The 280,369-nt window shown below is 39.5% G+C and overlaps 27 protein-coding genes and 1 long non-coding RNA gene across 44 annotated transcripts; 12 read left to right on the top strand and 16 right to left on the bottom strand.

Annotated features, from left to right (window-relative positions):
• Positions 1 to 4,710: 4,710 nt before the first annotated feature.
• On the top strand, positions 4,711 to 13,353 carry LOC147236430 (serine/threonine-protein kinase ICK-like). Of its 3 annotated transcripts, none has more exons than XM_086168737.1 (14): positions 4,711 to 4,910; positions 6,550 to 6,812; positions 6,992 to 7,046; positions 8,250 to 8,371; positions 8,461 to 8,540; positions 8,669 to 8,801; positions 8,888 to 9,059; positions 9,684 to 9,851; positions 10,442 to 10,804; positions 10,901 to 11,106; positions 11,658 to 11,800; positions 12,068 to 12,184; positions 12,437 to 12,544; positions 12,670 to 13,353. In XM_086168737.1, the coding sequence occupies exons 2-14, from the start codon at positions 6,712 to 6,714 to the stop codon at positions 12,819 to 12,821; spliced, it is 1,920 nt and encodes a 639-aa protein (XP_086024863.1). In that variant the 5' UTR covers positions 4,711 to 4,910; positions 6,550 to 6,711; the 3' UTR covers positions 12,822 to 13,353. The 3 variants fall into 3 exon arrangements, with proteins under 3 accessions (XP_086024863.1, XP_086024872.1, XP_086024880.1); XM_086168746.1 differs by having other exon boundaries at positions 6,557 to 6,812; XM_086168754.1 differs by having other exon boundaries at positions 4,712 to 4,910; positions 10,904 to 11,106.
• Positions 13,354 to 15,781: 2,428 nt separating this feature from the next.
• Positions 15,782 to 32,762, bottom strand: agpat5 (1-acylglycerol-3-phosphate O-acyltransferase 5 (lysophosphatidic acid acyltransferase, epsilon)). Of its 3 annotated transcripts, XM_086168783.1 has the most exons (11): positions 32,017 to 32,762; positions 30,894 to 30,963; positions 30,695 to 30,810; positions 30,497 to 30,586; positions 30,032 to 30,122; positions 24,575 to 24,736; positions 22,140 to 22,263; positions 17,404 to 17,486; positions 17,210 to 17,311; positions 17,041 to 17,128; positions 15,782 to 15,976 (listed from the first exon to the last, which is right to left on the bottom strand). In XM_086168783.1, exons 1-11 carry the CDS (start codon positions 32,233 to 32,235, stop codon positions 15,934 to 15,936), a joined length of 1,188 nt encoding a protein of 395 aa, XP_086024909.1. In that variant the 5' UTR covers positions 32,236 to 32,762; the 3' UTR covers positions 15,782 to 15,933. The 3 variants fall into 3 exon arrangements, with proteins under 3 accessions (XP_086024909.1, XP_086024902.1, XP_086024892.1); XM_086168766.1 differs by lacking the exons at positions 15,782 to 15,976; positions 17,041 to 17,128; positions 17,210 to 17,311; positions 17,404 to 17,486 and adding an exon at positions 19,399 to 21,497; XM_086168776.1 differs by lacking the exons at positions 22,140 to 22,263; positions 24,575 to 24,736; positions 30,032 to 30,122; ... (2 more) ...; positions 30,894 to 30,963; positions 32,017 to 32,762 and adding an exon at positions 18,190 to 18,296.
• Positions 32,763 to 33,398: 636 nt separating this feature from the next.
• Positions 33,399 to 65,390, bottom strand: mcph1 (microcephalin 1). Its single transcript, XM_086168798.1, has 15 exons — positions 65,318 to 65,390; positions 64,717 to 64,812; positions 64,543 to 64,634; positions 62,907 to 63,025; positions 62,728 to 62,812; positions 61,967 to 62,078; positions 59,866 to 59,997; positions 59,691 to 59,771; positions 57,841 to 59,001; positions 56,874 to 56,989; positions 54,074 to 54,111; positions 53,761 to 53,923; positions 53,588 to 53,665; positions 34,678 to 34,915; positions 33,399 to 33,945 (listed from the first exon to the last, which is right to left on the bottom strand). Exons 2-15 carry the CDS (start codon positions 64,748 to 64,750, stop codon positions 33,893 to 33,895), a joined length of 2,502 nt encoding a protein of 833 aa, XP_086024924.1. The 5' UTR covers positions 64,751 to 64,812; positions 65,318 to 65,390; the 3' UTR covers positions 33,399 to 33,892.
• On the top strand, positions 39,482 to 53,511 carry angpt2a (angiopoietin 2a). Its single transcript, XM_086168809.1, has 9 exons — positions 39,482 to 40,094; positions 44,614 to 44,769; positions 46,276 to 46,397; positions 46,552 to 46,790; positions 47,212 to 47,339; positions 47,826 to 47,927; positions 48,314 to 48,480; positions 49,807 to 49,937; positions 50,865 to 53,511. Exons 1-9 carry the CDS (start codon positions 39,816 to 39,818, stop codon positions 51,035 to 51,037), a joined length of 1,497 nt encoding a protein of 498 aa, XP_086024935.1. The 5' UTR covers positions 39,482 to 39,815; the 3' UTR covers positions 51,038 to 53,511.
• Positions 65,391 to 66,790: 1,400 nt separating the features above from the next.
• LOC147236434 (neuropeptide Y receptor type 4-2-like) lies at positions 66,791 to 75,240 on the bottom strand. 3 transcript variants are annotated; one of them, XM_086161728.1, is made up of 3 exons: positions 75,116 to 75,240; positions 73,884 to 73,935; positions 66,791 to 71,699 (listed from the first exon to the last, which is right to left on the bottom strand). In XM_086161728.1, exon 3 carries the CDS (start codon positions 71,627 to 71,629, stop codon positions 70,295 to 70,297), a length of 1,335 nt encoding a protein of 444 aa, XP_086017854.1. In that variant the 5' UTR covers positions 71,630 to 71,699; positions 73,884 to 73,935; positions 75,116 to 75,240; the 3' UTR covers positions 66,791 to 70,294. The 3 variants fall into 3 exon arrangements, with proteins under 3 accessions (XP_086017854.1, XP_086017845.1, XP_086017864.1); XM_086161719.1 differs by having other exon boundaries at positions 73,880 to 73,935; XM_086161738.1 differs by lacking the exon at positions 73,884 to 73,935 and having other exon boundaries at positions 75,116 to 75,129.
• A 164-nt stretch (positions 75,241 to 75,404) lies between these two features.
• On the bottom strand, positions 75,405 to 76,949 carry msmb (microseminoprotein beta). Its single transcript, XM_086161750.1, has 4 exons — positions 76,854 to 76,949; positions 76,139 to 76,244; positions 75,774 to 75,876; positions 75,405 to 75,683 (listed from the first exon to the last, which is right to left on the bottom strand). The coding sequence occupies exons 1-4, from the start codon at positions 76,854 to 76,856 to the stop codon at positions 75,563 to 75,565; spliced, it is 333 nt and encodes a 110-aa protein (XP_086017876.1). The 5' UTR covers positions 76,857 to 76,949; the 3' UTR covers positions 75,405 to 75,562.
• Positions 76,950 to 77,108: 159 nt separating this feature from the next.
• On the bottom strand, positions 77,109 to 83,996 carry LOC147236436 (sphingomyelin synthase-related protein 1-like). 2 transcript variants are annotated; one of them, XM_086168831.1, is made up of 7 exons: positions 83,876 to 83,996; positions 80,765 to 80,866; positions 79,722 to 80,386; positions 79,470 to 79,565; positions 79,263 to 79,380; positions 79,001 to 79,151; positions 77,109 to 78,653 (listed from the first exon to the last, which is right to left on the bottom strand). In XM_086168831.1, exons 3-7 carry the CDS (start codon positions 80,342 to 80,344, stop codon positions 78,349 to 78,351), a joined length of 1,293 nt encoding a protein of 430 aa, XP_086024957.1. In that variant the 5' UTR covers positions 80,345 to 80,386; positions 80,765 to 80,866; positions 83,876 to 83,996; the 3' UTR covers positions 77,109 to 78,348. The 2 variants fall into 2 exon arrangements, with proteins under 2 accessions (XP_086024957.1, XP_086024949.1); XM_086168823.1 differs by having other exon boundaries at positions 79,001 to 79,380.
• A 1,715-nt stretch (positions 83,997 to 85,711) lies between these two features.
• LOC147236437 (dual specificity protein phosphatase 13A-like) lies at positions 85,712 to 87,242 on the top strand. The gene is made up of 3 exons (XM_086161762.1): positions 85,712 to 85,928; positions 86,032 to 86,249; positions 86,340 to 87,242. The coding sequence occupies exons 1-3, from the start codon at positions 85,768 to 85,770 to the stop codon at positions 86,549 to 86,551; spliced, it is 591 nt and encodes a 196-aa protein (XP_086017888.1). The 5' UTR covers positions 85,712 to 85,767; the 3' UTR covers positions 86,552 to 87,242.
• An 8,521-nt stretch (positions 87,243 to 95,763) lies between these two features.
• Positions 95,764 to 99,050, top strand: LOC147236438 (dual specificity phosphatase 29-like). Its single transcript, XM_086168885.1, has 4 exons — positions 95,764 to 95,890; positions 96,327 to 96,514; positions 97,540 to 97,763; positions 98,545 to 99,050. Exons 2-4 carry the CDS (start codon positions 96,336 to 96,338, stop codon positions 98,760 to 98,762), a joined length of 621 nt encoding a protein of 206 aa, XP_086025011.1. The 5' UTR covers positions 95,764 to 95,890; positions 96,327 to 96,335; the 3' UTR covers positions 98,763 to 99,050.
• adka (adenosine kinase a) lies at positions 98,878 to 108,538 on the bottom strand. 3 transcript variants are annotated; one of them, XM_086168857.1, is made up of 12 exons: positions 108,376 to 108,538; positions 107,827 to 108,052; positions 105,834 to 105,908; positions 104,648 to 104,701; positions 102,862 to 102,940; positions 102,250 to 102,422; positions 102,034 to 102,142; positions 101,772 to 101,942; positions 101,645 to 101,680; positions 101,424 to 101,538; positions 101,225 to 101,311; positions 98,878 to 101,110 (listed from the first exon to the last, which is right to left on the bottom strand). In XM_086168857.1, exons 2-12 carry the CDS (start codon positions 107,934 to 107,936, stop codon positions 100,986 to 100,988), a joined length of 1,134 nt encoding a protein of 377 aa, XP_086024983.1. In that variant the 5' UTR covers positions 107,937 to 108,052; positions 108,376 to 108,538; the 3' UTR covers positions 98,878 to 100,985. The 3 variants fall into 3 exon arrangements, with proteins under 3 accessions (XP_086024983.1, XP_086025001.1, XP_086024991.1); XM_086168875.1 differs by lacking the exon at positions 107,827 to 108,052; XM_086168865.1 differs by lacking the exons at positions 107,827 to 108,052; positions 108,376 to 108,538 and adding an exon at positions 106,935 to 107,169.
• Positions 108,539 to 108,812: 274 nt separating this feature from the next.
• On the top strand, positions 108,813 to 114,292 carry ap3m1 (adaptor related protein complex 3 subunit mu 1). The gene is made up of 9 exons (XM_086168843.1): positions 108,813 to 108,850; positions 109,205 to 109,482; positions 110,221 to 110,392; positions 110,497 to 110,634; positions 110,717 to 110,802; positions 110,893 to 111,026; positions 111,400 to 111,607; positions 112,576 to 112,720; positions 113,208 to 114,292. Exons 2-9 carry the CDS (start codon positions 109,210 to 109,212, stop codon positions 113,306 to 113,308), a joined length of 1,257 nt encoding a protein of 418 aa, XP_086024969.1. The 5' UTR covers positions 108,813 to 108,850; positions 109,205 to 109,209; the 3' UTR covers positions 113,309 to 114,292.
• A 364-nt stretch (positions 114,293 to 114,656) lies between these two features.
• Positions 114,657 to 139,235, bottom strand: LOC147236441 (vinculin-like). 4 transcript variants are annotated; one of them, XM_086168917.1, is made up of 23 exons: positions 138,810 to 139,235; positions 131,216 to 131,286; positions 130,068 to 130,218; positions 129,286 to 129,394; positions 128,219 to 128,341; positions 127,406 to 127,566; positions 124,243 to 124,333; positions 123,982 to 124,129; positions 123,747 to 123,900; positions 123,364 to 123,539; positions 123,182 to 123,280; positions 122,126 to 122,316; positions 121,454 to 121,653; positions 121,139 to 121,267; positions 120,860 to 121,009; positions 120,651 to 120,759; positions 120,173 to 120,475; positions 119,957 to 120,081; positions 119,594 to 119,779; positions 118,244 to 118,420; positions 117,026 to 117,229; positions 116,842 to 116,946; positions 116,196 to 116,498 (listed from the first exon to the last, which is right to left on the bottom strand). In XM_086168917.1, exons 1-23 carry the CDS (start codon positions 138,975 to 138,977, stop codon positions 116,352 to 116,354), a joined length of 3,477 nt encoding a protein of 1,158 aa, XP_086025043.1. In that variant the 5' UTR covers positions 138,978 to 139,235; the 3' UTR covers positions 116,196 to 116,351. The 4 variants fall into 4 exon arrangements, with proteins under 4 accessions (XP_086025023.1, XP_086025030.1, XP_086025038.1 ...); XM_086168897.1 differs by lacking the exon at positions 123,182 to 123,280 and having other exon boundaries at positions 114,657 to 116,498; XM_086168904.1 differs by lacking the exon at positions 123,182 to 123,280 and having other exon boundaries at positions 114,657 to 116,498; positions 138,816 to 139,111.
• A 4,028-nt stretch (positions 139,236 to 143,263) lies between these two features.
• On the bottom strand, positions 143,264 to 147,638 carry plaua (plasminogen activator, urokinase a). The gene is made up of 11 exons (XM_086161775.1): positions 147,528 to 147,638; positions 146,887 to 146,991; positions 146,711 to 146,768; positions 146,441 to 146,579; positions 146,272 to 146,354; positions 146,145 to 146,183; positions 145,882 to 146,062; positions 145,609 to 145,754; positions 145,371 to 145,511; positions 145,145 to 145,290; positions 143,264 to 143,845 (listed from the first exon to the last, which is right to left on the bottom strand). Exons 2-11 carry the CDS (start codon positions 146,935 to 146,937, stop codon positions 143,651 to 143,653), a joined length of 1,179 nt encoding a protein of 392 aa, XP_086017901.1. The 5' UTR covers positions 146,938 to 146,991; positions 147,528 to 147,638; the 3' UTR covers positions 143,264 to 143,650.
• Positions 147,639 to 151,855: 4,217 nt separating this feature from the next.
• LOC147236443 (inhibitor of nuclear factor kappa-B kinase subunit alpha-like) lies at positions 151,856 to 159,455 on the top strand. Of its 2 annotated transcripts, none has more exons than XM_086168929.1 (22): positions 151,856 to 151,992; positions 152,106 to 152,254; positions 152,355 to 152,449; positions 152,530 to 152,647; positions 152,729 to 152,798; positions 152,921 to 153,009; positions 153,123 to 153,212; positions 153,321 to 153,445; positions 153,801 to 153,908; positions 154,023 to 154,158; positions 154,292 to 154,492; positions 155,238 to 155,340; positions 155,910 to 156,033; positions 156,775 to 156,926; positions 157,015 to 157,076; positions 157,158 to 157,267; positions 157,347 to 157,396; positions 157,622 to 157,730; positions 157,824 to 157,971; positions 158,084 to 158,133; positions 158,366 to 158,462; positions 159,168 to 159,455. In XM_086168929.1, exons 2-22 carry the CDS (start codon positions 152,147 to 152,149, stop codon positions 159,225 to 159,227), a joined length of 2,205 nt encoding a protein of 734 aa, XP_086025055.1. In that variant the 5' UTR covers positions 151,856 to 151,992; positions 152,106 to 152,146; the 3' UTR covers positions 159,228 to 159,455. The 2 variants fall into 2 exon arrangements, with proteins under 2 accessions (XP_086025055.1, XP_086025062.1); XM_086168936.1 differs by having other exon boundaries at positions 152,109 to 152,254.
• Positions 159,456 to 161,275: 1,820 nt separating this feature from the next.
• erlin1 (ER lipid raft associated 1) lies at positions 161,276 to 170,148 on the top strand. Its single transcript, XM_086168944.1, has 12 exons — positions 161,276 to 161,351; positions 162,120 to 162,248; positions 162,963 to 163,044; positions 163,694 to 163,740; positions 163,839 to 163,900; positions 163,991 to 164,116; positions 164,211 to 164,284; positions 166,817 to 166,875; positions 167,011 to 167,102; positions 167,232 to 167,321; positions 167,413 to 167,492; positions 167,585 to 170,148. The coding sequence occupies exons 2-12, from the start codon at positions 162,136 to 162,138 to the stop codon at positions 167,774 to 167,776; spliced, it is 1,017 nt and encodes a 338-aa protein (XP_086025070.1). The 5' UTR covers positions 161,276 to 161,351; positions 162,120 to 162,135; the 3' UTR covers positions 167,777 to 170,148.
• A 4,914-nt stretch (positions 170,149 to 175,062) lies between these two features.
• spef1 (sperm flagellar and cilia associated 1) lies at positions 175,063 to 183,400 on the bottom strand. The gene is made up of 7 exons (XM_086161787.1): positions 183,281 to 183,400; positions 183,022 to 183,133; positions 182,253 to 182,400; positions 182,020 to 182,065; positions 177,541 to 177,610; positions 177,361 to 177,466; positions 175,063 to 176,864 (listed from the first exon to the last, which is right to left on the bottom strand). The coding sequence occupies exons 1-7, from the start codon at positions 183,387 to 183,389 to the stop codon at positions 176,730 to 176,732; spliced, it is 726 nt and encodes a 241-aa protein (XP_086017913.1). The 5' UTR covers positions 183,390 to 183,400; the 3' UTR covers positions 175,063 to 176,729.
• A 550-nt stretch (positions 183,401 to 183,950) lies between these two features.
• Positions 183,951 to 194,161, bottom strand: adam8a (ADAM metallopeptidase domain 8a). The gene is made up of 25 exons (XM_086161801.1): positions 193,881 to 194,161; positions 193,587 to 193,696; positions 193,426 to 193,499; positions 193,242 to 193,320; positions 192,564 to 192,640; positions 191,941 to 192,172; positions 191,490 to 191,567; positions 191,268 to 191,336; positions 190,444 to 190,613; positions 190,281 to 190,362; positions 190,035 to 190,177; positions 189,784 to 189,961; positions 189,610 to 189,699; positions 189,312 to 189,507; positions 189,146 to 189,227; positions 188,885 to 189,062; positions 188,361 to 188,447; positions 188,204 to 188,288; positions 186,525 to 186,633; positions 186,243 to 186,438; positions 185,917 to 185,961; positions 185,764 to 185,820; positions 185,291 to 185,341; positions 185,130 to 185,219; positions 183,951 to 184,807 (listed from the first exon to the last, which is right to left on the bottom strand). Exons 1-25 carry the CDS (start codon positions 193,924 to 193,926, stop codon positions 184,763 to 184,765), a joined length of 2,649 nt encoding a protein of 882 aa, XP_086017927.1. The 5' UTR covers positions 193,927 to 194,161; the 3' UTR covers positions 183,951 to 184,762.
• A 644-nt stretch (positions 194,162 to 194,805) lies between these two features.
• On the top strand, positions 194,806 to 201,909 carry znf511 (zinc finger protein 511). Of its 2 annotated transcripts, XR_015107819.1 has the most exons (7): positions 194,806 to 195,043; positions 195,159 to 195,232; positions 196,367 to 196,568; positions 196,722 to 196,846; positions 197,213 to 197,464; positions 197,657 to 197,797; positions 201,242 to 201,909. XR_015107819.1 is itself a non-coding variant. In XM_086168953.1 (6 exons), the coding sequence occupies exons 1-6, from the start codon at positions 194,864 to 194,866 to the stop codon at positions 197,727 to 197,729; spliced, it is 906 nt and encodes a 301-aa protein (XP_086025079.1). In that variant the 5' UTR covers positions 194,806 to 194,863; the 3' UTR covers positions 197,730 to 198,230. The 2 variants fall into 2 exon arrangements, 1 of the variants encoding a protein (XP_086025079.1); XM_086168953.1 differs by lacking the exon at positions 201,242 to 201,909 and having other exon boundaries at positions 197,657 to 198,230.
• On the bottom strand, positions 199,108 to 200,550 carry msx3 (muscle segment homeobox 3). Its single transcript, XM_086168969.1, has 2 exons — positions 199,990 to 200,550; positions 199,108 to 199,782 (listed from the first exon to the last, which is right to left on the bottom strand). The coding sequence occupies exons 1-2, from the start codon at positions 200,354 to 200,356 to the stop codon at positions 199,376 to 199,378; spliced, it is 774 nt and encodes a 257-aa protein (XP_086025095.1). The 5' UTR covers positions 200,357 to 200,550; the 3' UTR covers positions 199,108 to 199,375.
• Positions 201,910 to 223,276: 21,367 nt separating the features above from the next.
• Positions 223,277 to 224,457, top strand: LOC147236449 (uncharacterized). The gene is made up of 4 exons (XM_086160396.1): positions 223,277 to 223,339; positions 223,442 to 223,505; positions 223,672 to 223,709; positions 223,800 to 224,457. The coding sequence occupies exons 1-4, from the start codon at positions 223,332 to 223,334 to the stop codon at positions 224,455 to 224,457; spliced, it is 768 nt and encodes a 255-aa protein (XP_086016522.1). The 5' UTR covers positions 223,277 to 223,331.
• A 6,343-nt stretch (positions 224,458 to 230,800) lies between these two features.
• On the bottom strand, positions 230,801 to 235,653 carry echs1 (enoyl CoA hydratase, short chain, 1, mitochondrial). The gene is made up of 8 exons (XM_086169040.1): positions 235,478 to 235,653; positions 234,339 to 234,536; positions 234,097 to 234,224; positions 233,644 to 233,743; positions 232,032 to 232,136; positions 231,504 to 231,623; positions 231,348 to 231,415; positions 230,801 to 231,268 (listed from the first exon to the last, which is right to left on the bottom strand). The coding sequence occupies exons 1-8, from the start codon at positions 235,566 to 235,568 to the stop codon at positions 231,203 to 231,205; spliced, it is 876 nt and encodes a 291-aa protein (XP_086025166.1). The 5' UTR covers positions 235,569 to 235,653; the 3' UTR covers positions 230,801 to 231,202.
• A 77-nt stretch (positions 235,654 to 235,730) lies between these two features.
• Positions 235,731 to 239,864, top strand: sprn (shadow of prion protein). Its single transcript, XM_086169052.1, has 2 exons — positions 235,731 to 236,142; positions 238,370 to 239,864. Exon 2 carries the CDS (start codon positions 238,370 to 238,372, stop codon positions 238,820 to 238,822), a length of 453 nt encoding a protein of 150 aa, XP_086025178.1. The 5' UTR covers positions 235,731 to 236,142; the 3' UTR covers positions 238,823 to 239,864.
• mtg1 (mitochondrial ribosome-associated GTPase 1) lies at positions 239,832 to 242,892 on the bottom strand. The gene is made up of 11 exons (XM_086169014.1): positions 242,659 to 242,892; positions 242,478 to 242,545; positions 242,009 to 242,110; positions 241,792 to 241,878; positions 241,635 to 241,691; positions 241,418 to 241,508; positions 241,233 to 241,294; positions 241,066 to 241,162; positions 240,895 to 240,976; positions 240,689 to 240,801; positions 239,832 to 240,153 (listed from the first exon to the last, which is right to left on the bottom strand). Exons 1-11 carry the CDS (start codon positions 242,753 to 242,755, stop codon positions 240,056 to 240,058), a joined length of 954 nt encoding a protein of 317 aa, XP_086025140.1. The 5' UTR covers positions 242,756 to 242,892; the 3' UTR covers positions 239,832 to 240,055.
• Positions 242,893 to 243,036: 144 nt separating this feature from the next.
• paox (polyamine oxidase) lies at positions 243,037 to 251,366 on the bottom strand. Of its 3 annotated transcripts, none has more exons than XM_086168982.1 (10): positions 251,125 to 251,362; positions 247,605 to 247,781; positions 246,949 to 247,076; positions 246,138 to 246,325; positions 245,148 to 245,326; positions 244,496 to 244,665; positions 244,042 to 244,127; positions 243,844 to 243,956; positions 243,603 to 243,757; positions 243,037 to 243,507 (listed from the first exon to the last, which is right to left on the bottom strand). In XM_086168982.1, the coding sequence occupies exons 1-10, from the start codon at positions 251,288 to 251,290 to the stop codon at positions 243,358 to 243,360; spliced, it is 1,512 nt and encodes a 503-aa protein (XP_086025108.1). In that variant the 5' UTR covers positions 251,291 to 251,362; the 3' UTR covers positions 243,037 to 243,357. The 3 variants fall into 3 exon arrangements, with proteins under 3 accessions (XP_086025108.1, XP_086025116.1, XP_086025126.1); XM_086168990.1 differs by lacking the exon at positions 251,125 to 251,362 and adding an exon at positions 250,199 to 250,368; XM_086169000.1 differs by lacking the exon at positions 243,037 to 243,507 and having other exon boundaries at positions 243,608 to 243,716; positions 251,125 to 251,366.
• A 3,729-nt stretch (positions 251,367 to 255,095) lies between these two features.
• rassf4a (Ras association domain family member 4a) lies at positions 255,096 to 272,589 on the bottom strand. Its single transcript, XM_086169027.1, has 11 exons — positions 272,429 to 272,589; positions 265,326 to 265,394; positions 265,118 to 265,193; positions 259,660 to 259,766; positions 259,167 to 259,246; positions 258,253 to 258,422; positions 257,756 to 257,857; positions 257,360 to 257,411; positions 257,150 to 257,271; positions 256,390 to 256,487; positions 255,096 to 255,805 (listed from the first exon to the last, which is right to left on the bottom strand). The coding sequence occupies exons 2-11, from the start codon at positions 265,376 to 265,378 to the stop codon at positions 255,736 to 255,738; spliced, it is 930 nt and encodes a 309-aa protein (XP_086025153.1). The 5' UTR covers positions 265,379 to 265,394; positions 272,429 to 272,589; the 3' UTR covers positions 255,096 to 255,735.
• Positions 260,953 to 261,996, top strand: LOC147236455 (uncharacterized). The gene is made up of 2 exons (XR_015107824.1): positions 260,953 to 261,094; positions 261,306 to 261,996. It is a non-coding gene; the product is annotated as an uncharacterized LOC147236455 (long non-coding RNA).
• On the top strand, positions 266,379 to 267,561 carry LOC147236456 (growth-regulated alpha protein-like). The gene is made up of 4 exons (XM_086161814.1): positions 266,379 to 266,512; positions 266,653 to 266,782; positions 266,863 to 266,943; positions 267,169 to 267,561. The coding sequence occupies exons 1-4, from the start codon at positions 266,446 to 266,448 to the stop codon at positions 267,284 to 267,286; spliced, it is 396 nt and encodes a 131-aa protein (XP_086017940.1). The 5' UTR covers positions 266,379 to 266,445; the 3' UTR covers positions 267,287 to 267,561.
• Positions 272,590 to 273,182: 593 nt separating the features above from the next.
• Positions 273,183 to 279,249, bottom strand: tmem72 (transmembrane protein 72). Its single transcript, XM_086161827.1, has 5 exons — positions 279,174 to 279,249; positions 276,111 to 276,177; positions 275,485 to 275,556; positions 275,060 to 275,199; positions 273,183 to 274,910 (listed from the first exon to the last, which is right to left on the bottom strand). The coding sequence occupies exons 1-5, from the start codon at positions 279,247 to 279,249 to the stop codon at positions 274,498 to 274,500; spliced, it is 768 nt and encodes a 255-aa protein (XP_086017953.1). The 3' UTR covers positions 273,183 to 274,497.
• Between the last annotated feature and the right edge of the window lie 1,120 nt (positions 279,250 to 280,369).

Below are 280,369 nucleotides of genomic sequence, written 5' to 3' on the forward strand. Positions count from 1 at the left end.
CCTGAGCCAGTCCTAAGCCCGGATAAATGGAAAGGGTTGCGTCAGGAAGAGCACCTGGCGTAAAACTTTTGCCAAAACCAAAAATGTGAATCAAACCTAATAATCTCATACCAGATCAGTCGAAGCCTGGGTTAGCAACGGCCGCCATTGGTACTGATGACCTACAGGGTACCAGTGGAAAACAGGTATTCTTTAGGTCAAAGAAGGAGAGGCGGAAGGCATGTTCGGTAGCAGAGAGAGAAGAGGAAAGGCAAGAGTCTGGGACTGAAAGTGGGGACTTTGAATATTGGGACTATGACAGGAAAGGGTAGAGGGTTGGTCGACATGATGCAGAGAAGGAAGGTGGATAGAAGCTTAGGAGCAGGCTGTAAGTTGTACTATCATGGTACCGACAGGAAGAGAAATGGAGTAGGAGTTATCTTGAAGGAGGAGTTTATAAGAAGGTTCTGGAGGTAAAGAGGAGTATTGTATGGTTTTTAAGGAGGAGTTGAGGCTCAGGGTTGTCAGGGGGAGCTTCCAGATGGTTGGACAACTACAGCTAATGTTATCAGAGAGACAGGAAATACTTGGTGTATCATGTGAAAAAAAAAGTAGATAAGGACACTTGGTGGTGGAATGACGAAGTGCAGGAGTATAAACAGAGATGCGGTTAACAAAGAAGAAGTGGGACACAGAGGGAACTGAAAAGAACAGACATCAATACAGGGAGATACAGCGTAAGGTAAAGATAGAGGTAGCAAAGGCAAAACAAAGGGTGAACGATGACTAGTATGCTCGGTTGGAGAGTAAGGAGGGAGAGAATGATCGATTCAGGTTGGCGACACAGAGAGATCGAGATGGAAAGGATGTACCACAGGTCCAGGAGATTAAGGATAGAGGGAAACGTATTGACAGATGCTAGAAGAGTGATAGGAAGATGGAAAGAGTACTTTGAAGAGCTGATGAATGTGAAAAATGAAAGAGAGGCAAGGGTAGATGAGGACTCGCGGCCCATGGCCCAATTGTGGCCCTCGGAACAATATTTTGTGGCCCCCTGCCAGATCTCAAAATCAAATACAACAAAATGCACGGAGAACTGAGAAGACAGATCTGAGGTGTAGTGTTATTGAAATTGCACTTACCGGTACTTTTCCTCATGAACCTCAGGTCGTTTGTCATGTACTTTTTAAAGGAACAGTTCATTGCGTATAAAGATTTTTATAATTACTGGTAGCTGTTCTCCTTTACACTGAAACAAAGAAAAAATTTGAACTTAGTGTTACTTCTAGGTCATTATGCTATGATTTTACTGGTCCGGCCCCATTTACATCAAATTAGGCTGGTTGTGGCCCCTGGACCAAAATGAGTTTGACACTTGTGGGTTAGATGGAGAAGGTTAATTCACTGTGGCAACCCCTGAAAGGAAAAGGGGAAAGGAGAAGAAGTAGGAAAGATCAATCATGTGTCGGAAGTATGTAATCAAATTGCTCGCATTTATATCATCAGTGGCAAAAAGTCTGTTTTTTGAGTATCGTATAATTTTTTCAGAACTTCTTTGATCAGTTTATCCAATTTTATCTCTTCCTTTAGATTTCTACAACAGTCTTATTTTCCTTGTAATTGCATGTCATGATTATTGAGCAGTGCATTTTGAAATTCTCTATGTACTGGATAAACGTAGTATAAATAAATTCATTTCTATCCATATCCCCAAGCAAGAAGTTAAATTGTGTTTTATATGTATGAAAACTAATCTCATGAATATAATCACATCAAAAGATGCCTCCTCTTCATTCACTGTTGGTGAGTGGAGCCTTGACCAGGAGGAGTATATGTCATCAGACAATTCCCTTTTATTAAAGGGTGTTTTGACTGAACTGTAACATCCTCCCAGCGGTGGGTCAGCAGTGGTGGGCGAATCACTGCCCATTTTATCCTCTTGGCTTCCAGCTTAATTCCTCCCTCCTGCTCTATAACCAGCAAGAGCCTCTCTCTGCTGCTTCCCCCATCCTGCCAGCTGTCGCATTCTCTCCCTCCTGTCACTCCTACTGCTATGAGCAGTTTCCACACTGACTGTGCAGGTAATTTTTTCCCCTGCAGTCCTCCAAGAGATCCAGGTATTTTGCATTCTTACTTTTGAAGGTTCGATCACTCCCTTCCTCCCATGGGACTGGAAATTTGATTAAAATGATCTTCTTTGCCTCTTCTGACCACAGTACCACATCTGGACTGCCTGGAGGATGTTGCCTTCAGCCAAGATCTACCTTCACGTCCCATGTCCCAATTGGCCTTTTGCAGTAGGCTGCTTTGTGTTGTTGCCGTGGGTCTGGGCTTTTTCCCTTCTCTTGAAAACTGGATAGATGTTGTTCTCCCATGAGAATTGCATTTCTTTTGTCTTTTCCTGCTCCAGTGTGTCAGCTATTGTCTTAAGCACCTTATCATGATGTACTACCCAATCTGTACTACCCTTGGGCAAATGCTGTTTTACACCCAGATGTGCGCCATAGTGCCCCTTTCCCCACACAATTTGGACAGGAGGTCGTCTCTCACTCCCCCCCTGTAAGTTTACTGGGGTCGGGAGCCTGTTGTACACTGACCACAACAGGAAAGAGATGTGGAAGGGTTCATGTCTCCACAGGTCTGCCCAGGTGATCTTCTTCCTGGGGAGGTACCATTTAGTCCAGGCTCCCTGGCCAGCAAGCTCGAATGCCCTTGACCTGTGTGCTTCCTCCTTAAGGCTGGGCAATTCCTCCTGGATCATGGCTCTTCTTTCCTTGGGTGCTGCCTTGCACCACTGTTGGTGATGTGAGGTTCCAATGCCCTGGAACCTCAACAAGCTCTCAACCTGAGCAACAGATGTATCGGCTGCCCACTTGTGTCCTAATCTGGTAGGGAAGCCTGCATGTCTGATTTGTTCATCCTGGAAGTCCCTGTATTTCAATAGCAGCCTGCACGTTGTCCCCTTGAACTCCTCTGCCATACAACTTGGAGCTGACCAGGTCTACTACACACACACATACACACACACACACACATACACACACACACACACACACACACACACACACACCCACACACACATATATATATATACATATAGGCCTACTGATGAGAAGCTTGGAGGAATTCCCAACCATTTCCGGTTTCTGGAGGTCCCTTTTAATCTTTCTCTCCAATCCTTCAACACGCATCATAGGGACCTCATACACAGTCAGCAGCCACATGAGTCTCGGCAGCAATCCATGTTGGTAAAGCCAAGCGTGGAACTTTCCAGGGAGCCCTGATCTTTCAGTTCACCCCAACAATTCCTCAGTCTGCCTTTCTGTACTGGTGACACAGTTCTTATCTGAACATGAGTTTTCACACCACTTTCACTTTCCTCGGCTCTTTGTTGGATTCTCATCAATTGATGGAATCATTTCTCTTTGCAATTATAGCTTGAACCTCTTTGGCAAATGTCCAATCCTAATCACTATGCTCCTGGACTTTTTTGGCTTAAACTTCATGATGGCCCAGGTTGTTATGCTGTCCAAACCTGTAAGCATCCAACTTGCCTCCACAAAGGTTGTGGTTGCTACAGTAACATTGTCCATGTAACCCTTTATTGGGTGTTGCTGAATGCCTTACTCCATTTTTTGTCCTTGCGCTTCCTTCTCAGCAGTTGTTTTAATAAGGCTCATTCCCATGATTCAGAGGATGGGAGATAGTGCGCATCTGGTTGCAATGCCCTTCTCTAGATTTTGCCACTGTGTTGTAAACTGGGCTGATTTGAATTGTAACTGGATGCCCTCAAAGTAGCAGCAAAGGACAAATATGAAATTATATTAACAAGAGAATATAAATGATATCATATACAAAAACATAGAGATATGATTTGTAAATTCAAAATTTACAGATATAATAAATGGAAATTTTAAGTCCACATACAGATATTTAATATACAGATATCCTCACACCACACATACACAGAAAGAGAGTGGGAGAGAGAGAGAGACCAGAACTCTTCATCAAGTCACCCCCCTTGTATGATTTAATTCAAAATTGTAAAAGAAAAACCCTTCAGTTATAAAGTCAAACAAACTGGAATTCAATTGGTGCTATCATACAATCATTTACCTTGAGGTGGCCTTGGTGAGGGATTCATAACCAGACCTCTGAAAGACAGATTCTGACACAATCTTTTGCAACATATAATTTCAAAAGAAAATTCATAGTTTTTAATTATAGGTTTCATGTTGTAAACAATACAGACAAGAACAACAAACAAACAAATAAATTAATTCATAAAAAAATCCAGGTTTCCAAATTGTGAGGCCATGTAATACTCTTGAGAGTTGTCAGGTTATCAAAATTTAGAGAGGGGATATTCAAACAGTGCAATTGAGTAATCAAAGTAACAGCGTGCATTGATTCCAAGCATAATTCCTGAACTCTCTGTATCCATGAGCATCATTTTTTTGTAAACTAAATCAGCCAAGGCGTGGTAATAATATGTCTCCATACCCTTACTTAGCATACACTCGTTTTTAGGAAAAACAAAAAAAGCAGGGCACATGGGTTGCATGTCAACAATAATTGCATTGTTTTTTTTATTTTTTTATTTTATTTTTTTTCACTTTTTTTTTATAACCGCATTGTTTGTAAAAGTGAGACGACGTGTACACGGCAGGGAAGGTAGCATCTTCACTTCACTGTGCATCTTTGTTGGTGGCTGGGAGCTGTGATTTGTTATGATAAAACCGCAGGCTGTTTTTACTGCAACGCGAGATTACGACGACCCCTCCGACGGCAGGGCCCGTCCCGGACAGTGCTGATGGTGCGACATGGATTTGGACTCTGTCATCAGTGGAATGAATATTCCGCTAAACCAATTGTTGACTATCGGCTATTAATGCTTGGCTATGTTTTCTTGTGGACTTGATGCGGAGAGGGTGAGTTTTTTTTTTTGTTCTAATTCCCCCCCTAATTTCTTTCCCTCAGTCATTCAAGGGAAGCCACTGCCTCTATTGTCATCGTGTATTTTGTTTTTATTTCCAAGAGTGGACTCACTGCTGGACCCCAGTTAACGCTGTTTTAACTCAGTTTTGCTACCACCAGCCACGCTACCACCAGTTAAAAAAGCCATGTTTTTGATGAAACAAAGCTAGGGCGTAAAGTCACACCTTAAAACTTACATGTGTATTTTTTTTATAGAAAAACGATAGTCTCAGTGTATACCTCGGCTTATATATCTATGTTTTAATCACCAAATGCTAAACCAGAACATAACGTTAGCTACAGAGCGCTATGAGCATAGCCGTATCAAAGGAAATAATTATAGTAGCATTCTAGAAAAGGATGTAAACATCGTGCTGTTTTCTCCAGTGTAATGTAGCACTCAGTCTGTAAGTGATGTTATTGACTGAAGCCATTATCTTTTTTTTTTTTACAGAAAATGTCGCCTGTGATGTTTAATTTAGATGCTAACGTTGGTGAGGCGTTAACCTTCAGGCACACGAAGGGCCACTCGTCAGTTTTCTTTGGGTAGCAGGCATGTTAAGGGGTCCCCATCGGAAACCTGCTATTATTTACTTCAACACAGCTGCACAGATCTTTGTCACATGTTATTCATCAACTTTGTCAGAGGGGTTAAGGATAAATAAGCGAAGCAGCATCCCCCCACTGTATTAGCGTACTGTGTATTCAAACAGTGGTCCCTGCTCTAATGTTTATTGCATTATTAAGAGTGGGACATTACTGAATTACCATGGTATTCATGGTAAACAAAAATATGCCCCACACCTAATGCATCCCTTGTGTAAGTAAATAAATATAAACATATTGTCTCGGAACACAAGTTTCAATGCAGATTTTTTTTTTAAACGGATAACATTTTCATTACAGTATACACATCATTCTGTAGTATGGCCAAGTCCTTCAGAAAAAGAACAGACAATGTATAGTACTGGCCTTTACAATGTAATTTTGAATAAGGAAGGAACCTCAATTTTTCTCTCTCTCTCTATATATATATGTGTGTGTGTGTGTCTGTGTGTGTCTGTGTGTGTATTATGTATACACACACACACACACACACACACACACACACTCAGAGCAATCATCTTTGGAACCGAACATTCCTGGCTCGATTACCGGCTCCTCCTAGTATGTCACTGAACCCTTAACACAGTTAAGGGTTCAGTGACATACTTAAATGTGTTAGCTTGGATCCAATGTTGAGGAATGATGTATTGAATGCTCATTTTAGAAACTGTTGTGGTCCTCATTTAATTCAGATGGTTGCGACAGTGAAAATACAGGACTACAATACCACTGTGATTTATCCAAGTTTACATGATGAATTCTTTAGTTCAGAACTGATGAAGCCTGTCGGATGAGGGGTGAAACGTCTTCACGTTTAGAAATTGAAGTCCAGTTGTGAAGACAAGAAGATTTCGACAAGAATTAACCATGACCGGGATGAGTGACAACCTCCACAGACATGTTTACCTAATGTAGTTGTGTGAATCCACGTCACAGTTATTAAAGCTGTATCATCTACAAACCTGCCACTGATTACACTTTTCTCAGCTCGCAGGAAGCAAGCCTATGACACCATGAGTCATTCAGCTCAGCACAGGATCTTCGGCTGTTTTCACAACTTGTTGCACTTAGCAGCAGGAGGCCAACACATCTCAGTTCTTCATTTAGTTATCATATACCCCTGGGTGGTGGTATGGAAAGTAAAGCATTATGATTAAATACAGTACCATCAGACAGCTTGGGGATGGCACCTATGGCTCCGTCATCCTCTGCCGCAATCTGGAATCAGGGGAGCTAGTTGCCATAAAGAAGTAAGTGTGTGTGTTTAGATTCTCTAGTGAATAACACTTTACCAATGCATTTGAACCACCTGAATAGCATCTAGTGAGAATGCTTTGGCCATTTTCTAGTATAACAGAGGCTAAAAAAATATATCACATAGTATAATGTTCTGATCAACAAATGAGCTTACTGTGATAGTATTTTTTAGGATGAAAAGGAAGTTCTACTCCTGGGAAGAATGTATGGACCTCCGGGAAGTTAAGGTTTGTTTAAATTTTCAAATGTTATTTCTATTCCATGTTAAGGATCAATCACTTATGAGTTTTGTTTTTTTTTCTTGTGAACTGGGTACTTAGATCACATGCATCTGCAGTCTTTCCTCTAAAGAATGAGTAGTGAATTGTCCATATTTGCAGAATAAAATACGGTGTATAGGCAATGTCTAGAAGTGAAAGCATCATATGCTGGCGATGGCAACACTAAGCTTGGTGCCTTTTGGTTATTTTTGTTCTTGTTTGTGGTTGCAATAGTGCCAAGACTTCCACTTATTAGGAGAGCAATCACATTTGATTACATTTTTGCCCCATCAATTCCATGGTGTGATTTTATAAAATTTGTCACCTTTGCTTTATAAAAGCAACCTTATCCTGCTTCAGTCTCACTACTAATCCAGAGTGCAGTGAAAAAAGAAATACAGCATGAAAGTTGCATTGTGAGTTGTCTTTGCTTGTCAAATTGTGATGCAGAGTAGAGAAGTTACATTATATATTTGTAAACAGGGACTATGTGCCATGACGCTGATAACATGAAGACAGATTTAAACCGACTGTCAGAAACTCTAAGCTTTGTTGTCATTTCTTTTTTTGTCATGGCTCAGAGTGTTACTGTCTAAATGTCTTCACAGTACAAAGTCAAACACCAGCTCTGAGAGGGGGAGGTGATTCTTGTGTGCTATTGATCTTGAACTGTTGTCCCCACCCCAAGCTTACACATCCCTTTTCATAGAGCTTGACCTTAAAGTAAAGCATCCACAGAACCCGTCAGTCCTCTGGGTTTGCTAATGTGATTATGAATTCAGCACGTCAATCAGTGAAATCTCAATCCTCCTTACTAAAATTTTGGTTACACATGGTTAAGCCCTCATCAGCCCAGCGCATGGGATCATTCTGCTTTTTATCACTCTCTCTGCCCTTTTGTACTTCTGTATACTCTTAGCAAAAATCCCTCCCCGCTGATTTTCCAGCCATCTGCATTCTGTTCTTGCTGTGGTAGTTATACAAATTTCACTTAAGGGAAACTTAAGTGTAAGGGATTTTGAATTTGCTGCAGAAAGGTTCTTGTGTGTGCATATATGTGTGTTTTCCAGCATGGTTAGATTTACATCTCCCCTCTACTGGTGTTTTTCTTTTTTTTACTTTTTCAATCAAACATTTCACATTTTCTTAAATATTTCTTTCCTCTTTTAGTCTTTAAAGAAACTCAACCATGCCAATGTCATCAAACTTAAAGAGATCATTCGAGAAAATGACCACTTGTATTTTATATTTGAATACATGAAGGAAAATTTGTATCAGCTCATGAAAGACAGGTGGGTATAGTTTTAATGTGCCTTCTTTTTTCCATATATAGTAAATTTTACAACTTGTTCATTGCTTTTTTTTTCTTGTTTTATTTCAGAACTCGTTTGTTCCCTGAATCGACCATTAGAAATATTATGTTCCAGATCCTTCAAGGACTTGCATTCATTCACAAACATGGTAACTCTAATTCCTAATCTGATCTAAGTGCAACCTTAACTATAGCAGGACTATACTGTTTGTATCTTTTAGTGTAACCCCTCTATAGGCCTGCATTTTATAATAGAGATTTAATGTGTCTCTTTTAGGGTTTTTTCATAGAGACATGAAACCGGAGAATCTCCTGTGCATGGGCCCAGAGCTGGTGAAAATAGCTGACTTTGGGCTCGCCCGTGAAATCCGATCCCGCCCGCCGTATACAGACTACGTCTCCACTCGATGGTGAGCAGTAGAGATTACCCCTCCAAATATTTGTTTCACATCACACCCTCTTCACCTCACTGTCCCTCCTGTTCTCTGTGGATCAGGTACAGAGCACCGGAAGTGCTCCTACGATCCACATCCTACAGTTCACCCATAGACCAGTGGGCAGTAGGTTGCATCATGGCGGAGCTTTACACCCTTAGGCCTTTGTTCCCCGGTTCTAGTGAAATAGACACCATTTTCAAGATTTGCCAAGTTTTGGGGACACCAAAGAAGGTAATATTTTTCTGTCAACAGTTACATTAAATTAATTCATAATAACATTAATTATACCACAATTAATCAAATACACTTAAAATTAATATACCAGATAGAATAGGTATTTTGGTATAGATGTAACAAAACATGACTTGCTTGAAGCAATTTTGAAATTGTGCTTTGTGATGCTGTAAATCTGAATAGAAATTTAAAGTCAGTTAGATTTAGACCCGTAAGGGGGCAGCAGTTTCCTAAACTATGATTGTCTCGCTTGTTAACAGGCCCAACATCTGCAGGTCCACATCAGAAGGGAAACAGTCATAGGTTCCGTTTTACAAAACAGAAAAAGAAACTGAAAGAAATAGAAATGATGCCTAAAATAATGCAATGTTTTCAGTCTTCCTATTTTAAATCACAACTGTATCTAATTGTGGGCTTAGGATTATCCATCAAAGAGAATGCTTAGTTGACTCTACTGTAGTTGGTTAGAATGCTTGAGAATGTAGTAATGCAATATCTACGTACTGTGGAATTTCCAATTTTCCAGTGTAGACACTGTAATAATGCCTAGATGTTACCATATGATAAAGAAATACTTTTTATAAAGTGATGACTGACCAGTGCCTTTTCTTGCTCCTTAAGGACGATTGGTCAGAAGGATACCAGTTATCTAGCGCTATGAATTTCCGTTGGCCTCAGTGTGTTCCCAATAATCTGAAGACACTGATCCCAAATGCCAGCTCTGAAGCCATCCACCTGATGACAGACCTCCTCCAGTGGGATCCTCAGAAAAGACCAGCTTCAGGCCAGGTAGTGTCTGGCTACGAGCTGTTACTGCAGCTAGGTGTCAGCAAGGTTCCCCCTAAATCTGCACAGCATTATTTCTTTGGGTTTTGTGGACCACTTCTTGAATATCTAAGTATTTTTAACTTATTTTCATTTGCTTGACTGGAAAAACAGCATATGTATGTGTAACTACTGTAGTTCCCTTTAAAAATAAGAAAGAAATTGCAAAAAAAAATTGTCTGCAGTTACAGGAAAGTCAGCCAATACTTTGATGTACATGTTTAAAGATGGAGCAAGTGATACTGCAGGAAATGTATTGGGTAAAAATGCTTTAGAGAACGTAAATCAAAAGGGAAGTTTTAACTAATTCCCATTAGCAGAGAAAGGGATATACTTTGGGTTCAAAAGTGGCTTCCTTTTAGCGTATTCAATTTCTCCAGATGAGCCGGCAAAGCCAGTTAGTGACTGATCACCCTCCCCAGTCCTGCTTTCGTTGAGCAGTCTAATCAAATATGATTTTATTTATTTGGCTGCATGATTAAAGTATATATCACCAGTCTCCTCGCATGATCCTTTAAAATCTTATCTTTTTAATTTATATACTTTACCCACAGGCTCTCAGGTATTCTTACTTCCATGTGGGCCAGGCTTTGGGCACTCCTCAGCAGATTATGGAACAGGGCAGACCTCAGCCAGGCCTTTTACCACAGCAGCCACCGTTACAAGCACTGCAGCAGCAATCGCTGCTGCTCAAGCCTGTGCCCCCCTCTCAGCCCCCACCTCCAAACCACTGCTCCCCCACCAGACCTCTGCAACAGATCCAGCCATCTCCTGTACCAGCAGCTGCCCAGCCCCCAGTCTACCAACGACACACAGAGCGGGTGCGAGAGTACCAACCAAAGCACACTCTGAAGCAGGAGCATACCATCGGCAAATCTCATCTTCCGTACATCAGCGACAAGGCCGTCCAGAGTAAGGTGCGGCCAGCGGTTTGACCACACAAGGTGATGGTGCTCAAGATTCCGATATTTGATTATGCATTTAACGCTCATTATGATTGGTGTTGCTATCAGCAGACAAGACAAGAGTCGGAGAACACAAACCTGCTGAGCTACCAGTTGAAACCAAAAGGAGGCAGTCGGCGCTGGGGTCTTGGCACAGGACACCTCAAGGCTGAAGACTGGGATGACTACGAAGACCCTGAACTGACAACATTAAGTATTTTCGGGGAAAGTAACTCCACAGAGAAGACAAAGCAGGGGGAGGAGGGGTGGAGCAGGTAAGGCTCAGATCTTGTATCTTACTGTAGGATTTGGCACAGTAATGTATATATTAATGGAATGAAGGAGTTGTAGCTTCAGATCAGCATCACTACAAACAGGTCCATCTCAGGCTCTGTTACAGCAGGATCATTATTACAGTTGAGTCTTCATTAGGTTGGCACATCAGCCTGAAATATCAAAATCACAATATTATCAAACTCAATATCCAATATCCTTTTCTTAGTCAGATCACACCTGTTTATGAGATGCATATGTCAGTTTATGACATGCAGCACGATAGACTACCTTATGGGTTTTAGTGGTTTTGCACTGAGTCGATTTTGAAAAGGGGACAGAAAGGAGCACATCTCTGTTAAGATATGAAAATGAAAATAATGCTTTAAGTTTCACCAACATTATAGAATGGCTGAATTGGTGGTGCTATGAGGGTGAGAAATCAGTCACACTCTCTGGGAAAATCACTTAGACACACATTTAATACACTTAACCTTAAATCGATACATTTTGGAGGGCTTTTATTTTGATCAGAGGTCCTTCTGTCTTTCAGATACAACCATGCTCTAGATTTCAGTCGACCGAATGGAAAGGATGAATCTCCGTTAAACTTGAACAAGTCGTCAGCATTCCAAGAACCATTGAGGACTGCATCTGCAAAACAACACTACCTGAGGCAATCCAGATATTTACCTGGTAAAGAGTTAGAATATAATTAAAGTTACTGAAGAAATCAGTGTCCAGGTTGTAACATATATGTAGCTTATCAAAGTGCTTCATATTTTTAATGTTTTTTGTTTGTTTTTTTGAGAATTGTAAGCCATTTAGTGAACAATTTAGAGATTATTTTTTGATAATGAGGGAGACTCATTAGTTTCATAGTAATACTTTTGTGAAAATGTTTAGTGGAAAATAGCTACATTTTTAATATACAAATATACAAAATCTTTGTGTTACATTTAGGAATCAGCACAAAAAAGAATGTGGTTATGAATGCTGGTAAAGACTTGAGTGGAAGCCATCTTTGGGGCAACAGTAGTATTCCATTTGGAGGGACCCTGCCAACTAGAGGAGCTCATGGTAAAAACCTTTTCAAAAACACTCCTGGTATATTTCACTTTTGAAAAACGCAGCCTGTCATTGTTTTGTTTCAGATTTTTTTTAACAAATTACATAACTAGCTTTGTAAAACCCACACTGTCCATAAACCCCGATGACTCCCAACAGTCCTCTCGCTGTGGCCTAGTTATCCCTGCTTTAAAAAAGTAAAACAAGTCGTAAGTTTATATCCATAAGATTGAGACTAAATACTGTGTTTTTGTTTATTGAAAGGCACAAATACAATCCAAGGAGGATACATCCCCTCATTTTATAAAACAAACATTGGGTCAGCAGGAGAGAGAAGACATCAGGTTCCTTCTGGAGAATCAACAGCATCAAGTAAAGAATCATTCTACAGATCCCTGTTACAAGTAAAACATTTGAGTTATGGAGGGGTGTCGCTGGACCCTTTCATTCCTGAAAGACATGCATGCGCTCATAATTCTGATCTGCTATTATTTTAGATTATGCAACATGGCGGTCTGGTCGAAGTCGCATGAACACGTCTACCAACACGCATATGGCCAACAAAAGCACCACAGGCCTGCTGCCACGCCCACCTGTACAGAACATCACTGGGAGAACAGATTGGTCAGCAAAGTATGGACACCACTAGTGGCAACCCTGGGGTTCTGACACATACCCCAGAAGAAAGAGCTGCGCTACTAAAACTCTTTTACCTCCAAAGAGTAGGCTTAGTTGTTTTATAATCAAACTCTGTATATACATCTTACACAGCAATAAATTCTGTTTAATCACATGTACTATGGGTGTTGTGTATTTTAAGGTATGTAGATGATTGAATGCAATGAGCCAAAATCTCACATTTGCGCCTCCTATTTTGTGTTTCCATAAAATAAGTTCCGTCTTGCTGAGGTTAACCCTCAGGTTTGTACAAGTTTTATCATTAAACATGGTTACCCAGCTGTTTGAATCATGCAAATTATACTCTGTCAAAACCTTTTTTTTTTGGCTGACTTATTAGTTTACCTATGTACATATACTTTTATATGTTTTGCTGATGCTTTTGTCTTGATGGTAAACTTATTTAATTTCAATGAAATTCAAGTCAATGCTCTAATTTCCGTGGGACCATTTCTATAAAGCTGTCAAAACACAAGGCACATGTATAAAAGCATCCAATTGAATGCAACTGTGTTGTCTTATTTTATCTCCTTCTGTCTCAATAATCAAAGCATTGTCTGCAGATGTTATGGATGCATACTTGTATGATCATAGAGCCTCTATTCTGCATCACAATTTGAAAAGCAAAATCAACTCACAACGCGACTTTCCTGCTGTATTTCTTTTTTTCACTGCACTCTGGATTAGTAGTGAGACTGAAGCAGGATAAGGTTGCTTTTATAAAGCCAAGGTAACAAATTTTATAAATTACACCATGGAATTGATAGGGCAAAAATATAATCGAATGTGTTCTTTCCGACACTAAATCATTAAAAGTAATGTGAATGAAAATTTTTAAAAAGTAAGGCAGACTGCCACGTGCAGCGCCGTACTTGGATGTGCCTGAAGCTTGGAGCTTGACTTCCCTACGTTTCTCCTACAAATGGGCCTTGAGCTTGTTTGGAGGTTCTAGCAGGGGAGCGTAGCTACTGGTATACCGATGATGGCCGTCCTTGGACACCACGTCCTCTTCCACCGAGCGCGGGGCTTCGGGAGGGACACACACGGACCGGTGAGGGAGGAAGGGGACACCCGCCTAGCCAGCCAGATCAGCCGAATCAACCCTAGCGATCAATGGGGTGACAGATGTCGCAGCCAGATCGCCCTCACATCCAAATAAAGCTGCTCCTCCCCCTCAGATTTATACCACTTCACCACAATAACATTTTTACTTACGGTCACAAAACTGTCCATCATGGCGAGGAATTACCAGCAATAGTGACACAAGTTAAAGTTTGAATTTCACACACCCGGACCCTTGTTTTAACGCTGTCGTCCAAAAAAAGGGACGACTCTATAAGTAGTTGGATATTCCCCGTGATGCTTTGCAGGAACATATTAACAAGATTCGCGCCTATTGGTCAGAACCGACCAATCCCATGCGTGCCTTTTAGCCTTCCTCTTTTTGTATTTCCTCGTTTCGTTTGAACTCTCAGTTGGTGAAGACAAGTGGGAATTGTTGTATGCGTGAAATATTCATTTCTCGTTAATCTACAGGAACGCCAGATCACAGTGCAATGACAATGAGTTGCTCCAACTCCAAAAACACTGAAAACTAAACTGCAATACGTTTAATATTGGGGCGTGGGACCCAGTGGCCGGCGGTGGGTTTCGCACCTATGCCTTCTTCATGCTCCATTTATCATTCCGCCCCTCAATAACTGTTTTATGGCGATGAAAACTATCTTATCATGCAGACATTTAGTATAAAGAGCTGTTAAATTGCAGAGGTAAGTCGTGTAGGAGTGCACAAACCCGGAGTGCACCAATCACCTTCTACAGCTACAACCACGACACACATGAACAATAATATCCTCATAAAATTGCAATATTATTTTGGAAAATAGAAACATTTTACTTAGCAAAAATGCTTATTATTTCTTACTCTCAAAGAGTTCAATCACTCTGTTGTATAGATTATCCGTGCGCTTCAGCTCCATTAAGAAGTCCTTTTCTATCACCATCAAAGCTAATGTGACAAGTCGACCCCGCCTTGTATTTCTGTCTTTGACAATAAATCTGCAACAACATCAAATTCCTCTTTTCCTTCTGCCTCACGGCGTGACAAATTAGCTATTATATTGACACGACTTTATTTGCTCATGCAGCTTGCTACAGCCGCAGCCCGCTAGCTATGGCTTACACACTCTCTGAGTATCCAATTAAAGGGCAGGTGACACGCTGGCGTTACTGTAGCCTTCTAGAAGGCCTTGGTGTTGCAACTCGAAATCTGTTTGGTCGAAGAAAAAGGATGTTGGACTATGTCTGGCAACCTCAGGTTGCACACTGATGCTAGAGGAGAAATTTACTGGAATCCTTGCTGATTTCCATAGTATCAAGGTAGAAATGCATTAAATCTTTGAACAATGTTTTTGTTGCTTTTTTAAAAAATAAAAACAAACTAAAACTGCTCCTTATGGCTGTAGGATGCAGTCTTTCCAGGGTAGGATGAGCTGGATTCCTGCATCTGCACGTTTGTGCAGCCAGGCAGCAAGAGGAAACCACAGCCGGGATGAGGTCTACATAAAAACCGTGACGGAGGCGTTAAACATTCAAATAAAACTCGCATGAATTTGTGCAAAGATAATTTTGCATTGACGGCAATTCTTTAGCTGTGAGAGGAAATTGTCTTTCGTAATTATACAAAATGTTTGCCTCATTGTCTTGTGATATCAGTTGTCACTCCTTACGCAGGTTTTGATCATCATCTCCCAATGTAAATGTGTTCCTCAATAACGTGCCTTATGGTTATTACAAGAGGTTTAGGATGCTTTGCAGTTTTTTAAATACTAATGGTTCTTTCAGCATTCAGTTGTTTATTTACCGTGAATACCGTGAAGATTAAAGCACTCCATAAAATCATATAATGAAACATGTGGAACATAAAAGGAGTTCTTGTTATCAAGCTTTTATTTGAAGGTTGATGTAAAAAAAGTGATGCATTTTATTAGTGTTTCAAAAATCACACGGGGAATGTAGATGAGGAATCGTGTCTCCGTTAAAACAAAGCTGGTTGCTCCAAATGCAGAAACTGCATTGTCGCGTCACACCACGATCTTGAGCAAAAGTCGGAACACCATTAAAAAGCTGCGAAAAGAGGAAAGGGGGAGAAATAAAGCAACAACTGTTTCATTCATGGTTAAAGACAAAGTTGAATATGTCTATTAATCATCTTGTCACAGATGACTTTAGCACCGACTGATTCAGTGTGACTCATCATCTGTGTACTAGGTTTCCTAGGAGAATAAATGAAAGCGCTATAACTATTTATGAAATGCTGACAGCACAACGTCTGGCCCTTAGGGATAATGAAGGCCAGCTTTACATCTGGATTTGTTTAATACAATAGTTAAGCAATTAACAGCAATAATAATTACGGTACTATTTAAATAAAACCTATGAACCATTGAGTTGGAATGTAGATAATAAGTAAATGAAAATCAGACATTAAAGTACTCCAGAACAGGTGTATCTTTGGCTAGCCCCCTAGTGGCCGCAGTCACACATGCATACAGATGCAGGTAGAATATTCTGATACCGTAAACTCATTTAAGGAAACAAAGCTTTCCACAAAATAAAGGATAACACCAGATATCTCAAAATCAACCAGCACATTACTGGAAGATTATCTTACAGTAAAAGAAACAGTTAAAGAAATTAAAAGTATCTGATTATTAATCTGAAAAACATACACTGAAAGGTTACATTTATTCATTTGTTTATTTACTTAATTTTTATTTCAAGGCATGTAAAAAGACTGAGGTGTAGCTGTTGTCCCTTTAAGAAAAATCTGAACCTGAAACTTTAAACAATAACTTGGAAAAAAGTCACATAAAAAAAGTATTAAGTCATTGAAAATGTATTTTGTAAATGGTGCTTTAAACAGGTGAAACTAAAAAAAAAAGATGTGATCTCTGCCGGATCTGTAACGTCTGTATCTTGGCTTTAGAAATAAAATGTGCTCACAAAGAAAACAGAACTGGAGTAACGTTTTAGGAAAAAAATATTTTGGAAGCAGTTTTTAAATACTTTAACAGATACTGCATTTTTTTCACCTTACTTTGTTTTTATGGGAAAATTATTTAGAATTTCTGCCTTATAACGGAGAACAGAATGTTTATGGGTGAAAATGACACATTCAATGAGCTGACCTCAGGCCTGACATGATGCCTGCAGGCATTAGCTTTCCAGATTTCTTGTATCTCATCCCCATGATGACTGAAAGGACTCCAGAAGAAACTGAAACAACAACAAACATAATCGCCCTGACATTTAAACCGATCAATGGAAGGGTGTGCAAACTGATCAAGATATACTCACGCAAAGAAACCTTGATGTCGGTTGGGTTATTAGAAATATTGAAGGCACCATAAGCGGATAAACCACTGAAAACTAAGCCGGCAATCAAGGACATCACGCTGCCTTCACAGAAAGACATATGCATTATTGATCAGTGACTGTGCCAATAAACTACTCATGACAGACTGCCTTTGGTGGATCTTACTACTTCCAACCTTTTCTCTTGTATCCCATAAACCCCCCGAGGGCAATGATAGCAGCATAACCAAAACCAATCCAGTCAATGGCCATTGCAGAGCTGGAGAAACATATAAAACGGAAGTATGTGTGCGTTATGCAAAACAAGTCAAAGTTTGAGATAAGACATTTTAGATCAACAATTGTGATTAACTTCCTGGAACACTGGTTAAACTGTACGGGAACACTAAAAAGAACTCACCATAAAAATATACCACACGTAGTTGGAAATATTTAAATCTACAAAACAAGGCAATAATGAACACTTAAATATTGAGGTAGCAATGATGTGATCATTCCATCTATACCTTCAGTAATACTTTTTGCTGACAATTTGTATTTATGTCCAATTGTGGGCAGCTGCCTTTACTGCAATTGGACATCTTTTACTTGGTGTTTCATATTCAAACGAGTAAAAACATTTCTGGCAAACAGGCAAATCCATATTTTGAGTGCAATTTTTTCATCCTCTCTAAAAATAAGCAAATTTTGACCAGTTTAACAGTTGATTTATGTTTGTCTCCTTGTTAATCAATAGATTTTTCAGAGTGAATTTTTTCTCGTGAAAAAAGACACTATTTTGTAGCAACGAATGAAAGCCTTTTCATGCCAAAAGAAACTGTGCTACCCAGGGTCTCCACTAGATGTCGCTATCAGTGTGAGATGACACAAACTGTGAGAACTACGATTGATTTGCATAGATATTTGATCAGAAACTATTCTTATTACATATCGAGAGTTACTAGCCGATTATCAATACATACCTTCAGCACAAACAACAACCGACACGGGAAATAGTTCTGCTTTCAACGACACTAGAATTACCTCCACTGCGAGTGTACTTCCTCAATTGAAGCAAAATGTACTGCGCATGCGCATTGTAGCTGGTGGCGCGTTTCTGACCATGCGTAATACCGCCTTCAGAGATTGACAGAATAAATATGAATGTAACCTCCAAAAAGTCGAATACGACAGACAAAATGTAATAACGGTTTATATTTTTATTTAAAAAAAAAAACGATTTTTTTTTCTTGGTGTTTTGGTTTAATAATAAACTGTGAAAATGATAATAATCAACTTACTGCTATGAATGTTATGTTGTCGCAGTTGATTCCGGTAATATTGTCATGTCCCAATGGACGTTTTCAATTTTATCATTATTATAATAATTAAACAATGATGGTTAGCCAATGATGATGCGTCTTTCTACTCATCCTGTCTATTTATCCAAATTATATTCGATTTTGAATACAGGACAAGATTGTGTATCACAAGTGTTAGCATTTTGACTCCCTTATTTGCAGAGCTTCGCATTATACCAGTTCTTCGGGGGGAAAGACGACTTTCATAAAGTTAAGTCTCCATCCTCCCAAAGTGTGCTTTATGTGGATTAGCCTTAATCCTGCAGAGTCGGCATTCCCCTGAAATAATAAAAAAAAACAGGCGACTATTACTGTGCCTTAACCGGTTGCGCCGGCTTTATAAACATTCTACAAACGTATCGAGTCATCCAGATTTTCAAGTTTTCCATTGATTGCTGTGCAATCTTCATTTTTAAAACCTGAATGACAGGGAAAAGTGGTAAATTTCGGTAAATAGACTAGCCTTGGAATTAATTTTATAGATTAGACACCTAATTAAATGAATTTTGCGTCATATGCAATGGTGTTTACTGACAAGTGTGAAGTGTGAGAAGAGATCAAATTTAAACTTAAAAGGAAAAATACTGTCAATTGCATGCCAATATCCACAGTAGAACTCCATGTGTTCAAAGGTACTTTTGTATTCTGTCTGTTCTCGGTCATCCAGGTTATGGTGAATTCTTGTCGTGGCAACTGGACTTCTATCTCATCACCCCACATCTGACAGGCTTCTTCAGAACTTAAACTGAAAAAAAAAACTGAAAGTCTTCACAACAAGAGAGTACTTCTGTATTAAAAACAAAATAATAATAATAAAAAAAAAAACTCCCAAAGGAACAACTTTATTCATTTTAATCCTCATTTCCAGTACACATTAAACCCTCATTCATTAACAGTCAAACTGTAAATCAAATCATTTTAAGAGCAAATTAAGCCAATATGAACTGTAGACAAAGTGACCAGAAGCAGCAGCTGGGCGCCCACTCCAGTCACAGGGTGGAAAGATCCACAGTGGCCTTCGACGGAAATACTACTCCAAGGAAAAGGCACACATTTCCAGAAACAGTTGGCATTTAAATGCTGTCTAGAGTTTTTGTATGAATTACAGTCTGATTGTGTCAAGATAAAAAGTACTATAAAATAGTTCAAAGGGTTGTTTAAAAATAAGGAAAGGTTTTTCATGAGGTATTGGAGCAACATGGAAAATCACAATATGTGCTGAAACATTCACATGGATATAGCTAACCCAGACTAACTCTTTTGGAGCGTGAGACAGCAAAGGTGAGTTGTGGAAAATATAACAGTTTCAAGACAGTAAACAACAACCAGAAATACAGTGCATTTCACGCTAGACGGATGTATAATACACATGGCTTAGAGTGCACAGTAACCGTGTTTATACTGCTAGCATGGCTTTGTCACCTTTTTGCTATAAGCAAGGTAGATACTGTTATGTGATTTGTAAAATAGCAAAGTAACAAATGCATATAAAATGTTTCTGGAACTGTGACGCTTTACAAATGTAGAAACAATTACAAACAAATGAACGGGCAAATAAAAATGCAACTAATTATGTAAGAAAAAATCCATTGCATTCACTTTCAGAGCAAGTATTTCAAAAGCACTGCTCTAACTTGGAACGTTTATGCCAAATACAACAGGTTTGTCAAGGTATGTTGTGAAAACACATTTTACTTTAGTAGAACCTTTTATTTCTACGGTGATCTCAAATACTGTTATGACAGAAAAATTACATGAAGGGCATAAATTCTTGGGGGAAAAGTAAACCCTAAATGCATATATTTGAAAGTGGCTACATTCATTTTCAGTGAAAAACAGCAAAAAAAACCAAAAAAACACCTATTGTACAAAAGTGCATGTTGTGTCATGTTAGTAAGTGCGTTCTACTCATGTAAAAACAACTCTATATAAAGACCCCTGACACCTACAGATGATTCCAGGTACTCCAGCAGATCTCACACCTGCTCAAGTCAATAGTTAGCAGAGCTGTGATGGGAATTACAGGAGGTCACCTGATTGTATTGAAAAGAAGGATAAGGTTTAATTCGTCCAGAGCTCGCCGCTGCAGCAGAATTTACAGGAGGATGAGGGAGCTGTCATGAAGTTAGACACCTCGTATCCTGAGAGAATCAGGAGTAAACACAGTGTTTGGGTGAAGCCATTGGTGTGCTGCGCCTTTAAATGAGCAAAGTGCATAGCCTGTCGGATATGGGACAGTGTAACATCAATAATGGGGAGTCAGGGCACTTAACATTGAGTTGTGAATTATGAGTACGTGGCTGAGCACATCTCATACTTGCGCAACAAACTTCAACTTCATTAAAGATCTAAACTTGGCCAATGCCTGATGGAGAGGTTAGCATGCAGGGATATAAGTTTGGCTACGTCTCATGGGAGGAGGCTGTCTGTAGATTAATGTATCTTATCTGCAGAGTCAAATTCTTGAATAAATTCACTTTTGTTTTCCCTTCATTTCAGGCTGCAAATCCAAAACAACACAAATAGCACAGAAAGAATAACATTGATTGGCGTCTTTGTTGAGCTTACAGCTCACCATCCGTGAGGGGTCAGACGTGGGATAAGCCTCCTCTGCATGTGAAACTCCTTGTGTTGTGATACAGGAAAATGGCACTGCGTCTTTCTTTTGTATTTCTTTCATCATGTCCGCCCGCTGCGCTGTTCCTTACGGAAAAAAATTCACCCACAGCCATCCTAGAAGTGTCCCATAAACCCAGGTTCTCACGTACAGTTTCCTGCCAGTATCCGTCAACAATAAAGGCAGCGTCAGCCCCCCCAGAATCACCACGGATGGGAGAGTTTTTGAGAGACTCAGTGGAGAATGTTGACACTTCCCAGGAAAACGGCTTAGTTTGTCCTTGTCCTCCGATTCGTAGAAAGTCTGTAGCAGCCTTTGAAAAGACATGATTCTTTTAGAAATCCTACAGTATATATATAAAGGTTCATATGAGAAGAAATAAGGGGGGGAATCACATTTCAGTAAATTCTACTTAGCCTGCATTCCAATCATCTCAGGATGTTTTATAGTTTGGCTGGATTGATGTTGCTCTATATTAAAATGCTTATTGATCTGAAATGTTTTTATTATTTTTATCTTGACATTTGTTGCAACACACAGCTTCTGTCAGAATCCAGGGTAAATTAGGTGCTAAAAGTTCTTTGTATGTGCTGCACACAAAACCAGCTGAAAACCTACTGTCAAGGTGTCTTCCATTCTCTGTGAAACTTGAAACTACAGAGGTTATATTATCTTTATGAGACAGAGGTTATATTATCTTTATGAGCTATGATACACTATAGAGTCTCAAATTTGGAAAAAAAAAAGAAATAAGAAAATAAATTTAAGACCCATAGGTTGTATAAAATCGAAAAAGCTAACAGTGAGGAGTGCACATTAACCAAGAGATGGTTGTGTATTTCATTCATCTGCAACTTATATAAAACCCAATATGACAATTAGGTACACTTGGGATACAAAATATCCAAGAGCATACATTATTTCTTGATTAATTGAACACACACAAAAAACTTACTGGTCTTTGATTTCAAACCGCTCATGCAGCCACCTACGGAAAAACACTGGCTCTGGGGGAATTTCCTTTATGTCCACACGATCGAAGTGTATGTGGACTCTGGGACATTCTTTGCACAGGAATTCTGTCAAACACAAAAAATAAAGAGACTAAACAAAAACAGGAAAAGCCTTTCAGCAAAACGGCACGTACAGTAACTACTTAAAGTAAACAGTGACACAGAGTATGGCTGCGATGACGCTATGATGCCAAGTTCTTCAAGTGGTACACCTTTGGATAAAATACTCTTCAATTCTAAAATATGATAATTTCAGAGATGATAAAACGTAAATGTGCTCAAGAATAATAAGTGAATGAAGTAGTGGAATATGATTTTTTTCTTTCCGTTTAAATACCAAGTCAAAAGAAACAATCAGAGCATGAGGCAAAAACAAAGTGTCTGAGAAAATCAGATATGAACTTTAACAATGTGCGAACACATAAGGTAGCACGTGTATCCCCAGAGACACACAAGTTCCTGTTTCCATAACTTCCAATAGTATTGGGAAGCTGGGCAATGGAGCCAAAAGAGGAAACTTGATCGAAGTAAGCAATGAAAGCCCGATTCACCAATATAAAGAGCCCAAGAGTCAAGGTGACCTTTAGTTTCAATGTTAACTGACTTCACAAACAGACCAGTCAGCATAAGACAGTTCATGTAGATAATAAACATCATGAAAGACCTAAAGTTGGCTAATGCCTGATGGAGAGGTTAGCATGCAAGGATAATAAATTAATCCAGGAAAGTTTGTGCTGCTGTGTATCCTAACAGCCTTTAAAAATCAAAGCTGAAGCAATGGGGGGAAAGTCTGGCCTTCACTGCAGCACGTTTTGTTTCTGAACCAAATGTTGGCACTAACTTGATGAACAGTATACATGGACTTAATTTGCAAATGTAGTTATATGCTACAATATTTTTGTGAATTTTTATAGGTCTGAATCAAGGCTTTAGATAGGACAGGTTTCAGGACAGATAGGTTTCAGATTTTTTGATAATTAAAATAATAAGCTATTTCAGATTGGATTTGTTTTGACGACACATTTTCATTTAATACTGTCTATAAGTATGATGATATAAGTGTTTTTGTCCAAAAAAGATATGAAATTATAGTAGCATGGAATAGGTTCAATTCAGTATCAAACTATGAAAAATGTACAATGAATATTTGAATGAGGAGGAATTTTACAGGTTCTACAGAAGGCCAATAAATAATCCTAAATTATTGCAAATAAATAAATATATGAATGACTGAATAAATAAATAAAAATTACTGTGGTATTTTGCCACCATGACCAACAACTACATTCTTGTCTGTATGTGCAAACAATGAAATCAAAGCTCATGTTTGGTGGTGTAGAAAATTCAGTCTTTTCATACAGTGATGACAGTCATGATTAAAAATGATCACACAACTGCCTCAAACTGATGAGGAAATTACCTGAAAATGCATTTAAAAAAATGATTAAGGAACTATAAGTTATTGCTAAAAAGGCACAATATATTGGGTCTGTGTGAAAATATAATCTAAATCTTTTCCAAATAATAAATCTAAAAAAAAGCAGATAATGATCCAAACTAAAAAAAAAAATTAAAAACAAATACAACTAATAATAGAACGAAAAAGGTGGTATCTCGTAGCTCAGATTTTGACAGTCACTAATCTCTTCCACTGACTTGTAAAATCACCAGTCACCTTCACAGCATGACACCAGGAAGTGCATGATGAGAAGGATGCTTTCTGTATTATGCCGTTGTTTGGTAGAAACATATCAGTGTTTATTCCTAACAAAGACAGGATGTTTTTTGTAACCATTCAAACAGACTCGTTAAAACTGAACGAATCATGATGAAAAACTTCAAGGCACAGAGTTACTTTGTTTACAGGGAAATGACTGGTAGTATGCAATGTTTGCTGTGTGAATAATTCTGAGGGAGGGTACACAGGGTTGCAGAATTGATAAAACAAGCACGAACCCACTAATTCCCAAGAAAAGAGAGTCAATTGCATTTAGCTGACGGTATTTTCTCTGAAACTGCTTTAAAATCTCATTTAAACTTAAAAGTTATAACACCCTAGTGACATATAATTTGAACCAATTTGCCAAGAGAAACCACGAATAACAAAGTTCAAGGTAGTTTATAAGCCAGTCTCTTGATATGTATCAAATTTGTGTGTAAATATGCTGCTGCAAATAAATCAATGAAATCTCTCCCTCAGCATTTATACTCACTTTACACCATGCTGACATTTGAGAATCAATATTAATAAATGAACTCAATAGTTATTACAAACAAGAATAAAAAAAAAACAAACAAAAAAACTAAAAAAAAACGAGACCAGTTTTGATGGAAGAAAATTGCTGTTATTAATCAGGCTACGTACAAACCAGCTTACCTGGCATTGTAGGTGCTGGTTTTCTTTTGCTACTGCCTCCCATCATTCCCTCGTAAGCTACAGTTACATCATACACTGCATCCAGGTGACCCCTCATAGTCTCAATGGCTATGTGGGATGCTTTCATTCTGGGCGTTAGTGTGTGCCTCAGAACTGCCAGTCCTGTAAAAAGGTGAAAAAAACCATAGCGCAATTAATATTTAGGTTTGACATTCTTTTAACTTCAAAAGATTACAATAAAGAAACCTGATTTTAGATGCTATGCATATCTCCCAGCCTAGATCTTTCCAGGGACTTTTTTGACAATGGAAGGGATCAGAAGAACATACAGGAAAACATGTTCTCAAGTAATGCTTAAAAATACCCAGGTAAAGAACAAGATTAGGATTAAAAAATATTCAAACGCTGATTTGTGGTTAATCTAAAACATGTTACCTAGAATTAGGGGGGGGGAGAAGAAAATAAAAATATAATATTATATATATATATATATATACACACTTCAACTATGAGACAGAGTGGGGGGGGGATTTTTAGTAGGATTTTTACTGAATTTATTGGTAAATTCCTTGGTAAAAGAAGTATTTGGTGACCTACAAACAGGCAAGATTTCTGGCTCTCACGGACCTGAAACTTCTTTTTTAAGAGGCTCCTCTGTCCTCCACTTGTTACCTGTATTAATGGGACCTGTTTGAACTGTTTATCAGTATAAAAGACCCTATCCACAACCTCAGTCACACTCCAACCTCCACTTTGGCCAAGACCAAAGAGTTGTCAAAGGACACCAGAAACAAAATTATAGGCCTACACCAGGCTGGTAAGACTGACTGCAATAGGTAAGCAGCTTGTTGTGAAGACATCAACTGTGAGATAATCTCCCTCTATCTGGGGCTCCACGCAAGATCTCACCCCACAGGGTGAAAATGATCCCTAGAACGGTGAGCAAAAATGCCAGAGCCACACATGGGGGACCTAGTGAAAGACCTGCAGAGAGCTGGAACCAAAGTAAGAAAGGCTACCCTCAGTAACACATGACACTGCCAGGGACTCAAATCCTGCACTGCCAGACGTGTCCCATTAAGCCAGTACATGTCCAGGCCCGTCTGAGGTTTGCTAGAGAGCATTTGGATGATCCAGAAGAGGATTGGGAGAATGTCCTATGGTCAGATGATACCAGAGTAGAACTTTTGGGTACAAACTCAACTTGTTGTGTTTGGAGGAGAAAGAATGCTGAGTTGCATCCAAATAACACCATACCTCCTGTGAAGCATGGGGGTGGAAACATCATGCTTTGGGGCTGTTTTTCTGCAAAGGGACCAGGACGACTGATCCACATAAGGATAGAATAAATGGGACCATGTATCGGGAGATTTTGAGTGAAAACCTCCTTCCACCAGCAAGGGCATTGGAGATGAATCGTGGCTGGGTCTTGCAGCATGACAATGATCCAAAAAAACACTGCCAGGGCAAAGAAGGAGTGGCATTTCAAGGTCCTGGAGTGGTCTAGCCAGTCTCCAGATCTCAACCTCAGAGAAAATCTTTGGAGGGCATTAAAAGTTCATGTTGCCTAGTGACAGACCCAAAACATCACTGCTCAAGAGGAGCTCTGCATGGAGGAAAGTGCCAAAATACCAGCAACAGCGTGTGAAAACCTAGTAAAGACAGAAAATGTTTGACCTCTGTCATTGCCAACATAGGGTATAAAACAAAGATTTGAGATGAACTTTTGTTATTGACCAAATACTCATTTTCCACCATAATTTTAAAATAAATTCTTTAAAAATCATACAATTTGATTTTCTGGATTTTTTTTCTCATTCTGTCTCATAGTTGAAGTGTACCGATGACGCAAACTACAGGCCTCTCTCATCTTTTTAAGTGGGAGAACTTGCACAATTGGTGGCTGACTAAACACTTTTTTGCCCCACTATCTATCTATCTATACATACATACACACACACACACACACACACACATATATATATATATATATAGCTTTAGGTTGAAAAGCAAAAGACATTTTTGTTTTTAAAATGTCACAATCAGGTGTCCAATACAGAAAAAAAAAACTCAAACCCTATGAATGTTTCTGAACACACAATACACAATTTAAGGTAGAGGTTGTAAAGGCTAATGTTTGGGTCAGCTACTGGGGTGTTCCTGTCCTCTGCTCACTAAAACCTCACTAATAGCAGATAATGTCATGTGCATGTCAGCACAGATTAAGATTAATTTGGATTAATGGGGGAAGGTAACACTCAGGGCTGTGGTTCACAGATGGGCTTCATTGCAACAGTATGGATTAGTAAGAGAAACAATATATAAACGCCACAGCAAGCAAGAGCATCATGTTATTCATGCTGAAGCAACAAAAGCAGTCATCTGTAAAGTCTTAGCACTAATGCAGGATTCCAGTTCAGTTTCAAACAAGTTCTAGCGCTCTGGCTGATTGAGAGTGGATCTTTCGTCGATTTAGCCAGCACTGAATTACTATACACTGAAGTCAAACAGACAGATTAATTGTAGGAAAAATCCATCTGGGCATGGTACAAATAATTGTCGAAAAAAAAAAAATGTTTTTAAAACTTTGCCACTTAATACATTAATAAAACTCAGAAAGACTCTTGACCAATGCTGACTTTAGGATCAAATTAATGACATGACAAAAGTAAAACATGCAGCACTTCCCCCACTACGCACGCACGCACACAGATAATAAACCCAGTTATCCTAAATCATCCATTAGAATGCAGCCTCAGGGGGGCACAGGCCAGAGTCTGTCCGAGCTAGTCCCAAGCCCGGATAAATGCAGAAGGTTGTCAGGAAGGGCATCCGGCATAAAACTTGTGCCAAAATATGTGAATCGAACCAAAGAATCTCATACTGGATATTCCCAATATTCAAAGTCAAAGTAGGGACTTTGAATATTAGGATGATGAAAGGAAAAGGTGGAGAGTTGGTTGACATGATGCGGAGAAGGAAAGCAGATATACTGTGTGTTCAGAAGACCAGGTGGAAAGGTAGTAAAGGCTAGAAGAAGGTTTTAAGAAGGTTTTAAGTTGTATTATCATGATACTGACAGGAAGAAAAATGGAGTAGGAGGTATCTTGAAGAGGTTTGTGAGGAATGTTCTTGAGGTAAAAAGAATGTCAGATAGACTTCAGAGTCTGAAACTGGAAATTGAAGGTGTGATGCTAAATGTTGTTAGTGGCTATGCCCCACAGGTGGGATGTGAGCTTGATGGGAAGTTCTGGAATTAGTTAAATGAGATGATGAAGAACATCCCCAGAGATGAGAGCGGTAATTGGTGCAGACTTTAATGGACATGTTGGAGCAGTCAATAATGGTGATGAAGAAGTAATGGGCAGGTTTGGTATCCAGGATAGGAACGCAGACGGGCAGATGGTGGTAGACGTTGCAAAAAGGATGGAAATTGCTGTAGTGAACACTTTTTTCCAGAAAAGACAGGAACATAGGGTAACTTAAGAGTGGAGGTAGGAGAATGCAGGTAGACTACCATCTTGTATAGATGAGGTAATCTGAAGGAGATCAGTGACTGCAAAGTATAAGTAGGTGAGAGTGTAGCCAGACAGCATGGAATGGTTGTTTGTAGGATGACTCTGGTGACAAGGAAGATCAAGAAGACAAAGGCTGAGCAGAGGACAAAGTGGAAGAAGCTGAAAGGGGAAGAGTGTTGCATGGTTTTCAGGGAGGAGTTGAGAAAGGCTCTGGGTGGTCAGGGAGAGCTTCCAGATGATTGGATAACTACAGCTAGTGTTATCAGGAAGACAGGTAGAAGAGTACTTGGTGTGTCATGTGAAAGGAAAGTAGATAAGGAGACTTGGTAGATGAATGAGGAAGTGCAGGAGTATATACAGAGAAAGTGGTTAGCAAAGGAGAAGAGGGAAACAGTCTGAGGAGTCTGAAGAGAACAGTCTGAAGAGAACAGACATGAGTACAGGGAGATACAGCGTAAGGTAAAGACAAAGGTAGCAAAGGAAAAAGAAAGGGCATACAATGACTTATATGCTCGGTTGGATAGTAAGGAGGGAGAGAATGATCAATGCAGGTTGGTGAAAGAGAGATAAAGATGGAAAGGATGTACAACAGGTCCGAGTGATTAAGGATAGGGTGGGAAATGTATTGACAGATGCTAGAAGAGTGATGGGAAGATGGAAAGAGTATTTTGAAGAGCTGATAAATGACGAAAATGAAAGCGAGGCAAGGGTAGAAGAGGTGACTATTGTAGACCACAGAGATTAGAAAAGTGAAGTGAAGAAGGCATTGAAGAGGATAAGAGTGGAAAGGGAGTTGGTCCTGATGATATACCTATGGAGGTGTGGAAGTGTCTAGGTGAGGCAGTGGCAGAGTTTCTGACTAGATTATTCAACAGGATCTTAGAGAGTGAGAGGTGTGATGGTGCCCATTTTTAAGAATAAGTGGGATGAGCAAAATTGCGTTAACTATAGAGGGATAAAGTTGATGAGCCATACAATGAAGTTATGGGAAAGAGGAGTTGAAACTAGACTGAGAGCATAAGTCAGCATTTGCGCGTAGCAGTATGGCTTCAAGCCTAGAAAGAGTACTACAGATAGAGTATTTGCTTTGAGAATGCTAGAGAGAAGGTCAGAGAAGTACAGAGGGAGCTGCATTGTGCTTTTGTAGACCTAGAAAAAGCTTATGACAGAGTTCCTTTCTCAGCACCACGGAGAGTGTGGAAAAGGGGTAAGGAAACTGGTTCAAACAGGTTGGAGTGGGTGGATAAAAGTGTCAGGGGTATTGTGCGATAGAGGACTATCAGCCAGAATGAAAGGAAAGGTGTATAAGACAGTGGGGAGACCAGCAATGCCGTATGGTTTAGAAACAGTGACATTGCCAAAAAGACAGGAGGCAGAGCTAGGGGTCACAGAGATGAAGATGTTGAGGTTCTCTTTTGGAGTGACGAGGATGGATAAGATCAGGAATGAGTCCATCAGAGGGACAGCACAAGTTAGACATTTTGGAGGGAAGGTCAGAGAAGCCAGAATGAGATAATTTGGTCATATACAGAGGAGGGATAGTGAATATATTGGTAGACGGATTCTGGAATTGAAGCTTCTTGCAGGTCTAGAGGAAGACCAAAGAGAAGATTTATGGATCTAGTGAGAGAGGATATGAAGTTTGTTGGTGTGAGAGGAAGATACAGAGAATAGGGTTAGATGGAGAAGATTGATTCGCTGTGGCAAAACCCCTGAAGGGAAAAGCTGAAAGGAAAAGCTGAAAGGAAAAGCAATAGAAGATAATCCTAAATTGCCCATTATGATCCATCCACCATTAGATGTTGTTAGTGTGGTTGATGCTAAATGGTCAAACTGCATTTCACTGGGTGGTCAGACAACTTTGTCAGTGGTTTTCTGGACTGCATAGACTATATGTGAATTAGAATGCAGCAGTCAATAGCTGCTGTCATGCCAGTACCTTCTTTCCTTGCAAACGCCTGACTGTCAGCGATAACATTCTTGAGCTCTGGATTATACCGTGTTCCTTCTGGGAAGATGACAAGATACATCTGTGGGAAGAAATATGTAAATCAAAGGTTTTTAACTTTTGGTTCCAACTGTACAAGCCAAGAAAAAGATCTGACAGGAGAAACATTTACAGGATTTGTTCAGCAAAACCTCTCAACACTATTGGAAAATTCACAACAAAGTGTGAGAGTTTACGTGGCCTTAGTCTTAAATCAGTGCGTGACCAATGTAGATCTTTCAAATATGATGAGCAACACTTATCAAAAATACAGACAAATTTGCCTGCAGGTCAGAGTTCATGTTCAACTGGAACTTTTTGTTTTTGGGTTGGAGACTTATTCTTCCCGAGAATTAATCAACACAGAGAGGTTGATTAAGAACCTCAATAACCGATAGCCTCAATAACCTGACTTACTGGTGTTCCTGTCTGAGTTTGAGTAAGTAGCTTCCTCTTCATATTTTTTTCATTAAACTTAGCACTTCGTTTCACATAGATCCCTCCATGCTGGGGGAAAAAAAAACAAAACAAAAAATGAACAGTGGATGGAAATTGTACAAAGATAAGACTTGTGATTTGCAAAATTGCATCCGAATAATCACAAAATAGCATCACCTGAGAGAAATACCAGCCATATAATGGGAGCCACTTAAGCCCATCTTTAAGAACATATCTGACATGACCGAGGGCATCCTGCCTTATGGCCAACATATCAGCAATGATCCAGTCGGCTGCAGATGACATCATTCGGTGAGTCTAGATTATTTAAACTGGCGATCACACTATTTTTCAAGACAAAACATACAAATGTTACCTGTGCACTGATGGTTGGACAAATAGATCACATTCTCTTTGATTTTCGGTATATCTCCATATATCACGATCTAAAGAACAAGGGAAAAAAAGCAGACAGCAAACTTTTTATTTATTTCTGAGGAACCACAACCCCAAATTTAAAGAAAAATAGAAAATATATTAATTTGCTAAAATACCGTACTGCCAATAATTACTATAAATTATTTTTGATGATTGTGGTATGACCCGCACATCTTTTCAAATCATTGCTCTGGATTAACAAGATCAATTAGCTGCTGCAGCATGACATACTGTTTGGTCAGGAAAGACCAACTGTATTCACTGAAAACCCCCAAACCTTTGAAAGCATCAACTGCACAGTAATGAAGAAGAAATCTCACTTTCATCGACAGACATGGTTTCCAACTGTGAGGCCTCAAACCACAAGATGAGTGCACCCAAACACCAACAATTGCCACTGTTTATTCTGAAAACCCGATTGTCAAAATACCACACTGCCAAACAAGGGCAGAGGAAATCAGACTTACTTGTAAGGCATTCGACTTATCCAGATCTCATTTATCCACTTAACTTGTTTGCTCCCTTTTGTGTTTCAACCCTGATGTAGATTTTAACTACCAAAAATATTTTTGAGAAGTTATGTTCAAAAAGCACCTGATAGGGTTCATACAGAACATTCAATAAAATTGAACAACTAGAGGTGTTTGATTGTACTTAAAATGGCCCATTCTGGATATGCATGTGAGATACAAGTATTGACAATCAACAAAAAAGTTTTTTTTTGCTTTGATGCATCTACATACCAGTTTAGCTGCACATAGTGGGTTAAACCAAGCGTGGAGCAAGAGGTAAATACAGTTTAAAGTGAAATTATTTAATATATCACTGCTCAGGCATAAGCAGTTGCAAGTCATGTGATACAAAGATTCTTAGAGGTGTTAAGATGTGATGCAGTCACAATATAACCCTTCGCCAGGGGTAATACTGGCTTGGATTTAAAAGCAAGGTCCAATGTCTAGTGACACAGCAGGTACCAAAACGGGTTACGACTGGTTCATCAGTTGAATCCATCTATTTTTGTTTTCAAGGCTTCAGATTAACGTTTTCGAAGGACCACCCACCTCTACTCCAGTGTAGTTCTCGAAGAAAAAAAGGACCATGCTCTGATAGATGTGGTACATCTGGTCGTCCAACTTATGATACACACTCGCTGGTAATAGGGAGGAGAGTACGCGCCAGGCCCCCCATGACAGCAAATACACTGGAGCGGTTCCCAGCATTATCGTGGCTGGGAACCAGTACCGCAGCGAGTACGTGTGCACGACCAGGGAGAGCAGCATGTTAGCAGCTCTAAGTTGGCTACAGTGACACGAATGTCCCGGGAAGTGAAACTGGACAGCCGGAGCCCTAAACGTTAAAGGTCTGAGTAACAGTCACAGTTGTGTATGTGTGTGTGTGTGTGTGTTCGAGACGTTGTCCACTTTAGGGCAACTGCCCGCACAAGTCGCAGGAGAGAGGAACTGGCGAAGGGCAATTTTAACCCTGGGTGCAAAACGCAATTAGCCAAGTCGCTTTTAGTTTTTTGTTAATACCGGAATTGAAACTTAAATGAAGTGCAGCTGTGTGATTCGAATTAACAGGAAACTGAGGTACGACCTCAAGTCGGATCGCGACCTGTAAACGTTACAAGTTAAAACGGACGGTTATCCTGGCTTAAAACGCGTCTCACCGGACGACTGATAAAATGAAATGCTACATTTGGTGAATAAGGAGTCCAATCCCGCCGTTTCCCCAAGACATTATCAGAAGCATTTGGTTCTCCTCCTGTATCCGGCTAGCCGTTCAAAAACTAGCTTTTTGCAGCAAATGTCACACACGCCTCCCTACGTCAGGGGACCAAGTAACATCGATGAAGCTGATTGGCCAAGTCACGTGGTAGGGGAAGAAGCATTAAAGGGCCAGACTGTAAAACGATCGTTGGTTCAACCGTCAGCACTTTTTTCCTTTGTTCTAAAAGCACATATTAAACAACTCATCAGTGGGCACTGAATGAGACTACTATGTATCTTACAAAGGGACCGGTTTTGCCTTACTTCAAGATAATTTACAGAGTTTTAAGGCAAACTGTAGCGATTATTTGCTTTTCCTAGAATCTATCTAATTTTTGCTGCACGAATCATTAGATTTAAAATGACAGATGATATCATACCTGGTGGTGTTATTACCACATTATACACTATCTCTATATAGTTGTTTTTTGTAGCTTAGTGTACGATTAGTCTTCTTCTTCATCTTTCGGCTTTTCCCTTCAGGGGTCGCCACAGCGAATCATCTTTCTCCATCTAACCCTATTCTCCGTATCCTCGTATCAAAATCTCTTTTTGGACAACTGTTTATTTCTATGTCGCCACAAAATTATTGAATTCATTACGACAATCTTGAGTATTGGAAATGTGTGTCATGAAGATTATGCTATATGGTAGTAAAAATAAACATGGCCTTTAATTTTTTTTAATGGAGGTGGATACTCATGAGCATCCCACAGATGGGTCACTCAAGGGAAATACAGGGGAGAATAAAAACATTAGAATCTGTGATTTAAAAGTATTTATTACCAATGCAAAGTACAAAATTCATAAATTATTGGAAAGTACTAACTGCACCAGCAGACTCTAGGAGACTCACTGCTAATGATGGGTTTGGCTCAGTCCCATCTCTAACCGACAAGTGATTCAGTCGTGACTGATACCTCATACAAAAAAAGAAAAAGAAAAGAATCATTAAAATGAATTTATCAAGTTAAAAGACAATGCAGTTGTCACACACATTCACAGTTGAGATACACTAAGATTCTATGGCAACCTGAGGTGCAAAAGCACTCTGCTGGATGAAAAGCTTTATGTCCAGCCTCTAGACATTTCCAAAGCACAAACTGTTTGAAACCAAACAAAGAGAAAATTAGGTCTTCTGGCCCTAAGCTGAGGTATTTTGGAGGTTTTACTCCAGCTCGTAGTTGTCATATGACAGCTGCTTCAGGTTGGTGATACTGTCTAAAACAAAAAAGAAAGAAACAAGAGGGTGACATGAACAATATGATAAAGAAGAAAGCAAAATTACATAAAAATAAAGCTCTAGCAAACATCTAATAGAATATATAAAAGCCTGTTCTTGACAGCGCCTGTTGACATACTTCGTGCTCCTATAGCAATACAAATGTGATAATTTTAACTACTCATGAAAAAAACTCCCCATACAAGACATATTATTACACATAGCACTAGGAGTGTTACTGCTTCATTCAGTGTCTATGTGACAAATTGGGACTTGGTTTGGTTAGACTTAACAATAACAGTTTTTGTTATCAACAACAATTTTTAATTTCTCTTAAGAGTTCTATAAATTACTATGATTGACTAAAGATGCTAAATATATGTTTAAGATGACTGTTTATTTTTTTTGCAAGCCTTTTATCTCACGTTCTTAATGTACACTTGAGCCTTAGACCTTTTGGCTGGTCCATTCCCTAACTTTTTTCTGTGTGTAGGTAATACCTTTGCAATGATGATGTTCGTATTGTTGCTGAATTAGGCTATATCGATTCCCTAAGATTGTTATATCACAGCAAGGTTTATTTTTGCCAGTGTATAATATGTACCTTTTCCCTGTACCTTTTTCCCACACTCTTCTTTCACGTCTTTACCGGAACTACGGTGTATGACAGCATTTTCTATATTTTATAGGATCATAAATGTTAATGTAATGGCAAAGACAAGGTTTCTTACCAAGCACCCACTGCTCAGAGAGAATCCTGCTTCCCTCTGGTCTTCTGCCATTGTATGTCCCTATGCAGATGCCTGCCTGCCTCACAGTTTTGCACACTGTTCCCCCACAGAGCTGGATCAGCTCCACAAGACTGTGAGCAGGAGGCTGAGAGTGCGGGGACACAAACATGACAGGTTGGTCCTGGAACAGGTCCTGCTGGTGTTCACCAGCAGAGAGGTGTCTCTGGAGACGGCAAATCTGACAAAAGACACTATAATTATTGCACGGCATTTAATAAAACGTTGCAGTTGAGTGAGTCATACACTGGCGCAGTTCATCCAATTCACACTATGTCCCTGAAAGAAATGTTCATTGTAGGTCATTAGTTATAGCCAGAGTGCAGATTCTCAGATATCTAAACATCCTTTTCCGAACTTCGACAAAACCCAAGGAATGCTTTGTGAACTGAAACTTCCTCTAATAGTCTCAAGCATGGTCATGAGTAGAATATCACATCAAACTATTATTTTAATTACAACATTTCAGTTTCAAGTGTTGTCAGTACTATCAATACTAAAACTAGCATTAGATATCTTTATATTGACTTCTGGTCAAATGATTTGAAAAACCTACATTCTGGTCAAAATCAACATCAGTGATATACTGATCAAATGTTCATAAAACAATGATCTGTAAAATTTTCAAATCATCACCAGTCTGCATTGATATAGTTCCAAACATCTAAACTATGTATTGATTAGGTTCCTTTTAAACCCAAATTGTACTAGCTTTGACAATAAAAAAGTACCTAGTCAAAGTTTCCCTGCATTGTTAAGCATCCCCAGCTACTCCTCTCACTTGCTGCTGGTCTTGCCCTGCGAGTTGTAATGTTATGAGACCAGAGTAAGAGACCAGACATATCAAACTGAGAATATATGGAAATATATATGGAGACTTCTAAAATTTTAGCTTGACTTTATTAACAATCCATCAATCAATATTGTATTCTATTGTTGGGTATGGGGCAATTAATGTGATTAATGATGAACCTACAAAGGTTCACTTGATTTTAGTTCTAAGGGTTTAAAGAATCACGTTTTATCAATGTCCTGGTCATATTCTTATGAATGTCAGCATTTGTGTTACTATAGTGAGGATGAGTCAAGTTGATGTGTTCAACTGCCACTTTAAAGCACCAGGGTGCATGTGATTGATTGTAGTCAGTGTTTGAATATAGGCCATCATTGAAATTCTTTGCATAATTAACTCACTTCAGTTATGCAACAGTGTAACAGAAGTGTTAAAGATTAAACTAACGCTCTGTCTGAATTGTACTATGCTATAATTGACCCCAATGTTGAAATAAATGATGCAAATTCTGTATATAACAGACTGCCATGTTATCTTATTTATATATACAGATATGTGAATGCATCAAAAAAGTTAGTGTGTTGAATAACTGGGGGAGCCATTTCGCAGGAGACAGAGCAATTTTCTTAGGAACCGAACATTCCTAGTGTGTTGAAGTGTTGAGCAAGACACTGAACCCCTAACTGCTCCCCTGGCGCTGGTGGACGGCAGCCGACTGCTCATGGTTCATCCATGATGGGTTAATTGCAGAGAATGAATTTCCCTACGGGGATTAATAAAGCATAAATTATTATTATAAAATATGTGGGTAAAGGCATCAGCTGACATAGTAGCTCAAATCTTGGAATTAATCTCTCCACTGCAGGTTGGTGTTTTTAAAATTCTTGTTCATGTGCTTGGTTCCAGTTCTGCTAAGTGGTAAATAATATTTATAGTAAACTGAAAGTTTTGCCTGATTAAAGCAAAATAAAGTTTTGTACAGAAATGTTCCTTTTAAAATCTGCTGAGTGAAAGTCAGGCCTTCTCCGTATCCAGTTGGGGTCAGTTGCTAAACTGAGCAGACAATCTCCACAATTTAAGTTGAATGCCATGGAACACGTTTTGAAGCTTTCAATCTTTTGCAAATGTTCACACAGGTTTCATTTTGTGTCAAATAATCAAGTTAGAGGGCTGAAAGCCAGGGTCAGGTAAATATTAACCCGCATTGTGCAAATACATTCAATTGGGCTTAAAAAGCAAGGAGCCACAACAGTCCGTTTTATAACAGCAAGATTCAAAATAAGAAATGAGGCATTAGAAAACACTCCTACCTGAAGTATGCAGATATAGTTTTAGTGGTGTATTTAGCTACTGCTGTCTTGGATTTAAAGACACTTGCATTTATCGCCAAGGTGTATCACAAATCTCTGATGGTAGCTAATATCCAGTTCACTTGACAAAAATATCTAGCTTATCAGAGCTAGAGTACAGTGTGTGGAATGTTTAAACCAAGATTCCCCCTAAGAATATGTTTTCAGTATGATGTGGGCAAAATGTCTCAAGCAATCTGCAATAATTTATGAAAATGCAAAATGTAATGTGGGAGGAAAAAGAATGTTCAAGAATCATAAGTTGTTGAATCAAACAAGGAGGGAGAAAACTGCTCATAGTATATATCCTTAGGGCCCAATTAATCTACAATCTAACCAAGCAAACAAGGGGGGGAGAAATTGCTAACACCACATAGGAAGGCCCCCTGTCTGAATCAAGCCAGAGACCTTGCTGTGAGGTGGAAGCACAAACCACTGCACCACTGTGCCACCCTATATCTTTTTTACTTCATGCTCAGGTTACTTAATGGTTACTTCATCACCTTGTTAGTCTGCTTCCAGGTTTTAAATTGACTTGTTAAATTACTATATTATAACAGCAAGTTAGTCTTGCCATTAAACACACAACCTCAAAAGTGTTCAACTATTCTCTTTGCTTATATGAATTCATTCATTTTGTCACCCCTGTACAACAGAATGCACTGTATTTGTACTGTAAGCAAACCAGAGACCAGACTATTTGCCCGCTTGTCAGGTGCCGTGTATTGGATGGTGTACTCTCAAGCTAACTGAAAAGAGTGCATGAATGGTTGGACACTAAAATGACGCCTTTTTAAAGCACTCTATATTTGTTTTTATACCTTTGTTTTTTATACCAAAGAAAGCCTGGTGACAGAATCCACAGTATGAATGATTCAGCAAAACCAACTGTAAAGTGTTTTTGAAATGTTCACAGGTCTATGGGCAGACTATGTTGTAATCCACCTTAAATATGTTGTATTTCCCTTATACACTTACAAATTACATCAGCCTACTTCCTGCAATTCTTTTTCAGTGTTTCTATCCAACAGCAGAGGGCAAATTGAGGCGATCCTTTCAAAGAAATATGGTTCAGTTGACACAGAGAGGGTTTTGTGAGGTTACAATGGTAATCAAAAGTGCAGTAAGCATAAACTATTACAACATTAGTCTATTTCACAAAGAGGTTAAAGTAATATAGCAGTAGTGACGTATGTTTGATGGGGGCCAATTTCTGCATTTTAGGACAAAACATCCTCTCTTGCCCTTCCTGCACTGAACACCTGCAATATGTTCTGTGCAGTGAATTCAGCGCTTCCAGACAGATTTCAGCTGGTTGAAATTGAGAGACTGTGAGGACAAACCAAAGAAAAATCCTTCTCTCTATGTTTCCAAGGATAGTCACTGTGACAGTAAAAGGCAAAATCCCAAATTAAGTAAACCGATACTATTATCACTCAAATGTAGCCACAGGTGGCTCAATGTTCAAACTATTTATTACTTAAAATGTCTTTTAACCACTGAAAAAAAAATGATTGAGCAAGCATTTCAGGCATATGTTCACAAAAGGTTACTGAAAATACTCTTAAACTAAGTTATCTTATATTGATGGTTATTTCTCTGGAAAATCTTAGGTTTGTGATCTGAAAAACAATCAGTCAGTTTAACACATCTGTTAAGATGATCATTTTGTCACGCAACACTATAAGTTACACAAGCAAATTCACATGCATTCAAATACAAAACCATGCCAGTGCACAGAGTAGAAGAAGTCCTACCTATTGAACCGTTTCAATTTAATAGGGGACTGCATTAATATCCGTAGACAACACTACACTCCCTCATGTTTAAACCTTAATGAAATCAGCAATGACTCCTCAGATAAAAATAAATAAATGAAAAAACTAAAATCTTTCAGACCTGTTAAAGTGGACCAATGCATTTCCGTTGTCACAAGCATAAAAAAGTTGAAATACCTGTGTGGCCACACAGACAGCAGCAAATGTTATAATCACGAAAGACTTAGTAGTTTTTGTCTAACAAGCTAATGATGTGGCACTGATTATTTTACATTTCTTTTAATGCATGTTTTTCCATGAGGAAAAAACAATTTATTCTAAAATGCTACTAACAGATATAACATAATAGCAGTTCAAACAACAGAATATTGGGCAAACTTTCAGAAAAATCAAAATTGTAGCATGTTTTTCTGTGGCCTAATTAAATGGTTAATTGTTGTAGCTATGGGTGAAAAGATTTACTGATTCAAAAAGACATTTGGTTAGGCAGATGTTTCAATAGGGTTTCTATGCCATGGAAATATTAGATATTTCCATAATACGATCATGAATTGCTTAAATCTAATATCTTAACAGTTGTATTTACAACTATGAAAAATATTTTGAATTTGCATCTTTTACAGGGGAAAGAGCTCTGAAACCTTTTTATCTCTTAGTATCTAGTGTTTGTTGAAGGACACAAAATATTTTTCAATGGATGGAGCGGACATTGAAACTATTACAGTGAGTACTGAAGGTGGACAGCTGCATCCTGAATTGAGGAGGAAAAAAACACGGACATTGCATTGTAGAGGATATAGCGAGGATGAATCATTTGTGCATCTGCCTCTTTGTGTTGTTAGTGTGTATTAAAAGAAGGCCCCACTCAACAGTCCTCACATGGAAGGGGGTGTGGTTTTTGACTCCGTACTAACGGGGGCTGTGGGCAGCTCAAACAAGTGGCTGGTGGCTTGATGAAAGCACCGATAACCTATGGGAATGACACACTACATTTAAATCTTGATGGCTAGTTCTCCTCCTACTGAGTGGTGATAAAAGGAATCTGCAGAACCTTAAGAGGATTGTTTACAGTTGAATGCCGTTGGGAAAGACATCTAACTTCTGAGAGTCAAAAAGTGGTCTGCCTCACAGCTTTATTTTTAAGTGACTATTTCACTGAAGATGTTGAATGTTGACTTGCTAGTTCTGAGTTTCTGCCTTAGTCTGGGGACAGGATATAAGGAGAGTTCAGACAGTGGTGTAGGAAAGAGGCAATATAGGATCCAAAACGGCGCATGCAGTTATACCTTTCTGCTGCCTGAGCAGGAAAATTGTGAAAATCCAAGCAGCAGCGACAATTATCTTGTTCAAAAGGATGGACCTATATATAGCACCGAGTCAACTCAGAGGCTGGAGCAGCTTGAGATCATCATGGAGAACAACACGCAGTGGCTACTTAAGGTAAAATTGTTTCTACCAAAATATTTGATAATGAGACTTTAAAGAGACACTAAAATTAAAACATGTGCTTAAAAACTGAAAATAAGTGGAAATCAATACAAGTTATCAATTCTGGTGTGAAGCAGAGACAACTAATTACATTTTGACTTTCAGGGGTTGATTTTCATGTTATACCTTTTAGATTTATAAATTAAAATGATTAAAATATGCATGTATATTTATAACTGCAAATGCTATCACTGCTTTCAGTATTTGTATGTGTGTATGGATGTAATAAGTATTATTTCTAAATCCAAAACTCTGTGACCAACATTAAATAATAAGAGAAGCAAATTTTATTAATCACTGAAAACTGAGTATGACCAATCTAAAAAAAGTCAGTATGAAACATGCTTGTCCTTTATGAAAAAAAAATACTCAGCATGACACATCACAAAGAACCTACACAGGTGTCCACATGAGGGATGCATATTTTCCCTTTCGGTTTGCTGAACCATTACTGGTGCGTATGAAAAAGCAGACCTCTTCTCCAGCTCCCTCTTCCCCTCTTAAAAGTATTCAATAATGAAAACTAAACAAAACAATAGCTTCTCACAGCTTGATCACACAATCCCTCTCTATTTAATAGAAAATGAGCTGTGATCCTTTCCATGGGAGGGCAGAGGACACTCTTCTTTGATGTTTTTTCTTCATGGCAACTCTCATACATACAAGCACACACATGCATACAGTCTTCAGAAAATTCTGTGATAAATTAAACAGATTTCTCATATTTCTCATATAATTCAAATCCAAAACAGCTTGGCAATATTTATACACAATTTTCTGGACTTGCCGGTTAATGTTTTTTTTCTTTCTCATTCTAAAATTTTAGGTAATTTCTGAAAAGGTGCAGATACATTAGAAGTAATTAAAAGGTGGAGCTCAGAGATTTTAGTAGCTATGGCACTATTCATAGTTGACAATTTCCTGGAAATTTCATCCTGCCACTAACTGTAAAGTGACAATTTGAGAGAATTAAGATTTTGGTGGCAAGGTAAATCGTATCAAATAAAATAATCTAGTTCAAAAGCTCCTTAAATGCTGTACTTGGATATGTTGGATTTGATTTTTAGTCTTTGAACTGCTGCTTCAAAAATTGTTGATGTGATCACCTTTTTAACGACTACAAACTAGCAACAACAAAATGACAACCAGCACTCGGCAAAGAATAAATGCTCTTAACTTTTTGATTCTGCTCGTGCTTAGAGCTGAACATAAGAATACTGGATTTCTGGAGCTATTAAAACTATACTGACTTCAGGAAAAAAGGGATTTGCTTGACACTTTGAAGGTTTAAGCATATGTCCTTGTCATAGCTTACAAACCATAAAGGTTATGTGGAAAAAAAAAATCAAAAAGATTTGAACACATTCCTACTCAATACTTTTGTGATTTAGAGTAAATACATTGACACTACATACTGATATTTACAGAATAATCTGTAATCTGATAAAACATAACTTTTTCATTCTAATTTTCAACATATTTTATGGATGTTTAAGTGTGTTTTCAGTATTTTATGCTGGCAATCAGAGCTAACTGTACAACTATGGTACAGCCTGGACTGTTCACCAGTCAATCGCAGAGCCAAATATACTGACATTCACTCAGTCATTCAAGGCAATTTTCCCATTTTTCCAATTAACCTGCTGCATGTTTTTTGGACTGTGGGAGGAAACCTGGAGGAAACCCACAGACTCCACACCGAAAATTTCCCTTGTCGGAATCGAACTAGGGTCTTTTGTGCAGTGAAGCTGAAGCCACTGTGCCGCCCTGATACAGATTATTAATCAGTCTAAATTTTCATATTTGATGAATGTATAGGATTTTGGATGGGAACAGCATAAATGTTGCCATTCTGGCAAATCAGGTCTAATGATTTTCAGCTTTCCAAAGGCTTGTTATAGTGCAACCAAAATTATAAAGTTTTGATAAAGATGTATTGATGGAACACAGACACCAGTAAACACCACCAACAATAGGTTCTACTGTTCAACAGCATACAAAGACAGCCTTTGAAATATGCAAAATAACTCATTACATCTCAAAGACAACGTTTCAGTCCTAAAGGCGGAAGGATTCAGTGCCTGGGTGTTTATACAGTTGTATCTGCAACCAGACATAACTGTGCACATATAAACCCGACCTATAATGCGGTTCACCTTTTGCGGCTTCACTGTTTTTTAGTGCAGTTTTTTAATGCTTTTTTTTACAGTACAGTATGTTGTGTTCTGCATCCTAATTAGCTAAAGGACGGTAGACCAGTGTCAACAATCTCCGCGCCTTGTCTCTGTACAGCTTGCCAAATTTACATTTGCAAATTTTCTCCATGGCAAAACGCACAATGCCGACAAAACGTTCAGCACCAGCAAAGGCACCTGGCGATGCGTCCAAAAGGAAGAGGAAGATGTTAACTATCGCAGAAAAAGTTAAACTTCTGGGCATGCTGAATGAAGGTAGAAGCTATGCGGCTGTAGGGCACCATTACGGAATAAATGAATCTTCAACTCATTACATAAAGAAGGAGGAAAATAACATAAGGACAACAGCAGCAATAAGTTTAAACAAGAATGCAAGAAGGGTTCTAAGTGTCCGCAACAAGACCTATGGAAGGATGGCGTCTGCTTTAGCTTTGTGGATTAATGACTGCAGGAAAAAGAACATAATGCTGGATACTAACATTATTCGCACAAAAGCTAAAAGACTTTGTGAAAACTTTGCTGACAGCGATGACATTCATGACAAGCTGACTACTTTGCGGATTTCGCCTATTGTGGGATATTTTTAGAACGTAACCCCCACAATGAACGAGGGTTTACTGTAATATCAAAATTGGCAAGCAAGAGTAAATCTCTTCAAAAGGGGTGAGTTTATGTATGGATGGGCAGCAGAGCACATGCAGTCAGAACAAGCAGATGTCATACAATTACTGACTGTCACATCAGAGCTTAAAGTACATCAGTGCTGCCACAATCACATTCATACAGTCTAAAAACCTGTTTTCTTTGGACAATGGGATTTTTGTGTTAAAAGACTAGTTTCATTTCTTTAAAAGTCCAAACTGCATTTCTCAGGATGTTGACTAAAAATCTGTTGTCCTGCCTTCGTGTGAAATAGGAACAGAGTCATTCTTAAATGATGCCTTAAAGGCTATCAGAGCAAACAAGTGATTGGATCACTGATTGTCATGGAAACTTCCTGTCAACAATTGAAGGGACCTCCTGTCGAAGGTTTGCGTGTGTGTAACGAAGAACATTGATTAACCTGGACATTCCTATATTTATGTAAGAAACAAAACTGAAATCAGGACTAATTAAAAATCTTAAAGAGAGAAAAATGATGCAAACTTACTGTTGTGACAAAGTTATTCAACTGATTTTAGTTTCCAGTGTCAGTGAGGATGTAACTCCTCACTCAACATTTCCATCCTGTTTACAAGTTGTTTGTACTGATTGCCACTCAGGAATACCATGCCAGAAATAACTTAATGATTTGTCTCTGTCTAAAATAGCAATATTCTTAGTTAATAAGATCATATTTGGTGAGATGAAACACCGACTTTTCTTTATTCCACCATCATGTTTACAAATCTCTGTGTAATGTATCAATTTTTACATTACATTTACTTTTTATATTTTTATACCAAAGGTGAAGGCATTAATGTGTATATAGATGTATACAGGGTTCTCACTTTTAATCAAAGTGTTGTAAATATTAGAGTCATAAACAGTAAGAATTTAAAATGGAATGAAGTTTGTATAAGCAGTCAGTGCCAGAAGTTTTTGCACAATGAAAATAAAAACAGGAAAATAATATACCATCTAAGGTGCTTGACATTATAATATAATATTATAACCGCAAAGTATTATGATGTAAAGTAATTTATTGATTATTAATGTGATTAAAAAAAAACCTATTCTTCAGAAAAGCTATCAATTCTAAATAATGGAATAGAATAATGACAGCTCTGCTGACAGCTCCGGCATTCTAGATATTGGAGCAAGATTCACTTGTATAATTATTCGATACAGATAAAAATGTAAAGGAAGCAACAAATAATTTGAACAAAAATGAAAAAGAGAAGAACATCATTTGTAGGTATTCAAAGCCACTGCCTGAATCTGGGGCAAAAAAAATAAAATATTTCTTAACATTCCAACAACAGTTTTTCAAGGATGATGTGGAGAAAGAGTGACAAAAGCGAGATAATTATAGACTTCTCTATCTCTTATCCAATCATTTATCTTCTGGCGAAGCAGTGTTTTTGAGATAAGACAAACTGAGTAACAGTCATACTCTTCCCTCTTTGGCAACAAACTGAATTTGTATGCCAGTCAGTATACAATTCATAAATAAATTAATTGGAGAGCATGTTTTGAGTAAGTAGGTAAATTGCAACATAACAAATATTTTCAGCACCTTTGCACTATCTTGCATGTCCTGAAAAACTCTAAATTGTTTTTTCTTCGTTCCACAGCTAGAAAACTACATTCAGGACAGCATGAAGCATGACATTGTCCACATACAACAGACTGCTGTGCACAACCATACAGCACAAATGATTGAGATCGGAGCTAATCTTCTGAGTCAAACCGCAGAGCAAACAAAGAAACTGACCAATGTGGAAGCACAGGTGAGGAGGTGATGCCTATGTAAAGGGCTACGTGCTGACAGAGATTTTTTTTTTAACTCTGATGAACTTCATTATTTGTAAGTAAACATACATTGCTACCGATTAAGGCATGCAACATATTCCAAAACAGTAATATATTCAAGCTTTTAAAATGTATTGAAAATTTTACTATTACATTTTCCAGTCACTAAAAGTTATACAAGGACTGATGACATCACTTAAGGTATTCTTTTGTGCTATTATTGCCCAAGCAAATTTCCAGTTGAACAAAAGCAAGTGGTGATCAGGCTCTTACAATTAAGACAACTAGATAGGTCAGTTCAGTACCCAAACTTTCTCTTTTTGTACAGCCATAAAAGGCTTTTTAATGACACTGAACGCCGTGAAGCTTTCAGGTAATATACTAATAATAATCTAGATGTTTCATCTTCAGTTGACTTAAAAAATTGAATATCTCACGGTCGTTTTTGTCACACTGATATTCAAGTGAATGTAGAATTAGAGATCATAGAAGTTTGTTTTTTTTCTGCTTATTCGCCATTTCTTCTGATATGAGATTGGAAAAGGTGAGTGAAATGTTTCTTGTTTCCATGTTCTGAAAATCTTTGTTACATTTGATTTTCCTTTTCTCTCCATTAAAAAAATGAGTCTAGAACACTGTTAAACGGTTTGGAGTCAGAGGTAGAAAAGAGGAAAACAGGCACAACTGTGTCAGTTTATTATTGTGGCTACACGTCAATGACCTTATGTGAGCCAACTGTACAGCATTTCCTGTTATTAGCACACTTGTATTCCCACAGAAAGAGTCTATCAGTTTGTCACAATCAGACATCCGTCTGTTCAAAGACATCAACAGCTCTATTGGAGACACATAGCTAGGATCCGTGTAAACAACCTGCTTTTTGCTGAGTTCAGTTCCTCCACACTGGGAAATTAGAAGCAAGGTCCCGAACCTGAGAATTAAGTTCACTAAGTATGTCTGTGGAAATGCGTGGTTCCAATGTTCCCCCCATTTAAGGTATGCCTACTCCATTGGAACTTTGCTCTCATCCTTATTTCCGGTCACATTTTTCCATATTGTAAAAATGCCTGCTCACTCTTGAACTGAAAACTGAGTTGGTATTAATCTTAATCTAATGATGGAAAAAGGACAATCGGATCCTATCTGGGACGATAAATAATTACTAGTATTGACGCAATAATAGGAGTGTTATGCTGTTTACTCTTTTCTACATTTTTTAATTATACATTGTGGCTTTTTTGTTCCCTACGACTCCCTATCTTCCAAGTTGTCCAAATAAACTATAGAGAGGCTGGAGATTGTTTTATTTAAGTTTATCGTCAATAATAAAATCTATATGTCTATTGCAACATCATTCTAGTCATTATAAACTTTGCTTTGACTACGGCACAACAGTAATGCAATTTTGTATAATTTGACAATGATTATGTTCAGGTATTATACATGTTCAACTGTATTGATGTAGTTCTTTCTTTTATTTCTAGGTGATTACTCATACAACACGACTTGAACGTCAGCTGCTTGAGAATTCCTTGTCAACCAACAAGTTGGAAAAACAACTAATAGTCCAAACAAATGAAATAAACAAGCTAAGCGACAAAAACAAGTGAGACCTTGCAATGAAGTCTAAAGAACATGATTTCAATACAAAACTGATTTGAAAATGTATAAATTAAGCACTTTGAGAATGTTTTACAAGTTATCGGATGTTTAGTTCAAGTATCAAACAACCTTTAAATTTGTTGGCTGTTTCTTCTTAGCCTCCTGGAAAAAAGGGTAGAGGAGATGGAGGAACAGAGACAAGAGGAGCTGAAGATGATTCAAGAGGAAAAGGTGCAGCTTCAGACTCTAATCCAGAGGCAGACAACAATCATAGGAGAACTGGAGCAGCAACTGCTCAAAGTTTCCTCCAATAACACTTTACTGCAGCATCAGCAGCAGGAGCTACTGGACACTGTGAACAATCTCATTCATGCCATCTCTACGGGCACAGCTCAAGGTGGGAAAACTGCCACACAAGGCTCAACTTCTCTTCAATTTACTTATAATGAATATCATGTTTACAGTTCAAATACATCAATTTCAGGACTGCAACTGTGAAAACAGTCTTAAAGGTGATGATAGTACCAATTACCAATATGTAAATGCAGCTGATGTGGCTCAGCCATGTTTTTAAAGATGCATGACATGGCAGGTTGATATCGCACATTGGCAACAAAGAAAAAAATGCCTCATGACCCAGTTTAAAACCAAATTTAGAAAACTTTGTCAAAACTTAGATTAAAGCTGAAGTTAAATCAGCTCACAGTTTCTGGCCCAATATACCAGTTAACAGGTTACAAAGAAGAAATGCTGTGTTTATATCTTTTTTCATGCTGTTGAAGTTTATCTCAAAACTTCAAAATAAATCTGTTCTGCAGAGACTAAAGCTGCAATGATGCAAGATACCCCTACTACATACATGGATTGTGCTGCTGTATTCAACTCAGGAAACACCAAAAGCAGGGTCTATACTCTCACATTACCTAATAGTACAGTGGAGGCAAAGGTAAAGTAACAAAGTTTTTTTCACTTTCTTAACACTATCATCTATAAGCAGGATTTTTAAAGCAATGACAGCTCAACAATATGCAGTGATGAGGGGGCAGTACCTTTTTTTCAGAGTTGGTATGGATGGTTGAGTATGGCTGTTCACACAGTTTACTCGGATTAAACTCAGACCCACCTAACCCCCAGACAACCTTGTAAACATAATAACACTTCATACCATGAGATGTGTGTTCAAACAGTATTAGGTTAGATGGGGGTAGTTTGTTAAAATGTTCTCAGACCTGCGTTAATGAAGTGCATGCTTGAGCTTAGCCTGAATTCTCCTTAGATACTATTCATTAAAAAGAACTGAAGTTCAATCAAGTACCTCTTCACCGAAACTAACTTATTTTCACCACATTGCAATGGGCTACCACTAACTATTATAAATGATTCACTGATTGTGAATTGTTGATTGCATAAATAGTTAGTCTTTCATTTGAAGGCTTTCTGTGACATGGAGACAGAAGGAGGTGGGTGGACAGTACTACAAAAACGCTTTGAAGGCCGTGTTGACTTTCACCGAACGTGGCAAGAGTTTAAAAAGGTAAAAAGCTGAAAGTTGAAATTCTTTCTTAAAAAAAAAAAAAAAAAAAATGGAACCAGAGCTATAGGTTTAATACCACATTTACTATGAGGAAACGATTTTCCGTTGGCATTTGGCCAATGGTGTTTGGAGACCTGATTTGAGGCTATTAATAACTTACAACTGATGCAAAGACAAATAGGCCAAGTGTATGGGATTTAAACACGCCAATCTGTGCATCATCCCAAATATGTGTTTATGTATTGTTTTTTAAGAAATCCCAACTTTTATTCAGGTACAAATTAATTACGATTTAATGAAAGTGCTTCTTCAGTGCAGTTTTGCTGTGTTTGCTGTGGCTAACATTAAACAAGTTTCACATAAAGACCTCTTTTTTGCCTCTGCAGGGTTTTGGAGACCCTTCAAGAGAGTACTGGTTGGGGAATGAATTTGTCTCCAAACTGACAAATCAGAAATCGTATAAACTAAGGATCCAGTTGAGCGACTGGGAAGAAAACTCTGGATTTTCCCAATATGACCAGTTTTCTTTGGACAATGAAGCAAAAAATTACAGGTTGTTTTAATTAATCCAATATCAAGTATCAAATATATGTTTTTTTTCTGGAGAAAATGCATTAAATACCAGTGGGCGATTATGTATGTTTCAAATTCTACTGTTTGATATATTTCCGAAACTCATTCTACAAAAGATACTACCAATCTTATCACAACAATCCTTTTTAGGTCTGTGCCTTTCCATCATAATCCAGCATCAACAGAAGCTGTTTCAATTTCATTCAAATGGCATAACTAAAGCAGAGCCTCACAACTCAAAGCCCCTAATGCTAATCGATAAATTATCAACTTTCTCTGTGCGATTAAAAGTAATCATCCTTCAAACTGCTCCTGACAAACTTAAAGTACAACTCAACTGTCATCTATAGAACTATATCATTACATTAGTCATTTGGCAGATGCTTATATCTAAAGCGACTAAGAAGAACATAATTGTTTGAGTGGTATGACAGCTACTTTCAATAGATTCCCAAGAATAAAGTGCCTAAACCTATCCGCTTGCCTGAGTCAAGATCTTACTATTGATAACCACATCTATTCGTTTTAAGGAATTCTTTAAAGAGTATATCTGAAATTCATTCTGTATACTGAGCATATTCATTTTGCATAGTAACAATATAATTGGATATGACAAAGTATACTTTAAAGCTATCATCTATGTAAGCTCTGTAACCACAATTAAAATGACAAACTCAAGATCATACTTGATAGCTTATGTTATTTGATGGTATAGATTTTTTTTGCGTCTTTTTCTTTACAGGACTATTCACTTCCAAATAATGATGTTCTGGCATCAAGCCAAAGAAAATGTCATAAACCGAAGCACCATTTGAAAAATAGGAAATACATAGAATGTTTTGGATGTCTAACATGGAGTCTAAAACATTTGGCAATAACATAATCCAGACGGGTACTTTGAACTCTGTAACTTTCTTGATTTCAAGAGGGAAGGGACACTTTCTTTGAAATTGACAAACAGACCTTGAAATGGACCAGTTCAACACGGCTCTATTCAGGCCTCTAATCTAACTGACTATGACCAATTTGGTCTTCAGCTTTCTGCCTCAGTAATTACAAATGATTCCAGCAAAGTAAGAGCACAAACTGAATTACAATACTCTTTGGGAAAATAAAGGATGAACACTACAATCGGAAGAGATATTTTTCTCACTTGCTTGACACATCTAAAATAGCTGTAACTTCATGTACCCATCTTTTTTGGTAACCATGAAGTTTGGGCCTAAGAACTGTAGGTGCCTTTGAGGAACAGCAATTACAGACTTCCTCTGCCTCCTTCCTTCATTTTTCCTTTTCCATTCTACAGGATACACCTTAAAGGCTATAGTGGCACAGCAGGCAAAGTAAGCAGCATTGGGCAGCCAGGAAGTGATTTCAGTACAAAGGATGCAGACAATGACAAATGTGTTTGCAAATGCTCACAACTGACAACCGGGGGTAAGAAAGACTTGTTTTTTTGTAAAGAATTTGTGCTTTTTGCATTTGTTATCATGACCAAAACAAACTAATGAACTTATGATGGGATTGAGTAACTCCCTTTTCCCAAATGTTTTTGGTGCTTCCTTCAAAAATCTTCAGAGGGCATTTTTAGGGATCCTGTAGTTTTCTAGCCAAGTCAAAGAGCACAATTAGCTAAGAGTTAATCACTGATCAACTCATTGAGGAATTCAGTCTCAATAGCAACTGACATTAATAGCCTGGGAACAGAGCTTTTCCCTTTCTCCTCTCATAGCTCAAAGGTCCTCCTCCATTCCCTTGAAAGTGATTCTGCTGCCAGAATTTTTGTCTCCCTCTGTATCAGGGACTGTCAGGAGAGCAGAACCGCTAAAAACCCTAACCCTATCGGTTTTTCCCATGAGGAGTGTCTCACAAGGGAGTCTTTATGCATACTGTACACAGTCATGACTGAGTGGCACCAACACACAAAGATGAATAGTCTGTTATGATATTATAACTGCCTTGATGAATGAACAAATGTTGGGGTATTTTAGTTGTGAATAAATAAAAACTAAACACATTAAAGAGCATAACAAAGCAATTCAGGAATCTACACAGAGACATTTATTACTTGACACAGTGGGAATAAATGGATTGCAAAAAAAATGTGGGTCGTTTATAGAATCTGATTTGACTTTACAGGTGCAATTTAATCCTACAGCCACAGAGGTCCCTCCATTAAGACAGAGCAATACTCTCTTTACAATACACAAATTTGGTTTTGTCATACAAATATAAATTATAGATTCATACTTGCATCACATTACTTACAGGCCACTATCTGTTTTCAATGTAACCTTACAAACCTGATCTCTTGTACTTTTAATCCATATCTAATTTGTAAAAATGTTTTTTTCAATGATCCAGGTTGGTGGTTCGATGCCTGTGGTCCATCCAATTTAAATGGAATGTATTACCAACAAGGCCAAAACTCAAATCGATTCAATGGCATAAAATGGTACTACTGGAAAGGCTCTGGCTACTCACTGAAGACCACCACAATGATGATTCGACCAGCTGACTTCACAGGTTCCTTTTGAACTGTCACTTTCTACACAAAACGATTTGTGATAAAGAGATTTTGCTTGAAAACCAAAAGGGACTCAAAGCATAAGAAAACTTCTATAAAGGAAAGCAGATTTTTTGCATGTCTAAGCATTTAATGATATCGACCAAATGAGCTGCTGAAAAAAATGTAACAGAGACTCAACTGTCACACTGATGAACAGAAATCTTTAGCTACTATTTACACTGAGTAAAATGTGATTTTTTTTTTTGTAAATCAGGTATTGGTTGGACAATTTCAGAATAATGGTACAACATGAAAAAGTCTGGTAAAACAATTAGGTCAAAGTACAAGTACATATTCAAAGTACTGGATACCTGCCTTGGATATGTTTCTGTTGAATGTCTAAAATGAAATTGCAAATGAAACATTTCTTTTTAGATAACAGTTTTTTTCTTGCACAGAATGTACATGTGTTTTTTTTTTTTTTTTTATTTATGTGAAGATTTTATATTTAATATTATTATAAATGTTTTTTGCAATCTGTTACATGATCACTTAAACATCTCATTCTGAATGTTAGTTAGAACTTAAATTGCACATAAACTAAGAGGAACTTCAGATATATATCTTTGGATCTTTGGATCTAGTATCTTTTAGCAGTGTTTTGAAAATGTTTATGTTTATTTATGTAATAGTACATTTCAAAAGCTTCAGATTTTTTTTTCATTATCACATCAACACTCTTCCAACTTTGGAAAAATTATAGGCTGAAAATAAAACTAAACCTGATAACTATTCATAGAAGATATAAAGCTTTAGCACTCTTTTTGTAGGCATCTATGGGGAACAGCCCGGTGAACCGTTGTCAAATCTTAAGTATGTCAACTGAACTTACTTTCTCTCAACGAAAATGTTTCACTCCTCATATGAAAGGCTTGCTAAAATGTCTTCAAGGAGAATATCTAAGTCCAGATGACTCAATAGGATTGGACAAAAATTAAACCTGACCTGGATGACTGAACCTTCACAGACACAGCGTGGTTTATTAATCAAAACATGTCAACACAAAGTTGACCAAACTCAATAAAGCTCCATCGTTGAGTTTGTTCTTGTCAAGAGTCTCACTGTAACAGTGCAGTAAAAATGTTTTGCGGAAATCGTTGTCACAGTGACAGGGCTGTAGATAATGGTAATTAATGTGGCCAAGACTGTGTATTTTTTATGAAAATATGTGTGCATATTTATGGAGAGAATCTATTTAAATAAACTGTTGATTATTATTAAAATTATTTATGATGCTTCCCGAAATGGACTGTAAAATAACCACAGATTTGAAAGACATAAATACAATGAAATCTCAACCTCAGGTGCAAAAAATTTAGCTTATGCTGGATAGGACAAACTTCACATATTGGCCTCACATAACATATATTATCATTATTACTAACAGCAAGTTTTTCCACTGGCATTTGTGAGTTTGCTTCTGTTTTAGCCAGGTTGTTCAAAAATAACTATGTAAATTCACAGAGCTGTAGAGCATAGCCTGAGAAATATTACAATTTTGTACAGATGGGGACAACAGATGCTACAGTGAATGATACTACAGTCTGGATTTATTCATTCATTAAATTTTTTGAGTAAAAAGACTCACATTTTACCCCATGAACTGTAAAAGGGATAGCAGTTATCTCCAGTCACACTAAAAAGACTCCAATTTAAAGTGGCAACTGAAATTTAAGGGGTAAAAGGTCTCGTTTGATCATCTGCTTCACTCATATTGTTTAAAGCGTCTAATTAATATGATTACTGGCATGGTCAGGAATCATATACATATATATAAAATATAACACAATTTGTCTTTTTTTTCAGTAAAATACAGAAACTTTTAGAGGTGGCCTAAGCCTGTAAGGGAATCTGTAGGAGTTTCAAACAATATAATTTTTGACAATTCTTGCTAACATTTCTGACAAACCTTTGGAAGTATTTTCAAAATGAGATGTTCAGGATAAGAATATGCACCAGTAAGGGAAGTGATGTAGTTTACTATACAATGCAAACATAAAAATAAAGGAATAGTAAAAGGTTGTTAAAAGCCATCATTCAATATGAAGAGGAAACGTGAGGTGATTTGTCTACATCAAGTCTTCCCTTGCAGTGGAAGGGGAGGACAGTGACTCATGAATGACCAGTTCAGGAAGAGGCAACAGCCACATTTCTCACAGGATACTCCAGGAAAAACAACCAGACTGAAAATGGATGACTGGTAATAAAAATTAACAGGTTTCTAACAGACTTTTTCTACTTTGGTTTCATGTGAGTTTATTGGTGTGTATGCAAATGTGAAGTATACACATCTTTTCATACCATATTTGAATCTAAGAACAGATTTTATTTATAAGATTTCCAAATTTAATTTGTCTATATGCAAGGTTTAATGTATATTGAATTACAACATTGAATTACAACATTCAACATTCTTACGACTCAATCTTTTGATTAGATTGAAAGAACTGGCATACCCATTGCTTAATTTAGTAAGCACCATTACTACTTTGACGCCCATGCTCATCCTGGTACTTGCCTGTGCTGCAGGAAACTGCTCACAAAGTTCATATGGCTCTTCTGGAATCCATTGCCTTTTCTCCAAACTCCAGAGAACCTACTCGGGAAGGGCAAAAACAAAAGGCTTGCAGTATACTTACGATTGTTTTTAGGCAATAAAGGCTTCGATTGAGAGCTACATGTACTGTATACCCATTCAAAAGAGAGGATCCAGCAGCCACGAGCTATGCCCAAGAGAATATTGAGAGTCCGCCTATGTCCCCCAGACACTACATGAGTTGTGCTCTCACAAACTTGGTCAACGATAGAGAACCCTCCCAGTGCCTTCACCACCTGAGCCACTGTATGCTGTTTCCTAAAATAGGTAAGTAGAGAACAAACCCACACAATTATGATAATTAAGTGTTACAAATATACCAAAAGTGTTGTCATTTTATAAAATGTGAAACTACTTATGGTATTAATATGAAGTCAAAGTATCATCTTAATTATTGCCAGTACTTACTCAGTCGGCAGGCTGGTCATTACAAGAGTTCTCATAGCCTGAAGATAAGAAAAGCATGAGATAAGAATAAAGGATAAATGCTGCTTTATCTAATTTGGGAGGATGAGAAGTTTTCAAAGGGTTAAGTGGGCCTGATCACCAGGGCACCACTAGAGTCAATAAATGTGAATGAATAAAAGCAACATTGGGTATCAAAAGGAGAAGGCAAAAAAAAAATTACTTTTCTTCCTAGAATCCTGCATTTAAAAAAAAATCATTGGGAAATTTTTTGTGAGCTTTTTTGTGAGCATTCAGGTTCACCTTCAGACACCATGCCAAATGAATTTGGGGTGCAATTTAAAGTAAATTAGTATGTAGTTAAATCTACAGACAGAAATTTGACATAATGTCATCAATAGTATCCCAAAACATCTGTAACGGTTTTGTTTTGTTGAGAAAAGCAATCCACAAACAATAGAAAATAATGATGTTGTTTTGTCAAATATTCTTCATACATGATCAGTAAAAATACTTTGTGATCAACTGGACTTATAAATACAGTTAGTGTAATCTTTACAAACCGTGGTTTCTGCCAATGTCATAATGTCAACTCATTCAGCCATATTAAAATGTGTTATCCTTATAATCTTCACCACATTGGCACTTCGAAATAGGCCATACAGTTTGCTTCCTTTCTTTGACATCATGGTCCCTGAGGTGGAAGTTAGGGGTTGAGGCCAACTGAACTCAGTAGTACCAGTCCACCAGCCCCGACCACAACAATCACACATCCCATTCCTTCTGAAACAGAATGTGAGGCCAATCACATTATATTACCATTTTAACACAACTACAACTCCAGTATTGTGGAGATTAAGGATAAGTAATGACAGTAATATTACAATACCAACTGAAGTGTAAACAGGGTTACAACATCCATGAGGATGAGAATAGCTGCTCATCAGAGGCCTTTGAATACAAGTCAAAAAAGTAATAAGTAGCTTCTCTAAAGATTCCTCAAAGGGCTCTATGCCCAATCTCATGCAGAGGACATGTTCTGGCAGCAGCACAAGTAAGCAGGCAGTGAAGAATGAGAAGCATATAATGAGCCTCCCACAAAGAGCCAGCATGAACTGCAGCACACCCTCTGAGCACAAATGGTCCCAGCACAAATGAAGGAAATTCTTTACTGTATGACTCGCTCTAAATGGTGGCTACTGAGCACACATGAAAACAAGGCTATTCAGAAAATATATGAGTCATGAGGGTCCTGGGTCTCTAAAAATGTTGGGGTCAAGTGACTTTGTGAAAGCAAATTATAAATGGCAGCTTGGAAATTATTATACTGTTGTCCAGGACAGCAAAGAACCTGACATATTTTAAAAACTAAAACTAGAAAAAATCCTATCAGGTTAAAAGCTTAGTGGTAAAAGTAGCAGCTATATATAACTCTTGTGAAGTCCTAGACTGAATTACACTTTCAAAGGGGTTAATGAAAAATGAAAAGGCGTTTAATTGTAAATTTTCCACCTAATGCTCATGACAAAGTGTTTCTTTTTATCGGTGAATGTCTTAATTAGGTTAATGGAATCATTATGAGACAAAATGAATGGAATAAAAAACAATTTACATTATTAATACATTTTAAAACCACATTCAGCATGACCAGACTATTAACTTTATTTGACAGCAAAATGTCAATCTGTGGATAACTTAAAGGGACGAATCTCCTGATGGACCTTAGAGAAGGACTGCTCTGCGTCTGTCATTCAGAGGATTCCTCTACATTCATCAGAGTTTTATGCTCCACCTCGGGAAAGATATAAACTGGTTCATAAAATCTTTCAAGTAAATGAGTACTCTTACCAGACTGTAGGAATTTCATCCAAGTTAAACAGTTCTGCCTTCAATTCAACAAAATCAAAACTATTGATTCTTCGAATATTGGTCAACTACACAACTGTCCCCATATTTCCTCTCCGATTACCTTTGGTCTATTACTTTGTTATTGTATTTACAAAATTTGTAGGAAGGAAATTTATAGTCATCTTATAATAAGGTTACACTAAACCTTAAACAGTTTGGGGATATGATGTAATGTTTTTCTTTTTCTGCTAAATCTAGGTGGGGAAAACAGAGTAATGAAAACAGAGTCCAGGTGCATTTCAGAAACAAGGAAGTTATATGGTACCGTCAGAGGCAACACAAAGGAAGCCCTCAAGACCAGACAGAAACTCTTAGCTAGATGCGTCAAAACACCTATACTTATGGAAGTAATAACATTTTTGAGGAAACACCATAAAAGGACTGACAAATACCAGCAAAGAATATGTGATGTTTGTTTACTTCTCAAACTGTTTATATTGAAGAAAAGCATAAATAACTGGATTTTGTCATTTGTTTGCATGTTAAAACTTTGGGAAATACGGTGCAAATGAATAATACATTTGTATATGGACAGACAGAAATCACTTGGCTTTTGTTCTTTTGCTCAGTAAGGTCAGTAGATTTATTTCTAAAATCATTTCATGAAAATAAAAGAGAAAGACAGAAAATTGTCACATTTATAAAATAACTACTCAAATTACAAAATACAGCATAGTGAGATGTGGGAAGAGTGAAATTCAGTTAAGGTTATACTGTAGTTAACTCTGCTACTGTTTTTACTTTCCTACTATTACTGAATTATCTTATATTCACAACATCTCTTGTAACAACATGTTTTTCAAATTAGCTCTTGAAATCACAGAGGACTTGGAGAGACTCGTAAGTCAAATTACAGAATGGTATAGTTAAACATTGAGGTACAGAGTGTTATTACCTTCGTCGTGTTGACCATTTTTGGAAGATGGAAGCTGGCATGCTTATTTTGCTTCTCTTTATCTTCAGGGGGGACCTCTATTGAACCATCTGCAGCCACAAGATCATTTCCTCTACCTACATTTTCAAAAAGGAAAACAAGAAAACAGAGGGCACGTCAGTCAAACAATAACATGGCAGAAACACATGCTGCATCCGCCCCTGCATCTGTTTACAAATTCAAAGCTTACAAATTTCATAACACCACCAAAATATTGTTGTCTACTAACATTATCCTAATATACCCCATAAGTCTATTTAATAGGGATATAGTCACTGAATAAGTAATTACAATTTAAATACATCCCTATTTACTAGTGATTTGAAAAGTCAGTATGAAATGTTCCAGCTACATGCAGTACAATATCAATATTAATCATATGTATCTTGAGTATTATGTCAGAAGCTAATATGAAATAGTTTCAATACTGACCAACTGAAAACATACAAATACGTTACCCTTTAAAGTGCTCTGATCTGTAACATGCTCCATTTAAATTTGAAGCAAAACAGCCCCTTCTTACAACTATGAGTTGTGAAGATTCTTTCCCTGATCTTCAAATGCAAAAATGTATATCAAAGACATCATGCACAACATCATAACATGGAATAATTATGACCATTAACAAATGAATTTATTAACAGCCCTATTGTAGTCATTTCTTTGCAGTGGTGTTACTGGGATTTGCTCAATGTATTCAAAAAATCAAAAGTTCACAGAAAAGAAAGCACAGGATGAGTAAATAAGATTTTTGCCATCTCGACGCCACGTTTACAGAATATGAATGAACATTAAAATAGGAAACTTTTCTTCAATAATGTTAATCTTCCCTTTATTAAGGACATCCACATATCACATACATTATGAACCATACCATACTAATTATGTAAATATTCTAAAGTCTTACTACTTCCTTAAGACTCACTACCTAAAGTTAGGAGGTGGTCCCCAATGGTGGAACATTCGCCCGATTCAGCCGGGCTCTCTGGCTTCTTTGTTGGCCCTTCAAATGCAGATGCCCTTTTGTCTTTAGTTGTGTCAGTGGCATTTTCAGATGGTAATGGACTTTGTCTTTTCCTTTTTCCACAGTTCATTGGTACTCTGGTGTGTGAACTACATAACACTGGCAGACACTCTTTAACTTCCTGTTGTGAATAACTTTGAGGTTTAGTGTTTGGATCAGACAGCTGACTTGTAAAACACTCCATGTTATTCACCTTCCTCTTCTTTACACTACTTATTTTGGATCCTGTGCATTCACTTTTTTGTGACTTTCTTTTGTTTGGGACAGGGTCCAATTCAAAAGGAAATTGACCATCAGGTAGACTTGACAACCATGGCAGCTGTGTTTTCTGGTCATGCTTTGCTGGGGAGAGAAAGCTCTCAAATCCATCATCTTTATCAGCAGAACCTGAATCAAGTATCTGCAATGTCCTGGAAAGGCTGAAAGTCTTTTGATGAGAAGAAACTGATTGCCTTTTCTGATTTTTGGATGTTTTTTTAGGCAATTTCTCAGATACTGAAGTGTCTTCATGGAATGCATCACATGGCAGGGCAGATGACAGGTGGCAGCCTGGTAAATTCACAGTTTCAGGACTATCAAAGGTCTCAGTCTCTGTATGAGCTTTTAAAGATTTGAAATTTTGCTTTCCATCTCCAAATTTGGCCAGTTGTTTTTCAGTATTCTGAACAGTAGAATTGGATCTTTTTTTCAGTTTTTCAGTCATCCTCGTTACTTTGCCAAAGTTCTTGCTGTCATCACACAATTTTCCGAGGATATAATTCTCTTTTAGACCCAAAGATTTGTACTTCTCCTTTAGATTGGGTTGGAGTGAAACCCTCTTCAGCTTTTTTTCACCACTTCCTTCTTCTTCCTCTTTGTGCTCAAAGTCAGGAAATTTCAAAGGACTTATATGTCTATGTTTTGACACATCATGACGGGGTGACAGCCAGGGCTTTTCAAAATTTTTCCGATGGGGATGTTCAGGATAGTCATGATCTGCAAAGTCAAGTTGTGTAGCCCCTTCTTTCTTATTGCAGAGACCAACTTCATCAGCAGTAGTACTGGAATCGTCATCTGAATGGTTATCTAGATGAGGGAGAAAAATAAAAATGAAACCTCCAAAGAGAACAAATTCAAATGCTGTCTCTATCATTTAGCTCATTAAGGCAGGCAGACTGTTTGCCACCCATCCACTGTGATAATTGTGAAAAGCCAGACTAAAATAGCAGATGACTCAAGAATGTGTGATATTTTTCCCGGCCATCTTTCTTTACTGTTTCTGACTTATCTGTGTGAGCTGTTAGCAAACAATCTCTCAAGCAATACAATTATTGTTATTATTATTATTATTATTATTATTATCATTATTATTAAGAAAAACTACCAGGCACCTAAAAAGCATATCAACTTCTGTAAAACTATCCAGCTGTTAGTGAGTTGAAATTGAGACCTACACATATTAATTCAAATTTTACCTTATTGTTCAAGTTGCAACATGAAATACTTGATTATTGTTTGCTTGATGCTTGTTTTGTTGCGGTGCATGTCAATTGTTCAGGATCAAGACTCCATCGAACTCTATATTATTACTTAATTAACATGATTATAAAGAGCATGGAAAGCTTGTATTGTATAGTTTTCCAAAGATGCCTACACTTGAAATGTGTAAGGGGTGACTAAAAATAAAAGTCACTGCTCATGTTCCTTTGTGGAGAACAAGACAACTTCACGGCCCCACTTAAGCTTTAATTTCAAAAAATATATATTATTCTTACTTAAAAGTTTTGAGACTGATGGGGAGTTGCCAAGCGAAGGCTTCAGTCCATGGGATGAAGAGGATTCTGCAGCTTGTGACGCTGGAGGAAAGTGACACATTTGACAATCGGTGGCACTTCGGAAAAGGTCAAACGTTTGAAGGACCTTGAAATTTCACACACTTGAGGGATATACCTGTTGGAGAGAGTGTTTCCCATTTCTCTTTCATGTCTTTCAAGCGCTGCGCCATATAGTCAGACCTTTTCCATGACGGGCTGAAGACCAAGCCATTCTCTTCATCTATAATGATCGGCGACACATCTGTGACTGGGGAAAAAAAATGGACATTTGAAGCTTACTTTTCTTTGGTATTAATTCTTGCGCATCAATGGCAAAAATTGAACCCTAATCACTTTTGAAATGTTTGACTTTGACTGTCCTGATGCAAATAGAGTTTATTTATCAAGGGCTAATTGAAATTGGAAATGGAAATTCAAATTCAGCTCTATTAAAATGCACAAGTAGCCATAAAAAGAACCCTGGAGGAGGACATTACCAAGTGGCATTAAAACACAAATCATGCATTCTGGTGCAGTCATTTTTTTTTCAAACTGACTCATTCTCTGTTTGCTTAGTCATTCACCCCTAAAAAGGAACAAGTAGTTTTCTCATGTTTTTGCCAATGTAAAGTCCCCTCTTAGTAACCAGCGAAGTAGAAATATTACATGCATAAGTCCTGGAGTTATCAAAAGAAACTTTACTCGGAAGGATTGAAAGAGAGGAGTTGAAAATGATCTGATACCTCAGTACTTGTGTTCCATGTGACAAGTATCTTGTATTTTGATAATGAAAAATTACACAGCCAGAAGTGGTGTGGGAGCAGCGAGTTGCATGACAAACCCATAGATATGAATGAACAAAACAAACCATTTACAATTTTTAATCAAATCCTTAATTATTCCAATGTAATGTCTTCATTTTAAAATGTTGTTAATTATGGTGCTTTTTTACATGCATGAAAGTTTACTAATACAGTACTTCAAGTTTTGACTTGATATCGATAACTAGACAGCCCACAAGACTGTCAAGACACCTAGGTTCCATACATGTTTCAGATCAGTCTCAATCCTCTACTGGCATTTATTCAGAATCTTGACTTGATCATCAGTCTCGATAGACAAGCCCAATAAAGAAACAGTTCAGTCCACTGGCATACTGTACGGCAGGGGTCTCGAACTCGCAGTCCGCGGGCCAATTGCAGCCCATGGGACAAGTTTGTTGCCTACGCCTTAATATGAAAGTTTAATGTTTGATATGTGTGGCACTTTACAGTGTGAAGTGCCATAAAGGCGGGGGCAAGAAACTATTGTCCCGTGGGCCGCGAGTTTGAGACCCCTGCTGTACGGTGATCGTGGGGAGTGATACTTTATTAACTGGCAAAAGATCTAACAAACATGTTTCTGAATTACTAATAAAACAATGAATAACTTACAATCACCTTTGACACCGTAAAACAGCATGGCATACAACCTGATCCAAATGTGTAACTTCACATTTACATTCCCTTATGATTGATATGGTCTGACTAGACTGTGAGAAAGGCACTTCAATGTCATAATTTAAACATGAGACTCAAGTTAATTTTTTATCGGAGAAAAGACATTTGGATAAAACTGCAAATGTCAATGATAGCCTATCTATTTAACTATGCAGTTGCATTGTAAAAAAAATGACAATAAATAACTTTTTCCTGAATTGTAATATCTGTCAACTGGGATCGTCATCAGTACTGATAGTTACATAAAAGTAATAATGTTCAGTTCCTGCTATACATTAGTCATCCATCATATCAATTTCTTTGTCTATACCCTGTTAATAAAGAAGAAAATTATGTTATTTGAGTGCTTAGTTTTTTTTTAGATTCTTTTATTATTTACTTAATATTGGTATGGCCTAAACTTTTAAAATTCTGGTCATAAGCTTAACAAGTAATTCAGGATAAACAGGAGAAACACATTGACCAAGTTAAAGATGGCAGGAAATGTAATTTTAAACCAAGCAATCCACAACAAAAATATATTATGCTTCTGTTAGTTCTTTTAGTTTGCTCGCACTTGATAAATGAAACATGTTTTGTCTGCCGAGTGAACATTTTTTCAAATCGGTCACTGCATAAAATGATAAAGCTTAAAGAGTATTTAAGAATTTCATATTCTGCTTTTTGTAGGAGGCCAAAAATGTGATTGGGAACACAAGTTTCATTAAAGAATATTGAAAATGTATTCCGATCTCTTACTCAGAGGCTGATGTGGGGCCAGGTCTTTCATCATCTTATCTAACTTTTTCCTCATACGTTTGTCATTTTCTGGCGTTCTCTGCGGGGAATCTCTTGGCTGCATGCAACGATGCTACATGGGTTAAAGCACAAAACATAAGCACAAAGTAAATAATGGCCCAACTACATATATAACTACAAAATAATTTCTTTGTCAATGTTAAATTGATGCAAAATATACAAAATGTACATCTAAAGAAGTGCACTTTCATTACTGCCATTTTCCTAGAAGAACAAAAGCCTTTATTGTCACATACAGATATACATAGAGCACAACATCAGTGAAATTTGACCACTGCATTTAACCCATCATGGATGAACCATGAGCAGAAGGCAGCTAAGGAAGAGCATGGGGGGGCAGTCAGGGGGTTCAGTGCCTTGCTAAACAACGCTTCAACAGGCTAGGAGGAGCTGGGAATCGTCCAAGGACGACCGCTCTAACCCTCCGCACCACGTTTCCCCCACCTAACTTGTCAAAGCATTGTGTCTGAAAATAAAATTGTGTCTCAAATATTTAGTATATACCTATCCAGTTGGAATAGAATGTGTCTTTAATTGTCCATATTCTATTCGAAGTGGAATAGTGACATTCAAAATATCTTAGATAGAACACTGTGACAAGTCATGGAGGAATCAGTCAACATAAGTATAATGCCATGAGAAAAACAACACTACAATTAGGCTTCTGAATATTCATACATACAAACTGTGAATGCACTCACTTTCTTGTACTTGAAATTGGGGTTGGTTTCATCATTTATGGCAGGATACGAATCTTCATCCACATGGATGCCATCTTCATAACATCTAAGCATCACAAAACATGAAACTTGATGTCTATGATTACTGAATTCGCTCAGCTGTGCACGTGCGTGCACACATGCCTAAGTATTATCCTTACCTGCCAACCCACAGAACAGAGACAAGCTTCATATGACTTGCTTTGGCTTTCTTCCATGTAGCGGAATGACCATTGTTGAAGATGACATGTGTTACATGTTTGTTGAATGTTTTTGATACCTGTAAATAAGATTGCAAATTGTACACATCTGTCAGTATAATGGAAGAAGCAGAAGTAGTGGTGAGCAGTATGATTCAAGTATGATTGATCACTTATACACTTATATATTTTGGACTCCTACAAGTACCGTGGGGTCCACATTAACAATAAATTGGACTGGTCACACAACACTGATGCACTCAACAGGAAGGGGCCGGGGCAAGATATTCTTCCCAAGGAGACTGAGGTCGTTAGGGGCATCTATAATGGGCTCCTCAAGACCTCCTACCAGTGTATGGTAGCCGGTGCACTCTTCTTCAGTATAGTGTGCTGGTGGGGCAGTGCCAGGACTGGTGAGGTCAATAGGCTCAACAAGATAGTGAGGAAAGCCTGCTCGGTGGTGGGACTGAACCTGGACCATCTTCAATCAGTGGTAGTGGGGAGGGTGAAGGACAAACTGGGAGCTATCCTGGACAATCCTTCCCACCCCTGCATGACGAGCAGTGGCTGAGGGGATGCTCCTTCAGCCAACGGTTCATCTCACCCCGGTGCAGAACCGAACGCTTCAGACGACCCTTTGTGCCCACGGCCATCCGACAGCAGTCTGGGTGGCACACAACTCTGAGGTGCGTCTGTGCTGCTTCCACAACCTCACTACCTCACCCCATTCACATGTCATGCCCTAACTCTTATGTCTTTCTTATCCTTGTTGGTCCCAGCCTGCATACATTCTGCCTATTTTCTCTATAATTGTTTATTTTGTTTTGTTTATGTATTTTATTCTTGTCACTGCTAATGTCACTCTATTTATATTGTTGTTTAGTTCTGGTTGTATATTTTTCACCCTTACTGTTCTTTTATGTTGTCTGTTATTATCCCTGATGTTGTTGTTGCTGCTGTCTATTTATTTGTGGATGTCCTCTGTCTCTCTATTTATATTTACATTCATATTTATTTTACTTTTTAATTTGTTGACATTATAATTGTTACACTGCTGTGTCAAAGGACTTTCCCCTATGGGGATCAATAAAATTTAGCTTATCTTAAACTTTGAGAATGTGATGATTTGAAACTACATTAGTGTTGTTATTATGTATGTTTGGTAGAGTAGTATAGAGTAGAGTAGAGTAGAGTAGAGTTAGGTGGGTGGGTGAGCGGATGGATGGATGGATGGATGGATGGATGGATGAATAGAATTCTAAAGTTAAAACTATAAATAAGTAACTGAAATACTGAATACTGTTTCCCTCATTACATATTTTATCTGGTAATTTGAGAATTCCCTATTTTTTTTCCTAATTATGTTTCATCAATTAGTCACTCTACCAGAAAGCTAAATAATCCAGCAGTTTTGTACAGTAGTTTTTGATATTTTGTTAAAAGTCAAGCAGGATATTAGATATATACAGATGAGAGTGGTAAGTGGAGATGGAGGTAGTGGAGTAGTGCAAAAAATATTTTGGTGATGCCTATAAGCAGCATCAATAACATGATACATTCAAAGAAATGTTTGTCTATTTGTATTTATTTTACTTACCTGAGCTCCCATGTCATGTAGTTGTTGAATGAATGGTTTTGAATAATTTGCAGATTTGTCCGTGGACCACACATCAACATAAGCAACAACATCTGCAGAAACATTGCACTGGCATGAGCAAAAAACTGTTGCCTTATGCTGTTGTACAAATGAGATGCTATGCATGTAACTCACCTTTAAGAAGTGAAGTGGAGTTGCTTGTTGTCATTACTAGCCACTTTCCCTCCAAGATTAGCCTTTAGAAATGTTTGAGCTGGTTACCTTGGAACACTTAAAAGAATCATATAATGAGTTGCGAAATAAATTCTGAACTCGTCACACTACACCATTACCAGTAAATGACATCAGTCAAAAAACTTTACAGTCTCACTCAGCTAAATGAAGAATTCTGTTGAGAGTTGGGAGTTGTGATCGTTCACTTCGTATCTCTTAGTAACCGCCATCAGAGACCCCTCATAAATTCAACGTTTTACGTGCACTGTGACTATGAATCCCATCGTGCATGGAGCAAATAATATAAATTACGTAAATAACATCGTTAATAACATTAACGACTCAATTAGATTCCCTTAAATTCTAACTTCAAATGTCAATCTGACAACGACAACATTGTTATGAGGCTTTTGGTGAACTCAACAGGCTAACGGGAGTTGCTATCTCTTAAGTTTAAACTCGTTCTTTGTTTTTGAAGGGGGGGATAAAAGTTTGCTGAAACGGACAAAATTATGTGTTTATCTAGAAGTGTGGAAATTGTTATTCAATGCCGCAGACTTACTTAAATGTGTCAGCTGAACTCGAACACTCTTTCCAATACATTTGGAGGTTTCCTCCTCTTATGTTTTCCGCGCTTGTAGTTTTTGTACAATGGATTCTGGGAAATATAGTAATGGTTGGCCCAGAGGTGACATACGTCACGTCTACGCACTGGGGGCAGCTGATCACAGTTTCCCCCTAAAATTCATATAACAAAATATAATACAATGGGCACTATGTTCATAGAGATCAAATTGCTATAACTTAACAGCAGAAGACAGCAGAAGATAAAAAAAAAACCCAACTGTCAAAGTTGTATAGATGTAAATTTACACTCACAAACACTCACACGCACACATAACATGTAGGTTATTCTCAAAAATCATCATTTTTCAAAAGTAAACAGGAATTCTGAAAATTGTCTATGTAGTCATTGTATGAATTCAGTCACATGTTAAAGATGATGAAGTTGATAACGTTACACTGTGGCATAAAATTTAACACAAATCCTACGTTTTATATTTTTTCTTGTAGTTAGTATTATGTGTTTCATTGTAAAACTTTATTTTGAAAGGCAAAATGTGATGTACTGGATCAAAGATAGATCTTATGACTTTAACACCCATAGATTCTGAAAAAAAATGAAACACCAATGCAATTCCGTAGCAAGATCTCTTAAGTAAAGAGTGTTTATTTTGCATGTGTTGTATGTCTATATCAGGGATGGGCAACTTTTTGGCTCAGGGGCCGCATTGACTTTTAAAATATGACAGACGGGCCGGGTCAGCACAAGATATGGTACATATAAAAAAAAAAAAAATGCATTTATTAACAGTGCATATTGGATTCGTCTGACATTGGCTTTAAAAATAAAACCAGCTTGATTTTGACGGCTCTGAAGTTTGCTTGCATTTCATGTACAAACTGGTTTTTCCCTTGTCGCGTCACATCCAGCTCATTCATGTGTCAGTTTGTCCACCGTAAAGGCTAAATCACAAAGCCAATCTGTGTCATTCAGCTCAGGGAAATTCTCAAGTGTTCTCAAGTAGCATCAAAAATAAAATAATCTCCTGTTTGAGTTCCCACATTCATTGATCCAGTCATTCAATCATCACCTCAAGTAGGAATTCTATACCAATCTCAGGCGGGCCGGATTAAAAAGACCAACGGGTCGGATGTAGCCTGCAGGCCGTAGTTTGCCCATCCCTGGTCTATACGTTCCCATTATTTTTCTTTATTATTTTTCAATATTATTGAGGGCGGATTACCTGATATCTACCTCTGTCTATCTCTTTCTACATAGATAGGTAATTATTTATTACTTATCAGCGCACTTGAATTCATGGGTGTATTTCATACAATTTTGATTGTATGAAATACAAGAAAATGTTAAGTTGGGGGAGAAAAGAATCATGTGAATTTTACATTGCAAGATAAGTATTTTTATTTTGATTTTTTTACACAAAGAACAAGTCAAGCTGAATGCAACAATAAACATATCTGTCTCACAACGTTTCATGCAAGGGAAATTACTATGCAACAGGATTCAGCTGTGGAATTTCCATATGATAACTCTAAAGTTCTTGCAGGATCAAAAAAATACATGGTCATCTTAAATAAGACCAATCTCATAAATCCATCCTCCAAAAGGTTTACGTGTTCAAAATCAGTGAATATTTTCCAGCAATGATCTGGTGTGGTGAACCTTTGCATTTAACTATAGTTTTGTATTGGAATGTAAAAAAGAAATACATTTTTTTATTAATATTTAACAACTATATATTTGAAAGTACTGAATGCAAAAAGGTTATTTCATATATTGACCATAAAACCTATGATACAAGTTGTGGAACAAGATGAAAGTCACGTTATGAGATTGATGAATAAATTGGTAAACACTTAAATTGACTGAGTTTTCATGCAAATTAAAAAAAAAAAAGTGTCCAGTGTTAGGACAGCAGTAATTTAATATATCTACAGCAATATGGTGATACTTACTCCAGGCCAAAGTCATTTTGAAGTCATGTTAATGTGTATTCACTTACTTGCAAAGCATGTAGAGGTCTGTAATTTTTATCATATGTACTCTTCAACTGTGAGTGACATAATCAGAAAAAACATTTTTTCGTGATTTAAGGAATTAGTTTGCTTTTTGTTGCATGACATTAGTATTTGATACACCAGAAAAACAGAACTCAATATTTGGTACAGAAACCTTTGTTGGCATTAAAGAGATCAGAGGTTTCCTGTAGTTTTTGACCAGATTTGCACACACTGCAGCAGGAATTTTGGCCCATTCCTCCATACAGATCTTCTCCAGATCCCTCAGGTTTTCCCTCAGGGCAGTCGCCGGGCAACATGGACTTTCAGCTCTGTCCAAAGTGACTGGCTGGGCCTTGAGATGCTTCTCACAGAGCAACTCCTTAGTTGCCCTGGCTGTGTTTCGGCTCGCTGTCATGCTGGAAGGCCAAGCCACCAGCCATCTTCAAGGGAAGGAGGGAAGGAGGTTGTTGACCAAGATATTGCGATACATGACTCCATCCATCCTCCCCTCAACATCGTACTATCTTCCTGTCCCCTAAAAGCATCCCCAAAGAATGATGTTTCCACCTCCATGCTTCACGGTTGGGATGGTGTTCTTGAGGTTGTGCTCACCCTTCTTCTTCCTCCAAACACGGCGAGTGGAGTTTAGACCAAAAAGCTCTATTTTTGTCTCATCAGACCACATGACCTTCTTCCATTCCCCCTCTGGATCATCCAGATGGCCACTTTAAACTTCAGTTGGGCCTGGACATGTGCTGGCTTGAGCAGGGGGACCTTGCATGCACTGTAGGATTTTAATCATCGACAACAGAGTGTGTTACTAATGGATTTTCTTTGAGACTGTGGTCCCAGATCTCTTCAGGTCATTGACCAGGTCCAGTCATGTACTTCTGGGCTGATCCCTCACCTTCCTCATGATCATTGATGCCCCACGAGGTGAGATCTTGCATGGAGCCCCAAACCGATGGAGATTGACCAATATCTTGAACTTCTTCCATTTTCTAATAATTGTGCCAAGAGTTGTTGCCTTCTCAACAAGCTGCTTGCCTATTGTCCTGTATCCCATCCAAGCCTTGTGCAGGTCTACAATTATATCCCTGATGTCTTTGCACAGCTCTCTGCTTTTGGCCATTGTGGAGATGTCGGAGTGTTTTCGATTGAATGTGTGAACAGGTGTCTTTTATATAGATGAGAGGTCCAAACTGTTGCAGTTAATAAAGGTAATGACTGGAGAACAGGAGGGCTTCTTAAAGAAGAACTAATAGGTCTGTGAGAGACACAATTCCTACTGGTTGGTGGGTGTTCAAATTCCAATGTCGTGCAATAAAATGCAATACATTACTGAAAAATCATACAATGTGTTTTTCTGGATTTTGATTTTCGATTCCATCACTCACAGTTGAATTTTCATCCTATGATAAAAATTATAGACCTTTACATGCTTTCAAGCCGGAAAAGCTGAAAAATCAGCAGTGTATCAAATACTTGTTCTCCCCACTGTATATTCAGAAACTCCCCACAGGCCATCATAAATGAAGAAGCCTCCTGGATGAGAGCTGAAAACGTCTTCAAGTGAAATAATTCAAGTCCAGTTGCCATGACAAGAAGATTTTGACAAGAATTCACCATGACCTGGATGACTGAGAACCTCCACAGGCACGACCACTGAAAAACAATTTTTCATCAGGCAACATCATGACAAACTTGGGATTGGCATATGTCATTAAGGCTGAAGATGCACATATGCAACAGGCATTTGGTATCTGAACAGTGGACACTATGTTCATAGAAAATTACTGATTACTGATTTATTTTTTTCTTGTTTGATATTTTTTGCGCTTTTAATCATTCATCAGCCCAGCTATTGTAAAGAATATTCATTTTCACTGTTATACAATATACCAATACAATTCTGTGTTTTGTATCGTTGAACCCAGAAAATGTAACATAAGGTACTTGAGACATTGATCTCACAAATTTAATATAAAAATAGCCAAGTACTGTAAAACAGGGCTTTGGTGATTACTTTGACCTTCTGTCACATATTATATACACTTGTTCAAACATTTGTGCTGAGGATAGCTTTATATCTACATGCCTGGTGTGTCACTGAATAGACATGACAGGTATAATTGATAAGTCTTCAAATCTCGACACATTTTACTTCTGATCACTATGCATTTTCCAAGCCACTCAGCATCAAATCCAAAAAAGATGGAATTTCAACTATAATTGATATTACTGTTAATGTTGTTTATTAACAAAACTATGATAAATAAGTAGTTAGAATTTGATAAAGTTAACAATTTATGTTGACAAGTCATGTGATTTCAGAAGGTAAAAGGCTTAGTCAAAGCTAAAGCAAATGCCTCACAATAAACAGAGATATATTTATGCTAGATGATAAATATTTGCACTTTTCTCATAATGGATATTTTCATCTCCTAGAATAAATGCAAGAGGTGTAAATAAGTTTCTTTCAAAAGATTTGACCTCTGTTGTTGTTTTGTTGATGATAGCAGCACATATTCTGGCAAATCGATACAAGATTGTTGGCAAGTTCTTTCTAGTTGCAGTCCACAAAGAGTCCAGGCTATCACAATCTGCATCATATTAACACGTTATATAATTTCCTGCCCCTATTAAAATTCATAACACCACATGAGGCATGAAAGAATAGTTCCACTATTGTGTGATGGTGCGTACCAGATGTGCCAAAGTATTATTTCATTGATTGAAGATTCTTTTTTTAAAACGGTAATATTTTTACATGTGTACAATCCACATATATCCTGCTGAATAAGACAAAGTCAAAACAAACTGCACAAGCCACACTAAAATAACTAAAAAGATTTTAGCAATGTCTGCACTAATTGTCCCTTGGACCGACAACGCAGCAGTCAAGGCCACATTCCACATCTTATGACAGCACTATGTTTTGCTTGTAGCATCAAGCTTAAACGGAGTTGCTACTGCAGTTAAGCGGTGCAGAGATACGGGAAACTTCGATGTGCACAGTCGACATGGGGAAGTTCTCACACTCCTCTTTTAGAGAGCAGCTGGAGCAGTGCAGGAGCCCCTCTCTGACCTCCTGCCGAAAGTTGGAGTTGAGAAAGCCATAAATGATGGGGTTTATGCAGGTGGAGGACATTGCCAGCAGGTGGCAGAGGGAAAACAGCAGGTTGTGGTGGCAAACAGGCAGAGCTTCCTGGTTCCAGTCTGACACCGCATTAAAGATGGTGAGTGGCAACCAGCAGAGAGCAAAAGCTGTAATAAGCGCAACTAACATGATGTTGATTCGCCGGCTGTGTGTCATACGCTGGCCCTCTTGGGTTCTGGAGCGATCCAGCATGTCTTTACGGTGGTGCAAACGAACAAACACTCTAACATAACAGAGCAGGACCAGCATGAGAGGCCCACAGTATTGAAACAGCAGGAGCCACGTTGTGTAAGCCAGTCTCTGTTGCTGGGATGGCCAGTGCTCCAGACATGCCTCCATATGGATTGAGGTGGGAACATAGGAAAAGTGTGTGTGGTATAAGTTTTGAAGAACGGATGAGTTTTGGTATGAGCTAGCGACATATGGAGGAGATGCATTGAGATCATTTGGAGAGGAGGAATGGGGATTGAGTGGAGACTGTGGCAGGAGTACATTAGTGTAAGGCTCATTTGTAAGCAGCTGAAAGGCCAAGAAAGGTGATGATGTAAAACACGCTAAAACCCAGATGAGAAGAACAGCTATATAGGCTTGAGGAATGCTTGGTTTCCAACCAGCAGGGTTAATGATGAGCTGATGCCTTTCCAGGGCAATGGATACCAGAGACAACACTGATACAGTCACAGACACACACTGGATGAACGGCACTAGCCGACAAAGCAATGACCCGAACACCCAATGGTCCATTAGTGTGTAAATGACCGTGAAGGGGAGGCAGAAGACACACACCAGAATGTCAGAGAATGACAAGTTACAGATAAAAATGCTGGTGACATTGGCTTTTTCCCTGCGGCGAATGATGATGTAAATAAGGCCGATATTGCCCACCAGCCCCACCACCATTGTAATACTGTACCATACAACTAAACAGGCTGTGATGGCAGTAGAGTTATGGCACTGCTTGTCGTGTCCGAGAACAGAAAAGTCTGAATGCTGTTTTGTCTTATTCACCAGCCACTCTTGAAGAGATTGTCCCTCCTCCCATGGTGAAGATGTCTGAGAGGAATTGCGGCTGAAAGGCAGATTGCTGATTGCTGATGGAGAGGACTGACTCGTGTTGCTACTTGTGGACATCTCACCAGGACCTGTGTGTCACCAGCTTCTGGGATCAAACTGTCCATCACAGCTCTCCAAACACAATCATCTAATATGTGAAGAAGCACAGTGGGAGATAGAGGAAAACATTGTTCACTTGTAAAGCAACTGCAGCTTCACCCGTATGTCAGATAATCTCTTCATCCAAGGACTCAGCATACTTTGTTTATTTTGTTGTTCACGATGATACTGATATAATTACTCTCGGTTGGGAAAATATCTACCTACACACAGCTTTTAATGGTAATTTGTCATAGGAAATCATAGTAACGGTTCAGTAATCACTTCGGCTAACAACGCAATATCTCAGTGATTAATCTCCCATATGTTTGCCATCCAAGACAGTACGTATTGAAGTATCAGAAAGGGACAGTTTTCCATAACTTTTTCCAATCTGATGATTTTCGTTGATTTAGCTCTGTTAGTATTGTAAAGTGGTTGCTTTTAAGTATGTGCAGCAGGAAAAATGAGTTTAGAGTCTATTCCACAGAGCTGGCATGGCTGCAGTAGCCTTTCTTGTGTATGTGTGAATTAGACCTTCAGAGGGATGTACAGCCAAGTTGAGAAGCAGATCAAATTTCATGATTTTCTCCACTTGACCCCCTGCGCCCTCTGCCCTTCTTGAAATGTCAGTGTGAAAAGTAGCAGGTAGTGCTACAAAAATCCTTATGTTCACACCAAAAACACTCGATAAATGGTAATGTCTAACTTGCCAGCATATTGAGTCAGTGCTGGTGTTTATTTTCACTTTTTGTATTTCCAACTTGACTACTGGGATTTTTCAGTGGTATTTTAACAGATTAAGGCTCCCTGATTTTTCACTTGGTAAGTTTTTCACTTGGTCTTTTCGGGGCATCAAGGGTGGGATTCTATTCCTGCTAGTATTGCTATACTACAACAGAAGACAAGGCCAGAAGTCGTTTGTTAATGGACTTCATAAATTTAATTTTGCCCTAGGACAAACAATTTGGAAGGATAAATTGAAATTGGCAATGGTAAAGCCATTACTGTTGCATTTAGATGTTTTGAAGTTGAATTTAATTTGACTCATAACAAGATTCAGTAATATACTGTGTGTCATAGCAAATAAAAGTGTTTGTTAGTCTGTAGCTCATTTGTTATTAGTTGTTATTTTATGATTGTTGTACACTGCTGGCGTGTGCAAATGACATCAGTAGGGGTTTATCAAACCCTGAAGAGGAAAGAATTAATAAGAGCTTTTGTATCTTTCAGCTCAAAGGATCCAAGTGTTGCATTCACTGTATGGCTGTTTTTGGTCTCTACCAACTCTATAGGGAAATCTATTTGGCTCCTTATCTGCCAGATGATCCCTGACACTCAACCACTCATCTAACAGTGGCTGATTTTTGAATAAACGCTCAATATTTTTATTACTTTCTTCACAAAAATGAGACAATGAAACTCTTATCCTTCATTTTCATATGAAGCCCAGCTGAACCCAAATATCTCAAAATTATACCTATAGTACTGGCAGTTCATGTTGCCTATTAATTGGTTAATCATCATGATAAGCAGTGATTTGATATGCCCAATTTTAGTAAAAAAAACTGAACGTTTATTCTAATGTGCAGTGGACAAGTATTAACTGTACTGTCTGGGGTTTTTGAAAAAGAGGTTTCCTGACAGTCCATATAGTCAGTGATTAAACTCAAATATTGTAAGTGTCTCTCTTGTGTCTAAGCAGACTTTTTCATTGTGACATTGTTTGTTACAGTGGTATGTTATTTTTTGTTGTAATCTCAGTCGGGAATATGTTCTTTCTAGGTGTGTAATATTTTGACAGCAGGCTGTCCTGGCTGAGTACATGTTCATGCAAGAAAGACTATTATGATAGTAAACCAGAACCTGAACTCACTGTTAACAGAGTCAACACCCTCACCAACAGAGATGATCCTGACAATGTCATTACAGAACAGATGCAATGGCAGGCTCACCTTTTCCTTCACTAAAACTGCCAAAGCTGAATATAATAACATATCAATAAAATACCTGTGCTTATACATGAGCAAATGCATGTATACTCAAGTTGTAAATAAGAGAGGAAGGAGAAGTCATTGTTAAATCCTAAAATTGGATTATAGCTTCTTCCCCCGCAAACCTTTGCCATGTGCTGTGAAAACCTGCATCACAAAGAAGATGAGCCTGTCATTTTCCATTAACAGCACACACACAATGCTGTCAGTCATTTCAAAGTGCATCATTACTAACCTACTCTGTCAGTGTGTTGAGTGAGCTTCATGCAGGATGCTGGAGGATTGATGTTGCTGCATGAGAAAAAATGGGTGGAAGAACCATAAACACCTATGCACTATATATAAAAAAAAACCTCCATCCTGTCATTTTTAAGCTTGGGCAATGTTATAGCAAGGTGAATGTGGTGTGCATTCAGCATCCAGCAACATTATCTCTTATCTCAGTAGCATGGAGAACACTGTGATCTGGAGCTACTGTGTCCACCATAACCTGCTTTTCTAACTTACTAAAGGGTCTTTTGTCCATGCACTAATACTCTTCTTCAACAGGAAATTAAACTACTGTCATTATCACTGGACCAGATCACTTTAATTTGTTCTTTATATTTGTGTGGGAGGAGGTGGAGCATATGTAGCACGAATTTCATCAATCATTTCAATTTCATTTCACTGTCCAAAATTCAGTCTCGTTTTTGACTTTCAAATTGGATTTAAATTTTCTGATTTGCTATTCTGGTAGAAAAATGAATGAAATAAAAAGTATTCAAGGGCATTCTCTTGGACATACCACTTGTGCACCACTGAGGACCACATCTAACCTTTACATTCTTCTCCCTGCTTTTACTGGTTCATATGTGTGCCGAATCATCTTTAGGCACGTAACTGCTATATATCTTCTCTCTCCAGGCCCCCAGTGTATATTGCCATTTACTGGGATCAGTCATTGTGAATTCATGTACACACATATTCCACCAATACAGCATTTCCACATAAATACTGAGCTAGTGGTGCTGCTCAGCCTATTGCATGTGGATGACCAGTGGAGGATAACCGATGCAGGCATCGTGGTGTGCTTGACCTGAGATAATGATCTACACCTCATCTTGTAAGAGCTTCGGGGAATTTATATGTTATCAACCAAATATTTACAGCTCTAAGTGATGTATATAGAGCAGTATATAAACAGTATATAAACTTCATGGGAACAAATTTTATTGTTCTTCAAGCTTTTTAAATTTGCATTATTTAATTTATAGATATCAGCCTTCTGTCGATTGCTACTTGTTTTAAAAATGTACCATTTAAAAAATGAATAGACAGACGGTTCAATGCTGACTACAAGCTGACAATCGGGCATATATTTCACAACTGCCTTATTTGAAAAAAAAAAGGATATTTAAAAAGAGACATTATTCTTGTAATTAATATTTTTTGCAAAAAAAAAAAAAAGAGAAAAAACCAAAACACTCACGTGGTAGATTGATGCCAAGAAGGCAGAGAATACGCAGCTCTGAACAGGTGGGAATCCAAAGACGAGAGGGTTGTTGAAGGAGCTGAGCATCACAAGAACCAAAATGCCTCTGAGAAGGAGCCAGTGGTGTGAGGAGGGTGGCTATTATTGGGCTGTTTTAAGCCCTATGGGTGCCAGAGCCCCTCTGAGCACTGAGCTCTGCTGTCGCACAGTGGTGATTATATTCAATTACATCCTGAAATCGACACCTGCTGTTCAGGCAAGCAAGGAGGGGTAGCCAAGGCATGAGCATGCTTTAAATTGTACTTTATTGGCATTTGAAGTGAGACATTGTTGGTGGGAGAAAAATGATTTCATATCCTATATGATTAATCAATTGAGTTTTAGGAGGGTATGAAGAAAAATTTTAACTGGAAATATTTTCAGTTTTGGAACTCTTTGAAGCTTTCAGATTGGATTGCATATTGTTTTCTTGTCCTTTTTCAGCACCACCTTGGCAGTGCAGGCCTTCCTATCCACGATCAGCTCGCAATCCTCAGGAACAGCCACCATGCCCCCTTCAGGGACACTGACACATAGAAAAAATAATAATCTTCAGAGATTAATAAAGTTCCTTACAGACAGAATTATGCTAAGAAAATGAGCAGGGGAATCTTACATGCTGCAGCAGCTCAGGCCATCCTGTGCACAGGAACACGCCATACAGTCTCTTTGCCATTCAGAGCCAAACTTGTACTCTTTTCCATCACTATCCACACACCCTACATTTAAGAAAGAACCACAGAGTAGAGATTTTGATGGATAACAGGTTAGTGTTAGAGTATCCAATTAACTTGTGGCCTTTGCTTACTGTGTGTAGGATCAATAGCAGTGATTTTGATACAATTTCATGTCCAGGTATTACAAAGTAAATCAAAATAATGAAAGCAGCTGGAGAGCTTTTATCTCTTTTTTATTATCCCAACCATTCTGATTCCACACTGCTGCTTTCTCATATTTCTAATGGTAGACATGGAAAGTTACCTTTTGGTGGTTTACTCAGGTCTTTGAGCTCCAGTCTCTGGAAAAAGCAGGCTGCGTGACACACCGCCACCAGTCCGAGCAGACAAACAAACTCTTTGAGGGCACCCTGAAAAAATGTCATACATTTTCTCTGTTTCATACATACAGGTTTTCTTGCTAGTGAATTATTTTATTTATGCAAACTTCACAGACTCACTTAAGCATAGGTGTTAATGGATGCAAACAGTTCAACTATAATTCATCATTTTTGACGTAAGATCACGCAGATGAAAAGTCTTGAGGTTAATGTTTGACACCAGATTTTTCAATACCAATTTTAAAAGACAAGTCATAAAGATACATACGAATTCTTTCGTTACAGTGGTGAGAGTTTTACCTTATGTAAACTAAGCCTATTGTGTTTGTAGACCATTTTTTATCATTATTAATATTTTAGCATTATCCTGATATATTTATTCAATAATACATTTTTTTTTCTAGAAAATTTCAACTGCTGCTTTTACCATACCTATACCACACTGGAAAGTCAATAAATCTAGAGCAATTTAAAAGTTATATAAGAAAAATGTTCTTTGTGAAAAAAAAAAAAAAATGGTGGAAATTTGTCTTTACATGGAAATCCCTACAGCATAAAAATAAATAAATTCAACTTTATAGCTCACAAATGTGAGTCTATTCACAATTTCCAAAATGTAAAAGGACATGAAATACATACCATCCTCAGGACATTCGACCAAGATAAAGGTTGATGTGGGTTGACCCTTAAATGAAGCCTTTTATATGTACGTACCTCCCTGTTACTCTCCTGATGTCATTATAATCGTGCTATCAAATATTTGTTTTTAGGTGGAGAAAATTAACATTGGTATAGCAAAAGAGCCACACCTCTCTGAATCATTATACTGTATTCTCACACGATTTAAAATCCAAGTTTATTGTCAAACTTTGTGACTCATAAAAAAAGAGATCATTTATTTTATTATATTTTTTTAAAATCAGTTTTATTTGAAAAAAATTAACATTGGTAAATGTTGGTGAAAAAGCAGCCAAGAAAACAGGCATTAATTATAAAAACTGATTTCCTATAAAAACAACAACCTTGTTGAGACAAGATATACAAACAGATAACTTGCATTGCAAATATAAATCACAAACATTTTTTTATATAATTTGGGAGGCCCACAGTATAGCATATGGAAGATTTGTTCACCAACAACTCTGAAACATAGTAGTCTTTTGGCAGCTTAGAAAAAGGTGACAGCTACCAAGTTGCCTCTGGAAAGCAAGAAAGAGACAATGCATTATCTATTTTACAAAATTGGGACAAACATTTTTCTATCAGGACTGATTGGATACTGTACTCAAGACAGCAGAAATTCAGTAAGCTTGAATGAATCAAGATTTGGTGATTGGTGGTTTCTGACTTTCATTAGAGAACAGGAAGTGTTCCTCCTTTTGCAGATCAAAAGAGGCCCCTTTGCTATTAGTTACCAAACAACTGAAATTTCTCTGCAGCTGAAGAGTTAATTGCCATTGTTAATCACAAAAGCAAAAAGAGAGAACCAAGTTAATATCATGAATGTGCATTATAGCTGTGCCAAAACCAAAATATTTATTATTACAAATGTGGAGTATGTCTTACAACATGAAAACCAGGGAAACTTAAATATAACCCATGTGGGACAAGACTAACAAAGCAAACGAATATCTCACTGCCCAGGAAATAATCCGTAGCTGCAGTTCTTAAACCCTGAAATACCCACAAAGCTTTTGTTTTAGCAAATACTGTCCATATGCATCCAAACACTACAGGTAAACACTAAGTACGGTAATACAAATATACTAACTATAGAGTTAGCTGAGAGGCTCTTTTCAAAAGAAACAAAATCTTTGGATTCCCTTGAGTCCCAGCCAGGTTACAGTTTCCAGTCCATTATTTGCATTGTTCTTCCTCTTGGTTGTTGCCTCAGTCAACAAAAAGGGGCGTAGAGTCTGTATTGTCATCGAACACCCTCCAAAAAAAAAAAAAAAAAACAATTAAAAAACTCAACGGCTCTATTCCCAAAAATGTAAAATTATAAGAGATGATTAGTCCCCCCCAAAAAAGACAACCCATTTTTGCAGAGGAGAGCCTAAACCATAGTAGTCTCATTCAAGTATTTATATTTTAGTCTATGAACAATGTAGACGCCACTCCTTGAAAAGATTCTCTACCAAATTAGACTTTTCATGAAGTCAGGTTTATTGAATGGCCAGTGATACTGGTTAGGGACGGGTCCATTCACATTGCACTCAAAGAAGGAGAACATTGGGAACCAGATGCGCGCCCTACGGCTCTGTTGGTAGGCACGGGTGTTGGCCAAGGTGTGGTAGTAGAGGAAGAGTCTTGTAGTGATGTAGAAGGCAATGAAAACATCAATGGAATAGTGTTCATGGGCCGCCAAAATAAAGAAAATCCCAAAGAGATTTAACACCCAGGAAATCGTGTGAACCAGGTTCCAGGTTCTTGGAGTGTCTGCAATTTAAAATGAATAATTGAATGACAGGGCTGAGGACATTTCATGTTCAAGCTGTTGTTGACAAGACTAAAACCAACACTGTAAAAAGGCAAACATAATTTGCCCGATGGCTATTTGGTCTCTGCTACCAAATTGTAAAACACATCAATATGTTGCGAGGTCAAACAACTGTTAAACAGTGAATGAAAAAGTAGTTAATTCATGACTTGGTATGGACCAATTAAGTTTCAAACTATAGTCAAAATGCTTTTTTGATTATACTATAAGTCTATTCAGAGTAACTACAATAAGGCTGAACACAGAACTTTTAAACATATTAGAGCAGCGAAAGCATTACACTCACATTCAGTTACAAAAAAGTTGAGCATTGTGATGACAACAGTGTGTCCACTAAACATGTAGTCTCCACAAGTTTGGACTCCGGTGAGAGTCATCCCAAATCCACTCCAGATTGCAAGAGCCCGCTCGATCTTTCCCCAGTTATCACTGTAGGTCTGGGAATTAAAAAGAGCCCAACAACAAGGTTCAAAATCCAGGCACAAATAAACAATCACAATCTGGTTTGTTTGTTTGTGTGTGTGTGAGTGTGTGTGTGTAATTCCCACTTTGCTGGCACACTTTAGGTGCTGGCCGGGAACAGAGAGAGAGGTGACAAACATAGTGCAGCAACGGAGCAAAAATACAGTTCCCATCAAAGAGCACAGGCGCCTCAAGAGAATTGACCTAAAATGATGACAAAATATGTGTTGGTCATGAACATTTATTAAAATATATATATATTTCATCTTAGTGTTGCTGGATCTGTGGGTTACCTGTGTTTATGAAGTAGCAGGATCAACAGAAACATGTAACATAGGATTAGGCCACAGGCTTCAGCCATTGCAAAAGCCCAAGGGATTCTAGGAACGCTGTCCAAAATATAATAACATCAGTCTGAACATGTAGATTAGATATAAAATGTGAACGTGAACTTTGGAGTTTGCTTAACATGCACGTGAATCCCTAAGCACTGATTGCCTTTTATCAGTTAAAACTCTCCTTTGCAACGAAAACAGATGACATACCTGTCCAAGAAAATGTCTGGGAGGGGTGGATACGTCCTCACATCAGGGACACGCTCATGTACAATGACCATCACAAATGATGTGAATCCACAGACAAAAAAGACATATATAACACTGATGATTGTCTTCCAGACCTCCGGGTCCAGCCTGCCAGCCACGTGCTGCCTAAACCTCCCGTTGGAGTGTGCATGGCATAGGGTTCCACCAGAACCATATCCAGATCTATCACTTTGTCTTAATCGCAGCTCAGTCCTGTTACCCAAGAGATCTCCTTCGATATACCTCCGGTCAGTTCCAACACAGGTCCAGTTTGAGCCTGAGGCATTCAGCAAAACACCCGTAGTAAGGCTCTCCGTAGGCCCAATATCCAGCTCTTCCACATGAATCTGGTTCTGTTTCTGGAGCCTACGCATGGCTATGGCCAGTCGCTTGATGTCTCCAAGCACTGTGAGACCCAGTGGTGGCCCACGCAGGTCGGCCTCAGTCAGAGCCAGCAGACTGGGTCCGTCCAGGCGGTGCTGAGTGCACAGCAGCTCCACATACTGCCCAAAACCTTCTTTCTGAAGCCACTGAGCCACTCGAGTGCAGCTCCAAATGCTTACACTGTCCTCTGAGGTCTCCATGTTGCTGCAGTAACTCAAATATTGTGTAGTCTGTGACAGCAGCTGAGACAGAAATGTTACGCTATTAGTCATTTCATAAAAGGGTTGTGTAATACTGGAAAAAAAAAACCTGATATAAAGGTCATCATGTTTGATGATGAATGAACATACATCAAAGTAACTGATATGTATGGAAAATAAATCACATTTTTGTTTTTGTATTAAATTTTGTCATTTCTATGGACCCCCCCCCAAAAAAAATAGCTTATACATTCCTTAAGATTCTGTTCTATTTTCCATGATTTTTTGAATACATTTTTTTACATGACCGTTAAATAATTCTTTGACTTGCAATCAAACATCCACAAAATATATAAATCAATATATATTTGAGCATTAGTTCTTTGCTGATCTGCTAAGGGGCATCACATAACAGCTTACTTGGTGTTGTTACATCCTCCTTGTTCAGGTCACTGACTGTCAATTCAGCTCTGGTTTACATCCACCCATTCCCTGAGCCATATAAAGTAGGTCTACAGTGATCTGTGAAAACAAAACAAAAAAGGATGTATCCTAGACGCCACCTTCTTTGAGTTTGTTCCCATCACACAGAACTAAAATGGCTTTCGGAATTCCTCTCCCATGGACGGATTGCAAAAAGTAATGAAACAAATTGTTGGTGTCTCATTTTCATCTCTTGTTACTCTTTGACCTGCTGATAAGCTTTCCTTGTCCCTCCTTACTGCTCAAAGGTCTGTAAATCGTGGATAACATGACTTGACTACTCAGATCTCATACAGTTAGGCCCAGAAATATTTGGGAGAGTGACACAAGTTTTGTTATTTTAGCTGTTTACAAAAATACGTTCAGGATACAATTATATAATCAATATGGGCTTAAAGTGCAGACTCTGAGCTGTAATTTGAGAGTATCCATATCATAATTGGAGCAAGTGTTTAGGAGTTACACCTCTTTAATATATAGCCACCTCTTTTTCAAGGGACCAATAGCAATTGGACAATTGACTCAGAAGGCTGCATCATGGAGTCCATCAATCAAGCAGTTAAAAGGTCTGGAGTTGATTCCAAGCGTGGCATTTGCATTTTGATGCTGTTTCTGTAAACACACAACATGCAGTCAAATGAGCTCTCAATGGAGGTGAAACAAGCCATCCTGAGGCTGAAAAAAAGAAGAAATCCATCAGAGAGATAGCAGAAATGGAGTGTCCAAGTGGCCAAATCAACAGTTTGGTACAAAAGTTTGGAAAAAAAAAGAAAAAAAAAGAGTGCACTGGAGACCTTGGGAACTCAAAAAGGCCTGTACGTCCAAGGAAGACAACAGTGGTAGATGATCGCAGAATCCTTTCCATGGTGAAGAAAAACACATTCATAACAGCCACTCAAGTGAAGAACACTCTCCAGGAAGTAGGTGTATCAGTATCTAAGTCTACCATAATGAGAAGACTTCATGAGAGTAAATACAAAAGATTCTCCACGAGGTGCAAATCATTAATCAGCCTAAAAAATGGAAAGGCCTTAATTGACTTTGCCAAAAAACACCTGAAGAAGCCAGCCCAGTTCTGGAACAGCATTCTTTGGACAGATGAGACTAAGATCAACCTGTACCAGAATGATAGGAAGAAGAAAGTTTGGTTAAGAATGGGAAGAGCTCATGATCCAAAGCACACCACATCTTCTGTAAAACATGGTGGAGGCAGTGTGATGGTATGGACATGCATTGCTTCCAATGGCACTGGATCACTTGTGTTTATTGATGATCTGATAATAAACAGAAGCAGCCGGATGAATTCTGAAGTGTATAGGGATATACTTTCAGCTCAGATTCAACCAAATGCAGCAAAGTTGATTGAACGGTGCTTCATAGTACAGATGGACAATGATCCAAAACATAGTGCAAAAGCAACCCAGCAGTTTTTTTGAAGCCAAGATGTGGAATATTCTGCAATGGCTGAGTCAATCACCAGATCTCAACCCAATCGAGCTCACATTTCACTTGGTCAAAACAAAACTTAAGGCAGAAAGACCCACAAACAAGCAACAACTGAAGACAGCTGCAGTAAAGGCCTGGCAAAGCATCACAAAGGAAGAAACCCCCCCTTCCCCGAAGTTCCAGACTTCAGGGAAGGAATCTCAACAAAATATTGAAAAGTAACATTTTATTTAGGGTTATGTTATTTGTCCACTTACTTTTAAGCCCCTGAAATGAGTGTTTATTTGAAAATAGCTACAATTCCTCCATGTTTGATCATTTTTTTGCTCAACCCCCTAAATTAAACCTTAAATTCCGCACTTCAATTCTGATTTAGTTGTATCATTTCAAATCCAATGTGGTGGCGTGCAGAGCCCAAAACATGAAGATTGTGTCACTGTGCAAATATTTCTGGGCCTAATTGTATGCTGCAGTGGTACCAAGCAGGATTTGGTGGTAACTTTCTGGATAATTATCTTTAAAGAACACCCCTAAGACAATGAATGAATATTTACATAGATATTACTTTCAAAGATGACATAATCATTGCTAATATAACAAAGTTGTAAGACATGTCTTAAAGAATTACAAAAAAATTTCTAAATACTTTCTTACAGCAAAGATCCAAAACTATTTCGTCACTAGTCAAATAGGGATTATAATTGTTGTCTTGTCTACCAGTGATTTAATCTATCATTAAAGTAGCTGTTAGCATGTGAGAGGCATCTGAATCTTGTCACTATAATTCTCAAAATGCAATGCTTGCAAGTTGATCTATGTTTAATCTGTCCAACAGCTCAAAACACCCAAACATTTAGTTTCCCAAACCTTGGGTCAAGGGCCGGTGCCAACTTGTCAGGTGATACATGACAGTGTCTCATGGGTATGTTAGTTGTCCAGGTTTGGTGTCAAATGCTTTGCATTACAGTTAAATAAATGACTTTATAGAACTTTCTCAAACATTTTTGGTTAAAGAAAAATTTTTCAGTGGCAATGCGTTGTATTCAAAGAAAAATCCAGCCTTGCTTCAAGGTTTGTTGTGATCCTCACAGCCCCACTGAAGCTTGAATTGCCATATTTTGAACAAATTTCCCTTCGATACAATACATCGAATAGTGGACAACAACTTCCCCAAATTGTGAAATCACTTCTTTCAGCCCATATTTACCAGACAACACAAGAAAGAGCCTCCCTGGGCTGGGATTTGACTCTGGTATTGCTAAATTGCCTAGTCAGCCAGTCCTGTTGTGGACACATCGACACACACTACGAGAGAGATACACAGATATGTGTGTGTGTGTGTGTGTGTGTGTGTGTGTGTGTGTTTGTGTGTGTGTGTGTGTGTGTGTGTGTGTGTGTTAACAAAAGGTCCTCAGTCACTCTTCCCCAGGGAAACAATATGACGCCACATTTCCACATGACATCATGAGAAAATTAGTTTTATTTTTTATTTTCTAACGGAGAGGATACACGACTTTCTCAACACTGGCACAGCAGGAGCCACTTACAAGTCGAGTCATATTAAACTTTAGTAAAACAAATCTTGGAAAATGAGTGGCTTACCAAAGATCCACCGTGACCGAGCTGTCAGAGGGAGGAAGCGAGCTGTCTTGTCACATCGGGGCGAGATCTCTTAGCCAACATGCTTTTCACAACCAGGCAACAGCAAGCAGGAAGAAATACCGACAAGCAAGAGTAGTCAAGAGGAGCCGGGGGCGGGGGATGGATCGCCCCGCAGGCCGCTTAATCTGTGCTGAATAAACTACACTGACATCTGCTGGACAAATATGTGTACTGCATTCACTGCACTGACGTCCCTTTACGACGTAAATCTATCTATCATACGTAATGACGTAAAGTTTACGCACCCGTTGACGCATCATTATGACATAAATGTTACGTCATTGCGTATGGATTGATAGATTGACTCATTGATGGTGCAGAGGAGAGAGATGTTGACTGTTTTTTTTTTTTTTTTTGGCTTTTGTAGTCAGTGAGAGTATCTGGGGACACGTTTTCCAAGAGGTGAAGGGTAATTTACAAACTTCACCAGCTGTCTGTATTTTACAGAATAAAAAAAGAACTTTATTTGTCCCCGAGGTGTAATTGGGGGTAAAAAAATGATCATTAATGCCCTTGGTGTTTTTCTGTGAATGCAAGGATAGAGGCAGTCTGGTTCTCGCGCATGTGGTTCACATTGGCCTGGAGTTCGACGCACGTCAGCTATTGTGACCGAGGGGAGCACTCGGTATTTACCTCTTTCCCGTCTGAGTTGGGCTCTGATGCAGTCGCGGCCTGCGAGAAGTGAGAGTGCTTCAGAAACTGCTTTCCGAGTCACCGCAGACCCCAAGGCACAGGAGTCCGACTTCGGTTATTGGAGAACAAAATGCAGAGCAAATTATCACCTTGAACTTTGCAATGAGTCATTTGTCAGATGTGAAATGTGATACAGAGCAGCAAAATGTCAGAGGCATAGACCTGAAAGAGGATGATTTCACATGTGCAACAGAAAATTCAGAGAAGACACAAAGCATGGGAGAATGCTCATCACTATATACAGCTCGGAGAGCTTTTATACTCAGCGTTCGCTCATGTTGGCATGGCGATGAGGTGTAGCCTAACTTCAGTGCTTGTGCTTGAATGTATGTATGTGGATTGCTATTCATGAAATGTATTCTTTGCGCTCTGCTATAAACTCTGCTGTAAGTGCAGCGATGATTTCTATAGAACCACGGTCAAATATTTTGGAGTGACCCGCCAACATTTGACCTTTCACCATTCTTCTATCCTGCTGCTGACTTCCTCAACCAGACACTAACATCAGGAGGTAACCCACATGTTGTCATGATTCCCAATCATGCACGAGATCTGATTGTGTGTTTTATCATTTGCAGGAAAGGTGCTGGTGCACTGTGTTGTCGGTGTGAGCTGCTCGGCTGCATTGGTCCTTGCCTACCTGGTGATTTATCATTACCTCAGTCTTCTTTCATCTATACGCTGTGTCCAACAGAAGCGTTAGATTTTTTCCAAAAAAAGGGCTGCCTTCATCAGCTCCTCATTCTAGGATGGAAACTTAAGAGGCAGAGTCAACTAGACCATGATAAAGTGAAAAAAAGTCAGAATAGTCCTTGTTTGTAAAGAGACATTGGCAGCTAGTGTTCTCATTCAGACTCCACAAGACTGTCGCTATTTACACCATTTACTGAATAAATACACTGATAATATCTTCGCCTGCTGTGACCTCAATGGTGAAAGAGGTCCCTTTCAACATGCACACTGCTGGCGTCAGTAACCAGAACAATCAATGCAACAGAAACATTAAATAACAGGTCAAAGGGAACACAGTTAACACAGGGAGCTAATTTTAGAGCCTAGCAGTGTTCAAACAACCACCTGCTCATGTCTCTCACAGTGTGACAAACTGGCAGAGGGGACATACAGACAGAGATAGTGTTATGGTTCTCCTGGAGAAGCAGTCTATGTCTATGAGAATGTCAGGGTGCAGCCAGATACATGACCTGGTGCTCATTAAAGAACTTGAACTCATCTTGGATTCCTGCACACTGGAGCTTACTCCAGTGGATGAGGTCTGGCCAAACCTGTACATAGGAAACATGTGAGTGCCTTGTAATTTTATCAACTTTTTTAATAACTCATTATAAAACACAATTTCACGAGTCTTGCGTGTGTGCATGTGTGTGTTTGTGTGTGTCTTTCAGAGCTGTTGCACAGAATAGAAAGACTCTATGTAAGCTTGGCATCACGCATGTCCTGAACGCAGCTCACTCCAAACAGGGCAGTATCGGTAACCAGAGTTTTTATGGCGACACCTGTATTTACTGCGGCATACCAGCAGATGATTCAGAGCAGTTTGACCTCAGTCAGTACTTTAAACCTGCAGCTGACTTCATTCATAAAGCCCTCAAGAGTGAAGATGGTAAAGTACATACTGTAGTGGATATACATCCATTCACACATTATTCTTTCTCATCTGTTGTCTTTCTTGACTTTTGTTTCCTATGCTCAGGGAAAGTACTGGTGCACTGCATCGTGGGTATGAGTCGGTCGGCCAGTCTGGTTGTTGCCTACCTGATGTTGCGGCAAAATCTCTCTCTTGCTGATGCACTAAAGCACATGATCAAAAAAAGAGCCATTTACCCAAATCGGAATTTCCTAATGCGACTCCACAAGCTTGATGCGCAGCTGGCACTCAGAAGGAGGTTCTGCCCCCTGCTCTGACAAAACTTTCCCTTCAGTTCATCAGCACGTCTCTCAACAATCTCACAAGATCCTCTCCATGGGCGATACAACATCTGCATCCATATTTTTAACATTAACCTATATATGAAATCGATGCCCTGTTGGTTTTTAGGGCATCTCAAAGACACTGTTATCTTACGATCAGCGGAAGTCATGTGCTATAGGTTGAGATACTTTTTTAGTTTGTACTATGTCAAAATATCAGTTTCAATACTATCATACTTCTCAAGCTCTGTAAATACAGCTCTATGAGATAAAGGAATGCCTATTAAATATAGCTTTCTTGCAGAAGGGAAATAGAATTAGTCCGCAAATTGTATAGTTTTGATATAGTTTAATGATGATTGGTGCACTTCATAACACATTGCTTTATGAGGGCTTTGGTGAATTTACTGTTGTCACATACTAATGTAGGTATAAAGCAATAACATTGAAAATATTTTCAATACTGTCTTACCATCTTGAGGGAAACAAGGAAAACACGGAATTCACATTTTAAGGGATATTTTTACCAAGCAATACAAGGAAGTTATGTCTGGCTCTAAAATGTACTATTACTAGAACATATACTATATTTTAAGCTATTACTAGGACATCTAGATAAATATGAGATGTACTGTCTGAATGAATGAGACATATTAAAAGTACTAAACTGAACTGGACCCTTGCATCTCTCCTTTTCATTGATTTCTTAATCAAGAATCATACAGACAGACACACGTTCATACATAAAGTACAACATAATATTCAGTTAACCAAGTGCTCCTCTATGGGGCACATACATACACTGGTGTATAATGTGCCCGATAAGATAAGAGATAGATAAGATGAGATAAGATAAGATAAATAAGATAAAATAAGACGAGATGAGATGAGATAAGATAAGTTAAGACAAACTTCATTTATGGCCACAGGGGAAATTCCTTTATCACAGAGGCTTCACAGTTATAATGTCAAAAATAATCATGAATATAAATATAAATAGAGGCAGAAATATTGCACAGTTTCTGGATATTGCACAGAAATGAGATATTGCACATTTTTGTTTGTTTTTAGGTTAAAGATAGGTTTTTATGGTTGCCATAAAACCAATTAAAGATGGTCCAGGTTCAGTCCCACCACCGAGCGAGCTTCCCTCACCGGCTTGTTGAGCCTGTTGACCTCACCAGTCCTGGCACCGCCACACTATACCAAAGAAGAGTGTGCTGGCTACCATGGACTGGTAGACGATCTTGGGGAGCCCGCTACAGACGCCAAACAACCTCAGTCTCCTTAGGAAGAACATCCTGCTCTGACCCTTCATGTAGAGTGCATGTTGTGTGACCAGTCCAATTTACTATTAATGCGGACACCAAGGTACCTGTAGGAGTCCACTATCTCCACCTCTTCACCCTGGATGGTGATTGGTACCTGTCGCCTCCGATTCTTCTGGAAGTCCACAGCCACCTCCTTGGTCTTGGAGATGTTGAGTAGGAGGTGGTTCTGTTTGCTCCACTCAACAAAACTCGCGATCAGACCTTTGTAGTACTCGTCGTCATTGTTGATGTACCGGAATTGTACCGGAAGTCAGAGTTGAAGAGGGTGAAGAGGAACGGAGACAGGACAGTACCTTAGGGCACATCTGTGCTGCATACCACCGCCTCGAAAACACAGCCATCCACACATACATACTGATTCACATACTGTGAATTAGCACAGGATCCAGGCAGTGATGTCAGGTTGAAGTTGCGTACTCAGCAGCTTGTCCTTGAGGAAGGTGGGTTGGATGCTGTTCAAGGCACTGGAGAAGTCAAAGAAGGTGACTTTCACAGTGCTTCCGATACCCTCCAGAGGGGATAGGGCTGTGAGTGAGGAAGATGATTGCATCCTCCACACCCGTGTGCTGGCTGTATGCAAACTGCAGAGGGTCCAGGGACGCAGATACCGGTCTTTCAGGTGCTGGAGTACAAGCCTCTCAAATGACTTGAAAGTGTGCAAGCAACCACATGTTAACATTCACAGGGGAGGGACACATTATTTTCCTTAAAAATGTCTTCAGGCAAGTTGAAAAAATGACTACAAAATGTTTTTTACTGTGGTTGAGAGCAGCCCGCAGGATGTTTTGATAGCAATGAGTGTATAATGAAAGGGCTACAGAGCATTGACAGCGGACACAGACATGCTTGTGCGGTGCCATTAACAGAGGTAAGTTCATAGAATTGAATATTCCAATAACCCCACAATGAGGAAATTTCAATATATATTAATATTTCTGTAGTAAATTACATCATCACATCAGCATGTGTTACACATTTCATCTGTGTTGTCTATGGCATACACACACACACACACATATATATATATATATATATATATATATATATATATATATATATATATATATATATATATATATATATATATATTTATAATGCAGCCTCAGGGCGGCACTGGCCCGTGCCTCTCCAAGCCTGCCTTGGGGGGGCACGGAGCAGTGTCTCCCTGTGCCGGTCCCAAGCCCGGATAAATGCAGAGGGTTGCGTCAGGAAGGGCATCCGGCGTAAAACTTTTGCCAAAACCAAATATGCGAGACAACCAAAACTATACCATACCGGATCGGTCGCGGACCGGGTTAACAACGACCGCCATTGGTACTGATGACCTACAGGGTACTAATGGAAATTGGGCTACTGTGGGTCGAAGAACAAGAACAAGAAGAAGAGGTGGAGTGCGTGTTCGGAAGCAGAGAGAGAGGAGGAAGGGAAAGAGTCTGGGACTGAGAGTAGGGACTTTGAATGTTGGGACTATGACAGGAAAAGGTAGAGAGCTGGTCGACATGATGCAGAGAAGGAAGGTGGATATACTGTGTGTCCAGGAGACCAGGTGGAAAGGTAGTAAGGCTAGAAGCTTAGGAGCAGGCTTTAAGTTGTACTATTATGGTACTGACAAGAAGAGAAATGGAGTAGGAGTTATCTTGAAGGAGGAGTTTGTTAGGAACGTCCTAGAGGTGAAAAGAATGTCAGATAGACTTATGAGTCTGAAACTGGAAATCGAAGGTGTGATGCTCAATGTTGTTAGTGGCTATGCCCCGCAGGTGGGATGTGAATCTGAAGAGAAGGAGAAGTTCTGGAATGAGTTAGATGAAGTGATGCAGAATATTCCCAGAAATGAGAGAGTGGTCATTGGTGCAGACTTCAATGGACATGTTGGTGAAGGCAATAGAGGGGATGAAGAAGTGATGGGCAGATTTGGTATCCAGGATAGGAATGCAGAGGGACAGATGGTGGTAGATTTTGCAAAAAGGATGGAAATGGCTGTAGTGAACACCTTTTTCCAGAAAAAACAGGAACATAGGGTAACTTATAAGAGCGGAGGTAGGAGCACGCAGGTAGACTACATCTTGTATAGACGAGGTAACCTGAAAGAGATTAGTGACTGCAAAGTAGTTGTAGGTGAGAGTGTAGCCAGACAGCATAGGATGGTGGTTTGTAGGATGACTCTGGTGACAAGGAAGATGAAGAGGACAAAGGCAGAGCAGAGGACAAAATGGTGGAAGCTGAAAAGGGAGGAGTGTTGCATGGTTTTCAGGGAGGAGTTGAGAAAGGGTCTGGGTGGTCAGGGTGAGCTTCCAGATGATTGGACAACTACAGCTAGTGTTATCAGGGAGACAGGTAAAAGAGTACTTGGTGTGTCATCTGGAAGGAAAGTAGATAAGGAGACTTGGTGGTGGAATGAGGAAGTGCAGGAGTGTATACAGAGAAAGCGGTTAGCGAAGAAGAAGTGGGATACTGAGAGGACTGAAGAGAACAGACAGGAGTTCAGGGAGGTGCGGCGAAAGGTAAAGATAGAGGTAGCAAAGGCAAAACAAAGGGCTTATGATGACTTGTATGCTCGATTGGATAGTAAGGAGGGTGAGAATGATCTATACAGGTTGGCGAAACAGAGAGATAAAGATGCAAAGGATGTACAACAGGTCCGGGTGATAAAGGACAGAGAGGGAAATGTATTGACAGATGCTAGAAGAGTGATGGGAAGATGGAAAGAGTACTTTGAAGAACTGATGAATGTGGAAAATGAAAGAGAGGCAAGGGTAGAAGAGGTGACTATTGTAGACCACAAAGTAGCAAAAATTAGTAAAAGTGAAGTGAGGAAGGCATTGAAGAGGATGAAGAGTGGAAAAGCAGTTGGTCCTGATGATATACCTGTGGAGGTGTGGAAGTGTCTAGGAGAGGCAGCGGTAGATTTTCTGACTAGATTATTCAACAGGATCTTAGAGAGTGAGAAGATGCCTGAAGAATGGAGACAAAGTGTGATGGTGCCTATTTTTAAGAATAAAGGGGATGTGCAGAATTGTGGCAACTACAGAGGGATAAAGTTGATGAGCCATACAATGAAGTTATGGGAAAGAGTAGTGGAAACTAGACTGAGAGCAGAAGTCAGCATTTGTGAACAGCAGTATGGCTTCATGCCTAGGAAGAGTACTACAGATGCAGTATTTGCGTTGAGAATGCTAATAGAAAAGTACAGAGAAGGCCAGAGGGAGTTGCACTGCGTTTTTGTAGACCTAGAAAAAGCATATGACAGGGTGCCAAGAGAGGAGCTCTGGTATTGTATGAGGAAGTCTGGAGTGGCAGAGAAGTATGTTGGACTGGTGCAGGACATGTATGCTAGCTGTGAGACACTGGTACGGTGTGCTGTAGGGGTAACAGAGAAGTTCAAGGTGGAGGTGGGACTCCATCAGGGATCAGCACTGAGCCCCTTCTTGTTTGCAATGGTGATGGATAGGCTGACAGATGAGGTTAGACAGGAATCCCCATGGACCATGATGTTTGCGGATGACATTGTGATCTGTAGTGAGAGCAGACAACAGGTAGAGGAAAATCTAGAGAGGTGGAGGTATGCTCTGGAAAGGAGAGGAATGAAAGTTAGTCGCAGCAAGACAGAATATATGTGTGTGAATGAGAGGAACTCGGGTGGAGCGGTGAGGCTACAGGGAATGGAGATCAAGAAGCTGGAGGATTTCAGGTACTTAGGGTCAACAGTCCAGAGCAACGGAGAGTGCGGAAAAGAGGTGAAGAGACGGGTCCAAGCAGGTTGGAATGGGTGGAGAAAAGTGTCAGGGGTACTATGTGATAGAAGACTATCGGCCAGAATAAAAGGAAAGGTGTACAAGACAGTGGTGAGACCAGCGATGATGTATGGACTAGAAACTGTTACAATGACCAAAAGACAGCAGGCAGAACTAGAGGTTGCAGAGATGAAGATGTTGAGGTTCTCTTTGGGAGTGACCAGGATGGATAGGATCAGGAATGAATCTATCAGAGGGACGGCACATGTTCGATGTTTTGGAGAGAAGGTCAGAGAAGCCAGACTGAGATGGTTCGGTCATGTACAGAGAAGAGATAGTGAATATATTGGTAGACGGATGCTGGAATTGGAGCTGCCAGGCAAGAGGTCTCGAGGAAGACCAAAGAGAAGATTTATGGACGTAGTGAGAGAGGATATGAAAGTAGCTGGTGTGAGAGAGGAAGATACAGAGAATAGGGTTAGATGGAGAAAGTTGACTCGCTGTGGCGACCCCTAACGGGAAAAGCCGAAAGAAGAAGAAGAAGAAGAAGAAGAATATATATATATTTATATATATATTGCAGGGATCCACGATGATCCTCCCTCTTTTTCAGAGGCCGACAGTTCTATTAAGTCTGGCCAAATCTGTTTGCAAGTAATGAGTAAGTCCATTCACAAAAATGCATAGAATCATTATGAATATCCTTTTCCTGCAATATGATGTTTACATTTCAAGGTTGTTGCTTGTGATTAGGTGACTGTCTATAATTTAAGAATCACCCACATTGTAAATGCCGCTCATGATCTCCAAACTGCCCGATGAGGACCTAGTTTCTACTTTGAGACTGTCAAACACATCTGCCAAGACATGTCAGTAGACCATTATTGGGTTGAAGTGGATGATGCAGTGTATGTTGTCCCTATTCAACTTTTCTATCCACCAGGACGATACAATAGTGCTGAGGCATGTCTTCCCGATGTTTTTTGAGGGTCCTTGGCTGCAGGAGGCAGTGGCAGCTGGCAGGCCACACAGCAACATCTTTCCCTACCCAGGCTTCCTACAACAGCTCCATAGCCTAGGCAGAATGAACTATGTGTTTACACCTATTAGAGAACATACACACATGCACATGATTTTCCATTCACACACACCTTTCTTACTATAGGGATTGCATAGCACACCGTCTCTGACAGAGCTGAGGCAGGGCCTTTTGGAAAAATAGATGAAAACATTGACATTCTTTCAGTCAAGTCTGGCTAAATCTTTGTAATGATTGAGGACATAAATGATAACCTTTTTGTGAAGGGTGTTACAGAGACCTGATCTATACAAGCTTTACTTTGAAAGGTCAGTGGCACAGGAGAAACCAACGCTTTTGTCTGTGGGTGTTATTTATATTCTGAATACGGCAGTTGGTCTGATTAGTGTGGCTAAGTAATCTTGAAGTGGTATTCTACGATGTGAAAGTTTCATATTCAAGTAAACTTCTGGTCATTTTTGTCCACTTTTTTAACAACAGAGCTCTCTCTTTTGACAGGGCACTACAGCAGAAAAGTGAACGTGTAATAAAATCATATAAAGCTGTCAATTCAAGATACTGATAATAATGAATACCAATATCTTTTTTGTTGAAATTGTAAACAGTATTTGTCTAATGTCTTCCCCTTGCGCCACTGATTTTGGTCATTGATATAATCACAGGTCAAACAAAATAAAACTTAGATATATATTGTTAAATTAGAACCTGGACATCAGTGCTTCAACGTCTATTTTTGGAGTGCATTTTCCAAAGAAGTCATATATACATAAATACATACAGTATGTAGCGCTTGTTTACTTGGACCTGTAATCACTAAACATCTACCTAGGCACGGGAGAGAGGTATGGCTTACAAAAGTAATTGAGACCTGTAAAAATGATTGAACAGAAAACACAGTCATTGACTAAATGAACATGAAAAAGAAGTCCTCAAAGCAATAACAAAAATAATGCAGTCCATAGTCCAAAAAAAAAAAATCCAACCTGTGCCCCCCCCCCCCAAAAAAAAATAAAAAAATTGTATTATCCAATGACTGAGTTGAGTCAGTGAGAGTACTCTTATTTGGTGTCTTATCTGATGTCAAAGTGATCCAATATCAGGTTCCTCTGAGGAAACCACACGGCTGATCACATCCCCTTCTTGATTGTGCTCAGTCTTAACTGGGCTGGACTCACCATCCTGGATCAGAATCCGTTGCTGATCAAAAAAACGATCGTGACTTCTCAATATGATTAAGTGGATGGAAAATAATAGGTTTTAAAGTATTCTTTATCTTTTTTCAATTCCAGAGCAAGGAGCTCATTAATCCATATTCAAAGCAGGGGCTGAAGAGGGAAAAAAAGTGCAGTAGAAGAACCTAGTTGATCACTATTCTCCAGGCAGTGTAGTGCGCCATCTATATGTAATCCCTATATTACTACATTTTAGTAGCCCTATATTAGTACCTTGAAGAACTGATGAATGGGGAAAATGAAAGAGAGGTAAGGGTAGAAGAGGTGACTATTGCAGATGACAAAGTAGCACAAAGTAGTAAAAGTGAAGTGAGGAAGGCATTGAAGAGAATGAAGAGTGGAGAAGTCTTGATGATAAACCTGGGGGAAGTGTGGAAGTGTCTAGGAGGGGCAGCAGTAGATTTTCTGACTCGATTATTCAACAGGATCTTAGAGAGTGAGAAGATGCCTGGAGAATGGAGACAAAGTGTGATGGTGCCTATTTTTAAGAATAAAGGGGTGTGCTGAATTGCGTCAATTATAGAGGTATAAAGTTGATGAGCCATACAATGAAGTTATGGGAAAGGGTTGTGGAAACTAGACAGAGCAGAAGTCAGGATTTGAAACGGCAGTATGGCTTCATGCCTAGAATGAGTACTAAAGATGCAGCATTTGCTTTAAGGATGCTTATAGAGAAGAACAGAGAAGGCCAGAGGGAGCTGCATTGTGTTTTTGTAGACCTAGAAAAAGCATATGACAGGGTGCCAAGAGAGGAGCTCTGGTATTGTATGAGGAAGTCTGGAGTGGCAGAGAAGTTTGTTAAACGGGTGCAGGACATGTATGCTAGCTGTGAGACAGTGGTATGGTGTGCTGTAGGGGTAACAGAGAAGGTGGAGATGAGCCAAAGGGAACCCGTGTTTTTAAAATTTTCAAAAAAACTGACATTAAATGTAAGAGCTTTCTCTCTATATTTATGTTATTTCAATTATTCAATTAATAAGATGACAACCAGACATGTGTTCCATCTTTGAGCACAGCCATCCTTGAACAGGAACGTATCCTCCCTGAGCATATTTTTTGTTTCTGAGCACAGTTGTCCTTGAACAGGAACCTACCCTCCCTGAGCATATCAAACCTGGACAAAATATCACAAAGCGCAAAGGAACCGTATGAAAAAACTATGCAAAGGTGTAGTATGAGCTGACCTCACTCCTGCATGACTATGCATGACCTGTATTATCCAATGAAAGTTGGTATGTAAATAAACACACTCAAACATTAAAAGGCCGGGCAAGGAGGAACTCAGTGGGATTCTCTGGATCTTGCCTCCAAAGAGCGCGCTGAGTCTCCCCCTCTGCAGACGTCAAAAGAATAGTCACTATCTGTGTTATTTCTTACGATAACCTCAGTCTCCTCTTTACAGGCTTCAACTTAGACCAGCATGAATTAGAATTACTCTCCAACATTAAGCCACTCCTCTCCATTTGTTACAAAAAAGGAATTCTAAATTTAAATACTGAAAGAAAGGAAAATTTAACGAGGGAATACTAAAAGTGTTATTCCAAGAAATATATGTACAGTCACAAATACTGACGTATTATTGCACCTGTCCACACATTACTTACATTGTTATGATGACGATGATGCAACCCATTCTCAGTAAAAGAAGAAAAAGATTTTACTGGCAATGCGTCACATGAGTCAGTATTCCAATTCACCACATAGTCACCACATGGGTATATGGAAACACATATTTGTCACAACATATGTCTCAGATCACTGAAGGAAATCTTGTGGGAAAGCAAATGTGTGTATCACGCTGTGGTTAAGTGTTAATGCCCAGCTGCCTGAAATATCACATTACACACAGAGCCTGAGAGAGCAATTGCAGTTCTGTATTTCTGCCCTCATGTTCTCAGTGTAAGGAGACTTCTGCTCATGCACAAACACACATGCACACTGAGGAGAACCCAAGCTGTTGGTTTTCTGTCCTGTGGAGACTTCATTGAGCTTAGAGAGAGGTAAGATTTGTTTTTCCTTGAATTCAATATACTGATATAAATTGAACAAAAGCAAACTGCCATTGAGAAAAAATGTTCTCTGTAAATGTCAATATCATATCAACATCTAGCCCATCCTAAGAATCATAATACAAATGTATTCACCAGCACTCAGTTTGATGCACACGAACAGTTTTAAATGAGATCACATTTAATTTTAAGCTTAAAAAAGATTACATTGAATAAAATTTTTACAATGGTTGCAAAAGCGTGTAAGATGTTATTTTATGTGCAGAGCAACGCATTTATGAACCAGTTCTGCATTCATCCATTTTAAAAAAAGAATTCAATTGGAGCATCGTAATTTGTAGAGCCATACCGTATAAACATCTGTACCATCCGAGGTTCTGTAATTTATTTTTTAATCCATTAAATTTGTTTCTCCTTTTTTTATCAGGGAAGAATCATGTCTTCTTGTGCCCTGAAGCCTAGAAATAAGAACCCTTATGCAGCCATTCAGGTGGACCCAGACAGTGACTACATCACACCAGGAACCTTGGACCTTGAGCAAATGTTCTGGTCTGGCACAGGGGCTCAATATGAACATGTGAACCAAGTGTGGCAAAATATCTTCGTTGGAGATGAGTGAGTGAATGATCATATTCTCCAGGTTCTCTGGTTACCTTTCAAATCCAAAAACATCTAAAGCCAACTGAAGACTAAATTGCTAAGACATGTGAATGGGCGAATGGTTGTACTATTTGTCTATATGGCTCTGTAAATGAAAGGTAACTAGTCCAGGCCGAATCCCACCTCTCGCCAAATGACAGCTGGGATTGGCTCAAGCCCCACCCCGACCCTAAGTGCAGAATAGGTAGTATAGACAATGAATGGATGAAAATTCTTGTCGATTTGATGTCAGGATGGGTGTCAGGATAATAATCTCTACGTTTCATACAGAAGAACAAGGAGATGATTATTGATTGAAGGAGGAGGAAGGAGCAGTACACCCAAATGTATGTCCACCAAAATCCTCAGCAACTTTTACAGACGTGGAGAGTGTCATGGCCAGCTCCTTCACTCTTTGGCATAGAAGCTGCTCGGTACTTTACAGGAAGGCCCTCAAGAGGGTGATTGAAATGGCCCAGAAAATCTCTGGAGCGATTTCCCATAATCTCAGAACATTTACATATCAAGGGCCATCAGGATGACCAACTGCATCGCAAAAGACATTTCAAACTTAGCCTATTCACACTTCTGCCATCAGGTAGACACCACAGGACTCTGAAAGCAAGAACAAAGATAATCACAAAACCTTTTTCCCCACAGGCTGTCAGACTCCTGAACTCACCCTGCACTTAAAACCCCACTGAATGCTTACACGGCAGTTTGTTAGTTAGTATTCATTACTTAAATTATTATTGTGCAATAATTTACTCCTTGCTTGTAATGTTTTTTTAGTACGTCTCTGTAAACTTTCTCCCATTCTGCTGCTGCTACCGTGTTATTGTATTGTTTAGTATTATTGTCTGTAATTGTCTCTTTTGCTATTTGTCTGGTGTAAAGGGTACAAAGAGTGTACAAAGTTAGAATTTCATTACATTATCTGAATCACTATATTCTTCCAACATATATGACAGTAAAATCTTGATTGTGTGTGTGTAAAATAGGAAGACAGCCCTGGAGCGCCATGGCCTGAAGGACCTGGGTATCACACATGTCCTGAATGCAGCAGAGGGAAAGTGGAATAATGTGCTGACTGGTGCAGATTACTACAGTGATATGGACATCCAGTATTATGGGGTGGAGGCTGATGACAAACCCACTTTCAACATCTCCCAATACTTCTGCCCTGCAGCTCAGTTCATTCACACGGCCCTGAGTCATCCACAGAGTGAGTCTGAGTGAAAATTAATTGATAGCAACATAAGAACAAAAGAACTTATACCTGGACGTAATTAGTTGGAAAATGTATATTTTTGAACAATAACTATGAGTCAGTATTGGACAGCAACACAGCTGTTCGAATTTGGCATGTGAGAAACACTGCAATGGACTTGAAATGAGGCCATCTGTATGTGATTGCAGTAAACTTTAACCTGTTTCCCCACTTAAGACTATTGCACCAACATTTCAAAGTTATCAATTGCACAAAATACCAAGAAATTGTCTTTTTATTTTAAATAAAGTGTATTTCGCTCACAGGCTTTGCCAGGCTTTACATGCAAACACCTTAAGTGGCTGTGTCTGTGATCTTACGCTTCACTTTTGCTTACAGTGGGGTCAACTGATTGTGATGGACTTTGTTTTTACACTCGGTTTTGTGTGATAACTCCACTAACACTATAGACTACTTAAGTTATCGTCTTATTCTGTTAGATGTCAAATTATCACTAAATACTATTAATCAGGTTAGAATTGCAGATAAACGCTATGATACATTGCTTACTTTTTTCATCTTCCTTTAAAGGATGTTTATTCATAAAATTCACTCTAATGATGTGACTATGAGTGTTACCACTCTTGCACCTTGTTACTGTTCCTTTTTATATTCATGGAGGCATTTTTTGCCAACTCCTTGCTTCATTATAAATTGTGCTTTGATACAGAGGCAAAATCACTGAAATCGTTTTGCCATTCAATTCCTTATTGTGTATTTTCTCTTTTTGCTGCAGACAAGGTGCTGGTACACTGTGTTATGGGTCGGAGCAGGTCAGCAACCTTGGTCTTGGCATACCTAATGATGATGCATAGTCTTAGTGTGGTGGATGCTATCAAGCATGTCCGAGAGCGGCGATGCATCCTGCCAAATCACGGTTTCTTGAAGCAGCTCCGAGCTCTGGATATCACACTGCAAGAGGATAGGCTGAAACAAAGAGGTGCACAAGACTAACAGTGTGTAATGTGGTGATACCTTACCAAAGTTTTTTGATTCTGTTATCTTAAAAAGGACACTAGATATGAAACATGTCTTAAGTTGTAAAGAAATAACCCAGTAAGACAAGCTGCAGAAAAAATACCTTTAAATGATTTATTTGTAACTTTTAGGCATGGTGAAGAAAACAAGCAGAGAAAGGGTCACATAAGGCTTTTTGGTGTACTGGACGATATGATTTTATGGAGGGATAATCTGCTGCATTTCATTGCTACCAATCATACAAAGTAAAAAGAATTCTCCCAACCCTGTAAGATCCTTTTTTCCTGGTTAACATTTACAGGTAAATTCAAGCATTTGAAGTTCATAACTCAATGAAAGACAGAAATATAATGATTACCATTTGCAACACTGTTTATATTTTCTATTAATACCTTTTTCAGCTAATATTAAAACTGAAGCTGTCTTCAAGGACCTAAAAGGCTACAAAACTAAGACAGTGAAAAATTAAATTAGAATGCCCACTGGTATCCACTGTCACACTATTTTAAAAGTATAAGCGTGTAAATTATTGTCAAATTTGACCTGCCAAATGACATTTCACCTCTTGCCTTCAAGAAAAAAAAAGTCCAATTGCAACAACAAAATTTGACGATTCACCATGATAGATGACTGATAACTCTCATAGAGATAATTACTTCATATTTTTCCCAAAAGAAATGCTGTATGAGCAAGCATTTTTTTAACTGTTTTTACCTTTTATTTCTTACATAACACCATGTGCCTATCATTTCCCTATTTTTCCAGGCAAAGAGCCATGTAGAACAATATAACCTGGAGACCACCGTCTATAAACTATAAACATTTTGAATCAAAAAGGCACTCATCACAAAAACATTCTCACAAACTTGTGAATGATGGGGCCTATCATTAGGATAGGGGAGGCCAAACTTGACATATATCAGAAGGCCTGGTGGGTAGAGGGGGAAAAAAAAAAAAAACTGATCCTAAACATTTTGTTTCACAACTGGCCTGTTTAGTTAAAACCAAAACAATGACAATCAAAACCAGAAAAAATGAACAAGTCTAAAATCAACAATTACCGCAAATTTCGATGCACTCTTAAAACATCTCTTACAGTTCACTTTTTTACCATCTGTGCATCGACCAGTTTAGAAGTAGCTTCTTATGCACTGATTTTGTCTCCAGAGAAATGAAGAGAAGACTGGAGCTGATGGGCTTCAAATGCAGTGAAATGGTGAAAAAGCCAAAGAGGATTACTTTTCATGAAATGATATCATCGCATCCAGTTACAATTTTAAAATTCTCAAAGGTCACAAACACCATGCCATGACAGCATGTGGCGAGGCCTGCTGTGACCATGTCAGTTTCAGTGTCATGTAAAATGTGCTTCTGGAGACAAAATCACCACAAAAGTGTCTACTGGGCAGAATGTAGTAATGAAACTTAACAGTATTGTTCATTGAATAAGGGAGGCTATAAGACCTGGGAGCACAGAGTACTTGTGGAATGATGACAACAGGGCACTGGTGATTGTGATGGTGTCATCGTATTGCCAGTTACCTACAGATTGAATATGTACTTTTCAAATATAGGGGTTTAAACTGCCCTGGGTCCAAACAGTCTTGAAGGGTTAAAGGCCGGCTTCTCTGGAGACCATGGTGAAGTATTTGGGAGCTAGATGTTTAAACACTTTACTCAACTTGTCATTTGGACAAGTTGAGAAAAACGTTTAAACATCTAAAAATACCAATAACACGCGGCAGCATCGGTTAGTAACGACCCCCATGGGCCAATGAGTGAGAAGATGAGTGCGTTTGTATTTCAAGTAAAAGAGCCAAAAATGGCTGGTGTAAAACGGTACAATACACTGGCACCACCATGTGGGCAATACAGAGACAGGCATGACTATTTGAAGGCACCAAACTATCATTGGAAATGCTTCTTTGAACTGGACGGTGAGGATTCAAACACATTTTGGACGAATTATTCATATTCAGATCGATAACCATATGTATAATGATGTTTACACTCTTCCTATCAGCACATATCCAAATGCACTGGGGACAGCAAAGTAGGAATTGTACTGTACTGGGAAACAGGTTTCTTCACAGTACATGTGACAGTTAACACTGAATCTTGAACCTTGTTGATTTTAAAAAGGGGGATGGAGGGGTACAGACACAGGGAGACTTAAATTTCAGCCTGAAGAAAATTTCCTCAGTTGAAGTTGGGCTTTTCTGGGAAGGTGCAGCCTGGCCGTTGGATGATGACGTTGGCAGCATAGTGAGCCGCTTTTACACACTGACACAGCGGTTTGGACTGGACTAGCTCGGACAGGAAACCTGCATCACAAGGAGAAAAAAAAAATTTAAATCCAGGTCTTGGGAAAACAGTGACGGCAAGCAAATTTTGGATTTCTGTGTATATGAAATACCAACAACACACAAAGACCGTACCTCCTACAAAGGCATCACCTGCACCATTTGTGTCCACAATGTTCTCAGGATCAATTGGGAGAATGGCAAAACTCTCAACCTTGTCACCTGAGCACACACACACACGCGCACAAAAAAAATTATATAAACAAATTTCAACAGGACAGGAATGACAGGAAAGACTGAAATAAGTAATGAAAGGAAAGAAATACGATCTTACTTTGAGCCATAATTGTTTCATCCTTTCCCTGGGTCAAAACTACAATTCTCTGTCTCTTCGTATTGACTTTTGGCAAAGCCTGTGCTTTCTTGGCAATTTCCTTGATGTCTTTGGTCTTCAGACAAAAAAACACATCACAAAAACATGTTAGGAATGCAAAAAATATTTGAAATACGGCACTGATTATTTGCAGAGATTTTGCAATATTCGCTTATATTTACCTCAAACTGTAGCTCTTTAGCAAATGTAGCAGCTTCCTGTGGAATGAAACAAGTGCTTTAATAGTAATCTACACCTTTACATTGAACACATATGTTAAAAGGAAATTACACTCGGCGTCTGCCTTACGGTCTCATTGCCGAACAGCATGTCGACATACGGCATGACCTTCATGAGGTTGTCCTTGTAGAATTGGCAGATGAATGGCGCAGAGAGGTTCAGACAAAACAGCTTGTTATTTTCAGAAGCATGCTTTGCAACTTTTAGGATGGACTCAACCGAGACAGTCAGGAAGAAACCCTGGAAGCAAACAGTAATATTGACCTTTGGTTCCGCCTGTGAATAAATGTGGGCTTAAATACTCAAAGAATCCTGAATATCTGCTGCTTACGGCAATATAGTAAACGTTAGCTTTTTCCACCAGCTTCCAATTGTCTTCCAAGTCTAGATGCTTATCTTTCTTGTAACAGTTAGCAGCAGCTAGGTTAGCCACCAGAGACCTGAGAGGAAACAGCACCAGAAAGTCAGTTAATGTCAGTTACAATTATTAAGGAAAAAGCTAAATAATTGAGTAGCATCTAATATGCCTGTTGTTTCAATGACAAACCTGTTACAGCCGGTGATACAAGCAGCACAGGTCCCTGTGGGCTCCTCATCCTGCTCATAGTAGTGGGCATCAACATGGGATTCCTCCGCCTTCTGCTTGAGGATCTCACCAAATTTGTCTTTGCCAATGCAACCGAAGAACGTGCCCACTTTATGTGGCTCTTGGATCATCCACTAAAGAAAGTAAATACAAATTAATGAGAAGACAGGTATATGGGGTTAAAAAAAAATCTAATTGAATGATAATGTTTTATAATGAATTTAAAAAAATAAATAAAAAAACAGGATAAAATTTTGACTTTAATATAAATAAATAATGTGGAATACAGCACAATATAATTTCATGTATTTGCAAATGTTCTTATTTTTTAGATTTTCTTTTGTCTTATTTTGTGACTGCTTACCAATATCAGGCCAAAATTTAGCTCATTTCTTGATTTATAATATAATTTTTTGGAGATAAATTGAATTATAATTTTTTCATTCATTGCTTGTATTCATGCCAATCATGACATGTAATAACAGCAAGTGCTGCATGATATGAAAAATCACCTATCACTACCAGGACTCCTAACACCCAGATGATGATGAATTTGTGATGTACAAAACTGACCTGAGCAATCTTTATGGAGTTTTGTGTGGCTCCCCCTGCATGGTATTCCACTTTAAACTTCTTCACCAGCTCCTCAAACCTACCAACAAAAACAAACCTGAATGTCATCCGAACAGCTAAATTCCTAATCAGGACTTTTTTTTTTTAACCCAAAATCAGTTTACATTTTTCCCACCCTCACACTATACTTAGATCACTGGTATCCTCTTGCAGTGATGAATAACCTACAAATCCTGATTAAAAGCCACAATTCATGACACTTATTCTCCATTCAAAAGCAGTCTTAGATGCCAGTACCTGCAGTCTTACGTCACACCAAATCAACCACATGCCTACAGGAGCGCATACGCTTCACTGCCTACCACTGGCTAAAGAAGCAAAAGACACTCCATGTTTCAGCTTCCAACAGATACTCAGAGCTGAGGAGTATGTCCCTTACGATGAGCATCACATACTCTACACTGTCGCAGTGATTCTAAGCATCACAGGTGCCCTGTGTTACAAACAAGAGCCAGGGTGTGCATGCTGTTGAAAGGAGTCATGAACTGCTGAGTCTCTGTCTCTCAATGTCTGTGGGTCCATTGAAAAGACATTTTACTTGCTTGCTTGTTTTTTTTTCCGGCTTTTTATTGCATGTTGTTACCGATAGCAGTTACAAATCTTGAACTATGGCTAATCATAAATTCTATTTAATCCTAAGAACCTTGTAAGACTTCTTAATGAATATATCAAGGAAGTTTATAAAGGAAAGCCCGTTATTTCCTTTCAGCTACAACACACGTGGTCCATATACTCCACGTGGGGCGATGTGAGCTTCTCACAGCCCACAAACTATAGGCATATATTTCCTGCAAGCTACTGGGAAGTGATACATAAAACAGGCTCATTTGAAACAAAAAAAAGAGAGAGAAAAAAATACAAATGAGACCTGAAACCTGTACTGGCCTAACTGTATTCCTGAGGGGAATTGTAGATAGATCATTTATCATTTGCACCATTTCCAATGTAAACCTGTCTGACAGTTTTCAAGATTGTTATCAAATGAGATTAGGAACCACCCTTGTTCAACAAGTTAATTTGGAAATACTTTTACTATTCTTGTGAGTCGTATCATGACTTGGAATGTCACAACCAGTCTTTAGGTTAAGCTTGTGATGACACAGAACATCTCTTTAGTTTTCTTCAAAAGAAACATGAAATTTAGGGTAAGGTCTGGGAAACTTTGCTGTGTCAATTGGAGCATTTACAACAAATGTAATCCTTCGCAAATTTGAAATGAGATCAGTTCCTCACCAACTAGTCATCTATCAACTCATCTCCAGAGGCAACAGATGACTTGAAAATTAATCATAACTGATATGACTGAGAAGGAAAATTTAAAACTTTCATTGTTACACCAGTTCTATTCACAAGTTTATCCCTACCTTAGAATAGTGATTCAGTGCACATTAGTAAATAAAAGTCACACACAGTCTTATCTACTTCTGTTAAATGTTTGCTTTCTGGTTCTCGCAACAGATGGACAGGGAGGTGAAGAATCCTGGTTTTCTATTGGTTGAGACTGACTCTTAGTGCTGTTCTGTCATTGGTTTCCTTTGAAGGAACGGAGGTCAATTGTGGTACTTTGTGGCCTGTTTTGACTGGCGCACTCCAGACCAGAGATGAACAAGCTAAGTATGAATGTAGGCGCAGGAGCTTTCGGCTTACTCTGTTACATGACGTGCTGAACCCGTGTTTAAGCACTTTTCCCCACAGGCAGAGCTGAGGCAATATAAGAGATACTAACAGTTCTTTGTGTTTATCCTCGGCCAGGATCTGGTCATTTGGCTTCAGGGCGTACCTGCAGATCAAAGACAACAAAACAGGATATGAAAAAACACTGAGGGCCGGGACAATATGCGAAAAACCTGAATAGTATTTTGTAAAGTTTGGTTTCCTCTGTCATAGTATTTTGTTTTCAAATGTAGATGAGGCCATTATTAAATCATGGAAACGTTGAATCACTCCACCTGGCTTTCAGAAATTCAACATAGCCATCTGTTTCGACATCGACACAATCCTAATTTGTACGTTGGTCACAGTGCAAAAATGACTCCGGTTTCTTCCAAGTGCTAAAAACAGGCTCTTGTGGAAGTTTTATTCCCGATTTCTTCTGTGTGAGATTGAATTAGGCTTTTTTTTAACTCTAATCCAGGAGTTAATGCAGGGCATTTGAGAGTGGACTTTGAACTGGAGTCTGGAGGTGTCCTTTGCCCTGGTCACTTCATTGTGACAAAGCTTGGACATGCAGAAAAGTCACTCGGAGTTGGCAGTGACTTGCTATTTCAAATAATTACAAAGTAAGCCAAATCATTAAATAAACTGAGAATAACCTGTAAAGTGTTGCACAGATAAATAAAATATGATCAATTATTTTTTAAGAGAGGGGGGACGTTAAGCCCTGTTCACTCAAAACATATTTCATCAACCTGCTAAAATCTAATCATTGGTGTATGAAAGGAGACAAAACTGGCAGCTTTAACACCTAAATAGACAGCATCTCACTGTAATATCGGTAAGATACTTGTGATTACTATTATTCTAACAAATCTGCTGGACTTACAGCTCTTTCTTACTCCTAACCCTTTCACAATTAATTTCCTTTATTAAATTTCATTCCCAAACCTGTTTTCCAAAGCATGAGCTTTCATGTGGGTGCCCTATCTGACCCAAAATTGTCTGTGTCACTTGCTCTTGTCTAGATTTTAAGGAAGAAAATGTATGTTATCATACTCCGTGTTGTTTACAAGTACATTTATTTTATTGTATGGGTTTATCAGTCGGAGTATTAACATTTAAGAGCAAAATACGGAAATTTCAATCTTTGTAGGGGCTTGGAATATAACTACTTTGAATCATTCAGAAACATCCCAAAGTAGTGGACAAGTGAAATAGCAAGAAATTAATCTCATTGATAATATTCTTTAACTTACCGTTCCAAGAAGTCTTTATCCACCACAGCGCTGATGTCCAGTAGGGGATTTCCCATTCCAAAGAGTAAATTTGGGCTGAAACAGAGGGAAAGATTCATAAAAACACATAAGTACCATGCCCATTGGAAAAAGTGACTCAGTGCAGCATCAAGTATAATTCTTTTTTACTGACACCCCGGCGAACTTGTACTGGGTAGTCCGTAATATTCATTTACTTCATTTAAAAAGAAAAGTTTGCTCTCTTCTTAGTATGCTACTTATCTGACTGTTTGCACTTTGTTAACCATGTGACTTTAATCACATGAATAAAAAAAAACCTTGTTTTTGACTGAAAAGAGGAAAACAGTGCCTTTCTGGGACAAACAGTCCAGGACCATGGACGCTATAACCTTTATATGAATGTAGTTGAAGAGAAGACCCAGCAAATCATGCACATAATCACGTTATAACATTTGCAGCAAGGCAATATCAGGACAGCAGCAGCCTGTGCTTGTGCAGTATTCTTTCCTGGGGCAACAGCAACATACAGGGCTTGAATATCCAACAATAATGGAGTCTTGTTTTGCCAAAAACAATTTCCATGTAGCACACTACTATTACGACTACAATACCCAGCAGTAAGCTCAAGAAAGCTGCTAATTTTGTGTCCATGTAACAAAGAACTTGTATAATCAGTAAGCTATTTTGTCAAATGTCTGGAAAAACTGATTTCTCTGCAACAACGCCAAAACAATCTTTGAATTATTACAACAAAAACACAAAGATTAAGATTGTCTGAGATCCGGGCCTGGTTTTCTTTATTACTACCTGTGCCGTTCAGTATGAAAAGAAACCGGATTCTTTGGTCAAATATCCAACAGATGCCACGCTCCCATAATTGAGCGACAAAACATTTTCCGTTCAGCAGCCATTTCTCCACTAATACGTGTCAAGGAGATGGGTTTTCTCTTCTTTCTCTTTTCTGCTACTCCCTTCTCCAAAAGCAGCGCATAATTTTTTCCTACATAAAATGTAATGAATAAGGGGTATGTGCAGCCAATTTCACAAAGCTACATCCCTCCCTTTAGATCTTAATTAATCAAGATAGCCAAATAGCCTTACCTCAGCAAAGACATGGTGAGACTTTCTCTGTGTGCACTACAGATACCTACAGACTTGTTGAAATAACAAAAAGCCAGCTCAATGTAGACAAAAAAAATCAAAAGTCCATCGCCTCAGAATGAAGACCTGGTCTACTACTGGAAATCTGACAGCGTGGATAGGATACTCATGCAAAGGGGAGAGGCGAGTATGCAGTCTCAACACACACTGAGACTAACACTCACACACACACTCACACTCACACACACACACACACACACACACACACACACACACACACACACACACACACACACACTTCACAACACCGTGAGAGGAGTGCTGATGATAGGGGGCCACTGAGATGGCATTAATTAAATCTCCGTGGAGCTGGATTAGGGGGTAACCCATCGTGACAGATTTACAAAGAACAAGAACAAAAAAAAAAAGCTCAAACGTCACATTTTCAAAACCACGTGGCGAGAGGGCGCGTTAATAAGTTTTGGGAGCAAGTAAATAATCGTCCTCGGCAAGAGGGGGATTCGCCCGGGATATGAAAGTTACTTATTACGAAGTTACAAGAGTAACGTCCGAGTATTTCTAAATAATAAAAACAACATGCAGCCGCAGCCGCAGCTGCAGATCAAGCGCTATTGGCGCACGTTAGTTACATAGATGTGGATGGCGCGGGTATTCGGATAAATTTAGCAATGGTGCGGCTAGTTAGGCGTGCACACTGGATCAAACGCCTTCAAACGTGCACGTGGTTATCTTGAAACAATCATTATTCCATGCAACAATTCTCATTTTGGAAAAATCGTAAACGAAATTATATGTTAATGCAGAGAATCCACACAATCGATTGTAACGTCTTCGGAAGATTAAACTGTTTTGCCTTTCAACAATAGGTCACCTTAGTTTGACCGGAGACGTTTTAGTAGGACTCGCCGTCTTCTCATCCTCAGACACTTTGATTTTCTTTGCTTTTGGTTCTCCTTCTTTGGTTCGCTTTAGAGAAGCCATGGTTGCAAGTCGCCTTCACCTTTTACCGGTGAGAAATGTGGCGGGTCTTGGCACTCCCTGATCAAGGGCTTTCAGGAGCGGCTGTATCGTGACGTCCCCAATCGACTACCCACCCCCTACACACACACACACACACACACGAATTGGCCCGTGATTGTACATTGTTAATATAAAATCAGAACCAATTGATTTAGTATCGACATTTATTATTTCTAAGCAACGTAGTGACGTTCTTGGGAACTGCTATATTTAAGTTGAACCGAAGGGGGTCACTTTCATACTTTAATACAAGTCAAACACAATATATGTGTTTATATGAAGGCTGTTTCACATTGCACACTCATGAAATTTGCACTTTACGCTATGCTGTTGTCAACACACTACCCATACCATTAAACTGTTGTGGGAAGTAGTTGATGTTATTATTGTCGTAACTCACCAGCAGCCGTCATTCGATTAACCATCTCTTTGAAAGAAGCTACTACTGGACTTAGTGGAATGGGGTGTAAACAATTCTACGAGGAATAAATGTGTGGCAGTTAAAAATGTGTTAAACTAAATCGTAAAAGAACAGCATGTAAAGACCTTTGAGATGGCACTCAGGGCACAACATCCCATAGTTTCTGCGAGCTGATAGGAATTAGCTGTCTATAGATTTTGCCTGACTGAAATGTTAGAACTTTGACTTAAAAATACCAAATTTCACTGTCTTCAAGGGTAAATAGTAATTTAAAATAGTAATAAAACTTTATAAAAATAACTTGAACTTTCAGAATTCCACCCACTGAATTTGTGGTGTGTAAATTGTAGTTACGTGTGCAAAAAATGCCAGGCGGTACCTAAATAGCTAATTATTTTTTTTTGCCGTATTGGCATTGAGCATCATTCCTGGCAGAAGGAGCCGCAGTTAGCAGGTAAAACTTTTCAGAATCTTAAAAACTTTTATCTTGTAAATATAAATTCAGCTCAAAACCTTTATGTTGCTGTTATTCCCTGAATTCTGTCGTAATTATGAATCTAGAGATAACATTAATGTCCGAAGTTGAATCCACCCTGTAAAGTTACCTGGACTGAGGTTAGTTTCTCAGACTGAAAGTTGGTTAATGTTAATACTTAAATGACTTTTTAAAATCATTTTTGATTGACATGTGCAATGGCTATGCCGAACTATGAGTGAAACCCTGCCTCTATCATTGCCCAGCATCATTGTCACAGACACGTTTCGTAATAGAGCAATACTAACATCTACAACCACTTCATTGTTGAAGACAATATGATCCACAGTCTGTTCCTGGTTAATCACTCGGGAGACATCTTCCTCGAAAAACACTGGAAGAGTGTCATCGGCCGGACTGTTTGTGACTACTTTTTCGAAGCGAAGGAGAAGGCAGTGGACCCGGAGAATGTGCCTCCTGTGCTGCGCACGCCGCACCATTATCTCATCACAATATACAGGAGCAAGTTGTTCTTCCTCTCAGTCATTCAGACAGAAGTGCCTCCCTTGTTTGTGATTGAGTTCTTGCACAGAGTGGCAGACACTCTTCAGGTATGAATTAAATCCTGTAAATGTTCTTTTTAAATATACTTAATCTGATTTTATGCTTACAAGTATGGAGCAGGTTTTACCATATTTTCCAATTTCGTACATTATTTAATATATGTACATACATATGTATTGTGGTGGGTTAGAGATTAGCAAGGTAATAGTCTGAGTCAAAGATAGCTTTATCTTTCGGAGACGGTTTTAATTCAACAGTTAATGAACAGTGGATACTCTCTATCTCAGCGCTAAAAGTTAGACTGAAGGTGCCCCCTCCCCCATTACGACATTAGTGTCATACATCAACCACAACATTATACAGCTATTCAGCAACGGAGTTCACTAACACAGAACCATTAGAAGCTCCCAACAGTCATCATCTTCCCCTGGAAAGAATTCTGGGGTTCCACCAGTCTCCCCACCCTACACTACTACACACACACACACACACACACACACACACACAAACACACGTACACATATAGCATATATCAAAGTATCACTTCTCTTGATTTATTCTGTAGGAAAAACTAATGAAGGGAAGGGACTGTGTTGGATAAAGTATGTGTTACAAACACAGGAAATTTTACTTCTGTATTTAAATCTTGTTCACTCTGTTATTTTAGCACAGAAAAACAAGATGCAAAGTGATGAGTTTCACTTCCTACACACTATATTCAGGGGACCTTCTGCCACATATTCTGGGGTAGAGTTATCTGATTTCTCAGAGTTGGTTATCAACAGGACTACTTTGGAGAATGCTCTGAAGGTGTCATTAAAGAAAATTTGGTGACCGTGTATGAACTGCTGGAAGAGATGCTTGACAATGGATTTCCGCTGGCAACAGAGTCCAATGTCCTCAAAGAGATGATTAGACCTCCCACCATCCTGCGATCAGTTGTTAATACTCTCACAGGTAAACAGGCCGAGGTCCTGAACTGTCTCCTTCCTGACTAGCCACTTACTTCTACATCCAAGCATATTTAAGCAAATGTGTTTTTTTCCCCCTGCTTATTCCAGGGGGAAGTAATGTTGGAGATACACTGCCAACTGGTCAGTTGTCCAATATACCTTGGAGGCGGGCTGGTGTTAAATACACCAATAATGAGGCATATTTTGATGTGATCGAGGAAATAGATGCCATTTTGGACAAATCAGGTACTTTTTGGGTTTCTGTATCGGACAACAAGGAAGATTAAGATAATATTAAGGTTACTCATGAAGCTGCATCTTTTTCCAGGAACGACTGTATTTGCAGAGATCCAGGGTGTAATTGAAGCATGTGTGAGACTCACTGGGATGCCTGATCTCACTTTGTCATTCATGGTTGGTTGCTTTATGCCGTATGTGGTTTGAATTTCGCTATTATGGGTTTTTAATGGGTGAAAATCACGTTTATCACTGTCATCTTCACAGAATCCTCGTCTTCTTGACGATGTGAGTTTTCACCCGTGTGTGCGTTTTAAGCGCTGGGAATCTGAGCATGTCCTCTCATTCATCCCACCTGATGGAAACTTCACACTCATGACTTATCATGTCAGCACTCAGAAGTAAGCAATGGAAGAAATGTTCATTTCATTTATAAAATAACTGAGAAAGAAATATGAAGATTTTTTTTTGTTAAATTTTCATACTTTCAGTGAAGTCCACTAACTAATAGTTGAATAATTACTATGTGGAAAACAGTACCGTACAATACAAAACAAATCTTGTCCAAAAGGTGATCTGGGTTTTAGTTTCACCGTCAAATTATAGTGAGACCTTATTGTTGTTTGAACACCAGCTAACCATGAGCTGCCATGCTCACTGTTAATCGCCCCTTGTCTCATTTTAATCTCGCATTTTGTTGCCTTGTAACTGTAAATCTAGTCTAATCTAATCTAATCGAATCGAATCGAATCGAATCTTTGCTGTCCCCCTCAGTCTTGTAGCCATTCCAGTGTACGTGAAGCAGAACATCAATTTCTTTGACACTGGATCATGTGGTCGCCTGGACATCACTATTGGACCCAAGCAAACGATGGGGAAGGCAGTTGAAGGCTTGAAGGTCACAATCCACATGCCAAAATCTGTGCTCACTGCCAACCTCACAGCCACACAGGGTAGCTACACCTATGACCTCACCACTAAGGTAATTATGTCCAGCAGAAGCAGATAACCTCTTTACGGTGTAGTTTTTTTGTCACAGGATTTATTGATTACAAACTTAAATGTTCAACCATGGCGGCACAGTGGTTCGTACTCACCCCTCACAGCACGGAGGATCCTGGTTTGATTCCCACAGGGAGCCTTTCTGCGTGGAGTTTGGATGTTCTCTGTGGGTTTTCTCCAGGTCCTCCATTTTCCTCCCTCAGTCCAAAAACTTGGAGAAGGTTAATTGGACAAATTGGGAAAATATTGCCCATATACAGTATGTGAATATGTGAAGCAATGAATGGTTGTTTGTCTTTATATGTGGCTCTGGGTTTGAGTAGTGATTCGTCAAGGGCATACCCTGCCTCTCGCCCAATGACGGCTGGGAAAGGCTCAGGGTTTCCCTGTGACCATAAGTGTAGAATAAGCAGAAGACAATGGATGGATGGATGGATGGATGGATGGATGGATGGATTTTCAACCATTAGGTGTGACATATGCACTATGTTAAGGCTATGTGTGCTCACAAGTTTTTACCTTTTGCCTTTGATTTGTTTGTCTGTTAACTATGTTTTGAGGGGTTTCTGGCAAGAGGTAGGGATCCAGTATGAGCTTAGAAAGTTGTTGAACTTTTGAGGAGATCCATGTAACATTATTTCAACAAAGAAATGGCTTAGGTCACTGGTGTTTCAGGTGACAAGGCACAATGGGTTTGTGTCTGTGAGTAGATTTTTCTACCTCATCCTTGTAATCTTCTTATAGCAGGGGGATCTTGAGAACATAGGAAAAAAATGTCTACTTAGACTCAAATGAAGGTCATTTCACAACACTTGTTTTCGTGAAATTTTGCCCAAGTGTGGAGAATGGTGTTTCTTTGCAGCTGAGCCTACTGTATCTCTTGCTCACTCCTCATTTTTTTATTAACCGCCTCATTATGTTTTAATAATTGCTTTCTGTTTATTATAGGTGTTAATTTGGGACATTGGGAAACTGAACCCCCAAAAGCTTCCTAACCTGCGAGGTAGTCTGAGCATGCAGGCAGGAATCCCCAGACCAGAAGAAAACCCCTCACTTAACATTGACTTAAAGATACAACAGCTGGCAATATCAGGTAATTCCTTCAATTTACCTGATCTCTTGACCGTTTTTGAAATTTTGTCCTTGTTTCGAGCTGGACATCCAGAAATGTTATCAAGCAGCTTTAAGCCTCGGCTTGCAAGCACTTTTGCTGGATGTATTATGTTCTTATGTTGTTGTTTCAGTTATCCCTTTCTTTTAAATGCAATTCCTCTAAAACTATATTTAATTTGTCTAAAAAGTTGGAGCCAATTTTTATAATCGTGGTAATCACAGTTTTGGACAAAATTATATTTTAAAAGTTTTTGACCAAATTTTCATATAATAGAATGAGTGTATTAATCTTACAATGGTCAAAGGTCAAATTCAGTGTGAGATGTTATCTGATAGTGTTTGGCAACAACATCAGTTTTAAATGAATCGTGGTGTCAAAGCAGAAGAAACACCATTTCATTTCTTAAAGGTTTTGTGGGCTTTTATATTAGTCCTGGCTCACTTTGCTTCTGCCTACTGTGTTACAGGCCTCAAGGTGAGTCGTCTTGACATGTACGGGGAGAAATACAAGCCATTTAAAGGAGTCAAATACGTGACTAAAGCTGGGAAATTCCAAGTACGGACCTAAATCCTGACTGTCTGAGATCAAAAGTCAAAATATAAGTTGCCAAATCTGATGTTAAATCACCACCTCAGAGTCAGTTCTCCAACTCTTAAATATGGTCTGAATTATGGTTATTAAGATGTGTATTTAGTTTATTTATTGTCTGCCTGGCATTATATATATATATGCACCATACATAACCGGGTGTTTTTCGTGGCCCGTGAAAGGGAAGCCTTAATTGCATTTGTGACCTCTTTGAAGTGCTATTATTTTGTTCAAGTCTTTGTGGCATTGCCCCCATATGCTCACTATATATTTTTTTTATTTGTCTTTCAAGACCTTTGGAGCGTTGTTAGGGTGAGCAATCAATTTGAATTAGAGACACTCGCAGCTCATGCACACCCTGCACACCACCTTACTCTACTACACCACCAACTTGAGAAATCTCATACATTTTGCCTGGATGACTTTTCTTGGTAGCCAATTTTATACCGATACACTCTTCTATAAATATATGTATTGTCTATATTTTGAAAAATCTAAAGTGTCTTATTTCTTACACTACGTAATATCTTGAAACACTGTCTTTATTGCAGGTACTTTTGCACACACTTAACCTTTGATGTGGCCTTGCATAGCAAGATAAGGCGCTTTGTTTACAACATTGTCCCTGATCTTTGTAGGCCTTAAGGAAGCATAAGTAGAAAATAGAGAAAGGGATAGTGAATATGCCCCAAGAAAGATCTGCACTTGAAAGTTTCTGCCGACAGATAAGCTGTGGGCCACTTGCAAGCTAGTGATACAATCCACCTCCATAATGGGAACCATTTTGATAGGAACACCCACTGTAAAATCTGAAAAGTTGTCTCATTATCTTGAGTATGTCTTACACAGCACAGCATTTGCACAATCAGATGTCTACATGGAAAAGGAAGCTCTTGTATGAAGATTAAAATGTATTTTAATGTATAAGATGCCTCATTAAAAAAAGAAAGCTTGACCTATTGATTTGTTTGTATCTGTGTGTATGTGTGTGTGTGTGTGTGTAGTTTATTAATTTGATAATTTAGATGGTTACATTTTAAAGTTGCTATATAAAGAACTGAATACTATGACCGCATCTCTTCATTTGCAGCACCATTAATTAACCCTTGAACACCTCAATATAAAACAAGGATACTTAGAAAGCAAAGAGTTTAATTTCAAGTTGTGCTTCTGGAACGTGAAGTAAAGTAAGAGGAAGATAATAATTTCCTGTGATATCAATATTTTATCTCACCTCCAATACTGAATTTTTGAATGGTTCTCAGTTTTAACAGTTTGATGGCCGCAGCAACTTTTACCACAATGCTGAAAAAAAGAGACCCACTCCAGTCATAAGAGACTTTTATTCTTCCAAGGCACAGCAGATGTGTTGGCAGGGCTAGAAGCTATTAGAATACATTCAGGGTGTGACATGTCAAGTACCCACAGAACTACACCCTGTTGCTCTCAGTGAGGGGTCAGTGACTGCTACATGCACAGGGGGCCCATGTAAAACTAAATATTACCATTCTGTGCTTCTCCATCCTATTAAAGCCTCTCCCTGTGGAGGGACGAGGCATCATGCATGTGCGTGCGCGCACACTCCATAACACACACACACATACATACATACATACATACATACATACATACAGTACAAACACACAGTCTGTATCCAACAGTGATATTTGCCCAGCTATCGAAAAAACGTTAACAATTTCAGTGAACTGATTTAGAGGAATGGAAGCAACTGGCAGCAGAAAACATGAATTTATGTATTTGGTTGCAAGTCACTATAAAACCTGACAACGGTCATATAACTCCAAACCCAAATTTGACAGAGTTGCTTAATTTAGTCTACATTTTCACGACTGGCTATCATTCCATAAACATCTATCTATCTTTCTATCTATTTATAGATTTATTTATTTATTTTCTCACAAACCACCAGGGTTGTTTTTTTTTCGATTCATTCAAATATTGCAACGCTCACACTTGGAAAGAGTCTAAAAAGCAGTATACTTGATGGATATTCAGAATAATTGTCCAAACAGTTCAACTGTTACACAGTAAAAAAAACAAAAAACAAAACATGACAGGTAGTTACACAAAAACAGACCTCAAAGATCTCCCCCCAAAATACTTTGGGTTTTTTTTTCTGTTTGTAATATCCTGAATACAAGTGTTATCAAGAATTTCATGGATCTCACATGAATGTAAGATAATCCTTTGGCATTATTGACCTAAATCTTTGAAACAAGTGATCATGACTTTTTCTATGCAATGTCACACAATCTACCACACGAATGTGAAAAGCTTTAATATCTTTCCTATAGCCTTTCAATCAATCAAAAATAACCTGCCTTTTTATTGTCAGCCACACACTGAACTAGCTTCTTTTTTGATGTGAGGTAATTTCCAGATGTCAGTTTTACCTCAAACCCAGAAGATTTTTAGGGTCTTCGAGAAAAAACATCATTTAACAGCAGTGATGATGTTTACCTGAATTTTTTTAGCACATTTTTGAATCAGAATAATGATATTACTAAAAGTAAACGTAAATAGAGGGCATCAACCAGTGCAGACAAGGCCCCCCACTTTAGTGTCAATACTGTTAAATAAAGCCCAGAACTACGAAGTAAAATAATTAATCAATAAAATAAATGATTGTATATACATTAGCAAACTGTCGCAGACAAAACTGAATCAGACGTAAACGTCTCATAAGAGATCATATCATGTCATAATTTGTCTTTAGAAAATAGAAACAATTCCATGCAAAAAATATATACCTAGGATTTGGATACATCTTTCTAACACAACATACCAAAAATATATATTAAAAATGTCTCCAATCTGCTTGCGCAATTCCACAGTCACAGGTTAAGGGAACTGGGGAGCAAAAACTGAATTCACACCGTTTGATGAAACCTATTCCACGGCTGTCTCTCTAAGAAGGTTGCTACACAGCTACGTTTACTCAAGTTGTACACCATAACTGCCATGTTTAGAGCTCGACTAGCACAGTCAAGTCAGATTTTGTTTACTGGTACCAGGGAGTCTTGCGTACCCAGCGGAGGGTGAATCCTGCATCTGTGCGGATCTTGATGGAAGCTGCTTCTGCTTCTCTTACCGTCTCCTTCACTGACTGCATTAGGTTTTGGGCATTATGGACCAACATCTCTGTAGCCTGGACAGAAAGAAAGTTAAGACATTAGGAAGTGCAACATCAATTTGATTTAATCCATCAGCCGATTAGAGATAGATTTTACTCTTCGTTGATTTTACAATCATTTAAACAAGAAAATGTAATTTCTGATGTATAATTTCAATTATTTCCTTTTTTTATAATTCCCAGTCCCACATTTTATACAGTTAAAGCTGCTGTTTTCATGATCATTGACTTTACCAGTTTTCAACCACTTTTTTTTGTCTCCAAACTATCAGTATTGGTAGAAAAGGTGCTTTTCCAAGCACGCTTTTCTGTAGATGGGATTAGCAAGACCTTTATTCATTTATTTTTTTTAGTTTACCTGCTCTGACTCCTCCTCACTTATGTTTGTTCTTCCCAACATGGTGGCCTTGACAGTAGAGAGGATTTTCAACTGAGTGCTGATAGTTGGGATTCGCTCACACACCTTCAGAAGAGGAAAGATGTCAATTTTTGAGAATTTGTAGGATTATTTTCATCTAGCCTTAACCTCTCATTACTCTCACCTGCAGCAGGTTTGTTCTGATGCGTCTGTCGGTGCACTGCTTGGCCACTTCTTTTGCCAGTCTCGTCACCTCATCTGAAGCCTTAGCAATGTCCTTAGCACACTGAATCAGCGCCCGTTTGTTCCCGCTCCCACCGCGCACCAACCGAGACATTTCTGCCATCAGCAGAGCCATCCGCTTGGCTGCGGCAATGATGTCGTTACCCTGTGAAAAGTGTGAACAGGAGGGACCAGAAAGAAGAAGAAGGAGCAGTGAGAGCTGTGGATAGGACTTTAGGAAGGCTCACATCATTGGGGACACTGCAAAGGAATCATACTGTGTGCCATGTTCCCAGGCTTCTGCTAATCAAAAGTTAAGTTCATTTAGACAGTAGTATCGAGCACTTGCAAGTGCTCAAATGCAAGTGCTTCGTGTTGGTATATTTGAGTTAGACAAACCAAACCCCCAAGCATTTCCGACAGTGAGCTTCATGCAGTTTCGGTGTAAGTATCTGTGCAAGTTCGTCAAGTTTTCATGGAAGAAGATTATATTTGAAAAGTCATCTTTGTTTTGGAGGGAGAAATTATCTGCGTGGACTGCTTCACATCACAGGCAGCTGTGGGTTAGTGCACATGAGGGGATGTTCACTGTGGGCATCATTACGCACCCAGAAACTAAGAAGCAGAAGCAGGTCATCATAGCAGGCATATAACGTCAAAGTTACATCACCAGGAGGTCTCTGGGAAACTCATCCTTGGCTTCACAGGTTGGCCAGACATTGAGTGATTTAAAACAGCAAGACAGGGAGACTGGCACCTCCTTTAAACCACTTTACCTAATCATGAACATAAGGGAGGGACTTGTGAAGCCATTTGCAATTTATCATTGTAGGGCGAAAAAAAAAGAAAGAAAAAGATTCCTTGGCATTCCAACAGTACTCAACCTTTAGTGCAACTTTAGCATGGCATCAGCGTAACCGCATGTCAAACATGTCCGAGTGCAATGCAGCAATACAACAGCAGCCACAGCTGGTTTGTGGTTTCCATGGTAGTGGCAGGAGCAGAGCTCATCGTTCCAAATCCAAAGAAGGTTTGTGTGTCCTGAAAGGCTCCTCGCACAAAGCATGTCTCTTTTTTTCATGCATTGATGAGTGTTTGCATGTAGCATGTCCAACACTGTAAACACTGTCTGACCAATGGCTGGTTAGGAGCGCACGCATGTGCATGTATGTGTGCAGACCTTGCTGGACCACTTGCGCGCCTCTTGGTGGAGAGATTGAGCAGCTGCCAGAATGGGCTGGTTGACAGGCTGGTTGGATGGCATCATCAGCAGCTCTGGCTCATAGTCATCCTCACCATCAGTAAACTCATCTTCATCATCTACCTCTCTCTCCTCTACAGCCCCCACATCCTCAGGCTGGGCAGAGCGGGGGGGGAGGGAGGGATTGGGATGGTGGTTGCCGTGGAATCATTTTGGAGGTCAAGAAAAGGGAGGGAAGAGGGAGGCAGGGAGCAGGAGCAGGAGGAGGAAGATATGAGGAATGGGAAGGATAAAAGAGAGGGAGAGTGCCAGAAATGGCAGGAAGGAAGGAGGTATTTAGTAAAATATGAGAAGCACTGAATGGAGGAACAGAGGACAGGAGCTTTACAAGAAGGAGAGGCAAATACAGGGACTGTGGAGAAGCCGGGAGAGGGACGGTGATACTGCACAAACAAGCAAAAATGGGTTTGTGGGTAAAAAAAAGGATAAAGGTGCTGGTGTAGGCAGGAAGCAGATGGAAGCAGTGCCATAGTCTGAGACAGGGGCATAGCTGAAATTTCATGTTGCAATTTCACATTGAGCAATGTAACTGTACCTGAATCCAGCAGATGGCAGCCTCAAAATTATTTCAAAATAAAGTGGTGCATTTTTGACCAAGTGATAACACAACACATGTTAAGAGCTGTGTTTCTGAAAAACTTGTACTGCACAACCCGTGAGAAAGGTGTGCAAATATGCAATGATTATGAGGGTCATAAACTGATAAAAACAGGCATTTTTTTTTCTCTAGACCACACACGAGAAGCATAACTATAATTCGTACAGAGCAGAAACGATGTATATACTGTGCGTTCATTTATCTTCTCTCCAAGAGTCAATGTTGAAAGATGGTTAATTTTTCTATCTGTTTTCTTGCATTGATGTACTTGTATCCAGTGTTTAAGTTAATGTGTGTGTGTGTGTGTGTGTGTATGTGTGTGTGTGCGTGTGTGATCATGTTTGTATTAGGCCATTTGTCCAGGTGAGTTTCCTGTCACCCAAAGTGTAATCAAACCACATATTTCAGTATTTCAGGACTGACATAACTAAAGAAAATTAGACATTGACAGAATATCAGAATTCATTTAAAGACATTTCAAGTTATAGTAAACAACAACAAGATCCTATTTGAAGTATTTGAAGCTTGTACACCACATATTTTAATATTAGGCCATTTCAAAGCCTTTTTTTTTTCAATGTTTTTGATGTATACAGCTTAATTGGGTATATGTGAGAGCATCCCTTTCTCATGTTGGCACATAATGCATTCACGTGTCTGCTTATACTAACCTTGCTGGACCACTTGCGAGCCTCATCATGCAGTTGTCTGGCGGCTACCATCATTGGCTCACTAAGCACCTCCCCAGCCTTCTGCTCTGGAAACTCTTCATCCTTCTCCTCTGGAGGAGGTGGCCGAGGGGGCGGCACCTCACCCTCTGGCAAGGGTGGCTTTGGAGGTGCCTGCTCATCGCTAACCTGGATTTCCACACAGACAGATGCAAGCGTGTTAGAGTTAAAGGAGTGACATCTGAAACAAACTGCATGCAAAAAGAATCAATATTTCCCACAAAATCACACTTAAATGTCCTTGCATCCAAAAAGTCTTTCAGACTTGTCTCTAATAAAATACTAAAAGTGTTCAAATGATCTTACATGGAGTTGGTCCAGATCTGGCGGTGGAGGGGGGAAGTCCAACTCCTGAGGCTGGAAGGCTTCCCTAACTTTTCCAACTGCAGCAAGGATCCTCATACATGAGTCCAAATAAGCCTTCTGCAGTGCTAAGGAGCATAGGATATAAAAGATGTACTTAGGATTGCAAAGACACTTTCCAACAAACTAAAAAAGTCTGCGTATTCATTATTCTTGTACCTTTATCTTGTATGTTCCCAGCCACTGCCTTAGCATCCATCACCATGGGTGATATGGTGTGTGAGAGGACATCAGATGCATGTTTTACCATGTCCCTGAACCGCGGGTCTTCCGAGTTTTCCACTTCCCTCTTTGCCACCAACAGAACCCGATTGGCTCTTCTTGCAATGCTTGTCGCCCCGGCAACAAGCATTTGGGGTTGAACATTTGCCATGGCAACCCGACACTTATCGATGTCTTTCTTTATGGCTTCTTCAGACGCATCTAACAGGGACTTGGTGTCTATGACCTCATCAACAAGACCTGGGGCAACACATATGTACACACAGTGTCACCAATGATTGCCATCCATCATTATATTCCCATCCTGCTTATGATTATAAGTTTAAGCATACCCTTTTTCTAACCTGAATTCTAAAACTGAGTCATAAATCTTGTTTTGGGGACACAGGAAGAGTGTCTTTGCAAAAACTCTCACCAGTGAGTCTCTCCACATTGTCAATCCATTGGTTCTTCATGGTATCGAAGTGCTCATATGCTGCTTTACTTCCAGGATTCTTCAACAAAATCTTTGCAGCAGAAGTCACCTGGATTTAAAGCAACGTGTTACAAACACATTCTCAATATTAATAGATCCTCCTTGTGTATAATTATTCTGATCAGGGTAATGAGAACAAAAAAAAGCACCTGTGGTGTGAGCTCCCGGGCATGTTTAACAGCTGCATGAATCCCCTCCACTGTACCCTTATTGGCTGTTCCCACAGCGGCAGCCTTCTCTGCGGTTGCACCCAACCGTCCTGCATGCGCCTCAAAGTTTCCAGCCCGTTCTTCAAAAACCTAAAAGAGAATAATGGTAGATTTGACCATCCTCCTTATTCGGGTATTGCCCTGAAAGTCAAAATTATATTATGTAGCTTAAATGCAAAACCAATGCAGTGGATCTTGACACATTTACACATTATTGACCTCCACTCTGTTGGGGGCATCGGGAGGAGCAGTTGCAGCCACAGCCAGTAGTTTTATTGGGGTGGTGGTGTCACTGAAAACATCTGATACTTCCTGGGTTATCACCTCTTGCATGTGCTGCCTCAGGTCCTGTCAAAAGTCAAGAGTACCATCAACAGTCCACTAGGTGGAGTGCTGCACCAGCTCTTTCAATCATCATCCACAGCCTTTATATCACACTAAGAACTTTCTGAATGCATTCTTATATTCATACTAATATTGTTGGAAATTCCAGTATACATTATAGATATTACAGTGTGCAAAAGGGTCAGCTACCTTGAGGCTGTCATGCAGCTGTGCAGCTGTTGCTCGTGCATGAGGTGTCTCTGCCTCACCCCTGCCTGCCATGTCTGCCAAAGATGTCATTAGAGCCTCAGTTCTGTCGCAGCGCCCAATCATATCCTGGCGATAGGGGCCTAACAGGCCTCCTGCCAATCTCTTCCCCTCTCCAACCATTCCTCTGATTGCTGCCTGACCTGAGGAGAGAAATACAACACAGGTTAGTCTCACATGGGAAATTAGACATCTGATGCCCGCCTACAGCTGACAGATTTGTGTTTTCTTGCAAAGGTAAAGAACCTTTTTGAGTTTTTCTGCAAGAAATAGGAGTCTCATATATTTATTTAAATTTTGTGTATATTTTGTTACCCTAGGAAGGTTTTTATCTTATCATCAATTACCTATCACTTATTATCACTTATGATTGTACCTTCTAAGGAAACAAAAAAGGCAGTGGTCAGACAGTACCTGTGATCCACTGTAGTCTTTCACATTCTACTCCCATAGAGCAGCATGGGAGAAAATAGCAAATAATCAAACAAGAGAAACGGAAGTACAGAGAGGCATAAAACAAGGAAAATATCATGGATATTTATGATTGAGGAAGACAATAAGAAAAAAAAGGGTCAACATCATCCCTCTCCAGAGCCACCGCTCCCACTTACTCACCAACTCCTCTGTCGTCTACCCCAGGGTTGCTCACCCAACGCAGGGCTTGCTCCATCTTGCCTTCTAAAGTGACTGCAGGCTTGGCAGGCCTCATGTTGGCCACTGCCCGGTTGGTTTTAGACTGGAGGGTCAGCAGTGCTGCCCCAATCTGTTTTGCCAGTGCACGGGCCTCTGGGCTGTCACCTTTACCTCTGAGAGAGCATTAAACAGAGAGCTGGTGTGAGAAATACAAAAAAAAAAAAAAAAAAAAAACAGCGTCAAAATAGTAGTGTGGAAATAAGACATGAAGCAGAGACCGCAAGCCAAATGAAAGTTCAAGTCTCATTAATCCCCCCAGTTAGAGCACCACCTTAAAGGGAAAGGACACTGTTAAAGGCTGATGCCACTTTTTCCACCTTTGACAACATCAGTTTCCTGTATTCTTAAATAGACAAAGATTGTATTTCTGATCTGGACTAAAATATACATTTACGTGATAAATCTAAAATTCCTGGTACCTGAACCAGAACATCTAATTTAGGACTCTTATGGTTCATTTCAAAGCCAGGTAATAACTTTTTATTATTAATGAGAAATTCAAGGCCTAACAAAGACCACTGACTGGAATAATGCAGACTTCTCTGCCAAATACGCTCTTAAAATACAGTGTTTTAAATTTAAGTAAACACATGTAAGAAAACACCATGTCTTAGATAATTCATGATGAGTCTTCTAACACTTTTGCATTTAATGGTCCTCCCCCTCTAAAGACCTCATCTATAATATAGGTCATCATACGTGAAAATTTGTTTCACTTTTGCCTGGTTAAGTCTCATTTCCTCATACAGTTAATACATTTTTCAAGTATGATGTGAAAATTATGATTCATGCTGCTGCAGTTGATCCACATCTTTTATACACTAGATTCATATGGTGAAATTTGGCAGTTCAAACTTCTGTGTAGCTTTTCCCTTTAAGTTTAAGATGATTTCTGAAGCTGAAACTGTTGCCAACTCCCTACAGCCTCTAAATAAAACCCCCAAAACATATTGCACCACATTCAAATGGCTAAGGAACCTTATTGTAGGACTGATGCCAAAGCTTGATAGGCAACAACAATGTTTCCATGCAGGAATAATATGCCAGGAATTGGTGGTACGAGGTTGCAGTATGCGCCTAGGAATGAAAAGCCTGAGAATTACATCAAGCAGATACATAATATGGTCGGTCATGCAAATGTGAGAGGTTTAGAAACACACTGTTTACGAAGTTCCATAAGTCTGGCGGTGAGGCCCGCAATCTCACTGATGGAGCGCATAATATCATCCCTCTCTTTGGGGTCCTCACACAGGTCAGCGATGCGTTTAGCTTCGGCAAGTAAAGCTCTGATGTTCTCCTCACCCTCGGGACCACCATTTGGATCTGCTAGCCAGGCCTAAGGAAAAAAAAAAATGGCTTGAAAAACATGACGAGCCTCGACAGCCATTTTATCACTATTAGCATTAAAAAAAATCCATATTGGTATAATATTTATGGTTAATTTGTACTTCTTTACTGAAAATTGCAATCATTTTCTTACGAGGGGCATCATCCCCTGTGGCGAGGGCTCGCATGGCTCACTGAGCTGCTTGTTTTATCTGACCTGTGCAGCGTCCAGCCTCCTGGCAATGGCTTGCTTGGCACTGATTAGAGCCTCCAGTCTGTGAGCAGCACTCTCCACTTTGCCAAATAATAAATCTAGGCCCTGTGAGCACTGGCCTGCACGTTGCACGCACCCCGGGCTCGGGCCCTGGCCCCTAACAGAAACAAATAGAGAAGAAATACATTAGATGAGTAAATAGAAGTAGTGTGAATACTTGATCAAAACAGCACATTACCTGACTCGAAGATCTCCGATCTGGTCAGTCATTTGTCCCAGAGTTTTGTTGGTTGCCAGGATATCTTTCCTTTCTTTGCCAGCACAAAGCTCTCCCACCTTGCCAGCCTCATCCAGAATTACCCGCAGTGCAACCTCATTGGGGTCTCCTGAGGAGGTCAACAGAAAAGAATGAGATGGGATGCATTGGAGTAGTAGAATGAGCTGTCCAGACCTGCTTCAAATTTTTAGCAAAAATTGAGCAAGAAAACACCCCAGATACCTGGCTGTCCATGAAGGTCTTTTAGCCAAGTTTTAGCTTGTGCCATCTTTGAATCGATTATGGCCAGAGATCTTTTCAAAGCCTCCATATCCTACGGGGAATGGAAAAAAAGTAGCTGTGAACAGCTTTGGAAAAAACAATCGTGTACTGAAAATGTTAATGTACCTATTCATTCCCCTTTATGTGGTTTAAATGCATGATAATGAACTCTGGGGTGTGAAAGACATTTAAAACTAAACACCAGAACAAACAGCACATTTATCTGATTACTTTCAATTCTAATTACACGAAGTCCTTTTATTTTCAGGCATTTTTCTGAATGTATTTACGGCACAAAGAAAAGATCCAGCCGTTATTATGTCAGACGAGGGAAAAAAGCGTCTTGTCGGTTAAGATACTCTCAATTATGCAGAGGAGTAACGCATAAAATTATTGCTATAAATAACAGCATTTAACAAAAGCTTCCCGAAGAGATATGAGATCTTCTTAAAAATCACATTTGTTACCAAAGAGAAAAATAGTTGTTCAGCTTAACAGACACTTGAGCTGTGTCTGTCAATGCCAATCACTGTGAGGAATGCAACTCTTAACCATCTCAGGTGATGATATGAGTCACTCGTCCCAGGGACCTTTAATTTGCAGACAGGGGCTCAACAGTTTAGGAACCCCTGGTTTAAAGTTGGTCCTGGAAAATTATCAAAAGATGTGTATTTTGCTGAATACTATACAATCCAATGAATTGTCTGCTGTCATCCAACACTAGACTGACTTTTATTAACACTGACTTCAGATGTGCCAAATGTAAATATCCATATATACATTAGAAACTCATTCATGTCCTTATATTGTTACGTGGGATCAATAATACTTAACTTCCCATCAGCTGAACAAATAAACTGGCTTGTAACAATAAAAGACACCACATTTTTTTTTGTTTATACCAGTTGTAGCGAAGACACATTTTTTTTCCCAAATCAAGGGAGACTAGAGCTCTTAAGTGGAACGGTTCAATAGGATTCATCTATTATGGATGTGTCTCGACATCAACTGACTTAAATCTATAATTGATGGCTAAAGAGGACATTAGCTCCTGCTTGCTTTATCAAAGCTCATACACAGAGTATGCAGCATATTCACAACAAACACACACAGACACAAATACAGATAGTCTGAGCCATTTGTGTGCAGAGAAACATGCACGGTTTCAGGTTAGATGAGTGAACGGAGACTAAACATCATTCGGAAATTGTCTCAAAATGAAACTGACCCAAAAATTCTTCAAGGGAGACTATTTATCCAAAAACAAACCCCTGGGATTGCAATTTGATTTTGTACCTATACCCGCATACATGAGGAAAATGTGCAATGAATACCATGGTGTGTGACATTAAACTTCTGAAACATTGTCGAATAAAATAAAGAAATTGAATAAAAATATTGACCTTAAAGCAACATGATGTGATTTTGCTGAGCAGCAGCAGCCTCTGTTGAAACGCATAGTAAAATGAAGGACTCCATTGAGTGAATTCAGTTTGAAAGAGGAGAGAAGCGAAGACTATCACAGAGGAAGCGAAGTGAACATTGAATTCGGCAAGCACTGAGAAGCACACTGGGAAAGAGTGAAAAGGAAAAATGCTTTGGACCAAGCTAAAAGATCCTCCATGACTCTGGTTGATTGTGAAAATTGATAATGAAGTGTAGAACTTGAATACCTGTTAAAATGTAGTTTCTCGGGTGTCACCGGCTGAGTGATTATTAATGGAGAATATGAAGGCATATCATCCATATTTGAAATGTGGCTTACGCGCTGGGAGGAACATTGCGCACATTCTGAGGCCGAGGTAAAAATATTTTGAATTTTCCGGCTTTCTCCTTGACAGAAAAGTCCATTATGGCAGTCACTGATAAAGCACCAATTTAGCATATTAATCTCGCCCAGAATCCAAAACAGCCTTGAGCTCTTTACTCCATATCTGTATTGTACTTACAAGGTGGCAATGCCATCCCATTCATTTCCCATGATGTCAGCCTCGCCTTCTCTGTTAGTAAATGTCTCGCTATTTTCTGTCTCACTCTGCTGAGCGTCTTCCATAAATGTATTTTTTTTCAGTCGTTTCACCTCAACCAAGACTTCCAAGCTTATATATGACTGTAGCACTTCAGTCTAGTGGGAAATTTACAAATGATCAACTCAAGTTACATACGCGGCGTGCAAATGGGGCTCGTGAACTTTTGTATGTGGCAACATGAACGTGACATGCTCGGCATTCGAGTGGTTATGTTTATCCCATTGATAAACAGCATGAATGTCAAAGGAGTTCAATGGCGTCTGGCAATTCTGGAAATGCCATAGACAATTGTTTAGAAAACTTTCCAGCTCTGTATAATATCAAGAATATAATCCCCATTTGTACACAGCAATTGTGCAGGGACCAGCATCCATGGCCGGGGAAGGAACGAAAGAGGCTTCGTCCCCCTCGATCTCAAATCATCCAAGAAGCGATGAAATGACGAGTTTCAGCGAAATGCGGCATAATGTTGCTTTAAGTTAGCTGGAAACCTCTCATTTGTTTCAAGCCATTTGGCCCAAATGAGAAAACAGTTCCACCTGTAATATAGTGATGAAATACACTGTATATACAAGACACTATCACATCGGCTAGCTGACCACATCAGTGGACTGAAGCACATGAGACGCTTACTGTTAAATGCCAAGGCAGATACAACATGTATATGTATATGTATATGTATATGTATATGTATATGTATATGTATATGTATATGTATATAAAAGCAAGAGGACAAATTCCCTTTCACAATCTCACACACACACTTGCATGCTGGAAAACTGCAGAGGGGGAGAGAAAAAGGCTTACCTTCTACAAGGAGGAAAAGAATGGAGGAGGAAGGTAAAGAAAGAAAAGAAAAAAAACAGGAGTTATACTACCAGCCAAAAAGAAAAGTGGACACAGAAAGTGAAGAGTGAACTATGAAGAGAATCCAGAGGCTGGTTCAGACTATGAGCGCCACAGCAGGGACTCCATAGCAAATAATGAGTGTAATAAAGATGGTGGGATTTTCTTTGCCATATTTGTACGGCTTGGTATGGAACAAAACAACAACAACAAAAAAACGGGAAGTAAGATGTGACTGCAGGTCATACCTTGTTAGCCCAGGCATCTTCGTCCCATGTGGTCAGCTGTAAGACTCGAATAATCTCGTTGATCTCTGCACTCATCTTTTCAAAGGTAAATGTTCTGTTCCTCTCAGCCTCCTCCACACCGGCACCTCGGTTACTCTTGGTTGCAACAAAGATCTTAATGGCTGAGGATAGGAACAGAGGTGTTTAGATACATAGATACAGCATTGGCTTATTCAGATCCTTGGCAGAAGGGTACAACAAATCAAGGTGGATAAGATTCAATATCTATCTAAATATAATTGCAAATTATGTTAAATGCCTTACAATACATTTTATGCTATGGAACTTCACATAGTTAAATATTCAGTATAGATTTCTGGACATTTTAGAGCCGAAGAAGAACCTGTAAAAAAAGCAGTCAAAAAAAGACATCTGAAAAATCTGTCAGCAGACAATATCTTTAATTATACCAGCAGGTTTTGAGCAAGACAGCTGCTGCTCGTGGCAAGTCATTTATTTACTCGGTAAAAGCAGAACTGTTTTGGCAAATTCATTTAAACATGATAGCAGATTTGAATCTAAAGCTTCTTGCAACAGCATACAGTACAAATGATAGCATCTTACAGTGCACTCTATGAACCCAGCAGCTAATGACTTTAATTATGAGTGTTGCTATAACAACTGTTGGATGCCCAATTACCTTCTCTCTTTCTCAGTAGAGTAGCATCACACAATCTCTGTCTGTCCATCCGTCTGTCTCTCTCTCTCTCCCACACACACACACACACACACACACACACACACACACACACACACACACATACATACACACACCTGATATAAGAACTGGCAACAGCTCTTTCACAGTGTTCATGGAGCTGATAAGCATCTGCCTGTGCTCCTGGTGGGTCAACTCCTGCTGTCGTTCCTCAATCATTTTGGACATTTTAGTCATACCTGGGAAAAGAGAAAGCGATGCTGAGAACTTGTTGTCCTTTGAAAATAAAAAAAATTCGAATCCATCCATTTAGACAACTGTAATCAGTTGTGACCTTGGTTTCGGAGTTGACATCACAGTTTGCTAACAATAATCGGACTTCTCAAGTGCATTTACTAATTAAGTAGTTTCAACAGATCATTACTTCACAAATGACTGATCACATACAATGGCAGCATCAGTCAAGTGTGAATATCCCTGGCATCACATGTCCTCCAGCTCATGCCAAATTACACCCATAAAACAATTGACCTCTTATTCCTGGTGATAAATGCTCTGCCTTATTAGTGATGATGTGAGGAGCCTTAATTACAACATCCCTGAGTTAATTTAGTTTGCTAACAAGTGTGTCAAGTATGATTTGGGCGCTTTTCTGTTCTTTGTACTGTCATTTGTAGCATTCCCTTCTGTGTTGAATACTGTATGCAGCTGCAATAGTTTTCTATATTGTCTGAATTGTTAAGAAAGAGGACTTATATAACTAACAAAAAAGGTATAGATATTCCAGTTCCCTAAACAAAGACATATAAAAGGTCTTTAACTCAATTAACTTTGATTCACAAAAATTTGATATGCACTGAGGTATTTAAACTCTTTACCTGAATTGTTTATTCAGTTTTTTGCTCATAAATCTTCCTTTTTACAGCCTGTATTTCAACAGCAGTTTGTTACATATTCTAAAAAAAAACTAAAATCTTGTAGGAACAATTTCTAAAATACGTACATTTAACAGCAAAATTCATGCTTTCTATATGTCATTTATTTCCATGTGTACTGGGGCTCTGCTTTTTGTTTGTATTAGACTTATTTGTTTTCTTCCTGAAAATTCTACCATGTGGAAATCCAATTAGAATGCAGATGTTCAGGGTTTAACAGCAAATATGTCAGGACACTCCCTTCTTACCTGGTCCTAGGTTTTTAGTATAAGTGACGAGGTCCTCCATGGTTTCCACCACGGCAGCAACTTTCAGATACTCTAGGATGCCTTTGCAAACACGAATTATCTTACGAACCTAAGACAAGACCAGACAGGATACAAACAACCAAAAGTATAAAATAACTAAGGATCAGAAACCAAATATTGGGTCTTAAAAATATTACACTTTTTATTTTAGAGGAAAAAAAAGTTCAATTTGTGTATGATTTTGTTTAAAATAGCTTGCAGTTATTTGTGCGGCATGTGTGTGTGTGTCAGTCTTGTGATGTTTGTCTTGTGACTACAAGAAGTTGCTTTCTCAAAACTGAGTCTAGTGATGAGACATGGTGAGCATTATCACGTGCCCGGTGGAATTCCACTTGTAGAGTTGCCATTAAATATTCAGCACACTTACATGCCATAAGCGCGTGCACGCACGCATGCATACAGGAGCACACACACTTACACACGCACACACACACACACATACTATCACTTAAAAGATTGCATTGAGTTTTTTAATTGTGAGAATTCTGTCTGTGCAAAGTGAGTTATGTACCCATGGAAAGAGGAATAACACACACAGATCCTGAGTTATGACAGAGGGAAGTCATTTGATCTCAGTGATTAGATCTGGCTGTATCTGAGACTCCATTACAGACTCAAAGCATTGACTGAGTTCCCTCTTCCTTGTTGTAGCTATATGAAGGATTATTTTCCTGATATCTCCCTTTACGCACACAAACACACACACATACACACACACACACCTCTGCCTCATCGAAGGTAAGTAGTAAGTCAGACGTTCCAGACAGAATCCCTCTCGAGCCATCGATTAAGTAATCTCTTGCAGGAACAGAGTATGGATCTGCCTTCAGCATCTGAGCTGCCTGGACTAGTTTCGAACACGAGTTCTCCACCCTGCAAGAAAACAAAAAAAGGGCTTAGACCAAAAAATCCAGCACTCATACCAATATTGATTCCCAATATGAATCAGAGTTGATGAAAACAGTGAAGCCTACTGGGAACGACAGATGGATTAATGGTTGACAATGTAAACATGGTCAAATATGTGAAGAGGTGCTGAAACCACCAACGCATGGGCTTAAGTATTGTTGATCTGGAATAATGCAAATGTCAGTTCATTAGTAATGATCTGGATTTGCATGGACATCAATGATCATGTGTTAGCCTCAAAGAGGATGATAGATTTAGGAGTGCGTGAAATAAGCCAAGTCCCTCCTCTTTCTGACCCCCATTGGTCAGGGTATCGATGGCTGCTGGTTCATCTATATTTAGGTGGGTTCACATTCTCACATGCCCTTTCCTAAGCCCCGTGAGTGAGATTTATGGTGTGGTGCGCCGTATGTGTGGTTGGGCTCAACAGAGAAGGTTGAGGATCTGACAGAGAGTTCAGCCCATTTCTCAAATCAGGAATTTGGCAATGAAAAAAGGTGATATCAGAAAAGGAGAGCAGGAAGGGAGAAATCAGTCCAAGGCTATTAAATGCATATGCAATGGGAACATCATGCACAGTACTGACATGATGAAAAATTGTCTGCCGTCTAAGTCACCGTGTTGCAAAGAAGCAGCTTGAGCAGCAATCTGAGTTCATGTCAGCTCTTTGGTTGCAAGCTGTAAAAAAACAAACAGCTTCTCAGTGGTCTGAAAGCAGAGGCCGGCCAAGCTTCTGACTGAACACTGCAGTGTGCAGACCTTAGAAGTGGCACTTTGTTTCATCTGGGAACGCAGCCATATTTCCTCAAATTGAGTCACTTGGAATCCTCTGTTTCATACATTCTCTTTCTTGTGAAACAATAAGGATTATTTCCATTACTTTTCATGGGGACATTAATGTTTTTTGACTCTGGGCAACAGAGGAACAGAAGCAGCATGCTTAGTCATTCACTTGACTTACTTGATGAACGCAGGAGGCATATCTCTCTTCATCACCTGGTCCTCCGTGGTTTGAACAGTCTCCTTCCCAACCTGCGGTACACAAACCATCCACTTTGGTTTTAGAAATCATTAACAGTATTTAGATGGAAAATTATTGTGAGGATGCTAAAATGAGCACCATTTATAGGCTTACGGGTAAACAGATCAGTATCCGTTCACTATATCAACCCTGAGTGCCTGTCATGGCTTTAAAACTACAGGGGAAAGCTACACGACTCAAACTCGGCTCAATATACAGCTTTACTGTATATTGGAGCAGGTTGCATTAAATGCATTTATGGAGCTGTTCTTTGACCTATCTGAAGAGGTTAATACCGACAAAATAGGTGTGGCGATTAGCTGGAGGTCTGTATTGCTAAAGCCTGCCTCTTGTACATCGGAAGAGCCTTAATGTTGCAGTAGAAGGTGAATAAAAATCAGACTTTTATGTGACACCACTAATCATGCCGCATGTGTTGTTTTTGAAAATGAGATATAGTCCCACTCCTTTTAGTTGAGCTTTTGGATTAGAGCGTCATGAAGATTATGGCAGCTTGCAGTAATCGAACAAAATGAAATTGGGCATTTGCGGCAATGTCACAATTATGATCTGTTGAACTTTTAATTGAAGAGAAAAAAAAAGCACTGAGAGCAATTCTATAAAAAACAGTTATAAGAACCTGCTAACTGCTCAGCAAGAGACAGTCTGTCTTCTAGTTACAGGTAATGGATCCACACCACATAGAGTTAACAACACTTTGCTTTGAAACTTTGGAAGATATCTGAATTCTGCTTGACAGCTCAAAATACTCCTGAGACCCCGTCGTTAAACAAGAGAGGCAAAGGCAGCAGATGTGTGAGGCTTAAGCTCCGTGTAGGATATCTATTGATGTGCCATAGGAATTCTGCTGAGATAACCGACAAATTCCCTCTTCATTAACAGCAATCTTGTTTTTCTTTCTTGGATGCATGCAAAATTAGGAGCTGGAGATCAGTTTGAATTGCTTCTGATTCAATTCAATTTTTGGCGGTCTTAACATGGATTCATATAGAATCTTAGGATGGGTAATGATCAATTTGATAATCATATTAATCATATTAATTGGTTCTGTAGTAATTCATTTGTCATTTCGCTTCAATGGTTGGCGGCAGATGTTGCATGTCCCCATATGCCGCCCTGTGATGGACTGGCGACCGGTCCAGAGTGCACCTTGCCTCCTGTCGATTGAAAACTGGGATCAACTCCAGCCTCACTGTAACCCCAAATGCAGGTTTGGTAGTCTAAACGATAAATGAATGAATAAATGAATGAAAGGTCGGTGGCAGAATGCTTCCTCTTGTCTTTTGAGGTAATTTCTCTCAGAAAATTTACCAGTGTCCAATTTTGGGACATCTAACAAAACACGATGTGCCATTTAATCCCATAAAATGTTATTGTCTTATTGTTCATAAAAATATAAAAAGCCACATAAACAAATCAAAAGGCATATTTAGTAAAAGACATAAGCACTGATGCAATTCTAAACATAGATAGAAAGGCGGTTACTTCTTTGCAGATGTGCATGTCACCATGGTGATGCAGCCGGTTGACTGAAAACCCACTTGGATCTCAGACTCAGTATTGCACACACAAAACACATCCTTCAGTCCACACAAACACAACGCATGTACACGCTCGGGATGCAATTACAGTGAGATGATGACATCAGTCTCTTGCTGCTGCATTGATAAAAGGCAGTTAATAGACTTTCTGGCTCCAGAGACTGAGGAGGCAGCAATGGTGCTCAGTGTTCAGAGAGCACTGGTCTGGCATTCATTCTCATGTCTTTTTTCTTACTAGTTTTACAGTTGCAGTTACACTGCTGGATAAGGGTGCATCTTATCACAACATATCAGCAGAAAAATGGAATTCAGTATGAACACAGTTTAATTATTATCCCCAGATTACAAGTAGCTCCTCACGGTTTTTGTTTTCCTTAAATGACCTTGACAGACTTACATGCATGACAATGTCTTAATTCAAGTTGCTCTTTTGAGAGTAAATACATACTGACTGTATCAAATTGAGATGTACTGTCTAACAAACTAAATCCTGCATTGCTTGTGCTCTTACACCCTGGCTGCTGCATAGGATTGTGAGCAGAATTAGAGAAAAAAAAATAATTTGTTAGATCACAATGTTGCTGCTAGTTTTAAATGAATAATTTATAAAGACAAAAGTGGAGAATTTCACCGAACACTGCTTTTTATCTACTTTTCATTTTTGTGATACTGATGTGTCTAAAACAAGATTTTTATTTATTCATGACCTCTGAGGCATGAACTTGAACAAAACACTTGTCATTCTTTGCTCTGTGATCCTTCAGTTGCGACAACAGCAGAAATATGCTCCGCAGAGAACAACAGAGCACAGCATTCAATGATGATAGATTTGACATCTAAAAGGAGAAAATACTGTATGCTATTCCATCTTTTAACATTTTATGTAACATGATTTATTTATATTTCTTCATCCACACCTCCCCAAGCACTGATGCTAATGCTGATAAAAAAAAATTAGGCTAAAAAATTGAAAACTGGTTATTTCAAAGTTTCTTATTATCATGAATGTTCACTACCAACTCAAAAAATCCTTAAAGGATATTCAAATTTATACTGCTGAATTTCCCCCTGTCAAACTACTGCGTGGTACATGGAATGCATATCTAAGTAAAAAATGTCCTAATGAAACTGCCTAAACAAGCTCACCCTGTCACATGAAGCTCAATGAGCACCTGCGATTCCTGTAAGCAGCAACACTTAGACACTTAACATTGATTATTCAATACATTTTTAATGAGAAGTTAATTAGTTTGCTGAACACACTCACAGTGTAATTGTGTCTAGATTTACTGCCTGGGAGGTGTGACAGCAAATGTCCCTCAGAATAATTAATACTTATCAAAATAACATGAAGTTTGAACAATCTGTGGATAATCTATAGCTGAAACAAAAACACTTGGCATATTTCAAGAGCAAAATTAAAAAAAAAAGTTGTTTTTTTTTTTTTAGTCATTTTGTCAAGGCTAATCTTCGCCAAAAGGCTAAAAGGCATACAACACTTAATAGGCAACATCAAAAAATTTTAATAGGTATGTTTTGGCCCATTTCTGAATAAGTAACTCATAAAATGAGAACTGTTTTTTAGTGCCGTTTGTGTGTCCAGCGACTGGAAGAATGATGCAAATTCTACCATGCTCAATTTCACAAAACCTGGAGGGAAACTAGAGCATGGAGCATGATATATGGATAAAGAGCCAAAGAAGGGTGCAGATATACTGTATAAATAATTTTTATTTTCATGAATTTGAGGAGGAATGTTTGGAGGCCAGAGTGGCTGAAATCATATTCATGGGAGTAGAAAAACAGTCTTATTAGAATGCAAATTTGTCTTCGTTTACATTATAACAACTTTGAAACACTATTTTTAGAGCTGCGTTGTCTGGATACGTTTACAGAGACTATGTTAGAGAGAGAGAGAGGGATCACTGTGCTTCAGAGTCTGACACAAAGGTAATCACTACACCAGATTGGGATTTGTGGAAAAGGGACAAATGGAACGGTGGGTCGTTGTTCTTGAATCTCCTTTCTCGAATCTCATCAATGGGACTTTCAAGAAAAACGTCAGATCCACCAACAGGTGATAAAAAAAACCTCATTGTGAATAGTAAAAAGGGTTTCAGCTAAACAAATTTTATTAATCAATGAAATAAAATGATTTATATCGCTGGATGCAGCTTGTGCTGAGAGAAAGCCACATAAATATACATGTCTCTTAGATGAATCCTCGTCTCCTTCGGTATTAACTAAATGGTTAACATCACCATGGCAACATCTAACTGCAGTTAAAGGCTCCATGCTGGTTGAAACACTGGTGTGATGGGGCATACTATTGTGTTTGCCCAACATTTGATGGACATTTTATCAACCCCTGCTTTATTTGAACTATATTTTGATTTCAAAATATTGCTACATCATGTGTTTCTCTCCGCAACTCCTGTTTTTCATCTGTAGATATCTTTGTCTTTATATACTGCTCAAAAAACATAAAGGGAACACTTGAACAACACAATGTAACTCCAAGTCAATCACACTTCTGTGAAATCATAGTGTCCACTCAGGAAGCAACACAGATTCATTTTGACTTGTTTTAAGGACATTACATCAAAGTTGGATCAGCCTGGAGTTTGTTTTTACACTTGATTTCCATTGATCATTTTTGTGTGATTTTGTTGTCAGCACATTCAACTGTGTAAAGAGCAAAGTATTTCATAAGAATATTTCATTCATTTAGATCTAGGATGTGTTTTTCAAGTGTTCCCTTTATTTTTTTGAGCAGTGTATATACACTAGCAATTTTTTACTTCTTATTCTTATTTTATTTAATTTTTTTTCTTACCTAACTTATTCCTTTCCCTATATCGTGAGCCATGCCAATCCAGAAAAGAAATCCTTGTTTGTTTGAACTTGGGGAATAAAAATGATTTTGATCTGATTCTGATCTCCATGCAGTGTACGCTGGATATGAAAATATTGCTGTGGGCTGTGAGTCTCATTCATAATGTACATATACTTGTAATTGAATCTAATGAATCAAACATGGTTCATGATGTACATATTTTCATTTAAAAATACTGAGTGTGTGGAATTGTAATGATGAAGGCAGCAAATTTCTGCATCGTAAATCATGATTTTCTAGTCTTGCGAGGCAAATGGAACTTTCTGCTGAAAAAAGATTTTACTCAGTTGCTGTCCAAATGACAGGAATAACCTTGAGAAACCCCTGCAATGAAAAGCAAAAGGAAACATCTCGTCGTGCTTGGTTTCAAAAAATTTACGAAAGCGTGTTGGAACGAAATGACGAGACGAGGATCAGAACCTTTATAAGATATTTGAACTACAGCTTGACTTGGCTTTTACTTATCAATGGCTACATTCATCTGTCATACAGTCACAGTTATTGACACGTGCGGTTCTCAGACATCAATTATTTAGTGATTTGTAAATCAATGTGATCAAATAGCACTTTTCATGACACCATAAAACAAAATGCTATAATTATACAACCGCTAATTTCCCTGTCTCTGTGTCTAAGGAACTTTGAGGGCAATTTGGCGTAGATTTTTTTTCGGCACATGGTCGTTTGCACACATGGATGACACCCCTCATAAGCAAGTCAGTAAACGACATTTTAATGGATTACCGATGGGCAGGTGCTGTGACTTTTCCTCCCTTATCCCATCGCTGAGCTAACTGTAGAATTGCTCCATTTCACTTGTTCTCTCCATCCTAGCAGTAACAGTTTTACCCTCCTCATCCACAGTCACCTCCCGCTCCTTTGCTCTGTCAGTGAGTTGTTACTTCTCTCGGCAGTGAATCTATTTATTGCTTCCTTCCCCTCCCCCCCAGACATACTCAGGATCTCTGTTACCTCCTTCAGGATCTGATACTTCACAAAATCACCCTGTCATCAGCACGAATACAGTCCACTCTCCCTCTCTACCTAAAGCAGATACATATCTTTCAGAACTCTAGTTGAATCAGCTTCAACTCAACGCACATCCTCTGATAGACAGACACCATCTTGAATACTCTCTGCTGAGTGTCTCATTGACCCAGTTTTATGAGCCCCCACCCTCCAGGTCCAGCCCACCCCGGATGGGGTTAACAGCGTAATTGTATCGGTGAGAAATGGGACTTATGTGTCACATCTTTGTATTTGTATGAAATCAATCTGCATTCTAAGATAAAGTCGATGCAATCGGAAGTGTATGTGTTTGAGTGTCATTTACGATTGTTAATTCAGGTTGTTTACCCCGTAATGGACCACTGCCTTCTTCACAACCAGTGTCCTTTCAACACCCTTTCCCTGTTTTTTAACTCTTGCTCATCTTTCGCCAAACAGCATTTGCTTTTATCACTTCTTGCGCTGCGAAATCGAACTTTGAGCCAGTGGCGTGAAATGTCTTTCTGACTAAGTCAAAACAAAAGCCTGACAAACACAAAGTGAGCGCTATGAAAATAACCGCATGAGAGTTGACAAGACACAGTGAACTTTAAATATCGAAATGTCCATCGGAACAGTCTATCGTGCCAGTCTTCATATTTGTGCAGGCCAGTTTCCTCTTTCTGACACCTTCTTGTGATTCCCATCTTTGTCTCACCATCACTTCTCATCTTCATCATCTGAAACCCATTGACACGCCCGAGGCGCCCATTACCCTCCTTCTGCTTGCCGTCTGGGTGAATCAACTGACCGAACAGAGAAGACAAGCTTGGTAAGGCAGAGATGAAGGTGCGCCCAATAGCGATGGGATATCAAGGACTCAGAGGAGCACCGTACAAACACAGCACACTTTTTGAAGTTGGACTTAGTACAACCTTTACAGCTAATCAATGATACTTTTGTCAAAACGATCCCCTGTCTTGAGCACTTAAGCCTCCTAGTCTAAAACATAATCAATAAATCTACTGCATTACACATTACAGATGCACCAAACACACCATAGATACGAAGCAAACTGTCTGCTTCCAGTTCATTATGTGCCACTGCAAATAAATGCGCAATAAAAGAAATGGTACAAATTGTGATCCGTTAAATTAGTTCAAGTGGCTTGATTTAATCTTTTCGCCACCATTATGAGAATTGATATCTGAGAAAAACAGCAGCCCCACTGGAGGATAAATGTGGAAAATCAATAAAATCAACTGGAATAATCTGAAGATTAAATGCTGTCCCAAATAAAAGACAGGGTCAAAAATTCAGTTTGTTCAGTAGTGAATCACAACATAATAATGCCAGGGAGTTAAAAAAATTAGGACTTTTTTTTGGTAATATACCACAACAGAGTCAAGCAGCTTTGTGCAATCCAATTACCTGCAAAAGTGCTCAACAAACAATTTCAAACAGCATGAGATGTTTCTTGAACCACACTGACATTTCACAAAATAATGGATGAGTTGTAACATTTTGACAGCGTTGGTATGTGAGCACCTAAAATAGAAATAGAGGCAAAAGTTTCTCTATGGTGATGTTCTCCTGGGGTTAGGCGCCCCATGCCTACCATAAGCATTATCAGTGTGGCTCATTTAATAAAGAGACACCCTGAACCCATATTTGCTGCTCAATTTTGCCACAAAAAATAAGCCACCCTGCAGTTGAGGCGCGTGTGCGTGCGCGCACGAATCGGGTGTCCACCCGATAGATCTGTTGGGACAAAGTTTGACGTGCGTGTTGCGCGGGCACACGCACCAGGAGAAAAAAAAAAACAACAAAAAAAACTACTACGGGAGCTTGTGAGACACACATGGGTGTCCACTAAGAGACAGTTGGAAAATACATTTTTTTTGTTGTTTTTTTTTTTTGTTTGTTTGTTTTTTTTTGGGGGGGGGGGGGTTGCATCCCTCTATGGAAGATTCTGCAAAAATAAATTATAAGGAAAATGTCAGGTCAAACTGCTGCGCAACGGTCGGGCGTGGAGCCGATGAGACCGAGGCTGAGTGAACCGCAAGGCTGCCTCCCGCGCGGGACTCACCCGCACCAGGTTGCTGACCGCCGCCTGCACCGCGGCCACCGGCACCGTCAGATCCGGTATGGCTTTCCCGTCCACCTCCCCCTCCTCGTGCATGATGACCAGGTGGGAGATCTGCTGGGCCACCGGCTCCAGGATACTCTCGATCGTCTTGGTGTGAAACACCGGCATTGTGAACGACTTTTACCGCAGCCCAGTGTAAGAAAGACAGCCGGCGGCTCCCGCACAATAGACTCCTCCGGTCTCCTCACAGCGCTCCCTCACACACACACACACACACACACACACACACACATAGGCTGGAGGACAAACCCGGAGTCCCAGCCTCTCCTCCCGGTGTGCGCCGTCTCCCCCCACCCCCCGCGATGAGCACCCCGGTAAAGGATCCGAGGATCGGTGTCCTCCAGTAGGAGCGAACCGAATTGTGCCGGGAGGAATCACCGCCCTCCGCCCAATCACGGCGGAGGAGCGGAGGCAAGGGAGGGCGTGTGTGTGTGTGTGTTTGTGTGTGTGTGTGTGTGTTTGTGTGTGCACGCTGACGCGCTCCTCGCATGCACGCGCACGCACGAAGCGCGTCGTAGGAGCGCTCTGCCCGAATTACGTCATGTATGTCAGGTTCACCCCCCACACACCCACTCCACCCTAAAAAGGAGATTGTCGGGGGAACTTAGTGGGACGAGAGTGCAAGATATTTGGAAGGATTGAAGGTGTGTGTGTGTGTGTGTTTGTGCGTGCACGCGCACGTGCGTGTGTGTGTGTGTGTGGGGGGGGTGGCGTCTCACAATGGCTGTGTTATGAACTCTCTGCAGCTTGGCAGCCTTAAAAAGGTCATCTTCACATCAATGAAACCATAGAAGACACTGGAGATGAGATCCTAAGCTGCACCAGCGCCTGCAATATTGGAAGTTTTTATGAACCTTCAAACCTGGATCTGACACGCGATCTGTGGTCATTAAGTGGGTCAGGAGTTCACATCTCCTCCAGCCTGGGTGTTCAGGTCTAAATTAAGACGGCCGACTCAGCTTGCCACTCTTGAGTCTCCTGGCGGGACCAGATCCTGCAGCACCGACAGACATTTTCAACTATTTCCCCTATTTGAATTCTTCTTTCGTCTCCTTTCGGCTTTTCCCCTCAGGGGTCGCCATATTCGAATTGGAAGGCAGCAAAGAGCCTCCTACCGAGGCGGGAAAGGTAGAAGTGAACGCATTCACTTCTGAATAGTTGCATGTGTGTCTATAGGAGAGAGTGTGTGAGACTTTTTTATTGCTTTGGAGTGGAATTAAACCCAGAAAATGTGCATGTGAATGTGTGCGTGTATAAGGAAGCATCCATCCAAACCAGAGAGACTTGACTCTCTGGCCTTACCAGTTGAGCTCTCTTTTCCCTTTTCTCTTATCTCCTCTCTTCTCCTCCAAAGAAATTGCTCATACCGTAAAGAGTAGAAAGCTTCACACTTGCTGCCCTTCAGTCTCCTCATGGGACCTGATCCTGCAGCACAAACAGACATTTTCAACTATTTCCCCCCTTTGAATTTTGTGTGTGTGTGTGTGTGTGTGCCTCATGTCTCTGAAAAGAAGTCTCTATTACAGATACTTAGATACTACAGTAGATACTTTAGATATTTTCTATGTAAACAGAAAGTATCCATCCAAAGTAGAGAGACTTGACACTCTGGCCCTACCAGTTGAACTACCTCTCCTCTCCTTTCCTCTCCTCTCCTTCCAATTCGTCTCCTCTCCTCACCATAAAGAGGAGACAGACTCGCACTTGCAGCATCTCAAACCCATATATGGATTGATGCAGGGTAGGGAGTTAGAAAGTAAGTACAAACGTCAGTAAGTAATTGAGGAGTAGCGGGAGAGACTGTGATTGGCTCCGGTAGCACCGCTGTGAAAATATCTGTATATGTGGACTTGTCAAAACACACTTTGGTAGAAAGCTTTGCAGCACATTGCTCAGAGATGTTTTATATGTGTTTATGTAATAATGTTGTGATGATCAGCTGGGTTGTTTAATGAAGAAATGCAATTTGTTCCCCTGAGTCCCTCATTTCAACAGGTGTTTGTGCAGAGTGATGATTTGTCATGAGTTGCGCAATAATGTTTAGTTTTGATTTAGTGGAAGAGCGGGATTTTTTCGTGGAACTGCATACTACTGCAATGCGTGAGTCAGTGGACAGAGGAGAACCTTGACTTTCTGGGGAATTATCCCACATCTCCAGGAGAACCATGTTTAATAGAAACGCCAACTCATTTCTCCATTGCTGTATGTGAGACTCTTCTTACTGACTTCTGAACATAAGATGGAAGATTCTTAAAAGAGGAAAATTCAAATGTTCAACGGGATATAGGACATTTTGCAACCAAGTGGTATTTTACTTTTTATATACAGAGGAGAGATAGTGAATATATTGGTAGACGGATGTTGGAATTGGAGCTGGCAGGCAGGAGGTCTCCAGGAAGACTAAGGAGAAGATTTATGGACGTAGTGAGAGAGGATATGAAGGTAGTTGGTGTGAGAGAGGAAGATACAGAAAATAGGGTTAGATGGAGAAGGGAAAAGCCGAATGGAGAAGAAGAAGAAGATATACTTTTGGTTTGTTTGCTTATTCATAACTTTCAGTATTATTCTTGCTGACATTTTTCCTTTTCCTTTGTTGGTTGGTACGAGTTCGATTTCGGCGTCTGGGATTTTATGTCAATGACCGGCTATAATATCTATATTATTTTTGAATGGAATTAACCACGTGAATAAGTTGGAAAATAAAATGTACCGTATTCAAATAATTACAAGGTACTATGCACTAAGTACAAACACTTGCAGGCGAGTAATAGGGAATGAAACTTGAAGTTGTGGAAATGATAATGTAACAACTTAGGATTTCAGAGTAAAACCTTCACTATATAATTTTTTGACCTCTAGAAGACCTACTATATTTTCCAAGGGTATATGACCCTACTGGCAGTGTGTTTGAAAGGAACTGGGAGTGAAATCATTCTTCGGTTATTTCCAGCTCCTGTTTTCCCGTTCCATTATTACTTGGTAGAGCGGGCATCCCTCAAATCTGAAGGCTGTTGGTTCAATCCCTCACTCCCCCTGTTTGCGTGTTGAAGCGTCCCTGGGCAAGAAAGTCCCCGATGGCCTGGTTAACGCCTTGCACGGCAGCTCTGCTGGTGAATAAATTCCAGGGTGAAGTGCTTTGAAACCACAAGGTGATGCAAGCACTACGTAAGTGAAATTCGAATCTGCCATTTTCAGTATGTGAATAGGTTAAACAGGTTAATCAGTAAAAATAACTAGAATCTCCAAACTGATGCCTGAAAAGATACACTCAAAGGAGACTCTGTATGAATGCAGATAGTGTTTGCAACTACTGAACAATGGTTACTTATCAGTACGAATTGAAATTGTGCTATCTGTCTTTTCTTTCTTCAAATCACACTATTTTAATCCAACATTCCTTTTCTTTCGTTTTTCACCTCACAATCAGATTTTCTTCCCTTTTGGTCTGTCAGTGCCAAATAATGTGGAGAAACACAATTTTGAGAAACTCTTGATCTAATTGGAAAGAATCACTATCTACATGAGAGACAAATTAAACCATTATAAAGCTTTGACTGTGTTCCAATCATTCTTATCCCTCAATATTATGACTTAACTATCATTGTGTGTAATTCTTTTCCATACAGTATTATTCTTGGGAGGACTGGGCATGGAGCCTTGCATTTGATAAACTACATGAAGCGGAGCAACGCCTGGCTTCTTAAGGAGATGCAGACTATTGAGCAATAACTCTTTTTTTCGTAACTTGATAATTGTGGTGATTAACGTGAGAAAATAAACAATAAGTAAAAAGTCTTGCTTCCCCAGTGTCCTCAGATTCGAACATGTGATTCACTAGAATAGGCGTCATGGTGACACAGTGGTTCGCGCTTCCGCTTTATAGCACGAAGGACTGGTTCGGTTCCCACAAGGGGCCTTTTTGTGTGGAGCTTGCATGTTTTCGCCATGCTCAAAAACATGTAGGCGGTTACTTGGAATAGTTTGGAAAAAGTGCCGAGATGCACAAATGAGAGTGAATGGTTGTTTGTCTATATGTGGCCTTACGATCGACTGGTGACCAGTTCAGTATGTAACCCGGCTCCCTTCTGACAGCTGGGATAGGCTCCAGCATCGCGGCAACCCCGACTGCAGGATAAGTGGTAGTTAATGGATGGATGGATTTACTTCCTGAAATAGTCTACCAAAGCCAGGGGAAGAAACTAATATATCAAGTGAATAATGTCTAATATGACTGTACATGAAATGGTGAACATTTGAAGAGATTAGGAAAAACTGAGCCTCTGATGTCCTCAGTTTTCACTATGTTAAAATCATTTTTGTAAACTTTGCGTATGCTGATGATAAATCACAATGTAAAGGGTGGTATATGCTGAAAGAAATCAGTAGAGCGTCTCTTTGTTCTCATATACATTTTGTTTTAATGACATCTTTATTTCACCTATTATGTATACAAAATACACACTGTGAATGAATTTTCAGATAGAAAACAGTAGTTAATATTTATAGAATATTGCAGGGCCAGCCTCCAAGTGAAAATCTTAAATAATCTTATAAAAATATCATTCATAAAAACTGCATTCATAGAAAAAGAATCACAGACAAAAACACAGCATATTTACATTTTCATATAGTCGATATGAAAAATTATGTTGAAAAAGACTGACACAAAATCAAAAGGAATGTCACTTTGTACTTAAAATCACAATGATCAGCTTAATCTCTGCAGAGGCCAAAGAGGCCTATTTTTCCTTTAACTTAACTTCTACCTTTTTGTCAGAGTTTTATTTTTGGGGATACATGACTCCTGCGGTGAATTCCTGGAGCCTTGTTTTCTCTCTTATCCATGAGCTGTATTTGGTGACTTGTGTGTAAACCCCTGGTTGGTTTTTCTGCCCACAGTGAATCCCCCAGCTCACAATTCCAAACAGAAACATCCGGCCAGACACTTCACACACCAGTGGACCACCAGAGTCCCCCTGTGAAGAGAGCGCACACACTATCAGGCTGCTGTTTTCTTCAGCAGGAAGAAGGATTCTACTGGCGTTGTTTATCATGGGATCATAGGGATATAAAGTGACAAGGAATGAAGAGATCTGTTGTTTTGTGAAAACAAAAGTGCAGTAAAGACATATCACCTTTTAAATTTCACTCATACTTTTCCATTGACTGAGTAGGTGATTAGAATTATTATGAATAATATAACTAACTTTTATACTCATTTGGGTACAAAAACCTATTATTGATCATACCGTTTTAGTTTGATTTAATGGTGAGTATCTATTTCAATTGTTGAGGGTTTTATTTGAGATTTTGTGTTATTTCATTTGAATGGGTTGATTGGGATATGTCTGTTTGTCCTTTTTTATTCTCGTAATTCACAGTGTTTTGAATCATGCAGGTCAAATACAAATCATTATCATCATGAAATGGTCTTAAAAATAATTCACACACTGTCACTGATGTTCTCCCCTGAAATCTACAGTGATAACTTATTTTGAGACACACTTGCTCATACGATTTATTAATTGTAATAATTGTGAAATCACAATATAAATATTCAAAATCTTCTGTATATTGACTAATTAATAACATTTTAACAAGTGAAAAATATACATATTTAATCTCTTTATGAAAAACTGTAAAATTGGCATTGATGGTTTAATCTGTGCTTGAATTTACTAAAGTGCATTAAGGTGGACAAACATAAATTAGTTAGTCGTATAGATTGTATGCAACATTCAAGTTCCACTATTCAGAAACTTCCTTTATCCTTTTACACACTTAGTCGTATCTGGATATTTTTACTTACGTTGGTATTACTGTTACCATACAAATTTTCACTGCACATTAAATTTCACCAAACATTACAATTCTAAGCACAGATTAAGTTAAATCTTTTGACACATCAAATATCCCAAGCTTTCCAAAATATTTAATTTTCTAATTGAAAGATGAATATTTTACTCTATAGAAATGCTAAAAGATTAGTTGTTATGAAAGCTGCAGCTGTTGATTTTTTGTAATCAAGAAACCCAATGAATTCAAAGACAAGAGTCTTATAAGTGAATCATTGACTGGTTATCTTTGGAATAAAAATGTGAGATTTTAATCAAGCTATTGAAATCATCTGTTTTGGGGGGTCCCTAAGATGAAAATACTGGAAAAAAATTAAATCCCAGAAGAGGTTTTAGAGCACCTAAGAACTCTTGGGATTTATTCCATGGCCATTTTAAAACTGTCAAAAAAGTTTAAAATATGATCCTTTTTTTACTCACCTGGCAGGCATCATTGCTCCAGTCAGGACTCGCAGCACAGATCATGTTGTCCGTAATTTCTTCATAGTCTTTGTTTCTTTTACAGTCATTGAGGGACATCATGTTCACTTGAGCCTCCTTCAGTATCTGTGAGTACCGTAATGACCCTGCACACAACACAACAGTTAGAACAAATTTTTGTTACTTTGGTCTTGAATCTGTAGCTTGGGCATCCTCCAGTATTTACCATGTTTCTCATGCCCAAATCCTGCTATGCTGCATTGAAACCCTGCAGGAAGATGAGTGAGATGTGGTGGAAGACAAACTACTCGTGCAGATCGTGATCGCGCAGCACATCCTCCGTCCCTGCTTTTGATCCTCAAAAGAGCTGAAATATAAAGACAGATACAGTCACTCATTTTTCACAAGGAACCTGCACAGCTGGAACAGCTCTAGGGTGTGTGTGTGTGTGTGTGTGTGCTCACCGATGTCATTGTCATAGTTGGATTCATTGAATTTTTTGTGGATGATGACTTTTTCCACTTTGAACTTTTGTTCGTTGACGGCGTCTGTTTCATTGATGGCACTCTTTCCGAGATATACTGACAGATGCTGTATTTTGGTGCTGTCCCTGAAAACACCAAACCACCGACATACACTCATTATATGAACGCATGCAGTCATACTTGTGCAATCATGTGAGGGTTGCATTTGAGGAAATTAAGCTTAGGTTGTTTTTTTCCTGTGTTATGTCTCACCAATCATTGAAGCAGTGTGCAGCAGTGAGAACCCAGCAGGGCGCGATGAGGGTGCCGCCACAGAAGAAACGACTGCGCTGCTTAAATATAGCAGCAACCCATGGCTGGGACTGTATGGATGTAAAAGAGCCACCCACTATTCTATATATCCTCGAGATGGATTTTTCTCCACAAGTCCGTTCTAAGGAGGAACACAGAGCAGTCAAATTTGTAATGATGATCAGAAAACAACTGAGTGAAAGACTGTAGGAAAATATTCATACCTGTGTCCATATCAAGTTTAGGTTTCACTGTTGTAAAACCTTGAAGAAAATATGACATTGACATCAGTATTAAAGTGTGAACAAAGATTATTAATAAAGATTTTGAGACCTCTAATCTGAGTCTTACATTTAGGAATATTACAGATTTCTTTTTCAACCCTCCATCCTCTCCTCACCCAACACCAAGGCATTGAGCTGTGGTCAGGATTCCTAGTATTTGAAGAAGACAACTTAAACCCGGCACCGAAGATATCTCCAAATACATTTTGGTGACAGCAGAGCAAGTTTGAGCATACCTGCAGAAATTATGGTTCCCAAGTCCCTTTGAGGCTCCCCAGGGCTTTCCAAACCGATTCCAGTTGAGGCATTGGCTGTTGTACTTTGACCGGGAGACGAAACCCCTGTAACTGCTCCCATCTCCAGACTGACACCTCACTGAAAATGACGCAGCAGGGAAATAGATAATTTAAACTAATTACTATTGCCAATTGTTATCGATATGTATTATTGAAACACTTTAAAAACAAGATGCTGCGCTCGTATGACTGAACTAAAAGTGAGCTCACCCTGTGTAGAACCCTGGGGTTCCAACCATGACAATTTAGGAGATCTTTTTGAAAAAGTCTAAGAAAAGAACAGCAGCAAATCTCAGTTATACATCCTTGCTGACGAAATAGTTCTCACTGGATGCTTCAGAATGATTTATGTGTGCATGCACAGCTACTTTCTTCATTTTACTTACTAATTCAACAGTCAATGCTGCAAACATGGCAAGGATGATTAACAAGTTCATCTTCACTTCTTGTTTCAGTTCCCTTTAGTTGGTTATTTTCTGTCTGGAAATTGACTGAAAAAAGAAAACAATGGAGAAATGAAAAATAGCAACACCAAATGACTGGGTGCCCTTATGAGGAGGTAATCTGAAGCACAAAGCAAAGCAAAACAAAAACAGGTGAGATCATTGAAAGACTGAAGTGTGTTATTTTGCCTTGTTACATTACAGTTTAACGCTGCACTGCATGGGCAATCACAGAAGAGAAGATGCATGGACATTTTAGCAGTAAGAACAACAGACAGACATTTACAGAGTTTATTATAAACAAAAAAGCAATCTCTTGCATATTTGCGCCGAAAGTTCCGCTCTTTCTCTCTCGGGGAATATCATCAAATGCTTTCAGTTGTCTGTTTTTTTTTACACATCTTTGGTACTTTTTTTAAACATTAGTCCACTCGGACAGACTATCAAGTTGACAATATTAAGGTAACATTATAGTCAGCTTTGTGTTGAAATATCATAACAAACAGAGTTTGGTATTTAGTACATCAGAAGATGATTTACTTTTAAATATATTGTCAGGGAAGATTGTTAAAAGATCTGTTTACCTTTCTGTCCTGATAATAGTAACCTTTGCAGGGGGGTTGCTGTTGTCTCTTGTCCTCTGAAATGCACTCGTTGCAGTTTCTTCTTGCTGCAGTGTTCTTTCTCCGGTGTTGCCCTCTGTTTAAATCAAAGGCACTCGTGGGAGGGATTTAGGAAATATCACTAGAACCCAACGCAGATCCTCTTTTTTTCGTGCCCAAAGAATTTGTCACATCCTGTGACTGACTTGTGTCTTCCCTTAACTCTTAACCACAGGAACAAAATCTAAAATAATGCCCCAAATTGGTCATTTGTCCAATATAGCGTCTGTTGACGTAGTTAGGTAGATGAAAATGTTTGAATATTTAATTTCAAGATTTCATTTGGAATTGCAATTGTTTTATATTAAAAATCCAATTTATCACCAGGAAACAAATGTGGCTTGAATTAAGTGAAGAATCCCAAATTCAAGGGATGTACTGTTATCTAAAATATATAAATTGAATTCCACAAGGTTTGTTATAAGTCTTTGTTATGACTATATAGGCCCTTATGATGCCTTCATTTGGCCGTTAGATGGGATCGTTAAATATTAGACTATCAGGAAATATTAAACGTACTTGTCAAAATTGGAAGGATTAATTATTAAAGGGAAAAAACTTTCTACATTTATTCTGGATTTGCAATACTGCCATTCTATAAAATGGGAGCTGCTTTATCTAACAAATGTCCCTTTTGAACCTTTTCAAATTTTATTTGGCCTGCATGGATCAACTAAACCAATTTTATTAGAGGAGATTTTCGTATTTTTTTCAGATTTGAATGCATAGTGGACGAGGTACAAGTGACATGGTAGAACAATGTGACTCTTGCCAAATATACAACATATGACAAGCTGAAGGGTTATTTCAGACAGTCTGTACCCGTAAAATACAAAGATGCAATGATTTGCAAGGATTCTTTTTCTATTGGAATATCCCTACAAAACTTTGCATGAATAGAATAGAATAGAATAGAATAGAATAGAATAGAATAGAATAGGCTATTTTCTGCTTTACGGCTTATCACGTGAACATTATGACAGGAATTGTGTGGGTGGCACTGTATGTTTGTTGGTGAATGCTGATGCCATTGATTTTTTTCATTTCCCTTTTTATGTATATGTATGTAACTTGTGATGTTATGGCTTTCGTTTTTTTAACATTTTCATTTACATCTGTACATTCTTTGTAGGGAAGACACTGCTCTGAGGACAGACACGTAGGATTCAAATCAGTGAATGAACTTCAAAACAAGCAAAAAAAACAAAATAAAAAAACAAATAAAATATTTGCTTATTATATTTAAGATTAGACAGTCTTGGCTCTTTATACTTTAGACACAAGGCTGAAATAATATTTTAACAACAAAAAAAAAATGTGCAGGTTTACCTAAATGTTTCAGCTACAGACATTACATCATTTTTAGAGATGCAGATTTGACTTCCTCAAATGCTCTGCCTTTGTCTTTAATGATGTACATACATTTGGGGATTTTCAGACTGAATCGCACCTAGCAATACTCATGTCTGTGTTAGTCACATTTCCTGTCTTTTGATGGGGAGAAATGACTGGGCTTTGTGTTTATGAAAACTCATGGAAGCTCAAGGATTTTCTGAGATAAGGAAATTAGTAACGGTAACAATGAACTCAAGAGAGGAAGCATGAAAAATCCTCACACACCGGATAGTAATTCATTCATTTACTGACTTGCTTTCCTTCCTCATCCCTGATCTCAACTTCAATCTACAAGTGGATGTTTTGCCTACAATAGAACAATCCTTTAAAGAGAAATGACAGAAGGAAAACAAGTGTACAATTTGGATGCTGAAACCAGTTGCATCCTGTATGTATGTCAAGTCTTTGTTTGGTCCCATAATACTAGAATGTCAAATAATTCTTCTTTATTTCCCTTATCCAAGTTTGCATCAGTATCATAATGACAGTTAGAGGTTTGATACCAATTCTGCCGGGTCATTGCACTATAATATCCCCAAAGGCAAGTTTGCATTTCTTAGTGGAAGGCACAAAATGAAGATGGAGAAAACAATTTATGTTTAAAAATGAAAGGTCCACATTTTGAAGTTCGTATTGGTGGATGGTGTCTATACCAATTATTCTGCACCCAGGGTTCCAGGAAAGCAGATATTAATTGTATTAATCACATATTTAGACATTAACTCATTCATTCTATACATCTGTGGACCATTCCAGTCTTTACTAATTTCTTCATGAACTTCTGCATGTATTAGAAGAGGAGAGAACTCAAAACGAAACCACACAGGCATATGAAGAACATTCAAACTAAATGCAGAAGGCCCCAGTTGGCCACTGGATTCATATTTTAAACCCTTTAAGTATAAGATGAGAACATCAAGAACTGCACTAACATGATACAATTATCAAGTAGGTAGGTCCCTTTGCTCTTTAACAATGAGTTTTTAATTTTTCCAGAATATATAATACAAACTTCACTGGACACACTTCCATCTTGCAGGACATAACCACTTCACGCCAACAAATAATAATAAAAATAATGATAACTCTAATTATCAAAAATCATAGTCAAGCCCGTCAGTCTATTTATTGTATAGACGCAATAAAAAGAGGATCTTTTTATTAATAAAAAGAGGTGACTCAAGATGAAAACTTGCTGTTCTAATTAACTAAAAGATTGTCCTGAATCAGCCATAATAGTTGCATTGATAACATCATAGTGTTGGGAGTTGGGAATGGTCATACATTGTACAGCACGTAATAAGCAACTCCTACATTAGCTTTTGGTCCCTTTGTCAGAGGAACTTGAAGTTTTGCTCTGTGATTTACATATTTCTGGGAAAGGGAAATGAGTCAATAAACAAAAAATGTCGAAAGGCTCATCCTTTTTTTTGTGGGACAGACTCTGAGAATTCCACCAAAGATTTTTACCGAGAATCTCAAGGACTTATGTTGGGTTGCCAGAAACAGCTACCCGGCCAGACACGTTTTGGGGTGTGTAAGTGGATGCTCCGAGCATGGGAATGTTTGTTTGACAGCTGTGTTTTAATCAATGTAAATATTTTTGTACAGACATAGCGCAGTACGTGGGGTTGTGTCTCTTTTTTTTCTATTTTGCTGGATTACACTTTTTAATTCCATGGTTACACCAGCGATAGTGACTATACCATAATGAGTCAGAATGTTAGTGCTGTTTTTCTGACTGTTTTTTTTGCATGTTTGGCTTGAAGAGTGTTTAGCTAAATAAAAGTAAATAAGGAGAACTGCTTCGATGACGAGTGAGGGTAGGGACAGGGCGGGAGATGGAGAGGCGGATCGGGTTAGGCGCTTGGAGAAGAGACGCTGCTCCTCTGCATAGAGAGGAGCCAGATGAGGTGGCTGGTCAGGATGCCTCCCAGCAGAGGTATTCCGGGCATGTCCATCTGGAAGGAGACCACAGGAAGACCCAGGACACGCTCGAGAGACTATGTCTCCAGGCTGGCCTGGGACCGTTTTGGGGTCCCCACAGAGGAGCTGGACCATGGGAGGGGGGTCTGGGCCTCACTGCTCCGGCTGCTGCCCCCGCGACCCGACTCTGGATAAGCGGGAGAAGATGGATGGATGGATGCTTTGATAAGATTGCACCATCACTTGTCTGGACCCTGGATGGATGCACTGTTAACAAATGACAGATGTGTGCATATGGCATAATTTAGTGAACAGATGTTTCACTAAAGGTAATGGGCACATTGTCAATTGATTGGGCCAACGTTAAAAAATGGCCGAAAAAGTGCACTGAACCAATGGCTTACACCTGCAATTAAATCCTTCTCTCTCCAACACTTCCTTTGTGTCGACAGGGAAGACATATTTTCTTTTCCTCTTGGGAACTATGTCTATTTTCAGACTTAGTGGTTTTCAAAAAAACATTCTGTCAGTCCAAAGGCAGCAAAAATTAAGATCCTGATGAGGACTGAGATGAAAATGAGTTATGCACTGGTAATGGTTGTGTTATTAGTGTAGTTAAACGACAAGGATCAGTGTCTGATATATTCAGAATGATTGTTTTAAGCGCTCCTAAAAATGTATGCCGATATCGTGATCTGAAAAGGTGAGATGCGCGCACCTGTGCGTCTTTAAGGGCTGTGGGCGCCGGCGTGATTGACAGCTCTGCCCACCAACTGGGAAGAGCTACGCTCAAGCCCCGCCCATATGTTTTGCGCATGCGCAGATACGGTGTTCTACTGACAGTTTCGTTTTACTTTGTATAGAAAAATAAGCCACCATGTGCGGTACTCAAGAGGGCCCAAACAAGTCCCCACCGCTTCGGTTATTGCGCTGAAAATGATGTGTGTCCCTTTTTAAACGCGTTCGTGTAGTGTTAATAAGGCGACAGTAAGCTAACTTAACGATAAGATGTTCTGAGACAACTTGTAGACAGGCGAGGCATCTCTTGTCTCAAAACTCTTGACAGGTGAGTATATCTTAACTACTTGAGCTCTGTTTACAAAAGCGCTCTGAGAACGTTAGCACTGGTTTCCACTTGAAATTGTGTGAAGGTTTTGAGATTCTGTTTTTGCTACGCAGCAGTTTCCGCCGGCTCTTGCCAGGTACCAAGGAAACTTTGCATGATGGAGCGAGGGGTGCTGAAGCAGAGTCAACTGTGTGGCCCATGGGAGATGAAAGAAAAGCTTGGGATGGGAGGCTTCGGACATGTCCACCTCTATCAACACATCGTAAGTGCATATATACAAAAGCGAATCATTAATGTAATTTGAATGTAATTAAGTGTAATTTCTTGCACACACCTGTCCTTATCTGTGCTGTTTGGAGCAGAAGTCAGGAGAGAAGATAGCTGTGAAATTTTGCCGAATGGAGCTGAACTCCAAAAACAGGGATCTGTGGAGCAGAGAGATCCAGATCATGAAAAAGTGAGGGTGGTTGATGTGACATTTTGTGCAGAAACTGGCACATTGTAATTTCACCTTTTTCGGTTTGTTTTCCTTTATAGGCTTAACCATGTGAATGTTGTCCAGGCCAGAGAAGTCCCAGAGGAGCTGAGTTCGATTGCTTTAAATGACTTACCTCTTCTGTCCATGGAGTACTGCTCCAGAGGAGACCTCCGCAAAGTACCAGCTTTGTCTCTCATCATGATAAAGATAACAATATGTTATCTTTACAGAAATGATATTGTAAATCTTCTCATTCAGGTGCTGAATAAACCAGAAAATTGTTGTGGGCTGAAGGAAAGTGAAGTTCTCTCATTGCTTAGTGACATTGGTAATTATTTGCCTTTTCACTTATATAAAGCCTCTCTCATCATGTTGATGCATAATATGCATTCTATGTATATACAACATATGAATATATACATATATATATATATATTAAACACAAACCAGGGTCTGGCATGCAGTATCTTCATGAAAATAAGGTCATCCACAGAGACCTAAAGCCAGAGAACATAGTTTTACAGGAGGTCGATGGGAAGGTAAACTAATTTCACCTATTTTTACTTACATGTATCCAGGCTTTGCTATGTGGTATTGAATATTCTCTGTATACTGGTGCCTTTTCTCACTCTGACCTAATGTTTTCATCTAGCTTGTCCATAAAATTACAGACCTTGGTTATGCAAAAGACCTAGACCAGGGCAGTCTCTGTACATCATTTGTTGGAACACTACAATATCTTGTGAGTGCTGCAGAAGTACAGCAATATCTTTTCTTTCATGGCGAGTTCAATGCTGTTATTTTTCTGCTATCTTTACAAAAATTGCCTGAATTTAACTCTGTTTTTCAGGCACCAGAGCTGTTTGAGAATAAACCTTACACTGTAACTGTGGACTACTGGAGTTTTGGGACAGTGATCTTTGAATGCACATGTGGCTTTCGCCCCTTTTTACACCATATGCAACCTGTACAGTGGTAAGTGTCAGTGGCAAACACTTGATACACAGTTTGCAAATGCTAAGAAATACACACACTGTAAAACTGTATGATGAAAAGGTTGAGAAACCGAAAGGGGTTCTCAATGCATTATTTAAATCATTTTTAGGAAACACATTGCATTCTAAACTGTATAGGCTTTTTGTTTATTCAATTTCTGAATATTAACAAAGGTAAAAATAAAGACATGATGAAAAATATTTGGCCAGACATTTCGTCAATTCCTTATTGTCTGCTTAACTTTTTTGAGGTTTTGAATATGCAATTTTCAGGACATAGCTTGCGATGGATATATTTTACGTTTTCAATATCTTTGCATTTTAAACTTTTGCAGGACAAGTAAAATAAAGAACAAAGGTCCAAAAGACATAACAGCAATGGAGGATATGAACGGAGAAGTCAGATTCTCCACACATCTTCCATATCCTAATAATCTCAGCAGGTAAAGGCAAAAATATATTTCCCGCATTTCTGCTGATGGTGTTTGTCACTTTATTGGATTTGGTGCTGATAAATGTTTACTTTAGCGTGGGCTGTGTGTGTTCTGTTTGTCTAGGACATTGTTGGAACCAGTTGAGTCCTTACTGCACATGCTTTTACTGTGGGACCCTGTGACACGTGGTGGAGGGTTCGATCCCGATACAAATAAGCAGTGTTGCTACACTGCTCTACAAAATATTCTCAATATGAAGGTGATTCATAGAAATTGTTCCCTCTTTTTACTATAATATTCCATTTGGACAATATTCATTAAGGGCTTTTGTATTGTATATATGCATCTCAACTGGATGAAAAAACCTCATGCTATTCAACAACCTCTCCCAGGTGATCCATGTGTTGGATATGACGTCAGCCCAGATGCATTCATTGGTATTGGATGCTGAAGAGAGCTTAAACTCCTTGCAGCTTCGCCTGGAGACACAGAGCCAGACACACATTTCCCCGCATTGTCAAGAGCTGCTGTTGGAGACTGGATTCTCCCTTGACCCTCGAAGACCCCCTGCTGACTGTCTGCCAGAAGGATTGGTTTGCCAGACACAACCTTTCATAGCAGCCATAACCATAATACTGTGACCCTATTCTTGTTATTTATTATTGAACTTAATGTTTTTCTCTAGGTCAAAGTAGTTGCTCCTTTATAGCACTTAAAACTATTCAGATAATTTATCGTAAGAAACGGAATTGTAAAGTAACAATTTCAGATCAGCATCGGTTCATGACACACCGACATGTGAGCTGGAGATTAATCTATCAGTCATCTATTTATCATCTATCACTCCCTCACATACCCAGAAACTTGTTGTAGGACAATCCAAATGATATTTTTTCTCCATCACCGGTGGGAGCCATGCGTGCGACAGCATCTTTGCGGACTAAACTAGGCTCTTTACTATCTCTAACCAAGTATTCTTGGCCTAAATTGAACCAGCCTTAGCCATATAACTGACTTATCAGAAACTCAATTACTACGCCTGTCCATCTTCAACCGTTAAAAATGTGTCACCTTTAGAAATGGGTTGCAACAGATAGGGATATTTGTGAGATATGTCCTTTATATACACCACTGAGCCAGTTGTGGTATCAGAGGATGAGGGTGCTATTGTAATGGCAAACATTGCATTCAGCTCTCAAATTTGTTGAGGATGATAGGAAATACAGGAGGCTAAGTGTTTTCTGATTCAACTGGCAACATATTCAGGATCAAAGCAAAATCCAATACTCTGTTAGTGTGTTTCTATTTCTCACAGTTATGTCTGTCATTTTCTTTTAGGTCAGTTGTGACAACTTCACAGTCTTCCTGTTCGATAAAAGCCTGACAAAATACTCTGGACCGTTGACAGCCAGGTCTCTGCCAGACAGTGTCAACTTCATAGGTGAGATATTTAACTTCTTACTGAACTTAAAATCATGTTTAATATTACCCAGTCTCTGTTGAAATCACTCTGTCGGGTGTCCTCTGCTTTGTAGAATTTAATCAGAATGTAGTTTTTGACAGTGACTCATATTTAGGAGACAAAATACGATTTTGTATATAGGGTACGTATGGATAGGTATATATATTAATAAATGCTATAGGAATAAGCGGTCTTTCTCAGAAAGTGGTACGTTTTAGTTTTAGTTCAGCATATAAAGTAGTTGTTAAATAATTGCAAAATACTCCAGGTGTTGCCTGTATACTTTGTGTTTGTGTGCTTAAGAGTTAATGCCATTCTTTTCAAAACACTGTTGGAAACAAGAGCACAAAGCACAGTGAGTTTTTGTGTATTTTAAGTGTTAACAATTAAAACTATTTTTAAGGAGCCTGTCAAAGGCACTGCCTGGGATGTATGTTTTAAGTTTGTTTGTCAAATCCAACTTTGTAATCAAATTCAAATGACAAAGTTATGAGGGACCCGGTCTTTGCATGTGAAGTCATACAATATCTGGGATGTGTTTTGTTTAGTCCGGGAGACTAAGACACAGCTACCACTGACTGCTTTGAGAAAAGTATGGGGAGAAGCTGTCAGCTACATTTGTGGACTGAAAGAAGACTACATACGCCTCTACCAGGGACAGAGGGCTGCTATGTGCGTGTAAACAAACACAAACATGCACACACATACACAGATGAGCAGCTGTTACAATTTGTGTTTGAAACTGAGTGTGAAGCATAATCTTTGGTCTAAAGAAGTTAAGCGACATGTGAATTCATCAATTAAAATTATGAGCCTCACATAAAGCTAATTTAAAGTATCGCAAATCAATGCTGTGGAGACGTTTGAGAACATAATCTTTTGGAAAAATATCATTTTAACAAGCTTCTTGAATTCTTGAAATACTCAACTTGGCTAATCATAATTGAAAATACTTAAATGTGTTCCCCTTATACTGGAAGACTGCTTTTTCATACCATGCCATGAGCAACCCACCTTGGTGACGAAAGCATATACTTTGCTGGAGTCTGCCATACATACCTGTAGCCATGGTTATCATTTAAAGACACAGAGTAATGTCCAATAATTTGGATCGAAGTGTGTCGTATGTCACATCGCCTCTCTTAATATGAACATATAATGACCTATAATAGGAAAGCATTGTTTTAGACCACAAGACCAAAAGTCAGAAAGGCAACAGCTGTATCATGTTGTACCTATTAGTATCTATCTAGTGAACATGGCCATAAGCCCTTCAAATTTTGCAAATGAGGTTGCTGTTTGCATACACAGCAGTGGTAAGCAGTCAAATATATTAGATACACATGCAATATGCTTTGCACAGTGTCTTTCATCTGATTATGTCTGAAGTACTTTTCCTTTGTGTTTTCTCAGGTTGAGTCTGCTACGTTACAACACCAATTTAACACGGTACAAGAACCTGCTTTTCTCCCAGTCACAGCAGCTCCAAGCCAAACTGGCCTTCTTTAAAACTAGCATCCAGCATGACCTTGAGCAATATGCCAAGCAGAGTCACAATGGCATCTGTGAGTCCATCTTTATTTGCGGTTCTAATATTGAATTACCTTAAATTAAAGTAATGACAGCAAGAATCTCATTGATTGTTTGTTTAAGCGTCAGAGAAAATGCTGAAGACATGGCAGGATAATGAAGACAAGGCTAATGGGTTTGCAAAGGTAGGATCAGTGTCAAATTCATAGTTGCAACCATGCTTTAAGTGGTTTGAAATCACATAGTAAGAGTATTTCCTACTGCAGGTTGCGGATGTGGGGTATCTGGATGAAGAAATAGTGGCTTTACATTCTGAGATAGTGGAGTTGCAGAGGAGTCCATTTTCTAGGAGACAAGAAGACGTAATGGAAAAACTGTCAGTATTTCCGTCATGTGCCACAGATTACTACAGTTTGTGTGACAGAAAGAGAAACTCTCAATGCTTGTCTTCACAGTGAGGGAAAAGCAATTGAACTCTACAAGCAACTAAAAGCTAAGTGCAAAAGTAAGTAAAGTATATCATATAAGACATTGCAGCTGCTGTTGTTTTTTTTATACATTTACTGTTGCTTTGCTTATAGTTCACCAAAATCAGATGTTGTTAATAAAGTATAAAAAATTACAGAATTATTACAAAAGATTATCTGCCACGGAATTTGTCCAAAGCTTATGTTTATAGTGTTTCATGGATTTAAAGTAAGGGAAATGATAGGAATGGTTATTTGTACAGGTCCCGACCCGCCACATGGATACAGTGACAGCTCAGACATGGTGAAGACCATCCTCCAAACAGTTCAGAACCAAGACCGAGTGTTGAAAGACTTATACACACACCTAAGGTAAATTATCAAATACTTTATAATAAACCATCCGAAAATCCTGCATGTCTTAAGCTTAATTTGCAGCTTACCGTTGCTCTCTCTCCCCCTTAGTACAATTCTGGTATGCAAGCGACGCATTGTTGATTTATTCCCAAAATTGGAAAGTGTTGTTAAGAACATTAAAACAGCAGAGGCAGCTGTCATGCAGATGCAAATGAAGAGACAGAATGAGTTTTGGTACCTTCTCAGGATTGCTTGTGTAAGTTGGAAAAATTATGCAGGAAATATTTGTTATCAGAAATGCTTTTGGAGGTTAAAGCACTTTCATTGAAGTATACAGTTGCCAACACAATGTTTCACTGTATTTCAAGGCCCAGAGCAATTCTCCTGCAGAGTCATTGATACAACAGTCAAGTGACAGGTAAATCTCTACCAAACAATGAAAGAACAGGATTCAACATTATAAATTCTTTATTGGCTTAGCTGGTGCATAAAGAGTTACTGTATGTGACCGCTTGTAACCACAAAACTGAAACAAGCTTTGAGGAAGCTTTGTATTTAACGTGAATACACAGTCTTTGGAAATATCATAAGTTAACATTGAAGGGAAAACACACATGTCCAAATAATTTTGAGTGTCTCGTCTCTTCTAGTGAAACTGTTCAATTGCTGGATGAGAATGAGCACTACTTGAATCAGCTAACATCTCTGCTACAAGATGCCAGCCAGGAGATGGAGCAAACTGTGATGGTATGATAGATAGGAAATCATGCATACAAGCACTTTCTTACAGTACCTGTACAGTGTACACTGTGTCTTGTTAATTACCCTTACAGAGTGAAATAGCAACATGACAATCAGGTGTGGTTAGTTCTGTGAAGGAAGTGAATTTATTTACAGCATACAGTTAGTTTTCCCCTCAGCATTTTATTCTCATTTCACTCTCACATTTTAGCTTACAGTTATTGCAGTATTAAGACTTGGTGTTGAGTGTCTGATAGTGGACATCATATTAATTATACTCTATTAATTCTTGATTGTTCAGTAAATTATATTTTATTTGATATTGTATATACTTAAGGGCAGTACATTTCTCTTGACAGCATGCCATCCACTTTGAATGTTACAATAACATTTTAAATTGCCCTATACAATAAAATATGTCAAAATTTGAGACATGCACATAATGCAGTTCTCTTTTTATAAGAGAACTGAGAACAGAGATTATAGTAACCCCAAGGTTTTGTATACTGTTGCCACAGTGTTTCCACTGAACACCTAATTGTGTGTTTCTTTTCTCATAATCAAATAATTGTATTTTCTGAGGAGGGGTATGTTCTAAGTAGATGGATCACAGTAATGTTGAATTGTACAGTACAAATAATTTTAGTGTTATAGTGTTAAAGTGTGATACTGTACACATTAAGTGTTTTAAATCTTTTTTCCTCACTTTAGAATGAGGACTGGAGTTGGATCCAGCATGGTGCCGTGAAAGCCCAATCTCAGGACTTTTAGAGACTGAAGACCCAAGTTATGACTTATATTTATATTTTGTAAAGCAGTGCCTTATTTGCTTTGAAAAAGCTTGTTGTGATGTTTTGCTAACTATTTTGTATAATTTTAAAAGTTACTTCCAGCTCCAACGGCCACATTGTATTATTTTCCCTGTAAAAGATGTGATGCTAAAGGATTGCAAAAAAGAGTGACAAAAAATGTCAAACAGTAAAGTTGTTGTGAATTGAAGTGGAGAGTTTATTTTGATTTTCTCATACTTCACTGGGGTGGTCTTCACGAGTCTATATATGTTTAAGACACATATGTATCTGCTTACTCAACAGACCTGATAGGCATCTTTATACATACAGGAAACTGTATACAAAAGTTTCAATTCAAAGTTCTATTTGGGGCTAAGGAACTTAAAAAATCCAGTTGCAGAATTCAGTAGCAAGCTTGAAATGTGGGTCATTTGTGACTGGTGTAATTTCAACAATAGTTTTCATATTCATTTATTTATTCACGAAGAGGAAGTATGTGCTGCCAAAACATCAAACTTAAATTCAAAGCAGTACTGAATCAAAATTTGTAGTTTTCAAGAAATGCTGAGATTTATGTTGTAGATTATAGCACAGTGGCTGAGTGGTTCGGGCTTCCGCCTCATAGCACTGAAGGTCCCTGGCTCTGCCTCTCACAGGGGGCCGTCTGTGTGGAGTTTGTATGTTCTCTCCTTGTCTGCATGGGTTTCTCTGTTTTTCCACCTACAATCAAAAATCATGTAGGAGGTTGATTGGACTTTAGAAAAATTGCCTAGATGTGGTTATGAGTGAGTGGTTGTATGTGACCCTGCAACTGACGGGTGCTGGTTATACCCCGTCTCTCGGCAAAAGACAGCAGTGATAGGCTCAAGCTCCACCCCTGATCATGACTGCAGGATAAGCGGTTGACAATGGATGGTTAAAACACTTGAAATATGTACCATGTAGAATATCTTGTTTGACAACATATGCAGCAACCAGCTGTTAAGTCAATTTTGATTCAGAGGTCTGATTTTGGTGAGTTCAGTTCAGTCTCCAGTGTCCAAAAAGTTCAGTGCTCTGATCAATTCCTCCTAATTAAGTCATTATGTTATCACAAATGTGTTCTATTTTTGTAATGACATACACTTTTAATTTTTGTACAGTTATAAGAAAAGAGCCTGTGCTAATTAGCATAATATTTCACCCACATTTGTCAGCAGAAGCGATTTGATTCATGTGACAACATGCATTATTATAGTCTTGAGTAGTATATTTGATTTTGAAGGTTGATAAATCCAAAAAAGATGATGCTCATGTAGGGATGAGTTGATATTCATCAGGTCAGAAAAAGGCAGGTCAACTATAGATATGATTGGAATCTTTTTTTAATTAACTCACCCTGAGTAAACCCAATGGGACATCACCTCCCAAATGAAAATTGAATGAATTGGAGATATTATGTTAGAGGACTGCGATGTAGGAGCCGCAATTTTACAAAAATAAAATGATTATACTTGATTTTTTTTACTTTCCATTGATGGCATGGGGATAATAGCAACACACCAGTAACCCCGTTGACACTAGGTGTAATCCCATCCAACTGGAGGCTACTGTTTCCTCGTGACGCCCCGCATTCTGTGGCAGGAACGTTGTGTTCAAGAACCTCCGCCCGTCACTATCTGTCGCTGCGCTCTCGTATAAGAATATCTTAACAAACTCAAAGCCCGCATAAAACGACATGTCGTGATCATTTTTTTATCCGACCATAGTGTCAGTGTATTTGTGTTTGTTGGAGTACCTCAGGAGGATGCTTTTTTTGTTAATAAATAGAAAGGTATCCAATCCATGCATATTGTAACATAGTATTCCTCGAGTGCATCTAAGATATTCACGCGAAGTTAGATTTTTCTGAGCATTCTTTTTTTTTTTGAAACCTTTATGGTTAATTTGCCATAACCTGTCGTTTTTTTTTAATACATTTTCACCGTATTGCTTGTTTGTACAATTACAGATAGTTCTTGAAGGCGACACTGACAAGTAAAAGCTAGCCGTCGTTGTGGGAGGCGGGCGAGGGGGATGGGTCTCTGAATGATTACACACGGAGTGGAGACGGTTCGAGATTTTGGTAATTGTATTTATCTTTAAACAGCCGCTTACCAAACATTCGAATAAGATTTTTTTTCATATTACAGGATAGCGTCATTGGAGGTTAGTCTTACTTGTTATACCAAGAGCTGATATTAGCGCCGAGCCACGGGGTTCACGTCACGGGAAACCACTTGGGAAACCTTTGCTAGCAATCGTGAGCTTGCTAACACCAGTTAGAAAGGATACCAAGTCTGCGACACGGTTTTGTGTTTAAGCATTTGCTGTCCCATTCGGAAAACTCTTTCTTGGTTGCCATAGTTAGGGAAATGTGTCTGGGACACAGGCATGTATCTTAATTTGTTGACAGTGGAATGCTCGAGTGACTAGTACTTTTATCGTGAGCTAACGCCAGTTCCTGTCAGAGTTAGCTTCCTCGGTTTCAACAAATTGATACCTCCTGTTTAGCGTGCGCATGTAACATGGTGCAACGGCGTTTGCTGTTACTTGTTAACAAATCGATTCCGTGTAAAGGTTTGTTTGTGGCCGACTGATTAAGGTGAATGCCACTATGCTTGCCTTACATTTTCATTTGTGTGACTTAGGCGTGTCTTCAATTTAGTTGGCTGTCATGGGGTAATTTATTGTACTTTGTGAAATGTTTCTGTTGAAACGGAACTGGTAAGTCAAAGCTGCAAAACGGTGGCGGGTATTGTGCCAATAATGTACATGGGATGATTATGTTTTGAAATGTCTTTGTCATTGTTATGTGTTGTTAAATCATTGAAGTGCCTCGCTGTGCCTACAGGTGAGTGCTTGTGAAGATGACGATGCCGCATGTTGGTGCCGTATTTGCAGCGATAGCGGGAGTGATAGCCATCCTGTTACACTCCTCCATTCACAAGATCGAAGAAGGACACCTTGCAGTTTACTACAGGTACTTTTACACTGACCTCAACTTCTTTATGGAGTTGGAATAATATAAATTACATTCTGTATGGAAGTGAAAGTGTTATATCCTGGCGATGATAGGTGTGGCTGAGAATGGCTAAAGTCTATGTGATCCAAGTCAGAAAAGATACATTCAGTTAACTCCCCTTTGTAAGACCAGGGCATTTATGACCAAATCCGTTCAATTTTAAGCATGATTGAATAGCCAATGTTTCGTTGGGAACAAAAATACATCTGTGGTAATACTGATTGATGGCCACAATGGATAACAATAAGGTTTAAATAAATCTCTGAAAGGAGCTAAAATGGCCATAATTGGGAAAACTGCCAAGATGTGCGAATGAGAGAGTGAATTGTTGTCTGTATATGTGGCCCTGCGATTGACTGGTGACCAGTCCAAGATGTACCCGCCTCTTACCTGATGGCAACAGGGATGGGCTCCAGCAACCCCGCAAACCCTGTTTAGGACAAGCACTAGATGATAGATGGTCATTATTGGGGAAGTGAAGTTGAATGAGTTTAGAAATAAAAGAGGCAGGGCAACAAAAAGAAATTGACAGTTAAATAAATGATTAAATATTTTAAAAAATAGTAATATATGATTATTTATCATTTAAGGAAACTAAGGGTTACAATCTTGACATCTTAATCAGAAGTTAATTAGGCATTGAGAACTCTTAAGTAATTTGTTTGTTTTCAGAGGTGGAGCGTTGCTTACAAGTCCCAATGGTCCTGGATATCATATTATGCTGCCTTTCATTACCACCTACAGATCAGTGCAGGTAATCTCAGTCGCCAAACTTGAAATCTGGATTTGGGGTATAGTGGTTTGATGGTCAGTGACAGATTGGTTTACATAAAAAAAAAACATACAAGGAGGGATTCTCCATTAATCAGTTAAGGTTTTCAAAGCCTGTCTTTCAGCAATTGTTGAATGGAGCAATGAAAGGGATTTAGGCACCATTTGTGGTTCTATTATCTGGTGAGCATTGACTTTTGAATTTGCACAGGTACCTTTTTATACAACAATGTATATTTATTTATGAAGATCATTTCCTTTAATATTGCATTACTAAATTACTCTGTAATTCTCTCTGTTGCTGGGATTTCTTACATAAATGACTAATCGATTATATTCTAATTGGACACTGCAAAATGTACTTCATGACTGTCATCACAGAATTTGCAGTCGTTATCACCAACAGTATTTCCTTAGTTTTCACGCTTGTGAGGCAGTTGTAATTTTCTAAGTTAATTAAGGATGGGTTTGAACAGCTTTCCTAGGGCAAGTAGGAAGTAACTCAGCTCTCAAGCAGATGTAATGTATCTGAATTATTTCCCCTGAACTCTGGATATGTTGTGTGCAACCATGCTACATGGAGTTGAAGCAATGGTCACTTTCAGGTTATGCTTTTAATTGTTGTCTTTTAGACTACACTCCAGACTGATGAGATCAAGAATGTTCCCTGTGGAACAAGGTAAGAGAAAGCCAGTTTACATAGATTTATTTCTCTGCTGAGATACTGAGCAATTACTGAAACATGATATGTATTTTGCCTTTTCTTTCCCTTCACAGTGGTGGTGTGATGATTTATTTTGACAGAATAGAAGTGGTCAACATGCTGGTTCCATTAGCTGGTACAAAATATACTAAATTTCCAAATTTATGTTATCTGCCCTTCAGCTTAGTATTACAATATACCTTTTCTTTTTATATTCTTTATGTAGTTGTAGATATTGTGAGGAACTACACAGCTGACTATGACAAAACACTAATTTTCAACAAGATCCATCATGAACTCAACCAGTTTTGTAGTGTCCATACACTACAAGAGGTCTACATTGAGTTATTTGGTTAGTGGTTTTGTTTTCTTCAATTAACATGGATCAGTTGTGTTCTGAAAGAAACAACAGTTTTAATTCACATGTTGGCATTTTTCTTTTCCAGATATTATTGATGAAAACCTGAAAACTGCCCTGCAGAAAGATCTAAATGCTATGGCCCCCGGACTTACGATACAGGTACTTTGCCCATGTAACTTTCTTCCCTCAGCCGCAGGGAATCTTCAATCTTTGTGGTTACTGCTAACAGTTAAGACAATTCATATTTCATTATATTTCTTATTCTTCCTCCTTTCTACTATTATCTATTACTGTTATGTTTTTTTATTTGAAACTCTGGCACAACAATTTCCTTCGGGATTAATAAAGTTGTTCTCATCTCATCTAACTGAAGCGGTAGAAATACGTAATAGTAGATGAGATACTTTGACCTTAACAAAACTGCCCAGACTGTCCTGGATATGAAAAAAATGTCAAAAAGGCAGAAAAATTGCATCTCCAAACACAAATTTAATCACTGGTACTAATTGTGTGTGTGTGTGTGTGTGTGTGTGTGTGTGTGTGTGTGTGTGTGTGTGTGTGTGTGTGTGTGTGTGTGTGTGTGTGTGTGTGTGTGTGTGTGTGTGTGTGTGTGTGTGTGTGTGTGTGTGTGTGTGTGTGCGCGCGCGCGCGCGCACACACACATAGGAGTAGAGGTTTATTAGCGCAATGAAGAGGAAGGATGTAGTTTAATTGTGCCTTTCTTATGTTAGTTTATATTAGTGTGTGTGTGTGTTCTTCCCACACAGTGGGGAGAATAAGTATTTGATAGTTGATTTTCCAGCTTTTCCCTCTTGCAAAGCATGTAGAGGTCTGTCATTTTATCATAGGTTATCTTCAACTGAGATGGACAACTGTGATCTAAAACAAAAATCCAGAAAAACATGTATGATTTTTAAGTAATTTGCTTTTTATTGCAAATATTTGATACACCAGAAAAACAGAACTTAATATTTGGTACTGAAACCTTTTTTGGCATTTACAAAGATCAGGCATTTCCTGTAGTTCTTGACCAGATTTGCACACACTGCAGCAGGGATTTAGCCCACTCCTCCATACAGATTTTCTACAACATGAACTTTCAGCTCCCTCCAAAGATTTTCTATTGGGTTCAGGTCTGGTGACTAGTTAAGCCACACCGGAACCTTGAGATGCTTCTTAGCCATTCCTCAGTTACCCTGGCTGTGTGTTTGGGGTCGTAATCATGCTGGAAGACCCAGCCACGAGCCATCTTCAAGGCTCTTATTGAGAGGAGGCGGTTGTTCGCCAATATCTTGGGAAATATGGCCTCATCCATCCTTCCCTCAATATGGTACTGTCATCCTGTCCCCTTTGCAGAAAAGCATCCCAAAGGATGATGTTTCCACCTCCATGCTTCACGGTTGGGATGGTGTTCTTGGTGTTGTGCTCATCTTTTTGCTTCCTTTAAACACGGCGAGTGAAGTTTAGACCAAAAAGCCCTATTTTGTCTCATCAGACCACATGACCTTCTTCCATTCCTCCTCTGAATTATCCAGATGGCCATTGGTAAACTTCAGATGGACCTGGACATGTGCTGGCTTGAGCAGGGGGACGTTGCTTGGGCTGCAGGATCCATGACAGCATAGTGTGCTACTAATGGTTTTCTTTGAGACTGTGGTCCCAGGTCTCTTCAGGTCATTGACCAGGTCCAGCCATGTAGTTCTGGGCTGATCCCTCACCTTCCTCATGATCGTTGATGCGAGGTGAGATCTTGCATGGATCCCCAGACCGATGGAGATTGACTGTCATCTTGAACTTCTTCCATTTTCTAATAATTGTGCCAACAGTTGTATCCTTGGCTATTGTCCTGCAGCCCATCCCAGCCTTGTGCAGGTCTACAATTTCCTTAAAGATCTCTGGTGTTGGCCATTATGGAGAGGTTGAAGTTTGTTTGATTGAGTGTGTGGACAGGTATCGTTTATACAGATAAGGGGTCCAAACTTGTGCAGTTAATACAGGTAATGAGTGGATAACAGGAGGGCTTCCTATAAAAGAACTGATATGTCTGTGAGAGACAAAATTCTTACTGGTTGGTAAGTAAATAATACTTATTTAGAAATACGTATGCAATAAAATGCAAATTCATGACTTAAAAATCATACAATGTATTTTTCTGGATTTTTATTTTAGATTCTGTCACTCACAGTTGAGTACCTATGATAAAAAATACAGACTTCTACATGCTTTGCAAGTGGGAAAATACACATCAATGACATCAAAATGAAAAGGATGTTTACATCTGGAGGATATACACAAGCATGATTGCCAATGTGATATACCTGAGTGTCCATCAAACCACATATGGTGCGATAATGGACAAATTTGTACATATTCTGCACTGCAACTAAGCACTAGCTTTAACTTTAGCTTTAGCTTTAACACCTGATTTTGATCCATATTTCATACTTTTATCACCCAAGAGATGTGAAATGCTTATTTCCAATGATTTTAGCAAGCAAATATTTTTTTTCCAACGTTGCTCAAATTTGTAATCTGCTTGTAATGCCTATGATGATGAGAATAGATGTCAAATTTTTAACGTCCCAGTTAAAATTATCTTAAAACGCAAACTACAAGTTGTTTAGCCCGCTGGCCATTTGATTGTTTTTGTTTTTTCTCTGTCGTATGCTCAACTTAAACATCCTGATTAAGGCGGTCCGTGTTACCAAGCCAAAGATCCCAGAGGCCATCAGAAGGAACTTTGAAGTCATGTAAGTTTTTGTAAATTTGGACTAACCAGCATAGTTTGAAGTTTTTGTATATTGCCTGTGAGCAATCCACCCTGCTTTAGTAAGACCACAGCGGTAGCGAAATATGAGATCTTCTGTTTATGTATTTACATACAGGGAAGCAGAGAAAACTCGTCTGTTAATTACTGCTCAGACTCAGAAGGTGGTGGAAAAGGAAGCTGAGACTGAAAGGAAGAAGGCCATTATTGGTATGCTGTGTGTCGGATTGTATTTTATCCAGATTCATTATACCTTGTGCATTTCAGTTTTGTATACATGGCCCCATGGTCAACATCTCCCCCTTTCCTCACCTAAAGTTCATGTTAATGTTTCCACAGAGGCTCAGAAGGTGGCTCAGGTAGCAGAAATTCAGTTCCAACAAAAAGTGATGGAGAAAGAGACAGAGAAGAAGATCTCAGAAATTGAAGGCAAGTCTCACTGCTCTAAGTATTCTCTCTGAGTTGCATCGATAGTGTTTATGTTCACCATTCTCACCTGGTTTGTCTTGTTTCCCTTCAGATGCTGCCTTTCTTGCAAGGGAGAAAGCCAGGGCAGATGCAGAATTTTACTCAGCTGCCAAGTTTGCTGAAGCAAACCAGGTAAAAAAAGGCTTTGACACAGTTTCTCACCAACTTAAGATCAGTAATATCCAATCCTAACATGTGCTTTCCTTTCCCCTGATTGGTGATAGTTAAAGTTAACACCGGAGTACTTGGAGCTGATGAAGTACCAGGCCATAGCAGCAAACAGTAAGATCTACTTTGGACAGGATATCCCAAACATGTTTGTGGATGGAAACCTTAACCCCTCAAAACCAGTGCGTTCCACGGATCTGCCCAAAGGTGAACCAGACCTGGCCAAAGTCAAATTTGAAGGGCACTGATTCCACAAGCCACAAGAACTTGTCTCATTTGAGGTCGTGTGCACTAAACCGAAGATGATAGGTGGGGAAGCTTGCATTTTTGAACAATTTGAGTCTTAAATCTAAAAAATGAAGGTGAAATAATTCAAATGGATATGGTGATAAGACAAAAAAGGGAAATTACACACACACACACACACACACACACACACACACACACACACACACACACAGGCACACACACACACACACGCGTGCGTCTGTGTGTATTTCCCCCCCGTCCTCTTTGGAAATACATGATAAGAAAGATGACAGAGTTTAAAATGAAATGCGTAAAAAATTCTAATGCCTGCAGGGCGACTCCTAGTATTCACCCTGAAATGTACATGTTTGGATTCAGTACAGTGTTTTACTTTGCTTTTGTATTTGCTTTTGTTATCTTAATTTTATGCAACATGGATTTTTCACCATGGAATCAATATTTGACTTGGAAACTGATTTCTGGTTTACCTGAAATGGAGTCTGACAGGTGACACTAATTACAAGCGGGTGGGTTTTCCTGTAACGTGGGCAAGTCACTTGTGCTGTCTTCCCTCTCATTGTTCCACTTTGTCCTTTCTCTCAATGCAAGGCACTTAAGTTGTGTCAAATCAAAGGCTACTGGTGGATCAGCGGTAAAGACTATGAAAGGAAACTAGACCATTTCCATGTAGTTTAGACAGCGGCGTCAGATGGAAGATAATGTAGTTTGTCTCCTGATAGGGGTATTTGATCATATTTAATATTTGATTTTGGGGGAAAGAGAGGCTAAACCTGTAGATGTGATGCAGTACACACAGCTGCTGAAGTGATTTGCTGTAACGACCCTTGAGGAGAAACTACTTTAATGCTACTAAAAGAGATGGAATTTCTCCAATTAAAAAGCTAATGTTCTCTCTAAAATGAGCAGTGTAACAGAAAACATTTAGCGGGTTCTCTCCACTGGAAAAAACGTTCTTTTCCTTCAGCCCTCTGGACTTGTTTTTTACATGTAAAATGATTTACATGTAAATCATCTCTGATCAATTCAGAAGACAACAAATATCTCCCAACTTTTATTTGAAAACACATGATAATGTATTTCCCATAAAAGAATAGATCCACAGGTTTTACATATGAATAATAGCTAAATGAGGAGGGGCATTGACACCCTCCCTACCCCACACTAAAACCATTAAAACATCAAAATAATGCGTCATCAATATAGAATATATCTTTTGCTTTAAAAACTGTCATTGGTTGACTTATGGATTTTTATTTTCCTTTTTTTAGTCGAAAGTGAAATGTACACTGTGTTTTTATTTCTGTAAAAGGAATTAAAAATCCAAGAAGGAAAGAAAATTCACAAAGTATGTAAAGCAACCATTTTGAGTTTAAAAAAAAAAGAGAGAACCTTATTGATGCAAACACTGAAAAAGAGCACCTTAAACCATATCTCTTATCCCTGCACGATAAACATCAATGCCATCGTTCGAAATGGAAATAATCCAAAATCCAGTACTTTGGCAAAGTTTTTCAGCCTTCAAGTCATTTCACTGTTGTCAAAAGCGATAATTTCATTTAGTTTACAAAAGAAGTTACAGTTCTACGTTGCTTTTTTTATAATAAACATGAAAAATGCCTGGGCTAATATAATGTAGCCTTTATTAATCTCTCATGGGGAAGTTCGTTCTCTGCAATTAACCAGTCATGGATGGACCATGAGCTGCCGTCAACCAGTGCCAGGGGAGCAGTTAGCGATTCAGTGTCTTGCTCAACAACACTTCAACACACTAGAAGGAGTTGGGAATCGAGCTGGGAATGTTCGGTTCCAAAGACTATTCTACCTCCTGCGCCACAACCCCCCCCTCACAAGACGCAAGTTGGTGCTCTGTGATGAGCTTTGGGAGTCTTCCCTCCACCCCCAGAATTCTTACAATTATTAACGTCCTACCCCCCCAACGTCCCCCCAACGTCCGTCCCCCCCCCCCCCCCCCCCCCCAAAAAAAAAGGGATTTTGACGTTTAAAGTTGGAGTGATCCCCCCCCCCCCTTTTTTTTTTAACTCAGTGTGTGAGCACTAAAACACAGTCCTATCTCAAAACAGATTTGAGCTGAGGAAGACAAGCAGTTTACACTGATCGTGTTTTGGAGAATGTCTGATGTTTACGTGACCTCTGAATGGCAGCAGAGCTGCACTCCTGTGACTGTGGTGGTGGGTTTAAATATCGATGCACGAGGGCATGAATCACTTGTGAAAATGGTTTTGTCAAATTTTGTATGATCTGTGAAATTTAAAACATTGTTTCCTTGTTTTATATGCAAAATGTTTTGACAATGTTCTTATGTAAAATTAAAACCTATTTTGGTACCTCTCTTCTCTGTGTACTTTCTATATAAACAGAAGTAACAGTATTTTGAGCTCTCTTCACACTGGCATTATTACATTTTGTTTAATAATAATAATGGTTGTTGTGACTAATAATGGTTGTTCACTTGTCTATGGTGCTATTTTCAGGGATGTTTCTCACTTCTTTTCTTTTGAATCACACTATTACTGGGATTCAGTCCATCAAAGATCACTGCAGCATTTGCTAACAGCAATATACTCAAAAGTGTATTTTCAAGTTTCCCATTTATCACAAAAGAGTGCTTGGCATGAGACAGTGGTTACCGCAGTTTTTAGACAGAGCCTTGTTACTTTTGAAGATAGATTGTTTCCTTTTTTTATACTAGAGTTTGGCTTGAAATGATTTGGTTGGAGGACATGCTTCAGAAAATCATGTAGTTTGAACAGAAACCAGCAGGAGGAGATCTAACCTCATTCTATGGATCTAGTTTTCCTGTTCCTCTTCACAGAAGACAAAGAAAAATGAATACATTACTTTTGCTGATCTGTAACTGGAAAAAAAAACCTACTGATGATACACGAAGATCGAATTTCGTGGGGAGTAAAAAGCTAGAATTAAAAGCAAAATCATGCGATTTCTTTTTTTTTTTCATCAGATCAGTGTGATGAGTATTTTGATGGCTGGATGTGTGCGAAGCAACATGACGGTGAACTTGAACATACACACACTACCAGACTAGCTGTTTGTGTGTTTTAACATGAGAGAGACACATCTTTGTCTCGGATGTTATCCAAACTGTTCTCCCAAGAGAGTCCTCAGCCTAAGTTCTTGGCCTCAGGAAGGCCAGTCAGCTGTTCACAAAGGGTCTGCAGGAAACATTCAGTGTGTGTTAGTGTTTTTGCATGTGTCCAGTCTGAGCAAGCAGATGAGGGATAACTTCCTCTTATGACCTCTTAGTCATTCGAAGGATCTCTGGCAGCTTGAACAATGACTTCTACTCTCTTTTGACGCCATCAAACAGCACAAGAGCATAAAAGGTCCAATTTCTAGTCGGAGGCAGGCGGTCTGAGTCTCAAGTCATCTTTTTTTTGTATTTTCCAGAAGTCTGGATTTGTGATCTCAAAACTAGACTTAAATAAATAAACGGAATTCATTCTTAAGTTTGTTTATATAACAGATGAGGTTTGCGTGTGTGACCTGTGCTCATAAATGGGTGGTCTGTCAGTGCCTGGAGAATAGTCAGCAAGCTAAAGGCCCTCTAATGCAGGAAATGAGGTCAAATCCAGGCGTGTTGCTTCCTGGAAGAGCCTGTGTTACTCTTTCCTTACGTGGGGTTCCCTTCCTGTGTGATCCCAGATCCTGCATCGTCCTTCTATCCTCCATCAGTCCTCATGCAAGACAGAAGGGTGTGACTGCTTATCCCCGATAGCTGTGTTTTAAATCCAGCCTGCGAAGGATCATGAATCATCAGCAATTGACGCCCCTATCAATAACTGCAGTGTTGGTGAGTCCTCAGACATTCCGATTTTGTGTGTTGGCTCAACATGCACTCAGGGCCTCACCTTCCTTGCTGTTCTTCTGCCCTTCATGAAGACAAAGCTTTACAAACCACCTATCCTCAGTTACTCAGTGTCACCACAACCCTAAACCTCATGATGTGTTCTATCCGTGATAGACAATGGAATACTTGGATTATTTTAAAAGATTGCTCTTCCAAGTTGAGGATCACATTTCATTCTTGGAAACGGCGGTTGAGAAAATAATATACTCGTTACGGAATATGGACAATAAGTTAAGCAGGGGAGATGCAAAAGAGACAATATAACAAGAGTGTAAAGTTCCAAAATGGCTACTGAATGTTTTATTTGGTAAATTTACATGTGCAGTATGTTTATTTGAGGGCACTCATTCTCAGGGTTTTGAGTTACTCACCACAAAAGGAATTTCATCCTTTTTTGTATCAGTATGGCAATTCTTGTCTTTGGATGGAGAGATTTAGTAAAAGCTTGAGAGCTAGATACAAGTTGGTCCATCCATATCAAAGATAAAATGAGTCATGAAAATATGTCATTGTTGGGTCCAGATTGTATTTGCATAATACATCCAAGTGACCAGTCTGGGGAGTCTAGTCCCTTGATTTGGTTTGTAACTGTTCATACATGCATTTAATGTACGTTACACCTGCATGTTCATTATATTTTGTCAATTGTAGCAACAAAAGTGATTGATTAGATAGTATGGAGTAAATTAATACAAGCCCTCTTAGTCACAGTGACAAGCAGCAGCTGCGGATTTTCTACACTAGCATATGATATGATTTGGAAAGATGGAGCAAGTGACTTTTTTTGTCACAGACACAGCCCAATGTTTAAGTAGACAAAACACAGGCAGCTATATTTGCATCATTTGTCTACAGTACATCTAAAATGGTAGAGTCCATAAAAATATACTGTATGATAATTTGATTCTATCTTTGTGACTAATAGTTCTACTGAAAAAGGAGCAACCTTTGCCTATTAAATTATGTAATTTTGGACATGGAAGGAAGTGACAGTCGCAGTGTGTAAACTTCACACTGCATGTCATTATGCTTACGGCATTTGGTTTATTTCAGAGCTTCCAATCTGTGCTTTTGTAATTTCTCCACTCTGTTCATGTTCAAAATGACGAAAAGGGAAACTGAAGATTAGTAAGCACTTGCAAGCACTTACTTGTGCACAGAAGTACAGGAGAATAAAATAAAATGTATAGTCGTAACTGTTCAAACAGCGCTGTTAACAAATCAAATTTTATTCACAAAACAATCTGATAAATTATTTACAATAAATTATATAATGTATATATAAAATACCTTTATCATCACACTCTGTTATACATAGAGCACAACAACAGCGAAATTTGACGACTGAATTTAACCCATCATGGATGAACCGTGAGCAGACGGCAGCTAAGGAGTGCAGTTAGGGGTTCATATATGTGTGTTTCTGTATGAAGATATACATTTATAATGCACTCATGCATGTACAGCATGTCTGTGTGTCTGTCTGTGTGTGTGTGTGTGTGTGTGTGCATGTGAAAATCATACAAGGCAAACATGAAGGGGCAGTTTATCCAAACAATTATTTTTCCGCTTGCCACAAGCACTATTTATTCTTCCAGCTCATTTTGGTGTGAAATGCCAGATTTTGGAGAAAATGTATGCCCTCACTGGAGCCTGCCTAAGCTCCAACATAGAAAAAAAAGGACAAAAAAATAACATGGCTTTGTTACTCTTTCAGTCCAGTTCTATTTTATTTGAGATAAAAAAGAATCTGCACAATCATAAACAGTCTGGTTTGCAGTGGCATAACTGCACCAAGCCTGCACTCCTGTTGGTAATGTAATCATTGCGTCTGGCTAGAGCTGCTCTTCTGTCTACAATAACTAACCACCAGACTCTCTCTCCTCCAGTCACTGAACTTGATATCTAAGGATCTGACCTTCACTGACTTGTATTCTTACTCACAAGATATTCTTTGAAACTCGGGAGGGGAAATTTTTCAGGCCACATGGCTTATCAATAGGGAGGCCTCAAGGGTCTGTATAGGGCTCCCTTCACTATGAACATCATCTAGATTCAGCCAATTTTCACCTCCCTGAACTCCCAGAGTCACTATATTGAAGATGCCTGGCCTTTTCTCGTTCTAAGATGACTTCACAGTCTCAGCATGTATTTTAGTGGCCTCCAGAGGCCTCCCGACAGATAAAACAACCTTATCTTTTTGTTCAGTCTAACTAAGACTGAGCTTCTACTCCACCCATGACGACAATAATAGGTCAATATTCAGCCTGGATTAATCCAACTCATGCCACCTAGTTCTGCTTGATTCAGAGGTCATTTTGATAGCCAACCTTTATTTTAGGACCTGTGGCATGTATTGTATTAATGTTGCCTCTGGGGGGCACAAGGCCTAACAATCTCATAATGGGTCAATCAAGGACCGGGTTAACAACGACCGCCATTGGTGCAGATAACCAGCAAAATTGGGCTACTGTGGCTCAGAGGAGAGGAGGAAGGTGTGTTCGGAAGCAGAGAGAGAAGAAGAAAGGCAAAAGTCTGGGACTGAAAATGGGGACTTTGAATATTAGGACAATTACAGGAAAAGGTAGAGAGTTGGTTGACATGATGCAGAGAAGGAAGGTAGATATACTGTGTGTCCAGACCAGGTGGAAAGATAGTAAGGCTAGAAGCTTAGGAGCAGGCTTTAAGTTGTACTATCATGGTACTGACAGGAAGAGAAATGGAATTATCTTGAAGGAGGAGTTTGTTAGGAATGTTCTGGAGGTGAAAAGAATTTCAGATAGACTCATGAGTCTGAAATTGGAAATAAAGGTGTGATGCTCAATGTTGTAAGTGGCTATACCCCACAGTGGCATGTGAGTGAGAGGAAAAGTTCTGGAATGAGTTAGATGAATTGATGCAGAATATCCCCAGAGATAAGAGTGGGAATTGGTGCAGACATCAATAGCCATGTTGACGCAGGCAATAGAGGTGATGAAGAAGTGTTGGGCAGATTTGGTATACAGATAGGAACGCAGAGGGACAGATGTTGGTAGACTTCGCAAAAAGGATGGAAATGGCTGTAGCGAATACTTTTTTCCAGAAAACGACATAGGACAACATATAAGAGCGGAGGTAGGAACATGGAGGTAGACTACATCTCTTATAGATGAGGTAATCTGAAGGAGATCAGTCACTATAAAGTAGTGGTAGGTGAGAGTGCAGCCAGAAAGCATAGGATGGTGGTTTGTAGGGTGGCTCTGGTGATCAAGAGGCCAAAGGCAGAGCAGAGGGCAAAGTGGTGGAAGCTGAAAAGGGAGGAGTGTTGTATGCTTTTCAGGGAGGAGTTGAGAAAGGCTCTGGGTGGTCAGGGAGAACTTCCAGATGACTGGATGAAAACAGTCTGGCATAGACTGGCATAAGACATGTATGCTAACTGTGTGAGAGTGGAGAAGTGTGCTGTAGGTGTAACAGAGAAGTTCAAGGTAGGACTCCATCAGGGATCAGCTCTAAGGCCCTTCTTGTTCGCAATGATGATGGACAGGTTGACAGATGAGGTTAGATGGGAATCTCCATGAACCATGATGTTTGCAGATGACATTGTGATCTGTGGTGAGAGCAGGGAACAAGTTGAGGAAAATCTAGAGAAGGGGAGATATGCTCTGGAAAAGAGAGGAATGAAGGTTAGTCGCAGCAAGACAGAGTATATGTGTGTGAATGAGAGGAACCCAGGTGGAACGGTGAGGTTACAGAGAGTGGAGGTCAAGATTCCAAGTACTTAGGGTTGAGAGTCCAGAGCAGCAGAGAGTGTGAAAAAGAGATAGAAGACTATCGGCCAAAATGAAAGGAAAGGTGTACAAGACAGTGGTGAGACAAGCAATGCTGTATGGTCTTGAAATAGTTACAATGACAAAAAGACAGGAGGCAGAGCTGGAGGTCGCAGAGATGAAGATGTTGAGGTTCTCTCGGGAGTGACGAGGATGGATAGGATCAGGAATGAGTCAATCAGCGGAATGGCTCAAGTTAGATGTTTTGGAGAGAACGTCAGAGAACCCAGACTGAGATGGTAGAGAGATACTGGGATTGGAGCTGCCAGGCAGGAGATCTAGAGGAAGACCAAAGAGAAGATTTATGAATGTAGTGAGAGAGGATATGAAAGTAGTTGTTGTGAGAGAGGAGGATACAGAGAATAGGGTTAGATGGAGAAGGTTGATTCACTGTGGTGACCCCTGAAGGGAGAAGTTGAAAGGAAAGGAAGCAGCATTTATTCTGTTGCGTCAATTTGCCTGTAAATCTCCAGGAACATTAGATCATATTTGTCGGATTGAGAACCCAAATCGCTGAACAAGCTTTCATGATACAACACATTCATTTTTTTCAATTCCTTGCTGACAATCCTCTTTGTGAAAGTTCATAAGTGATCATTCTGGAACAAAGCTTTGAAACCAGCCCAAAACAACATGTTACTCCACTGCTAATGTTCTGGTGGTGGTTTTCGGGTGTTGACGACATCATAATCAAATCTTTGATGCTCACTTGTGAAAAAAAGTAACCACCCAAATCTGGGTGGATGACAAACAGTTCTATGCCTCCTTGCATCCTGTGTTGGCATCTATATCCTCTGATTCAAACTTGGCAATGACTCATCTCGGTTACTACTGCATAAACTCTTTTACTCATATCTTCTTATTTATATTGTTTTAAAACATTCAGATATATGTTACAAAGATAATAAATCATTCTAGATGAGTGTGTCAGTCAACAGGGAAGAGACACACGTACCTTTGAGTTTGATTTTGAGCTTCTTGAAAATGTGAATAGGGAATGTAAATACTATACAATGAAAATGAAACCACTGTACCACTGATACATCATTGTTGCCACTAATATTAAATTTGTAGACTCTGATCCACAATCATCCTAATATGCCACAATAACATCACTTAAAAGTAGCCATAACATATTAAGTTATCTATGAATTTCAACTGACCACACTTGAATGTTTGCCATTGTCAGAGTGCATTGCAGACGATGTTACATTTTTTTTTCTCCGTTAGATCAATGTGTTACACACTGCTATTGTATGTGTCAGTGAAGGTCTCCTTTTGTTTGTAGGTCTCCAGATGTCGTGTTAGGTCTTCAATACGCATGTCCTTCAATTGAACCAGATGCTCTAACTTGCTCACCTTCATCTGTAAGATCTGCAAACACAAAAACACACGCATACACATGCGCACACGCAGGTGCAAGAGGATATGGTAAAGCAACAGGGGGGGACTTTCTGAAACATTGGTTAATCCTTGATGAGAAAAGGAAGGAACCTTTGCACTTTTATGTCCTTATTTTGCTTCTTTCTTAACATGCAGATGTTAAGACACAGACACATTATATCCGCTTGAATCATCAACCGCTGCTGACACAGCTTGTGACACATACAGTAAATCATGCCCGCACGCGCGCGCACACACAAAAATAGTATTCTCTCCCTCTTTCTCTCACTCACAGATACACGCAAACACACAGAATCACGCCATCTGCAAAATTATGGTTGGTGTCTGTAAAATTTGGCTCTTGCCTTCTAAAGAGCGTAACATAAAGTCTGTTTGCAGATGTTTCCAGTCGGAAATTTTTCTGAGACCTAACTAAGAGGGAGGTTAAGGTGTGTGTGTGTGTCTGTGTGTGTGTGTGTGTATATACCTCCACTGTCTCCTTCAAAGACATCACAGTGTGGTCTTTCTCCAGCAGGATTTGTCGTAAACTGGGGTCCAGGTCTGAGTAAAGCTGAGATGATTGCTGCACTTGGCTGTAAAGTTAACACAACAGCGTTATCTAGTGCTTGTTGATCTGATTTTTGTGAATCTTAAATTTTGGCCTTACCCATTTCTCAGCCTAGTCTTCCCATCCTTTTTTATCTCTTCCCCTGACATGTGCCTTAAGAATTGATAATCTGAAGACAACCAAAGAAATAAAAACATATTCTTACAATGTGAGCTTCACTGGGTGAGCGAAAAGCCTGCTGATGTTGGAACCTCTCGGGGATTCAAGCACTAAATCTTATGGAGACGACTAGGGTAAGGACAGGGCGAGGCATGATGAGGAAAAGCCTTGAAGTCCTCCAGTTCTATACACAGGCTAGTGATAAAGGCCATCTGGTGATATGAAAAGCTGATAGAAGGACCTATTCACTGTGACTGATTGAGGGAAAAGTGGGAGTGGAAGGAGAAAGACAGAGGGGGCACTGGCCTGAGGTCAACTTTACAGGATATTTTCAGGGGCAGATGAGGTGTGGGAAACGGAAGAGAGAATTGACACCAGTTTAACCCCTAAAGGGTTCGTTGGTCCTGTCTAATGCCACTGAATGTCTTTGTGTGGGCAATGCTTTATCTCGCAAGGATTAGCATTAACTGGGACTTGTTAACTGAGAACAACTATGTAAAGTGAAATCAAGACATGCCCAGGATTCAGAGATGATCTTGGTGGCAGACTCAAATCTCTAGTAGTGTGGGATGCAACAAAAACAAAAAACCTAATGAGATAACAGCATGCTACAGGGAAACATGCTTGCAGATTGTAAACATGACAACAAACACTTTGAATCTCTTTGAAAATCAAGATATACCTGTTAAATTACAGTTATTGAAATTACTTTCCTACACTTTGATGCCTGTTTGTAAAATGATGGCACAAAAATGGCACACTGATGACAGACACAAAAAAAAACACAAAAAAATAATAATAATATTTAAAATTATAAGAGAGCTTATGAATTTTTTTTTTTCTTTAAATCTGCCCAGGATACATTTGTCACATATTCACTAGTAGTTATAATTAGGGGCAATAATGTGTTATATTACTGCATTACAGTCGAACATTATTTCATTACGGGAGTTATACCCAACATGCATCTGAGCAAGATACTAGATACCTTTATAACTCCTTTATATGCTGATAAGTAGTTGGAAGATGACCAGTAAAAACAGAACTAAAAGCAATGCCTAAAATTAGACACAAAATTCCATCCCTGTGCTAAAAAAGGCAGATTTTGGATCATTGCTGCTAAATGACTGTGTCATTTTACACATAATTCATGACTATCTTTCAAAAGGGTTGAGATCATCATATTGCCATCCTGTTTTTTGTGTGTGTATGTGCGTCTTTGAGTTTTGGTGATCTAATAACTCAGCCCCCTCCGTGAGTTGCTACCATACCATGGTGGAGGGGTTTGCGCATCTCATTGATCCTGGGACCTACTTTGTCGGGGGCTTTATGCCCCTGGAAGGGTTACCCAAGGCAAACAGGTCTCAAGTGAGAGACCAAAAAAGCGCAACCCAGAAGACCCCCATGAAGAAGAAAACCATTGGATGTAGCCTCCCCTTGCCTGGATGTGGGTCATTGGGGCACCCCTGGAGCCAGGCCCGGGGGTGGGGCTCGATGGCGAGCGGCTAGTGACAGGGCCTTCACCCATGGGGCTTGGCCGAGCACAACCCGAAAGACTGAGATAGGTCCTTCTTCCCCTGGACTCACCACCCACAGGAAGGGCCAAGGGGGTTGGGTGCAGTGCATATCGGGCGGTGGCCGGAGCAGGGAATGTTGGCGGTCCAATCCTTGGCTGCAGAAGCTGGCACTTGGGACACGGAATGTTACCTCTCTAGTGGGGAAGGAGCCTGAGCTGGTGTGTGAGGCTGAGTGGGGCGCCTTCTTGGCACACCCTTTAGCCCTCTCCCCCAAGAGGGGCTGCTAGAGAGTGCTCCTACTGGGGACTCCCTCTTCCCACTAAGAGACTTCAATGCTCACTTGGGTAAAGATGGTTTGATTTGGAAGGGCATGATTGAGAGGAACACCACCCCCCAATCTGAAACCAAGGGTTGTTTGTTATTGGACTTCTGTGCTCATTACAGATTGTCCATAATAACCACCATGTTCAGGCATAAAGGAGTCCATAAGTGCACTTGGCACCAACACACCGTAGGCCACAGTTCATTGATCGACCTTGCGGTTGTGTTGTTGGACTTGTGGCGCATGTCCTTGACACTCAGGGGAAGAGAGGGGAGGAGCTGCCAACTGATCACCACCAGGTGATGAGCTTGCTCTGATGGTTGGGAAGGATGCCGGTCAGACCTGGCAAACCCAAATGTAACGTGAGGGTCTGCTGGGGACATCTGGCGGAGTCCACTGTCAGAAGGAGGTTCCACTCCCACCTGTGGCAGAGCTACAACCACGTGCCGGGGAGGCGGGGGAAATTAAGTCAGAATGGGCCATGTGCCGTGCTTCCATTGTCAAGGAAGCAGACCAGAGTTGCAGCCATAAGACGGTCAGCGCCTGTCGGGGCAGCAACCCTCGAACCCGCTGGTGGACCCCAGTGGTGAGGGAATCCGTCAAACTGAAAAAGGAGTCCTATCAGGCCTTTCTGGCCTGTGGGACTCCGAAGGCAGCTGACAGGTACCGGTAGGCTAAGCGGTATGTGGCTTTGGTGGTTACCGGGGAAAAAGCTCAGGCATGGGAAGAGCTCAGGGAGACCATATAGAACGGCTTCCAGTGGGCATCGAGGAGATTCTGGTCCACCATCTGGCGGCTCAGGAGGGGGAAGCAATGCTCAGTCAACCCTGTGTACAGTGGGAACGGGGCGCTTCAGACCTTAACGTTGTAGATTGTGGCAGGAATACTTCCAAGACCTCCTCAACCCCATTGAAACGCCTTCCAAAGATGAAGCAGAGGTGGGGGACTCTGGAGCAGACACTTCTATTTCTGGGGCTGAAGTTGCTGAAACAGTCAAAAAGCTCCTCAAGGCTCTGGATGCTGTAGGGCTGTCATTGCTGACACGCCTCTGCCACATTGTGTGGATGTCAGGGACAGTGGCGCTGGACTGGCACACCAGGGTGGTGATCCCCCATTTTAAAAAGGGGGATCAGCGGGTGTGCTCTTACTATAGGGGGATCACACTCCTCAGCCTCCCTGGTAAGGTCTATTCAGCAGTGCTGGAGAAGAGGGTCTGCCAGGTCATTGAACCTCGGATCTAAGAAGAGCAGTGTGGTTTTCGTCCTGGTCGTGGAACAGTGGACCAGCTTTGTACCCTCAGCAGGGTCCTCGGGGCGGCCGGGGAGTTCGCCCAACCAGTGTTTTGTGGATCTAGAGAAGGGGGGTGGAATACCCCATCCTGGGGGTTGCTCCAGGAGTTTGGGGTCCCGAATGCCATGATATGGGCTGGTGGGTCCCTGTAAGATTGTAAGTTGGACCCGTTTCTGGTGAGAGTTGGACTCCGCCAGGACTGCCCTTTGTCACCGATTCTGTTCATAACTTTTATGGACAGAATTTCTAGGCGCAGCCAGGGCATTGAGGGGATCCCATTTGGTGGCCGCAGGATCAAGAGTCTGCTTTTTACACATTATATGGTTATGTTGGCTTCATCAGGCCATGATCTCCAGCTCTCACTAGAGTGGTTCACAGTTGAGTGTGAAGCGGCTGGGATGAGGATCAGCACCTCCAAATCCAAGATCATGGTGCTTAACCGGAAACGGGTGGAATACCCACTCCAGGTCAGGGAAGAGGTCCTGCCCCAAGTGGAAGAGTTCAAGTATCTCAGGGTCTTGTTCACAAGTGAGGGAAGGATAGAGGAGATCGACAGGCGGCTCGGTGGGACATCTGCAGTGATGCAGACTCTGTACCAGTCTGTCGTGGTGAAGAGGGAGCTGAGCCAAAAGGCGAAGCTCTCATTTTACCGATTAGTCTACGTTCACACTCTCACCTATGGTCACAGGCTGTGGATAGAGACCCAAAGAACAAGATTGCGGATACAAGCAGCCGTAGTGACTTCTCCTGAGGGTGGCTGGACTCTCCTTTAGGGACAGGGTGAGAAGTTTGGTAATCCGTGAGGAACTTGGAGTAGAGAAGCTGCTCCTCCACATAGAGAGGAATCAGATGAGGTGGCTTGGGCATTTGGTCAGGCCGCCTCCCAGGGAGGGTATTCCGGGCATGTCCATCTGGAATAAGACCACAGGGAAGACCCAGAACATGTTGGAGAGATTATATCTCCAGGCTGGCCTGGGAATGCCTTGGGGTCCCCCCAGAGGAGCTGGGCCATTTAGCGGGGGAGAAGGAGGTCTGAGCCTCACTGCTCTGGCTGCTGCCCCCGCGACCCGACTCTGGATAAGCGGGGGAAGATGGGTGGATGGATGGATAATAATTCAGCACTCTTGACTGTATGGACACCAGATGATTATGCAGTTCAGAATGCGGCACATTTTCTAAATTTTCAATGATGGCCATATATAATGCAAGACATGTCTGTAGATTGTCAGGTTTGTAAGATGATGATAATACTGTACTTTTGTTGGTGAACTAACAAAAAAATACATCCACCTGTATGAAGTGTCTCCTGGTGTCTGGCATCATAGTATCCCAAATCCTAAAAAAGGACATATTTTAAAAAGGAAAATGGTAATAATGCAAGCACCATGTATACTGCAGCTTGCATATTAAAAGAAAGGCTGTCTTATCTTTGCAGTGCTGATATTAGTCACTTAAAAATGACCTAATTCTAAACTTATGTGTAGCATGAGTCTGAAAAACACATGGATGATAAATATACATACTGGAATATTTTCTGTGCTGTTCTGTAGTTTCTTGTCTATCTTCTCCTTGAGGACACTTAGTATGGGCTGGATTACTCCCGCTGTTGTCAGTACAATCCTCTTCACAGAGTCCTCTGGCACGTTAAAGTTTAGCTTGGAAAACACTTTCCTGTCCGCAGGATGACAATACATTCATACACACATATAGTTGTTCCTAACAGAAAGAGATGCATTGAGATAAGAACTTATGAAAGGGGCTAAAGCCGATGATTCATTGTATTGATAATAACAAGGAAGCCGCGATGGTAGCAGTTAAGACTCGTGGCTGAGTGCCATATGTTGTAAGGGGCCATGGGAGTGTTTGGGGCTGGTTCTCACGGCCTATATTTTGACCAAAGCTCATCCTCTTTGCTCAAGTGACTGTAGCAAAATCTCAATAAGTGTGTCAGCTGGGAGTGATAAAGATGTGTATGTATGCGTACATGTTATTAAACTATGCCAAGTTAAATTTGTCCAGTTGTGTGATGACAGTTATTACTAGTGGATATGTGTTGGTTGTGCATTTGTTTCATTATAGATTTAGTGACACATATAGATAAAGACATGATTTGAATATGGATTTAGTGAACTACCCCGCGTTTTCATTGTTGATTCAGTGACCACCAAGCCAAATTTTATAATTTTGACATGCTTTTGTAAACCCAAAAAAGACTCAGTTACAGATTGCGAATTTTTCAATGTATGAATACAATTTATCATGGGTGAGGGTAAAATTTGACATGGATCTTGCCTGTTGAGGAGATGCCAATTACTAAGCTTCTGTCCCGTGGAGTTCGCTGGTGTATAGTTGTGTAAGTCCACCAAATTGGGAAAGAAATGTTTCACAATCTCCGCGGCCATCACTGCAGACCACAAACAAACAGTTTTGTCACAAGTAAACATAGCAACATACATGAATATGAATGTATAAAAGAGTAGCAAAGGGATGAAGTCCCCACTCCACATCCGCACCGCAGACTGCTAACCAAACCACAACACAAGTCACCTACCTCCGTCGCTGAAGTCTCTGGTGATGTTTCTTTTGGGCCGGGAAAGAGGTATTTTATCAATCCACGCGTACAAATCCTGAAGTTCCTCTTCATTCAGTCCTCTTTCCATTACTTCTGACCTCTGAATATCAAAGGGGTCTCACTGTGCTAGCGTATTGGCTTTACTAGCCGACAAGTTGTTTAAACCGTTGCTAAGCGACAGGCCATCGTTAATGGCAACGCGGATCATGGCCTCAAGTGTTCCGTCGAGTTTGGTGCCCATTATCAAAAAATATTTTATTCCTGCTTGTTCTTCTTCGGCGGTGTGTAACGCCACTTTGTGTGTTTTCTTGCTTTTTGAAATCCAATTCAGCAATTAAAACGGTGACGTGACAGTACGTTTCAGTCAAGCGCTCCCTCTTGGTAGCCGCTCGGCACAAAATAAACATTTATATAAACTATGACCTGTCAGACACTTGTTTTTTTTTGTTTGTTTTTACATTTGAATTAGGTATTTAAAAACCCAACTTCTGCATAATGTAGTCAATGTGCCCCCCGACCCACCCTTCAGACATTATAGCTAATTTTCCCTTCCGCTATATGACGTCAAAACTCATTCACGTGTGACGTCAGATCTCTCGTGCAAGACCGGAGGGCAGAGATTTTTATTTATTTATAAGCGATGGGGAAAAGTACACATGTTTGATGACTGGCTTTTATTTCAAGCACAATTCTTAACACATAAACAAAAATCTCAATAAATATAAACAATTCAAATTAATTTTTCATTAAAAAGTTTAGAAAAAAACAATCATTTGCCTTGTGAAATAAGGAGAGTGTGATCAAGTCTGCTGCATAGAATACAAAATCAACAATCAACACTTATTAGGCAAGCACACAATCTTCATACATTGTTCATTTTCATGTTGCCAGAAGTCAAACATACTCTCCTACAAAAGAGATGTTTTAAGAAAAGGTTCAAATTAAATTAATTACCTCTGTGTTATGTCATCGACAAAAATCTGTAAAGTGCCCATGTAGGTGCCATTTTTAAAATCCCTTAACAATTAAAACAACAAAATGATCCGTCAAAAAGGCAGTACCAAAACCATGTGCAGAAGGGCTAAGTTAGTAAAACAGTAACAGCATCAACAGTGCATTGCTTCATTAAGTCTTCACATATACCAGGATCAAGGCAGAGAGGTTTCCCTTTGCACACCTCATCATGGCTATATTGCCATTTGTCATTGATATCATGAATGTTTAATCTGTCATTCTTGCTTTCAGCATTGAAATACTTTTTTAAAGCCTAAATATGCAGGACAGACCATGGTAATCCTCGAGAGAGACAACACTGACTGAACAGCCAATTATTGTCACCTATTGTACCTGATCCTTCAGAAAAACTTCTTTCCATGTTAAGGTTAACAGATGTCTCCTGAGAGGATCTTCAACGTTCTCTTACATAGTTGATGTTAATGCCAGTAGCAATTTTTCATTCAGTCATCTGGGCCTTTTAGGGGGAATCAAGGCTATTTTCCCTGCAAACTGAAAAAAAAAAATCCTGTTATAAACATTTAGGAGGATGAGTGTCTCTTTCTGTAATTGTAGCTTTTTATCATCTGCCCACGCCATTTTTTATGCAAGTTACTCAGCAGCAGTCCAGGGGATTTCACGTGCTCACTAACACAGTAACACTGAGCCACCGCTTATTCATTATATTGCTATGTTGGAACAATGCTCACAGCCACAGGCCTCCTTATAAATGTGAATTCCTTGACTAAGATTAAGAATGTTTGAATGCCAATGGCCAACTTTTGTATGAGTCAGTAAAGTTGTGGTTAATGTCTGGTGGTCTCTGTATACTTACCAGCTGAGTGTGTGGCAGTGGAGATGAGACAAACGAGGGCTTCGGTTTTAGTGGTATTGGTGGATTTGGCTTCAAGACCGGCTTCAAGACCTAAGAGAGCAGACAATCACATGTGAAGTGGCACAATATACAAAGTTCAAGTGACTTGCAAATTCACTCACTGATTTTGATGAAAGTGGTGGTAGCGGTCTAGACGGGGGTAGTGGCTTGGTCTGGCGAGAAAATGTGAGCATAAAAAGAATACAACATTAATAATAATGGACCCATACTATATGATGAATGTACAGATTCTTTCTCTCTCTATATATACAGTAGCATAAATCTAATACATAATGAAACAACACAAGTTATTTCAAGCAATGAGGAAAAGGTACATTTTACTTTCATTTAAATGTGTAGATGTAGATGAAATCATGTATCTATTATTTTGACTGAATAATTTCTTGTTGTTGAGATTTTTTCTCTAAAATTGTGATTCTTTCCATTATTTGTAGTTCTAGAAATTTTAAATACCTTTAAAAAAGATAAATAAAATTTGATGATTCTTTGTGGGTGGGGATGGTAGGAGGTTGGTGTGTGAGGGTGGGTGGCTGAGCGTCCTTTAAAACTATGAAAACACATTAGTGATTTTTACCTCGGGATAGACAGACTTGCTTGGAATGGTTGGGGGCCACATGTGTGCCTTTACAACCTAAGGGAACACATTGATTGCCTTAAGTAGAAACAAAAACATGAAGCTTTGCTTTGCTCAATTCAAATTAAGTGCAAAACATTGAACTCAGCGTACCTGTTGAGGCTTTTGCTGAGGTACAGCTGGTACTTTTCTTGGGGGCTGTAAGGCATTATGCAAGAAATTAATAAAAGAAAAGGCTTGCATATTATTTATTTATAATGGATGTTAATTCTGTTTAAGCTGATTAAAAAAACAGCTTTCATCCTTAAATGCTTAAAACTTCACTCTTTTCCTTGTACAAGATGTCAAAGCCACCAAAAACAAACAATAATGAGGAACTAATAACTAGCACATTTGAAATATTGAACTGTTGTGTCCAATACAGAACCAAATTTGAGAAATGTGCTCTGAAGCTCAAAATGCTTGGGGATCGAACTAACCCGAGGAGCAGCTCTGCTGGGTATGAAGTCTCCAGGAGATGTTCTGCCAGCAGGAGTCAGGGGTTTATATACTTGAGAGGTTGAGGACTCGACAAACATAGGCTGGCTAATAGTTGTTGACCCAAGACGAGGGCTGCCCCGTACAATTCCTGACCGAAAAACAGGATTGGATTGTCCTGAGGTAGTTTTGGGGTACCTGTTAAATCACAAACACAATGTGATCTTGACACTGAGTTTACATGTGTGACAGTAAAAAAAAAAAAAAAAAACACTTCTCTATACCTCTTTCCAGGTTGCCTTTTTCTGATGCAGCACATCAAACCCCCAATAACCAGGACCAATATTATAAGTAAGCCTACTATGATTGAAACAGTAATCACAGATCCAGCTCCTGCAGACACAGACAGACTGTTATCAATAACCTTTTATTGGTCCGGAAACCACATGTAACTCCATAGGACCAACTAACTGTAATATCATTACTGTGCTTACACAGGACACGACTAATAGGGGACTTCCATAATAGCAATGCCTATTTGAGGTCAGAACAGGGCACAGTTTGTTTGAGTCCATGAGAATTCCATTCCAAGTATTACGTTTTACAGAAAGAAACAGAGCACAAGAGGACCAGGCATACACTGTGTGCACAATTATTAAGTGATTATTTTGACCATATCATCATTTTATCCATAAAGTCCAACTCCAAGCTGTATAAACTTGAATGCTTATTGGATTTAATGCATATTAGGTGATGTGTATTTGTGTAACAAGGGATGATATCAAGGTGTGCATAATTATTAGTCAGATTCTTCCCCTCAGGAAAAATGGTCAAAAAAGAGATTTAACTGACTCTGAAAAGTCAAAAATTGTAAAAAATCTTTCAGAAGGATGCAGCATTCTTGAAATAACTAAGATATTGGGGCATGATCACAAAACCATCAAGCTTTCAACAGGATCGCAACAGGACTCTTGACGGACTTGATGGATGGGCCTGTGGTTGGATCAGCAACGGACACAGAGCTCCACTTCGAGTCAGATGCCAGCAAGGTGGCGGTGGGGTACTGGTATGGGAGGGTATTTTTAAAGATGAGCTAGTTGGACCTTTTCAGGTTGAAAATTGACACAAAATTAACTCTCAGACCTACTGCCAATTTTTAGAAGGCGCTTTCTTCAAGCAGTGGTACAGGAAAAAGTCTGCATCTTTCAAGAAGACTGATTTGTATGTAAGACAATGCTCCATCACATGCATCAAAGTACTCCACTGTGTAGCTGGCCTGTAAAGGCCTTAAAAATGAAAAACCATTGACATGGCCCCCTTCTTAACCTGACTTAAACCCAACTCTGAACTTTTGGGTCCTTCGTAAGCAAATTTACATTGAAGTTCAACAGTACACCTCAATGACCAGTGTCTTGGAGGTGCTGGTTGTGGCTGCAAAAAAAGTTGATTCTGACCAGATCGAGAAACTGACTGACTCAGTGAATGGAAGTCCTGTGATTGTTATAAAAAAGGAGGGTGGCTATATCTGATTTTTTTTTTTTAATGTCAGAAATGTTTATGTGTACATTTTAATTTTATTATTCTCACTTTAACAGGTGAAAATAAACAAGTGAGATGGGAAAATCTCTGTTTTTCCATTAAGTTGAATAACACTTCCGTACACTAATAGTTGCCTAATAATGGTGTGCATATAGATATTTTCTTGAGAAAGTCTAAACTTCACTTTTACTACTTAAATGTTCAGGTTTGAGAGTTTAACATTTTTGATTGACCGAGAGCATTGTAGTTGCATTATAACAATTAATCCTCAAAAATACAACTTGTCTAATAATTGTGCACAGAGTATAGTTATGTGTGAAGAATGGACATTAAAAGTTCAAACATTACTTAAAAAAAGAGGCTGCTAGAGAGATGCTGACTATCAAATGCATGCTAAGTTATGTGAGCATTAAGTGTACTGTACCTTTAGGTAGTGCTGAGTGTTGCATTTCACAGAAAGGTGGTGCCCAGCCAGGTTCACAGTGACATTGTTTCTCATGGTTACAAACCTGTCAGATAACTCAGTTATGATGCCATTGCCATAAAGTTCAAAACATTTGGGATGCTGTCTAGTTTCTTACCCCACGGTTGTTGCATTTGGCAGAGCAGTCATTTGTTCCGTATGCGTTTATGTTGCCTACATCCTGACACTTCTGGTTGTAGCATACCTGGGAAACAGTGGAGACAATGGGAGAGACATAGATTTTAGACTCTATGATAGATGCAGACCCAGAGACAACACTTTCAGGACAGTGGTTCAAGGACTGGTGATGAGAACACCATTTGTTAATATATGCTAATTAGCAATTATGTACGATACAACTGGGCTTATCCCAAATTTCGACAATCTATTTGGATTGAGGTGACAAACGACTCAAGAAACAACACTCGTCAGGAAAACATCATTACTTAGGCTAGACTGTCATGAACTGATGCAGCATTTGTGTTTTTTGAACCAACCTCTTACAACAAAAAGCCGACATTTTGAGACAACAAGGTCTATGACCTGCCACCCTGAAATTGTTGTCTCTGGATCAGTGGCAACCTTCTGCCTGCCTACTGTAAATTTTACCGACGCTACCTGTCAACAAGTCAGTTTTCCTACCATGTTGTTGCCACACTTGGTACCAGTAGGAACCATGCCGATGTCCGCTGGAAAATTGTCTTCAGGTTTCAGAGTAGCCTCATTACATTGTTCTTTGCCTACTCTGGCGAAGGATTTCTTGGATGTCACTGGAAATTTCCAGCCTCCAGAGCAGAAAAGTGTGCCGCATAATTGATCTCTGCAAACACCACAAAGCATTGGTTCCTGAAACGGGCCATATTGCACTTTTAAGATATGGCATGATGTTGCTTGATAACATACTGCCTGGAACATCTGTAATTAAACTGTGTCTTTCTGCAGGTTCCATACTGGAAAAAACAGACATCTGCGGCTACTTCAGCATCTATAGAAAAAAAATACAAAAACACATTTGACTGCCCAAACAGAAATGAGTTCAAAGCATATCACAACAGAAGTGTTGTTATACCTGGGCCCCAGAGCCTCTTGCAGTGCTCCTGTCGTGATGGACACTGTCCATTGTAACAGTATCCCTTCCCTCGGTTGCAGGGCAGGCCATTTTGGCTGTAGGCGTCTGTAGGACAAGTTGCGGAGAGTCCAGTGCAGTAATCTGCCAAGTCGCAGTCTCCTGCCTTTGGTCGACAGACGCTGCCAGCCACTTTCAGCTGCAAAGTGAGAGGAAACACAGATGGTGACGGGTACTGAAAGACTCATACTACCAAGGCAGACTGTCAGACTGTGTCTGTAAAAATATGAATAGAACTTACTTGGCAGTTACGGCAGCATTCACCCTCAGCACACTTGGCCCCTGCATTAAATTTACAGGTAGTAGCGTTGCAGCAGGGATTCTTACATTCCTTAGGGGAAGACGAGGGGGGTATTATCATCCAGTGTTCTTTGCTGGTGCTTTGATTATGTACGCCACTGTGAGCATTGCTTACCTCCACAGTGCCACAGTCACACTCTTCTCCTGCTTCAAGGAAGGCATTTCCACATACTGGTCCACCATAGACACGATCAGTAGAGGGAGTATCAAGTAGACAAGCTGGGTTGATTTCTTCCAGGTACCTGCTGAGCTGTTGCTGACTGCAGCTGCTGAAATGCTTTGGGTACACATCTCTAGGGAAAGACAAAATATTGGGGTTTGAGAATACTCCATTTATGATTAGTTTAGCCAATAGGGCAAACATACCCAATAGTCTCAGCCATAATGCAGCCCTTCTCCGATGTCACAGAGCCACAGATGCAATACTCAGAGTCGTGGGACAAACCCAAGTTATGACCCAACTCATGAGCAATAGTAGAGGACACTCCAATTGCATTATGATTGTGATCCTGTGGGTTAATCGACCAAAGGTAGGAAGCATTGAGTAGAACTGAAAAACTGGGTATTTCATATTTTTATATTCATTGAATAAGCATTTTCCAAACTGCTTACCTCATTGACTGCACCAGAGGTCGAAGTGCACATTGCATTTGTATTTGCAAGGCCAACAGTAGCACCATTGAAATCTACGCCTCTGAATGAATGAATGAAAGCAAAATGTTCAAATACAATTTTGAGCGTTTTTGCTGTAGGACTGACCACGGCTATATCTTACGTGATGAACTGTGCATTGTCATGTTTAGTCCGTGGCAGCAAGTTCTGTTGACGCCACATGAGGAAACGACCGAGGGTTTGCTCGGGATTAGTGCTGACATCTATCTGATCACGATATGACCAGATATCCAGGCTGACCAGCATCACACGAATACCCAGAGGGCGATACAACTGAAACAGAGCAGTGGGATACATTTTGAATATAGTATTTAAATTGAAGTTCAGTGATTTCTTCGGTAAATAGCTTTAAATGGAATTATGAGTAGATTGCTCTGAGCACAGAACTAAAGTGATATTTATAATCCTGTTATAGAAAAACACTTTTGGTTCATTGATATCTTATTTATCCATTTTGGCCATAATATTTGAGGGTATGTGAACAGAATAATGTGATGTGTGAAAATATTCAGCAGAGGTGTGAAGATTCTCAGTTGAAGTTACATCTTCACAGTGAAAGAACTTTTCTTTTCTCCTTTTCTTGTTCAATTTCCAATCCGTAAGGAACAGATACTATCAAGGCAGTTCTCCTGTATCTCTGAATTCCACTGTGAAAGGAGGGTGTGATAAAATGTGGCTGTACTGCATTTCTGAAGCAAAAGAAAATATGTGAAAAGTTGAATTACGGCTTAAGGTGGGAGGTGGGCTTTTATAAATCCGAACAAAAATTAACCTGAAACACATTTTAAATGAGGTAACAGCATAATTTTTAGATCATTGCTGTCAATGGATTGGGGGGAAAGTTGTTGTTATCTGAGTGTTCATGATAACCATTAATAATAATGAGACCAAGTTGAATTGTTTCCATGAGACTATAAGCATACATACCTTGTCTACATGGTTTGCTACTTCAAGCACTCTTGCCTCCATTATCCTTTTACTGCCAAATTTCTTGTACTGGAGAGAGGTGATTAATATGTGTCAATAACATCTCAAATATGAAAATATGAATTTCACTGTGGCAAAACGTGACTTTTAATATTGCAGACTACAGTAGAATTAACAAATGAATAAGCTACAGACTGTTAGAAAGGTAGAAATAAATCAAACCTCGGTGTTATCCACGACCACTGCAAGTTCCACTGTTCTTGTTTTTTTCCTGTGCTCTTTAAGTGGAGCTCTGCTTCTCTGAATGACAGGGTGGGGGAAAAAAATATGGATATATGAAAACAGTGTTGAGTATCACTATCATATCAGTTATGTTTTTAATGCCGTCATATCCATTTATTTCTATAAGCTGAACAAGTTAAGTAACTCCCTTTTTGACTTGCTTTTATCTAGTCCTCTTATTTGATCCTGATGAAAATATTTCATAGTTTTTTCGGACGTGAATGTTATAATTCAATAACCTATTTTCAATTACAGCCTATTCATGTCTCTGCCTTCTTTATTGTTTAGAAATACAAGTTTTAGAATTGGGTTAATTTTCCGTGTCAGCAGTTTAAGAGGGGACTTCAAACCCTTGTCTAGATTTTTATTGGTCCATTTTGTGTTTTTTTACCAGACTGCTATGCTGGAACAGTCCAGATGGACGAGCTCCGTGATCATAGAAAGTGGTTGTGTTTCCATGGGAACAGGAGCTCCTCTTCCTTCTCAGGTGTTTGTAGTTGTAAACAGCATGAGGACCCTCATCGCTGTGCAATTCAGAGTTTGGTATGCCGGCCTCCCATCCGGCGTCTCCACTGGCCAACGGTTCAATCAGGTACATTTGATCCAGAAGTTGCACAAACCCCCTGCAGATCCAAAGATAGTGGATATAACACCTCTTATGTTAGCTTTTGGAAGTGTAACGAAGAACGGAGTTCATTCGATGTATTCTTCACAATCACTGGCATCATTTCACATAAATTTCCGTATCACAGCAAAAAGAAGGCAGATTTATTCAGAGGCCTGCATTGTCTTTCTTAATTAAGTTACTGTCCAGACATGAACCTTCATGCAGTCTGTTGGCCATCTTGATGAAGGAAATTGATGCTGTGGGACACTGTAACGTCTGACCACACAAGTCATGAGTCACAGCACACACATGGGTTTTATTAAATTTAGGAGGTCATCCATGGAAAAAAAATCAACTTTGTTTAATTTCTATTAAGGAGTAAAAGAATTGCATGTAGTGATCCTCACTTTATTCCTGAGCACAATTCCACGCTGGCAGTGGAGTCCTCCACTCCCACTATGTGCCCATGGTAGTAGCAGTGGACCTGAACAGATGCCATCATGCAAAAAGGGAACCAAAAGAAAGATTTATAAGTAATACTAGTGTATTGTGTTTTTTGTCATTTGACAATTTCAGGATATAAACTGCTCTAATTGTAAAATTGCATCAGATTTTATTTATATGCAGGTTTGTGACTGAGAGATAAGGCAGAATGCTTTCACCTGATGTTCCTTTTCTTTTCTAAAACAGCCTGCACATAAAGACAGATGCAAAAATAGGACATAGAATAGGATATCCTAATTTATTGACTTTCAATATCTTAAATAAGATACTTGCTTTAAAATGCACAATTGCCAGTATAAGTAAGCCACCATAAAAGTAGACCATTAAGCTTCAATATTAATGAATGAAGCCTGATTGTTATGGATACATACAGCTGGACCTGAACTCCTACAGGGTAAATTAATACAAAAAGGTAAAATAAATACATATCCTGCCTTCTGATGATTTTAGCCTTGTGAAATTGTAACAAATCCAAACCACCCACATAAAAAGGTTGTCTTATTCTTAACTACAAACGCTGCACTACAAAAACACTACATCAAAATACAAGCTGATAATAGAAGAAAAAAAGGGTTGTATACCTCAAGGTCTGGCCTTGTGGTGATTTTGGTCCCCTGCTCTGAATAGTGTGTCACAGAAAAGTTTTTCCCGATGAGATCCCTGGAAAGATCAGTTTTATGTGTGAATGAAATGAACAGATCAAGGAAGAAAGAACAGAGAAGATCCTGCATTTGGGGATGATAGAAGCATCTGAACTTTTCTCACTTGTTCCTTTCCAGGCGCAGGGTCCAGTTTTGTCCTGCTATTCTCAAACAATACTGGAGTACATCAGGATACGTCTATAAGCGCACGCAGACATACACATTTAGAGGATTGTCTAAGTGACTATTTTGATCTATTTATAACGTGTGTGTGCTATTACTTACCTGATGCCTGGCAGAATCAGTGTGGTAAGGTGAGTCTCTCAGCCTCTCAGGGGTCACGGTCTCGTACTTCATCACATGTGGTCGAATCCTCACACATCCCACAAGGGTCCCTGCAAGCACCATCAGTGGTTTACAAGAGAAGACAAAGAAAGAAAGAAAGAAAGGAAGGAAGAAAGAAAGAAAGGATGGAAGAAAGAAAGAAAGAAAGAAAGAAAGAAAGAAAGAAAGAAAGAAAGAAAGAAAGAAAGAAAGAAAGAAAGAAAGAAAGAAAGAAAGAAAGAAACTGTGCCGTACCTAACAAGAAGAATAAAATCCACATAAAGTGTCCAGTTTGTAACATGTTGCTTTATCGGTCTTACTCTGTCATTCTGTGCTTAACGGTCTGAGAGAAAAATCGAGGAACTCCATTTCTCCGCCCCTCTATTTCTTCAATATCCTTTCGCTGTCTGACAGGAACCACATGATTCACCGCCCCAGCCAAAGAGTCAAACGTTTCTCTCCCCTAAGTTGTGCGGTACTCTGTGACTCATTTACGTCATTTACCAAACATAATTGTGACAAATTGTTTTTTTTTTCAATAGGTGAAAAGTACACTCTATCGATATTTTGGTTATAGACTTTTTTGTGTGTGTCGGGAGCGGCTATATGTAAAGACTTTAAGACTTTTTTTAAATCTGTTTTAAGTTCTTATCAAATGTCTGGTGGCTGTAAGGCAAAATAATAAAAGCAAAATTTTCATTTTCTAACATTAAATCACTAAGAAAAAAATAACGTTTCGGTTTTTTTTTGATGGAACGTCTACGACAACAAATTGAGCACGTCATAGCAGCTCAGAGGGTTTTTGGCGCTATCTTGTGGGCAAAATTCAAAACAGACAAAATACCCTACTTGTTATTAATTCTTATGCTATTGTTTAAGATAACAAGAACTTTCAGAACCTCGGACTATTTCAACGATTGTTCCAGTAGAATTTGTGACCGGGACATATTATCAATTGCTAAGGGGAAATTTGTGACGACAAATCAATAAAATTCTCAGCTGAGATTGTAGTGTCCAGCGAGAGATATGTCCTCCTCTAAGTTGATATTTTTATTTTATTTTTTGTTTTGTTTTTCGCCCTTCCAAAAACGAACAGAAAAAGGATCGAAAAATCATAATAAGTTTACAGTAGACATTTATAGTACTACAAAACTGTGACGACATCATTCCGCGACACCCACAACCAAAACAGAAGGCTTCGCGCGAAGCCGTTTCCGAGTTTTCTTTTTTGGGGAACAATGTTACCGGCTAAGTTCATGCTCTCTTCGACGGTAGGGGACATTTTATCGAAAACGTTTGACGAAGGGGGTCTAGTTGGAAATCCGCAGCAGCGGGAACGGAGGCGGAGCGTGGAGGGAAATCCATTCGAGTTCAGACCACAGGTCTTCCACCGGCACAAGGACCACGAGCTGTTCGAGGTGACACCCGCTAACGAGCTACCGTACTATACATATCTACCGTGTCAAGAAGTTTCCCTTCACGGCGCAAACAAAAAGTATTAAAAATGTCCTGAAAGTCGCTATCTATTTACAGGATGGAGACGTTCACAGACACATGTACCTCCAGGACCTGTACATCCCAGAGGCGGACGATAAACCCACACCGAGGTATGGGATTTAGGTAGCCAAGCCAATGACGCACCCCACCAATACAACTCTGTGTGGACACCTGAAAGAGGTGCATTCAAGGCAAATATCCATCCACCTTTCGCCGCTTATCCTGCACTCAGGGTTGCAGGGGATGATGGAGCCTATCCCAGTTGTCAAGGCAAAATTCAGCACTCACATAGTGAGTTTTCAGTCACTGAGGTCATTTGTATGGCCCATCCATCCATCTGCTGCCGCTTATCCGAAGTCATATCGCAGCGGCAGCAGCCGGAGCAGAGAGGCCCAGACTTCCCTCTCCCCCACCACATGGTCCAGCTCCTCTGGGGAGATCCCAAGGCATTCTCAGGCCAGCTTAGAGACATAGTCTCTCCAGCCTGTCCTGGGTCTTCCTTGTGGCCTCCTCTCAAATGGACATACCCTGAATACCCCATATTCCTGGAGAGCCCCCCCACAGGATTGCCCTCGGCACAGGGTCGAATGCCTTTTCCAGATCTACAAAACACATGTAGACTGGTTGGGTAAACTCCTGTTCCCCTTCAGGTACCCTGCTGAGGGTATAGAGCTGGTCCACTGTTCCACGATCAGGATGTAAACCACACAAGCCGCATGCTGCTTGGCCTGCTGGTACCTTCCTCCGGAGCCTCACGGGCCAGAAAGGTCCGATAGAACTCCTTCATTTTAACGGCATCCCTCACCGCTGGGGTCCACCAGCGGGTTCGAGGGTTGCCGCCCTGACAGTCGCTGACCACTTTATAGCCGCAGCTCCAGTCTACCACCTCGACAATGGAAGCTTGGTCCATTCTGACTCAATGTCCCCCGCCTCTCTCGGGACGTGGTTGTAGCTCTGCTAGAGCTGGGAGTTGAAACTCTTTACGACAGGGGACTCCAGGACGCCAGATATTCTGCAGACTCATGTAAGGTCTGGGTCTGCCAGGTCTGACCGGCATCCTCCCCCCATCAGAGCCAGCTCACCACCAGGGGGTGATCAGTTGACAGCTCTGTCCCTCTCTTCACCCGAGTGTGCAGGATATTCAGCCACAAGTCTGCCTGCTCCTTAGTCTAGCTGTGTAAACAATTTAACTATAATCCCAGTGCTGTACATGCTAATCCCTCTTCTCTTCATTTTCCCTGCAGTGTGTCTCAGTTTGCATGTCACATTTCTGGCTGCAGTGCCATCCATAGCACTGTAGAAGAGTATGAGCACCACTACAACTCCCTGCATCGCCATGTGTGCTGCTCCTGCCGTCGCTCCCTACCCACTGCCCGACTACTAGATATTCACATTCAGGAGTGGCATGACTCTGTTTTTATGATCCTTGCCCAACGTCAAGATATGGTAAGTTAAAAAAAAACAACCTGTGTTGATATTTTCCCGAAAGGGTTTGTGCTCGTGTTTTGTGATACTCTGCATTACGCAGGCAATGGAGACAGACATTTCAACACCAAAAGTAATTCAAGTCCAACTTGAGCCCATTTTACAAATTTTCAGTACCGGTGTTTGGTGGAGGGCTGTGAACAGAAGTTCCGGACTTCTAAACACAGGAAGGACCACCTCATTATGACTCACAAGTACCCGCCAGACTTCAGGTTTGACAAAACCAGGAAGGAGAGAGGGTAAGACTGCACTTCTGTAAGGAGTTCACTAGATGGCGGCAAAACATTGTTGGTTTGAGACAGTCCCTTCGGATCTTTATTGTTGGTGTTTGAATACTGAGAGTAAGCAAGTTTGTAATGTTAGGATACCGAATAATCCAACTCAGAGAGATAAAATATCTACTGTCAGTACAGTATCTAAAACAATTTCTTGTGCTAAAAAATTTACTTATGGTGGACAGCTAAAGAGCAATTATCCCCCCCATATATTTGGCATTTATATTTACATAAGCAGTGTTTCTTTAAGAGCTCATTTTATTACCCTACATCATCCAAGGCTTCTTCATTAATATGCCCATTAATTTTTTTTTTCATGATTAAAAAAAGATTTCGAGAGAAGAATACACAGCACCAGAAGGACACAGCCATGGAGGTCCCCGACGATGTGTGCAGGTCTGAGGGTGTGTGTGAAGTTCTCTGTGATTTGAAGCCCAGACAGCTAGAGCTGGAAGAATCAATGGAGATGCAGGTGTCACTGGGGGAAACCATCCCAACTGCAAATTCTGCCTCCTCAAGGGAGCGGGAAGATCCTCACAACATCACAAGGGCTGATTGCCCGAAACCACAATACTCCTACAGGTTAGGCTTTCAACAAGTGCTCCCTGCAAAACACTGATACGGCTGGATTTGTCTCATCTCATTCTAAAAGGGTCATATACCATAATATTTTGATGGCGTAAATTATGGCCCTTCATTTTTAACAACATCTTTACTCTTTAAAGCATTATTAAATATAGAATCCAACATCCATTTAATTTCTGTTTCTTCTAGGGTGCCTACAACTGTTTGCTTTGGTCATGGCTCTGTTCGAAGCTTCAGAGGAAGCAGAGGAAGAAGGAAATAAGCCGTCTTTTGGACAGTGTCTGTCACAACGTGTTTACGTAAAACTGCAATGGACAATTATTTATGATGGTAAAGAAAACCTTTTTCTGCTTCATTTGTCTTTCCCGTCTTCCACGCTGAGTGTTCTTGATTTTAAGTGATCACATGTATTTATGTTAAAAAACAACAACAAGTAAGCAAGAAGCATGAATGGTTTTTCATGGTGACCTGTGTTGGCAAATGTTCACTTCATACTTGTGTTTACCAAAACATTATAATTTCAGTTGACATAGAATTTACAGACCAATTAAGAAATGTACTGTAAAGCCCCCTGAGTACAAAATGCAACAATCAATCATATTTACATAATAGATTTTTAATATTTGTGTTCACTTTTTCCACCAATGAATTATAAAACTGTACATTAGTAGCTGATGCAACACCATCAATTGTGTTCAGTTTGCAAAATAGTCATCAGCTTTTATTTACTGAACCAACGCTGCCTTCTCTTCTCTTTCTCTTAAGAGCTACTTTTTTTTTAACTTTGTGCAAAAATATTCCTTTGAGGTAAAATATAACTTAAAGGACAATGATGTAAAGCACATTTTAAAATTACTCAAAATTGTAATCACAAAATTGAAAATAAGTAGGGAACATTTGAAATTTACAGTGCGGTTTAAATTTATTTGAAAAAGAAACCTGAACTGTGAATTAAAATAACAAGAGTGGATAAAATGAGTGCATTTCTGAGGCTATGAAATGCTACACTTTGTTGTAAATGAAATCAGTTTTGATTGGCTGCTGGTACCTTTTGATTAACATGACAGAACTGACTTGGCAGTGACCTGATACATTTTTGGTTTAGAAAAACAGGCTGACTGGCTGTTGCCATATGGTTGTTGAATTCTTAATCCAAGGGAAAAATGTGTCTTGGATTATGAAGGCTTGATTGACGTGGTTTCATGCACTTTAGGATTTTTCAAATCTTTTTTTTGTCGTGATACTCATAAGGAAAGAACTTCTGCAAGGCCTCTGAAATTGAAAGATCAATCACTGGGTGGATGCACTTGGTCCTGAGTACAGCTACATGTCAAGTTTTTTTTCTTCTTTATTTTCTGATCTTGAAATTTTAACATTTAAATAAACCTCATTATGATTTAAGTGTCATTTAAAGAACTTCATACTGACAGAAAAGCTCTAAGTATATTTGACAGTTGAAAATTTAATCCATTAACTGCGCTCATGTGTCTGTTATTTTTAAGAAAACCCTTCCTTTTTGAATAAATCACATGGCGTCCTCTCTGCCATACAATAGCCCTTGAATAGGTATCCATGAAATTTTAGAAGGTCATGAAAAACGAGGAGTTGATTTTTTTTTTCTTAAGGCCTAACTTGTTTCCTTTTCTTGGCATAAAAAACCCCAAACTATTTCTAATTAAACCAGATCATTTTACCAATTCACTTGTGTGATGACAAAGCCAAAATATTATCACACCATCTCAAATTTCCGCCATAATTAAACAAGCATTTATATGTGTGTATGTATATTTAAGGTTTAAGTGGTGTAAATTATTAAGGCAGGTAAGGTTTTCAGTCATTGTTATTTTGCTCGAAGGGCTTGAAAGGCAGCGTTTCCGATAAAAAAAAAATGCTCAGGGTTAGTGGGGGTTAAGACAAGTAGTACATCCCGTATGGTCCGCTGAATAGTCCCGGGACAGGCACGGCGGGCCTTGGTCCGTTTAGGGCCCCGTACAGGGACGGCGCGCCCATGGATGCGCTGAGGGGCAAAGGGAAGGCGAAGGCCGGGAGCAGCGGCTTGGCGGCCAGCTTGAGTTTCTCCAGCTCGGCCTCCTGCAGTCTTTTGGCTTTGGCCCTGCGGTTCTGAAACCAAATTTTGACTTGGGTCTCTGTGAGGCTGAGGGAGCTGGAAAACTCCGCTCGTTCCGCGATGGAGAGGTACTGTTTCTGACGGAACTTCCTCTCCAGTGAGAGCAGCTGAGTGGTGGTAAAGGGAGTTCTGGGTTTCCTGTTGTTCTTGTGTTTCCTTAGATTGCACGGGGTCGGGCTCGGAAGTCCTGCAAGTAGATTTACATTTTTGATTAGTAGTGTTTATACTTTCATCGGCAAGATTTTTCCTCGTATCGCATTTGAATTAGAAACAATAAACACAATGAAGTTCACTCATATTTAACGCATTGAGGGCGCTATTTTATGCAAGGATTTTAAGATGCTCAGGTCATTTTAATTTATTTGCATAAGACGATGACAGGAGAGCAACTCACTTGCGGGGGATGCGTGAGAAGTCTGGAACCAGGAGTTGGCGTCCTTGTCGTTGAGAACCCCCGTGTCCGTTTTGGACAGTCGAAGCCCCGCCGGCGACGCGCACTCCGTGTCCTCCGGTCTGACGGAGCCCGGGGCTGGCCCGGGGGAGTGCAGTCTTTTCGCCGGCGTCCTGTCCGATATGAGCGACTCCACGCTGAAAGGCAGATCCAAGCTCATGGTTCTACACCTGCTGACAGGTGACAGCTCCAGCTCGTCGATTCCCACCTCTGCGGCGGGGGCGGCGCGGCGCTCCGGTGAGGTCTCCCCCGGAGCGGCTGCGGGTGGCGATCCTTGCGCAGGATTCATGACGCACGACTGCGGTGCCATACAACCAACACTCGTGCCGCCCGCCCGCTCTTTCTCTCTTTTCCACTGCCTTTCTGTCCCACGTTCAGCCGGGGAATGGCGATGTTACGCCCCGGACTCCAGGCGCCGGAGTTGCGTGATCTATGCGGGGTTTTTACGCGCGGGCACGTCTCTTCCCCCTTGCAGAAGTGGCAGAAAGTTCCTCTTTCACCTCGCCGCCCGCCCTATCTGTCAGCCGCGGTGTGTGCGCGACTCCGCCCAGCGCGTCTCTGGTTGGCCAGCAGCCTGGCGATGGAGCGGTGAAGTTCGTGGCCACCGCGATTATAAAACTCGCTAGAAGCACAATATCGAGTCTCCCTGAAGTCACTGAGGTCCAGGACTTATAGTGACAGCGGAGACACGACTAGTTCTTCAAGGAACGGAAAGAAAAACTGTCGGGCCTCCCGTTAGACTCACCTGATTGCTTTTATCAAGTTTGTTTTTATGTATTTTCACTGGAGCGAAGTTGCTATGTTTCCTGTGATAACCTTTTTTTATAGTGTATATTTTATGCAGGATTAGCTGAAGTACTTGGAAAAAAATCCGTCTTTATTTGTAGGAAAGAAACATCTGCGTTTCATGATGGATTAGATAAGAATCAGTCAAAATTGACTTTACACATATTTGCTATATCTAAAATGAACCCCGACCACATTCACTTAACTTGAACTTAAGCTATTTAGTACGTTGAAGTAAAGTAATTATACATTTAAAGAAACAAACACACACATACAAACATACAGTACATTCCAAATATAAGTGCGATTATTGCATGATGTATTTAAAAAGAAATGCTTGTATTTTCACATTCAGTTATAGATAGAGCATAACATCAGCGAAATTTGACTACTGCATTTAACCCATCAGGGATGAACCATGAGCAGAAGGAAGGCAGCAAAGGAAAAGCGCCAGGGGACCAGTTGGAGATTCAGTGCTCAACAACACTTCGACAGGATAGGAGGAACAGAGAATCGAATCAAACCACGAATGTTCAGTTCCAAGGACGACCGTTCCTCTAGCCCCCTGAACCACACTGCCCTATTCTCTCTCTCTCTCTCACACACACACACACAAACACACACACACACACACACACACACACACACACACACACACACACACACACACACACACACACACACACCATAAATGCAATTGTTGCATGATTTATCTTTGGGATAAAGTGACATGCATCAAGATCAAGTTATTTCTGTTTTTGTGCTGCTTTTTTAGTTCTGGAAAGTACCCTTCTGAATCAATTATCAGTCCACCTCCGGATTTTCTGTTAATACATGGTTATGAAATGGAACTTCAGTTTTCATGGTTATAAAAGTAGTCTTTAATTGTGTTATGTTGTCACTAACCTCAGCTAGTTCTTTTGCATTGCAACAGCTTTGTGAATCAAAATCAAACAATGAGTGAATTTGTTCCTCTTTATAGGATGTCACACCAACAGTAAACATTTTTTGTGAACTTTTTAGTGATGAGATCACATGTAAATTCTGTAACATGCCACAATATGATCACACCCTGCAGTTCCCATAAGCTCCGCAGAACTGATTTATTTTATTGTTTTGGTTTTCCGTTCGATGGCTATCGCAGGACTCGTCATGTGTGGGCAGCCGATAAATCCAAAGTGTGCTATTCAGCAGTAAACACCACACAAAGTTAGCATTTAGCTGGTGAAAAAGGCGAAGTATTATGCAACAGAGTGAAAATATTTCCCTCTGGAGTTGATGGAGAGCTGACCAGAGCTAAAAGGATGGTAAATATTGGCCTTGCATTCCTCTAATGGCCAGACATTTATTTTATGTGTACAATATACACATGCATATGCTATAGCACATTTAGCATTTGACAGATGTGTAATTCACTTCATTGAAATATTTTGTAAGGAAATTATTTTCAAGGCCTCTGACTCAAAGGTTGTGTTTGAGAATACGTTGACAAAAGTTTATCATCGCAGGTTATTAAGGCAGAAGGTATCCCCAGGATGTACTCGACAGTGTTTTTTGTGTACTGTGGCGATATTATCACTATATATTTCTAATATCTGGTAATCAAATAATCTTTGAATTTTTTGGCCACATTTCAAGCCGTTGTGTTCATTGTCTGTCATCCCTTTGAGAGACAGTGAAACCCCAAATCAAGTTAAAGAGGCCCATCCAACTGGCCTTGTTTCACAGCACCTCAAATCAAGTCAAATCATTTTCAGTGAAACTTAATACATGGGAGTTGTTTTTCTTTTGGGAACGGTTGCTGGGCCTGCAGCAGCACACTGGCTGTCTGCGGGACAATCGGTTAAATGGAGTTAACCGTTTCTTTCCCCGAGGTACATTTCTGCTTTGATCCTGCTGTGACTGGCGCCTGTCTGCTCCCTCTCCCCTTTTCCCTCGCTGTGGGACAGAGATAGATTGCTGAGGAACCGTAACAGTTTTTATTGGCTCTAATTTAGTGTCCAACAACATTACATTCTCCCTCTCTCCATGTAAATATCGCTTTAGCTGGAGATATATATAATGAGTGCACAGAATTTGGTCCGCACAACTTTCTTTTACTGCTGTATTTTTGCACAGTTGTCTACACATACCTTTTGTTAAATTAGTGTTATCTATCAGCTAAAGTGCTGAATTATTTTTCCTGGAAAATTTTGGTAATCTGGAAATAATGAGTGGGTGTTTTTTTTTTTTCCTTTTTTAGTTTTTCTTTATTATACTCTCTTCCTCCCTCTCCCTCTCACAGTGTGTGTGTGTGTGTGTGTGTGTGTGTGTGCGTGTGTGTGTGTGTGTATATATATATAAAATGATCTGTACTGAGGTAAACTAATCACCATACTACCTACATACCCATTTAGTCTCTGCTGCATCTCTACAATGATCTTGTGAATAATGTGCGGTAATCTAAATATAGCAGAGTGATCATTTCAATGAAAATATAGAAGTTTACAGACACACACAGGCTTACACACACTTCTCTGAACCCTGCTGGCTTGTAAAGTGGAGGATTTTTTAAGGTAAGTGTGGCTTTCAGATTTTTCCTTTTGAATCAAACATGTCGAGGCAGGCTTTACATAATTCATTTTAAAAATCTTTCTCTTTCGTGAGACTTGGCAGGCCTTGCAGCTTTCCTAAGCAAACATTCCGGGCGTCATTTGGGATAAACATTTATGAAACACACAGCAGGGAACTTTGTATTGGAAATGTATCATCTTTAAAAGAGAAGAGATGGCTGCCCGATGAAGCATAACAGAACATTATCCTGTGTCTGGGTGGACCTGCCAACATTGGTATGTGAAAATGTTAATGGATGTAAGATCACAAACTTTCTAAGCCGACATTTACAATAAGTCACACTCTGAATGAATTAATTTTATTTTTACTGCCAAAATAAAGAGTCAGTAGCCATTAAGTTGGCAAAAAGGTATCAGGTCCATTCCATTCAGAGAAGTTACAAAGTCAGCTTTGCGTGCCCTTTAACTGATCTTTCAACGTGAAATAAACCAATAAATCGAATGCAAATACTGGTAGAGGGCATTTACAGCAAGAGGCTTTGCTGCTGAAGTTATACTGTCCATTTCTTAGTTTTATTTCTCAAATAATACATAGAACTTTGCTTGCAAATTGAGATTAAAAATAACAAACTACTCTGGTAAATCTCCAAATTTAAGAGAATACAGATCATGTGACATGGATCCATAGTTTTATTGTTGCGAGCTCTGAACTGAGCTATTTTGAGTGTAATTAACCCCCGTCACGGAATATCAACCCTTTTCCCATGACCTACCGTCACATGATGTTGTCACATGGCAAGCAAACACTGTACGTACTGTAATATAAGCAAATCTTCCACAAGATCACTGATTTTGTGTGCTATTTATGTTGTTAAAGCTACTTGTAGAGCGCAAATTATCACCAACACTGTTGTTTTAGCAGGGGCTGTATGGTAAATTAGAGTAATTTATATGGCTATAAATTAATTACTAAAAAAATATAAAAGTTGTGCAATCTGTTCTCAAGCTTTGAATCACTCAAGGTTCCGTCAAGCCAAACATGGTAACATGATGTAAAAGGCCTCAGGTCTCCCACTGATTTTCTACTTATCTGATATGAGCCTGAGGAGAACTGCTGTAGCATGTCTGCCTTGATTAGGTGTTTCATCTTCTGAAACATCAGCATGTTTAGTCATTCAAGCTGCTACTCTATCTTACCCCATCCAAGGTCCGATCTTACCTTTTGACCCCAACCGTGAAAAGTGTCACTTCTTCTATGAGATGCCAAGCCTTATTAAGTGCTTAACCTTTTCTACTTTTTTCCCTAAAAGCCTTCTGGTGATATAGAGAATGAAATATCACCTCTGAACATTTATGAGGCTGTCAGGAAAACATGACAGGATACTTTAATGAAATCAACAAGTAGCTCAGAGTTTTTTTTTCCATTGAGCGGTAATGCTTGAACAAGTCTGTAGTACTGAAGTTTCTACCCTTTACCAAAATCTCAGCACTACATCCCACATTGAAACTTCAAAATAACTTTGCGCCTGTTTAGAAAATTGTGGTTGCTTTAAATGCATAATTCAGAGCACATATAAATAAAATGCATAGTGAATGACACAGAAATTAGTTTTAATGAACTGAAAATGTGCTGAAAATCATATAAAAGTTGCTTGGATGATTTACAAATAGTTTGAATATTAGCACAAAAATGCCCTAAAATGGATTCAAATTATGGTAAAATTGAAATACAATTGACTTAAAATGACAAAACTTAACTGAAGATGGGTGAAATATTGTCAATTGGATAAAAACATCAATTATTCAAAATGGCAAAATAATAAAAAATTAAAGAGACCTTTTTTTATTGTTATTGTTGTTGTTATTGAGGCTTAACTTCTCATATTCAAAAGGGATAAAATGATTTGAACTTCATTCAGTCATCGTATCATGAAACAGAAGAACCAAATTGTATTGGACTAGCAATCACGAATGTAAACATAGCCCTACTATTGCCACTTCACTCCTTTTTATTGACAAACCAATTTTTGAGAATATATTCCACTGATTTTATTTTTTGAGGGGACAAATTGTTCCTTTGCTTTTGATGCTTGAAACCTTGGTAATTACCTGATGGGATTGTTGATTGCTTAAGTGCTTTTCATTTATCCTCCATATGTTAGCATGGCTTTGCAGCCAGGGGAAAGTGTTGACAGCTGAGCAGCGAGTGCATTATTATTCCTTCATGTGTTTTCTATGTAATATATTGGGTTAGGTGACAGGGGGGCGCGTTCCACATGGCGCCTGACAGAGATGGGTGTTTGGCTGATGGGGGCTCAGCAGTGAGTCTTCCCTGCAGAGCCAGGTGATAACAGGGAGAACACAGAGATACTGTTGCTGAATAGTTGCGCTTTGAGAGGAATGGAGGGGAACAAATGGAACTGGACACCCTGTCTTAACCTGGAGCTAGCCAGGGGTTGAGTTGAGCTCGGTGACAGTGCTGACAGCAGGAAGGAGTCAGACAGTGATCGGCGCTGAGTGATGACAAAGATGATGATGTAAGAGTTTGGTGCACTAGATGGCAAATGATCATTGGTTCTTTATTGTCAAGCTATGACAGTAGAAGCATCTGTTGTATACACGTGATGGAGATGAAAGGGACATCATAGGACTAATGCTGCAGAAGAAACTTGACACACATACTCACACACACATTTAGTTTCAGTCTGGAAATTTAGAAGGACTCAACTGAAGCTAATTAAAAACTCAGAGTAATTAGAGCAACATTTCAGTGTCTTACAGAGGGATGGCGAGGACTGGCGGAGTCTAACACTTTGGTCTTTTTATGGTCAAATGATTGACTCTAGGATATAACTATAACAAATAATATCGCTATCACTCTTGCTGTGTGTCTTAAATGGTTGAGCAGCCTGCTATGTCTGCTGCAAACAATCCCCCAGACAGTAGAGGTTAGAATCTGCCCTCTGAAAGGAATCAATCAATAGGATTTCATTATTTACTTCCTTTCAAAAGTGATAACATATATTTTATATTTAACATATATTTTTGTTGAAAAGACAAACAAACAAACAAAGACATTTTTCTCCTGTGTTCTGAGCTGCTCATTAAGTTCCTCCTTTCAGTCATTCGCCTCGGATGGATAAAACAGGGGAAGGAGAGAGAAGAAAAAGTAGGAACCAAGACACCTGTTGAAGAGTGAAAAAACAACAATATAGTTGATTTATCATGGCTTTTGCATGACAAGAGTTACAAAATGCATCAAGATATTGCATGATGTGTGCCTTCAGCTGGGTGACTAACATGGTTAATGACTGAGTTAAAAAAGAGCACTTTACTTTTAGAAGGAAAGCCCTCTTTGCCCTTTTGGTCTGTTTTTTTTTTTCTCCACAAAACCAGCTGGAGAATTAAAGAGATAAAAGTATGTGTCAGAGCGTCCAGTCAGTGGACAAAAAGTCTCAATGGTAAAACCCCTTGCTGGGGAACAAATGAATCATAACATATATGCCTTTATGAGTTATTGAAGAAGTGAGTTTGTTTGACTCAAAGCAATTGTTCTCGATTTTGCTGTTTGACGCTTCAACCTTATAAAAGAAATTTAACTGCGCAGCCCAGAATAAGGCTTTAATGTCCTTGGCTCAAGGCTGGATAAAGCAAAGTTTCAAAAGTCCCCACACCCCGCTTCGCATTGCTGTTTCAAGTATCATAATAAAACAATGCTGGAATGTAACTTAAAAAAAATCTTAAAAAATCTTAACGAACTACCTATTGACCTTCAAACGTCAAAACATAATTTTATCAAAATATGAAGTTCAAGTTCCCTTTTCTCGGTCATGACCATTGAGGAGCTGTCTAAGCACACACAAGTTGTTGTTGATGCAACGTACCATTTATTTTGAGTCATATTTAGATTAGTTGTTACAATGCTGCAAACGGAATAGAAAACAGTGACATTTCTTGGAAAATTGTGCTTATTTAATCTGATTTATGTAAAGAAAGGAATTTAATTGTTGTTGTGGTAAACTGTAGATAATATAACAGCGTAGCTCAGTGTCCAGATGGGGTGGGATAAGGTTTTGTCGGCGCTTGTGTCTCCAGTGATCATGCCACTAAATTGCTGTCTCATCATCCACTAAAAACCTTGGTAATGTTGGCTTCAGAGGAGTCACGACTGGAACGAATTGGGGCTATATGCCTTACTCGGGATGGTAGGAGTAGGTTTTTGTGTTTGCTACCATGGTACACATTTTGCAGAACAAATAATTGATTGATTCGGCATGATGTTATCACCCCAGACCCTCAATACTTTTCCAACTTTTAAGCAATGCACTACTTCAACGGTCCTTTTAATCTTACATGTGCGTACCGAGTCAATTAAACTATTGATTTTCAAAAGAGGGTTTTGAGTCGTGGCCTGTGAGAATGTTGGGGTGAGCTTGTGATGTCAGCATGGTGAAAACCTGAACAAATACATTGACTTGAATCTTAGAGAGTTACAATAGATTCCACGTCGTCCCATGAAACTCTGAAAGAGATGGGAGGGCACAGCAGAGGCCCCTGAATAAACAACCATTAAATTCTCCCCTGCTCTTGTATGAGGGAAGTAGTCGAACGAGGGGCTGTTTAAACAAACCAAAACACGAAACCAGCAGAAATAGAATTAGATGTCGACGGAGGGAAATTATTTAATTTGAGGAAGGGCAGTGAACCCCTGATTCTTGATCTTTTTGCCTGGAAATAGAGGCAGATTAGTTGACAGCAGGATATGGGGAAGAAGATGGGTGGAGGGCAGATGCATGGAAGAAGAAGATGAAAGCTTTGTTGTGCTGATGCTTAATGAGCTGGAAAACACAATTGAATGTTTCTGACTGTGGAAATCGCTGTGAGGGCATCGTAAATTAGCGCCAGTGTGGGAGCTAGCCCGCTGACAGAAAAGAGGCTTTGTGTGGCCCTCAGCCTCTGAGATTCACAGCTCAAACTGCCGCAGGACAAGGAGTTCATCGAGCTCTCGGAAACGGCGACTCTAGTTGTCCTGTCCGCCGTCCCACCTGTTGTTGCTTTGCCAAATTTACATGCTTACCTTTGCCACGCTGGATCTTGGTGAATAGCAAACCTTTCTTTCTTCCTGTCTTTGGCATTATATTTCTACAAGCCAGGCCAGACAAGGAGCAAGGATAAGAAGGGACTCTGGGAGAAAAAGGGGAGAAGATGGGTCTCTCTCTTCTAATATTTTGTGAACTCCAAAGGGTGACTCTTCATTCTGGCTTTGCAGGCTTGGCACATGCCTTCTGTTACTAAGTGGCTTCATATTGAAAAGCTCTGTGGCTGCTATTTTCTCTCCCACTGGGTGCCAGCCTCTCTGCCCTGGCAGCTGCTGGGCTTCAGAATAGCCCCATAGTCTCCCCTCTGCAGGTGAGCTGCACAGCCAAAACAGGGCCCCTCAAAGGCCCTTTCAGAGCCTCAATAGGAAACTGACTTGGGGAGAGAGGAGCGGGCGCACAATGGCTGCCTTCTGTGGACACAGAGAAGATGGAGATGGGCTATTGGGGCGCTGCTTTAGTCTTCCTTATAGCCATGTCGAGGAGAGGTGATGAGAGAAGAGAGGAGAGGATGAGTTCCCCTGTAAAGTTTGGGAAGGCGTGGCCCGATCTCCTCTGCGTTTCTTTGCTCTACCATTGACATGGAGAAATGTCCTGTCATCCTTCATCTCTGATGTAATTGCTGTGTCTTCAAAACCTGACGAAACAAAATGATTTTTTTTTTTTTTTCGTGTCTGGGTGCGAGAGGAGTGACACTTCGCTCCTACCCACAACTCCCCTCCTTCCAACCCGACGCCTCCACTCACATCCTAGAGTATCGGGACTCCCCTTTTTCCCCCCATAGCAGAACCCTTCCCATGCAGGGAGGAAAGAATGTACCTCCCTCTGCTCCCTCTCACCTCCTTTTCATAGTTTGCTTTTTAACTTTTATTAACAACAGCTTTCACTGACACATGAATAGTTGGCAGTGGAGAGATAGCATGAGGGAGGGGATAAGACATAGAGAGTGGGTTTAAAAGTGCGGGGAAAAGAGAAGGGCAATAGAGGAAGGAGAGTGACTGTTTTCCTTCCTTTTTGTTGGTTTTTGAGGAACGTCAACATCCTGTCAGCTTCGAACAAAAACAACTGATAGTGCGTCACCTTTCACAAATGTGAAAGTCCAAGCCCATTGCTTGTCAAGACAAGAAAATTAATATATCACTTTTTTCTCCGGATTTATTCAATTATGGCATAATAGTTTTTAGTGTTTCATATAAACTGTATTAAGTGTAACAACATTTTCCCCTCCCCTCATATTGAATTACAGACTAAATTAAAGTTCATCTATTCCCAGAAATCCATTAATCATAATCAGAATCACTTTATTCACCAAATGTTCAACGTACACAGACATTTGACTTGGCATAACAGTGCTCTATAACAGTAAGTTTAAAGATGAAAAAAATAAGTGTAAAAAGAGAAAAAGTTAATTTAGCAATAAAACACAAGCTGTGCCTTAGAATATACACAATTTAACATGTTACTAGGTAAATATGCTTTCGAATCTCTGATGTGGGCCATATTGTCTTGATCACCATCAGAGAAGCAATGTTGATATGTTCCTTTAGTGAAGGGGTAGCAGATCACTAAAATCAGAGATACAAACTTATTTCATGCAAACTACATAATCCCAATATTAAGTCCGAAAGCCAATTGCTGCATAGCTCCAGTGCAGCCACAGGGCACGTTGCAAGTTTTCATGTTGTTTGTGATTTTCTGTCCGGTAAAAATCAGGACTTTATCAAGGTTCGGTGAGGGTCTGGTGATAAGTTAAGAGACACGAGAAAGGAAGTGGGCAGGCCAAAGTAGCACAGTGTTAAACATGCGCACTGTCGTGACGAATAAGAAACTGTGGGGTGTTTGAGATGTTTGTGTGTTTACTTCTTTTCGTAATTTGCGGAAATGAAGTCATGCTGCAGAGTAGACATGGTATTAACATAGATTTTTTTTTTTTTAATTTCAGTGTATCTTTACCAATACAGTTAAAGTGTAGAACCATTTTGATGGTCCAAAAAATACACTCGTCAAAAGATGTATTTGTGTATGCCTTCTCGTCAAACAGCATGAGGCTCACATTTGTGGGTTGCGATGTGTTTAAAAAATTACCCGATACACTGCCAAGTACACACTTGGTCGATTACTTAATTCTGTCGTAGTTGTACGCATTTAGGTATTCTGGTGTATGCATCTGAATGTAGCTCCAAGCAGGTTCAACTGAAGTCGCAAAATTCCAAACACTTAAGTAAATATCTTATCAGACTTCCTGTTGACGGTTTCAATCGTCCCTCCCTACTCTAAGAAATATTTCGAAAGCGTATTCTTTTGTTATTGTTTACATTTCACATGAGGTTTTAAACACAGTCGTCAGAGAGATTATGGAGATTTAAGCTGTCTGTTATAATTAAGTTGGGTAAGGAGATGCTATCAGTTCCTATCTTATTTTTCCTGTCTTCTCTTTCTCACTCCCTCCTTTCTCCTCCTCTAATCAGTTCCACTCTGTTATTGCTCGCCCCAGGCAGTTGCTAAACTGCTTTCACAAGCATGAGACCAAAGCCTGCTCAAATATCTATTAGAACCTTTAAATACACACTCAGACCCACGGTCATGGCGTGGTTGACCTTACAGCAGTCGTTGACATCATTATGGTATCGATGTTAGGTGATCTGGCATCCTTCACACCTCCTTGAGCCAGGTATAATTTTCCCTCTGAAGTCGGTCAACCGCTTGTGAAAGGTTAAGTGGTGAATGGAGGGCTGCAGAAGGTTGGGTGGATGGTCGTGCCTACTGACAGCCTTCGACTGCAGCCCCGAAGGACTTGTATAAAATCCAGGACAGACTAGTTTAACATAAGTTTTGAGAACAGACATGCTCATGAATGCCCCATGATTCATTTTATATTTGCTCTGAGGTTTTGAGATGAGAGAAGCATTTCCTGCAGTAAGTACAGCTGGGATTGATTTAGCAACATTAGTAAAATCCCATTCTGGCAAATGTCTTTCCACAGGAATAAGTTCATAGGGCTATGTAAACCAATAATGTAACAGGTCACTTCACTGTATTTCCTCTTTTGGTTGTTTGAAGACAACATCGGCATCAGAAACTATTTATCCAATTTCAGAGAGTGCTGATTTTTGCATCAAATGTCTTCTGCTAAAACATTTACCTCTCTTGCTCGACGTGTGAATCGCGCTCTGTATGCCTTTCGCAGCCAACAAGCTTTTAAACAGCTGCACAACAGCAGACAATTTCTTTCTCATTGTGATGGAGTGCTGCAACACATTGAGGTTCTGACAGGAACCAAAAGGTGTTTTTTTTTTTACTATTATCATATTACAACATGTTCTCCCCGTGTCTGCATGGGTTTCCTCAGGGTTCTCCGGTTTCCTCCTCATATTCGAAAAACATGCAGAAGGTTAATTCCAAAAAATTGGGATAATTGCCCCGAATGAGTGAGTGAGCGAATAGTTGTCTGTCTGTGTATGTGGCGCTACGATTGACTGGCGACCAGTCCCGATGACAGCTGGGATAGACTGCAGCGGTCCTCGCGACCCTGAGTGCAGGATAAGCAGCAGACAATGGATGGATGTATAGATGGATCATATTACGGCAAAAGTTTTCAAAATGTAATCATACTATAATACTAAATTAAAGACCCATGTTACTGCTCAAGGCCTGTTATCTTAATCAAAGCAGTAGTTCTTAGATTGAACTACAAACTCAACAATCAAGATGAATATCCTGTCCAAAAAACCCTCTCTTCCATAAAATAATTATGAATCAGTGGATTTATTTTACATTTTATTGCGTGCTTTTGTGATCAATTTTTGCAGGTACAAGATTGACTGAGAAATATCATAGAATATTTAGGCCATTATCTGAGTATTTTTCAAGCATTTCAAGCTCTTTTTTTTCCCAGCTGAAGATCTGCTTCTAATCTCAGAGAAATCATCTGAGACAGTTTTCTGCTATTTTTGCCGGACAACTTAATTGACTATGATTAAAGCTTAATCTATAAAAATAACAGTATGTCCCTATAAAGCGTCCGTTCTCCAAGTCTAAAAAAATAGAACAATTGCACATTCTTTTTGTCACCACAAGGAGAATTGAGAAGATAAGGAGGTGAAAACCTCCCGCAATTTGCTGTGTTAAATTTTTAACAAATTAAACTATAAGTGACACTTATTCAAGTGAAGTACAGGCTTAGTCAAGTGAAGTATGATAGCTATAATGCTATTATAAATTATGCATAATAGCATTAAAGTGTATCTTTACCTGTTTTCACTCATATTCTGGAATTATGTCAGTCAGTAGGAGATATATTTTGAAAAAAGCATGATTCAGGACTCCATCACTGCTGCTGTGCAGTCCTGTGTTGAGTTTGGCAGAACAAGAAGGCAAAGAGGATAGAATCAATTTTATACGAAATTATTAAATTCAATTTGGCCAGTTGTAAAAGCATAATCACAAACTATGTTTCCAATCTGACAGCCCTACCAAGTTTCACGATAAATGTAACAAAGTTACCAGTGGCTGCTGCCACGCATCCCTCCGTACCCCTTTTCTTTTGTTGTCTGTGTTCTGCAGGTGTATCATTATTTTATTTGAAAAGGTTGAAGCCAGACTTTCCACATTGCTCACTGTGGAAACAAAGCAGCGCTGCGGCAAAGATTTCAGGGATACCAGTGGCTTCATGGCAACGACAAACAGCCAAGATACACATCGTGTGACTGCAGTCATTATCAAGTAAAAATGTTTCTAGTGGATGTGACTCACATCTTCCAACTATGCAATGGATAGTTTATGCGGTATTGAATATGTGAATACATGAATATGTGAAGCCCTTCAGTAACACCACTGGTATACTTACACATGTCGTGTATTTTCAGATTTAACAAAACCTGATATTTTGAGGGTTTTAAAATGCTTCTATTACATTTTGGGTAACTGAAAGAAAAAATTGAAAACAGAGTTTTTTTTGACAATACCTTTGAATCTTTTTCTCTTGCTTTGGATATGAAATACACCCCCCTCTGACCTCTGGATATTTTGCCAGTTCTATTCTATTTTGTAATGTCAACCAGAAGAATGATAATTCAGTTCTCTACAACCGCCTTCAGATTTGCTCCAAAATGTTAATTTTTTTTCTGCCCCTTGGCTCATGCTTAACCACCTCCCCTCAAAGCTGGCCAAGTAGTTTTGTGCAGTCTCGGTGACAAACAAATAGCATCCACCTTCTTGGTGGGGGTAATGAAAAGATTCATCTTCCAAAGTAACAACAAAGGGCTGGCACATGTTTCTTCAATAAGGATGAAAGCACAGAGCACTTGTAACCGGATCTGTGTGTAGCAGACAGCTTTACATCAAGGAACAGCAGGATCCTCTCTTTACTCCAGAAATATCAGGACAGATGGGACCATGACACGCAAAGTCGAACTCACACGGTTACAAACCTTGAGAACGACACACTGAGAAAACTGTTGTTATCTCATAGATGCATTATGTCATACATATGAAGGCAGGGGACACATACTGAGTCTGTGCAACAAACGTGTAACACCTGTATTCATTGCTCACATGCGTGCTCACTCTTTGCCGTCGCCGTGTCTCGCTGGATGCGCTCCATGCCATGCATATTGAGCTAACAGCACTGTGGTGAATGATATGCTGCTGGGTGTCAGAGGTCAAAGGTCAGTGGTACTCCAGCTGGTAGCCAGGGCTGCATTGGACCCCGGTGAGGATATATTCAATGGCTGGAGCAGGGAGGGGCAGAGGTTGGGACCGAAGCTCAGAGGGGGCAGATGCTTGATGTACTGGTTGGCAAAACATTTTTTCCTTATAACTTAACTACTCTTGGATGGTAGTAAAACCTCTAAAACATGCTTTGTATTTGTTAATCAATGCATCTCTAAAAGTTAAAACCCATATAATCAAATTTTCTTGTACTTATATGATCGCATGGCTATTTGTAATCCAAAACTTACGCATTTGGAATAGCCTCACAGTCCAGCCTGTTGAATTGCAGTTAAATTTGGGCCCGATATGAAGCATTTCATGCTGTTTCCTCGCTAAAAAGTAGAGATGGCAAATAGAGAAAGAGTGGTGGATGATTTTAAGTACTTAGAGTTAACAGTCCAGAGCAATGGAGGGTGTGGGGAGGAGGCAAAGAACTGATGCAAGAAGAGTGGAACGGGCGGAAAAAAGTGCAATGTGTGATAAAAGAGTACTGGCAAGAAGGAAAAGAAAGATGTTCAAGAGGATAGTGAGATAAGTAATGCTACATGGTTTAAGATAGTGGCATTGAGGAAAGCACAGGAGGGAGCCGAACGAAGTAGAGATGAAAATGTTGATAGTCTCTTTGAGAGTGTCGAGGAGGTATATGTCCAGGATTGGGTCCATCAGACAGCACATGTTACTTGTTTTAGAGATAAAGTGAGAGAGGCAAGACTTAGATAGTTTGGAAAAATGTACAGAGGAGGCATAGTTAATATATGGGTTGAAGGATGCTCAGGTTGGAACTACCCGGCAGGAGGATTAGAGGAAGACCAAAGAGTAGATTTGTGGATGGCTTGGATGAGGACATGGAGGAGGAGAGGGTTACATGGAGGCAGATGATTCATCATGGCGACCCCTGAGAGGAGCAGCCCTAAAGAAAAGAAGAGCAGTTCAAGCTGAAGGAGAGATATCAGTTTAAAAAAGGCTGGTGATAATTACAGAAAAAAAATAAAAACAGTGACATTTAACTTTGTATGTGAAAAGCTAATTCCCACAGAGTACTCATAGAATTGATAACTGATAAATAAAAACATGTCAGAAGCTTTAAATGTTCTAACCAAATGAGAATACAAAAGAAAAGTTATCACCATGCATTGGAATGATACCATTCAGTTGCTGCTGTCAATTTTCCCTCATTTCAGCTAGGTCTGTTTTTTTTTTTTTTTTTTTGTTTGTTTTTTTTTAAATAGAAAGCCTGGTTTGTAAATTTTATATATTTGAAAGTACAGCAGTTTGCATTGAACTGCAGTTAAAAGTAAAGAGAAAATTAAGTACTCAACATTGTGTAGATGACCAAAATATCAAACCGGAGCACAGAAACAAAGTACCAGTGTTGTATGGCTCAGACACAGGCCAAAATAATGAGTTGGCTTTGACCTGAGCCAGATGAGTGCCAAAAGTGGGCCATGTATGGTTCTGTTTCTGCAGCCACTTTCTCCTGTAGTCAACACTATCAGTAGAGGCAAAGTAATGAGAGTCAGAAAACTGAACTGATAAACAATGCAGTATAGAAATAGGGAAAAGAGTTTATTCAGTAGTTATGCTTTACTTAGATATGCATTGCCTTATTTCGTTTTTCTTTGGAACAATGTTGGCATGACGCTTAAAAACAAACAAACATTTTTTTGAACAAACATTTGTTCTAAATGGCTCCTTCAAAAGTTCAATATATAAACTATATACTGTATTTTCTCAAGGTGTTATTAAAATCCCCAGGGATGATTAAAATAACAACAAAACTTAGAGATCTAGGATGTTATTTGCAAAAATGTAATAAAATCCACAGTGGTACAGTGATAAGCACTTTGACCTCACAGCATGAAGGACCCTGGTTCTATTCCGACACACTTTCCGTGTGGACAGTTTGCATGGAGTTTGCACGTTCTCTCCGTGTCTTTGTGGGTTTCCTCTTGGTTCTCCGATTTCCTCCCACAGTCCAAAACTGATGCGAAAAAATTGGGAAATGGAATAATTTTTTTTGTCTACATATGTGGCCCTGCAATTGACTGGTGACCAGTCCAGGGTGCACCCTGTCTCTCACCTGATGACAGCTGGGACAGGCTCCAGCATCCTCCATGACCATGAGTACATGATAAGCAGCAGACAGTTGGATGGGTGGATAAAACAAGTCCAAACAAATGCTAAATTGTAGATCTATATGTTCACATCTGTTGCAAACAAGCTTTTCACATCAACTTTTGAATGTCTGTTGTGTTTACAAGACGTTTCATCTGCCACGCGTAACAAGAGAGACAAACCAGACACTGGACAATTCATTTATGAAACTATTTATAAAGGCAAATCTGTGAAATATTGAAAGTGCGTGTCATTAATCTTTTTTTTTTTCTGCAGTAAGCTGCTCTATCCAGTGGAGGGCCAATCCTGCAATTAATGACCCACATGTGCCAAGTGTTGCTGTTGATGTGTGTTTCATTTAACAGAGTTTTCCAAAGCATTAGTTCTCCTGTGGTGGAAAATATGTTTAATCAGAAGCATAAAGAACACAGTAAATAACCATTAAACGTACTTTAACGGCTCCCACATGTTTACTGAGTTTATGAGGGGTGTGATTGAGGGTGGATAAGTGTATGTATGTGTGCACTTTCCTTGTCATGATTTTGTCCATGATATATTTCCATGGTTTGTACTCACTTGCAAGTCTGGGCTACGGCTATGCGGCTTAAACAGCCAGCATTACTAATGGACAACTTTCACAAAGACACTCAGATTAGTAGCCTCGGACGGAAAGGTCAATCATATTCCACTGAGTCCTTTCAAGCAGACAAAGAGCCTCCCAGTAATCCGTCACCAGATACATAACGGACAGAAGAGAAAGCTCTGACTCTGTGCAGTTCTTAGCTCATTTTCCCTTGTCTCCCTCAGCTGTCATCGGCACGATTGTTGCTGGAAACTGTCTCTGGTATTACCTGAGGAGCCAGATGATCACATGGCTCCAGGCCCCAGACTGACTGGCTCATCACCGCCCCCCTCACTCCGTCCCTCTGGAATCTCACCTGTCTAGTAATGAGAAATGATATTCACTATCAAGTTTTTCATGACCAACACATCAGTGCGTGTTAAAGTCAGTTTCAAAAGCAAGAATCTTGTGACTGTTTAACAGATGAATTGCTTATCCTTTGTGAGGTAGCGTCATAGCTCTGACAGCTCCCTCCTTCAGCAACATTTCATGTTTGCCTTCATTCTTCCATGGAGGTCTCCCCTCCCAGCCCTGTAATTTATGTGGTTAAACTCCACTGTAAGATGTCTAATGTGTGTTTAATGGGTGTTGGTAAAGCACCAATTAAGTTAATTGTAGATCATTGTGTTAATTTTAGTTATTTAGAAAACCCCAGCTTTCCTAAATGTTGTGAGAGTGGGGGAGATATGACGGAAGACTGCGAGTAAAGACTGAGGGGTGGTTACCCTCAAATATAGCCCTGTGCACTGAAACAACCTTTATGGGATTTACTGGGTGTAATGACAGTGGTGATGAGATTTGGAGCTGATGAGTGTTGCCATGTAGGAATGACTTTTTTGTTTTCATTCAATTTTAACTTGTGATATAGTGTTTTGAGGCTTAGTGTGGAGTCTGGTGTCTCCTGTTGATCGTTGCTCTCGAAATGTTCTCTCTTTTTTTTTTCCTCTTCAGCAGAAGGCTTGATAAAGCAATACTGCCACTTTGGATCAAGTAGTAGCAGTTATTCCCCCTCCTAGAAATAAACAGTTATAAGTGTTGGGCCACAACCAAGACATCAGAAATTGCACTTAGAGTCACAAGTCAAAGAAAGCGCTATCGTCCATGGCCATGGCGTATTAAAATAACTCACTTCACTAGAATCTGTGAAAGTGTGACTGAATACAATCATTTAAGCCCCCACATATACTCGCACAATGCAACAGCTGTATCACAGAATGATTTTGCAAAAAGAAAACAGGGTCATTCATTTTAAAATGGCTGTTCAGTGATATTTTACTATTGATAGCTTTTCATCTAAACTGCCATGAGCTGCAGTATCTTTTTTTTTTTTGTTCTTTATCCCAGAATTATTGGCATAAATCATGATTTAATGCTACATTTATTTAGTGGGATATACAGGCAATTTAAACTTGGCTCACCCTCACATTCTGTGCAGTAACATTGCACAGCAATTATGTATACATTTGGGTGTGTGTGTGTGTGTGTGTGTGTGTGTGTGTGTGTGTGTGTGTGTGTGTTGCAAATAAGTGTCAAGCCATCATTCTTGCTGGTGACCCCCATTGATTATTATTTTAATTGTTGTAAAGGCCCAAGCAGAACTGTGCGGAATGGCAGGAAAAGAGAACATAATGCCTCCTCAAGGTGCCAGGCCAGAAGTCTTGAGGACCACAATGAAAAATTAAACTGATGTTGTTAAACACGCAGCCAGGTAACTTGTTTTGGTTTAAGCATTGGTCAACAGTCAAACTCACACACGTAATTAGCTTTATAACAACTGAACTAAAAATAGGGAATCCAGCCTAGTGACTTAGACACACATACACACACACAAAAACACACACCCCCTTTGCCTCATTTAAGGTAGGTAGCAGGTCAGATTATTTCAAGTTTATTTATGGTTTTGAATTCATAATAGTATAGATTTGTGTCTCAATAATCACAGAGACACCCTAATCCGTTTCATCTATACTATCACTTCCTTGTATTGCACATCAGCTTAGCTTTAGGTTGCTTTGAGTTTGTGCAGTATTCTCTGTATTAAGCAAACTAAAAATGGAAGCTTTTTCTGTTCATATCCAAGCCTGGCTATGACTATTTGTGCATTTGGTGACAGTTCACTAACTTAAATAATGTCCACGTCAATATCAAAGACTCTCTTGTATCCCCTCTAAGACCTTTCACTATTGCTGTAACCAACCAGCAGCCTTTTTTTTTAACCTGCTTTCTATGTAACGACACTTCATCTGTATCTGATACAGTTTTTGACTGTAATGACTGTTGCAAGCTGTTTTTCTGATCCACGGTACTCTGCCAGCCAGAGGCTGGGCTAAAAAGAAAAATCAGAAGGGCATGTTTTCCAAGTAAAACCTGTGGGACTATCAGTGGTTCAGGGGAGCTCAGTCCTGTGGTTAATCTGTGCTAGTTGCTGCAGGGCCTCTGGGCTTCACATGAAAGCTGCCTCACTGATGTGTGCTGGACACAGGGGGTGGATCGGTAGAAGCTCCAGCACTTTATCCATCAAACCTCACTTTCAAGGCTTGGAGCTGCGGGATGTCTGCTCCCAGGGTTGTGGTTTCTGGGAGACCGACAGAACATTTCCATAATGGCCCACATCTCCAAGCCTCAGTGTCAGTTTAACAGCCAGTTTGTATCTGGGGTAACTGTAAGCTTGTATGTATTATTACACTGGAGGGGACAATCTTAATTTAAGCTATAGTTTGATTTTCTAGCTGGATGTCTGACAAGAGAGTAGTAAATACTATCATGGGTGGATAGTAGTGGGTAGAGGAGTAGAAGCATTTGAAACAAGAAGAAGCGAGGCTGTTGCATAAGAGATGATGAACTACTTATGAGCACTTCAAAAGTTGCGAACAACATGTTTAGCTTGAAGTGGATTTGATTATATTTGTTTCGTTACGATCAAAGAACCACAGTTAATCAAACTGAAATAATTTGTTGTATGTGACATGATAATGACTCACTGCTTATGTGAAATGCCAGCACGTAAACAATTGGTTTTAGTATTTATTTTAGTATTCTCTAAACTTTTATTTTGTATTCAAGGTGACCCAAATTAAAAGGGTGTCTTTACGCCTGCATTGGTAGTTATATTCTAGAACCCATCTGTCAAAGTCAAGGCCTGCAGACCAAATCTGTCTCACCACCGTATTTCATACGTCTCACCGGAGTACAGGATTTGCTCAATATAATTCAATCCTGCACAAATGTAGTCCCCATAAACTGCCAGTCCCAAAGCATTTTACAAAATCCCTTATCTTTTTCAGAATAGCTTGGAAAGGTTTTTACCCTCGATTTCCTATGTGACATTATTTTTCACCCAATGATGCCTTCAGCATGTTCAAATAATCTAACTGGGAGATGGAATTCTTATATTTAGTGGCACCCGTATTGTTGATTTGGCCAGGTACACAATATCCTTTGACAACTGGTGTTTGTCACTTATTGTTAAAGATATTGAATATAGGATGCTGAGTTAATACTATTAGATTTACTGAGGTCCCTTCCCCCCTATATTTGTTTTAAAGTGTGTTGTTTTACATCTCATTTCAGAAAATAAGAATAAGAATAAGAATAAGAATAAGAATAAGAATAAGAATAAGAATAAGAATAAGAATAAGAATAAGAATAAAAATAAGAATAAGAATAAGAATAAGAACAACTTTATTTATCCCGAAGGAAATTGTTGTGCCCGAGTTTCAAGTAAAACATAACAATAATAAATAATAGTAGGAAGGAGGGAAAATAAGAAATAGAAATAAAACTATAAAGTGTCAAAGTCACTCAGGACTACTTCTAATTTGTTGTAGGTGGTTTCATGGAGAGAGCAAAGAATTCCTCGTAAAACTGATCAACATATAGCCTGTGGATTAGGCTGTGATAAATGTAAAGACACATGAACATACCTCAGTAGATGAATAAATAGCCATAAATAAATACAAACAGACAGACAAAGATGTTTTTTTTTGCCCCATAAAAGCAGTAGACCACTCATTGACCTGGAGATGGGGGTAGACCAGAGAAATGTTGGCCTTTTACTGACACACATGGATCCCATAGTGAGGAGAGATAACTTACAGACAGAGTGGAGCCATCTCTCTTACAGACATGAAAGTGTGTTGTGTACCATATATGTGTGTGTGTAGCTTGACACTACTAACCCTTATCAACCCTTATGAACAATCAAAGACAGGCAGCGAAGGGCTCTCATGACTGTTTGGGCCCTCGGAGGGAAAGAGACCTCCGTCGCTTGATGAAAGGACTTGGAGACGGCAACACAGTGTTTAAAGAAATTACATTCCCCAGGGTTGTATTTGATATTTTCGGCTTACTTTAAACAAGTTTAATGTCTACGCATTTCCACAAAGGGACATTAGCGCCGAGGAGCCTAACGTGTTCTATCTTCTCAACATATCGGAAAACACGTCATTCGAACGATGCCGTGCAATTTGTACATAAAACGGGACGCTGAACCAAAGACGTTTCGCGGCAACAGAATTTTGAGCGTACATGGCACATGTTTATTTTAGCATGTTGAGCCTGGCGGTGAGATCGCAAATAGTCATCTGCCTCTGATTACTGCTCCTCCACTCGATTCGTATGGGAATGTAATTAGTAGTTTTAATTGATAGAGGCTGTGCAGCAGGAGGCAGCCAGTCTGCCTCTCAGGGCTCTGCCACACAGAGGTAGGTGATTCTGAAAGACCTCTTTGACCAAGATTATACATAGTGATTTACACATTTCCCCATTTTCTGAATGCATCATATTTTGGCAGGGTTGTTGCATTTAGTTTCAAGTTATCAATACTTATCCAAATCCACTTATCCAAATTTTAATGTACAGGGAAACATGTTTCTACACTGTGCATAGGACAATAACCACTTTGAATCTTGAAATCCTGTATCATCTGAACCAACACTTTATAAAACAAAGATAAAAAAGCTGTCTAATCAGCTGCTTTTGGAAGAAATTCTGTAACACATGTTGACGAACAAATAAATGTTCACCAACAAACTTAGATGAAATCAATCAAGATGCATGGCGGAGAATAAATGGGTTATGACTTTCTGAGTGTAGATTTTAGACAGTGTTTTGGTTTGATTATTGTTTTTCATCAAAAAGCACACATTTTAGACAGTATTGGTTTTATAACCATTTTCATGCAGTCTCCATTTTTTTATTTACTATTTTATTATAATTTTAAGAAATGTGTGAACAAGTCTTCTGGGGCAAAAGATATCTCCAACCTTGGCCAAAGCAGCTTGGGACCAGGCCAACATGGCCATATAAACCCAAGGACTCCTGGCTCAGTGACTCCAGCTGCAGCTTTCTCATCTCTATGCAACGCAGATTTTCAGTAGCTCCTTTCACTTTGCCTCAACTACATTTTGCTGGCTTGTTTTTGCCAATGCCGATTAGCATCACCCCAGATATGCTGCAGTGAAAACAGCAATTCCTTACAAGTCTGGTCGTAGGTGGGCTGTCAGCATATGCAGTCACAGCAAGTAGTTAGAAAAGTACTAATGTTTCCAATAAAGCAAGGAAAATAGCTGCAATTGGACCCTTGCCGTAACATAATACAGGAAGGGAAGATGTTTATTTCCATATTCTTTATATCTTTGATGACTAATTAAGACTGCATCTCAAATTGAGATTTAGGTACATAAAAAAAGACCAAGAGAAACAAGATGCCTGATTTGGAAAACAGCAGGGGATTTCTATATTTTGTGTATTTTTTCAAACTTCAGTAGTTAGACTTAGTCTATATATAAGTCTATGGTATATTAGTGTCGCTCTTGTAAAGTGTTTTTATATTAACATCTATCAACGTTGTTCCTGTGTTTTCAGTACTTTAGCGATAAAATCCAAAGCCATTGAATAATGCATTTCGTGGTGCCAACTGCTTTTTTTCAGAAACAAAGGGAGAATATATTACCACATAATAAAGTGTTGTCTCATGATCAAATGTTCAAACATCAGCTTTTAAATTGCTGAGACTGATTAATCAGCAGTGAGGGGAGCTGATAAGTACATCTAATTGTTTTATTTCAATATAAAAAAATCAGCAGTTTACAGCATTTCTAATATTTCCTTTCCTTAGCGAAGTAAAAGACTAAAAAACCTTACACATATATTTAAATATTTTAGAATTATGCATGAAATATGAAAACAGTTCAATATCATACACTAGCACAGTCATGTCTGTGTATCATGTATGTGCAACACAGATTAGATAACATTTTAAGTGAAGAACTTCCTGTATCCAAGGTTCAAGAAAATATAAAGAGCTAATGACTGTAACTTTGGACTCACATTTCCACGGACAAAGAAGAGCTGAAACATTTTCTGTCACTGTTGCAAGAACAAGCGACAAACAGAGACATCATGTTTAGGTAAGGAGCTGTCTCTTCTCTTAAAATCACCCTTTTCCACTCTAATTTTCACTTATTTCGGTTATGGACTTGGAATATTACAGCCAGCCTTCTCGTTTGTAGGATTTCTGTCTTGGTGTTTGTTTCTTTGATATTCGGCGTCATGGCAAACCCACACAAACGCTGGGTATGTACATAAAAAGCATTTCCTCTGGTTCTCCATGAGGCGGGTAACATTTAATTTCCACGAAAAATAACTTTTGTTTCACTGGAAATGGAAGTACTAATATGTGCGGTGAACAATTTGTACATAGCTGCAATAATATTGTATCTGTTTCTTTCCTTTTTCTCAGTATGAACTTCCAGCTGAAGCATTCCAGGACACACTTATGTAAGTTTTATTTTCCTTAGACTATGAAAATTAGTTATCTTCTCTTGATCGGAGGAAATGTGGATCAAAATAGCTTGACATTTATTACAGGGCTATGGATGCTAGAGGAAGGGTGTCTTGGAGAGAAGAAATCGAACCACCTGAGAACATGGATGAAACTCAGGATGACGTTGATCCCAAAATGATGATCTGGAAAAGTATGACAAATAACAAGCAGGGAAATGAGCCTCTGAAGGCAGAGGAAGACTTGGATGATCTGTATCATCCTTCTTTGGTCGATCTACCGGAAGTGCAAGACATTCAGGCCGCTGACATCCAAATGAAGTCCACAATGGAGGATGAAAACACACAGTTCAGTCGTTTTGCAGAGGAGGATAGAGACAACATAGACCACCCTGTTTTTACTAACACGGCTTCGGAAGAACCTCTGCAGGATTTGGATGAGATCTATAGCAGGGTCGATGAGCAGTTCGAAGAGTATATGGCTCCACTTGGATCTGATTACAAAGCCAAGGAGCTGCAGTTCCCAAAGCAGCAGCTACTAAAACGTGAAGTCAGACTTCACCTGGAACCAGAAGAGGATATGGATGCTTTGTATCATGCAGATCCCAAACCGTCTCACCATCACCAGGATGAGGCTCAAGCAGCTGTCCCTTTTGAATCGCCAGTAAATCAATCACCTGTTGAAACATCTGCGAGGCTGCACAGTGAACCAGAGGAAGATCTCGATCACCTGAACCACTTGTGATGTTTCAGCAACAAATCTACATTTGAACACTCATTTGAAATCAAACGGGTGCTCAGTGAACTGCAACATGAATCTGAATTGACAAATCATACCTCAGCGCAAATTCATTTATCCTTATCTCACCCTTAGTTCTATATCTGGATCTTATATATACTTTGTTTGAATATTTGTTCGGACTGCCCAAGGAGCTGTCGGTGAATAAAACAAGAGACCGCCTCACAACATTTGCACTGTCTTCAACAGAAATAATAATATTTTATCCTTTATTAATCCCCATGGGGAAATTCATTCTCTGCAATTAACCCATCATGGATGAACCATGAGCAGTAGGCTGCCATCGACCAGCACCAGGGAGTGTCTTGCTCAACGACACTTTGACACTCTAGAAGGAGCCGGGAATCGAACCAGGAGTGTTTGGTTCCAAAGATGATTGCTCTACCTCCTGCACCACATCCACCACTGAATAAGAATGTATGAACTCATAATTAATCAATGATCTATGCCACTTATCTTCTTCATGGGGCTGTGTGTGTGTGTGTGCGTGTGTGCGTGCGTGTGTGCATGTGTGCGCGTGTGTTCAGGGTGGAGCGAATCTCAGCTGCCACTCTGTGAAAGGCTGAATACTTTTGGAACACACCAGACAGCCACAGGCCCAAGCTGCGTCAGAAAGATAAGGATTCACTCTTACATTTACACCTACTTACAATTTTGTCTTCAATTAACTCTCCTGCATGTTTGGGGAAAAGCCAGAGTACCAAGAGTAACGCACACGGGCACGAGGAGAACATGCAAACCTCACAATGGCTTCAAACCCAGGACCTTACTGTTATGAGGGGGGAGTGTGACCTTGCCATTCAACCAAAAAATTGCAGGAAATTAAAAACAATGCAACCTTTCAGAGCTATATATTTAAAGACACAAAAGGTTGCATTACAATCAACTAAAAAAAAAAAAAACAACAAACCTGAAGATGAAGAATGTGCTAAATCCAGCCCCAAGGGGGCACAAATGCAGAGGGCTGTGCCAGGGAGGGCGCGCGGCCCATATGGCAGACTTAATACGCAAACCTATAACTTTCATACCGGATTGGTCGAGGCCCGGGTAAACACCGACCACTAGCGGTGCTGATAACAGGGTGGAAATTGGACAACTGTAGGTCAAAGAGGGACAGGAGGAAGGTGTGTCCATAAGCAGAGAGAGAACAACTGCTCGCTGAAAACCATACAGGTTATACAAGCTTATTAACACATCACTTTTTTCATGTTAAGTGAGGGGTGGGGGTAGATAGGTAGAGCAGCACTCTGTCAGCAGCCATGTCTGATGAATTCAAGCACACAAGCATGCGCACACATGCACACACTCATGCGCCGATGTGTATTTTTACAGAAAAATTAGCAGAAAGTGGTTTCTAGATAGACATCAGAAGACCATCCTGTTCATCTCAAACGCACGGCAGACAATAAATATCCTGCTCGAGGTGTTGTGAATAGATGTCACGCACGTGGACAATGAAGGAGTTCTGTTTGGCTCTGCAAGATCCATTTCTATAGCCTAATATATAAAGACAACAATAAAAATACAGGTGTGAAAGTCATCATCAAGAGCAGGTACTGAGAGCAGGAAGATGTTGCTCAGAGGTTTCAGTTTTGCAGAGACCGCAGCTCCAAAATGACCTTCAAAAGCACCGGTACTCCCATGACAACACAGAGGATCAGGTTTAAACCTCTGCATCCATCCCATTTTTTTTTTTTATAGATTCATTTCACATCAGCCCTGATTTCTTTTAGTCAACAAGCCCAAATGGAGGGTGCTGGAAAGTTAATATCAGCAGGAACTTTGGAAGAGCAGACAGTAAAAAACATCATCCTTTGCCAGGGAAGGTTAATGATTCTGAGAAATTAGTCCGTTCTTTGTCGTTTTCTGACTGTGACTGTGTCTGAACAAACAAATAAGCAGTTTAACAAGAATGAATAGCAGTTCTGGAGACAAAACCGCGACTACGCCTTTCAGAGACAACCATCTCTGTATCTGCTGAAAGGAAACCAGAAGATGTTTCATCTGAGCCTCTCCTGTTTCTGTTCTTTGGTTGTGACCCAATTTTTGTCACGCGAGGGATAGAATATGAATAATAACATATTATGGGGAGATAATATATAATACATTCAGCAGACCACAAGTCCTATAAATACATTAAACCATGACCTGAACAGTTGCAGTATGTTATAACTGTGAACTAACGAAACACTCCCATGAGTACATGCAGCAGTGTCACAAACCAGTGCTAACTAAACCACACCTCTACAATAGTATGTTATTCCGTAATACTCAAAATTGTAGTTTATATATATATGTATATATTCACTGTGGTGAATTATTTCTTGCTTTTTTTAAAATTATTTAATAATACAATTGGGAGATCTATTGTTTGGTCAATGTTTCTGCATAAAATAAACTGGGCAACCACGCATATAGAATACATCTTGTTACTATGATGGAATATTTCTTAGGTATGCATGTAAACATTTATACATAATATCAAGTAGAGGCAGAGAAGAATGACCTTCCACCTTTGTTTATTTGGGTGGGATTGTTGTTTTCTGTCTATAATGCTTTTTTTGCTCTTTTTGTCTAAGGTCTATGTTGCAGATGTGGATGTGGTTTATTCGGTCTGCTGTGCTGCCGGCAGAATGTAACTTTAATTTCTTTGGGCTGCCAGACAGGAGCCTTGGAAACGACAGTGGTTTAAAGTATCTTGACTCTTGCTTCATTCCTTTGGTGGCAATAAATTCACGCAGTGGAGAAACGGCGGTTGTTAGCCACCGGCCCCCAACTCACCTGGATTCAGGGATAAGATTGTCCCCCAGACAGTTGTTTCTATCAGCAAGGCTCATAAAAAGGCTCGTTTCCGTTTGTTTGGTTTCTCTCTGGGACGTCTTTTATACCACGTGCTTCTCTTGAACTGTTTCATTAATGTAGTTGCTTCAATTGTTAATGGAAACACGTCTGCGTACTCATTTTTGCACTTTAGTACCCTGTAAAATGTGCACCCCTAAGTTTTAAAAAAAGGCCAGTTAGACAATAAGGTAACTGCATCTGCAAACATTTTGCCTGATAATTGAAAAGGAAAAAAAAAAACTCTTATTTTCAAACTTTAAATGCAAAAACATGTATACAAACCCAAAACTCCCACTCTTTTTTTTTTCTTTAAATATTGTGCAGATGTGTAAGTGGTTGGTCTCATGTCAGAACTTTTGATGAATCTCTTTTTTTGAAACAGCAGCAATACTCGTAGAGTGAGGATGCGGTGGTGCCGCAAGTATCTCGGTGTTTCAGATAGTGGTCGCTCGGTTTCAGGTTTTGTTGTTGGTGAGGAACTAAGCAAAAAGTGTCATTGTTTCTTGCTGTTGAAGCAGTGGCAGTTAATCTCAGGCTGTGTTCTAGCTGACACCCTGGGCATATATATGAAGTAGAGACTGGCCAATGTGATATTCTGACACAGTCTGTGGCGCCAAGAATGTGAGATAATGAAAATATTTGTCGGATGAAAACTACTCCACCCGCCTTGTTTCCTCGGAGCCAAAGAAACTCTCAGCTGGACGGCAAAAATGCTCAGGAATCCTTTCCATGACCGCAGATCCTGGTTCTGTAAAAAGCAAGCCATCAACATAAAAAGGCTTTTATAAAAGTCAAGTCACAGTTGGCTTGTGGAAACATGAACGGAATTTACTGTTTGGCAGATGCTGTTTCTCATGGGCATTAAGAAAAATCACTGCAATATTCCAGGAGAATAACATGTTGGCATTTCAAAGTAGATTTTACGTATGAATTATGTAGCTACTATTTTTGCATTCAGGCATGGACTGTTGGATTTTTTTTTAAATCATTCATCATCCGGCATGCCGGTGTACTACTTAAATATTTTATGGATTATATTAAACATTTTCTTCAAAATCCAGCTACAACAAAATGAATTACTGATGTCAGCAAACTGGATAAATGAGTATGCACATTGATTACTTCAAATATGTTTTGCAGCTCTTTGATTTGACCTGACTCCCACAAATAGAGAGAACTGTGAAAATAAACTCCACGTAGATAAGACAATGCAAAAAGTTCCTGAGTTGATCAAACGGCACAGACGGAAGAGAACGGGGTTATAGGAGTGGGCTTGGTGATTCTTGGGGGCTGCTGGACAGAAGAAAAGGCCCTCAGGAGCCAGGCCTGTCTGTGGCTCTGAAAGCCCCTTTCTCCCTCTCTGGATCCATGCTGCTTTATTTTTATTCCGGGCGTCTTTAAATGAGTTTATCACGCTATGAGGGTCCGCGCTGGCAGAATGTAACGTTTTGCCCCTTTTGTCTGCACGGAGAGCCTCAATTGAGTCTACATTTATTATTTTGACCTTTCGGTAGCCTCAAAGAGGAGCCCTTTTTTTGAGTCCTCTCTGCAGACTTTTGTGCGCCCCGCCGAGTGAAGAGACGAATCCCACCCCCCAATCCCTCCTTCTTTTTCAAAGTTTTGTTCCAGGGGCTGCGGGGGATATTGAATTGAAAATAAGAATCAATTAGGCCATGGCCTTGTGAAGACGTGCGGCGGCGCCGCCACGAAAAGATCAGAGGGGGAAGACGGTGTCTCGCGATGACTGGCGCAGCCGCAGAGCGCACCTGCGTGAGCTAAGTGTTTGTTGTGGTGTTTGCATGGACTTGAAAAAGTCCCTGCTTCTGGAATGCCACCAGCTCAAAGATGGCGCGGACGCCAGCTAAAGACTGCGGCCACTGATATCCACTCCATCCCGGCGAGAACCCTTTTCAAGAACTCGGGATTATATCGAATGTTTCTGTGAGTACTGAAAGTGGGACGAGCGACTTAGCCAAAGTCACATTCTTTCTTCTTTTCCTTTTGGCTACTCCCCTCGGGGGTCGCCATAGCGAATCAACCTCCTCCATCTAGCCTTATTCTCTGTATCCTCTTCTCTCATGTCCTCTTTCAGAACTTCCATAAATCTTCTCTTTGGTCTTCCTCGAATCGACCTGCCTGGACGTTCAAATCCCAGCATCCTTCTACCAATATGTTCACTATCCCTCCTATGTACATAACCGAACTATCTCAGTCTAGATTCTCTAACCTTATCTCAAGGACATACAACATGTGCTGTCCCTCTGATGGACTCATTCCTTATCCTATCCATCCTAGTCACTCCCAAAGAAAACCATATCATCTTCATCTCAGCCAAAGTCACATTAAGTCTTTAAAAAAAAAATGTAACCCCAAAACACGACTTCCTTAATTCATCCCATTAATTAGTTGAATTATAATAGTTTAATTTCCTATGTGATACATCAATATTCTCCATAGAGAAACTTAAACTTAAATAAAACAGAAAGAAGCGATAAAAATATCAGTAATCCCCGCGCATAACATATTCACAACATTTTTTAATAAAAAACTACTTCATTTACACTCCAGCTCTAACACACAGGCACGCTGATCGGAGCATCGGTCGGCCTTTTGTAAGCGCATGCCTGTGGTTTAACCATGTAGCTCACTGGCGCCATCTGGTGACCAAAGGTGTCACTTCATGTGGGGCTTTTCTTTTATTTCGTTAAATGCATTTAAAACTATTTCTAATTAGCTCTGATTGCAGTCTTTTCTGTCTAATTTATCCTAACGGATTTCTTTTTTGGGGAAGGATTGGCATGTTGAGGGAGAGTAGGATCTTGGATGAGTGTGCTTGTGGAGGCTCTCAGTCCTCCAGGTCATGGTTAATTCTTGTCAATAATTGTCTTCTGGCTACCGAACTTGATTTTCCTCCTTTTAAGATGTCTTCACGTTCATTTGAGAGGCTTCTTTAGCTTCTGAAGAAAGGAGGAACTAAAGAAGCCTCTCGGCTGAGAGGCTGAATGAGACGTTTCGTCGCTCAGATGAGAGGGAAGACCTTTATTATTCATATTTACATTGAGCACAATATCAGCAAAATTTGACCACTGCATTTAACCTATCATGGATGAACCAAGCGCCAGGGGAGCAGTTAGGGGTTCAGTCTTACACGAGGCACTGAAACATCTTCAAGGAAAGAAAATCAAGTTCATGGGAGGATTTGGGAAGAATTTTGAGTGTCTTCATAAACACAAAAATATTCGGATTTGTGTGGGTATTTGCAGTTTCTAGCTACGTGTGCATAAGCATGTGTGTTGATTTATATTTATATACAGATAGATATAAATTATGCCATGTATTATATACTTGTTTTTTTTTTTTGCCAATTGTAATTCAGTTTCGGGACCAAACTACTATTTAATAACAACACCGTTTTGTTATTTGATAATAACACAGTAGAAATCCTTACTTTGGAAAATAAGATATTTTTTATTGTGAGGAAAGGAATTTCACTCAGTAGGTTTGTATATGTACACATGAAAAATAATTTGACAGCAAATGAAAAAGGCAAATTTTGTACAATTCATCAGGCTTGATTTTTGTCATTTCTCACTGGCTGTAACGGTTATCAGTGGCATCCGCATATAAATACACTTCGGCCGGGCACTCGACTGTGTGATTTTGACACAAAGCCTCTGCACACTGGGATTAAGAAAGTTGCAAACTCACTCCAGGTCAAATCTTGTTAAAACAGCTTGTATGCTCAGTTACCATTAGTACTTTTGAATCACCGAAATTGGCTCAGATAAGGAAACCATCTTCGGAAATCTAGAACTTAGTGTCTCGCAAGGAGTTCTGCATCACCTCTGTTCTAATTATCCTGGAAACTGGCCTTTCTCTTCTCCACAAACGCAGTCATGCCTTCCTTACGATCATCCTAATAAGAACACAGAACAGGATTAGACCATATTGGCAAACACCCCAATAGTCGTTCCAAGATGAAAATTTCCACTTACCGTGGCAAAAGTTGCATGGAATAACCGCTTTTCCAACCGATTGCCCTCAGCCAGAGTCAGTTCGAAGGCTGCAACCACACAGAGGATCAAATTACAAAATATCAAACATTTTCATTCAAACAATATGAAGATTATTACTGTGGGAACCTTGCATACCTGCATTAACTGCCTCTTTAGCCATTGCAGAAACCAGTTTGGAGTTTGCAGCAATTTTCTCACCGCACTTCACAGCTTCGGGTACCAACTGGTCGACCGGAAATATTTTACTTACCAAGCCTGGAAACATATATATAGTTGAATGATGTGTGAAATGAAAACAACTTACAGATCAACTACATCAATAATGGTCTACGGTCAGACGATATCTTTGAAATACCTGCTCGTGTAAAACGACAAAAACAACAACTTATCGCCTACTTCAGTTCAATACTTTTTTAAACGGACAAACAAATTTCAAATAAATTTTCAAATAAGACTTCCTTGAGAGGTTAAAATGTCAAGATATTAGAAAAAGCTTCACTCTTCTATGGGTCTGAAATTAAATATAATCAACATCAGTACATGAGACATTCAGTATTATGTAATAATACTACAGTTATACAGTTAAACTTTGTTTCCCCAACACATTCCTATTCTTAAAACAGATTATAAATGTGGTGATAAAAAAAGTTTGGTATCTATTACCGGACTGTTTGGCCTCTTGAGCATTAATTCGGTCTCCTGTTAGCACCATCTCCATGGCCAAAGACTTACCCACGGCTCGGGTCAGCCGCTGGGTGCCACCCGCTCCTGCAGGGACATGAATGTCAGGCCCACAGCTGCTGCAAAAGTTAACCTTTTGATATCACATAAGGTATTTTTTGGACTATAAGTCGCACTTTTTTTCCATGGTTTGGCTGGTCCTGCGACTTATACTCAGGTTTGACTTACTGTATTTACCACACTATAAGGCGCACTGAATCCATTTTCTCCCGTAGAAGAAGTAGCGCGCAGTGTATGCTGGGATATCTGACTGCGTGAAGCGTGCATTTTCATTTCCATTTGTGTGTGTGCGCATCGCCGAAGTAGCAGCGGTAAAAACGGTAAAGGGGTGTGTGTATAAAGACCCCAAAATGGCAACTTTCAAGAGACACACTTACAACGCAGAGTTTAAACTCAAAGCCATCAGTCATGCAGTAGAACACGGGAATAGAGAAGCAGCGAGAGAATTCAACATTAACGAATCCATGTTCCGAGGGAACAAAGCGAGATGGCCACAGTTTGGAGGACAAACTCGAACAATGGGTTGTTGAACAGAGAGCAGCAAGTCGAAGCGTCTCTGAAGTCACAATTCGAATGAGGGCAACAGCGCTAGCTAGTGACATAAACATTAATGAATTTAGAGGTGGTCCTCAGAAGAAGGCGCAAATTCCGGTAAGAGCTACCGGTACGTATGGGACCGTATTGTGAATGCACTAACTTATTTTGGGAGTGAAGAGAATTGTCAGAACATTGGTTTGTATTCTATTAATAAAGTTTGACTGACTTATCTGACTGTTTTGTTGATGTTCCCTTTAGCGCAGCTCCATTTAGTGGATGCATAACGCAACCCCAGCCACTACTGCAGCTTCTATTCTATGCGGTGCGCCTTATTTATGAAAACATTTTTAAAATAGGCCATTCCTTGAAGGTGCCCCTTATCATCTGGTGTGCCTTATAGTGCAGAAAATATGGTACTATTGTAACAACCCTGTGGTACTGTTTAGAGGAATGTTCAGAGTTCTGTGACATTCCTCTGGCTGTGAGAGGTTTTAGGATGCAAGAGAGCACTGAGACAGATAAGATAAAGTGGATCTGTGGTTGCTTAATTGTTATAATTGCTCTAATAAAGATATGGTTTAACCAGCAAATCGTCATTGTTGGGCACGTCTACTCAGACATTACATTTTATCTTGCCTTTCAAGGTGAAATGTCTGTTCTCAGTCTCTGATTTGATCAAATAAATTTTCCCCCAAAAATGTGAATTATAGCCCAGTGTGACTTGTATATGTTTTTTCTTCTTCATTATGCATTTTTTGGCTGGTGCAACTTATACTACGGAGCGACTTATAGTACGGAAAATACGGTAATCACGTATCTATGTCAATATGGAAACTGAATAAGCATTAACACTTTTTGGTATTAATAACATTGCTGGATGAATCAATCGTCTCCAGTATAGGGTAATATAAAATAAAAAATAAAATTTAATTAAAAATCTAAAAAAAAAAAGACAGTGTCAGATTTAGCCAGAAAGTTACCATAATTGAGTATTTACCTGGAATTGTACCCAGCAGAATCTCTGGCTGGCCAAACTGTGCCTTCTCCCCAGCATAGATGATGTCACACATCATGGCCAACTCACAGCCTCCACCCAACTAAATGGACATGAAAACACAACAGTATTTCAAAAATCAGTGACGTCTACATTTCAATGCCCCTTTGCAAGGGAAGGAACATAAATCTAAGCCCACACAGTTGGGCCATATTACCCCAAAGCACAATAATTCTCCGGTCAAATGTACCCCCTGTGTATGATTTTGGTATGATGGGTTCGACGATTAGTGCGTAATACAGAACAGTCGAGATAGATGGGCACATAGGTTAATTCTTTCGAGATGGGGAAACAATGCACAACCTCAAACCAAGCAATCTTAACAAGGGGCAAAATGTTTTTCGAATTAAGTAGAATGTGGTTAAGTGACATTTAAGAAGGGATTGAGATACTCACAGCAAATCCATTGACTGCTGCGATCACAGGCTTCTTCACAGTGGATACTCTGTTCCAGTGAGCCAGGAAGTTCCCACCATAACACTCCTGGAAGGTTCGATTTTGCATCTCTTTTATGTCTGCTCCCGCTGAATAGGACACAAGTTATGCTTACTACCCTTTACTCATAGTGAAAAGCTACAACTGACCATAGAGGACAACGATACAAATGCCAGCAGAGAAAACTGAACATTTTTTCTCACCGGCAAAAGCTCTGTCACTGCCAGTGATGACGACGGCACCGACATCTCCGTCAATTTCAAAGGCGTCGAGGGCCTGACCCACCTCCTTCATCAGCCCGTCACATAAGGCGTTCAGGGCCTTTGGCCGGTTAAGCTGGATGAAACCCACATTGTTCTTCTCCCCTCGCTTTTCTACCAAAATATACTCATAATGGGTGCCTGAAAGAAAAGGAGGTGCAAAATGAACACAAGATCAACTGCAGTCACTGTCGATATCAATGGGCGTCACTGTGGTTTCTAGATGCAGCTGTTTAGTCGTTCAACCAGGTGACGGGTTACCTAAGGGGTCTTTATTGGAAAGACCTGTCCTCACAGCAGATATCCTGGTATCACAAAGTGAAGTCCAGGTTAATCATTTGAGGAAAGGAAATGAGCTAGGGTTGAGTCAAGGTCAAACAGAGACCTTGGAGACCCTGGGTTTTGCGAAACTCAAGTAAAAAAGTGCATTTTTCCCCACATTAAGCTCCTTTGGTATCTACGTATTTTAAATGATATTAACCCTCTCAGGCTCAAATTAAGTTGTAGTTGCAGGAAAAATCTGATATTTGGCTGTCGCAAATCTGCAACATCTGCCTGGAGAAGGTTAAGGGCATGTCCATTGTAAAAAAAAATATTTCCAATATCCAGTGGTGCCTCTTAGTATAAGGAAACAATGTTATAAGTCCAGTGGGAAGCACAATTGAATTGGCTACACAACTTATCAACTGCCCGACCAAGAATGCAGATCTTTCTAATCAATCAGTCTTCAGAATTATGAGTCGAGCGCTCCACCTTTCACACCATAACAAATATACTGACTAACTGAAATAAAAGAAGGAAAAAAAAAACACGACATATTTTTAAAGTTTTGAGATAAAAACACCTAATCTCAATTTCAAGGTTGAATTATTTGTGACGCACAGATCTATAAATCTTTAACTTGTGAGACGGCAAATTAAAACAAAAAAGTGAGAGGAGTTGTTTCATATGGAGGTTCCTCTCGTCGCGCTTTCAGTGACGTAGGGTTGGTTTGTTTGTTTATTTATTTATTTATTTATTTTTGGTTTGTTTTTTTTGACATTGTTGCAAAGACACTTTTGGAAGCACACGCACGTACACACCTGAACTGTAAAGGCGCGGGACAGACGAAAAACCAGTTGCTGTTCGGGAGGCTCGGAAGAGCCCGGCTGCACTTCTGCATAAGGATGCCATAACCACGACGACCCAGGAACGGCTGTCAGTGTACTTGCGACGACGAGGCGAATGCGCATAAGGCTGCCAGCAGTCACTTCCTGTTCCGTTTCTTCTTCATTGGTTTGCAATCAACCGATTGAAACACGCGATCGCCCCCTAGTGGCCAAAATGTACTCCTGCACCCGGGCTTCCAATACCGTCATAATTCGCCTGCATGAACAGAACATGATTATCTTACACCAGGAAAAAATGTGCGTGTTTTTTAAATGTACTCACTCGCCTAATAATTTGGCAAAATGCAAAATATAACATCAATATAACGCCGGTTTCAGTTTTATCACTAAACTCAATTATAATTTGCGAAGAGAAAAAAATCAATATTAATATATTTTTAAGGGACTAATAAAAAGCAACAGTGGCACGATACCGTATTTTGAATGAGATTCGGAAAATAAAATTGTCCCAGATTGTCTGTAATGGTCTCGACATCATCTGATGTGCGCGCCGCAAGCTGTGTGAACGCGCCTTCGCCGTCCGCGTCCATCCCTTCATCGTTTCTTTCAAGATACAGTCAAGGATAAACAGGAATACGGTAAGCAGGAAGCACTGGAATCGACTGGTTTTGCATGGATTTTTGTTCATGTGTCCGTGCATGTGTGTGAGCCTGCGATTCAATCCGAATTATGATGCAGCTGCAAACACGGGAGCTGCAGACTAAATTAATAAATAGCTACTTTTCTGTAATGGCATTTCCAATATCTTGAAATTCATTTCATCGCGCACAATCCCATCATGGTACATTTTGCTCACGATGGCTTCATTATTGTATATTAACAAAGCATTTTCGACGCCTGACTGCTTCGAACCGTAATGTATTGTGCATAATTTGGCGTGCATCAGGCCCGAAAGTCAAAAACACATTTCTTTGGTGAATATTATCATATCGAGCCGAGATCATTTGATATATACGAGCTGCGATCCATCAAATAAATCTTAAATAAATAAATAAATAAATAAATATAAAATAAATACATTTATGGAAGCCGTTTTTAATGGTTGTACAGCTTTACCGCACCTTTGTTGATCCAGTTCACCTCCCTTTCACGCACAGCTTGCAGCATCAGAGGCTCCTGTTGAATTAATATCCCACTGCATTCAATAACACCACTGAATAACGATTATTTGACCATACTCTTTAATTCCCAATCCCTAATAATGCCATGTTGGTCATAGATCCGCCGTTTCAGTGTTTCTTATAGTAATTGGCTTATGTAACGGACGCCAAGCACTCGTGGTGGGAGAATGGGAATTTATCTCACTCTGGACGGCCGGGAGAAACCAAAGAGGTCCTAACCGCTGGCCCCGACTCATCCCCCCCTTACTTGCCATTCAACCAAATAAAAAGTGAATGAGTAGGACCCCAGTGTGTATTATGATACAATGGCAACCTAGGGTGTAGTTTTTACGAGTAAAGTGGTGTATCCTACCTTGTGTACCTCCATTTCATGCAACTCTACAGTGGTAAGTGAGGCACCTCTACCCTGGAGTAGATTTTTCAAGATTAATTTTCATATAAGTTAATAACACACCCAGGAAATAGCTGGTGAAGTGGAGTTTAATTCAGCAACAACTGTAGTCAAGGATTATTTACTCTTTTAAAGATAGCTATAATTTGACAGACGATAAACAGCGGAAACCCAGCGTGTGTCTCTCTCAGCGCTAACAGTTATCCTGAGGGTGCACCCCTCTGTTATGATAACTAACGGTGCAGGTTAGTGTCACAAATTGAACACAACATTGTACAACATTCAACCATGGAGTTCTCTAACATAGAACCAAGAGAAGCTCCCAACAGTCATCGTCACCATCATTCACAAAAGCGACAAAAATAAAGTTAGTTTCAATAGTATCTCTCACCACAACTTCAATATTTCACCCCAGAGTAGGGGAAAAGGGGGTTAACGGAAAATGACAAACTCTTGACAGTTTAAGCAGCTCCACTTGATCTTCCTCGGGATCTTAGCTACCTTGAAATAGGTTTCCACGGATGTTACCCATTCTGAGACGACCAGCCACTGAAATCAGGATACTTCCTTTCCCTGGGAATATAGACTGTTGCTGGGATCCGCTCAGCATTGGCCTGCTCCCTTTCCACGACAATGTTTGCAAGGGAGAGCGCTTCTCTCTGTTTAGAGTCACACATTAAACACAACATTGTATAGCTATTCAACAATGGAGTTGTCTAACACGGAACCAAAAGAAGTTACCTACAGTCCTCATCATCAGTCTTAAAAGATTCTGGAGTCAGAGGGTCCACGCTACAATATAATGATAACTTCTTCTTCTTCTTCTTTTGGCTTTTCCCGTCAGGGGTCACCACAGCGAGTCAACTATCTTCATCTTACCCTATTCTCCGTATCTTCCTCTCTCACACCAACTACCTTCATATCTTCTCTCACTACATCCGTAAATCTTCTCTTTGGTCTTCCTCTAGACCTCCTGCCTGGCAGCTCCAATTCCAGCATCCGTCTACCAACATATTCTCTATCCCTCCTCTGTATATGAAACAATCTCAGTCTGGCTTCTCTGAGCTTCTCTCCAAAACATCTAACATGTGCTATTCCTATGATAGACTAATTCCTGATCCTATCCATCCTGGTCGCTCCCAAAGAGAACCTCAACATCCTCATCTCTGCAACCTCTAGTTCTGCCTGCTGTCTTTTGGTCATTGTAACAGTACAATATAATGATAACTCAACATCTGTAATCTGAAACGTTGACGTGAAGCCTTGCTTACTTTTTTGTGTGTGTGGCCGCAGATGAGGCAGGTGGTCGCAGCCTGCTGGACTTGCCTCCTGCTCTCCGCCTTCTTCCTGTGCGAACCGGCGCTGGCGAAAGGAGGTCGCGGAGGCTCCCGTGGTTCGTCCCGCGGCTCCCGCGGCTCCACGGCGGGGACTCACCGGGGCGCGGGTGCCTACGGCGGAGGCCGCTCTCGCTTCAAGGTGGCGGGGCGGACTTCTCCCGTGCGGGTCGCGGGGGCGGCGGCCGCGGGGGCGGCGGTGGCGCTCACGGCGGAGAAATGGTACGCCTCCGCCTTCCGACGCAACAGCGCCGACAGCGCCGAAGAGCCGGATTTCTCCAACAGGACCAACTACTTTGACGCGCAGATGTCTGGCTGCGATCGGCGCGGATCCGCGGTGCAGCGCCTGCTTTCCGTCGTCATCGCAACTTTCTCTGCAACATATGGATTCTTACTGGACGACGTGCTGTAAAATTATAGATAAAAAAAAAAAAAAAATTGGATACATTTGGCTTCTTAACATCCCTCCCTTGAATCCGAGCCAGATGCAGAGGAGGGAGGAAACTGCACTGACAGGAGTTGCAGTGGTGCCAGCGACGATTTTACACGCACTTCTACACTCGTTTAATGTAAACTGTATTTTTACCAGTACACCATGCACAGCCCTCACTGTGACCCCACACCTCCCGAAGATCCTGCCAAACATTCCCTGGTTCTGTGCCATATCTTTTCTAATGCCAAATTCAGTAGTTAACTTAAAAAAATGACAGTCACAAAATGCACGAAAATGTGTAATCGCTGCGAGTGCAACAGAGTGCCAAAATGAAAGGCTAGAGATGGTCAGTTTACGTAAACAGGCTTTACAGGGGATTTAATATTCCCTTGACCTTTCCTACAATAGTTGGGGTGATGTGAAGGCAACAACGTTTTTTTTTTCTGCTGCTGAAAACCATTAGAACATTTTTTTCTTTAAAAAGATCTTTTTGTGGAGGATGGGGAAGGGGTCTGTGTGATATGACTTTTCTTTATAAATTCAGCAACCAAGTTATTTCCAAGACTGGTTTACAGTATTGTGAGTATCATAAATGGTTTATGACACAACGCTTAAGAGAAACGAGTGACATGCACATCGCAGAAGTTTATCTGCATTTTCCATTGATGTTGTAAATTTTTGATACAAGTCAAGTCACACTCCATTCCACCAACAGAAAGATTTGCTTTTCATTTTCTGATGTGGTTGGGAGGGTGACTTCAGCTCTCACTGTCGTTGGCGTGTGTAAAAGTTGTGGTCTGTCCCTCATCTCAAAGAAGCTTTTTCCATGCAGTAGATACTCAGGAGCCATTAGCTGTTCCACATGTAGAACAACTCTGTATAGAACCGACACCAACTTCGTTATCCCTGTTTTTGTGCTGATAAATATCACCAAACCCTATATTTGCTTCCTCTATTGGAAAGGGAAAACACAATTAAAATACTGAAATAAAAGTTTTGATTACTTTATTTACAAAGGAAATGTTGTTCTGCCTTCTTGTAGCAAACACACACCGGAGGGACAGCTTTAGTCCCTGTAGTGTCCAAGGTCAGTTGAGGGTGTCCAGCAGGATCAATCCAGTCCATAACCGAGACACAAAAGACCCCGGCACCCTCGGGTGTCATCTTTTTCGTGTGCTGTTTCGCAGTTTTTCCAAATATAAATGTTTTTGTTCAGTCCAGCATGACTTGGCCCAGCTCTCCCTTCCTGAAAGCTCGAATGAAGTCGTATGCTGCTGCCGTGAAGTTTGGAATCCTGACGGAGAAGTCTCCTGAAATAGATGGAAACAGGACTGGCATAATATTTTTACTACTTGAGGACTGATTTTTACATCGAACTCATTAACAAAGCTGGGCAATATTGACAAACATGATTACCATATAGCAGGCCTCTTTTCTGATGTCACATTTAGATTTGGAAAGTAACATCCAACATCCACAGAAAAATTAAAAAATACATGAGTAGCTTGTAAAGATAATGAGAAACAGGTCAGATATTAATAAAGGTAAGGGTAATTTTTAAGCCCAGTTTTGCCATCTCTAAAGTTGAATCCAAACAGGTGCAGAGTGTAGGATTGTGTGCACCCATTTTAAAATAAAAATACATAGAACTTCATTTGATAAAAATGCCCATTAATTTCTAAGCCTTAATCACAACCAACTACCATTCTTTAACATTTTTTTCTTGCCAATGAGGGAATATTGTGAAATATCAAATGAATCATTTAAATTAGTTACAATGTATGACAACTAGTAAATTATATAGAATGTAGTCAGTTGATATATATACACAATAGGATATCATACCAACTCCAGTGATGGCTTTGACACGCTGAGTCTTGCCAAGTGCTACTGCAATGCGTTTGAGAACATGCTGGATGTCATCACTTGGCTCTTGGAGCTTGTATTTCTCCACATAACTGCACAAAAAACACACACTGTATTTATCTATCATGATTGTGGCTAAATGAACATGCTGGCTAAATGAGAAAGGTTAGGGTGAAAATCAATACCTGAACTTTCCAAGCCGATTCAAAGAATACAGTAAGTAGTCAGCTATTATGTCTTCACCCACTAAATGATCCAGTATATTTCCTGGACAGAAAAAGAAAATTATTTGTTGCTGCAAAATGCAATAAACAAATGAATACAGCAGTAACCCAGCATCATATCATTTAGCTCACCACATAACGCCAGCTTCATGCCTGTTTCAACATTCTCGATCCTCGGAGGCAGAACTCCTGGTGTATCCAACAGGTGCATTATTGGTCGTTCGCTCACCTGAGGAGAAGCACACTAAGGTAAACATGCAAAAGGAAGAACGAAACACACAGACAAACACTTCTGATACCTGGATTTTAGTCAGGACTGCTTTGGTTATCCCAGGCTCCCCACCCACTCGAGTTGCCCTGCCTGAAATTAAGATCTGATTACAATGATATTTGCTGAGACTTTAAGTAGTTCACATTACGTTAATCATCCCATTCAACTGACCAACAAATATCCAGAACTCTCTTATATATAGAATAAATGTACCTTTTTTTAAATTTGTTCTCCTTATTGAATTAATAAGTGATGATTTTCCCACATTGGGTACGCCGATCACCATCAGGCAATAATCCATATTCTGAAATGGTTAAAACAACCTAATTTTTAAGATCAGTTTTTCATTTGTGTCATTTTTGATTTTTCGAAAGACAGATTTCAAAACACAAATTGGATCCAAATGCCAGATAACTAGCTTCAAGAGTACCTCATCTCTGTTATACCGTGGCTTGTTCTCAATAATCCGCATTACCATAGGTACCACCTGGGGAAAAACACAAAGAATTTCCACTCTATGATAGATTCTAGATGTTAACACAAAATTATGTTACAATTAGAAAAATATCAGCCAAAATCACCTTTACCTTTTTGATGCTGTCATCTCTCTGCTTGAGACAGTTTGTGAAGAGAACATCATGAACCCCATTTTTCTCAAGTGTTTTTAGGGTTTTCTGCATGAAAAGTAAAGAAATGTATAGTTGAACATGACACAACTTTGCGTTGAGTAGCCATCCTCCGTTTTCAATTACGTGAGGCACATTTCACATCTCAAAATAAGAACAATTGTTCGGGATACAGCACCTGCTTGTCTGACATATCGGCGAGATCCATTTTGTTAAGAATTAGCAGGTGAGGCCGGACATCTAGAGAGTCCTGAAACATTGGATTTCTTCCAGAGATGGGTATGTGCTTGATGTTAAAGAGCCTGTCTTGAGTCTCTTTGCCTTTAGCAATTATGCCACCTTGAATTACAATCTTACAAAGCTGAAAAAAAGTGCAATCAGCCATTATACCTGTTTTGTTATTTACCATCTTCAATCTTTGATTTCACTATCACATTGTCCTCTGAAAAATCCTTTTTTTTTTAATTCTTTAGATTTCTTATTGCTTTGTCATCATTTCTGACCAGTCAACTGAGATAAATGGGAATAAAATGCAGTAACGCCGTGACAAAATGTCCAGCAGGATGAGCTTCGTGTAAATAACACAAAGCAGTGTGAATTGTAAATGTATTGTACACTACAAATATAATGCGAGACAAGCAAAAGGATATCCTGGCATCGTGTATTTCTACAACACAGTCCACATTCTTCAGATTACCTCTCATTTGCTTCAGTCCTGCAGAGACATATAAAGGGTATGTGACAACTCGCTTGACCGACGGAGTTTTTATTTCTAATATCATGACAATCGCTGTAAGTGTTATGGAAATAACAGAGCAGAGCCGTAACCTTTAGCCATGTGTCCGGGGAACCAGTGAGCCACATCCCGGCCCCCGAAGTCAAAGAAAGGTCTAAACTTATTACATAGTCCCAAGTACAGCTTCATGGCTTCTATTCATCTAAAGTTGACTGCGCCCGTTTTTCACACAAACTGAATCCCGATATATAAACATGAAACGCCATTTATTTGGCGATTTATTGACGTGCAGCGCTGTTTAGGCGCCGGCTGGAACACGTTAGAGAACTTTGGTTCCGCTTTGCTCCTCTTCTTCCGCATTTATTTCACCTTCAAGGCAAGATTCCCTCTCGGAGGCCTGCGTTATTTTGAACTCCCCTCTTCGGTTTTACATTTATGTTTTGGCAAATAATGAAGAGCGCAGGCAGAACTGAATATAAAACATTGTATCAAAGGATTTATCATTTTAATAAGCTGTAATAGTTCCAAAAAGATGACACAATTTTGGCAACACAGATCAATCATTAGTATAAAAAACAATCCCATTTTTCTACTGACAGTTGCACTATCGTGATTTGTGAACATGCATAATGTGCATTTCAAAAGTTTATTGACTTACAGCACATACAGACTCTCATTACTAAATTTGAGAATTAGAAAAAAAAATCTTAGCTGGTAATACAGTGTTTTTTTAATTCCCAAAATCTGAAGAAGTCATTAATATAATGATTTTCTAATGTATAATTGTTCCCTTAAAGTTTTGACTTGGTCATTTCTGCTGGACAAATGGAGTAGTGAGAGATGAGTCTATCAGCTTCTCTCCAGCCAGAGAGAAGAGCTCCATGTACAGTTGAATAGAAGAACGGATGAGTCGCCTCTCCAGCAAACAACACCTGAAGGGGCTGGAACAGTACAAAAAGACAGAAGAACCGCAATTATAGATTTGTGAATCGTTACGAATATGAATTCATTTTACTCTGTCCGATTTGAGAGCTACCAGTGAATGGGATCCCTTTGTAGGCAGGGGCTCCATCATGTTCTCCAAGTCCTGCGCTGAGCAGCCTTCTCCAGGGTACGAGTAGGAGCCACACGTCCAAGGGTCATGAAACCACTGAGAACGCAGGATTTTCCTTGGAGTGATGATGGGGTTTCCTATATGTAGAATTTAAAGCAATCGCAATGGTCCTATGCTCATAAAAATATTTTGAAGATTTTGCTGTTGCCTAATGTGACTTTACCTGTAAATCTGCGAACAAGTTGTGTGACAGCTTGAGCAACCTCCTGCTCAGACAATGTCTCCATAAACTCAGACTCATGGCCAGCAATCCAGCCACACAGAACATGGCCATACCTGAATGTTGAAGCAATGTTCCTATTACTTTCCAAAAAACGAATAGGCCAAACATTGAGATTTTGTGCCTGATTTGGTTGTTGACCTTTCAGTGGGTTTCAACACTGTGAAGCCAGGCAGTTTCTTAATCCAGGATCTCTGAATATCTGGCACCGGGTCCACCAGGGAAGCCTGAATTACGACAATAAATAAAGTATGAACATCTTAAACGGCGTACGTTCTTGTTGAACGCCTCTCATTTTCACTCCTTGGCCCAGCAGCTGCTGACCCAGAAAATAAAATAAAAAAACAAGATACATCAATGGACAATAGAGTGTGTCTCATTCAGCCATTGTATTGGAATTATTGTTACTGTTATTTTCATACCAAACAGGATTTGAGTAGGCAATTAAATAAGTGTGGAAATTGAGCAGTAGCTGATTTATGTGTGATATTGAAATGTCTTTATCAGTGTGTCTGATTGTTGAATTAAAAAAAAAAAAAAAAAGAAGATATAAAGGATATGTGCAGTACCAAGAGGTTAAATCTACAAGAACTACCTCATCTTCCCACACTAAGTTGATGATCTCACAATCAGCATCCCACCAAGGTGAATCAAACTCCACAAATATCTTGTTGTTGGTTCCAAAGCCAAGTCTATGGACAGACTGCTTCTTGTGAAGAGGAAGCGGAGGACGGAACAACGTTGAGTGGTGCTTCTTGAGGTATCCTGCCAAAGGGCGACAAACCATCATTATTAGGGTGCATAAGTTGGTGAGGACTTTCAGCGGAGGAAGCTATATTTTAAACAATTTCATTCAAACTTCTGATCTGTCTGAGGAGAGGAATATCATTCTGTCATGTAAAGACATGTATAAATATTTTGTTGTTTTTAAAGTTTTATGCATTTTTTTTTGTAAAATGGATCTTTACTATTGTTAGATAGTTTTTCTGTAATAACTGTGTAATGTACTGTAATAAAGTAGCATAATTTGGGGGTTCATATTTGAACTTCAATGTAATTTTCACTACAAATGACAAATGTAGTTATTTGGATGCTATCACAGCAAAAGATCTAGAGACAAATACATTGTATTCAAGTTCCTGAGGATGGTTTCCTTCAAATTTCGAGTAGGTATTTATCCGTTTTTGAACAGTTGCATGATACAAGCATGAAGTGAAGACAGTTGATATTTGTGCATGTGGTTTTACCTAGAGGTACTGTGACGATGACATGGTCAGCAGCAATCTTGTTCCCATCATTACACTCCACCGTCACAAAGCTGTCTTTCTCTTCAGAGTTCCAGTGGATACAGCGAACAGGCTGATTGTAGGCTACTAAACCGTTTGGAAGCTCCACCATCATGTTTTTGATAAGACCTTCATAACCACTGTAGATGGGGGGAAAAAAAAAAAGCTTCGGTCAATTTCAAACTCAGGGATTATGTGACAGGTGAAGGAACTTTCAAGTGCAGAGCAATTCATGTATTTAGATTCATTATTTCTACAAAATGACTGACATATGAAAGCTTTTATGCTGCAGGCTACAAACTACCAATACCAGGTACCAGTAACGTTATTTAAAATCTGTGAGGTTATAACGTGACCTTATCATAAAATACACCAACTCATCACAATAACAGATAAAAAACAGACAACCAACCAAATTGTGACATTTGTGGTGCCAGCAGTCTCCTCCTCAAATTTTCTGTACTATCCTGAGATAAGAATTCTAAGCAAATCTCTCATAGTCGCAGTACTAAAATCAAACATGTGCTGGTATTAAGAGCTCTGGTGTTTGAGTAAATATTGCACTATGCTGCTCATCAATACCTAATAAAATAATATATAAATTGAATATTCAAGACTTTGGGCTACAGCATGTTACTTTTATACAGATTCAAGTACGATATGCAATATTTGTCAATTCAGAATGAGGGCAGTTGTGATACAGGTGTATTCTTGAGTATTTTCCTACACCTTGGCTTTCCAACATATATTGTCTCTGTCCTCATGTTACGGCATCCAGAGGGGTAGGCAAGGTAGGACAGTCCTTTGCAGGAAAAACTTGTTTTTCCAACTCCGCATGAGGCAAAACACATTGGCTTTGAGGTCAAAGTGGCAATTATGTAAGCAATACCGCGTCATGGAATTATTGACTGAAAAAAGTGTAAGTGTTATACATGAATAAATAATACAAACCCCGGGAAAGTACAGTCAAGTCCAGGCAGACATCTGTACAGACCAAAGGCCCCCAGGCCAACCTCATCCATGCTGTGTGTCCCATTAACACAACACTCCAGCTTCAACAGGTTACTGATCACACACAGACGCAAGGATCTGGTGGTTGCATCAACATCTTTCCACCTCTCCCCTGCTCTTTTTAGCACCTGGACACAAGTAAGAACAATAAGACATCCACATTTGTAGACAGATCTTCTCTTGGTAATTGGTCTTGGTTAATTTCTTTCACCAAAGAAGATAAAATTTATTGATCCCCATAGAGGAAATTCCTCTGACACAACAGCGTAACAGCTATAAAGTAAAAAAAAAGGAAAATAAATATGAATATAAATGTAAATTTATATTGGCAGAAGGCAGAAGACAGAAGATAGCAAGACATCCACAAATAAATAGACAGCAGACAGCAAACAACTACAACAACATCAGGGATAACAATGGGCAACATCAAAGAACCATGAGGTGGAAAAATTCACAACCAGAATTTAACAACAATATAAACAGAGCGACAAAAATAAATAGCAATGAATAAAATGAGTTAACAAAAATAGGCAGGATGTGTGCAGGCTGGGACAAACAAGGATAAGAGAGACAGCAGAGTTAGGGCATGACATGAGAACGGGGTGAGGTTGTGAATGGGGTTGGGTAGTGAGATTGTGGACTTGTGGAAGCAGCACAGGTACAGAGGAGTTGTGCGCCGTCCAGACATTGTTGTACAGTCTGATGGACGTGGGAAATGCGATGGCCGGATTCATAGTAAAAGACAGAGTACCTCTGAACGTATGAAATCCCCCACACTAGCCGTGGGTTCTCCTCCTTTGTGAAATTCTGAACATTCACTTAGCAGCTCAGCAAACATCTCTTGAGCAGGATATACATCCTCAGCATTCAGCTTCTTACCTGCACACATCACATAATGCAAGAAATCTCAAAAAGGAGTCTATCAACATGCTAACATAAATTAGGTTAGTTAAAATTCACATAGAAACACTTGAAAATAATCTGCAAGCATACATTTTCCATCCAATTGAATAGTGTCATTCATTTTAGTTAAACCTTAAATTATGGTTTCATGCTATCAATATCTATATGCCTTTCCTGTTTTAGAACAGTAGCTGGTTTTGAGGCAGTTGATTTACATGCAAAATAAAATACATTTAATGTATAACTTAGCTGCTAAAAGCCACATGTATAACAGTTTACACCTTGCACTTGATTTTTATTTAAGAGCAATAAGCACGGGCAAGATAATGTCTGACTAGCAGAAAGGGTTGCAATAGCATAACTCGAATACAGGGCAATTTTTCACTACAGTTTGCTGTCAGGTAAACTACATTGCTTTGTCATAAGATGCCATTCAACAGAAATCCATCCTTTCACTGTTCAAAAAACAAAACACAATGAAAGGCAAAAACACTTGAACTGCACCTGAACTGCTGAAGATGTTGGGAAGCCATGGAGGATGTCCCTCTATGTCCATGGCCTGGTTTTCTGGAGTGAGAGCCTCTGGATCCAGAAGCCCATATTGCTTGGCAAGACAGAAGACTGGGTTCTCCTCAGATGGTCCATGAATCCAATTTGCCCCTATTTCAACAATGTTGTCACCTAGGGATGAGATATATTGTCTATTATGAAAAAGTGATTCCTATCAACATGGGTTATTTTTATGCTGTGGCACAGCAATTTTACAGTAGTGCAATAACGCTACCCTTATCATCAAGGGAAAAATGATATTGGGCTGTTAAAAAAGAATAGCACTGTCTGCGTTTTTATTTACAATTTCAAATATTTACTCAATAAGCCGAAAACGTTAAGATTTAGTATTCCTGTGAATCACTGAACTAATATTTAGTTGTGTAACCACTGCTTTTAAGAACTTCTTCACATCTGTGCTGCGTGGAGTCAACTCAACTTCTAGCACATGCGAACAGGTTTTCCAGCCCAGGATGATTTGACAACCTTCCACAATTCCTCTGCATTTCTTGGTTTTCCCTCAGAAACAGCATTTTCGATGTAAGTTAGCTATTGAATTAAGGTCCAGAGATTTTGGCTGTCCACTCCATAACCTTAATTTTGTTGGTCTGGAACCAAGATGCTGCTAGATAACTGGTGTGTTTCAAGTCGCTGTCTTGTTGAAACACCCATTACAAGGGTATTTCCTCTTCACGATAAGGCAGCATGACGTCTTCAAGTATTTTGATACAAGCAAATTGATCCATGATCCCTGGTATGTGATATATAAGCTCGACACCATAGTAAGAGAAACAGCCCCATATCATGATGCTTGCACCACCATGCTTCACTGTCTTCAGAGTGTACTCTGGCTTGAATTCAGTATTTGGGGGTTGTCTGACAAACTGTCAGCAGCCCTTGGACCAAAAAAAGAACAATCTCACTTTCATCGGTCTACAAAAATGTTTCTCCATTTCTCTCTAGGCCAGTCGATATGTTCTTTAGCAAATAATATCCTCTTCAACACGTCTTTTTTTTAACAGTGGGACTTTGCAGGGGGCTTAGATAAATTAGCCTCACACAAGCGTCTTCTAATTGTCACAGTACTCACAGGCAACTTCAGACTGTCTCTGACATCCTTGTAGTTGATCATTTTTTGGAGTTAATCAGTCTTTGCCATTCTGGCTATTGTTCGATCCATTCCAATGGCAGTCTACTGTCTTTTTCCACAGATCTCCAGTTTGTCTTTCCATTTAAAGCATTGGAGATCATTTTAGCTGAGCAGCCTATCATTTTCTGCACTTCTTTATATGTTTTCCCCTCACCAATCAACGTTTTTATTAAAGCATGCTCTTCTTCTGAACAATGTCTGGCACCTTTCTCAGGTTGTCAGAGAGAATTGCATGTACAACATAAATAAGGGCCACCTGAATGACACCTGTTTCTTAGCGTAATGAATGACCTCACTGATTGAACACCAGACTGCTATCATTTTGAACATACCACTTTCACTTAATTATTCAATTACAAAGACTTGGGAGCATTCATATCATGAATGTTGGGTCTATTGGTTTCTCTGACTCTACTACACCTATTGGTAAATAATTTGCCATGTAATAGTATGATTTATACCAAAAATAGTCATTGATCCAGTTATTTCTGTTGGACTGCTATTATTTTGAACAAAACTGTATACAATAAAAGAATGTTACCTTTGACAGTTACCTGCAAGTTACTAGTGTTTACTGTGGCTGCCCATCAACACAGTACAGACGCAGCTGAAGGAGCACTTTCTAAAGATACGATGAAGACAAACTGTGCTTAAATCTTCTTTATAAACCAAGATGTTAGACAAGAAGGCAGGTGTCTTCCAAAGGACACGCACAACGTTAATGTTTAAGCGAATGAGGCGATTGCAAACGGTCCTGTAATACACAAGTTAGCAAATTGCTCTAGATATCATTAAGCTGACACTACCCTCAGAACTCAGCTGACCTCTGAGTACTGTTCCCTTTAATTTTTCATGTCTAAGCAAACACACAAACTATCTGTTGGACCACAGTGAGCAACATGACACACGCACACTGCGGTCACACCAGTATCCCATCTATCCAAGTTATGTGGTTTATTTAAAAAAAATAAGATAAAAAAAAAATCTAATAAAGTGATTTAGTCCACTTACAATGAAAAAAACAAAAAATATGTGTATGACCTGTGTAGTATGTCAACACCGCTGGAAGCATAAATATTTATTTTTAACTATGGCTTAACATGAACTGACAACCAAACTGAGCAAATTATAAACTCCAATACTCAAAACTCACTTGGCATTTTTATTATAAAGCTCTGGCCTGTGTCACAAGTATGAGATTGTATGTCTGTGTGTGAAGCGCCTGCTGTGCACTGGGAGAATCCTGTTCCTGTCCCTCTGTCCATAAAATATATAATTATACAATCACAAGCATTTCTACTACTCATAAACTGGTTTTCATGATGAATATCCATAAATGAAAATTCTTAATAAATGACACCAGTTAAGCAACAGAGCTGACTGAGAACTTCAATTTCACCTTATTTTCCCCGTCTGCCATTCTTACGTCTCCAGTGGTTGTGCACTTTGTCCAGGTTGATGACAAGTTCAAGGCATAATCTTTGCTTCACCATCTTTCTGGTACACTGACACACTTCGTGTGATCGTGAGTTTTTTGAACCGACATCATTGTGGCATATATTTTTAAGTCTGGAAGAAAATTGTCCATGAGAACTTTGACTTGGATTTCTTTGAGTGACAACTCGTTCCTCTTCTCTCGGTCTTTGTGCTCTCTCCCAATAATGTATGGATCGCCTTTCCCATATTGCATCTTCGTGTAATCCCAAATAAATTAAAGACTAGTGTGCTCGATGTGACGCCCGAGGTCGTCCAGCTTCCCTTCTGTCCAGCCGTTTCCCTCTGAGAGGTCGCTGGCTAAAATGGCTTCGCGCCGTGTTTCGCAGACCTTTCTCGTTCGAAAAAGAAAGAATCTCAGTGTCCCCGTTTTTTCTTTACTTTGCACATTCCCCGCCAGCCAGTCCATCCTACAAGAGCCGCATTTTTATTTTGCGTTGGCTTTGAGAGCGGATGTGCCACTTCCCGTTCGTTTCGCCCTTTTTGTGAGGGGTTAACACGACTTGACGGACTGTGACGCAGCCACGCAGTTTTGCCCGCAAAAACACCGCTGGCGGCACATAAGGACCCTATAAATAACGTTGGCTAGCTGCGTGAATATGTGTGTAAACCGCATCATATCGTTTGGTCATCAGTGACCTGTCACCTGTCACTCTCTAAGTCACACTGCAAAATGCTAAAGTATCATGCGTTTATTCCGGCTTCAACTCAACTTGGACTTCTCTTTTGTTTAGCCGTGCGCAATTGCGCATGGACGCGGCTTGGCGGTGTCAAAAGGTCAACTCAGCTGTTGCTGTTAGGTTCGGAACCGGCAGGTGAAAAGTCACTCACCAAATTGTCCCGTTTTCACTCTTCCTCCGCTTCTTGCGGTGGCTTCGAGTACCCGGACATTGCGAAACCCAGCTTTGACGAGTCTATTTGCCGCTGCTATACCCGATACCCCGCATCCGACGATCACTATTCTTGCGTTACTGTCCATTACAACCTGCCCATACATACACTCAAGTTTGACGGTCCGATTATTGACGCTGGTCACTGATCGGTCGGCTTCTTTGTCGTTGAATATTCATTTCCTGTCATGCATTTCAAAATAAAACTCGAGAAATTACACAGCTGACTCGGTCTGACAATCTTCTCAGTGGACCTGATTACGAGTACAAGACAGCTTTTTAATGTTCCGAAGCAAGTTAGAGGAAGAAAAATTAATATTATTCCAGTTTTTTTTTTTTTTTTGAAATCTCATCCTAATTTTGTTTATAGGTTCAATGACAAATAAAAAAACACTATCATCACCATTGCCTCGAAATTTTTACATGGCATTTTGTAGAAAATTTCTTTTAGTTAACAACGATTTTGTAATGCTACCCAGAAATTGAACAATTTTGAATCGACTGAACTTCAGAAAATCATCGATTTCCTTTATGGAGCAAGTATACAGTCATCCGCCAGGTGGTGCCCCACGCACAAGCTGTTCTCTTGAAACGGGGCCCAGAGACGTCTGGAAGGTAAGCAGAGTCAGAAGATATCAACCATCTCTTTGTGTTTCAGGTACGAACAGAAGATTTTCACAACTCTGAATTAATCCATGTCAACACCACAGTGTTAATCATGTTTGGGAATCCTCTGTTTGTGAGTTAAAATTAGTTGTAATGAATTATGGTAATTAACCCCTACTGTAGCCTCGGGGCGGCACGGGCCAGTGTCTCCCTGAGCCGGTCCCAAGCCCGGATAAATGCAGAAGGTTGCTATCTGGCATAAAACTTTTGCCAAAACCAAACATACAAATCAAACCTAATAATCTCATACCGGATCGGTCGAGGCCCGGGTTAACAACGACTGCCATTAGTACCGATGACCTACAGGGTACCAGTGGAAATTGGGCTACTGTGGATCAAAGAAGGAGAGAAGGAAGGCATGCTAAGAAGCAGAGAGAGAAGAGGAAAGGCAAGAGTCTGGGACTGAGAGTAGGGACTTTGAATATTGGGACGATGATAAGAAAAGGTAGAGAGTTGGTCGAGCAGAGAACGAAGGTGGATAAACTGTGTGTCCAGGAGACCAGGTGGAAAGGTAACAAGGCTAGAAGCTTAGGAGCAGCTTTTGAAATGTACTATCAAGGTACTGACAGGAAGAGGAATGGAGTAGGAGTTATCTTGGAGGAGTTTGTTAGGGATGTTCTGGAGGTGAAAAGAATGGTAGACTTATGAGTCTGAACCTGGACATTGAGGGTGTGATGCTCAATGTTTTTGGGGCTATGCCCCGCAGGTGGAATGCGAGTTAAAGGACAAAGGAGAAGTTCTGTAATGAGTGAGATGAAGTGATACAGAACATACCTAGGGATGAGAGAGTGGTAGTTGGTGTTGACTTCAATGGGCATGTTGGTGCAGGAAATAGAGGGGATGAGGAAGTGAGGGGCAGATTTGGTATACAGGATAGGAACGCAGAGGGACGGATGGTGGTAGATTTTTCAAAGAGGATGAAAATGGCTGTGGTGAACACTTTTTTCCAGAAAAGACAGGAACATAGGGTAACTTATAAGAGCGGCAGGGCGAAACACCAAAGTGGTGGAAGCTGAAACGAGAGGAATGTTGTATGGTTTTCAGGGAGGAGTTGAGAAAGGCTCTGGATGATCAGGGAGAGCTTCCAGATGACTGGATAACTACAGCTAATGTTATCAGGGGGACAGGTAGGAGAATACTTGGTGTATCATCTGGAAGGAAAGTAGATCAGGGCACTAGGAGATAAGGAGATAAGTTGAAATGAGGAAGTGCAGGAGTATATACAGCGAAAGTGGTTAGCAAAGAAGAAGTAGGACATTGAACAGACAGAGATACAGGGGGATACAGCGTAAGGTAAAGATAGAGGTAGCAAAGGCAAAAAAAGGGTCTATGATGACTAGTATGCTCGGTTGGACAGTAAGGAGGGAGAGAATGATCTATACAGGTTGGCGAAACAGAGACAAAGATGAAAAGGAGAGTGCTTACAGAGAAAGTGGTTAGCAAAAAAGAAGTGGGACACTGAGGCAACTGAAGAGAAAAGATAAGAGTACAGGGAAATACAGCGTAAGGTAAAGATAGAGGTAGAAAAAGGCAAAATAAAGGGCGTACGATGACTTGTATGCTTGATTAGGCCGTAAGGAGGGAGAGAATGATCTATACAGGTTGGCGAAACAGAGAGATAAAGATGAATAAGATGTACAACAGGTCCAGGTGATTAAGGATAGAGAGGGAAATGTATTAACAGATGCTAGAGTGATGGGAAGATTGAAAGAATACTTTGAAGAGCTGATGAATAAGGAAAATGAAAGACAGGTAAGGGTAGAAGAGGTGACTATTGTAAACCAGAAAGTACAAGAGATTAGTTAAAGTAAAGTAATGAATGAATTGAAGATAATGAAGAGTCGAAAAGCAGTTGGTCCTTATGATATACCTGTGGAGGTGTGGAAGTGTCTAGGGGAGGCAGCGGTAGAATATCTGGCTAGAATATTCAACAGGATCTTAGAGAGTGAGAAGATGTCCGAAGAATGGAGACAAAGTGCGACGGTGCCCATTTTTAAGAATAAGGGGGATGTGTAGAATTACAGCAACTATATTGGGGTGTTAAAGTTGATGAGCCATACAATGAAGTTATGGGAAAGAGTAGTTGAAACTAGACTAAGAGCAGAAGTCAGCATTTGTGAAGAGCAGCACAGGTTCATGCCTAGAAAGAGTACTACAGATGCAGTATTTGCTTTGAGAATGCTAATAGAGAAGTACAGAGAAGGCTAGAGGGAGCTGTATTGTGTTTTTGTAGACCTAGAGAAAGCATATGACAGGGTGCCAAGAGAGGAACTCTGGTATTGTATGAGGAAAACTGTGGTGGCAGAGAAGTATGTTAGACTGGTGCAGGACATGTATGCCAGCTGTGAGACAGTGGTGCGGTGTGGTGTAGGGGGAACAGAGACCTTCAAGGTGGAGGTGGGACTCCATCAGGGATCAGCTCTGAGCCCCTTCTTGTTTGCAGTGGTGATTGACAGGCTGACAGATGAAGTTAGACAGGAATCTTCATGGACCATGATGTTTGCAGATGACATTGTGCTCTGTAGTGAGAGCACAGAACATATTGAGGAATATCTTGAGAGGTGGAGGTATGCTCTGGAAAGGAGAGGAATAAAGGTTAGTCACAGCAAGACAGAGTATATGTGTGTGAATGAGAGGAACCCGGGTGGAACGGTGAGGCTACAGGGAGTGGAGATCGAGAAGTTGGAGGATTTCAGGTACTTGGGGTCAACAGTCCAGAGCAGCAGAGAGTATGGAAAAGAGGTGAAGAAACAAGTTCAGGTTGAGACGGGTGGAGAAGAGTGTTAGGGGTACTATGTGATAGAAGACTATCAGCCAGAATGAAAGGAAAGGTGTACAAGACAGTGGTGAGACCAGCAATGCTGTATGGCCTAGAAATGGTGACAATGACGAAAAGACAGGAGGCAGAGCTAGAGGTCACAGAGATGAAGGTGCAAAGGTTCTCTTTGGGAGTGACCAGGATGGATAGGATCAGGAATTAGTCTATCAGAGGAATTGCGCATGTTGGATGTTTTTGAGAGGTCAGAGGAGCCAGACTGAGATAGTTCAGTCATGTACAGAGTAGGGATAGTGAATATATTTTTAGACGGATCTGGAATTGGAGCTGCCAGACTGTATAATTCCTGAGGAAGGAAGAGTTAACATGTAATTTAGTAATTTTTTTGTAATTAATCATCCTTTAAAAAAATCACCAGAGCATTACTTTAGAAATCTTTAAAAAATTACCTGGATATAATCAAAATAACATGCTATCAGCCAAACATAAAACAACCAGGAAATTGTAAGCAAATCCGCACTGTATTGTGGGCATAGAAGGTGTGGAGTTGTCCTGATCAAATCAATAGAATAATCACAATAGTAACAGTCAGCTGACTACAGGTCAGTGTTTAATGTCAAGACTGGTTCACTGAAATGACAACAGTCTTTTTGTTTGTTGAACTGTGGGAAAAAAGGAACAGCCCTCCTTTCTCAGGATACCCCATTGTGTAATGTTGATACACACACAGCTCATGGGAACTTGTTGGCAAACAGGGTCACTCAGTAGAACAATGCAAATCTGCACCTCAGTCACTCTGGGAGTGCAGGAAATAATAAAAAAGGCAGTTTTTCATTGTCGGTTGTTTCAGCTGGGTAGTATGTTTAGAGTCAGCAGGCAGTGAGCAGCATAAAGGCCACAGTAATATTGGTATATTACATAAAAAGGTCCAAGTAAGAGTAAACAATTCCAAAAATGATTTCTATAAATATACAAAATTTCAGTAAAAACATCACAAAAAAAAACACGTTTTATGAAGACTTTCAAAATCAACAATCGACATTTTTTTTTTATGAGAATTTCCCTCTCCAATTCACATGAAACAAAAACTGTCTTAAGACAAACCGACACTCATATATTCTCACTATTGTGAGCTCTGCCCTCTAGCTGGTGTAGAATCATGGATCGAAGAGCGATGTACCTGCCCAGGTGAAAAAACACAATTAGATGCTCCCTCTCGTATTCAAGTACACATGTCACAGAATAAATGTATTCATACATGTCGGTTACATCCTGAACACTTTCTGTTTGTGTCTTCAGTGAATTAGTCAAATCTGGGGTACGAAGCTAAAATTCTAGATCTATGAACTAATCAATAACATCATTTTGCAAAGAGGAACTGATGATTCTTACAGAGATAATGTCCTTTTTCAATGGCTACAGTCAATTTTTGATGGTTATATATACAAAGCATTGGGGCACAGAGCAGCGGCATGGCTCAGGTGTTAAGAGCGCCGTCTTGGACCGGAAAGTTCCTGTTTTAATTTCCAAGCTCTTTCTAACCTGTCAAGTGTTGCTGAGCAACAGTGAACCTCTAACTGCTCAAGTGGTAATACTCAGGTGGCTGCCCACTGCTTAAGGTTCATCCACAAAGGGAAAAAAAATGCAGAGAATAAACTCCCTAAAGGCATGTATAAAGTATTAAAAAAGTTCTTTTAAGCAGTCTATGTCTAGCAAAGTAGCACTTTTGTGACTGACTTTACATAGTCGAAAGATCAAACCTACTTTTTTGTTAGTTTGTTTATCTCACGTTCCTCTTCTTCTTTGAGTTTCTCCACAAAACTGTCTAAGACAGGAATCTCAAACTTTATATACTGGGCAACCTAGAGAGATGAATATGAAAAACAAAACAGTATGAGTGGATACATCTAACTAACTTGCACACGTTATTCTTTTTTGTCTAAATTAAAGTTGAAAATTCAATTTAATTTAAAAATTGTCTGCTTTAAGTTCAATAACTTCAAACTAGAGCGTACACAAAGTGAAGTAGCATTACCTCTGTTGCAGTCTTAAATTGCTCAGTTAACAGGAACAACTACATGCAACTTTCAATTCAATTTGAGAGAACATTAGAAAAAGCAGCAAGACTGGGTGATTGAAAAGAAAGTCTTTTTTCCTGCTGCATATGATAAGTTGAAAATAAAAGTACTAAGGTTTACAAACAGATTCTCCTGTATCTCCACATTCACAGTAAATATAATGACTGAAAATATCAAGTACAGCAAAATTTTGTTTTTGTTTTCAAGAAAATTTCTCATGCAGCAACAATATAGTTCCATTTAAGTCAGTGCAGTCACAACATCTCATATCATTGTACATCTTTCCCAAAGGACGAGATCTTTCCTTGACTCCCTAAAAATAACCAAGCTGTCTATCATTAGTCCATTGTATTATTGTCTAACTGTTAGAGGTGAAAAAAATGAAAAAGAGATGCTCATTGGTAATGAGATAAGGAAGCAGAGAGAGAGCGGGGGTTCAAACACACATCATAAGTGACTTCCTCTCCCAGGTCGGCCTCCATGATGAAGATCTTTGAGATCTTTTCACAAGGTCCAAAAAGAACTCGGGACACAAGAGGATACTCGTCATCCCTCAGCCGGGTCCTCTCTACGATTTCATAGACAAATTACACAACTCAGCACAGACAAACAAATACAAAGGCACAATTGGTTGAGTTATCAAAGTTATAACTAACCTCCAGACTCATGCACCATATAAAGAACAAAATCCTCTGATTTATTCTCCACCTAAAACAAAGTAAAGACCAAAAACCTGTTGGTTTAAAATCCAAAATATTTTTTTTTTCTCAAATGCCAAATCTGTGTGCGAAATACTAATTCATAAACAAAAAAGTTTCTTTATTGATTTATTTATTTTCTCAACATTCAGTGGGTCATACATTTCTGTTTATAAGCAAATACAATGATTTGCTTTCTATATATTAATATCCATTTTCGTTTGCCTAACAAGGCTCAAGCAACCGCCGTCAAAGTCAGGGTGAGGTTGATATCTTTTTCATTTTTTTGAAGCATGCAATCTTATGTATGAAGCAATCATACGACTCAAGATCTAAGCTTTGCTTCATGCTTACCCTAAACTTGTGTAACAGCAGGTTGAGGACTTGTACAGTGGTCATGGAGCTGTTTACTCGCACATTCGTGACCGAACCATAGGCTGGAGTGAACACAGATGTCTGAGAGATAAAAAAAAACACAACTATCTCAGTGGGAATGTGTAACGCCAAGTACTGTACATAGAGTACGATGCTCCTTTAACGCTGTTAGTTCCTGGATTTGAGTAATTTTTCATGAACCTGAACACTGTGAACCGGAAATTTTAAGCTGAAAGGAAGTGCCTCAGTCGACAGCTGGAAAGACACACACACTGCAATTAGAAAAGACTGATGGAAGAGTAATCTTTCAGCCTGTGACACATTAATGGAACAAGCACACAGCCGGCTATTGTCAAAGAGTGCAAGAACAGGAACACCCGTTCTGGAGACCTGTGCCCCTTTGCACCTGCGCACGTGTCATGGACAGGATACATACAGTATAAGCATGGGCATGTCATGTTTTCTTTTTGTAGTACCTTGTGGTTGTAGAAGTGTCCATTGATTGAGAATCTATGTGTGCGCAAGCGTTGTAAGTCCCTGGCATTGTGTGTCTTTGACCTCCTTTGAACTTGCATGAACGAAGCATCACTCCTGGTCCTAAGCAGCTGAGGAGACTCATCTTCCTCTTGAACCTCTGTGTCACCATCTGGAGGACACACACACACACACACACACACACACACACACACACACACACACACGGATTTCAAAACAAAATGTGATCCAGTTCATTTAGATTGGTTGGTCTATGAGCAATCGAAAGTAACAGTGACTCAGTATAAATGTATTTGCAACTTGTTTGTCATTATGTATATTGTATTGTGTGAACATTTTTTCTCTTAAATGTTTAAGTTTCAAAACCTTCACACAAAGTTGGTGGGAGCTGCTTTACCTGAATAACAACTATGTCTATTTGCTCAGTTAAAAGAGAAATTTTGTACTGAAATCTGTATAATTTTAACTCAAAGGTGATGGGCTACTTCAATTTTCTACCTTCGTTCAGAGCCTTTGAGGCAGCATTTCATACATTATTCTTTGTAGTGAATAAATCTTTGTAGTGAATTCCAAGCCTTATCTGGGAAAACAATTCATTTTTTACATTTTTTTTTTGTAAAAAAGTCCTCAAGTGCATATCATAGCCACTAAAAATACCACTTACAGTCAGATCTCTGACTAATAGTCATATCCTTGTTATTTATAGTGTTGATGATCTGATTGGTAAGGCATTTTATTATAAACTGCTCTCCACGTGAGCCAACCTCGAGAGGAAATGCTGAATGAGGCACCATTCCAACAGTAATCTGATCTAGTATGTGTAATCCACAATAATCCAGAGGATAGGTGAGAGTGTGTTGTGTATAAGAAGAAACCGCACGTGCTTGTTACTCACTAGCTGGTCCATTCTCTCTGCCCGGTGAATTATTGTTTGACTCAGCTGAAAGCTGTTTTGCCACAGTAAATTTATAATTTCTGTGAAAAGTAAAACAATGCATTATTGTCTTAAATTCAGATTTTCAGTGACTGTAGACAAAATTTACCCCTTCAAAGTGAAGTAAGTAATGCTTGGAGAAATTATTAACCTGATATGATACATTCAAATTGTATGAAAAGTAACACTTACAGGGTATGTAAATGATTTTTGAATAAAGTTGGATTTAATAATGTATTCATATAATTTTCATATCAGGACCTAGTTCAAAATAATCTGTGGAAAGCAAAATAATTATTATATCATCTTTGTGCAAGTAGAGATGAGGCAGCCCCCTTCCCTTAACTATACTGTAATATACAGGGTAGAATGAAAACCAGATCACAACTCTACAGAATGGTACTTTACTCTGCATATGATGGCGTTTCTCAGAGTTTGGATGAGGCACTTTTACCGGTTGAGACGGAGTCTTTCATTGTCATCATACATTTGAAGTCTGATTGGTCGGCACAGACCCCAGTAAATGTTCAGCAACCCCTCAAGGATGAGCCCCCCATCCTCCTGTAAACACAGATACCAAACACACACATATTTAGCGCAGGCCTGAACAAAGGGGATATCCTGCTGGCTCCTCGCCACAGTGGCTCAATATCAGGTATACGTGCAGGAGCAGTCGCAAACAGTTAAAGATCAGAAGAGAAATTCAGTCTTGACCCACCCAATTTTATATGCTACTGGGGTGAAGCCACCTTTGAATGATAATGACAAGAGAGACATGACTGCTTTTGGTCACGTACGTGCTCAGCGAAGCCTATTTTAATTGCTACTTTTACAAATTTCATGTCGTAATCTTCTTTGCTCTATAATTAACTAGTTTTCAAAAGCTGAATGAGTCAATACAATTTTCTTGAAAACAAGAACAGAAGAGGCATCCTGCATACTGACTGATCAAATTGATTTTTTGAATAATGTCATGAATAATTAATAAAATCGTTGCTCAAGATGGGTACAAGATGGGAACACAGCTATTTAGCTATTTCAAATATCAGATCAGTGAGGTTATAAAATGCTGGGGACTGATTTAGTGTTTCTATATGACAAATTATTATTTTCACAAATCTGTCCTGGACAATTTTATTGTTTACATTGAATGGTTTTGCTGGCCTTAAAAGGCAACTGACAGATACAATTTAAAATTCTAACTAATTTTAAACTTAAATTTAAACTCAATTTAAACTAGCAAATATGAGTTATTATTTAGAACAGGTTTTAGATTTCTGTAAACTGTATCCACTCATTGACCAAAACAACTATGAAACCGTCAGAGCAGAACCAAAGATTTTGGTCAATAAAGGTTTTTTTTTTCAAGAATTAAACGGATAGGTACAAATGATTTAAATGGGATGATTAAGCAAGCAGGTCAGTATTTTGGGTTCTCTAAATGTACTGAATAGAAATCTGGTTGACAAACCAAAATAGTCAATCATTGTTTCACAGTGAGAAATTTATTTTCAGTGAGAAATTTATTTTCAAGTGTCAGAAAAGAATAAAGTATGTGAGGTAAAGTTCTCCCATGTCTTCATTGTTTCTGAAATATAAACATTCAGCAAGGCTGAACCACCCAACCTTGCTAACCCACTGCTCCCAAGCTTCCTGTACAGGCAAGAACACACCCTCACACAGGCACGTACGCATGCACGCATGCACATACACATGCAAAGATGTGAGTAAGGCCAGCAGAGTTATATTTAGCACTGGTGGTTAATCACTCCTGGAGAGCAGCTCTATAAAGCCTGGACGTGCAGCAGCCCAGTCATAGTCAACAGACCTGGTCTCACAACCATTTGCTTCTAACTGTGTTTTAGGCCAACAGCAATTCAGCATCAAAGGTGAGTAAGCTTCTTTCTCCTCTTCATTATTTCTAACTGTATGGCAAAACTGTGACTAGCTAAACATTTCAATTACTTGATTTTTCAAAATTTTAAACACTCTAGCAAATGAATACAATTTCATTTTTGTTAATGTTTAGGCTATGACATTAAAAAAAAATGCTTCAGTGGTATAAAAAAGTAATTTCTCTTTTTTGCTTTTCTACTCCAGCATGAAACGCAGGCAGTTGTTGCTCTCCCTGCCTCTCTTACCAACCATCATCGAAACACTGGAAGACTCGCCAGTCAATTCTTCACCTTGCCAGTCTACCCAGAGCTCCCAGTCGCTTGAAGACTACATGACCAGTATCATGGCTCTTGCCCGTCCTGTGGAGGCCCCAAGCTGCGGTCCCCTCAGGCTCCAAAGATCTACCAGACTACGGCAGCTCTCAAAGACTCAGATGAAACACTCTGCATCAACTTCACTTACCCGGACTCACAGGACTTCCAGGCCTTCAAGTCTGAGTCTGAATAATACAGAGGAATTTTCTCTCAAAATCAACAAAGAACGAGACTCCAAAGATAAAGACCCTGTAGACTGGCTGTTTGCACAAATAAGGACTTGAGAGCAATGTGGTTTGAGAAGATCCCTCCGGGCACTTTAGAAGAATGTTGGCATCTATTGTGATGGATTAACCCACAGAGGTTTTGAGATGAATAAATGTCTATTTATTTCGATGCACTGAGGACGTAATTCCATGTTTACATTGCTTAATATTTTAATGTATATGATGCAGTTTTATTGAAATACAAAAAATCTTGATGAAAGTTATTTGCTGTTTACTTACTCGTGAGCTGACGAGCTATGCATCCCAAATCAAGTTTCTGAGAGACTATTAAATAACTGGATTATTTGGTTTTCATGGGGTTTACACATTTTTTAAATGGTCAATGGTCTCCACTTATTTAGCATTTTCAGACTTTGCCGGTTCAAAGCTCCTTACACTAGAAAGCACAAACCCGCTCACAAACACATTCACAGAACAGTGGCGGAAGAGCTGCCATCCAAGATGCTAAGATGCAGGTCATTGGGAGCATCTTGGAGTTCATTGTCTTGCCCAAGGACAGTTCGCCATGCAGACAGGGGGAGCCAGTGATCAAACTGCCAACCTTTTGATTGGAGGGATGGTTGCTCGGACAACTTAGCTACTGCAAACCCTACATTTGTGGCAAATGATAGAGATGATATGAGAGATGCCTCCCCAGAACGAAGATCGATACAATGCACTTAGGGTTTTGTTCATTGATGAATGAAGACAGCTGTGGCTATAGGTTAATGGCAAAGGAAAAAAAGCAAGTAATATGACAAAATTAATCATATTCAGTATTTGGCAATATATATGTCCACTACATAGAAAATATATCCTACTCTTTGACCAGATATGTTTTCAGTCTTCTTAGGCAAAAGATAAAACGGATGAATAGCAATAAAATAAGCTGAGAAACAAAATAGCTTATAACATTTAAGGTATAAAAGTAGTCAAATTAAGCAACCATAAAGGAAACTCTCTCCTTTTCTTTGAGTGAAGTCATAGATCAAAATATTTTCTGCTGGTCTCAGGTCCTCTGGCAGTCTATTGAACATTATAAAAAAAACACTTACATTTCAATTACAAATTTGTATGAAAAGATGAAGGAAACTTGTGAACTTGCCCCTTACATAATGCTAGCATTTTCACACATTCTGTTTTGGCTCAGAATACCCCCCCCGGCCAAAAAAAAAAGAATAAATGAATTTACACTAACACAAAGGGCCCATACAAATTAGGTACGATCTCTACTATGACCACAATAAGTTGAAACCATGCCCTAATTGTATGTAACTCTGGACTACTGTATCGTTGGAAGGGTCTAAATGTTTTATTCGCAAGTAGTACTGCCATCTAGTGCTACAAAGCTGTACTAAAGTTGGTGGCCTCGCTTAAAAGTTGCATAATGGTAACGTATAATCTAACAAAGTAATTTCAAAATATCCTAATTTAATCAAGGTAAAGTGAAAAACAATCTTTGTCATATATATTGTTCCTTCAGTATATTTAGTGTTTAAATAATTTCCTCGAAAATCTTTGAAAAGGTTGGAGAATCTACAAACAAATCAAGTGCCATAAAGTCAAAGACTGAAAGTACTACAATAGAACTGGGTGTATTATTGGATGTCAGACCTTCTCAAAATATTGGAGGGTGAGCCTAACTTAAACAGCACTCTGTCATCACAGATATCATTACTATTCATTTGCCACTGAATGATTAATTTTAGCATAAAAATATATTGCAACATTAATGTATTTGATTTCATTTTTGGTACCACATTCATCTGAAATTTCAATCGATTTTGGATTAATCTTTGTCTGTCTGTCACATTTTTTTTTAATGACAGCACTTCCTTGAAGTGCTCTGGCGCCTCCTCGAGCACTTTGACCAAACATTTTGAAAACTGCTGTGAGAGACAGTTTTTCTGTCTGAAAAGGCATCAGGGTCAATTTCATGTGGCGTTGATCTAACAAGACAATCTGATGTGTTACTTATAATTTATTATTTTTCTCCACACTAAAATACCCCAGTTGTAATTGAGCCAACACTGCATGGGTAACAGATTACAAATTGCTGGACCCATAAGCGAACTGATGCTGAACCAATCTGCCTTTCCATTTCAAGCATCAACCCTCACTATAATAAAAAAAAGCACCAGAGATACTTGATCCCTTTTACTTACAACTCTCTTAAAACACTGAGGGGACCCTGAGGGGATTTCAAGTAAAGAACCATGGGCTGTGACTAGGAGGCTCTTATCCCAACAACACCTGGCAAAAAGTCAAACAAGGACTTGCTTGATGTCACAATGTGACAAGGGCATCAGGACCACATCGCTTATGGAAATCCACAGACAAGATTTCTGACCCCCCTATATATGACACAGCACCCTTGGATAGCCCCTTGATACTGTGGCCAGGAAGCCCACAAACAGATTGGTGATGACGGACATCCATGGAGGAGCCTTGTACCCACAGGAAATGAGTTTGACATTGAACAAACAATGCTGAATCAGCACCCAAAAGTGTTTGTACATAGACTGGGTTGCTCTTTACAACAAACGGTACCCCATACAGAATAACCCTTGAGACATGGTTTAAGGCTTCTACGGATTAAAAACAACACACAGAATATGGACTGTGTACTGTCATGCCCATTCCAGGGGTCCCAAGAGGGAAAAATGCTGGATTTTCCCAGAATGAGATAATGTAGTGAGTCTGTCTGCCAGGGGAATGAACTGAGGGAGAGACCATGACCACTTGATCTCTCACACACACACACACACACACACACACACACACACACACACACACACACACACACACACACACACACACACACACACACACACACACACACACACACACACACACACACACACACACACACACACAACATTACAGGACTTCCATTCCCTTCCTAATCTCCTAGCCAGAACCACAAAGGCCACAAGTCCCCAACCATGTGTAAACTCCACAAGGGAATACCTGGGACACATATTCACATACACATAAAAACTGCCGGTGAAAACTATGGGAAACTCCTGACCATGAAACCCACAGACCAATTATCAAACAAATAATCACACTCCTGCAAACAACTTTCAACCACAGCAAAAAATATAGGTGGAAATGCTTTGCTAAGCAGTTGTATGCAACCATTTTGTTGTTCTTTAAAGGAAAAAAATGATTTTTTTTGTGACATTGTAGGCCCAAATCATGTTGGAAAATCATTCAGGAATTCCTGATCTGGACTAAAGTCTAAATATTAGATAGGGCTTGTTTGAACAACACTTTTTTTTATTTCATCATTTGCCTGAGAAGCACAGTGCTGGTTTTCGGTTTTGAGTGTGAGCCAGTGTTCTGCAAAACAAACAAGTCAATCAAGTCTCAACATTTATTTCAGGTTTCTTTCTTTATATATTTTCTTTTTGATTTGATTGGTCTGTCTTACCTCGCAAATCCTCATCTGGAAGTTTTTCCCTTCATGGTAGCAGTTGTAGGTGCGAAGCAAGGACAAAATGTCAGACCTAAATAGGGACACAATCCACAAACAGCCATATCAGCTCCAAGTTTTAATCTGTGGTAAATCACAAAATAGCCATAATACTATTAATCACACTATCTGTAATTATTTGCAAGCCTGGATCAAAATGACTTACTTTGGTATTAATTTTTCTTCACTAAGCTTCACATAGGTCTGGTGCTCACCCATTTTGACACAAGTCCAACTGTTGCAAAAAGAGACAGATATTAATATCAAATCACATATATTTTACATCTATAAAAGTGAGTTCAATCACTTTTATAAAAATCTGAAAAGTGAAAGAGGGGAGAGAGTCAAAGAGGGGTACACTTTTGTATTATACAATGCACCTCATGAGCCAACATGAGTGACTCAAATGAAATCTTGGGGAACTATCGGCTGTGCTTAAAGAAAAACAGGAGTTACAATAAATCATGTGATCTTCTTGAAACAAAGCCAGTGGCCTGGCGCAGAGCTAACATGTTGTGACAATGCTTCACAGAAGGCTCTGTTTGGTATGTATCATTGCCAGACCAATCTGGTTTAAATGTTTTCTAATTAAACACATACATAGTTATATTTGTCTCATTGACCATCCTTGCAACATCAGTCTCTGACCGTTTCTCTAGCTGCTAATCAGTGTCTCTTCACAAAAGATAGCACCAATGTGGCTATATACATATATATATACTGCTCAAAAAATTAAGTGAACTCTTAAACAACCCAATATAACTCCAAGTCAATCACACTACTGTGAAATGAAACTGTCCACTTAGGAAGCAACATCGACTCATTTTGACTTGTTTTAAGGACATTACATCAAAGTTGGATCAGCCTGTGGTGTGTTTTTCCACTTTCATTTTGAGTGTGACTCTAAATCCAGACTTCCATGGGTTGATAAATTTGATTTCCACAGATAATTTTTTGTGTGATTTTGTTGTAAGCACATTCAACTATGTAAAGAATGAAGTATTTAATAAGAATATTTAATTCATTTCAATCTAGGATTTATTATTTTAGTGTCTCCTTTATTTTTTTTTGAGCAGAATATATATATATATATATATATATATTTTCACTTTTCCTCCGTAGTGTCCGTTCCTTAATGACAGCTAAGGAATGGCATTCCAGTTCTCAGCAACCTTGAAGGAGGGAATTTCCTGAAAACACCAGTGCTTAGTGGGTGTGGGAGGAGCAACAGTATAAAAGTCTGGGGAGTTCAGGAGCTCAGTATCAGTGATTAGCCAATCTCCAGTATGAATCCCTATTCTCAGTCAGTTTGTCGTCTCGTTGTTCTGGGTGTATGCTGTGTGCTGTTCACAGGTAAGAATTTGACACATTGATCTTAGCACATATGCAAATGTATTTTAATGTACTGGTATCTATAAGAAAATGAAGTATTAAATGATGTGACCAAATCTGAGTAGTATTTAATGTGTAATCGTTTTATTATGTCTGTGTAGTAAGAGAATCAGACAGCACATTTGTTCCGGGAAGATGTTTGTGTCCAAGAACACAACTATATGTCAGAAGGCCAATGAAGGATCTTGAAGTACACCCGATAAGCACCCGCTGTGACAAAGTTACAGTGATGTGAGTGTCTAATTTTGCAAATCTTCAAATACACATGATATAGGAAATGTAGAGTAACTAAAAGTATTTGTTTTTTCCAGAGTCACTCTAAAAAATAATGAGTTGGTCTGTCTGGATCCAGAAGGACAAATGGGTTTACAGCTCATACATTGCTGGAAGAGGTAAGACCATTCATCAGTGAACACACACACACACACGCACACACACACACACACGTCTATGTAACAGCTTTATAGTGACAATATGTGTCAGCTAATAGGATCATATAGGACCATCATAGTAGGTCAATTTGATATTTTACATTGGTTGAAAAAGTGTCTGACTATCTGACTGTATTAATTACTGTATTAATGTCAATTGACAAACTATACTTTTGTTTTTATTAGATCTCATTTGAAGGGGCGGAATGTGAAGCAATGCTTGAAGAGGAGGAGAAGGAGAGGCAGAGGAGGTCCTAGACAGAGGAGCCATGGCAAAAGTGAAAGTACATTGCCCTCAAGCTGAAGCTAATGTGTGGAAAAAAAGTGAGCTGAAATTGTAACTCATTTTCAGGCCAGTGGCAGAAGACTTTCTCTATGTATGAATGACTGTGGTATTACAAAGATAAGCCCCGGTGGCTTAGAAATATCAATGTTTCATTTTTAAAACAGCATTATATGATCAATATTGTTTATGTGTAGCTCTATGCATGGAAATGCAACTAAAAAATATTTATTTTTCAAAAGATGACTGACATTTTTTATTTTTTTTTATTTTAATAAATATGTATCATGATTTTTTTTGACTGTGTGAGTAGCATACTTTATTCCTTTAAGATAGGATACACTATTGCTTGCTTGGAGCAGGGGTTTTCACCCTCTGATGGACTGTCAGATACGACATGGGAAATGGTCTAATTTCACTTAATTGGTGAGAAAAATATATAACTGCAACTGCAAATAATTAGTTATTGTTGAGTGTATGTGCCTGTGACGGAGTGACAGACAGAGCAATTGAATACTTACACACAGCAGCAGAAGCAGCAGCAGCAGCAGTATTAAACTACAGAGTGGACTTTTTTTTTAATTTTGGTGGTGTGTCACTTGATTTTTTGCATGTAAAAACATGATGTGTATGAAAGAAGGTTGAAAACAGTGACTACGAGGTTACTTGTAGCGTGAAAGATATTAGTTAATAATCTGCTGGATGTCCAGCAGACTTAAAACAAATAGCAAAAATATCAATGCAAAGATCACAAAGTTATCACAAGAGCTACACACTATTTTAATTTTTGTGGAGAATCATCTGTTAGTTGTAACTATGAAATTCTATTTTAAATGCATGTAACTGAGATATTCAACCGCAAAGCAAAGTCCAAATATATGTATAAAGTTAATTGGAAAAATTGGGAACATTACCCTAATCTGTGAATGAGAGAGTACATGGTTGTTTATCTCTTTATGTTGCCCTGCGATTGACCAGACCAGGGTGTACCCCAGATCTCAGCAAATGATAGCTGGGATAGGCTCTACTATCCCAGACACTCTTCAGTGTAGGATAAGTGGTCGATAATGGATGGATAGATTAACCCCAAAGCAATTAGAAATTAGTCTCACGTTGACAAAAAGGCATTACAAGTATAGTGGAGTCATACTAATTTTACCTAATACATATGCTGAATATGCTGCTATACCATTGAGCTCAGTAACTATTATTTTACTGGTGGTACTTAAAATGTTGCAAAATAAAAGAGAACTAATCTGAAACTACATCACTATTGGTTCAGATATTGATGCACTTCTGTTTGGGAAATGTAGACTGATGAAGCTGGTCAAAATAGCACAGGTAGCACACCCAATATGCAATACTTTCATAGCAGAATGACAAGAGACAGAGACATTCTTCATCTTGCATTGTGTTTGATCTTTAAACTTTACAATTAACTACTCAACAAGCATCTTCTGGTGGAAATGGGGACATATTCTCACTGGAACATCATTAATCATCCTGTGGGACAATATCGATCTTTTGTATTTGATTAAACATTATTTATTCTATATCTTACTAACTCTCGTGCTCTCTATCTCATTCAGACATGTTATATTTTATTTATAAAATCTGTTGGATTTGGCTTAAAAAACTAACAAAATCAATTAAGAGGCAGGATTCCTGAACAGTGATACAAAATTAAAAATAGATAAAATAAAGCACTGTGGTTGCGGTTTGTAAACTGTCAAATGTGAGCTGTAACTGTAGGGTTCTTCTCCCTGACCTTCTCTCCAAAACATCTAATATGTGCTGTTCCTCTGATAGATTCATTCCTGATCCTGTTCATCCTGGTCACTCCCAAAGAGAACCTTAGCATCCGCATCTCTAGGACCACTAGCTCTGCCTCCTGTCTTTTCGTCATTGTAACTGTTTCTAAGCCATAAAGCATCACTAGTCTCACCACAGTCTTGTACACCTTTCCTTTCATTCTGGCTGATAGTCTTCTATTGCATAGTGCCCCTGACACTTTTCTCCATCCATTTCAACCTGTTGAACCCATCTCTTAACCTCTTTTCCACACTCTCCGCTGCTCTGGACTGTTGACCCCAAGTACCTTAAATCCTCCAACTTCTAGATCACCACTCCCTGTAGCATCACCGTTTCACCCGGGTTCCTCTCATTCACACACAAATAGTCTGTCTTGCTGCGACTACCCTTCATTCCTTTCCTTTCCAGCGCATACCTCCACCTTTGCAGATCTTCCTCAACCTGTTCCCTGCTCTCACCAAAGATCACAATGTCATCGGCAAACATCCTGGTCCATGGAGATTCCCGTCTAACCTGCCAGGCACCCTGTCATATGCTTTTTTTTAGGTCTACAAAAACGAAATGCAGCTCCCTCTAACCTTCTCTATTAGCATTCTCAAAGCAATTACTGCATCTGCAGTACTCTTTCTAGGCATGAATCTACACTGCGGTTAACAAATGCTGACTTCTGCTCTCAGTCTAGTTTCGCTACTCTTTCTCATAACTTAATTGTATTGCTCATCAACTTTATCCCTCTATAGTTGCCACGATTCTTCACATCCCCCTTATTCTTAAAAATGGGCACCATCACACTTCGTGTCCATTCCTCCAGCATCTTCTCACTCTCTAAAGATCTTCTTGAATAATCTAGTCAGAAACTTTACTCCTGCTTCACCTAGACACTTACACATCTCCACAAGTATATCATCAGGACTAACTGCCTTTCCACTCTTCATCCTCTTCAATGCCTTCCTCACTTCACTTTTATTAATCTCTGCTACTTTGTGGTTTACAATAGTCACCTCTTCTACCCATACCTGTCTTACATTTTCCTTATTCATCTGCTGTTCTTCTTTGCTAACCGCTTTCTCTGTAAATACTCCTGCACTTCCCCCCTTCCACCACCAAGTCTCCTTATCTACTTTCCTTTCAGATGATACACCAAGTACTGTCCTACCTGTCTCCCCAATTAGATTAGCTGTAGTTTTCCAATCATCTGGAAGCTCTCCCTGACGCTCTCAACTCCTCCCTGAAAACCACACAACATTCCTCCCTTGTCAGCTTCCACCACTTTGTCCTCTGCTCTGCCTTTGTCCTCTTGATCTGCTTTGTCACCAGAGTCATCCTACAGGTACAAACCACCATCCTATGCTGTCTGGCTACACTCTCTCAACTACTTTGCAGTCACTGATCTCTTTCAGGTTACCTTGCCTATAAAAGATGTAGTCTACCTGTGTGCTCCTACCTCCGCTCTGATAAGTTACCCTATGTTCCTGTCTTGTCTGGAAAAAAAGTGTTCATTATAGCCATTACTATCATTTTTGCGAAGTCTACAGCCATTTTCATCCTTTTTGCAAACTCTAGCTGTAACTGTTTGCTATGTGCTTCAAATGTGGTTCACGTGCTTTGTGACGTTAACATAACAATGCTGCTACCTAGTGTCTACACAGGGATATGCAACTTTCCCTGACAAACGCTCATGACAACTTACAAGAGGCCATGAAGTTAAAGATGAAGGAAGGATAAAGGAATCAGAATTGCTGCATTAAAAGAGCCAATGCCAAATAAAGTCAATTTAGAAGGTTAGAATTTTTTTCTTGACACAATTTCATTCCATTGAAATTGCGATAGATCATTAAGTAACATATTTTCTTCAGAAAAAAACATGGCAGACACAAGGATTTATCTTTTCTTTTTTTCCATTTCCTGCAGCTGCAACCGAAGTTTCCCTTAGAAAAATGCTTGCATGAGCAGTGACTGTGACCACAAAATGCAGGCGAGTTACTTCCCAATATCAATCACACCACTCTGTGACTGAAAATCAAGCTATCTGACATCTGAGAAGCGCTAAATAATACTAATAATAAATAATACATCAATAAATAATAAAAGATGAAGACACAACATGTAATGCAACAAAATGTATATGTATAATGCTCAGTTGTTGACGTTTCGGCCTCACAGCACGAAGGACCCTGGTTGATTCCGACAATGGGACCTTCCTGTGTGGAGTTTGCATGATCTCCCAGTGTCTGCTTGGGTTTCCTCTGATTTCCCTGGCTTCCTCCCACAGCAGGTTAATTGGAAAAATTGGGAAAATTGCCAAGATGTGTGAATGAGAGTGAATGGTTGTCTGTCTGTATATGTAGCTCTGCGATTGACCGGCGACCAGTCCAAGGTGTACCCTGCCTTTCGCCCGATGACAGCTTGATAGGCTCCAGCATCCCCCGCAACCCTGAATAGGATAAGCGGCAGACGATGGATGGATATTTATATACACACACAGTGCGTTTTGTGTGTGTGTGTGTGCTGTTTGAATTTCAAATTTATTCATGTGTTACTGTGTTGGTTCCCTTGAGCATATCAATAACTCAAGATCTATATTCTTTAAAAATTCTCTTTCCTTACAGCCATTGTACACCTCCACTTTCATCCCTCACAGCATGTGCAAATTGTGGTGGTCAGTTTGGCTCTCTTCCATATTCACACATAAAAATGGGTATATAAATATTCTATAACTTAAAGGATTCCAGTCTGTCGCCATTATTATGAATAATTCATCCGCATCTTGGCTGCCCAGGACCAAAGGGTAAGAGCAGAATAAGGAGATAAGGAGAGTAGCCGTCGTTCCATTAGCTTCTGAGTAGAAATTGGTGAATTAACATAACACGCCTCTCCTCATCTCTTTTCTTTACCAGGTTACACAACTCTAATCTCCCTCAATGGACAAAGGCCGCGCATTGCTTCCTGCTAATTGGGTCAGTCATCGCGAGAGCTGCACCCAATTATCGCACCTAACCTGGCAGCTGCGCCCAAAGATAATTCACTCCTATACGAAAAATGTCCGGAGGAGAATAGAGCACTAAAAGCACATTTAGACAACCAAACCTTTCTGTTTACAGACGTAATGGCCATTAATGGACGAGAGATTACTTTCTCTAATCGAACACCACTGTATTAGCAAAAGCATTAACCTGAATAACCATGAAATCACGCATCAAACTTCGGAGCTCCTGTTGTCAAGCAGGCGTAGTATCCCAAGGATAAATGTCTCTACCTCCAAAGAGGTCAAAGAAAAGCAGTAACATGTCCTTCACTTTTGCATTTTTAACAGCAATGCGTAACTTCAATTGTGGTTTGGGTGTGTCTTACCATCAAAGTAACTGTCTCCGTTGTTCTTGTGTTTATCCGCCGGCAGACTATCTGTTCTGTCTCGCTCTTCATGCGTCCTCGGCCATGGAGCGTTCCGGGCTGAAAGCTGTTAACTGACAGCAGGATAAGCCAATAGAAGGCTGTGCTGCTGAACTTCAGCCAATCAACGTTTTGAATAGGCGTAGCCAAAAGACACTGAGTCTGCAGAGCGCTCAATCAAGTCTCCTCAGGGTGTTTTTACACCTTTATCAGTCACAACATTGTTTCAAAATGTTGCTTTTATTGCCCAAAGAGTACTTACAGACAAAAATCTCAGGTAAAGCCAGCAATCATCATAGTTCTGAAAAAACAGCAACACTTTTTTTTTTATCTTCTATTTCTTTTTGTTATTACCCACGAAGATTAAAAAAAAACACCCCAAGGCAAACATCGCCCATACTTCAGTGAGGAAACAGAGGTGAAGTCACCATGAATTGTATTTATTTTCTTCATCCTGTTTTTGAGCCAGTATCTCCTATCTAAACTATTGTAGGGTGGAAACACCAAATGCAGGAAGTCTCTCTCTCTCTCTCTCTCCCTCTCCCTCTTGGTAAGGGGATTTATGATTTGACATGTAGAGAGGAAGTGAGCGGCTCAAGCAACTAAACAACTTCCCTCAAAGAGAACAACTCACCATGAATAATATGGAAAGAACAAAAACAACTTCAAGTTTCTTGAACATTTAAAGGAGTAAATTGGCTATCCTGGTGGATTTGTTTCCCCATCTCCTCTATTTTATGATGCAGCTCTGGCAGTGAAATAGACAATACTGCCCTGATTGTGAGCCAATGAGCAGCTGTAGTGGAGTCTGGACAAAGACTCCCTGTTCTCTGCATAAAACACAATGAGATCTAATTTCTCTTCTTCGAACCTTACATGTTACAGTTCTAGTACCAAAATAAAGCGAAAGAAAAGAAAACAAATGAAAAACAAACAAACCAAAAAAAGGATTGGATTTTTTTAAGAAGTGCCAAATACCTGCAGGAGATTTTAACCCAGTTTTTTGACCTGCAGGGTATGTTTGAGTCATGTGTCTGCTGTGTGGTTGCAGGCCACAGTGACGTGCTCGTAATGAATGAGGCTCTTTGCTCTTATTGATTCTCTCATAGCTTTGATGCTACTGCGAGTGCCCCTCTTAAGGCTGCATACCTACAGTTTTCAGACAAAAGGGGGTTGGAAATGTGCCTGTGTGTGTGTGTGTGTGTGTGTGTCTGTGTGTTCAGAATATGAACAAAGGCTGTCTGAATGTCTCAAATGAAAAGCTAGGCAATTTTGATACATATTAAGTGTGTGTCTATTTATCTCACCTTATTGATATAAGTGCGATGTTACATTGTTTATTCATACTGAAAAGCATTAGGAATTGAAACTGCCATTTTAGACACATTTCATGTATTTTAGTGAGACACTAATCCATGGTGGTGCTCTTGTGGGAGATCTTATGTTTTCCTCATCATCATAATAACATAAGAACTCCCTCCAGAGCTCTGTTGCCATGGTCACAGCTCATACATGACAAACACACAATGAAGCGTCTTGAATGTGACTAATACATGCACCTGCAGAACCTTTTACATTTGCTTTTCTGCTGTCACATTTGCGCACTCTCCCTCACATGTTGAATGAATGGAGCAGTTAATCAAATTTATTTCCTTCTAAATAATTCATGATGCACTAATTGGATTGGATTGCACCTTATTTGTAGCTTCTCTTTGATCAAAGCAGGATTTGCAAAGAAATATTATCAGACTAAAAGCATATAAAACCATTGCTCTAAATGTTTTATTGCTTTGGAATTTACACATTTTAAGGTCAAATATATGTTAATGAAGTACATTATATCTATATATGTGAGACATTGCATTTTTAAATATTATTCCTATTTTAGTTCTATGATCATATAAACCCCCAGTCTCTTGTCATTGAATGCTCAAAATGATAAAAAGTCTACATTTGGCTGGTCAGACACACCAATATTTTTTCCATTGTGTGTAGTCTTTGAAAGGCTTTGTCCTAGAGCAGAGGGGCTGTTAGTCGGTGATCATGGGTGCAGTGTCTGAAGTTGTATCTGGCTCAGGCTCACAGTGCTGTCCTATCACCTCCATCTCTCTTTCTGTCGGCTCCTCCCACACTGTCAGGCATGTCTGTCTCCTGTCTTTCAACCTCCCTTCTTTCATTGTTGATGTCTGCTCAGGATCCATCATGGCTTGGACACTCTCTCCTCTCTCACTCGGCCCATTGGAGCAGTCCCTGTTTATGAGAGCCAGTCCCTTCCCTCTCCTTCCAAACCCCATGTGGTAGAATGAAAATGTATTGTTTGAGGCTGCTCTTTCTGACACAGACACTGTGGTCAGGCCTTGGTTGTTGTAGCTCTCCTGGGATTTAGTCTTCCCTTTTTTGCTCAGTATGAAGTTGAAAATGGCAGTTATCAGAAGCATTACCCCTGCAATGAGGTAGATATGTTTTATTCAAACAGCCATATTGCACATAAAAGATTATAATGTGTAAAATTAAATTCTTTGTTCTACAAAACATTACACCACACTGTAATAATAACTATTAGAATATTTACCCACAAGCAACATTTCATACCTGGGATAATTGCATGCCACACCAAAACTGGATGCAAGAAACAGACCACAGACATTATGGAATAATAGAGGAACTTGTGGAAACCTCCAATGCGAGCCATCTTCCCCCACAACATAAATAGTTGCCAGTCTGGAGGATAACTACAAAGGGATAAGAAGTAAAAAAATGGTAAAAAAAAAGTATTTTAGCATTACAGTACAGCATTTTCTATACTTTTTTTAAATGAAAATCAAGATACTATTTCTAGGACATTTTCACCAGAAGGATGGATTTATAGGATGAGAGATGGCCATTTGTTGGAAATGGTAAAGAATATCATACAATTGGATGTGGGCTATGCACCTTCTTGACACTGCCATTTACTACATTCATACAATACAATCATCTGAGATTATAGATGAGGTTGATGAAGGCTGTATACTCACGGCAAACACATGAACAGGAGGGCCTCCAGGAAAAAGGCCAACTCAAATATCATAATGCAAAATGATGACACTCTGTTGGGACAACATTTTGGATTACAATGGATCAATAAATAAACATGACAAAACTGGTGAGCTCTTTTTAAGATATAAAAAGTTGATTAAAATGCTCGCCACATTGTATTTTTGGATAGAAAACTTTGGCCCACAATCCTGAAATCATATAACGCCATCTGTCTAAGATCTGATCACTCATGTGCGTTTTCAGCACAGATCAGAAATTGTTTTTGCATACCGTATAGAATAAACAGAAATTAATTGCAGTTCACCCCTGGGAGAAGCCTTCCTGTAGCTTTATCAAACATTGGCTGTGAGCCACAGACAAAGGAAAAAGTAGTCTCGCATCTCAGTTCATTCCCTTGCTGGTTTCCTAGACTTGTTCTAGACGTGTGTTACATTATCGAAGGACTTCCCTGAAGCCAGATAATGTATTAACTCTCAAAATTCTCCAGTTTAAACGTCCCACATTCTTTGCAAAATTAAAATCCAGGCGGTCTATTACAGCAGTTAAGATAGGATTAATAACTTTTTGGGAGAGTTCGAATTATATATGGCAACTCAGCACTTACGATAGGTAGATACCGAGGCTATTGAATTCTCCATGTTGCAGGGTTTCCACACCCACAGCACAAAGCACTGAAAAGAAAAACATATTGATTTCTTTTTAATTTCAGGATTTATTGTTGAACAGATTCTGTCCACCAGATGTCAGACTTAGTACAGAAGTTCAGTTTTGTGCAACAAAAAGGATGCAGTGGAGATCTGAAAGTAGACATGTAGAAGGGTCGGCAACAGAGAAAAAAAGTAAATAGATTTCTGTTTATTGATATGACACATCAATGGAATGACACAAAATGATAATGCGTGTTTTGGAGCAATAATGCTTTTAATAAGATGACAAATTGCGAGTGAATGATATTATATAATCATTTGTTGACTGGTCAACATAAAAAAGATTGTGGAAGAAAAGCAAAGGTTCAATATGGAACGCTATGGAAACGTTTTGTTACAAACTGTCAGTTACATTGCACAGGCATTTTTGAGTGAGTAACATTTTCTGTGTGTGAAAAAATGTATCAAGCGAGAGGTATCCAGAATGTTTTAACCAGGCAAGAAAGGTTCTGGGATTCTAGAAGAGATAGTTTTAGAGCTAGAGAAGTTGTTAGATTTTTTTTTCTTTTCAAATTTTGAAGAAAGATAAATCTACATAGGTGGGTGGTAGTTTCATGGCACATCCTGTTGTGTTTTGGAGTGACTTACGATAGACTGATCACACAAAAATTTCTTGAATGTTAAATTATATTCCCGAATAGGTTCTAGAATAGTGAGTGACATTTTCTTTACACCAAAACCTCAAGAGTTTTGTGTGAAAGTTCCCAAGAGACTAATGGATTTAAGCGGAGTTTGTCATTGTAATCGAGATCAAAAAGATTCAAGTACATGTGTTGCTGTCCCTGGTTACAAAAGATTCCAATTTTTCCTTTTGTTCAGTTTGACCATGTTCACATACGACATGACCAAAAATAAATAGTGATCGTTTCCAAGTGAAAATGTTTACTTTGCCTCCAAATTTTTAAGAATGGATAAACAATCTCGTTATTTGTTGATCTTTTGGATTTCTTTCTAATACCAAGATTTTGAGCTCACATCAAGTTTAGACTTGGCTGTAAATCATTTTCCCTCGTCTTACAAGACTGAACTATTAATTCCAGATTAACTGAAATACCATGATTTTGTTTGTTTATATTTCATATTATAATAAGGAACTCGTGATTAGAGTTAAAATAGGATAGTTACAGATCCTATTGGACCAGTAATTGCAAGTGTCTAATATACCCTCACAGTTGAGATAATATCTCACTCTGACATTTAATTACCACTTTATCATTATCATGCTGGGTTAATTTTTTCAAATGTTCTCCTGCCACTGAAAAGCAATTACATCTGAAAAAGCCATAGACTTGTTTGTGAGGGGATGACTTGAGAGCATGACTTATTAATACTCCTTATAAGTACTCAACATTTTGACCTCATGATTAAAAAGAATGGTATTTATAAACTTATAAGCAAAATCAGACTTCACCAAAACTTGCCTCACTGAAATTTTAGTTTTCTAATTTCTTCCCCTCAGTAATGAACGGTATCCAGTCTTTTTCACATCTGCCCTTCACTTTTGACCAAACAGCAGGGGAAAAAGTACAGTTGTGCAGAATCCAACATTTGAATGGGAACTGAGACTTTGGCTTTGCAAATGCAACACTGCCTTCAGCTGCCACAAATTGGTAATTCATGCAACTCTTTATGTAACATCCGCTTTACTAAATTATTTTTTAGTTATTTATAAAAAAATAAAATAATAATAATCATGCTTTGTGAAAGATGAATATCATGGGTCATTGGCTAGGTTTTGTCACTTTTGTTATGTTTTTGGTCAAACAGCTCTTCACAAAAACACCTAGTTACATTTAGAGATAGCCACTGCAGCAGACTCAGTACTGAATGGATAAGTATTTTGCTATCCAGAGTGAAACCACTAAGCACGGTTGAGTGGTGATCATTTCACATATTGAAGCAGTTTCCACGGCCTTCGTATCTGAACCTAGAGATAGGATCAGTACCACAGGGAAATCAGGGGAATGTTGGTAAAGGGTCTTAGGTAGCCTATAGAGTGTAAGGGGAATTAACACTGTATATAAAGCAGCTGAAAGTTTGCATATATTTACACTCCACATGCACGTCTGCCTGGAACACACACGGAGGCAGACAGACATGGACATACAATCCGACAGGCATGGAAACAAAGGCAAACATACACAGACACCATAAATGGCTGTACAAAAACAAAGGACGGGAAGCTAATAAAGGTGCGAATGCATAAGAGCTTGTAACTACATAAGCACAGTAACCCAGCAGGATACAGGGACTTGCTCTGGGTGTAATACATGGCACATGTCGTTCACGAAATTTTCAGTGAATCCATCTGTTTGAATTTAGGCAGAGAGGCTCCTGTATTTTTTGAAGGAGACAGGGACCAGTGAACTATTTCCTGCAAGATGACTTCATGGGGATTTTGCAGCTTCATGCATTGTATCCCTGTGTGTTGAACAAAGCACAGAAGGAGGGACAATAGTAAGGCTATCCACACGTTTCTGTATAGTGTGCACCCTATATATAGGTCAAAAAGTGGTTTTGTGGTCATTTGGAGGTCAAGAACAAACTGGTCAAACTTCAAAATTTTAACCTCCAAACAATTTTGGCTCATGGATTATCAATAACCTCTGCGAGATAAGCCAGTCCTTGGAAAAGTCTTACAAAGTCCCCCTTCCTTAAAATGTTTTATTTCTCCTGTTATTTTAAAGTTGATTCAAACAGTCATTGCGGAAAGTGATGTGTGTTCAGCGTTTGATAAAAGATAATGGCCCTCTCATTCAGAAAAGTCTGTCTCATGGCTTCTGTTACTATGAATATTTTATACTTAATATCAGGTCAGATAAATTTTCAGGGTATGTGACCACTGACTAAAGTGTCTTGTAATGTGTTTTCAAGCAAGTACATTGATTTGTGCAGAAATAAGTAACATAAAATGACCATGAAAATATAAAAATTGTTTTTTAATCTTATTTTCATCTTACCTGTTGCAGTAGAAACACCAAGGATTCTGCAAGTAAACTCAACTACAATCCACCAAACACTCTCTGAGTTTCCCATGATTCTGAATACCCTTCCTCGTCACCTCTGTAAAAATGTAGACCTTGTCACTTCTCTATTACTACTAATAGTTGATGATCTTGCAATTACTAAAGTAACATTGTAATTGTAACTCCTAACTGAAATGTCACTGTGCCTGATAGATGTGAGTTAAAAACACCAGGTCATGGCGGAATGCAAAAATAAGACTGGCTGAGTTCACATTCAGAGAGGTTTGTGACTCAATACCTCAGTTGCTAATCAGTCTCACACACTCGCGCACACACACACACACACACACACACACACACACACACACACACACACACACACACACAAAACCACATCAGTGAGCATGCATTCCGACCTACACATTGATTAAGCTTAAACACTCAAACTGCGTTTTGTACAATATCATATAACATCTATTAACAAGTTATGTGGGAAGAATCTTAAAAAAAAATATGTTGAACACATCACATGCTGAAACCCACACTTTTAATGAGAATAAAGATCTGCCTTGAACCTCCAAGTAGAAAAACGACAACCAATATTATTGTGCATTTAGTGCAAGAGGCATCTAAAATAGTCTCTATTGCCACATTTATTGACTGGAGCAGCTGGATGAACCTTGATGAGAGAAAGTAGCGATCACAAATTTTCCATTTTGAACAAATTGCACATTTGAAAAAGTTACCTTTTTTCTGGAGATATCTTTGTTGCAGCACTTTCTTTATGCCAATAATTGTGCTATGAACTCAGAACTCAGTGACACACAGGTCAGTTGGTTGGTTACTCACCCAAACAATTGATGCAGGTTTGACTGAAGTGTGGAGGCCTGCTGGAATGAGGAGTAAGAGTCACCAAGCGCACATACACACATCCTGACTCCTCGTAAGGGCCAAAGTAAGCTACATAAATCTCCTTAAACTTTATAACAAAGCCACCATTGTGCTTTTGCACCAGTTCTACTTGTTTCCGGCTTAGCATCCATGGTATTTGTGGCTTTTACGATATAGACTATCAATAAGGGCTTATGTGCTGGCCTACAGAAACAACTGATATGAGGCATGCAAATATGCCATGTTTCTTGTCTAGGTGTGATTAACCTAATGTAGCCTTTGGTTATATAGAAACTATA

Source organism: Fistularia commersonii, chromosome 2 (assembly GCF_037954325.1).
Source record: "Fistularia commersonii isolate RoL2024-O1a breed Wild chromosome 2, RoL_Fcom_v1.0, whole genome shotgun sequence".
In the NCBI taxonomy this organism is placed as follows: domain Eukaryota; kingdom Metazoa; phylum Chordata; class Actinopteri; order Syngnathiformes; family Fistulariidae; genus Fistularia; species Fistularia commersonii.

Coding starts and splice junctions, on each gene's coding strand:
- LOC147236430 (XM_086168737.1), top strand. CDS start 6,712: ATGATTAAATACAGTACCATCAGACAGCTTGGGGATGGCACCTATGGC. Junction 8,372..8,460: donor TATCAGCTCATGAAAGACAG/GTGGGTATAGTT, acceptor GTTTTATTTCAG/AACTCGTTTGTTCCCTGAAT. Junction 9,852..10,441: donor AAAGACCAGCTTCAGGCCAG/GTAGTGTCTGGC, acceptor CTTTACCCACAG/GCTCTCAGGTATTCTTACTT.
- agpat5 (XM_086168783.1), bottom strand. CDS start 32,235: ATGCTGCTCTCCCTGGTCGTGCACACGTACTCGCTGCGGTACTGGTTC. Junction 30,123..30,496: donor AAACTCAGACAGGAACACCA/GTAAGTCAGGTT, acceptor TTCTTCCCACAG/ATGTATCTTGTCATCTTCCC. Junction 17,487..22,139: donor CGGTTTGAAATCAAAGACCA/GTAAGTTTTTTG, acceptor ATGTTTCTCCAG/CTCTGCAATGGCCATTGACT.
- angpt2a (XM_086168809.1), top strand. CDS start 39,816: ATGTTGAATGTTGACTTGCTAGTTCTGAGTTTCTGCCTTAGTCTGGGG. Junction 46,791..47,211: donor CTCTACGGGCACAGCTCAAG/GTGGGAAAACTG, acceptor TCTGTTCTGCAG/AGACTAAAGCTGCAATGATG. Junction 47,928..48,313: donor CGTGGCAAGAGTTTAAAAAG/GTAAAAAGCTGA, acceptor TTGCCTCTGCAG/GGTTTTGGAGACCCTTCAAG.
- mcph1 (XM_086168798.1), bottom strand. CDS start 64,750: ATGACAACAAGCAACTCCACTTCACTTCTTAAAG. Junction 56,990..57,840: donor GGACCACCTCCTAACTTTAG/GTAGTGAGTCTT, acceptor TTGAAAATGTAG/GTAGAGGAAATGATCTTGTG. Junction 53,924..54,073: donor ATGACCAGCCTGCCGACTGA/GTAAGTACTGGC, acceptor TACCTATTTTAG/GAAACAGCATACAGTGGCTC.
- LOC147236434 (XM_086161728.1), bottom strand. CDS start 71,629: ATGTCCACAAGTAGCAACACGAGTCAGTCCTCTCCATCAGCAATCAGC.
- msmb (XM_086161750.1), bottom strand. Junction 75,877..76,138: donor CCTGAGTAAACCACCAAAAG/GTAACTTTCCAT, acceptor TCTTAAATGTAG/GGTGTGTGGATAGTGATGGA. Junction 75,684..75,773: donor GGCCTGAGCTGCTGCAGCAT/GTAAGATTCCCC, acceptor TCTATGTGTCAG/TGTCCCTGAAGGGGGCATGG.
- LOC147236436 (XM_086168823.1), bottom strand. CDS start 80,344: ATGGAGACCTCAGAGGACAGTGTAAGCATTTGGAGCTGCACTCGAGTG. Junction 79,381..79,469: donor CTGCTACTTCATAAACACAG/GTAACCCACAGA, acceptor TCATCATTTTAG/GTCAATTCTCTTGAGGCGCC. Junction 78,654..79,000: donor CAACTTTTTTGTAACTGAAT/GTGAGTGTAATG, acceptor TTTAAATTGCAG/ACACTCCAAGAACCTGGAAC.
- LOC147236437 (XM_086161762.1), top strand. CDS start 85,768: ATGGTTCTCCTGGAGAAGCAGTCTATGTCTATGAGAATGTCAGGGTGC. Junction 85,929..86,031: donor AACCTGTACATAGGAAACAT/GTGAGTGCCTTG, acceptor TGTGTCTTTCAG/AGCTGTTGCACAGAATAGAA. Junction 86,250..86,339: donor AGCCCTCAAGAGTGAAGATG/GTAAAGTACATA, acceptor TCCTATGCTCAG/GGAAAGTACTGGTGCACTGC.
- LOC147236438 (XM_086168885.1), top strand. CDS start 96,336: ATGTCTTCTTGTGCCCTGAAGCCTAGAAATAAGAACCCTTATGCAGCC. Junction 96,515..97,539: donor AATATCTTCGTTGGAGATGA/GTGAGTGAATGA, acceptor TGTGTAAAATAG/GAAGACAGCCCTGGAGCGCC. Junction 97,764..98,544: donor GGCCCTGAGTCATCCACAGA/GTGAGTCTGAGT, acceptor TTTTTGCTGCAG/ACAAGGTGCTGGTACACTGT.
- adka (XM_086168857.1), bottom strand. CDS start 107,936: ATGGCTTCTCTAAAGCGAACCAAAGAAGGAGAACCAAAAGCAAAGAAA. Junction 101,312..101,423: donor TGAAACAATTATGGCTCAAA/GTAAGATCGTAT, acceptor GTGTGTGCTCAG/GTGACAAGGTTGAGAGTTTT. Junction 101,111..101,224: donor AGGTGATGCCTTTGTAGGAG/GTACGGTCTTTG, acceptor CTTGTGATGCAG/GTTTCCTGTCCGAGCTAGTC.
- ap3m1 (XM_086168843.1), top strand. CDS start 109,210: ATGATCCACAGTCTGTTCCTGGTTAATCACTCGGGAGACATCTTCCTC. Junction 109,483..110,220: donor GAGTGGCAGACACTCTTCAG/GTATGAATTAAA, acceptor GGTTATCAACAG/GACTACTTTGGAGAATGCTC. Junction 111,608..112,575: donor CCTATGACCTCACCACTAAG/GTAATTATGTCC, acceptor TGTTTATTATAG/GTGTTAATTTGGGACATTGG.
- LOC147236441 (XM_086168917.1), bottom strand. CDS start 138,977: ATGCCGGTGTTTCACACCAAGACGATCGAGAGTATCCTGGAGCCGGTG. Junction 123,281..123,363: donor CTTATGGAACTTCGTAAACA/GTGTGTTTCTAA, acceptor TTTCATTCCTAG/GCGCATACTGCAACCTCGTA. Junction 117,230..118,243: donor CGCGCAAGTGGTCCAGCAAG/GTCTGCACACAT, acceptor CACTTTTCACAG/GGTAACGACATCATTGCCGC.
- plaua (XM_086161775.1), bottom strand. CDS start 146,937: ATGAACTTGTTAATCATCCTTGCCATGTTTGCAGCATTGACTGTTGAA. Junction 145,512..145,608: donor CAACTATGACAATGACATCG/GTGAGCACACAC, acceptor TTTATATTTCAG/CTCTTTTGAGGATCAAAAGC. Junction 143,846..145,144: donor GGAGCAATGATGCCTGCCAG/GTGAGTAAAAAA, acceptor CTCTCTTCACAG/GGGGACTCTGGTGGTCCACT.
- LOC147236443 (XM_086168929.1), top strand. CDS start 152,147: ATGATGGAGCGAGGGGTGCTGAAGCAGAGTCAACTGTGTGGCCCATGG. Junction 156,034..156,774: donor CAGGGACAGAGGGCTGCTAT/GTGCGTGTAAAC, acceptor GTGTTTTCTCAG/GTTGAGTCTGCTACGTTACA. Junction 157,077..157,157: donor AGGCTAATGGGTTTGCAAAG/GTAGGATCAGTG, acceptor TTCCTACTGCAG/GTTGCGGATGTGGGGTATCT.
- erlin1 (XM_086168944.1), top strand. CDS start 162,136: ATGACGATGCCGCATGTTGGTGCCGTATTTGCAGCGATAGCGGGAGTG. Junction 162,249..162,962: donor CACCTTGCAGTTTACTACAG/GTACTTTTACAC, acceptor GTTTGTTTTCAG/AGGTGGAGCGTTGCTTACAA. Junction 163,901..163,990: donor CATGCTGGTTCCATTAGCTG/GTACAAAATATA, acceptor TTCTTTATGTAG/TTGTAGATATTGTGAGGAAC.
- spef1 (XM_086161787.1), bottom strand. CDS start 183,389: ATGGAAAGAGGACTGAATGAAGAGGAACTTCAGGATTTGTACGCGTGG. Junction 182,066..182,252: donor ACAGCACAGAAAATATTCCA/GTATGTATATTT, acceptor GTCCTTTTTTAG/GATTTGGGATACTATGATGC. Junction 177,467..177,540: donor AAGACTAGGCTGAGAAATGG/GTAAGGCCAAAA, acceptor TTAACTTTACAG/CCAAGTGCAGCAATCATCTC.
- adam8a (XM_086161801.1), bottom strand. CDS start 193,926: ATGTTACAAACTGGACACTTTATGTGGATTTTATTCTTCTTGTTAG. Junction 189,508..189,609: donor AATGCTGCCGTAACTGCCAA/GTAAGTTCTATT, acceptor CTCACTTTGCAG/CTGAAAGTGGCTGGCAGCGT. Junction 184,808..185,129: donor CACTGCCACACACTCAGCTG/GTAAGTATACAG, acceptor TTTTTTTTTCAG/TTTGCAGGGAAAATAGCCTT.
- znf511 (XM_086168953.1), top strand. CDS start 194,864: ATGTTACCGGCTAAGTTCATGCTCTCTTCGACGGTAGGGGACATTTTA. Junction 195,233..196,366: donor GACGATAAACCCACACCGAG/GTATGGGATTTA, acceptor TTTTCCCTGCAG/TGTGTCTCAGTTTGCATGTC. Junction 197,465..197,656: donor AAACCACAATACTCCTACAG/GTTAGGCTTTCA, acceptor TGTTTCTTCTAG/GGTGCCTACAACTGTTTGCT.
- msx3 (XM_086168969.1), bottom strand. CDS start 200,356: ATGGCACCGCAGTCGTGCGTCATGAATCCTGCGCAAGGATCGCCACCC. Junction 199,783..199,989: donor TTCTCACGCATCCCCCGCAA/GTGAGTTGCTCT, acceptor ATCTACTTGCAG/GACTTCCGAGCCCGACCCCG.
- LOC147236449 (XM_086160396.1), top strand. Junction 223,506..223,671: donor CAAACCCACACAAACGCTGG/GTATGTACATAA, acceptor CCTTTTTCTCAG/TATGAACTTCCAGCTGAAGC. Junction 223,710..223,799: donor GCATTCCAGGACACACTTAT/GTAAGTTTTATT, acceptor CATTTATTACAG/GGCTATGGATGCTAGAGGAA.
- echs1 (XM_086169040.1), bottom strand. CDS start 235,568: ATGGCATCCTTATGCAGAAGTGCAGCCGGGCTCTTCCGAGCCTCCCGA. Junction 234,537..235,477: donor CCCGCGCCTTTACAGTTCAG/GTGTGTACGTGC, acceptor CTTTTCTTTCAG/GCACCCATTATGAGTATATT. Junction 234,225..234,338: donor CAGTGACAGAGCTTTTGCCG/GTGAGAAAAAAT, acceptor TGTCCTATTCAG/CGGGAGCAGACATAAAAGAG.
- sprn (XM_086169052.1), top strand. CDS start 238,370: ATGAGGCAGGTGGTCGCAGCCTGCTGGACTTGCCTCCTGCTCTCCGCC.
- mtg1 (XM_086169014.1), bottom strand. CDS start 242,755: ATGAAGCTGTACTTGGGACTATGTAATAAGTTTAGACCTTTCTTTGAC. Junction 240,802..240,894: donor AATCGGCTTGGAAAGTTCAG/GTATTGATTTTC, acceptor TTTTTTGTGCAG/TTATGTGGAGAAATACAAGC. Junction 240,154..240,688: donor CAAAGCCATCACTGGAGTTG/GTATGATATCCT, acceptor CATCTATTTCAG/GAGACTTCTCCGTCAGGATT.
- paox (XM_086168982.1), bottom strand. CDS start 251,290: ATGTATGGGCAGGTTGTAATGGACAGTAACGCAAGAATAGTGATCGTC. Junction 245,327..246,137: donor CTTGACTGTACTTTCCCGGG/GTTTGTATTATT, acceptor CCCCATCTACAG/TGGTTATGAAGGTCTTATCA. Junction 244,128..244,495: donor ACTTAGTGTGGGAAGATGAG/GTAGTTCTTGTA, acceptor GTCGTAATTCAG/GCTTCCCTGGTGGACCCGGT.
- rassf4a (XM_086169027.1), bottom strand. CDS start 265,378: ATGGGTGAGCACCAGACCTATGTGAAGCTTAGTGAAGAAAAATTAATA. Junction 265,194..265,325: donor GAAGAAAAATTAATACCAAA/GTAAGTCATTTT, acceptor GTCCCTATTTAG/GTCTGACATTTTGTCCTTGC. Junction 255,806..256,389: donor ATAAACAAACTAACAAAAAA/GTAGGTTTGATC, acceptor TCACCTGGGCAG/GTACATCGCTCTTCGATCCA.
- LOC147236456 (XM_086161814.1), top strand. CDS start 266,446: ATGAATCCCTATTCTCAGTCAGTTTGTCGTCTCGTTGTTCTGGGTGTA. Junction 266,513..266,652: donor ATGCTGTGTGCTGTTCACAG/GTAAGAATTTGA, acceptor ATGTCTGTGTAG/TAAGAGAATCAGACAGCACA. Junction 266,783..266,862: donor TGTGACAAAGTTACAGTGAT/GTGAGTGTCTAA, acceptor TGTTTTTTCCAG/AGTCACTCTAAAAAATAATG.
- tmem72 (XM_086161827.1), bottom strand. CDS start 279,249: ATGGGAAACTCAGAGAGTGTTTGGTGGATTGTAGTTGAGTTTACTTGC. Junction 276,178..279,173: donor TGGTGTTTCTACTGCAACAG/GTAAGATGAAAA, acceptor TTTTCTTTTCAG/TGCTTTGTGCTGTGGGTGTG. Junction 274,911..275,059: donor GTGGCATGCAATTATCCCAG/GTATGAAATGTT, acceptor ACCTCATTGCAG/GGGTAATGCTTCTGATAACT.